Genomic DNA, 222,022 nt, shown 5'->3' on the forward strand with positions numbered 1-222,022 from the left:
GGCCTCGGGGAGGCTTCGCAGGCCCTTCTGCATCCCGCTGGACGCTGACCAGGCTCTGGGGGAAGGGTGGGACTGGGTTCTTGGGGGCCGGGGTCATGCGCCTCCAACCCCAGGGTTCTGGGAGGCCCAGGCAGTACTCAAGGCCAACCTGGGCGGTGTAGCAACTCCATGTCTATATAATTTTTTCTTTTTAAGTAGAGAGATTGTATTCTCACTGATTCCTGCTCCTTGGTCAGCCAGTACAATTTCCCTCTCACTCTGCTTTCCTTTTTCCAAAACGCATGTCAGGACACTGATTTAACCTGTCATTACTGTCTCTTCTGCTTCCACTCCAGCTAGCATGCTGCATCCCTGTACAGCTCCTGGCAGGTAGCACAGTAAGTCACCTAATACAATTGCTAATGTGGTTTTTCTTGTAACTAATTTCTTGTTTGGTTGGTTGATTGGGTTTTGTTTTGTTTTGTTTTTAAGACGGAGTCTTGCTCTGTCGCCCAGGCTGGAGTGCAGTGGCGTGATGATGGCTCACTGCAACCTCTGCCTCCCAGGTTCAAGCGATTCTCCTGCCTCAGCCTCCCCAAGGCAAGTGCCACCATGCTTGGTTAATTTGTGTGTGTGTGTATGTATATATATTTTTTAGTAGACACGGGATTTCACCATGTTAGCCAGGATGGTCTCAATCTCCTGACTTTGTGATCTGCCCCCCCTTGGCCTCCCAAAGTGCTGGGATTACAAGTGTGAGCACCACGCCCAGCCTCCTGTAACTAAGTTTTAAAGACTTACGGAGTTTAGATATTTAGGTGGAGTGAGATCTCCTATTTTTATTTATAGGAGATGTAAATTAAACAATACTGTAGTTCATTATCCATAATGAAGTTATTAGTAAAAGAATGTTAATGTTCTACCTGTTTGATTTCAGTAAAAATCTTCTTGAATAATGATTAGGTTTTCAAAACCTGTAGTCTTAGTTACCTTAATGATCATAGCCCTTAAAGTGTCTAGTTAGTTGGTTTATAATAGGTATACAGGGCTTTCAGATTCTTTTAAAACATGCCAAGTTTCCGAAGTAATAAACTGAATTCTTAACTGTAACTTATAAAAATATACAATGTGTGGAATAGCTTATACAATACAGAAACATAAATGCTGAATCCCAAGTTATTTTTCTATTAATATTTCTAAATGACAGTAGGCAGATGTTCATCATTTTAGAGCTGGGAGAGACTTAGAGGTTACTATTTACTTTCATAAAATGGAACACTACGTTACCTATACCTAAATTATAGGTAAAGTGGTGTTCCATTCAGCCATTTACTGGAATAGAATCAGATGTGGTTTTCAGTAGTGAAATTTTATTTCTTTTAAGCACAGATTGCTGGCTGTGATAATGAAAAAGGCAAAACGTTTTTTGCATAGGCTATGCTATATACATATACGTTAGGCTGTGCTCTAATGTTATGATGCTTTAAACCATCAGAAAAATGAATATGTTTACATTTTTTAAAATTGTGGCCATTTAGAATTCTAGGCCCTAGAAATTCAAAAATGAGTAAGTTATAGCCTCTGTCTTTAAGAAAGAGACAAAAGTTAATCACAGTATAATATATGATAGGGATTTTTATAATTCCAGTATTTGTTAATTTGGATGAGGAAAACATTGTACTAATCTCTAACTGAAAAGTAGCATCTCCTTCCATTATGAATGAAGGCAGAAAACCATAGGAGACAGAGAACACTCACCTTTGAGACTGAGTTAATTAAAGTGTTAAATGTTTTAGAATATCAATTTAATAAATGTTTCAATATTTTTAAATTATTATCTGATTGTATTTTATTTTGAGTTTTGTTAAGTCTTTTTTCTTTTAGTTTTGAGATTTTTTTTCAAAGATAGATATAATAAAGCTGATGAAGTTCTTCGGTCACATTTTAGAAAAGACAGATGATTTTGACTCAGGAAAATACTTGATGGAAGGTGAAGAAATGGACATTGGTCCAGACATGGACACACCAGTAAGTGACCGTAGTTTTGCTATTAAAAATTTAAATACACACCAGGTGAAAGAGATGATTTTAATGTGTCTTTCCACCCTCGGTCAACTAAACTAAAATGGGAACACTCTTAACTAATCTAGAGTCATTTATCATGGAAGTCTGGTTAGGATTTTGCACCAAATCACTAGTATTAAGAAGTTACAAGGGGGTGGGCATGGTGGCTTACACCTGTAATCTCAGCACTTTGAGAGGCTGAGGAGGGAGGATTGCTTGAGCTTAGGAATTTGAGACCAGCCTGGATAACATAGTGAGATCTTATGTCTATTTTTAAAAAATAGATTGTAAAGAAAGATGTTGTTTGGGCACACTGGGCACACTGGCTCACACCTGTAATCCCAGCACTTTGGGAGACCAAGGCAGGTAGATCACTTGAGGCCAGAAGTTTGAGAGAAGTCTGGGCAATATAGTGAAACCCCATCTAGTAAAAAGACAAAAAATTAGCTGGGCATGGTAGCATATACCTGTAATCACATCTACTTGGGAGGCTCAGGCACGTGAATATCTTGAAGGTTGAGGTTGCAGTGAGCTGAGATCATGCCATTGCACTTTGTCACCTGGGTGACAAAGTGAGAGACTGTCTCCAAACAAGAAAAAGAATAAGTGAAAAGGGTTGAGTATAAGTATCTCTTAAGGACGTGTGATCTTGGGACATTTTGCCACCAAAAATAATTCCATTCCTTATTGTTTCAATGTTATAGAAAAAGAGAAAAAGTAATAATTATATACTACAATATATTACTTTTATGGGATGTCCAAGTCATGGCTACTTTAACATGTCTAAAACAGACTTCTTAAGTTCCCCACCTGCACCTTTGATCTCTATTCTGCCTCCATTGTGTTCCTTCCCTGCCTTCATCATGTCAAATGGCACCATCTTTTGTGTAGGTACTTGCCCCAGGTAAAAAGCTGAGGAGTTGTTTTTGAGTTTTCTCTTTCCCTGATTCCCATCTAACTGATTAGCAAATCTTGCTGGTTCTACCTTCAAATATATATCCTAAATCCATCAACTTCTCTATATTTTTGTTATCACCTCCCTAGTCCAAGTCACCATCATTTCCCACCTAGAACACTGCAACCATTCCCTACTGTCTTTCTGCTTCTACTATTGCTCCCTACAACCTATTTTCCACACTGAAATCAGATCAATCACTTCAAAATAATGAAATCCTGTGGAAGGGGAGAAGGGAGAGGGAAAAACAAATAAACAAACAAAAATTACAGTAAGATGATACTGGCTCTAAAATATGCCCGTGGCTTTCCACTGCAATTAAGAATAAAATCCAAGCTTTTCAAGGCCTTAAATGATTTGGCCTTTGTCTTCACTGTAAAGATCTAGTACTCCCTTCTTTGTTCATCCATTAACTTTTTCTTTCTGTTCCTCTAATGTGCTGCTTCAGTCTGAATGTCTGTGTCCTCAAAAAATTCTTAAGTTGAAATCCTAACCCCTAAAGTGATCACATTAAGAGGCACAGTCTTGGCCAGGCATGGTGGCTTACACTTACAATCCCAGAACTTTGGGAGGCCGAGGTGGGTGGATCACCTGAGGTCAGGAGTTCAAGACTAGCCTGGCCAACATGGTGAAACATCCCCTCTACTAAAAATACAAAAATTAGCTGGGCACAGTGGTGGGCCTGTAATCCCAGGTATTTGGAAGGCTGAGGCAGGAGAACAGCTTGAGTGAGACTCCATCCCCCTCCTCCAAAAAAAAAAAAAAAACAAGAAAAAAACAGAGGCATAGTCTTTAGAGGGTGATTAGGTCATGATGAGTTGCCCATGCCCATATATTATCGTCCCCAGAAAGCTTCCTCACCCCTTCTAATGTATGAGGACACAGTCTGAAGGCATCATCTATGAACAAAAAAACAGACCCTCACCAGACACTGATTCTGCTGGCAACTTATCTTAGAATTCCTAGTCTCCAGAACAATAAGAATTAAATTAATGTTGCTTATATATTTCATTATAGCACCCTGAATGGACTAAGATATGTGCCAATAGCATTCGACTTCAAGTCCTCTGCTCTTGCTTTCCCTCTCTCAGGAACCCTTTCTACCCAGCCTTTCACATGGCTATCTTCTCACCCTCAACTCTTTGGCTGAAATGTCAGAAGGTCTTCCCTGACTTCTTACCTAAAGTAGCCTCTCTCCCAGTCACTCTCTCAAATAAGTGATAAGCTATTTGCACTTATCATTTCTTGAAATGATATCATTTATTTGCTCGCTTGTTTACTGTCTGTCTCCCCCTATTAGCATATAACATTCAAGAGCCCTAGGCTTTTGTCTTCTGTTATATCCCTATTGCCTTAAAAGTGCCCAGCACAAAGTTGAAACTCAATAAAACATTTCCAAAATAAGAAATTTTAATGATTCAAACAAAGCAGTTTCAATAATGGGTGAAAACAAGTCTGAAGAGTACTAATTTATGAATAAATGTAAACTTCTTTTAGGACGCATGATTGTGAGAGGAAGAGAGGTACAGCAAAAGGTGGAAGACGACCAAGGTTATGGAAAGGTCATTACAAAAGGAGAAAAACTTGCTCCTTAATTCTCTTTACATAAGGATCCTCTTTCAGAATTAAAGATGTATTGCCCTGAGACAAGAAAAAGCAAGGATACATGAAGATTTAGACACCTGTAATCTCGATAATCCCAGCACTTTGGGAGGCCAAGGCCAGAGAATCATTTGAGCCCAGGAATTTGAGACCAGCCTGGACAACATAGTGAGTCCCTGTCTCCACAAAAAATGAAAAAGAAATTAGCCAGGCCTGGTGGCACCCGCCTGTGGTCCCAGCTACTTGGGAGGCTGAGGTAGGAGAATAACTTGAGCCCAGGAGGTCAAAGATGCAGTAAGTCATAATCACACCACTGCACTCCAGCCTGGGCAACAGAGTGAAACATTTTGGGAAACTATCAGAAAACTAAATACTGCAAGCAACAATAAAGATTAATCTTAACAAAATGTTGAGTAAAGAAGCAAGATATAAATGAATACTTAGTACAATTCCATTTATAGGAAGTTCAAAAACAAGCCAAACTATAATGTGCATGTTCACATACAATGATGTGAAACATTAAGGAAAATCAAGGAAGTGGCTATCTCTGGGGAGGGAAAGGAACATGTAATCTGGAAAGGAACATGTAATCTGAAAAGGTGATGTATAGTAATACCTCTAACTGCCTCTATGTACTGAGGACTTCAAAACCAAATCATCCTAAACAAACTAGTCTAAGCAACTGAAAAAGAAGACAGAAAAGAGCCCTCAGTGAATCTCTACACCTGATTATATTCTGGGCTACAAGCAGTGATTTTTCTTCAGAAGGTAAACAGTGCGTGAAATATTTTGGAAGCTGCCATTAAATAATGCCGAAGTTTATTATTTAAAATTAATATTTCATTAATGTACCTTCCTATTTATCACTAATTAAGACTGAAGAGTTTGGCTAATTAATCAATTAAAATACAAACAAGAATCTGTTTTATCCCGGAGGCAGATTCGAAAGAGACATTCTACTTACATTATTTATAACTAACCTGTTTTTTCCTACTTACAAACCGATTGTTATTCTATTTATATCCTCACACGTAAACAAAGCATATTTGAAATGCTGAAAACCAGTAGAGAAAATTTTAAACAAGGAAATCTCCTAGGATATAAAGGACTGGAATGGAAGAAGGAAAACGCTGGGACACTGTCATCTATGCAAACTTTCCTGAAGCCTCAAAAAAAAAAAAAAAAAGTGAAAAAAATGTACTTATTTCTGTGAGTTTTTAGGTATCAAGTCCATGATTACCTAGTTATCCAATTTAAGTCTCAAATATGTTTTCAACAAAAGCCAGCTTTCCCTGCCTTTACTGTGTACAACTCTTGCTGAAATTTATCTGAGATTTCCATGCAAATGCCTACCTATTCTCGATCTTTCACCACCCCAAGTCTAGAAAGAGGCTCAGAAGTGAGCGACCGGGAGTCAGGCTTAACTCCCAAATCTGTGACTTCCAAATTCCTTGCTCCACCAGAGCTTCCAGAGCGTTTCTATCAGTACTCCCAAGCACCAAGCGGAAAGCTGCGGTAGGACGCAAAGCAGTGACCATAGGAACTGGGCTTCAACCTAACCTCCCAAGAAACAGGGGCAACGCGTGCTGCTGAGCTTCCAGCCCGCAGGTGTGCCCGCCGCTGCCCCTCACAGCGACTCCCCCGGCTCCCGCCCGCCACGGCCCCGCACCCGCCACTCTCGCCCACTCGGCAGCCGGCTTTTCGGAGACCTTCCGGCGCAGGAGCAGCTCTCCCTACCCTGCGCATCTCCGCAGCTTCTACCTGGAGCTCCGGGTCCCTCCCCGAGCTCCTCGGCCCGCTGGCCTCCCCAGACCTCATCCCCGCGACTGCCAGCTCTCGGCCTCCGCCGGGGATACGAGAATCGCCCCGTCTCCATCCTCCGCCCCTTTCTCCTCCCTTCCCACCCCCAAATCGTCCTGGCCCCGCCCCAGCGGAGTCGGAGGAAGGAGGGAGCCTGCGGAAAAGAGGCAGGGGCAGTTAGCACCAGCCGGCGCCGCCGTTGCCCCGCCCTCACGCTCTGTACCAGAGTGGGGCTCATCTTCCACCTCCCCGGCGCCCCAGCTTTGCATCCGTCCCACGCGCCCCTGGGCTCCGTGCGCACGCGTACCTGGCTCGACCTTTCCTCTCGCGCTGACTACAAGCCGTGTGCGCGCACCTACACACGGAGCGACGCGTACGTCCACTTGCCTGCCTTACAAGGCGCCTTGGAGGGGCTTCTTCCTGGCCTGTCCGTGCCGCAGAGGCGCACGCCCACGCAGCGCCTAGATGCCCGACCCGAGCGTTCCGTCTCCTAGTAACCAGCGGCGAGCCCCCTTTTCCAAGATTCATTTTTTATTCCCTGCCTGTGGCGGTCGCACCTGGATAGAACGCGCATGCGCAAGGCTGTCTGTCGCCGCACCTCCTACCTTCAGCTTGGAACACCTGCTGCTTCACGGCGGTGGCTTTGTGCCACTTTTCCCAGGGCTTGGACGTCGTTCTGGACCCACGTTCGGTGAGCCGGTTACTCCCAGAGCTGCAGCCAGGGCCCATTTTGAGGGAGCCTTCCAGGTCCAGTCCTCCCGCTGCAGCCTGCTGGTAGCAAGCCGACCTGTCCGGGTGAGCACGGGAGCTTGGGGACCACCGTCTCAGTCAGCTCTGCACGATCTGGGCTGAATCAGAAAGTGGCAGAACCAGCAACGAAAGTCCAGATTCCTGACTGATACTCCTTTTCCACATGCCAGTCCTTTTCCAATGCCCTTACTTTAAAGTGGACAAATGAGCTTTTTGGTGAAAAAGAATGAGGGCTGCATTCTTCTACCATTTTTTTGGAGCCCAGCATGGTAAAAGAAATTCTTCTTAATATTTCTTAATATCTACCAAGTTCCTTCTTAAATAACCCAAGAGTTTCTGGATGATAATGGTGACTTTATCTCCTTTTCCTACACATGACATAGATACTAGGTTTTTACAGCAATTCTCTCATGACTTTGATATGTAGATCGCTGTGTATTTCAAAAGTAAGCTCTCATTTGAGGAGACTAACAATTCCTGTTTTTGCCAGATGAGTACTCATTTTTTTTCCCCACAAGATACCACTGACAGGGATAAACAACTTTTATGTTAGAACGAATTTCGTCATAAAAATACATTTAATATAAGTGCTTTGTTTTTCTAATCTCTCTTCATCGTTGTTATTACATAGTCATATATTTTGTCACATTTATTTTCAGATATCATATACTTTGTAAGTTTAATTAGATACCAAAAAAAAGCGTCCCTGTTACTTCAAGAGGTTGGAGGACACAAGGAGCACATATCCTCTGAAACATTATTTTTAGTTGACAAAATAACAAACTGAGAAGTTGTGTTAGAGGGAATAACATATAATCTCATTTCCTCTTCAGATACTAAGATTATTTTGAATACATTATATCGTATTATTAAAAACAAATAGGAAAGAATGTTCTAAGTTTAAAACTATCAGTTGGAGTTGAAGACTTGGGGGTGTGGGGAGATTATTAATATAAGATGTAGGAAAGTACTTCCCTTATGGAAAGAATAAGAAAAATTTAAGCACTTATGTATGCCACCTAGATGGTACTGAAGATTCTTTGGAATGTAGGGAAATGATCATTTTAAGGTGAAGAGGGTGAAAAGACTTTCCTTTTTTTCTACCAAGAACTGTTGACTTTGTCCCCTAACCCAAGAAAGTAAAAATTTCCTTCCCTCTGTGGCACAGTGGTCATGCCTGTAATCTTAGCACTTTGGGAGACCGAGGTGGATGGATCACCTGAGGTCAGGAGTTCAAGACCAGCCTGGCCAACACGGTGAAAGCCCATCTCTACTTAAAATCCAAAAATTAGCCGGGCGCGGTGGTACACATCTGTAATCCCAGCTACAGGGAAGGCTGAGGCAGAGAATCACTTGAATGTGGGAGGCAGAGGTTACAGTGATCCGATATCACGCCACTGTTTATATTGTTTTCATGAATAGAAATTCTCAATTATGAGTAATCAAACTCACCTGTTTTCCCCCCTTATTGTTTAAGCTTTTTAGGTCTTGTTCATGAAATCCTTCTTCACCCCAAGGTAACAGATACATTGTCCTTCATTTTCTTCTATTGCATTTACAGTTCTGCCATTCACATTTAGGTCTTTAATGCATTTGCACTCCACTTCTGTATTTAAGATCCTGCTTTACTTTTGTCTGCATAATGAGCCATCGTTCACAATACTATCATACTAAACTTAGTCTGTTCTATCTCCTTTGCCTTATAGTGCCACCTGTAACATATGTGAAGTTCCTGAAATTCCTAAGTCCAAGTTGCACCTCTGTCACATTCTACTGATTATTTGTTCCTGTACCTGTACAAGGTTATTTTTATTACTTTAACTTTGTGGCATATTTTTAAAAAAAAATTTTTCTGATAGAGACAAGGTCTCCCTGTGTTGTCCAGGCTGGTCTCAAACTGCTGGACTCAAGAGATCCTCCCAACTTTGCACACTGAGCTGACTACCATGGGGAGAGATTATTAGCCCCATTTTCTAGATGAAAAAAAACAGGAAGAAGTAAAAACACCAGGTCATAAACCCTGATCCATACGACTTCAAAGTTCACTCTCTTTCTACTACACCATACCATAGAGGTTTAGTTAGAAGTATAACTTCCTCTGAGTGACTTCCAACAGACAGGCCAGTTAGATGATAGAGGGAACTAATAGACTGAATCACAAGCTCCGATGTTCAAAATAAACAGTTAAACAATTATTTTATGCTTTTCTATGTACGTACTCGATATAACCCAGGTGGGCATCTGCCCAGTAGAGTAGATCATTGGTGTAATCAATGGTGATGCCATTAGGCCACTCTAACTTGGTGGAGATAATCACAGACTTGTTGGTTCTATCCATGCCTACTCTCCCAATGTATGCACGGTGACCCCAGTCTGCCCAATAGATGTATCTGTCAGGGCAAACACAAAGGGTCAGTCCCTGATGTCAAAAGAAGTCAGTAGCCAAAATATACACCTTTTTTCCATTTAGAGAAATGGAGTCTACATTCTCTAGAGCCCCTCAGAAAGGAAAGAGAGCTAACAGCAAATGATCTTTAAAAGAAAAAGGAAGGGGACAAAGTAGAGAAAGTGCTCACAAACAAACATAATTCACTGGATTCAGTGGCTTCGACATGGAGAGTCCAGTAAAGAAATTGGTTTTTCAAAACTGCAATTTTGTTTGCATGCAGCCAAAATACACGACTTGAAAAGTACAAAAGTGTGTCAGGTCAAAGAAAATGGAACAGCTGATGATGATGTGAAGAAGCCATGCTTCTACTCATTACACTAAGTGATTTACCCAGTAGGAAAAGCAGAAGACAGACCCCAGGAAGACACTGGCCTTGAGACAGCTACATGAACAGCCTTTTTGGTAACAGAGGAGGACTAGGGAGGTGAAAGAAAAGCCCAGGATTGCAGGGAGACAATTACCCATATTGAGGGTGAAGGACAATTCCTCTGGGATTATCAAAGCAGAAGGTGTTGTTGGCATCCACACAGTGCTGGGCCAGCATGCGGCGGTATTCACCATTTAGGTCAGAGACAAAGAGGCTATCCAGGTGGGCATCCAACCAGTAGAGCTTTCTAAAATGGAGAGCCAGGAGTTAACCAATACAGTTAATTTGTGAAATGGTACATATTTAGCCACACAGTTTCCTATCCAAGCTACCTGAGCATCACAGACCGTTGTTAGAAGGCACCTTTCTTCACACAAATGAGGGCAGGGGAAAACAGGAAGTTGGTCTTTCTGAAGGGAGGCAACAGAGGGTACGATACTGTGTGCAACAATTCCCACTTTAAGGTGGTGTCATGTAGGAAATGCTGGGGCCACACCTCACATCAGGGATCTGGTTTTACTTTCCTCATGCAGCATAAGACACCCTCTCCAGGCAATGCAAAGGCTTAGTGGAATAGGGAAGCAGCGGTGAGTGTCATGAATTACAGTTTAAACGGTAGAGTCAAGGAAACAGACTTGTCTAAGTGTGTCACTGAAACTGCACAGAGAAACTCTGATTTGTGACATCCTTAAGATAAAGATTATGACATCTGTAGGATAAAGAGACATCCCTGCCTCTGTCAGACAAGCTGTCAAAATGAGTTTCTTAACCTGTGACACGTTTTACTTAATCAAACCTAAGAAGCTTTAGAAATGTATTAGGGTCTGTTAGAAACTGCTACCCCAAGGATATTTCAGTTATAAATATATTTTTATTCAATAAAATTTATTTTTTCTATAAGATTCTTAACCCAAGGTCTTTACCCAGAATCAGGGAAGCCAGCTTTGGGGATCTGTGTGCTTTCTAAAACGAATGTGAAATTTTAAGAGTATAAATGCCTAATTGCTGTTATCCAGCAAGGGACTCATGGCTTTCACCAGAGTCTTAAACTATCCATAACCTTCCAAAGGGTAAAATACCCCTATAATGAGAAGGTCACTTAGGATTTGATAATCAATTCCAACTGGAATAAGAATGATTTCCCTTCCAAAAGACTTGAATGCCTCTTTGCAATAAGTGACCCCTTATCCATTCATACTGGATATCTGAACAGTTTAACTTAGGTCAGTAGCATCGTTTCAGGCTTGAGCAAGAAGGAATGAGTATGCATATTGTACAAGTCTTGCCAGTTAATTCACTTGGGTAAATGGGTAATCCTGATGAATGAGATGGCTACAATCTTGGATTCCATCATTGTAAACACTAAGAATAGTAACAGTAATAGTAGCTAATTGTTGAACACTTGCTAAATGCCAGGCCTTAGACCAGGGATTTTTTAAAACATTATATTATTTCAGATCACAATAGGCTTAGAAGGAGTTGCTATTACTATTCTTGTCATATTATTATTCCTGTTGCTATTACCATTCAAGTGCTGGCACACTGGCTACCCCATAGGGCACTCTACTCTGTTCAGCTTACTGCTTTCCCATTAATTTCTCTTTATTCCACAATCAAAGACATCCTGTAAACAGATTCTTTCCAAGAGAACATGGAGAAGACATTCCATCTCCACTACTGGAAAAATTAAGATGACTGAGAGCCAACAGTGTCTTCCAATGTGCATAATGGTTTAAAAAGTTATGTCAGGGCCAGGCACAGTGGCTCACACCTATAATCCCAGCACTTTGGGAGGCCGAGGCGGGTGGATCACGAGGTCAAGAGATCGACACCACCCTGGTCAACAAGGTGGAACCCCGTCTCTACTAAAAATACAAAAAGCTGAGGCAGAAGAATTGCTTGAACCCAGGAGGCGGAGGTGGCGGTGAGCCGAGATCACGCCATTGCACTCCAGCCTGGGTAACAAGAGTGAAACTCCATCTCAAAAAAAAAAAAAAAAGTTATATCAAATGTAAGGGCTTTGGAAACCAAACACATAGTGTTGGCAGCAGAAATCTTTATTAATATTGGAGAAAAAACTGTTTCTAATTTCAGTGTAGCTAATATCTTAGAAGTGCCCCCTACCAATGTAAATGTAACTGGGCTCCATTCTCCCTTCGTGTTTTTAGGAATGTTGAGCCTGGCTGTGCACCTTCCTGGACTTTCAAGAAAAGTTCACCCTACCCTCGCCCAGACTTTCTTGCCCATGTTTGTCATATGTAGTTAATTCTCTTCTGATCAAGAACACGCCTAGATAGAGAGGAAAGTAGCTGAAATCCAAAAGAAATGTCATTCTACCAGTTTCTGAGAGAGAGGGCTGAATGACAGTATCTTACAGTTCAAATATTATTTTGTCTGCACTGGAACAAAGGATAGTGGCAAGAACAGTACCATGTTCAGTTCTGTTCCTGGAAACCATTAATCGCTGTACTTTGTGACATGTAGGATATGTAAAACAGGAACTGATTTATAAAATAGGAATGCTTAGTCAATGTTTTATTCATTATTCAGCAAGCACTCAGCACCTATGTCAGGCCAGCTACTGGTCAGAGAGAACTAGGAAGCAAACTCTCCTCATGTGTTGTAGGATCTTTACCCTTAAGGTGGTCAGATAGGAGGATATGGGGTAGACTCCTCTGGAGGTCTGGGCTGACTGCAACAAGAATCTTCACAGCATAAATGGCTGCAGCTTGATGTCTACTGACCACCCGGCCAATTCGTTTATGCTGCCAAGAATCTGATAGATCTGATAGTCAACCGAGATGTTAAGAAGTGTGGTTGATCTGGTAGTTTAGTTAAAGAATCACTGGCCTGCCCTAAAGACTGTCAGTGTCCAGAAGGGAAGTCTCAAAGCAAAAGTCTCATGTTAGCCATTCTCTAGTTTTCATGACCAGCCCATGTGGGGAAGGACTAGTATTGGCTGGTTTTTTTGTTTCATTTTATTTTGTTTTGTTGAGACAAGGTCTCACTCCGTCACTCAAGCTAGAGTGCCATAGCATGATCTCGGTCCTATAACCTCCATCTCCTGGGCTCAAGGGATCTTCCTACCTCAGCCTCATGAGTAGCTGGTACCACAGGTGTGCACCACCACACCTGGCTAATTTTTTTATTTTTCACAGAGACAGGGTTTTGCCATGTTGCCCAGGGTGGTCTTGAACTTCTGGGTTCAAGCGATCCTCTCACCTCAGCCTCCCAAAGTTCTGGGATTACAGGCATGAGCCACTGCTCCCAACCAATGACTAGTATTGTAAGCAAGCCTATGCACTCCAGAAGAGCAGGGACCATGTTTGCCTCATTCCCTCAAAATTCCTACTGCTTGTCATCACACTGGGCATGTGGGAGGGACTCAGGAAGTAATGACTGATCGCACCAATGAATGCATGAATCGTCCCTCATATCATCTCCAGTTAAGTGAATGGCCAGCAACAGTGAACTCTCTTCCCTTGAAATTCCTCTTTCCATAAAAAAGATACCATAAATTCTTAAAATAATTAGATACTCCCTTCTGTATCTCTCATTCGAGTATCAGATACAAAGCAGAAAATAAACCTGCAGAAGCATTAAATGTATCTGCATATTAATCCAAGTTGAAAAGATTAATTTCCTATCAAGATGAAAACCTGGTTAGAATTTTTTTTAAATTTTTAACTTTTAAAAAGCTCATCAATGTTTTCTTACCTGGAAACCCAGTCTACAGCCAGACCTTCTGCAGCTGGTAGTCTGTGGCTTATGATTGTCTCCTTGTTTGTCTTATTCAGAAACATCCTCTCAATGACTTGCCTCTGTGTATCAATCCAGTATAATCTCTTTTCTACTTGGTCAAAATCTAATGCCACAACATTGCCCAGTCCTTCCAAGATGAGGGAGTAAAAATAGCCATCTACAGTTAGATTTCTCAAATAGTAACGGTTACTAAAAATGAGATAGGGTTCGATGTTACTGTTCTGCCGGCAGGTCTTTCCATCTGGTTCTCGGAGGTAGCCTGGAGCACACTTACAGATGTAGGAGCCTATTACATTCTCACACTTCTGGCTACAGACAAAGGGCATCTCTGCGCATTCATCAATATCAACACAAGTTCGCTTGTCCGACATGAGCTTGTAACCAGGACGACAGGAACAATAGAAACTGGTTAAGGTGTCTGTGCAGTTGTGATCACAGCCACTGATTGAAGGGTTCTGACATTCATTAATGCCTGTAAGTAAAAGGCAGTTCTTAGAGATTCTACAATATCAACAACCACTCACTATAATGGTTCAAAGTCAACATTTCTACCAAACAATGCCAGTTCTTAATGAATCATGCTAAAATAAGACAGACAACAGAGACTTCCAAAGACTGTGGATTATTGAAAAGTCACTGTTTTCAACTTCCTCACCAACTTACTCCATCAGTGGTTTAAACAACTAATACAGGAGAAAAGAGAAAGAAGAGAAGAAAAAAGCCTGGCCAGTGTGCTTGTAAAACAGAGCTCAGGAAAAATTTTCTAAGGGCTTGGATTTGTAGTATCTTCCAGTGTGACTGTTCACACCATGGTCAACCTCAGGCTTCCAGTGTGACATCACTGAACATGGAACCATGAAGAGATGCATACATTTGCCTCTCACAAGATGGCATGAGCTCAACACTAGATGCAACACAACACTACACGTCCCTCTGGCTGGTCCTATAACACATGGTCAACCTCACTCAAAAATGATCTACGTAGGGAGGAGAGCATGTTCTTATTAGCTCTCTACTCATCGAGGAGCAATAGATTAAAACTTCATGTACTGCAAAATCCCTGATCCAAATATCAGGCCAAGTTCTGCTGCTAGTTTACTGTGTACCCCCAAAAATTCATTTCCCAGATAAGAAGCTACAGTCTTATTATCTGCAAAGAGAAGAGGGTACTCAAGATCACTGGGCCTCCTTCTAGTTGTAAGAGTGGATGTTTCATAAGTTTGGAAGAGACCTAATGAGATCACTTCCTCTTCAAACTAAAAATGTTAATTTGAATTATGTACTAGTGAGAATTTCATTCTTATAGTTCAGGTAGAGCCAAATTAATTACAATGTAATGGGAATCTATATGAATTAAAACTAAATATAAGAAAGTTTCATATGATTTTTGTGTAAATGTATAACATGTTTTTCTTAATTTATTAAATGGTTCTTGAAACTTTTATAGTTTTTCTTATAATAGAGCAAAAGCCAGTTCTTAGATTATTTTTAATATTTTTAAATTTCTTTTATTCTTGAACTTTTAAGTTCAGGGGTACATGAGCAGGATGTGCAAGTTTGTTATAATAGGTGAACACATGCCATGGTGGTTTGCCGCAGAGATTTATAATTATTATGCATAGATATTCTCTTCTCTACATTTCCACACCAGTTTCTGTCTAGAATTTAATTCTGATGTTATTTCAGATAAATCTTACCTTTCATATAAGGACAAAAACTACCTTATATACTTCTGGGTCCATTAGGCAAAAATGAGTACTGACAATGAACCAGTAGAATAAAGAAAACAAAATAAATGAAATTATATAATCTTTCCCTCAAAGTATTTACATTGTTATTACAGAGACAATACCAACATACATGAAACAATGGTTACAAAGATTAAACACCACAAACAGGATGAATTGCCAATATTACCGAGTTCAAGACAGTGCTAAGCAAATAATACTATGTCATAGATTCTTGACTGCTTTACTTGTGGTTGGGTGACAGAGATATTAAACTCTCCTATTCAATTACATGAGAATGAAAATGAAGAACAGGCCAAGGACCCCTAGCAGAGGTTTGCTTCAGGCAAAAAGTTATTACAAGGTTCCCTTCATTCTTGAGTACCTTATTTGGCCATGACATTAAATGATGGCCTGATTATTTGTTCATCTTCTGTTCTCTCTAATGACTGTCTAAGTAAAGAATTGGTCCAAAATAATGTGTGTTCCCATCTTATATACCAAGAAATCTTGGTAACCTTTTGCTGTATCAGGAATAGTGACTTTATGGTAACTTTGTAGTTAGAGGACAGGTTGGAAAGTCTAAGCCGCAAAGGGTTGAGAATCCATATTCTGTCTCTCCGGTTTCCTTTTCCCAAATCCTCTGTCATACTCACCACAGCCTTTCTCATCGCTGTTGTCCAAACAGTCGTCTAGGTGGTTGCAGAGTTTCACCATCTCGATGCAGCGCCCATTGTCACACTTGAACTCGTGAGGTGGACACGTGGGTTGCAGGGTGTGGCACAGGTGCGTGAGCTCATCAGATCCATCACCACAGTCATTGTCCTTATCACAGACGAAGCTTTTACTAATGCAGCACCCGTTCTGACAGGTAAACTGATTCTCTTGGCAGGTCGGGTATGAGCAGCCCCTCTCATCGCTGTAGTCACCGCAGTCGTTGTACCGGTCACACCTGTATCACAAGATCCAGTACCACTTTTAGAGAGGTTGACAACAAACCTCAACTACTACTCACTTGGGGCTTTGCTCCTTCTCTATCTACCTGAGTGCCAGGTCAACCATTTCAATAAGATCACCAGTGTCCTTGGTCCCCTTTCCCCCAAAGTTGTGAGGAAGTTTCCACACAACTTCCTCAGGGGCTGGCTGCTACCATTAGAAACATGGATCTATAGCTATTAAAAATAATTGCATTCATTTTTTCCTTAGTTGGCAAACTCAACTAAATACAACTTTTGTAATTTTGGTATACATCAGATCTATGAGTCAGCTTATGAACACTGGCACTATGTTCAACAGATAATGAGACAGCTGGTGGGCACTGGCAATGTACTAGGTAATCACATGATGGAAGTGCCCATACCCAAGTGGAAACTTGTAGGGTGAGTGCTATATATCACAAATGATAAGATTATTGGGTATGTCCTCGAAGAACACATATCTTCCCGCTGGAGTAACATTTACATTGTCAGTCTGTTTCTTCCTTCTTTCATTACACTCCTGCCATCTATCATGAGATGTGAGTTTCCATGGTGATGTGAATGAGGGCAAGCTAGTAGGTTAGCATGGCATACTGGCAAAGGAAGAAGGCATGCTATAGTAGTAGAAGCTATCTCGGGACCTAACATACACAGGCATCATTATGACAACATAGTTTCCTGAAGCTCTGTGAGCCAAACTGGCCTTTCTTCTCCATGTTACCCCAACAGCCTATAAAAGTTATGACTAAAGTGGATCTCGCATAAGCATAAAGGAATCTTTGATAAGAGTGAACAAAGCTAATGGTTTTGAACAATTTAGCACAGAAAGCACAGGAGCTGCACATACAGCATTACATGATATGAAGGCACCAATGGTGAAAGTAGATCTATAACCAGATCTGTTAACCAGCACAGCCATCCACAAACCCAGGGCCTTGTCAACATGATTTACAGCAAAATGTTTGCATGTAATTGTGAAGAAAGTTGTTGTCAAGGCAGACAGCTCCATTGGGTCTCCTGGGAGCTATTTAGCTCATTTCCAAATGGTTTGAAACACCAGTGCTTTCCTTTCTCTAATTTAGATCCAATGCAAGCGGAAAAACAAGTCACCAAGTGAATCACCAAGCTTTCAAACACTATTCCAAGTCAGTATTCCAGCTCACCACCAAGCTGTCACCACTTAGTTTTATCATCCATGATTTTCAGCAGCATCAGTAATAAGCCAAGAAAAAAAAAGTCAACAGGAAAAATCATCTCCTGTCCCACTGTACCAAATGGGGGAGCACACTGTCTGCCAAGCAAGCAGGGAGATGCACACTAACAGCACACCTAGTGAAGCCCACTCCAGACACATAGATTTTTGACTTATTTAAAAGCTGATAGCTCAGGTTTTCAAACAAACAGCATTTTTTTTCCTCTTCTATCATAGCCCTTTTCAAGGAAATTCAGAAAGCACAAGAAAGAGAGAGAGAGAGAGACAGAGAGACAGAGAGAGAAAAAGGGAAGGAAAGGGAAGGAAAGAGCAAGGGAGAAATGAAGACAGGAAGGGAGGAAACATGACTGTGCTGTGAGATCATAGTGATGGTAAAGGAAGAACCCAGAAAGCTCAGAATGGGAGGAATCAAAGAGATAACTTGGAGTCTGATCAAAATTAACACCTGCTACAGTTCTTGTGCCTAGAGTCTAAGCCTAGGTATTCAAAATATATTTACATCTAAGACTAATGCTATTAGCTATTTATGAAATTCAGAAAACATAATAGAACTCTTGAGCAGTAGGGAGAAAATATAGACAAAGAATTATCCACTTTAGCTGGAAAAAATTAAAATCTACACATTACATCCATATTACTTAAACCCAAAGCATCTTCTACTGCAGCTTCACTACAAAAGAACACAGTTCCATCTCTTGAATGTCTTTGGATTATCAGTGCACAAACTGCCACCTCTCAACAATGTCCACTCATCAGAGGATGAATCACTGACACAGTACATTTTCTTGATAGCATTTATCTCCTTTTATGTCACTGCTGAGTCCCTGCTTCTTCACCTCCTCTTTCCTCAGGATCACCGCAATAAACACACAATCGTGTATCACACGGGACTCCAGTGGTACCTTAGTGCCTGTTGATTAGCTGCCTGCCCCTCCAGTCAATGGCCCCTGTGACTCTGCTGCTCTGATCTTGTGCCTACTTAGTATATCTTTCCCATTGTCTTCCTTCGCACACTAGGAGCTAGCCATTCCTGTTGCTTTCAGTGTGCCTGTATCCCTCAACAGTCCTTGACACAAGCAATATCTCTTCGTGGCTCCAGTTCCATGTGCCCAAATGCCTAAGACATACTTTCACCTCAGGAAGTCCTACTACATCAAACTCATCTTCCACCTTGAGCCAGCTCCTTTCTGGACTCCCCTACTTTTGTTAATGCTCTTACTATTCTCCTAGTCAATCAGGATTGAAACTTACAAATTGTTCTTCTTCTCCATTTCCTTCCATAATCCAAATATTTGTTATGTGGGATGAAGAGAAGTTGGGACATTAAGAAAGTATATAAACCATTTGAAGAGGCCCATTTGGAGAAAGGTGAGAAGTCAATGGAATGCTGCAGGAGAGGTCCCCCAAACCAGCAGGCTGTGAGCTGAATCTCTTTGACCTAATTGGTGTTTTTAAGAATTTCAAAATTTGTTTCCAGCATTTAAAATCAGACTATTTTGTATGAAAATCCAGATTTCCAACTTCCCACAAAAAGAGAGCATCAGAAAGTCTGGCCTCCCAGCCCTCCTGCACGATATTGATCAATGTCTGCATCCTTAGTTGGAGACATTGTCTCAGTTCACTCCACCTTCCTCTCCTTGACCCTGAGCCTAAGAGCCAACCTCTATTTATCATCATGCTTGTGCTGTTATCTTTCTTATAGCAGAGAGAGGAGAGTGAAATAATTATTTAAGTATCTATTTTAATGCAGTCATATTGGTATAAAGCCAGATATATTACTATCATATATTAAAATACTTTCTTTGATGTAAAAGTTCTTTTTTTTTTTTTCTTTTGATTTTAAAAGGAATCCAAACATTTTCATAGGCCACCAAAAGCATCATGGGCCACTGTGTCTAATACATAAGTCAGCCCAGGCTGCATGGACATTTGAGGCTTGCTGGGTAACTTTTGAATCCTCAATTCACCTGAATACAGCTGGGATACACAGTCCATAACTACAGGTGAATTCGTTTTCAGAGCAAGTTCTCCTGGTGCAATTCTGATTCTCATCGTAGCTATCAGCACAATCCACATCGCCATCACAGACCCAAGACTGGGGAATGCACCTCCTCTCCGGAGGTTTGTTATTCACACAGAAAAAATCGGTATGTGAGCAGTTTTGACTCTCTGAAACCAAAGCACACAAGAATCAGAAAGCATGAGAGTTCAGTGCAGCAGTTAATTCTCTTTGCTTTAATGTTACTTACCATTCTAAGGATGAAAGAAAATAGGAGGAAAACATGTAGACAAATCACATTGCTATTGTAATAATAGATCATAATAAATATACCTCCAAAAGTTCCATTTAAATTGCTTTGAACCCTGGCTTTTTCAAAGAAATCAATATAAGAAAACGCCTCCTTTATTTTTCCATAAAATACATTAGAATGGTCATACTTTTTCTCTTAGGACTTCAGAGAACCACTCCCATTTTGTTAATTGGATACCAAATGCCTTATATTTTGGTAACTTTTTTTAGTTTACAAAGTATAATCACACAGGCACAATGTGAGACAGGTATTTTTACACCAGTTGTATAGATGAGAAAACTGAAGCTCAAGTTAACTGGATGTCTCAAAGTCATAAAACTAGGTGAAGAGCTAGGGCTTCAGACTTGTCCTCCAAATTTAGTGCTTTTTCAACTACATTATAGCTACCACCCCAAGCAGTACTGGGGTGGAGAGGAAAGGCATATGTCAATGGAGTTGTAAGAAACCACGATGCCAGGAGGAAAGAGATGAGATGCTGACATGGAATCATTAGTGCCCACAAAATAAAAGAATGGGTATTTTATCCAGTCTCATTGCAGATGAATAGGAAACAAAAGAAAGAAGGAGATCTTGGTAAAAAGAGGTGAGAAAAATGCATACGCCACAATCCATGTATGGGCAACCACCCATGTCAGTGGATAGGGTGGACAGGGTAAATGTGGAGTTGTTAGGTCCCACCACCAGTCACGACACAGGAAGGTGTCGTCAGATGCAAGCAGCAGGGAGCCGTTGAGTCTATTGCCCTACCATAGAAAGACATTCTTCTAACACTGGTTAGATTAATTCTTGGACTAGCTAAGATTTCCATACCCTGTTGGTAATGAAAATGATGTTCTATTATCTACTTAAGAGGCATAACACCCCTCCCTTCATATCACTTTAAGGCGACAGAGTAAACTAGAGACAATTCATTGTTGTACTGTGAAAGATGCTATTAAGAGTGGCCAAACACTGGGTGCAGTGGCTCATGCTTATAATCCCAGCACATCAGGAGGCCAAGGCAGGGGGATTGCTTGAGCCCAGTAGTTTGAGACCAGCCTGGGCAATATAGTGAGACTTCATCTCTATAAAAAAATACATTAAAAAAATCAGCCAGCATGGTGGTGGGCCTATAGTCCCAACTACTTGGAAGGCTGAGGTGGGAGGAACACTTGAGCCCAGAAGGCGGGGGCTGCACTGAGCCATGATCATGCTGCTGCACTGAGCCATGATCCCACCGCTGCACTCCAGCCTGGGCAACAGTGTAAGATCTTGTCTCTAAAAAAGAAAAATAAAGCGGCCAGCCAAGTCTTTTGGGGGTTTTTTGCCATAGAAATGTAGGACATTATGTCCATTAGCCAAATACAAGAGAAAGAAAGTAAACATAAGCCATTTTTCATCATTCTGAAGCATTTAAGTGGATGATATCAAACACTCCAGCATGGTGAAACAAAGGTAACATTCTATCAGTGTCCATTCAATTAAAGAGAAATCTGCAATCATACTTTCCAAACACAGAAAAACAACTCTACTGCATTTCCCCGGAATGTGACTCTGCAGAGGAATTAATCAGCTTCACTTACCACACTCGTGCCTTTCATCCTCATCACTCATATCCCCACAGTCATTATCACCATCACAGATCCATTCGCTTGGGATGCACCTCCCATCATCACACTTGAACTCATCACTGAGGCATGTTCGCACCTGGTGACCTGAAAAGATCAATAGCATTCTCAGTAAAAAAACTGTTTGCAGTCCAGGAATCTGGAGAGAAGCTGGCAGTAGCATGGGCTGTCTAGAAAACCTGAAACAGAGCATTATTTAGTTATATACATCTAGATGTTATATACATCTAAATAATACACATTATTTAGTAATATACACGAGACTAGTACCAGTGACCAACAGTTTGAGGTAAAAGTAGTCAACTGACAGTGCAAAGCCCTAATTATCTTTGGAACTAAAATGAGATACAATATTCCCTACGGGTATGGTAGAGAAAGAGCAGCTCTTTTTCCAGGGAAGATATGAATTACCCACTATTTCATGTTTCTATTTTAAAATATACTTTTCTTCTAAAACTATTTCATTTTGTGCAAATTCTCTCCCACCTACACTCGCCATCCCCAATTCCTTGCTCTCTTTCCTTCTTTCCATAACACTTACCACCACCTTTCAACATACTAGACAATTTACTGATTGGTTGCCTGTCTCCCCTCTTTAGAATATTAGCTCCATGTGGGCAGAGATCATTGTCTCATTCACTGACACAGCCCAAAATTCCTACAACATGGCTGTTCAATAAATACTGAATTAAAATAAGTCACTCTTCTACTGCAAATTAGCCATCACAAATTCAGATGCTTTAACCCTAACCCCACATGTTCCTATTTAACTAATCAAGGTGTCATTGGCTTCCAAATCCAGGGTGCCGTGGAATTAGTCCAAGGCAAAAGAAAATATAATTACAACTGATAAAGACACAGCCTAACAACAGTAACAAGAAACAGGCTCTTTCAGAAGCTGCTATGAAAAGTGTGTACATTGATCCAGACTTTTTGAAGAGACATATCCCTGTTGACACAGCAGCACCACTTCTGGACATCTAGACCATAAGGATCCTTCCATTTGTGCATAAAGAGGTTTCTAAAAGGATGTTCATCCGGGCACTGTTTTTCATAGCAATCAAATAGAAAGAAACTACATATCTAACCACTAGGAAAAGGATAAAAATACATGGACTATTCGTATGTCAAAGTATTCTTTGGCAGTGTACAGAAGTGAGACAGGTCTGTATTTGCTGACATGATGTTAAGCTTTTTTGAAAAAGCTAACTGCAAAAAATATGTATAGTAAAACTCTGTGTTTTTAAAAACTATATATCAATATATATAAAACTAATATATAAAACTAAAGTAAGATAAAAGTAAGGAGAATTCACAACCACACTTAATAGTGATTATCTTTGAGGAGTGAGGAGATGGAAGAAGGATGACAAAATGTAAATTTTACTTTTGTGTATATCTTATTTCTTTAAAATATATTTCTGAATATTATTTCTTTACTACAATTAGGATATATATCATATATAAATTATGTGATTATTTTTATTTAAATATATCAGGTCATTGGTACTCATTGCTATTACTATGGCTTTCATTACCATAGAGAAGTTTAAAAACTCATATTCATTCTTTGTATATTTGAACCAATAATTCATACATTTGAACCAACCTCCAAGACTATTCCACTCATCTAGTAGTTATTAATGATTTCCAGGTCCTCAAAACTCTATGTGCCCTTTGCTTTCTATAAAACTTTCAGTGTTGGAAGAAAAGAACTTAGTAAAGTACTCCAAATACCACTCTCCAACACAGAATTTAAACCTGAGAGACATTTGGAATAAAAAATAGCTTGACTTCAGCTAAAAACTATACTAATTATCCTAAGAAAATATCCTCAAAATAAAATGTCTTAAAATGTGGTGTTAATATTTACTGCGACAATATATACAATGGAGGAATAAAATAAAAGCAACCTAATGCTTAATAACAGAGGCAGTTAACTCGACACTATAACCACTCAATGGAATATTATAGTCATTAAAAGGCAGTGTGAAGACTATATACCAAGGATGAGCAAACTTTTTCTTAACTAGGTAGTAAATATTTTAGGTTTACAGCCCCTACGGTCTCTGTCACACCTACTAGACATTGCCATTGTAGAAGGACAGCAGCCATAGATGTCATGTGGCTGCATTTGAGTAAACGTATCTGTTATCTATAAAGATGGGCAACTGGCCTATAGCTATAGTTTTCTGACTCCTATACAGCAATATATGACTTATTGACAGGTTTTTTTAAAGCAATGTAGAAGATTGTATTTTTACAATTATGTACAAAATGTGCATGGTTATAGATTAGAATTTGCAAAGGCAAATAGCAGCTTCCAAAAGTAAATAGGCATAACTGCCCCCAGGAATACAACCAAATGCCCCTGCAACTTCTTGGAGATCTTGCGCTCATAAGCTGGCACAGAGGCAGAACAGAAAGAGGATGCATGCTCCTAATATACTCCTTCCCCATGTACATGTCTCCAATCACTTTTGGATCTTCTGACAGCTTTCTGGGCCAGCAAGCATTCAACCAAATTCAGAAGCTCTAGTTGAGAGCCAACTAAAATTAACTTCTATCAGCCAAGCACTGTATTAGATGCATCATCAATATAATCTTATTTTATCAGCATCAATCAGCAGCTTCCATATCCTGATCAGCTTCCCGCACAGTGCTCTGCACTAACAGGTCTTTAATGAACATCTGCCGAGTGGTTTTAGCATTCCAGATGAAAGCTGGGGCAGAAAGTCCAAGCATTCAGCAGCCATGACCCTGGCCTGTATTTGAAGAGGTTGGAAGAGACTGAAGTTGTCTAGGTGTATTGTGATGTTTTTCATGCTTGCTTACTCTCTTACCACAAGAGGCAGGTTCATCAGAGGCATCAGAACAGTCTGCTTCTTCATCACAATACCAATGCTGAGGAATACAGCGCCCAGATGTGCACTGGAACTCACTGCTGCTGCACGTGTGAGTGGCTGCAGAAGGGAAAGAAGATAAAACCCATGAGCAAAGCACAAGCATGTTCCCATCAGTCTTAACAATCTTCCTGTATCTCTGAACTACATAATAGTTACCAAGAAAGGAAGACTGAGCCTGGAAAATGGGTGTTGGTGTAAACTCTCTGTGGAGAGGGAGAAGTATGGGAGACAGAAGGAAGTCAATCCTGCCCAGTTCCCCAATTTTTTTTTCTAGATTCCAGAAATAAAAGAAAAAATTATATTTTTTAGAAATACTAAAGAACTATCTTTGTGATAAATGAAATCACAAATTATAAGTCTTGGTTTAATTTTTCTACTGTAACATAAAATTAAATAAATTCCATTGCAATAATAATTAAAAGCAAAACAATAATATGACTATATCTGAGCTGACTCCACACACACCCTTTTAGCCATGTTAGATAATAATTCTAGAAAGTTGGCAAAATTATCTTCTTATTCATCCTTGGAAGACCAGACTTTTATTTGAGTAAGTGGGAAACTCTGCCTATGTTTGAACATTGACTCTTTTCTCGAGTAACTTTAGGTAGCTCTGATCATATGCATTTTCCAAATTGTTGTGTGGGTGCACATCTAATTCAAGTCTTGTAAATCTTCTGGTCTATAAAGGCTTTCTGGCTTTGGACCCTGATATCTGACTATTTGCCAGGATAAAACTGAAATGAAAGCAGAGGTCCCTGAAAAGTCAGCAATAACTCCAATCCATCTAGTCCTATCTGGTGGCTGCATCCTGAATTCCTGTTCCTCATGCTGCTGTTACTAGATCAGATTCCTCTTCTTGTGCTGTAGTCTGGCTTGGTGATAAATAATTATGATTATTTGGTTTCCTTGGGAAGGGACCCATGGCAAGAGTTTAACCACATATACCTAGAAAACAGAAGGGGTCTAAATCCTTAAATTATGTATCGTTTACACGAATAGTTTCAAAGTTATCAAACTTAAGAAAGGCCTTTTAATTTGAGCTATAAATACAGGAAATTCTTTGAATGAACCAAATTGCTAACTATGAAATAGAGATTTCTGAAATTCAAACATATCTAGGTGATATAAAGATACTTTCAGTTACTGATCAGGCACAGTGGCTCATGCTTGTAATCACGGCACTTTGGGAGGCTGAGGCAAGTGGATCACTTGATCACCCAAGAGTTCCAGATCAGCCTGGGTAACACAGCAAAACCCCTTCTCCGCAAAAAAATACAAAAATTAGCCAGGCGTGGTGGCGTATGCATGTAGTCCCAGCTACTCAGGAGGCTGAGGTGGGAAGATGGCTTGAGCCCAGGAGGCGGAGGTTGCAGTGAGCTGTGATCATGCCACTGCACTCCAGTTTGGTGACAGAGTGAGACTGTCTGAAAAAATAGTCTTCAGTTACTAATGGCCATTATAAAAATATTAAGAGTAAATAGTAAGGATTGAATGGGCAAATTCTGCCTGAGTACATGAAGAGGAAAGGCTTTCAACACTGGGAGAAATGGCTCTCCAATAGTAGCAGATCTCTGGAAGAAATATTTGGGGCCTGGGAATTCCAGCCAAGGAACAGAAAGAGCTGCTCATACCCCTACAATCACATATGAAAGCAACTGCCTACCACCTTTACCTAGAAGGTCAACATGAAATGACAATTGGAATCAACCCAAATACCCACACTTCATATATTTTTATTAGCTCATAACATGCATCTCTGGAACGATGAAAAGAGAAGCAGTTTTATCTTACTCACTGCAATAAATAGGGTTTTCATCACTGTTATCTCCGCAGTCATTGTCTCCGTCACACAAATAAATGCGAGGAATACAAATATTTGAATTCTGACATTTTGTGTATCCAGACTGGCAAGTGCGATCAGCTTGAAAAAGACAACCAGATAAACATTTGGAATATATCCACCAAAAATGTACTATGAACAGTATCCATGCTAACCAATCTATTGTAAAACTCAAACCACTGGAAGGGCGGCACTTTCAAAGCTGTTAGAAAGGCAGGATCCACGACACTTATACCTATATCTATACTTACAGATTCTATAGTAAAAAGACATATTTCCAGCTGATACTGGGGAGAAGAGACACTGGTTGGTAACTTAAATAATCTTTTTCCATTAATTAATAGTATCAACAAGAGTTCCAACTCTTGGTAAAATAAACTATGGCATTTCCACACAATGGAGTAATATGTAGCTATTAAAGGAATAAAGATTTCTTTATACTGAAAAGTAATGACAGTATAATCTTTAGGATATATTCTTAATAGCAAGAAAGAAAATTCAAAACAGTAGGCTATATTTTGTATAAGAAAAATAATGATATAAGTGTGTGTGTGTGTGTGTGCAGCGAGAGAGAGATACTTATATTAAAAACAATAACAAAGAAAAGATAAACTAACAAAGGTTGTCATCTCTCTGGATGGATTGAGAAGAGCACAGATGAAGCAGAAAGGAGGGAAGAAATGAAGGACTTCTATAAATGTACCTTGTCAAATAGTTTTAACTTTTGAACTATGTATCTTATTTTATACAAATAAAATTAAAAAGAAAATGAAAAAAGAAAATAAAACTTGGAAAGAATGATAAATGAAGCTAACTATATATCATTAACAGCATAACCCTGCAGAAAAAAAAACAAGTATCTTTAAAATCAGTATTTTGACTGCCTATCTCTAGTGGGACATAATCTAAAAAGCAAGAAGAATCTTGCATTTAGTAGATTTATTGTAAATAGTATTATTTGACTGGTTACAATACTGTTGAAAGTGTTATAGGCATATTGAAATGACTATAGAATAAAACAAACAAGTAACTATATTAATGTCAAGAGAAACCATGATCTTAAGCATGAGAAGAGAATGTGATTATAAAATCTAAATGTAAACAACCTGTTATCTTAAATTTAAACGGGAAACATCAATAAAAACTTTTTTCCTTAAAAATCATATTTTCTAGATCTGACCACTGAAAAGGACTAGAAGCAATGAAAGCTAAGTAGGAATGAGCGCCTCAACCCAGTGATAATGTCTAAGTACCACAAAAGGAATGAGGTCTCCTTGGATAAGAGGCTAATTCCAGAACTGGGACAGGAAATATAAGACAAGTTGGAGCTATAAGAAGATGGATTAGGGTCATGTCAAAGAACAGAAAATACAACTTCAGGACCCCCATTGACCTAAGTTTAGACAACCGGGTACCAAAAAGAACAGCTGGCAGCACTGTATTAAAACTCATCAAATACATAAAGATCAAAGAGTTCAATATAATATTAACAAAAACTTCATGCTCCTTTGTCACCAATCATTACTCCGAAAATTGACAAGAAAAAGGCATTCATCCTGTAGATTCTAATTGCCAACAAAAGCTGATTAAGAGAAATGTCTTCTTTATAAAACTTCAGCTAATGAATGTGGCAGGAATACTAGAATTCTAAAGTGCCCATTTTGTAACCCTTAAAGAAATAATGGGTTTATGGAACAACGACCCATGGGTGCTAAGACCATTGGGTGAAAGGATGATAGGAGCTTCAAAGAGAAGATTCAGGCTGACACCAGAATCCACTTAAAGTGGGGCAACCGAACATCATGTGCCTCATGAGGTGATGCAACAGGAAATGCACAGCTCCACCTCTGAAATACTCTTACCCAAAGAATTGCACCTGTTATGATCAAAACTCTAGGTCTAAATACAAGTTGACAGGAAAGAAGAGGGAGATAAGATAAATTAAATGGATCAATTATGCAATTAGTCAAATCCAGAATGTGAGATATTCTACAGGATAAATCATCCAATTTGTCTAATGCATCAATGACATTAAAAAGTGGGAAGTGTTGTAGCATAAAAGAGATTGAAGAATTATAACAATCAAAATCAATGTGTAGATCTCATCTGAAACCTAATTTGAACAGAGTAAGAGTAAAAATACATTTTGGGGACAAGTGACAAAATTTGAACATGGACTAGGTACAAAGGGACATTAAGTAAGTATTGCTGATTTTGCCAGGCATTATAATATCATGGTGTTTTCCAGAATGTTATCAGTGAAGTGCATGTCTAGGAGTCACTTTAAAAATACTAGAAAAAGGGAGAAATAGATGAAACAAGACTGGTATTTGTTGGTACTTGCTACCATGCCCAGCCAAAAATTCACGTTTTAGATAAATACTTAGGAGTTCTTTTGGAAAGCCTTTGTTTGTTTGTTTGTTTATTATATTTTATATTTAACAGCCTACAGCACCTGGTATTCCCAGGCAGTCTTCCATCCAAGTACTAACCAGGCCCGACCCTGCTTAGCTTCCGAGATCAGAAGCGATCAGGCGCGTCCAGGGTGGTATGGCTGTAGACGCCTTTGTCTTTATATCATCTCCCACGATCCAGGACTTCAGAGACCCAAAAGCACAATAAGCACTTAAGATAAACTTACGGCAATTTTTCTCATCTGAAGTGTTATTATCGTGGCAATTGTCTACACCATTGCAGACGAACTCATGAGGTATGCACCTTCTGTTATTACACATAAACTCCGTGGTGGTATTGCAGTCCCTGAACAGGCACCCTTCCTCATCACTGCCGTCCCCACAGTCATTGTAGTAATCACAGCGGTAAGAGTACGGGACACAACGCCCGCTGGCACAGGTGAAGGCTGTCAGTGAGCAGGTGTGGAGTGCTAAGAAGAGGAAAAACATGAGAACAAACCCTCTCTATTAAAGCATTATCCTAATTTTTAAAAAGATACAATTAAATAAAAGGGACACTTCGAATTTACCTTCCAAGGCAAAAAACGCTGCACAACGGACTGCATGCAAAGTGAGATAACACTTTTAAATTAGTCAGATTAAACAAAACATGTTGTATACCTTCCTTAAACAAATTGTTTTATGTACAAACCAAGTAATTTAAGCACAAATCAAAGTCATTCTATTTCTCTATATTCTCAATTTATCTTAACCACAGAAAAGCATGCAATTATAGTTTATTTCAGGAAAATAAAAACTCCTAGCCCCTATCACAGTCTGCTAGAAAAAGGTAACCAAACCTCAGAACTCCCTGAGAAAGTCCACTGTGTTTTGCTCACTCCATTCAGATGGAAGCTGAGGATTGGAAATTATTTTCATAAAATTATTGAAATAGTGACCTTTGTGCTATGAAAATTAGTAAAATGATACATTTCCTTAGTCCCAAGCTAAGCCACGCTTAGCATGTACCATGTCTCATGCTAAGGGTTTTTTACATATTGTTTCTCTTACTCCTCACAAGAACCCTAGTAGTAGCTCCATTTTACAGATGAGACATCTGAGGCTTGAGACATTAAGTAATTTTCCCAGGGCAATACAGATTACAAATGCAATCACCAGGATAATGACTGTGCTTGTGCTCTTAACCACTACAGAGGTGATTTAACAGAAACAGTCTGGATTATCAGAGGAAACATTTTTCAGCTCTACCAGGATGCCTAGGCACACGTTTCAAACCCATTCACATACAGCAGGATTCTGTACCAAACACTTGACATCAAGATGTCATTAGCTCCTACTAAAAGTGCCAACTCACCACAGACACTTTCCATCTCATCACTGCCATCCCCACAGTCGTCGTCAGTATCACACTTCCACTCTTCCGAGATACAGCGCCCGTTGGAGCAGGTAAAAGAAGATGCACCACATCGTTGACCATTGTCCACAATGCAGTGCTTCTTGTTGTTGGCCAAATACCAGTTGCCCTCATGTGGACACTGGCACTCAGCACCATTTGGACCTGAATGAAGATAGTCCCAGAAGAAGCAAAAGTGGATGCAGCCACCATTCACGTTGTCTCCTCCTCCACAATAGGACTTGCAACAGTGTCTACATTAAATGCTCTCTAAGACAAGCCATGGAAATTCTGCCCATTAACCTTTCAACTATATTCTGAGTCACTTTTCCATCAAGAAGAGCAATCACCAATTTCTAATAAAGGCCTGATTCCTTCTACACAACAGGAAATATCAACGACTCTCTCTTCTATGCATAATTTGCAAAGCAACAACATCAAAAGGCACATCTTCCCATGAATTTGTCATTCTTTATAAAACGCATGATAAAGCATGTAAGATCCCACCTGCAAATATCACCAGAAATATTTCAAACTATAAATAATACCTCTTAAGCAGAAAATATAAATCCTTTTATAAGGAAGGTAGGCTCATTGATGGAATTCCTAGTCAAGACATTAAGTAGGGCATCCAAGGCCTTCATCTTTCTTTCCAACTCCATCAAGCTTGTATTTAAAATGCCTTCATAAGCAGAGCACGATGGCTCATGCCTGTAATCCCAGCACTTCGGGAGGCCGAGGTGGGCAGATCACTTGAGGTCAAGAGTTTGACACCAGCCTAGCCAACATGGTGAAACCTCATCTCTACCAAAAATACAAAAATTAGCTGGACATGGTGGTGTGCACCTGTAGTCCCAGCTACTTGGGAGGCTGAGGCAGAAGAACTGCACGAACCCAGAAGGCAGAGGTTGCAGTGAGCCGAGATCACACCACTGTACTCCATCCTGGGCAACAGAGCAAGACTCCATCTCAAAAATAAAACAAAAATGCCTTCATAAAAAGGGCTCCATATAGAATAGAAAATAAGTCTACCAAAGTCTTCTTCTCAAAATATAGCCCCAGGTCTGTTTTATAAATTACGCTAAAATCAAAGAGAATTTGGATATTTTTTCTCCTGGTGAGAGCTTCAGCTTTCCTTACCAATTGGTATTGTGATTATTACTCTCATGTTTCAATTTTCATGGTCAATGCCTTACCTGGTGAACAGATATGGCTGCAGCCCCCATTAAACTGTTCACAAGGGTTGTTACACTGTTGTTTCTGGTTCTTCGCAACAGTGTTGATTCCCCGGGGCTGGAAGAGCAAATTTGTAGTCATTGCAATCTGACCTGATCCGTCATATTTGTTCGCTCGGTAAATTCTTTGTGTGTATAAGTCAGTCCGGTAAATATGCTGGCCATAGAGAGTCAAGCCGAAAGCATGAGCTACATTGACAATAACCTCACGATCCATGCCCGTCAGAGTGCTGCGTTCAATTCTTTGCCTAAAATGAAGCAAAAAATAAAAATAAAAAAAATAAAAAAGCTGAAATCTCAAATGAGTTAAGTTTTCAACTGGCAACCCAATGTATGGGCCTCATCATTGTTTACGCAAGCCCCTCAACTTTCTTTTCAAGTGGGGCATATGGCAGCTAGAAATGTTTCTCCTGGTTATGGAAGGTCTTGTTTGCTTATCAAATAATGGCCTATATAAAATCATTCACTTCCAAATATGAATAGTAATACTACAAAAGAAACCAGGTTGACATTAGAAACAGGAAAATGTGAAATAACTCATGTAATGCATGGAACTCAGCGTTGAGCACAATACAACTTTTCTATCCCACGTTTTTAGTGGCATTTTCAATTTGACATTTATTGAGTACCTTGTGGTGTTTACCTAGAATAATCCAAGCTTAGACCCAAAGCATCACTGCTTTGTTTCAAATAGGAGAATAAAGAAAAGATCAGGATGTTAGGTGCCTGGCATTACAAGACTAAAATTCCAAAGAAATATGCAAGAAAAATTAAGATTCCTGATATGTAGACACCAGCCACTATAGGCAAAAATCATTTCATCCCTTCAACTATTCCTTTAGGAGGACTGGAATGTGAAACATTTGGGGGGTACTTGGAGAAGTTACACAAAAAACTAGAGTGGATGAAAGGAAAATATTAAGAAATGCGCTGAGGAGAACCTTGCCAGAGAAGAAAGAGTCTATTTAAAAAGATGACCAAAAGTCAAAGAGTAAAGAAAAGAATTTTCTAACAGATACTGAATGCTAAAGCCCAGAAAAAAACTTAATATCAATGGGCATTTAAAGTCATTCAGATTTGATGGCAGTTACCTAGGGCCTGCAGAATGTAAACTGAGTAATTTCATTTGTAGTTATTAATTGATAAGACACATTTATAATTATAGCTGAAATTATAGATATATTTAGTAATGCATCTTTAGATATCTTTTCATTCATAATTATTCAATGCATGATATAGATAAACTTTCACAGGTATGTTCACCAAGTTACAATATAAATATAGTTCCTAAAACTGATTCTATACATTTTGTTAATGTCTATCTGGCATATTATATTTTCATCACATGATGCAAATCCCTCTTCTTTGGAAATGGGAGGAAAAATCCTTCTTAACACCCACATGAGTAACCAGAGACACCTACAGACTAGGATCCACCCAGTACAGAAGGTCCTCCTCATAGTCCAGAGTCAGCCCACTGGGCATGACCAGGCTGCTGTTCACAATGGGTACCCGGAAGTTTCCTCCCAATGTGGCTCTCTCGATTTTGGCGTGCATATCCCAGTCAGCCCAGTACAGGTACCTAGTCATACAAAAGGAGTCAACAATTAATTCACAGGAAACCTCAGAGTCCTTTAAAAAACAAAGAAAATGGACAACATTCTTTAATTGCAAATTTCCAGTAACATGGCCAAAGAAACCCCATTCCTACTTACACAACTCATCCAAAAGGGATCTGCTGAGTCAGAGTGTTGACTCACTAGTATGTTGCCAACCTTTCTGCCATCAAAGGGAGCTACATGCTGCACTTTCCTTCCCAGGTAAAACCACTCAATGTGCTTTCACCTTTGAATCTGTAGCCATCGTGTTATTATAAGCTCATAACACACTGGCTGTCTATGAACATCATTTCAGGCCCCACTCTTTTGAGAAATAAGCAGATAGAAATATAACAAAGAAGATGATGGCATACCCTTGGCAGGGATCTAATACAATTGCTCTTGGTTTTGAAACACGGGCTATCACAGTGCGGTTAGACCCATCTTCAGCCATGGAATTAATCGTCTGGTTGAGGTAGTCACTGTAATAAATTCTTCTAGTAATCCAGTCAAAGGCAATGCCATCAGCAGTCCCTATACCTGGACACATACCGGCAGACACACACACAAGCACACACAAAGGCATTAGAGTCTCAATATGCATTAGAAACACTCAGTCATCCATGTGTGTTGACCCCATTGTGTCTACTTCCGGGACAAGCAGCGCCTGGAGTGCACTTACCTGAAGCAATGACAGTTGGAGCATGGATTCCTGAAGACAGGCTGACATAGGAAATCTGACCACGTCCGGAGACTAAGTTTTGTGTGAAGTAGATTCTATCACTTACACTGTCATAGTCAAGAGACATGACAGTTCTTCCCACATTTATTGTTTGGAAAGGTGGGCTATGGTTTTCAGGGTCCAAATGTAAGCTTCTCAAGGAATCAGACAAGGCAAAGATGAGAAAATTTTCTGTTGAAATGGCACAACTCTTGCCATCACTTTGCAGGGTCCCGAAGGCACAGTCACATTTTGGGGTGTTCAATCCAGGTAGAGCAAAGCAGAGGTGAGAGCACCCACCATTATTTTCCAAGCAAGGGTTGTTGTTGACCTCTGCTGGTGACCAGGGCTGGACTTCCTTGTCAAAGATGGTCACATCTCTTAGCCAGTTGATATTGTCCCTTATCACTGTGGGTGGGTCTGTGTTCTCCGGTTCCTTGCTAGCTTGGAAGACTTTTTTCAAATTCCTATCTTCCCATATGATAGAATTTCTAAAAACAGTGATGCCATAAGGAGTTGGGTAACGACTGCCATAACGAATCACTTCAGAGTTCTCTCCACTGATATGAATCCTTGCAATTATATCTAAAGAATCATCAACCCAATAAACGTAGTCATCGCTGCGGTCCACTGCTAAGCCCCGTGGTGTGACAATGCCCTCTGACACAAGCACAGTTCGATTGGTACAGTCAAGGGAAGAACGCTCAATCTTTGGTCTCTGCCCATAGTCAGCCCAGAAAAGGTATCTGTTCTTGGGATCTACAACGATATGCCTAGGCATGTCCACTGTGGCTTTAAGAAGAACACGGCGGTAAGTAGTACTGATCCGCAGAACTTCTATCAGGGTTTCAGACACAAAGGCATTGGTGAAATAAATATTTCCTACAGGAAAATGAAAGTGCATGCTGACCAATAGAGAAGCAAAAAGAAAAAAGGGGAGAACTTTAGAAATTCAGAACAAAATATATAAGGTTAAGGTTTGCGTCACTACATGTTGTCTTTTCCAAGATGATAAATAAATGTCTCAGTCTAGGCTTAGAAAAATTAATACTTACTCCTAGGAATTATAGAGATTGAGTCTGCAGATTTAGAGAGAATGTACCTACCTTCAGCTCCTAAAGTAGATTAGAATTCATAGCAACATCATAACCTACTTTCTACTGAAAGGTATATTTTCCAGAATGTCCTTCCTTTTCTACCTGAAGCACTAAATGCTTAATACCTACCTGAAAGACTCTAAGTATACATTGTCATAGCATAACTTCTACCCCAATGTGATAAAAGTAGCAAAGAGGGAGCACCAGCAGCATCTCAGGTTGTTACTGATGTTATCAAATGTTCTTTGTGCTTAAGGTTAACATGAAGTTTTTCCTTAGTCCTTCTAACTAATGTTGGCGTTTTCATCCATGGACCTTCTAAAAGCTACCAAAACAAAAGTCCATTTCGCTTTGGGCCTTATAGCACAATGTAATGCTAGAATAAAAAGATAACTTTGTGAAGATAGTATTTAGAGAATGATCCCAAATTACTGATTCCATGTAGTTGAAAGCCTGTTGCTCAACTATCAATACTACTACCAAGACACACAAATTTGTTCCTGTATCTGATTCAAACCACCTCTAGAGAAATCAGGCCAATGCAAAATATGTTACTGACAGATTTTTCATTACCTAACTCTACTTGCTATTTATGTATTTGCTCACTTCCAATCCTTTAATCCAGGATTGGCAAACTTTTTCTGAAAAAGGACCACATAATAAATACTTTAGGCTTTGTGGAGCATATGGTTTCTTTTACAAGCACTCAACGCTGCCACTGTAACATGAAAGCAGCCATAGACAATACATAAATAAATGGGCATAGCTATGTTCCAGTACAATTTTATTTACAAAAACAGGCAACACGCTGCATTTTTTGCAGCCTGTTGCAAACTCGCAAGGCATAGTTTGCTGACTACTGCTTTATCTACACCCTCAGAAACAGTAATTTGTAATCAGGAATGAGAGTTAGGAACCCAATTAAAGCTTTATTTAACCATATTACCATATTTACTTTTTGCAATTAACTCTTATTATAGTACTTAGATTTTCATAACACATGCTAGTATTTCTAAGTGACACTTACCAAGCTTGATCCAATGTTACTGATTTTATGTAGAATTGGATTGTATTCCAAAATATATAATAGCACTAATTATCAGTTGTATTTTTACTCAAATGAGTGATAAAAATGATTGGTAATTCAAGCTTACGTGCATGAATCAATACAACTAAGTTAGTGTAATACTGGAACAGGCAGTTAAATAAAATTACTAATAAAATATCTCATAATCGAAATAATTTTTATATATGAACAAAAGGAAGCAATTAAGAATTTGGTAACTAAAATTCTCAACTTTAAAGTAAATGAATGCTGTTCCATAGTTTATATTTTTTATCCCTTTGTCTTGAAAATTTAGAAAATTTCTAATGCAGAAACTGGGTATAAATCAAAGTGAAAAAAAATTCACATAATTTAATATTTTAGACATTTTTTGTCTTCAGATTATGTTAATAGAAGAAAATGATAAGGATTAATTTGTCATGAATCTGTAAACTGAAACACCATTTCATTTATCAAATAGATATATAGCTTAATCTAGATTCAACGTATCTTAAATTATCTTAATACTTGTCTAGAAAACCAAATCTGTAGCACATGCAGTTAGGCTAAACTTTTTCTAGCATAAAATAAGACAACAGAGATGCAAACACATTAAAATCACCATACAGCTTACATACCTGCTACCCAATCCACTGCAATACCCCGGACTCCATTTTCCCCTATTCCCTGTGTGACAATGTTCATCAGAGAAGATCCATCTGATTTAATTCTACGGATTGCATTATCAGATGTCACTGAGCTACTAAAATCACACCAATAAATAAAGCCAGAGGACATATCAACATCCACATGCAGGGCATTTCGTCCTGGAACAGTTGAGAAAAGATCATTAAACAATGCTGCCACTGAAACTAGAACTTTTAAATGCCTGCCCTTCTTCTCAAACCCTCATTCCCACCCCACTGCTCTGAGCATCTCCCCATTACAAAATGAAACCCTTTTTTCCCAGTTACAGTGAGCAGACCTACAACCCACATCTTGATTTCTAAATACTCTTTCCCACAATATGGAGCTGTGTATCCCAGGAGAAATACTGATTATAGGGTTAGCCAGGAAAGGTATGAGGTGAGCATGAAACATCTCATTGTACCAAGATACAAGGCGTACACAGAAGTATACCGGTGGCCACTTGAAGGGGCTCTGCCTGGCCAAAGTGGATCAACTAGGACATCAAAAGAAGGATTACAGTAATTGATTATAACATACTGAATTTAAAAAGATAAAAATTTGACCCCAAAATGATAATAAATTTTTAAAAGATAAACCGGGGAGAAACAAAGAGCTTTCGTTTATAGAAGAATATTACCTAACAAATGTAACGGGAATGCTACAATAAGAAAATCACCATTTTGCAATCCTCAATTAAATAATTATTTCAGACAAGGATCATCAATGGCTGCGAAACCAATGGGTAAAAGGTGCTTGCGAGGCAAGATGTTCACAGGGCCTAAGAGTGACTGCATAGATTTCACACAAATTAAGAAGGAAAAAGATACACTTCTGAAAAGCAGTGATATAGCAGGGACCACCTTAACCAAGTGATCAAACTCAAGCATCACTAAGAACAGGACAAGCTGACATTATGTTCTTCCTAATAAGATTCTGTATCAAGTACACAGCATAACCTATATTCTTGCTAAATGTATTTAACCTTGATCTAATCAAGCAATGAGACCTAACTTCCATTTCATGAGAATTGCAGTATGAAAATGAAAGACAAGCTAAATATTTAGACAAATCCTCAGCATGGGATTCTCGAAGACAACAGGTCTGCCTCTTTAAAACATCAATGTTATAGCAAAAAGCTAGAGGCAAGTACTCCAAATTAGAAGAAACTAATGAGATATTCCTAGTGCAATGCATGAATCTTGATTAGATCTCGGATGGAACAAAACAGCTATATGTAAAATGTTGTGAGGCCAGCTGGAGAAATATGATTATGAATATTAAATAATGCCCTTTGAAACTGTGTGCTAGCATATGTAGGGGTAAAGTGGCATGGTATTAAAATTTATTTTCAAAAGGTTCATAAAAAATGAATGTGAATATTTTTGCATGTACACACACACACACAGATTGAGAACTCCAATGTGATGAAATGTTAACAACTGTTATATCTTAGTAAGGAGTCTGAGGATATTTGCTATATCTTTCAACATTTCTGTGTTTGAAATTTTTTTAATGAAAAGCTGGGGGGAAAAACTATTGAATTTGTAATATTTTTACAAGATGATAACTTAGATCCATAACTTTTTAGATATGGGAAAACAAAGATGAGTCATAAGTCCATGTGAACATGACCATCAAGCAGGAGGACGTGTGGGCCTGGAAGCTCTGACTCCTTCCACTAGGTGCATTTCTGTCTTTTCTGACCATCTCTTCCATCCGTTCATTCACTTCATCCTTTTCTCCTTCCTTTCTGCTCTCTGTATCTATCTTTAGCCTGTGACATTCTCCTACCGATGCTAGGAAACTCTTAGTTCCTCTTGTGCTAAGGTACACCTAAAAACCTTGGTTCATCTAGGAAGCAAGTGATCATTTTATACATTCACAGTATGTAAGCACAAAGTGCTGCAAAATATGATTACTAAGGAGAGACTAATACTGTGAACTCTTTTGCTTCAATTCACCAAATATATATTAATAAATCTTATTTGTGGACTATTTCATTACCATATTAAATAGTAGTATACTTTCTACCCCGAATCTCCATTAATAGTCAGAAACAGGGCACAGTTCAGTACTTCTTGCAAACCCATGCCACGTTGTATATTGCTCTAGGCCTGGGGTTCTCAGCGTGATCCATGGGCCAGCACCAACAGCATGCCCTGGGAGCCTATTAGAAGTGCAGATGCTCTGGACCTACCCCAGACTACAAAATTGGAAAAATCTGGGGATGGGGCCTGGCGTTGTGTGGTCATGAGCCCTCCAGGTGATTCTGATACACCCTGAAGTTTGAAAAACACTTTAGGCTGTGCCATTTGATTTAAAGAGAAAAGCAAGCTTCATTATGCACTGAATCCAAACATGAAGAAATGCTTTCACGGCACCAGGGATTTCAACCTAGTCCCAGAGGAAGTCAAATCTGACTTATATTGGAATTGGCATACCTTGGCCTGCCACTGGCACCATGGTTTCTGAATGATCTGACAATTCCAAGCTGAAACCTCTGATTGCAGACAGCATTGAAACAACAATGAAAGAGTTAAATGGAGAGCAGGACCGATTGTCAGGATTGAGTTTAAACCCAGTGGCACAGGCGCAGGAAAACAGTCCTCCTCGTATAGGCAGGCAAATCTGCTGACAGGCATTCATGTTGTTGCTACAGCCATTTGAGAATTCAGCGGCATCTAAATGAAAACAAAATCCATTTGTAACTTTTGATCCTAGCTACTTGCCAGCCCATCTCAAATTTCTTTGAGTCACCAACTAATTTATTCTAAAAATTGATAACCAACCTATAGTAGCTGAGTTAACAAATGAAAAACAATATTGGAGAGACTAGAGGTTATACAACCTAAAGGTATGAAAGCAGTATCCCAACCATTGTATAATAGTTACAGAATGGGGCTTCAATTATATTCTTGTATAAATCATGTGAGGATTAAGGAGGTCAGTATATAAATCTGTTCATAATTTTCCTATGAACTGGCACTTAATATGTTCCATTACATGATCAATAATGTGATTTTTTTTTTTAATATATGAAATAAGAAGATTTAAAGACTATTCCTTGAATTAATGGCATTTGCAGTGACCTGGATGAGATTGGAGGCTACTGTTCAAAGTGAAGTAATGCAGGAATGGAAAACCAAACATTGTATGTTCTCACTGATATGTGGGAGCTAGTCTATGAGGACACAAAGGCCTAAGAATTATACAATGGACTTTGGGGACTTGTGGGAAGGGTGGAGGGGACACAGGATAAAAGACTACAAATAGGGTGCGGTGTACACTGCTCGGGTGATAGGTGCACCAAAATCTCACAAATCACCACTGAAGAACTTACTCGTAACGAAACACCACCTGTACCCCAACAATCTATGGAAAAATAAAACTTTCTAAAAAGAATATTCTTCATAGGAATAAAAAATTAATTTCTATTGCATGTGTTTCTTTCACTTGCAGTAAAAAAAAAAAAAATACCTACTGACAAACTTAGGTTATAGGACAGGAAACAAATTGTTTGATCATCTTTGGTTGGAGACTAAAGCTATAAAATACACCAAAAAATAATACCTGTATCATAATGCTGATTTAAAGGGGTATATCAGAAGTTAGATTATCTTTGAAAAAAAATGTTGAAATAGGAAATATCCAGAAGTATTCCTTTTAGATTAAAATTCCATCCCATTAACACTTTCCCAGCAGGCATCCAACTAATATTTCCTGAGCACCTTCTATGAGCCAGGCACTATTCTACTCACTGAATGTTGAGCAGTAAACAAGATAGACAAAATGCCTGCCCATACAGAGGTTATATTTTAATGAGTAACACAAAGAATAGACAAACAGATAATATGTCAGGGAGTGCTATGAAGCAAAAGCAAAGTAAGGAACTGAAAGTAACGGGAAGAGAAAGGAAATAAACTTACTCTGGAGTCAATCTGGCCTTTCAGATGCCAAATTAGCCCTTGGCACTTAACCATGCTTAAGACTTCATTATCACTTTTTAAATATTTTTGGTAATTTCAATTTGTATGCATGTGTATGTACGTGGAACTATGTGTGGGTGTGTGTTTACAGATGTAAGTTATGTGTGAATATGCATTACACGTCCATGAATGTATTTCAGTGACAAATACTTACTGCGTCTGTGATAAACTCGAAGACCCCTCAGATTTGGAACATTATTTCTCAAGACTATTTTGTTGGCCCCAGTGGCCTTGTCAACTCTTTCAATGGCCTCGTACTGTTCATCAGAATAATAAAGGAAAGAACCGTAGACTGCAATTCCCCAGGGGTGGGAAAGCTCATGTATTAGGATCATTCGATCTGTTCCATCCACGTTTCCTCTTTCAATCTAAAGAATTGGAATTTTCATCAGTTTCATGGATTCATAGTGAAAATTTTGAACACTTAAACACTAATATTCTCCTAATTTTAATGTCTCATGTTTATACAGCCTTCGATCCCTTACAGAGATTTTCACATCTATTCTCTGATTTGATAAGCACAACTATACCAAGCAGCAAGTCAGGAAAATGTCATTGTGCCCATTTCACTGATAATGAAGACAGAGCTCACATGAGTCAGTCAGCCTTTTCAGATGGCACAGTGAAGAAAAGGTAGCTAAACCGCTAGTCCCTGCATGTGGTATTCTGGTCAAGGATGTACTCAAACATCTAAGTGCAGGCCACTGCACAGGAGCTGACTGACCCTGGGTTTAACACCTTCACTGACAATTTCTGTAATAGACATTGGAAACATGCCCCCAAACAACCACAGAGGACAGTAAGACAGGACGGGGCCAAAGATGGTGCCATTATATTGGAACAGATAACAAGCTTTAATCAAAATGGCTTTGATAAACTGGAAAAGAACCACAAGAATAAAGTCCCTAAGGGGAAATGACAAGTAGTCTGCTTCTGGAAGAAAAATGAAATGCAGTTGTAGCTGGTTTAATTTCACTCCAAACACCTGCCTCAAGTGCCAATTCTGTGCCGAAATATGGGCTAGGTATTGGTGAGAGACACAAAGTGTGGTTTTATTGCCACACCTGACAAGGGAGCCCAGCAGTCACAAGACTGGTTATGCCCTAGAAACTGACAGAAGTTCTAGAACTTAGAACATAAGGAAGATGAGCTTGGAAAAGAGCTGCAGAATCAGTGGAGACCAGGACCAGATTAGCTGAGCAAGCTTACAGAAGTGTTGGGAGCTACTCCTCGGGGCGAGGCTCCAAGCTGAGCCATGATTCAACTTGCTGATTGTGACTTTATGAAGAAAACATGTCTCCAACATGAAAACAGGCTTCACCACTCAAGGCCATGCCTAGTCCAGGCTGGAGAGAGAGGTTGCTCAGAATGGTGGAGGTGGCAGAAAAGATCTGGGCATGAGTGAAAGGCTAAGGATGGATTGCAGGATTTGGTGATAATTAAACCAGGAGAGCAAAGAAGAAATAAGGGAACTAGACTAGGAGAAAGGTTGGAGAGTCACACCACTGACAAGCTCACAGATTTTGAAGCCGTGTCCTGTCAGATTTGTTTAGCAAAACCATACCATGTAACAAGAGCTCCCTCATCATTGCACACAGGCACCAACTCTGCAAAGTGTTTTCACACACATCACCACTTCTTTTTAATCTCCAAAGCTTAACACCATTATAGGTCCATATTAGGAGTCAAGTTAATATTTGTTGAACAAATAATGAACTAAAAGCCAAACCTATTGCACAATATTATCAAAAGCATCAATGTCAAGGATCTGAAATAACTGCTATTAAAAAGCAAGAAAGAGACTAGCATATATTCAATTCAATACCCAAAGCAATGCTTAATTACTCAATAATTATCATTGAGCACCGTCTATGTGCCTAGCCCCAGCTCAGCTGCATAAGCACAGCAGTGAATAGTATTACAATGAGTGAATGAGACTTTATAGTGTCTGCTTCTTATTGTAGAATGTAATGAACCCAATCTTGGAGCTTAAAATTACCAGTAAATAAAGTTTCACATGTGCATTAATCATGTTAGAATATTAGAGAATAATGTGTAGCTATGAGGGGATGGTGAGCTCAGAAGCTTGCTAGATAGATAAATAGATATATACATACATACACACAAAGGTAGATACATAGAATATACCTATATCCTATACAGAAATATAAATTGTATGTGCTATATATATTATAGATATATAGTCTATATTCTATATTATATTCTATATTCTATAAATATATCTATTCTATATGCCATATATAGAATAGATATGTATAGATATATATTATATACCATTTATATTATAGATATATAGTCTATATTTTATATATATGTGTGTGTATATATATTCTTTTAGTCTCTATAATTGGATAACCCAGAGTACTTTCAAAGGAAAACACTGAAATCACTAAAACATGAAAGAAATGGCTCTGAAAGGACAAGTAAGAAATGACAAATGGAATTAACTTATCCTGAAGAAAAACGAAGGTTGGTGGAAAAATTAATAAACATTTTCCTATAGGGAACTATGCACATACTATGAAGAACTGGACTTCAGCTAGGGTGAGGTATGTGCAAGGGAAAGAAGTTATTGGGAGAAAGGTCAATGAAACACTGGTGCAAGTTACCAAGTAAGACTCTTCAACAACCACTGCCCGACAGCTCGCAACACTCAGCATCAGCTACACCAGCTCAGCATAAAGACCAAAAGACTGAAAGGGTGCTCATACCACTCCTCTTCCAGTAACTGCCCAGTAGAGTTTCTGCTCCCCAGTGTCAAGGGTGACACACTCCAGGTGCTCAAGGTTCCCAGTGAAGATCGTTTTTATAGATGTGCCATCCATGTTGGCACTGGCAATTTTGGCAGGAATTCCACTGTCAGTTCCTTGGTCTGACCAGTATAGCTTCCTACAACCATGAAAAACACCAGCATGTAACAAAACAGAAGGTAGATTTGAGTCAGTGACATATATAATTTAAATATTTAAATGACAATGTGTATTTCTTGTTCTCATGATGCTCATAATCCAATGGGCAAAGGCTGAAACATCAGTATCTTGTTGCATACAATGTGGATGGGTACTTAACCAGTGTTCTCACTTATAAGTGGGAACTAAACATTGAGCACACATGGACATAAACATGAGAAGAACAGACACTGTGGACTATTAGAGTAGGGAGGAAGGGAAGAGGGCAGGGGTTGAAAAACTAACTACTGGGTACTATGGTCACTATCTCTGTACAATATACCCATGTAACAAACCTGCACATATACCCCCTATTATCTAAAATAAAAGTCAAAATTAAAAGAAAAAATCCCTGCTTGCTCCTTAGTACTCAAAAGAATCAAGTCCAACTCCTTAGCATGACATTAAAGGCCCTCCACGATTTGTCCCCAGATGACCTTACCTGCTGTATCTCCCATGTGGTCAACACCTCCCTACTCTAAGCCTCTGGTTCCAGCTCTCCCCACAATCATGCTAAGTGTCACCATAGTTCTGTGCCTTCATTGCTCCCTTGGCCTCAAGAACCACTGCCTGGTTGCAACCCATTCTCCACCTACTAGAAGGATTCTCATCCTTCAAGGTCTATTGCAAACGTTACATACCCTCTTAGAGCTTTCTGTGTCCTTTCAAAGTCAGAATATATTGTCAATTCTTATAATGCTATTTTAAAATCCCTAAAATTCTTGTTTTTTGGAATTAATTTTAAATCCAGTGTTGTTCATTCGAACACCATAGAACAAAATACAAACAACATCTTGCACATTAAATATAGTCAGAGCTATTTCTCTTTCTCACTGATACCTGTTATTTTTCAAATATTGACATCTGAAATCAGAAGATGTCCTAAATTTGAAATCTTCCATTTTGTCAGGCCCTGACACTGACAAGAGCAATGCCACAAGGAAGACATGTGCCATTTACAAATACTCACCCATGAACAGGATCAACAGTTATTCCGATTGGAAAGCCAACTCCAAGAGCTGTCCCATCATTGGTAATCAGTGTTTTTCTGTATCTGTTATCTCCATGGAGTGTCAAAACCTATAGTGTAAAATCACTTATTAGAACCAAGTTTCATAAGAGGACCAAAGAAAACTGAGATGAAAGAGAACTTATATACAAAACAAATTCCAAAGCATGACTAGGGATAGATAAGAGAGGGTTTGGATGAGATTCAGATCATCTCTATTGCACTTCAGGGAAATGAGGAAATTAGCTCAATAGAAAATGAGAGTAAGAGAAGGAAGGCCGGGCGAAGGTGGCTCACGCCTGTAATCCTAACACTTTGGGAGGCTGAGGTGGGTGGATCACCTGAGGTCAGGAGTTCAAGACCAGCCTGGCCATCATGCTGAAACCCCATCTTTAAAAAAAAAAAAGAGTAAGAGAAGGAAAACCACCTCCCAAGTTCCTACTTCTAACCCACCTAAAATTTCAGGACAGAACATTTTTATGGATAAAAGGAAGATTCAATTGGGAAAACATCAGAACCACTGCCTGAAGAAACTATGAAAATCCTTCAGAAAAAGCTAAGAGAAATCTCTGGAAGACAAATGAGAACCCCACAGCTTTCCTGCACCACAGTGACCAGGCCATGGCACTCGGTGGCCAGTCACTGCCAACACAGTTGATCAAAACAGTCCAAATTTACTCAGAGGTACAGTGAATTCTGTCCCAGATCAACAGTCTAAGCTGAAACACATGAGCTGAAATCTCTGCCCTGCCAGATCCTGACTGTACAACCTGAGGCAAATAAATTCAACTCTCTGAACTTAGTTTATTAGTCAAATGTGGATGAAAGCATTACCTTCTGCAGAGAGCCCATGGGACTAAGAGATAGTACAGGTAAAACACTTAGCACAGCACCCAGCACAACTGTGTTCAGTAAACTTCTCCTATTGTTAACTGGTCCATCTACTGGTCAGTTACTCCGTATGAGGTATTAGAGCAAGCATTATTGTATTTGATCCTCACAAATAATTCTGTGAGGTAGATCCCATTATTTTTCTCAACACAGATGAAGAAAAAGAAGCCTAGAAAGGTTTAGTGGCTTTCCCAATGCTATCTGTTTGTTATTCTTACTGTTACAATTGCAATTTTTTTGTGTTTTTTACCAGGAACATCAGTAAAGGGGAAATAATCAAATGTTAGCAGGACCCTGATACAGCACATAGAAATATGGTTTATTGGACTAGAAGGAAGTTTCTTATGGCAACGAAGCTATTTTAATAGGTATCTAAGACAGTCTAAGAGACAACTAGTAAGAAATTAGAAAATGCCTGTTGATTTTTGCATTAAGGTTTTTCTATAAAATTGCTTTTCAATACAAATAGATCATTTGCATTTCTCTGTCTCTTAAATATGCATGCACACACACACACATACACAAACATGCACACACACACACACACACACACACACATATTTTTCTCTCCCTCATTCTTTTCTCTACATTTTTCTCTCTTTTGTCTGGTATCTTTCACTCCTGCTTGGACTAAGGTAACTTTTTTTTCTCAGTTGCCTCTTTCTGCTATAATCTCTCTCCTTTTCCTAAGACTAGGGATCTCTTTGATTGAAAGCTCCTTTCCTTGTTTTCTGGAATATATAGAGCTCTCTCTCATACTGCCATTCTGTAGGCTTCACAATTCAGCTATAAAATTTCTTTTAGTGGATGGGCACACAGCTACCCCTAGTGGATAATAATGTCTTCAGTGTTTCTCTTTTATTTTCAAGTTGGAGTTAAACGTGAAAGGAATATTATACAGGTAAACAGCAAGTGAACACGATTCCTATTTTCTTAATTAATCCAACAATCACCTGGAAGAATTATTTATAATATAAATTTACAATTTAAAATAATTCTTGGAAAATGAATTATTTATCATTTAAATTGCAAATAATATAATGGTTTTAGTGGGAAACACCAATAAAACCATTAAAAGGGCAATTTGCCCTTGGATCATTATTTTCATAGGTCTTTTATGGATCTTCTGAAAATATTAATCATGTGAAGGAAACAGTGCTCTGTATTTACAGGATACCTCAGTGTTATGAAGTACTTTTACTTATTCAGTCATGAACTCCATAGTACAGATGAGAAAACAGAGGTTCAGAGAAGTTAAGTAATTTGTCCAAGGTCAAACAGCTCATGAGTGGAGAAAATGCTGTGCTGTCCCCAGGTACAAAATGCATTTCCATGTTTCAGGGTCTTTATTCAACTGTTTTTTCCTGCCTGGGACACTTTTTCCCTACATCTTCATTTGGCAAAAATAAAATCAGTGGTCCCCCTTCATCCATGGGGGACACATTCCAAGATCATCAATGGATGCCCGAAACCTCAGCTAGTACTGAACTCTATGTACACTATGTTTCTTCCTATACATACACACCTATGATAAAGTTTAATTTATAATTTAGACACAGTAAGAGATTACCAATAATCAGAAAATAGAACAATTATAATAATATACTGTAATAAGAGTTATGTGACTGTGGTCTCTCTCTCTCTCTCTCTCTCTCTCCCCCCCCTTTCTTATTGTGCTGTATTCACCTATTCTCAGGCCACTGCAGGTAACTGAAACCTCAGAAGGTGAAAGCCTCGGATAAGGGAGGACATATTAGTCATCTTTCAAGACTCAGCTCACAAGTACCCATGAATGGGAAGTCTGCATGCTCTCTCCCCTCACTTTTACCTCTGCCTCCAATCACTAGCACTTTATATTCACTTGTCTTACCACACACTGGAGCACAGGTGTTTGTTTATGTATCTATCTCACAGATATGTGAGCTACTTAAAGACAGAAAAAAAATGTTGTATTCATCTTTGAATATCCAGGACCAACTGATTCATAGAAAGCATTTACTAGTGCTCGTTAAATGAATGAATAAAATGAGTAAGCAAGCCAGACTCAAAGCCAGGTCTTTGGACTCCAAATCAAAATATCTTTCCTATGTGCCACACTGCATTGGGTCGTAATTACAAAGTTTTGGTTCATGTGGTTAAAGCGGCCTTTCCAATCCATACACACATGCATGCTCAGTTCTTCTCCGACTGGCTGCTATTGCATTGTACCTAACACTAATGGGAAAGACATGTCCCTGCTTTTGGAAAACTATCAGTTTAAAACAGAAGAACCCCATTTACCAAGCAAGATACCAAGAGATAGAATAAGAGCATATTAATTGCCATTTGGAATTAAGACAGCTTTGCACTAGGTTGACTCCAGAGAGATGTGAATTTGGTAGTAAGGGTCTTAGGCAGTAGATGTTGCCTATATTTAATGGGAGGATGATATTTTTAGTTGAAATCATGAAAAAATTTTTCTGCCACTGTCAGAGGGTTAAACCAGTCTAGATTGCTGGAGTTGTAGTTTACAAAAGTGCAAAGAGAGAATAATGCCCCAAATTAGAGCAGCAAAGCTGACCATTTAAGACAATTTCTTAACTTCTGTGGGACTTGGTTTCTTATGTAAAAAAAACAAAGAGCTTGAACCAGAGGAGCCTCCCAAGGGGCCCTTCATGTTAACACCTGATGATTCTACCTGGTTTGAGATATTGGTGCATATTGCAAATATCCATCTCATTGTGAATGGCTACCAGACCTGCCTGCCCTCAGGAATGTTGTGAGGATTAAATCAGATGTTAGTGAAAGACCTTTGTAAACTCAAGCACTGTTCCAGTGAGAGCTCTTTTCTCTGCCTGGGACACCTTTTCCCTACTTCTTCATTTGGCAGAAATGAAAACAGTCATCCCCACTCATCCATGGGGAATACATTCCAAGATCATCAGTGGATGCATGAAACCTCAGATGGTACCGAACTCTACATAGGCTGTGTTTTCAGTCTGCAGAAAGTGTTTTTTAGTATAGACAGATGCTCTAAATTAGCCACCAGGCTGCTGTGTACCTTCCCCAACTTTAGTATTTCTATTTCTGAATGCTCCAAAGAAAAACTGGCTTGCCAGCTGGTGCCCACCTAAAGCAGTGGATTGTCAGTACTAACTATCCCCCTCCAAAACCTTCTTGCTTTGGGAGGTCTCACTTTCAAAATTATTATGAATTAATAATCCCTTCCATGTTTTACCTTTCTCTCACAGTGGGGCAAACCAACACTAGTCAAGTTACCTCCGACTTCCTTCATGTGATTTCATACCTGTGCCTCATCTAGAATTTCTTCTGGGAATGAGAGTAAAAAGAACACTTATCATGAAGAAGAGAGTAGCAAAGGAATTAGAATCAAGGTTCTACTTTATGTTTCACTGTTAGAAAAATTGTACTGGAGCCATAGAAAGATTTCCATCTAAGAACAGAGGCAAACTATAAATTTGGTTGAGAACTGAAATAGCATTGAAGATTAGATGAGGAAAAATAGTAAAATAAATAAATAAATAAAAATCCCTGCTTACCATAATCTTCCCTTTATGCTGAATTCCTTATGTAACTTTTATTTATCTTCTTATATATTATTTTGTAAATTACCTAAAATACTTTTATGGAGACAAGGTGGTATTGATAATTAGGAGGAAATAAAATAGAGCAGTAGAAAGCTCAGATAATTTATTTTTGCCAGGTGGGTGTGGTGGCTCACGCCTATAATCCCAACACTTTGGGAGACCAAAGGAGGTAGATCACTTGAGGTCAGGAGTTCGATACCAGCCTGGCCAACATGGTGAAACCCTGTCTCTACTAAAAACACACAAAAAATTAGCCGGGCATGGTGGTACATGCCTGTGATCCCAGCTACTCAGGTGGCTGAGGCAGGAAAATCACTTAACTCAGGAGCTGGAGGTTGCAGTGAGCCAAGATGATGCCACTGCACTCTAGTTTGGGTGACAAAATAAGACTTTGTCTCAAAAAAAAAAAAAAAAAAGAGAGAATTTTTTAAGGTGGTTTTCCTCCTTCACTTCAGAGACTGATAGTTAACACTAATATTTTTTCCCTTTTTCTTCTTGCTTAAAAATGATTCCAAAATCCATATGAGATCTATTCCTGAGAATAGAGTTTACATGAATCTAAATCCAATGCTTGTGTAAATAGTATTATGGAATCATTACCTCAATTGACTGAGTTCTAGGATTGGTAGAATAAAGGTTTCTTGAAACCCAATCTAAGGCTAGGTTCATAGAAGACCCCACCATAGATAGAGAAGCAAACACTGTCCTGTTGGTGCCATCTGTCTTCACTCTGTGAATTTCACCCTGGAAAGAAAGACAAGGGGAGGTGAGCAGTTTCAAGGCCACAGCTCCTGTGGAAGAACCCTTTCTTCACTGTGGCTACTGCCAGCTGCTGTGTTTCTTGAACACTCCTCATCCTCAGAGGAAAGGCAAGCAAAGGTTCAGCACCATTGGGTAGGCTTCAAATGATTTTTCAGTGTGTCACAGGAATATACAAGGCTTACCATTCAGGCTCTCTCCAGTACTGGCTACAGAGATAGTTCTTAACTACCACAGACATAAGAGTCATAAGAAACACCTAAGTCACAGATGTGGATCAGAAGGCCAGGAGTATATTTTGCATACGGGTGATAAACATGAAACATAAAGATCTTTCTTTTCTTCCCCATTTATATTCTCCTTGCCCTTTTCCCATTCTTATAGGTTTTTTCCCTGAAGGCTGAAGAAAATGTCTCTTGAGGAAAAGAACTGGAGGAGTGTTCACATTTACCCTAGAGGCAAAGATTCTGAAGGAAGGCCCCAGCATCACATCAAATGCTTACACTGAATTCCCTTAGGGAACTACTACTTTTGTCTTGAGTTTTGACCATTTTTATGTTCACCTAATATTTTCTACTAGCTTAAGACTCCTCTAGGGGCAAGTTTTGTGACTGCTGCTTCTTGGCATGTATTCTGTGGTAAGAAGCAGGTAATGCAGTGCAGGGCAAATTGTAGGCACTTCTAGAAAATACTTGCTAAATGAGTAAATAATACACAATAGCTTAAATGTGTTTCTTATTCTAAAGCTAAAGAGTTTTATGATCTTTGCTCCAGGCCAAGCTCACGTTTATACCCCTCATTGAATCAAAAACCTTAGTGATAAATTAATTTCCACATCATTTCCCTTTTATCCACATAACAAAAGTTTGCTTATAAGAAAACATCAGTGCAGGCAGGCCCTTCATGAATAAATTATATACGTTGAATGTTATTCAAAACTTACCGGATTTTCAACCCAATAGATGTATTGCTCAGAGTCATCAAATTCAACATCTAAACCATTCTGTATCCCTGCTATAGGAACCATAGCATCATTGCTCTTCTCTTCAGGATTAAGAGAGATTCCAAAAATTATGTGTTGTCTTACAGTTATTAAGAATGGTTGATCATCTGTGAAAATAAAAGAATATCAGTCAAAACCATATGCCACTATTCCCAGACATTCAGAGTTATGGAAAGCAGTAGCCTATTACAATCATATGGGCTAAAAGGACATTGAGCATTGCAGCAATAAATAGAAGGTACTTTGTCAATCATGGGCCTTTCACAGGGTTTCAGTGGGCTGCTGGGCCACAAGACCTCCAACCCCACATACAACACTGTCTAGACTTTTTCAATGCAGGTTGGTATTTATCTTACTCTTCATTAAGTCCTTACTTAGACTGATAAACCATCCATGTTTGCTAAACCTCACAGACAGGAAGTTCTTTCACTTCCTGTCTGTGACAAATCTCATTAACAACACTACAAAGTGTTGCCTAGTATTTATTGAAACTTTAATAAATAAATCCAATGTAAAATCCCATCAATTGTTATTTGACTAGCGTCTGTCTTCCCTACGAGATTTTAACTCCCAAAGGTCAATGATTGCTCATTATTGTGTCCCAGGTCCTGGCATAAAATAGTTGCCCAATAAATGTTTGCTAACTAAATGGATGACCACATGATTGCATAAATGGATGAATGCCTAGGTGAATATGTAAACAGTATCTTCCAAAGTTAGCAGAACTATCTACGCATTGTAACTTAAACACTCCCATAATATCTTAAACTATCAGTTCACTTAGCCTCCTGAATAATTAATAAAATTTCCTTTTTCAAAAATAATTTAATCTTTATTCTGATCCCCATCAAGATTCGGGTTTTATTTTAAAATTCCTCTCTGAGTAAAGGAAAACTTTTTCAATCTAAGTTTTGTATTAAGATGTGATAAGATATATCACATATTAAGACAAAGTATAAAATGATTAATCATTACATAACTTTCATAAGCTAAAAATGGTGTTTTCATTATTTTTATAACCTGGGAAGCTTTACATCTTCAGCAGGATAACTTGGGCACTTTTTCCTTACACATTTTCACATCTCATTAGCTTTTCATTGTTCCTATCATTTCTATTACTGAGAAGTAAGTCAGTCTCTATTAACCTAGGACAAATTTAAATTTAATCTAATGTAAATTTTGCAACTATTAATGCTTTACATTTTTCTTTTTTCTTCTTCTTTTTTTTTAATAAAGATGGGGTTTCACTATATTGGTCAGGCTGGTCTTGAACTCCCAACCTCAAGTGATCCGCCTGCCTTGGCCTCCAAAGTGTTTGGATCACAGGTGTGAGCCACCACTCCCGGCCAATGCTTTACATTTTTCAAGTACTACAATGTATAGTCTTTCACAACAAGTCTGAAAAGTTGTTTTCAGCTGGAGCAAATGAGACTTGCAGGAGCTCTGTGACTTCTGCAGGAAACAGTAATAGGAGATGGACCCTGGCCCATTCACTTCCAAGCCCTTCCTCTGTCAGCTGCTCCACATTGCGTCTCTTCTGAATAACTGCAATTGCAATAAAAATCACCTCTCATTTATTGAGAATGTGTGCCGCACTGCATATATCAGGTAAATAGTTCCCTTAATTTATCTCCCTCAAGCTTCCTAATCTTGTTGGTTAGATAGGTGTCTCCCCCAGTTTGCAAATAAGACACAAAGAAATCAAATCAAGCAATTAAAACAAGGTCACACAACCAGGCCTCCTGGACTCCAAAATCTATGTTTTTCATCACTACACTGCAAATAGCCAGGTACTACTTATTGAATATCAAATTACCACTCATTTCATTTGGTTTAACTGCAATAATTAAAATGCTAGATTATGAGTTTCAGCTGTACCATGAAATTATATTGAGACATTTAATTGTTTATTGATTATATGTTATTAATGTTCCTTGGCTCAGTAGAAACTGTATCTCTGTCCCAATTTTATAGGGAACTTTAAATTTGTACTCACTCAAAACCTGATGCTACCCTTTTGAATGGGTAATCTCCCTTTGCTTAATTGGAGTAATTCTCAGCCAAAGCACTGTTTAGGGCCTAAAAACTTTGCATATCTCATCCATCATATATGGGCCTTCCTGACTCCTCCATGGTGCTCTTCCCTTAAGCACCACCTGCTTCTACTCCTTCCTGGAAATCATGTCTCAAGCCCTTTATCTGATAAGCGCTGGCATATTGAGAAGATTTACCACCAATGAACATTTGCAGGCAATGGACTAGAAAGCAGGACCTCCTCTAATGCTGCACTGGCTGAAACTGTGATCGTCATGGTGGGGGATGACACCAGGGGAGCAATAGAATGGAAGTGGCCAGTAAGACAACAGGTGGCACAGGGAGGTGCCTGCAAAGTGCTATATGGGAAAGCAAAAAGAAGCGATTTCACAACACTGCACACGTATCTAAGGACCAAATGGGTAAAAACCAGAGAACTGGGGAAAGAGCAAAAATGGATATTGGAGAGCTTGTCTTTCACTCAACATTTACTGAGTGCTGCCATGTACCAAGAAGTGCCACTGGCAATAAGCATACAGCTACAGACCAGGTACAGGCTTTGTCCTCAGGGAACATAGCATCTAGAGGGCAAGACCAAGTATATGAGCCCTTACAATTCATCATGACAACGGCATGAAGGGGTAGGCACAGAAGCATCTAGGGTTGGATGGAAAGGAGTTCGGGAGGTAGTGACAGGTAAGTTGTCCTAGGTCAGTGTATCTCTGTCTTTTGATACTAAAGATTATCTCCCTACTTCTATTTTTTCACGTCATAATCCCATTAATGTTAGTGTCAGCAGAGTCATGAAGACACTATAGTCAGGAATGGGAAATCAATGTTGTAATTGAATGACAATATATATGACCCCCAAACCTAGTTCCTCCTTAAATCATACCCTGCACAAGCTGATCAGCACTGCAGCCTTCCCTGGAGCAAGGGCAAGGAGTGTCCTCTTATCTTGCACAAAATCACTCAAGCAAGTGCCTTGTGCTGCTGAGACTGAGTCAGAAGTCTATTTGTATTTGGAGTAATTTTAGGGTTGCTGAGGTGATGTTTGGCTTGAATTTTGTTTATTTGGTTTTGGCATTACGGGGAATATATATTCTAAAGAATAAAAAATGTCCCATATAGAGAAAACACTCATTATAACATAAAATTGGAAATAAATAGAACCATCTCATAATTCCGCTACCCAACTATAATCACTATTGGCACTCGTGTGTTTTTGCTTCCAGACTTGTTTAATGCATGTTTTTACAAGGCCAATATTGTGCAATATCTGCTTTTATATTTAGCAGTATCACAGAAGCACTTCCACATATATTCCAGCCACTTAGTAAACACTATTTTAAAAGCTATTCAACAGTCAAATCAAGTAAAATGTCTCCACCTACAAATGTTAACAAGTTTTCTAAACTTCTTTTTGGGAAAAAAAAACGTGGAAACCTTTTTTCAGTTAACATATATTGGCAATCATTTACTCAGCTGGTGCTCTGAAACCAACTGGGAAATACCAAAAAAGTTCCACTTCAGTAAAGTCAACCCATGAGAAAACCACTAGTGGAATTATTTGTGAAACAACAAAAGACACTATTTAAAATTAACACTTATCAATCATCATCAGAGAGTAATGTTAATTACACCAACCCCCAATGTGCAATTCAACAATCTTTGTGTGCTGAAAGAATGCTTTGTATCCAAAATGTCTACAGCCCAATTTAATCTTCTCCTGAAAGACTCTGGGGACACACTAAATTAAACAATGTCAACCAGGATTAGGTACATAATAAGTCTCTGAGGAAAAATGGCAAATGCCAGTCCCACTGTGAGAATTACCAATAATTAAAATCTTTCATCATGAGAGTATCATTGCACAATATTACATGCTGATGGAATTTGATTTTCAGAAAGCCTACATCTGCATAATCTCTAAACACTAAAAATTTCCTGAATTCAGTATACACTTTTCATTCCAGATTAGGACTAAATTTCCTTCTAGATTAGGACTCTGTTATCCCTTAATTTAGGAATGTGTGATCATTAAACATTTAAGTTGAAGTCTACAGCAATTTTCATCAGTATCCAAATATATTCATTCACACCTCTTCACTGAGAAATGAAAGAAACTTGGGTTTAGAGTAACTTCTTAGATTTTTAAGCAATCAAGAATTATTTTTTAAGTGTACTATGCACAAATACACACTCCAGAAGAAATCTCTTTTGTGAACTGGCTGCAACTTTTCCTTCTTTTCTTACTCTCTTAAGTACTTAGTATAATTCTCCACACACTCTTCTATCGACCCAGTAAAATATCTCTAGGATGAGAAAAATATTAAATTGCTCAAATAGTCACTTATAATATCTCATGCAGAGACAATTCTCCTTCTTAAAGTATCAGATGGTAACAGTAACAATACTGAAATTGGAGTCAGAAGACCCAGGCTAGAACATGCATTGACTATTGGTTACAAGAATAAAAATGAGACAATGGAGCCAGGAACAGTGTCTCCTAACTGTAATCTCAGCACTTTGGGAGGCTGAGGCAGGTGGATGACCTGAGGCCAGGATTTGGAGAGCAGCCTGGGCAACATGGCAAAACCCTGTCTCTACAAAAAAAATACAAACATTAGCTGGGCGTGGTGGCATGTGCCTGTAGTCTCCTCTACTCAGAAGGCTGAGGTGGGAGAACTGCTTGGGCCTGGAAAGTGGAGGCTACAGTAAGCTGTGATTGCACCACTGCACTACAGCCTGGGCGCCAGAGCAAGACTCTATCTCCACCCACCCCCCGACCCAAAAAAAGAGACAATGGACATGAAAAATTGAACACAAACATTGAGAACCTACTTCTCATGTGCAGAATTTAGAACTTCCCATTATCATGGCTTGTCAGAGAAGTCTAACTGTACCCAGGTGAGAGAAAATATGAGGTTACCGATTGTTCAATCACATGCACAGATAACATGAGCTCCATCTACAGAAACTATATTACAACCAAGGCACTCAGTGACATCACCCCATACAACACACATCATTCTGCAGACACCTAAGGAATCAAAGGACAGCACACATTCAGTCGCAAGTGGGTTTAGTTTCCACTGCTGGGCACAAACTATGACCAGCTCCATCTTCAGAGCACACATAAGGAGCATACTATACCTCTCAAGCAATTCATGAGATCAGAAGACAGACCCCATCCTGAAGGACAAGCACAGGAGTAAAAATAAGGGCCCTGTGAGGAAAGCAGGCACAGATGGCTGCAGCGGGCAAAGGCACACGGATTCATGGCTGTATGAGAAAGAGAAGAAAGCCCTGGTGAGTGGCAAGCCTCCACATTAAAATCAAAACAGAGTACTGGGCGGTGGGGAGGGCTTAAATACGTTGTTACCGCTGCTGTTTTGTTTTCCCTAAACTACTTACGCTTTCAACTTCCCTAGCATTAGGCTTTCAACTTAGAATTCAAAAGAGACACAAGAGAATGACTCAAGGTTACACATCGAGCCACTCTATAACTGGATTATCAACAAACCACCACTGAGTAATCTGGAACTCAGAATAGAAATACGATGCCAAATAATCTGTCTCCTTGTCTGACCTAAAAGAGATCTTTCTGCATTAAACAAAAGTTGTGTGTTTGATGTGTGACCTTGAAGTTTACCTAGAGTCTTCCAGATTTTTGGTTAGATAATCTTTTATTTTTCTACTGATGATATCTCTGTGCATCTCTGCACCTTGAAAATTGGGATCCTGTGTGGCCCCCACACAGGATGTTCCCTAGATTCTATATATTCCTATTACACATACCATGTTATTAATAGATTATTAGTCCATTCATTCACCAGAAAAATGGTAGGTATTCACTGTATATCAAACACCATTCTAAGCACTGGGGATGCTCTAAAAGTGGAGTGTATAGTCTACCAAAAAGAAACAACTAAACTCAGAGAGGGGGTGGGGGAGAGAGAAAGAGTGATATTTCAGAGCATGAGGGTAAAGAGCAAATGAATTATGAGGGGGTGGCTATATTAGGTAGAGTGGTCAATGAGGGCCTCTGAAAAAGTGGCATTTAGGCAGAATCCTAAATGACATGAGGAGCAGCTCATGCAGAGATCTAGACGAGAGAAGTTCCAGGCAGAGGAAAGAGCTGGGGCAGAAGCTGAGAGGCGGGAAGTGTCCTGCTGTGCTTCTGGACCATAATGAAATCCAATGTAGCAACAGCGAGTGGGAGAAGAGAGCCGGGAAGTAGCGGCAGCCACGCTCTGAAGTGTGTGAGAAACAGCTGGAGAGTTTTGAGGAGAGACGATTACATGACAATTACGTGACTTATCTCCCCCTCCCACCAGGAAGAACAGTGCAGAAGCCGAATCTTTCAATCACCTGGCCACCCATACCACGCACTTTAGGACGACTCGTGCTGGCTACAGCAGAGCACCTATAAGGCAGTGGTGCCATAATAAACTAGTCCTAAAAGAAAGCTGCTTTCAATCACAGAGCGGTGGCGGTAAGAGGATCGAAGGTGCTATCTTGTCTGTACTCTATTTGTAAGCTGAGGAAACGGGAGACTCACATGAGGGTCACAGAGGTAGCAGCCAATTGCTGAAATGATACAATTCAGATGTGCTGTTGTTATATCCATGGTTTGAATTTTCCATGGTAAATAAAAGTAACAGCAACATCAGAACTGGGGAAAGCCTGGAGTGGGGTGGTTTGTAAAGAGAAAAGGAAAATGTATTGCCCAAAGAAATGTGTCTGTAACAGTGTGCATTTAGCATTCCCAGGGGCAGTCTTTTCCAAGTTACTTCCAGGCAGGATGTTTCTCTGTACCACTCACAGTTTGGTTGTTTCAAAGGATGAACCGCAACAATCCCAAGGGGCCATTGAATATTGTACATTACAACTGACTGGTTCCCCCCATGCCACTTGTTGGCTTGCATAACCCGACGAGTAGCCCGGTCAGTCCAGTACACGGAGTCTTCAAAGAGAGTCAGGGCATAGGGATGCCGTATGACCTGTGAGGCAGAAGAGAAGAGAGAGACCTCACCCAAAAGTCACAGCCAAGGTGCACTGCATCAGAGGATATCTGCTCAAGACGACGGTTTCCTTTAGCATGTCATTATTTACTAAAAACAGAAGGAAGTCATTGTGCCAAAGAATGGCAACAAATACACAACTTCTCCTATACCCCACTAAACTATTCAAGATCCTTTCACATTCACGTGTCATTTACTCTTTATGTTTGTCTTGATAATTACACTGGGCATCTATTTTACAAATGAAGACAAAACTGAAGCACAGAAAGCAAAGGTGGTATATCAGGATCACCTACTAGTTAGAAGTTAGATGGAACTAGAGAGCTTAGAGACTCACCCCCATTGCCACACCCCAGCCCCTACTCCATCATCAGCACCCTTGTCCCTGCTATTTCCACTGTCTCGTGCTGCCACTCACTGAATCACATCAATCTATTACAGGTGTATCTTTCCTTCAAGTCACAGCAACTACAAATAATGACATGTTTTTTTCTTTTCTTTTACTAAGTTCTTGGATACACGTGCAGAACGTGCAGGTTTGTTACATAGGTATACATGTGCCATGGTGGTTTGCTGCACCTATCAACCCATCATCTAGGTTTTAACCCCCACATGCATTAGGTATTTGTCCTAATACTCTCCCTCCCCTTGCCCCCAGCCCCCAACAGGCCCCAGTGTGTGATGTTCCCCTCCCTGTATCCATGTGTTCTCATTGTTCAAATCCCACTTATGAGTGAGAACATTTGGTGTTTGGTTTTCTGTTCCTGTGTTAGTTTGCTGAAAATGATGGTTTCCAGCTTCATCCATGTCCCTACAAAGGACATGAACTCATTCATTTTTATGGCTGTATAGTATTCCACGGTGTATATGTTTATCATTAATGGGCATCTGGGTTGGTTCTAAGTCTTTGCTATTGTAAATAATGCTTCAATAAACACATGTGTGCATGTGTGTTTATAGCAGAATGATTTATAATCCTTTGGATATATGCCCAGTAATGGGATTTCTGAATCAAATGATATTTCTGGTTCTAGATCCTTGAGGAATTGCCACACTGTCTTCCACAATGGTTGAACTAATTTATACTCCCCCCAAAAGTGTAAAAGCATTCCTATTTTTAATGGACATCAATAACAGCTCTTTGATAAAATATGTATTTTCTGTATTTTCCCATTTAACTTGTGAAAATAAATTCAACAGAATCTATTGAATAAAAAATATTACATAAGGAACAGGCTATAATTTGACCAAGAAATATAAATCTAGTTAATTATTTTTGAAGACAGGGTCTCTGTTAGCCAGGCTAGAGTGCAGTGGCACAATCATAGCTCACGGCAGCCTCGATCTCCCTGAGCTCAGGTGATCCTCCCACCTCAGCCTCCCAAGTATCTGGGACTACAGGCACACACCATGCCCAGCTAATTCTTGTTTTTTTTTGTAGAAATGGGGTTTTGCCATGTTACTCAGGCTGGTCTTGAACTCCTGGGCTCAAGGGATCCACCAACCTCAGCCTCCCAAAGTGCTAGGATTACAAGTGTCAGACAATGTAACCAGCCAAGTTATTAATTTTTGCTTGACAATTTTTTGTGTTTTTTTGAGATGGAGTCTTCCTCTCTAGCCTAGGCTGGAGTGCACTGGCACAATCTCAGCTCACTGCAACTTCCGCCTTCTGGGTTCAAGTGATTCTCCCATCTCAGCCTCCCAAGTCGCTGGGACTCTAGGCAAGCACTACGATGCCCTGCAATTTTTGTATTTTTAGTAGAGACAGGGTTTCACCATGTTGGCCAGGCTGTTTCAAACTCCTGACCTCAGGTGATCCACTCGCCTTGGCCTCCCAAAGTGCTGGGATTACAGGCATGAGCTACTGCGCACGGCCAGTTGACACAATTTTTAAAGGTATAGAAGCAACAGATTCACATCTACAGCTCAACTAAATCACACGAGTTATAAAAATCCTTCCTGGACATGGCACAATTTGACCATGAACTGGAATGAAAACGTTCATTTTCCTGTTAGTCATATGGGATAGACTGCTTCTCACTATTGCTTGGATTTCCTGGATTGACCTGATAATGTCTATGACACGAAAATTAATTTCTTAGCTTTTTTGATACTTGTCTGATTTCTACCTATCCACAACTGTAGTTTTAATTTGGTTTTCCTCACCACCAACTTACCAAATCAGTGGCTATCACCTGTCTTCGATGGTGTCCATTATAATCACAAAAGTCTATATAATCAAGATAGGAGTCCATGAAGTAGAGCAGTCTGTTAGGGTAGTCAATAGTTAAGCCACAGGGCCAGAAGATCTTGTCCTGGACGATGACACTGCGCATGCTGCCGTCCATGCTGGCTCGCTCAATGCGGGGGTGGTGGCCCCAGTCAGACCAGAACAGCAGATGCGCACTGTGAAAAGAAACGAATTACCAATTGGAGGGGACATATTTAAATATGATAAGTAACTGTCATTTTAAATAACACAATATCCTGTTTATGCCCTGCTTAAAATAAATCACCTCTGGTTAGAATAGATGCACAGAGTTTATTATTTCCTCTAAGTGTCACAAAGTAAAACTGTCATTATAACGCAATCCCAAGCCATCTGGGTATTTTTATAGTGTTCATACAGCGTATAGTACATAATGTCACAATGTTGTACATTATGACATTGAAATGTCTCATTGCCAATTCATATTTGTATACAATCCACAAATAGTTGATCTAGAAAAATCCATCTGTCCTTGTTTGTCTACCCTGTCATGTTTTTAGATAAGGAAATGAATTTATTCTTCATCAGGGATTCATCGTAAATTTCACAGATGTGTAATACTTCACAATATCTAGGAAGTCAACATCACATTGAACATAACTTGCCTAATTTACCATCCTGCAGAAAAGAATCAAAGTTATAAAATCTAAGTAAATTCAGGGGAAGAAGAACTCAAAAATTTCCAAACACGTGGGAGAATTTCTCTTTCTTCCCTTTAGGACCAGCAAGCAAAAACTACCTCTCTTATATGACTTAAAAGGGAGTTCTAATAAATGACATAAAACTGAAGCAGAAAAATCTAGCTTTTTTGCTGTATAATCATGAGTTATCACAGTTATAGCAAACTGGCCCCTCTATGGACTATTACTGCATGCAGTCATCAGAAACTTAATTTTTAATATGACATTACAAAACTTGTATTGCCAAGCTAATAAATCAATGTGCTCTTAAAATAAAGTGAACAAACAATTGCTCTTATGTACTTTATGAAGAAGATAATTCAAATAAAGGCGAGATAGCAACACCCAGTTGGACACCTACCATGTCTAAACAAGGGATCATTTTAAATTTTGCCTATCAGCAACATCATGTTATTGTTTTTCCCTCATCATAACCATGTCAAGGCAACATAACTGAAAAAAAAAAAAGTCTTTCTTCATTCTGGGATCTAATGCTAGTCCTCTTGGATTTGTCAGGTTTTTACTAATCAGCACAGTCCTGTGGCTCCCATCAATTTTAGAGACTTCAATTGTTTCCAGAGCATAGTCTGTCCCGTAAAGATTACGACCTACCCAATCTACTGCAATAGTTTCAGTCAAGACAATGCTACTGTCAAATACCTAAAGACAAAAGTGAGCAAAGAGTGAATTCTAGAGTAAATAAATGAATGCAAACATGGATATTATATAAAAATCTAGATTAAACCATCTAACTTGTCCTATGATTACTTTTGGAGATTAGAAAATTTTGTCTTCCCATGTAGCTAACCACCAAATCAACAGTAGGGTTTTCTGAGAAAAGTATACAAGATTTTGTCGCACTGAATATTCTAAGATAATTGCATTGTTGGGTTAGTGCATCATTTCATTTTGGTTTCAAAAGTTTCTGCAATTAATCAAAAGCTCTCTCCATTAGTTTAGTTGGCAACATTACAAAACTTCATAGTGCTTGCATGCAAAGAATAAGATCTCTATTAATTAAGCACCAACAATTACAAAATAAAGTTGTAAGAGGCAGAGGAAATGTAACTATCAGGAGCCGAGAAACTGAAATTCTGGGAGATGGATTGAGAAATATAACTAAATTAAAGCTAAGAAAAGCAACCTCTTAACTTTCCTCTGCTCTCATCCACTAGAAAAGACCACAAAAGGAACCTCAGAGATATTGTGAATTATCTGCATCACATGACCTGGAATTGCGAATCATATATCTGCCTTCAGAGCCCACCCTCCTATCTAAAACAGCCATAAATTTGTAGTTATGAACATGCAGGTATCTTGGGTGTGACGTGGCCCAGAAGGTACCATGAGAGCTACCCAGATGAGGTAGGGCCTTCTTTCACTGGTGAATAACAGCAAACACACCCAAGACAGGGGAACTAGCCAGGACAAAGGTCAACAGAAATGTACTTACTACTCTTCTGTCCGTTCCATTTTGAAACGCACTCCAGGTTTTACCCTGAGTTGCATCAGACCACAAGATACGACCACTAATCGAATCAAAATCAATAGCTACAATGTAAGAACCATTCTCGACCAATGAATACATATTGTGGACCTGGGAGGTGATACTGTCAGCAATAATTTTGTTCTGACTTGCTACAAGTAACAGCAGACTTTCAGATGCTGTACAAGAAAAAAAAATGCAAAAATGTCAATGATACTGGGAGAAAACATAAAACAACTCTTTAAAATATTTGATTCAACACTTTTGGTAACAGAAAGAAGGTGTAATTCCAAACTATAGTAAGTCGGGGGAATGCTTTTAATCACTTCATTCTTAACCTTAATAGTTAGCTGATTTTCATGAGTACTTATAATAGACTCTTTCTTGGATTATATTTAAATGTGCTTCTAAATATTTGTCTAAAGTAAACTATGCTTACATTCTTCCTTTTACCGTATTTATTTTTGTACTTTGTTTATCTTCCTTACTATTTAATAGATTGTAGGCTTCTGGACAGCAGGAATCATGTCTTAAATATTTATGTTTTCTGAGGCCCTAAGCTACGGCAGAGAGTTCTATTTCTCCCAACACCCTCTCTTCTCTTTTTCTTTTTAGTAATAAAGTATGCCAAGTTTTAGCTTGGCACATACTGACCGGAGAGGTGTCTCTCTCCACTCAAGTTTGGAGTGACCACACGACAAAGTTCTGACCAATAGGATGTGAGTAGAAACTATGAACCAAATTTCATATTCTAAAAAGGAAGCTGCTTGCCTTCCACTTTCTCTTTCCCTTTCCTACTTTCTAAGAGAAAGTAAAGCCTGAAGAATTGGAACCTTTGATGTAAGTTACATGATGAGGAAAACAGAGCAGCCCCACGCCCTGGACTGTCCGACATCCAGACTTTTAATTATCAAAGAAAGAAACTTTCTATTTTTCTTTTAGCTTCCTTTATTTGATCACTTTGAAAGCGATCAAATCAATATCCTAATACATAGTAAAAAATCACTTTCTTATAGCAGAAATTAAATTAATATTGGTTGAATTCAATTAATTAAGCACTATATAAAGATGCTTAAATTAATATAGAAGTCATTTTAAGTAATATAAAAACCATTTGATATTATCTTAAATACTTTAAAAAAGTCTACTTGGATATTTTTAACCTCTATTTTCCAAAATACACCAAGAATTTAATGTATGTTACCTCATTTAATCCTCTCAAAAAATAGAGGTTTAAAGAGATTGCATAATCTTTCCAGGATTCAAGTTGATCTAACTCCTAATCATCATTGTCAAATGCCTACATGTGCCATTTGATTTTAAGCTCTAGGACATGCTGATAAACTGGCTAGGGTTAGTTCAGCAATTACCTGTGGCTTTGCAAGTCCTCCCATCACTTTCTAACTGGTAGCCTGTATCACATGAGCACCGGAAGGAACCTCTCATATTGTAACAGTGCTGGCTACAAGAGCCTGGAATATCACATTCATCTACATCTTCATAGATCTTAGAATCATTGGCAAGTACAAATCCCAATGGACATAGGCATTTAGCCCCAAAGGGCTCTTGAACACACTCATGAGTACAACCACCATTGAAATCTGAGCAGCTGTTCTGGTCTAGAAAAAAGAAAGAAAATAATGAAAAAAGAAATTCAAGAATCTATGCTTCTTTGATTCATTCTTATACAATAGTTAGCATGCAGTATCATGCCACCTTCAAGATGACGCTCAGACAAGAACTAAGTTCAGCATTCACTTGGATGTGCTCCACAGGCTGTTCAGGGTTTGCTCTGATTTGCCTGAGGATTTACCATCCTTCCTATCCATTGGAATACAATTGCCTTCTTCACTACAGCCTGATAGTATAACTCCATTTAATACAATGAGAGTCCTTGGGAAAATAATGTTGACATCAAGGAAGAAGTGTCATTGATAGAGCATGCAAAGGACCTAAAATTGTTTCTCATTTTCTTCCTCTGAATTCTTCTATCCATACAGAAATTTAAGAGAAAAGACTAGAAAATCTATGAAGTGAACAAAGGGGAAGGCCATTGAAACATTAGAGTACACAGATCCACTAACACATCATCATGCCTTACTTTCAGAGCCAAAATGAAAATGCCTAAAGCCATCCTAAGACAGTTCACATGTGTACTCTAACATATTTGCAAGAGTCATAACACAGAACATGCATTAGAAAGGGAAGTAAGTTAATACAATCAGGACATTTTCAGAACAAATGCAACACATACGATAAGAATCTGAAATACTTCACAGTCATACCTGGCTGGGGTTCATCTGAGAGTGAGCACTGATTAAAGAGGAAAGAAAGAAATGACAGTAATTAGGATCACATGCCAATCACAGCATTTTAATCACAGCAACACAAATCCCTGGACTTCATTTTTTTTGTGACAAGTTCTGATTGAAATTAGAAAATATTAAAGTTAGAAAAATTAATGAGCACATTACCAACAGAATCAAATTTAATTTGACAATCTAATGTCCTCAATTAGTCTTATTTTTTTAAACAAAGACATAAAAAGAAGTAAAAACACATAACCAAGTGCAAATAATTTAATCAGAAAATTATCCAATGGTGATGTATTTTAATTCAATTATGGTTACCCCCTACGCCAATGTGAACTCATAGAGGAACTGAAATACCTTCCTAAAAATCTACACAGTGACTGTGACAATGGTGATACACACCAGGCTACTGTTCAGAATGAGTTTATGGTCAGTAAACTGTGGTCAGGAAACTTACTGCAAAGTGGGGACTCATCTGTCCCATTGGGGCAGTCAAAGGTGCCATCACACACTACACTCAGATTCACACAGATGTTATGGCCAAGACACTGCCATTGCCAACTAGGACAGCAAAAGGGCTGTGTAGGGCAGTCTTTCTCATCACTCATATCCCTGCAGTCATTGTCCCGATCACAGAGCCACGCCCTGTGGATGCAGTTTCCGTTATCACAGAGGAAATATGACGAAGGGCAAGTCTTGGGGACACAGGCATTGTGCTCATCAGATCCATAGAGGCAGTCCGGATGCCCATCACACTCCCAGAACTTCGGGATGCAGTCACCATCTTCTTGACACTGAAATTCATCTGAGTGGCACATACCAGGAGGCCTGGTGGCTAGAAGGAAAACATGGGAGAAATGGGCTTGTGAATGTAATTCATGATCCCTTTTAAAGCCTAAACTCAGAGGAAATGATTTTGGATCCAATAGTAGATTTATAGTAACGACTATGACAAAATTAATACTGAAAGCTAAATAATACAGTCTTCTTCCACATAGTTAGCACATAGAAATATTTCTGTGTGGCAACTAGTGGATTTGACAACAAACAAAGTACAGGATGCACACTGCTGACTAGAAGATAAGTACCTGTGTCAAAAGAACATTCTGGGCCAGGTACAGTGGCTCACGCCTGTAATCCCAGCACTTTGGGAGGCCAAGGCAGGCAGATCACGAGGTCGGGAGATTGAGACCATCCTGGCCAACATGGTAAAACCCCATCTCTACTAAAAACACAAAAATTAGCTGGGCGTGGTGGTGCGTGCCTGTAGTCCCAGCTACTCAAGAGGCTGAGGCAGGACAATTGCCTGAACCCAGGAGGCGGAGGTTGCAGTGAGCCGAGATTGTGCCACTGCACTCCAGCCTGGCGACAGAGCGAGACTCCGTCAAAAAAAAAAAAAAAAAAGAGAGAACATTCTGTTTCTTATGTTTCTAATGTTCTTCCAATTGCAGATTCAATAATAAAATTTATCTTTCTATGAAAGAATCACCAGAACATTGTAATACAGCTTAAATAGCTATGGTTACTTTGAACTTTATGTGTTTAATATCATGTTTGGGTGTTACTATTTTCCCTCAAATGAACTACACCCAATGAAACCAGCACACACTAAGTAAACTAAAGGTGATGGTAAATACTTAATTCTTTGCAAACTTTCCACTATGCATTGAGCAGTCCTGGAGAGATAGGTAAGCACTGCTTCCCTTTTCACAGGGGTAAACCGAAACTCTCTCCCAGGGATCTCACAAGGCAACAGCAAGCCAGCAGCAATTGACAGTTTAACCTCAACTCATCACAGAATTTTATGTTTTCAATGTGAAACAGGAAAATTGGTGATTAGGAATTTCTAGATGCTGTGAAAACTACAAAGTACATAAGCATTTTATTTAACTTTTCTTTTGAATCCATGGCTTTATACACTACCTCCTGACTTGGGAGGAAAATTCATGAAAACCTACTTTTCAAGGTCTGAAACACCATTGTTCAAACAAAGGTTCAACTCACTGATGAGTTTTTGCAAGTCTAAAATCCATTTAACACAAAAAGTGAGCAAATAACAAATCATGTGAGTATAGGCCTCCAGTCTGTGAAGATTATAGATCCATCAGAATTATTTTGTATGAAGTCCTACTTGAATCCTCCAACTAGAAGAAATTTCTTTTCTATGAACCTCCATAGAATTTTATCTGCACCATTTCCAAGACCCTTATAACTGTCTATCTTGCTTAATTGTCTCTTGCCTTCTATAATCTCCCTTACCACAGTCTAAGGACAAAGGCCATAAATAACATCTTGGCAGATATTCAACACATAATAGCACAAAGAATAAATTTTATCAGAGTCAACACCAAATACGGCTCCATACCATTTCTACACCATGATTTGACCTCTCTACTGAAACTTAAAAGGAACCAGTAAAATATATTTATATGGAGTAAAGCCTCAAAAGTTTAAACCCACTAATGTGGGAATTCCTGAGAAAAACTAAAAGTGAGAATGAAAATATCTAAGAAATATTTAGCCTATCAAAAGGACTATTTGAAGTGTCCATTTATACAACCACTTGATTCACTAATTAAACATTATTTGGAAATGTCTACTCAATTTTATTGTGTGTTCAACATTGCATTCCTTTGAGGATACTTTGTAATTCAGGCTATCTTTCCCCCAGTTTGTCTGAGTTAGGGAAAATTTCTGGTAATATCAATACTGGTAAAAATGAAATGATCCCTTTGTCTGAAACATGCTAGGTATGTGTTACTTACGACAGCCTGCTTCATCCGAGTTGTCACTGCAGTCAAAAACACCATCACAATGTTTTGTGATGCTAATACATTTATCCCCACTGGCACACTTGAATTGAGAAGCAGTACAGTTTAATACTAAGAATGAAAGAGAAACGCATTAGAAATTAGCTCAGGGCTAAAATGACTAAACACTGAGATTTTTCTAAATAAACACTGTGAATAAAAACAAAAGCAATGCACTTACCACAACCAACCTCATCAGATCCATCAACGCAGTCTCTGTCCCCATCACAAACAAAGGATAGGTCGATACATCGATGGTTGGGGCAATTAAACTGACTAGGTTGGCATGTCTCTGTCGAATCTAATGTCATCTGAAACAAAACCAGTAAGTTTATTTCCTGTGCAACAGGTACCAGAGCCAAACTAAAAATGGCTAAGTAGCTACAGAAGTTATCTCAATTGTACGTGTGTTCAAAATTCTTTCCAATCAGCCACATTATCAAAGTCAGCTCAGCAAAAGAACTCAAAACTAGGATAGGTTTTAGAATTGAGAGTCAGAAACTGTGATCACACCTGGGAAAACAGACCACATTTAGAAAGTGAGCATCATGTGCTTGGATAGGGACTACATTTCATGAATACTATGAAGTCCATGACTCTAGACAAAAGCCAAGCAATGTTACCCAATTAGGCAAAAGAACCAGCACGACCCACATGCCTAGTAGCAGCGTGTAGACAGACCCCCAAAACTGGATTTAATCCAAAGCCTAAACAGAAAAATGCTAAAAACAGGGTCTTACCTTGCTGTTAAGACCATATCCTTGGAGTCAGATGCAGTGGCTGGTCCCACCCACAACATAAAGTTATATTAAATACAGGCTCATAGAATATGAAAGCTAGACAGGATCTTGAAGGGATCTTAAAGCTCATCTATTGCAAAAGGCAGTGACTTGCCCAGTCATGCAACCAGGACTAGAACTTAGCCCAGGGAACTCTGCTCCCCTTAAACTATTATTGAAGACATGAAATAAAACAAGCTAAAGGAAAGCAGAACTGGCAAGATGAAAAGCAGGTGGATAAGATTAATGGAAATTTAAATTTTCTCTGCCTCTTTATTTTGTTGCCTTTTTGCTTGTACCAAAGGCTACTTTGCAGTACTTTGCAGTAGCCAAAGGTCTGGATATGTTTATATGATTTTTAAAATTGTTTTAAATATATAAAGAGATAGTTGAGAAATTTTCACTTTTTCAATTCCTATCTGAATTGAAGTGTTTGGCATCAGAGACAGTCCTTGCTTTGCTTCCATAGAACCCAATACTTGTAGGTGGACGCTAAGCATCCCATGTGCAGGCACATGCCTTTGTTCTTACAACCTATTGATACAGAGATTGACAAGTGGAATCGAAGAGGCAATGAAAATTGCAGGAGCTTTAGAGGAAAGAATGTAAGGCCATTTGGTTGTTCAAGTCTATTTTTGAGGCTGACCAACCAAGAGAAATTAGCTCAAAACTTACTGCAGTTCTTTTCATCTGATCCATCCCCACAATCATTGTCTGTGTCACAGACCCAGTTCTTTGAGATACACTGGTGATTATCACAGGTGTACTGGGTGTCAAGGCAGGAAGCAGGTGCTTGGGTGGGGCAGTTCTGCTCATCACTGCCATCCACACAGTCGTTGTGCTTGTCACAGTGCCAGTGTTCAGGAATGCACTCTCCGTGGCCACAGGTGAATGCCGAAGGTGAACAGGTATTATCTACAACAGCAGCAAACTAGTTATGAAGACATTTGTTGTTACAACCTTTTAAATGAGTTCTTGCCTTGTAAAGGCCCAGTTCTTCACCTTTTTCAGTGGAGGCATTGTACATAATAAGGAGAAACGTTCACCAAGTGATGCCACCATCATTAACATCATTACTGGTTGGCATTTATTTGGTATTTATCATAGTACATGCATTTTTCTAAGTCACGCACATACACACATTATATACCTTCACTTTAAATCCTCACAAGAATACTATGAAGTACCTATAATTATCTGCATTTTACAGATGAAGAAATTGAGGCTTTGAGAGATGTAGGAACCTGCCTATGATTCACGCTGTGGTTAGACTGACTCTAAAGCTCATCTTTAACTTTCAAGCTGTACTTCTTCCAACCACAATTTCAAATTCAGACTACAGAAAGCTTGAAAATGTGTCATATGAAAAGTGCAAATAGAGGCCGGGAGCGGTGGCTCACGTCTATAATCCCAGCACTTTGGGAGGCCGAGGCAGGTGGATCATGAGGTCAAGAGATCGAGACCATCCTGTTCAACATGGTGAAACCCTGTCTCTACTAAAAATACAAAAAATTAGCTGGGCATGGTGGTGCATGCCTGTAATCCCAGCTACTTAGGAGGCTGAGGCAGGAGAATTGCCTGAACCCAGGAGGCGGAGGTTGCGGTGAGCCGAGATCGCGCCATTGCACTCCAGCCTGGGTAACAAGAGCGAAACTCCGTCTCAAAAAAAAAAAAAAGAAAGAAAAGTGCAAATAGATAAAATATTAAGATAAAATGCTGTGCTCTTAGAAACAAGAAGATAATACACAAAAACATGGATATTTAAGAAATTTCAGAAAAATGTGCAAAGGAGCACTTGACTCTTTCAAATCTGTCACTCCTCTTTCTCTCCAAAAGAAAAGTTATTATTAGTATGAATTTCACCTTGATAGAGATTTCTGAGACTTCAACTGTTCTCTATCTTTTTTAAAAATTTTATTGTAATGCTTTTGCCCTCTGCAATAGTGTTTATTAGGCCTCAAACTATATAGACTAGATTACCATCAAAAGACAAAGTTAAGATTACCATTTCATTGTTAACTTGTTTTATTCGAACATGGGGGAAAAATATAACACATGAGATTTTTCAAAGGCTATGATTGCAAGTAGTTATTCTGTGATACTAGCCTCTCAGTTATGAAGGTTAGGTCTAGTTTATTTTTGGTTTTTGTTGTTGTTTGTTTGTTTGTTTGTTTGTTTGAGGCAGGGTCTCACTCTGTTGCCCAGGCTGAAGTACAGTGGCATGGTTTTGGCTCACTGCAATCTCAACCTCCCCAGCTCAAGGAATCCTCCCACCTCAGCCTCCCAAGGACAAATTTTTGTATTTTACAAATTTTGTGAAAATACAAAATACAAATTAACTGGGTGTGGTGGCATGTGACTGTAGTCCCAGCTACTTGTAATTTTGTATTTTTGTATTTTGTAATAGCCCCAGCTATTTGTAATTTTGTATTTTTTTGTAGAGACCGGGTTTCTCCATGTTGCCCAGGTTGGTCTCAAACTTTTGGACTCAAGCAATCCTCCTATCTCAGCCTCCCAAAGTGCTGGGATTACAGGCATGAGCCACCTTGCCTGGCCAGATCTAGTTTATTTCAATTTGAGTTTTTGAGGAATTTGCTAAGATGTAATGACTGCATTGGTCCAAACAGCCAATGTCAAAGAGAAAATTTGTTGAAGATAGTCTAAATCAAGCTTAGAAACCATCCATAACATTATGAATGAAATGTCTTGCTTAATTTCCTAAAAGCCTTGAAATTCTAAAAGATCTTTCTTCCTATATAAATAACTCAAGCTTTTGCTTATTTTCTTTAAAGCCCACCTCTACTCTATGCATCCCAGGAAATATCGCCAGTGCATAGCTACTTACTAAGTGTGCCACATAGTTGCTCGTCACTGTTATCGTGACAATCATCGACTCCATCACAGCGATAGCACTGGGGCACGCATCTGCCATTTTTACAGGGGAAGGAAAACAAGCCACACTGCTCCGTGGGTGGTTCATTGCTTGGATCCCCCTCGCACATCAAGTGATTGGAAGCCAGTCTCATTCCATAAGGGCACCCACATACTCGCTGGAAATTTGGCACCGGGAAGCAGAAGTGGCTGCAGTCACCATTAGGATGTGTGGGTTGACTACAGGCATTAGAACCTGCAAAAGCAAAGCCCTGAGGTAGTCAATCATGTACATTTCACTAGGTGGGTCACGGGTTTGATTTGTGAAGGAAAACAAATGGGACAAAACATTTTTCAGACCCAACACTAAAAAGTACCTTCCTCTTGGAAATCAACCTGCCAAATACAACACTCCATTTAAGTACAGAAAAGCCCCAAAATGTGTTTTTCCTGACAACACATTTAAGGCTATAGCAGTATTGGACAGAGATTTAAAGTCTTAACACTCTTAGATTATGTGAACGACGAGAATATAAAACTACCAGGAGCTAGATCTTTAAGTAATAAGTACTTAAAGAGAACAGGAGTCACGATAACAAATAAATAAACCCATACCAAAAAAAAAAAAAAAAAAAAAGGGCAATCTCACTCACCAGTCTGGATGCTGATATCATACGATTTCAAATGCAGTATGTAAGCAATGCCACTTCGGATAACTGTCATTTCTCCACCGTCTGCTTTCCTGACTCGAATAATGGCACCCAGTCTCCAGTCGGTAAAAAATAAATGCTCTGAGAAGAAATATGGGTGATTAGTATTTTCAGTCACAGCTAACTTGAGAAAATGCAATAGGCTTGCAACACTTCTTGCAAATATGAACATCTTCCTCCATAAATATCTGTAGTATGTTTCCATAATCATTTTCCATGACTTGTTACTCTCTAGAAATGCTCTGTGGAAGCCTGTATGTAAATAATACCAGGGTTCAGGTTCAGGCAAGCACATATGGCTTTATGATGGCATTTAGTAGCAACTGAGTTTAGTTCTGCATAGGTAATAGTAAAAATAAGAATCAGAGAAATCTTCTCTGGAGCACTAAATGAGGACTCATGGGTCTGCGCTCTCATTCCTGCTGAGTGCTTTTAGTCAAATACTACACTGTGTGAAGGAGACAGTCTGAATCATTCCTGAGATCCTTCCCAGGTCAAACAGTTCATAGCCTATGTTTTAATGAGAACACTCGAATTGGGTTTTTGTTTGTTTTTTTTTTACCCTCGACTTAAATAAGAAGTTGTTGAGAAGGAAAAGTACAAGTATAGCCCCAAAAGAAACTTTCAGCGTATGTTTGAGGATCAATAAAAATCTCAACACAAGCGTGCATACACCTCCAACCACACCACTAATGTTCCATGACGCTCAGAATGGTAAGAGAAGTGATGTAAGTTTCTAAACAACAAAAAGTTAATCATGTTCACTTTACACTAACTACTGCAGCAGGAAAGTAAACCTATTTTTAAAAGAAAGAATTGCATCAATGTTGACTTTCTCTTTAATGATTGTTTAACTAACTAGAAAGCCCTAACGAATCAGAAAATGCTTAAGATGTCATAAATTGTATTTGACCAGTCTCCTTATCTGTGGTCTAATCAATGCCCAATCAGTCACTGGACTCCCTAAATCTTCTCTCTAGAGACTGGCAACCCCAGCCCCACTACTCACAAAGGTGGCTTAATATGCTTTAAAAAGTAAGGAGCTCGATAAGTCTTTTAGTTCTCCATGATGCACAATCAAGAAGATCTAGCCCTTTAGTAAAAGGGTACATAATTTCTATGGTGTTGCACAACAAAAGAACTTTCCAAAAGAAATTCACAATGAAAGGCAATGCTGAAAGAAACAAAGAATTATTTTATTTTGGGAATGTTGTGTTGCCCTCATGGGTATGCATTCACTTTTTTCATACTGATGAAACCAAAAGATACTAAAACTACATTTTCTAGAATCCTAAAACATTCCAGCCCAGAACAGGCAAAATTCAACTTTTTTTAAATGTTTCTAGGTGACAGCAAATAGCGTGTGTCTGACATCATTAGTGAAATGGGAGTAAATCCATGGTGGCGGCAGGAAGGGAACAGGAGGAGTATTTATAATTAACTCATCAAAAATCTCATGCGCATTTTTTAAACACTACACACTCCTCCACAGATAAACAGACAGCAGGACAGGATATGCAATATACTTACTAACTATTCATTCCACACATACATTCTATACATGTCACACATACGTTCTATACATGTGAGAAAGTCTTTGATTTATAGTGAGTGTCTAGTTTTTTCAAGCACTATGTTAATTATTCAAAGTAGGAGGTTTCAGCCAGGGACACAACTAGCATATACGAAGGGCTTTTGGTAGACCTAAACAAAACAGGACCCCTTTAACTGGAGTCATCACGGTTTGTCAAACAGACTCAGGATAGATATTAGTCTCTCCCTACCCTTTTCGCCTGGCATTTTTATGCAGTGCACAAGCTATACAACCATTCACAGAGCTCCTGTTTTCAAGACTAAGCAAACCACCTGTTTCTTGGGGCTACATTCTTAGTCCTGGCAACTCAACTCACAACAGCATGCCTGCACTCAAAAGGGGAGCTGCGAAGGCAGGTGAGCATTGGCTGTGCTCATTGTGACTGTAGTCACTCAGAATTCATGCTTCCCAGCAATCTTCACTAGTAGCATGAAATTATTTGGAAAGGTTGATGAAAAAACAATTAGTATGTCTTGCTGTTCTTCATAAAGCATAACCTAACACTTCTATAAAACAAAGATGATGTCAGTTCCCCAACATTTTGAATAAAAAGTTTCAAAGTCATTCAGTGAACATACAGTTGATGAATATGTGTCATGGTTTTTTGCACAGGGATGTCTAATGAGATTATTGTAAACACTGGAGAACAATGAAATGCTACAACAGTTACTATTAACAGCTCTTGCTGCTTTATTCTTGAAAATGAAGGCAATAATTTACTGTTTCCTCATGTGATACTTGTATAACTAAGTATTTGGGATGTTGAATTGTACAATACATGTAATCTGTACCCATATACATTGTCAACATTATACAAATATATGCCAAAAAAATCACAATCTAAAAGTGAAATACACCATCAACAAACCAAATGTTTTGTCTATATATAACAGCACTATTTTAAATTTTTTTCATTTTAAGGGGGCCAGTTTTCTGGGATTGTGAGAATGCCACGAGGATGAGATTACTGTTGTAACTTGCAACGTATAAAAACAATAAGCACTTTTATTTGCTTTAAAACATACCTCCAAACATGGTAAGTCCAAATGGGTGTGTCATCTGCTCTATATGGCCCAGTCTTCTTCTGTCTAAACCATCAAACGTGCTGTGCTCAATTTTATAAAAATAGGCATCTACCCAGTATAACCGTGAAGCACTACAATAATAAAATATTTAGTTACCGCGCTTTGGAAGGCCAAGGTGGGTGGATCACCTGAGGTCAGGAGTTCAAGACCAGCCTGGCTATCATGGTGAAACCCCATCTTTATTAAAAAAAAAAAATTTAGTTACCTCTTATCCAAAAACTATCAGAGTACCCTTACTGAGCTCATTCAAAAACAATAGGGTCAGTTGACATATTTATTAAACAAAGTTTTTTAAATTTAAATTACATTTATTAAAAATTTCATAGTTTTATGTCCCCCAGAAAGAGACAGCTACTTTCATGAAGTGGCTTTCAATTAATTAACTTAGAAAACTTACAATGTTGCTATCTTTGAGCCAGGAATTTTATTTTTCTTCTTGTGAAATCAACAAGTTAAGAAAAACATTGGTAGTAATCTACGTTTTAAAGGTTAAATACATTTCTTCCCTTCTTTTCTCCCATAAGTTACTTCAGCCTTTCATCTTTATAAGCTTATTTACTCTATCCCTTTTCCTATATTCCTAGATAGACAATTGATTTATTGAGAACCATATCTTATACTTTTAAAGTTCTCCCAACGTGTATGTAAGCAAATGTGCATTTGTTGATTGGCTCCAAAGATTTCCTAAACTCAAGATACTCCCTGTAAGAAATTACACACAGCCTGTAGTTCATCAAATCTGTACCCTACTTCCAATGGGGCTTGGGACCCACCTCCCCCATCCTGAGTTTCCACTAAATCTTGTCATTCAGCTTTCTCTAGTAATTTCCTCAGAATACTCATGAATTCATTAGTTTTCACCACAGCAGTAGCTGGCCAACTATGTTTATGTTCTTTGTGTTCTCATTCAATATTCTTCTCCCATCGCCAATTAATTATTTAAAATTCTATGAGGGCAAGCAGTCCCAGTTTCCTTACTCCATCGTACCACCCCAGACTGCCTCATTATGTGTTCTGCAGTAAAAGAGAACTAAGTAACGGGGATGATGATTCCTACTTACACCCAATCGATGGCCAAGCCATTGGGCCATCCAAGAGTAGTGTTCACTATAGGCAAGAGGTGAGATCCGTCGCTCCATGCTCTCATAATTTTAGCAGGACGGAACCAATCAGTGAAGAATAGATACCTAGAAAAAGTAGTCATAAATCAAGGCTGTTAACACTGGGACAAATTACATGACTTCAAGAGATTTAGAACAAACAGATTCTCCAGATACTGCAACTGATTTTGCTTTCTGTATATGCAATTGAGCTTAATATATTTAGTGTATAAACATATTTAGTGTATAACTGACATAATTCTCAGTTAAAATTTTAGTTATCAACATGTAACCAAAGCCACAAATACAAATGGCATTAAAATGGGCATTGAGAGAAGAGAACCACTGTCTTAGACTTTAGAACCTAAAACTATTGTTTAACATATTCTCTAACAAGACACAATTCAGGTTACCTATTAAATATTCCATGCTGTTAAATAAAATAATAAACCACAAGCAGAGCAAGAAAACAGATTTCAATCTCTTTCTCTCTGGATTAAATATCCAGAATCCTCTAGTCATTCTTCCATAAGGAATTGATAAATTTCCAGGAAATTATTCATCTCGGATGAGGAGAGCATCCAAATCAATGCAATGCAAACAGTATCTTACCCAAGGCATTTTTTAATACTCTGAAGAGTAGAAAAAGATAAGTCTAGAGGCAAAAAAAAAAAAAAAAAAAACACCTTTTTCTCTTTTTCTCTTTCATGGGGTCCAGAAGAATCAAAATTAGTCTTTTCCAAAATGTAACTTTCTAAAATGTAACTACTTCATATCATTTTAAAAGAAAGAGTCATCAGGAAAGGAATCAACAGTTTTTCAAAACCAGAGGCCAAAGGTTTGGGTTAAGACAAATTCATTAGAAAAATAAACTGTTTAACTTGGTATAGGGCAACGAGATTTCTTATCAATAATAACATCAGTTTTAAAATGTGTTTCTTTTATTATCTTACAGAGAGAAAATTAAAGCAGACACTCTAGAGGCAGCAGACTTTCTCAGGCACACAGGCATTCCAGTCAGACAGGTCTGGAATTTGAATACTGACCGTTGCCCAATAGCTGCGGGCCCTTTCACAAGTCACTTTATCTCACTGGGCCTTAGATTCATTCTCTCTAAAATGGGTGTTTACACATACCTCCTTCACCAACTAGCTTTGGGAGCCGGTAAGATTATACACCTAACGGAAGCACAGGGACAGATGTTCCCTGGGAAATCAGGCGTTAGTGAGTTACCAGCCGTCTTTTTTAATCATTCCACTCATATACAACACATAGCTCAGATTTGTTCTGAATAAATACAGTAGCTGTTAAACATATTTAAATAAGAAAGGTAGGTAGGAAGCAAAAAGGAATACTGTGAACTCTTCTGTCTTTCCTTGTCTGGCACCACCAATTACAGAACAGTGAAACATGAAACTTTGTGGTCTGAAAAACTTTTTATGCTGAAAACTGCTGAATGATTAAGCAAGTTTTGCTAAGCTTTATATCAATATATTAAAGCAGGGAAAGAATTTGAGTCTTTTCTGTTAATTCCGTTGCCTATTGACTCCTTCTCTACTGAATCTATATCACATTGTTTGGTCCTCTGCAACTGTGAAAAACACTACACTTCAATGAAGACTAGGAAAGCCAAAACTTAGAAGAAAGGTTTTGGGTTTAAAAACAATTTTTTTACTCCCCCAGAATAAAGTTTTTGAAGGAGAAAAATGAATAGTGAAGCTTATGCTAAGGAGATAAAATTTAAGGTGATTTCAATTAATACAGTTCAATCTTACATTTGCTGAGCTTACCAAATCCCGAGGACATCACTTCTCAATGACTGTAAAAGACATACAGTTTCAAGCTCTTAGGAAAACATGAATACACTTACCCAGCAAGAGGATGAACTACCACTGATCGTGGGTTATTTAAATACTGAACTACTGTGCGTCTCATTTTATCAGCTAGTCCCATGACACTGATACTCTTGTAATGAGAGTCTGTCCAATAGAGATTCTTTGAAATCCAATCAAAAGCCAAACTTTCAACATTTTCCACCCTGTTAGCTGCGAGAATTTCTCTTCCTATAATTTAAAATATGGACATGTTTTAAGCTAAATATATTTTGTAAGACATCAACTTTCCTACTAATGCATACTGAAATTTTGTGTCAGAGTTAGAGCGTATTTCAGGAATACATGTGGAATTCTTTAAAAAAAAAAAAAAAAAACTCTGTAAGCTGCTGAGCAATAACATGAGATAAACGTAGAATCTATCCATTCCTCAAACTTCGGATCTCAAAGAATAGATATGATACTGACAAACAGAACCAGGAATGGTATGGCCTGGATATACTCCCATGTTCAATCTTCCAGAAAAAATTTCTCACTGCAGAACATCTGAAGAAGAGATACCTGAGTTCACCTACTACCACCCGGAGACAGCTCTGATAAGCTGACACCACCAGGTACGACCTGAGGGTAACCCTGAGGTATCATCGCCCAGCCCTCTCATCAACAGTCTTCCACAGCCACAAAGTTGCCAAGTTTGGGAAAAGACCAGCAGAGATACCAGAAGGAAAATCAGAACTGAGTTTTTTTTTTTTTTTTTTTTTTAAAAAAAACCACTTTCCTCTTTATGTAGTTGTTACACCTTCTTTTCTCCCTCTTTTTTCTTTTTTTCACTAAAGACAATCTGAATCAGAATAAACAGCCATACCTCTTTCTTTGCAGTAGGAAGAAAAAAATCCTACTGCTTTTTCTATTCATTTATCCAGCGAATTGTGAAAAGAAAGTTCTCTATGTGATAGACAATTGACTAGATATTTAGAAAACACAGTACTGCTAATAGTGATAATAATTACAGCTTAGATTAAATGTGCACTTACTATGAGGCAGAAACTGGACTGAGTACTCTACATGGATACATCCATCATCACAGCCACTAAGTCAAGTAGGCCTTAATATCATTCCTATTCTATAGATGAGGGAACCAAGCCAAAGGGAAGTGAAGCATCCAAAAAGAAGTGTGGACACCACCCTCAGGGTAATTCATAGTGAGGTGGTGAAAGAGGAGGCGGCAACTAGGCCAACAGACAAAAATAAAAGCGTAACGGGTGCTGAGATGGAGGGATGCATAGGATGGTCTGAGAGCACTGACTCCTAATGGACCACATGGCAAGGTGGAGGTCTGGGGTGGTTGACAGAGACAGAGATTGAAAACTCTATATGTTCTAGGAGCATGGCTGGAGGTTAATGTGTCAATGTTAGAGGCAAAGGAGAGAGAGATGTTGATGATGACCACCAGGTGGGGATGGGGCACCAAGGAAGGGGTGAGTGGTCATGCCCTTCCTCTAAGGCCTGTGAGAAGTTGGATGAAGTATCCACTTGGTTTAGAGGTGATTGTAGGATATCCAGGTGAGTTATCCAAAAGGCAGCTGGCACTGTGAGTCTGAACCTCAGAGAGAGAACTTGCATAGAGACTTTATCATGACCTACAAGAAGGCTTCCTTGGTCTTTCCCTTATTCCCCAGGTTAGGAGGAGAAAAACTCAGTAAATGCACTATATCAAAGTCTCCCCACAATTATTTATAGTTGCTACACAGATGGTAATCAAAGGCATGAAAGGTACAAAATTATTTAGAGAGAGGAAGACCAATGCTGAACACCAGATTTACAGTTTTTTGTAGAACAGGCAAAGGAGAAAAGATCTCCAGGGTACACTAAAAAAAAAAAAAAAAATGATTAAGAAATACAAGGAAATCCAGGAGTGTGCTGTCATGGAAGAAAGAATTTTTTTTGTTTGTTTTTTTTTTTGAGACAAGAGTCTCGCTCTGTCGCCAGGCTGGAGTGCAGTGGCGCGATCTCGGCTCACAGCAACCTCCGCCTCCCGGGTTCAAGCAATTGTCCTGCCTCAGCCTCCCAAGTAGCTGGGACTACAGGTGCGTGCCCCCACGCCCAGCTAATTTTTGTATTTTTAGTAGAGACGGGGTTTCACCATGTTGGCCAAGATGGTCTCGATCTCTTGACCTTGTGATCCACCCGCCTCGGCCTCCCAAAGTGCTGGGATTACAGGCGTGAGCCACCGCGCCCGGCCAGAAAGAATTTTTGAGAGAAGACGGCCAAAGTGCCAAATGCAGGACTGAAAGGCATTATTTAGTTTAACAAGAAGAGATTGGAGGTGACCAGGATGAGAGGGGTTTCAGTCACCTGGTGGGCAGACTGCAAGAGGTGAGGAATCAATAAGAAATGTGGAAGAGGGGATAGGAAAGTGCAAATCAATCTTTCAAGAAACTTGACCATGAAATGTGAAGGGGTTATCACTAAAGAGGAACATGGAGTGAAGGGTAAGTTGCATATTTTTTAGGATGGAGCAATTTGAGCTTATCTGATGATAGGGAAAAGTCAGTAGAAAAAGAAAATTTAGAAAATAAAAGGGATCACTAATGGAAGGAGTTCTCCCGAGGGCTTCATTAAGCTAATCGTGACTTTTAATGTGTTTCTTCTTTTTCTTTAGAGACAGGTGTCCCCTAGGCTTAAGTGCAGTGGCACAATCATAGCTCACTGCAGCCTCGAACTCCTGACCTCAAATAATCCTCCCAAGTATCGGGCACTACAGACACACCACCGCATTGGCTAATGTGACTTCTGACAACTCATTTCCTGCATATACTGTGTACACATTTAAAAAAAAAAAAAAAGAACAATATAATGCCTTCCTCACCAAAGTATAGAGAGTTTAACCAATGACTATGAAGAATATTTTAAAGGGTAGCTTGTTCAGCATATGGACTTGAAGTTTACCAAAAATACGATGAGAATTCCAGATCAACAAAACAAAAAGAAGCTGACCTGTGGAGGTGCCAATGGGAGACTTGACCTGTGTGCAGCTGAGAAAGCCAGTACTGCCTTTTGCTGAGAACCAAGCTCGACTGCAGTTCTCCAAGCTCAGTGGGCCTGATTCTAAGTCCTCAACAAAGATAATTTCTGGTTCAAAATAGCAGATTGACCAATCAAACTTGTTTATCTCCTCTTCCTTCCAAACGCTACTTAAAAGACGGTAAAAGAACAGCAGATGAGCAATTCCAACAAAGGTTTGAAAAGTAAGTTATTGGAGGAGTGATAACTCAATCAAGAAGGGGAAAATGCTACAAACTAAGTGTCCACAGAAGAGAGACACACACCCACATATGCAGAAGCCTCAGTGCACTCACACTCAGAGACACTAGGTCCTAAGAAAGGCAGGGGTAAGGAACTAAGGGGCTCAGATAAAGTCAGGATAAGGAGCAGTCCAACGCCCAGGTCCCTCCCAGATTCTGAGTATCATGCCACTCCTCTATCTCCCATAAGGGACCAGAGATTTTCTTCTCTGGAGGAGCTGAAGCAGAATGGCTATGGGTTCGGGGCAGAGTGCTCAATGGATAACTGGGATGGACGTGGAACTGAGTACAGGAGGATTATAGAACACTGAAAGGGCACCCTCAGCTCCCTTTCCTCTGTCCACTCACAGAACATACACCACCATCTCCCCACATCTTCTCCTTACCCCAAGAAGGAGAATGAAGGCATCTATGAAGGAGAAATTAATCACCCCAGAACAGACCACCATCTCCGCACATCTTCCCCTTACCCCAAGAAGGAGAATGGAAGCATCTATGAAGGAGAAATTGATCATCTCCAGAAAAGAGTCACTAATGCTGCCTTAGGGAGCAATTTGGCAACAAAGCCACCTGCCCACCTGCAACTCACCAGCTAACAAGGCCTATCCACACATAGAGACTTTCTGGTGAGGTTTTATAACCTCACACTTAATACCAAACTAGCATCACAGACATTTGGAGAAAGCTTCCATCACAAAGAAGAAAGTTGAAAAGAAATCAAAAGGAAAAAGGAATCCAGAGAAAATGGAAACAGAGGAAGATTAATTTTGAATGTCATATCCATATTCATATCAAGGTCATATTCATAGAAATGGTATTCAGAATGGCACTGGACTCAACACTGGATGCTAGAGGTCACTGGAGCAATGTCTTCAAATTCCAGATTTAAATTAACTTGCAACCTATACCCAGCCAAACAGTCAAGATGGTGAGCAAAATAAACACGGACATTCAAAGACTCAAAATATATGCCATCTACTTATCCTTGTCAGGAAGCTACTATATAATGTGTTTCAGCAAAATGAGGAAATGAATCTACAAAGAGAAATAAATGGCCTGCCACAAATAGCAGGTCCAGTGCAAGGGAAAAGCAAAGAGAAGTCAGAAAACAAGAGCTGTGCGCCAGGCCAGAGAAAAACCAGTCCCAATTGGAACAGGGGAGAGAGGCTCCAGAAGGAAAAATATATAGATAGATAGATTGCTTTTTATCTTGTTTAGGCATTTGATAGAGCTATTGGGGCATTTGGGGAAAATATATTATTGTTATATTAAAAAAAGTAAACAAATAAAGATGGAGCAATTGTCAAAAATTGTCAGGAAATGTCATCCTAGAATACTAACTGGCTAAGCAGTGACCAATATTTATATTTATATTATATTAACAATATAAACACATAGTATTAACCAAAAATTACAATCTAGCTTTTTAAGGAGAATGGGGGGATGGATGTCCAAAGCTGGGAGAGAAGAATGATGTAAGAAACCAAAATGCTCACCTAGAACCAGGAAGTAAATATCAAAAATGATAAATCAAGAAACAGTCGTATAAACAAAGTATTTAGAAACAGTCAAGAGTTGTTCCCTCCCCAGAGCAGGTCTAGACTGGGGGCAGGGTAGGGTGGGGAAATATGGTTTTATATTGATAACAGATATAATGATATCCAACATTTACTGAATATTTACTATTTTCTAGTCATATACTCTAGGTGCTTTACACATATTATCCTAAAATTCTCTCAACAACCTTATGAACAATGTATGACCTGCATATTTAGAAAACTGAGGCATAAGGAAACTGAGTAACTTCCTCAAGGTTACAAAGCTAGGAAATGTGGGAAGCTGGGATTCAGAACCAGGCAGTGTAGCTCCTAAGCTGGCCCTCTTAGTTGGTATGTTATACTGCTTACAAATTTTATTACTATACAAGCTAAACCATCGGCATTTACATAGTCCAGCATCCCTAAAGAGATGTCTTCCCCTTTAATCATTCTGGCTGCTTGAGTATAAAAAACAGTTTCTAATAAATTAATCTGTTAATGGTTTCATGCACTTGACATTCCTTTTACATTAATATTGGTCATTGTTAAAATACACACATGTTGGTAACACGGTTTTTTTTTTTCCGAGATAGGGTTGCACTCTGTTGCCCAAGCTGGAGTGCAATGGTATGGTCATAGCTCACCACACCTTGGAACTCCTGAGCTCAAGAAATCCTTCCACTGCAAACTCCCAAGTAGTGGGGACTACAGGTACATGTCACCATGTCTGGCTAATTTTTTTCTTTTTATGGTACAAGTGGGATCTCACTATGCTGCCCAGGCTGGTCTCAAACTCCTGGCCTCTAGTAATCCTCCCATCTCAGTTCATAAAGATAACTTGTTTCTAAAATGAAGGAAAGGTGTTTGTTTTACCTTAATCCATAAAAAAGCAATAGATTTATTTTCTCAATCTAAAACGATTTAGGAAGCTTAGTAAAGACTCTGCTTAAGAAGTAGATACCAAGTTTTAATTATCAAGTTAGTATCACTGCAATAAACAGGCAAAACATCTACACACACACACACACACACACACACACACCACACAAACTTTTCTCACCTGTACCATCAATCTTTTGTTTAAAAATCATGTGTTTTGACGTATCTGAAAAAAAGATAGTTCTTTCCTTGGCATCAAAATCAATCCCAACAAAGAAAGAAGGATTCCCTGAAACTGGAACCATGACATCTTTCTGGGTAGACAAGGTGAATGGGATCCCACGAACAGCAAGTTGGGATGAAAAGATGAGGAAATTCTGAATAGCTGTAGGAAGAGGAACACAGCACAGTCAGCCAGAGCATGGTTCTTGCCCCTCCTCCCAAATTCCAGATAAATGCATCCATAGAGCAAACATTAAATCGTAAAATATAACTCTGAAATAAATATAAAAAATAAATTTGTGGAAAACATAGAAATAATAGAGAGAAGGAAAAAAAAAGGTAACCAACTGTGAGGGTGATACAAGTATTAAATCTTCCTTCTTCCTAAAAAAGTATCCTTAAAATTTATTCATATGAAAAATGATATCCATGTGCGTAATTTATAAAATAGTATTAGCTGAACTCTGTAGTAATTCCATAACAATCCTCAAGTTGGATTAACTTTTGCATAGAGATCTACACCAAGAACCTCACTGTAGATACCACGATAATTAACAGTAAGCAGAAATATAAAGAAATAAAGGAGTTAAAAAAAAGGGAAGGAAGGAGAGGGATAAAGGACATAGGTAAGAAGAAGTGCTGTTTAAATTCAAAGATTGTGACAGTATGCCAGGAAATCAAGAAGATGAAGGAGGTGTGCCCAAGACAAAGATAAAAATTGCAGGAATGGAATTTAAAAGCAAAATTATTAGACAACCCACTAATGATATAATAGCTATAAATACACATTTTTTTTTTAATGAGGGTGATTTCCTGAATCTAGGACTAGTTAAGAAGTTAACAAATTTGTCTGAGTTAGAATAAGAGAATTTATATACTGTGCTAGAAACAGCAACATCTGGAGAGCAAGAATTTGTCACAGGCACAGAAAGGAGAGTTGTAGGAGTGAAAATAAGAAAAACAAATATTGTAGGAGTGCATTTCATCATCAGCTGGGGCCCAGACAATGGCTTAAGTATGAATAAATGTGTAGGAAACCAAAGAGGAAGAAAGAAAACCTTCAAGGTAAGAATAAAATCAGGTATATGGAGGCAGATACAAGAAAGTTTAAACTGAAAGGTGAAACCATACGTGAGGAACTGAGTCACTCCAATGCTCAGGAGTTTACTTTGGAATACAGAAAAAAAAAAAAAAAAAAGTAGATTGAATTCAGATGATGTGATTACCTGATTGAAAGGGGCACAAGTGGTGGTCTAGGAGGAGTCAAAGTGGGGAGAAGTGCCGTACTTTCCATCAAAGTTAAGGTTAACATCTAAAGTAGAAAAGGTATACGTAGTATAGAAAAGAGCTCAAAGTCAATAGGATCTGTCATCGGATAGGATTAAAATAGAAAAGAAAAGAAAAGAGCTCAAAGTTTAATCATATAGAATTTCAAGATCTTGGTTAATAGGAGAAAAATGTTTCAAGAAACAAAAGAGAAACAGCCCAGCACTTTGGGAGGCCGAGGTGGACGGATTACGAGGTCAAGAGATTGAGACCATCTTGGCCAACATGGTGAAACCCCGTCTGTACTAAAAATACAAAAAAAAATTAGCTGGGCCTGGTGATGCACATCTGTAGTCCCAGCTACTCGGGAGGCTGAGGCAGGAGAATTGCTTGAACCCGGAAGGTGGAGGTTGCAGTGAGCCGAGATCACGCCACTGCACTCCAGCCTGGTGCCTGGCGACGGAGCAAGACTTTGTCTCAAAAAAACAGAAAACAAACAAAGGGGAAAGGGAACCCAAGAAAACCCTAGATGTGGGATTAAAGCAAAATCCCAAAAGACAGAAAATTACATTTTCAAACATAGCTCTGTGTATAGTAGAAGTGGTGCCTACCAAGGAAGACACCCTGTGGGCTACGGAAAGCTTATTTGCAGTGAAGAAGTTAGAAAGGGAGCTGGCCCAGTTCACAAGCAGCAGTTAGTCTAGTTAGAAGCTTCGACATGCCTACACCTGTGCCACCTGCCAACAACATCCAAAACAGATTTCTTTTTTTTTTTTGAGACGGAGTTTCGCTCTTGTTACCCAGGCTGGAGTGCAATGGCGCAATCTCGGCTCACCGCAACCTCCGCCTCCTGGGTTCAGGCAATTCTCCTGCCTCAGCCTCCTGAGTAGCTGGGACTACAGGCACGCGCCACCATGCCCAGCTAATTTTTTGTATTTTTAGTAGAGACGGGGTTTCACCATGTTGACCAGGATGGTCTCGATCTCTTGACCTTGTGATCCACCCGCCTCAGCCTCCCAAAGTGCTGGGATTACAGGCGTGAGCCACCGCGCCCGGCCCCCCAAAACAGATTTCTTACCAATGCAGCGGCGCTCATCCATATCCAGTTGGAAGCCGAATGTGCATTTGCAACGGAAACCCAAGCCATCATTATCTGTTCTGTGGCTGAGGACACAGACCTGCTCACAGCCTCCATTGTTATCTTTACATGGATTGGTAGCTGGAGGGAAAAATGCACAGGGATAAATTGCAATTAGAAATGTGTAATTATCCAAGACATGAAGCTACTGCTAGCCTTTTTCACCTATAGTTGAAATAGAGTAATGAATTAGCAATGCTTTGAAAACATCACTAACTGGTTATTACCGAATATATCCACATCTGGCTACAGTAACCCTCCCAATTTTACTGCTGCTCACCCATCCACTCACCAAATGATGGTGGCAAAAAAAAAAAAAAAAAGAAAGAAAAGAAAGAAAGAAAAAGAAGGGCGTGGTGGCTCACGCCTGTAATCCCAGCACTTTAGGAGGCCGAGGGGAGTGGATCACAAGGTCACGAGATCGAGACCATCCTGGTCAACATGGTGAAACCCCGTCTCTACTAAAAATACAAAAAATTAGCTGGGCATGGTGGCGCGTGCCTGTAATCCCAGCTACTCAGGAGGCTGAGGCAGGAGAATTGCCTGAACCCAGGAGGCGGAGGTTACGGTGAGCCAAGATCGCACCATTGCACTCCAGCCTGGGTAACAAGAGCGAAGGAAGGAAGGAAGGAAGGAAGGAAGGAAGGAAGGAAGGAAGGAGGGAGGGAGGGAGGGAGGGAGGGAGGGAGGGAGGGAGGAGGGAAGGAAGGAGAGAGTAAGGACTCCTACAGCTGTCTCCCCAAAAATTACGTCAGAGTATGTCTGCTATCCTCCATGATTAGAAATAACTGTCAAAAATACCCAACACTTCACCACTTTTTTGCCATTCATAGGATATAGTAAATATTACTCACTGGATGCTTACTTTGTAAGTAAACCAACTTAATAACCAATAGCTCTAAGAGGTATTATTCCTCCAATTTTACAGAGGAGGAAACCAAGAATCTAACAGTTAAACAACTTGCCCAACATTATTCAGCAGCTAAACAGCTTACCCAGGATTCAAAGCCAGATCTGATTCCAAAAATCAGGTATATGGAGGCAGACACAAATGTCTGCAACACAAACTAGTTTCTACTTCCAAAAGTCACTCTTAAAGTAGTGACCTTAAGAAGATCACACTATACGGTACAAAGGCTGACACAGCTAGAAATTTTATATCTGCTTTTAAGATTGTCTTCTTAGCCTTTGAATTATCCTTTAAAATATTCTTTTTATCTTCTTAGATGGATTGATTTGGGGACACAATAGGCAGATGTCATTCTCAGCCAAATAATGGAAATACTCATTTGAGTGAACACGTCGATCATTGATCTAATGGATCTAATGTGAAGGCAGGTCTAAGTTTAATAGTTGTGAATTGAGTGTAAAAACTATTCCAAATAGGTATTTCCAAAAATGTTTTCAGATAAAATATATATTTTCAGGTAAGTATATATTTTCCCAGAATGATGACATTGAAGGATATTCATCTAAATATGTCAGTTCTAGTGGCTGGGCTTTTGTTAAATTAACCAAATTACTTTATAGTCTTTTCATCCTAAATAGATCCATCACTTAACATGAAAGTTTTAAAGCAAATCTGTTTTTCTCTAAATTACTGTTCACCAATATTAAACTTTCTATCAACATAGTAGAATTTATATTTCTTTTTCTTTGATCCACAAGCAAATAGAGAAAAGAGCCATATACAGTTCAGAGAGATGCATCAAAGCTCAAGCTATAACCTGGAAACATAAACAAAGCTTGCAATAGGCCAGGTGCAGTGGCTCATGCCTGTAATACCAGCACTTTGGGAGCTGAGGCAGGAGGACTGCTTGAAGCCAGGAGTTCCAGAACAGCCTAGCCAACATAGTGAAAACCCAGTCTCAGAAAAAAAAGAAAAAAATGTATGGTAAAATAACAGAAGAAGACTAAACAGTCCAGAGAGACACCAAACCCAGTTGGCCTAAGACAGATTAATCAGAACCAAAGAACAGGTGCCATACACATGCAACAGAGAAGAAGAAAGAAATGGTTCGGACACGACCTAAAATGAACACTTAGACATGTCATTTTTTTCTATGGGACCTGTTTCCTTAACTGTAATATTAGAAGTTTGAAATAGAAGATGTTTTTCCTAGTAGAATGAGGATAGGTATTTTGGTTTGGTTTGTGAGCTACTATACCCTCAAGCATCTTTATACGTGCCAATAAATGTCTGTAAAATAAATCTCTAAATTCCCTCTAGATCCATCATTTAACTCTAAAATACATCACTTTCTCCAAGAATGTTCCTAATCTGCAGAACCAGTTTCAGAGAGTTTAACGCTCTGGGTAACCCTTCATATACTTGAGAATGCCACCCAAATTACATGAGATCCCCATTATTAACTTCCAAAGCTTTGAGAAAACCTTCCCATCAAGTCTGGTACCAAGCATGGCTACCACTTTTCTGAGGCTTACCATAGGGCTGCCTGAGAGGATGGTAAACAGTCACTCCATAGGGCCTCAGGGAAGTCTGGTAGTACACTTGTGGGTTGGTCTCTGTGAACTTGTTTGCCTTCAGCACGGCCATCTTTGTCCAATCAGTAAAGAACACCTGACCTTCAAATAAGCTTATTCCAAAAGGATGAGGAATGAGGGAGCCTCCATGAACTACAGTCTTCCTGTTATAAAAGATACATATATATCATACAATTTATTAGTTTTGCTTTATCATAATTAAAGCTGTAGTTAGTTCACTTAAATGCCTGAAAAGCTAAATAATTTCTTTTCACAAATATGGAATAGATAGAAAAGATATATTTTAGATGTATATTTATTTCTATCTACATATGGTAGAAAGATTTTCATGTTGTCTCTTGAAAAAGACCCTTGAGATATAGGTGATGGGGAGGAAGGCAGCAAACCACATTGCCGTGTATGTACCTATGCAACAATCTTGCATGTTCTTCACATGTACCCCAAAACCTAAAATGCAATGCAATATATATAAAAAATTAAAAATTTAAAAATTTAAAAAATTTTTAAAATAAATAAAAAGACCCTTGAGACTTACATTCCGGTCCCAGTCAATCCTTTAGCTTGTCCTAGGGTTTTTTTTAGAATTTACTGTTTTCCCATTTGCTCTTCATTCCTTTTAGGTTGCCCCACATCTAAAAGACTAAGATGTGAAATAGCATTTTGAACACCATGGGTGAAAGAGTATACCAGGACTTTGAAAGTCTGGGAGAAGATGGCTTCACCAATTATTTTCCACTGCACCACTGACCATTTCCTAGCAATTAGGGAGCAGAGCAGTGAGTGGTAGAGCTCAAGCCACAGCAGACACCCAGGTCTGTTCCTGACGTCACTATAAGGAGAGCAAGAAACGATGCCACTACCAATCTTATGCATCTGCTTGATGAAAATGTCAACTGATCATACTTGTAATGGAGACCCAAAGCCATTTAACTGGGATAAGAAAACAGAAGTAAAATTTCCACTAAGCAAAGAGTGTAAATCAACAATGCTCCCCATGACTACGTTTCCATAAACAATGATTCCGTTAGACACATGAACAGGGTGAGGTGGAGGACAGTTGATATGGGAAAACTCTTATTTTCTTTATTTGGGCATAATACAAAGACCTCAAAGAAAAATCTTACCATCCCCTGAAAACTAAAAAGCACAATAGAGCTCTAAGAAAAGATTTGAAGATATTAAAGCTGGGAAACAGGCTAAAGAGGAGTAAACAAAGAAAAGTGAGGTGACAGGTTAGTGCACACTTTGAAACATTCCATAATGACATGGTACATTAAGATCGGAGAATAGTTTCTTTTTCAATTAGCAAATTCCAGAACCCTGAATGCCACCTGCTGGCAAAGCAAGAGATTTTATGATTTCAGCTCTACTCGTGAGCTTTAGTATTTCTTTGATGTTTCTTCACAGTCAGCAAACCACTCAAATCTTTCCAAATCTTCATTGATTTTTATCTTTTATGCTTTACTTTTTTTACTTTAGTAAAAAAAAAGATTGAGACTATATAATGTAATGCTAAAACATCCCAAAGAGGAAAAAAAATAGGCAATTTCACAATTGTTTCATGTGACTTACTGGGTTAGCTAACTTTTTCCCAAAATTTATTCATATCCTCCACATGGAAACTAGTCTCAGTGATACGAAGTCACCACATTAATACCCAATCACTTCATTTAACCAAGCAGTTCTAAGGATATACAATCCAGTGGCAAACTGTGATATCACCCTTACAAAATGGAAATACAAGGGGAAACAAAACTATCATATTGCTTTCATTGAGAAAACAATAAAATCAGGTCATTGGGAAAAATTTAAATAACCAGCCTATTTGCTGAATCCACAAAGAATAATTTTTGGGTCAAAATTTGAAGAACATGTTTTACTCAATTTTTGAAAATACCAAAAGGAGAAGTTCTAAAGTAGTTTTTTACATTAAATTATCATTAACTCTAACCAGAGTAAAAAGATCAAAAAAAAAAAAGTGCCATATTCAGCCAGGTGCAGTGGCTCACGTCTATAATCCCAACACTTTGGGAGGCCGAGGTGGGCGGATCACTTGAGGTCAGGAGTTTGAGAGCAGCCTGCGCAACCTGGTGAAATCTCATCTCTACTAAAAATACAAAACTTATCCAGGCATGGTGGTGTACGCTTGTAATACTAGCTACTAGGGGGCTAAGGCAGGAGAATCACCTGAACTTGGGAAGCAGAGGTTGCAGTGAACCAAGATCACATCACTGCACTCCAGCTTGGACAACAGAGTGAGACTCCATTTCAAAAAAAAAAAAAAGTGCCATATTCTACATTCAAATATTGCCATTTAAGTATCTTTGTATACCAAGAAAAAATACAATAAAGAGAATTTCTCCTTGAAATTTGAAATATATAAGAGCAGAGTAAAATCCAATTAATTCCAGTGGGTAACATCAAATACCTAATAAAACGTGCATTTATTGGGGGAAGGTTGGAAAATTAAAAGGGAAAGTGGTCTTGAGAAATAAAGCACAAATGAACTCAGGAGAGAATGAAAATAATGTGCATCATCTGGGACTGAGGGAGAAGTTGGTGAGGAGAAATCAAAGAACAAATGCTGGAGGTTAGATTTAATTAGCATTTACCTCTTGTATTATGGGACACAAGAAAAGTTAACAAAACACAGCAGGTCACTTCATGCAAAAAATATCAGTACAAAGATCATTAAATCTATCATGTCAACCAACAAGGCAGTATTTTAATTCTGGTCCTTTGATATTCCTCTCCAGCCATCTTATACACTTTCCCCAAAACTTACAAAGCCATAAAAAATATTTCTTACCGGGAGGCCAAGGCAGGTGGGTCACCTGAGGTCAGGAGTTTGAGATCAGCCTGGCCAACATGGTGAAACCCCACCTCTACTAAAAATACAAAAATTAGCTGGTCGTGGTGGCAGGTGCCTGTAATCCCAGCTACTCAGGAGGCTGAGGCACAAGAATCGCTTGAACCTGGGAGGCCGAGGTTGCAGTGAGCTGAGATCACTCCACTGCACTCCAGCCTGGGCAACAGAGACTGTCTCAAAAAAAAGAAAATACTTCTTACCTTTGAATTCCATCATAAGTTACAGTTTCAATGTAATCAAACCGAGAGTCAACCCAGTAAACACGCTTCGATATCAAATCCAGAGTTATCCCAGCAGGCCATCCCAGCTTCGTTTTCACCAAGTCCTTACGGTTGCTGCCATCCATGAACGCCCTTTCCAGCTTAGGTTCCCCAGAAAGGCTCTCCCAATCTGAGAAAAATAAATAACTACAAAAGAAAAACAGAAAATGAAAGAATCTGGTATTTTACAAGTTTACTCATGAATTTTTTTTTTAATAGTGTGTTTGGATCAATGGAAATTTTATCCCGCTGATTAGAGAACCACAAGTGTATAACACAACAGGGAAATTAAGTACTTTTAAAAACAGAGACTGTGGGATCAACAGGAGCATCAATGGTTCCAAATAGCAACTATTATGATGCACTAATATGGTGGCCTAAAAGTTCATAGTCAGCCAGTCAGGCACAGTGGTTCATGCCTGTAGTCCCAGCACCTTGGGAGGCTAAGGCACAAGGATCCCTTGAGGTCCATAGTTCAAGACCAGTCTGGGCAACACAGCAAGACCCCATCTCTACAAAAATTAAAAACTTAGCTGGGCATGATGGCACCTGCCCATAGTCTCAGCTACTCAGAAAGCTGAGGTGGAAGGATTGCTTGAGTCCAGGAGTACAAGGCTGCAGTAAACAGGTGATTGTGCCACTGCACTCCATCCTGGGCAACAGAGCAAGAACCTGTCTCAAAAAAAGAAAATCATATTCACCTTCTGAAGTTTCTCCTCTGTTCCCTTTATCTGTCCTTTGCTTCTCTTTTTTACACCCAGGAAAACTTATAACTACCTTTTAAAATAAGCTATCAAGCAATTTTACTCCTCAATTTTCCTTTCTGAGGCACAGCCTGAGAACATTTCCATCATTTTCAAGGAAGGACAGCTGATATAATGAAGTAAAATTGAATAATCATCATTCGCCAAGACTAAAATAGCCTAAAGCTTATCCAAGGGTCCTAAGACCCAATTGTGAAATTCTAGGAGAAAGCTAAGTCTCCTATAACACTTCTCAGATGTGGAGATCGGGAAATCTGAATTTAAATCGGAAGAAAAGCATTATCAGGTTGCTGGGTTGATTCAGACTGAACAACTTGTAATGAGATATTAGCATTGATATCTCAATCCCAGCCTGTATCAAGAAAGTTCTGAAAGAAATAGTTCCAACTTCTTTTCCCATCTTTAAAAATATTTACAGCTAATTCATGTTAGAATAATCATCTTAATAATAATAAAACATAAGTAATGTTCAGTTGCAATAATATTATTAGATTGAGTTAGAACACAGAATCCAATCTCTTAGCTAGAAAAATGTGGCAAACATTAAGATTCGTACCCCCAAAACAACAAGTATTTTTAGTACACCAGTAGGTATGTTTGGATGACATGTCCTTAAATAGGATTATATTTAATAAACTCTCCTAAAGCTTCTATGAATAAGTGCACAAAATAGACATGGGTTCTAGAGTACAGAGCCTAAAAGAAATCAGAATGAGCTTTCAATTAATCCAATGGCTATGCAATGTATAGGGGGAGAGATAAAATTCTAAAAATACAGGAATCAATGTTTTCACATCACTTACCCAACAGTTGGGTCCACGGCAATTCCTCTAGGATGCCCCAAGTTTTCAGTTATAAGGGTAACCCGGTAGCTTCCATCCAAATTTACCATATCTATGCGGTTGACCTTGGTTTCCACCAGATAGAGTTTATTATTAACCCAGTCCACAGCCAGGTTCTCTGGAGTTTCAACAGAAATATTGAGAACCTCTTGGATATTTAAACCATTAATGTCAACTGAAAAAACCTAAAAGAAAAACCAAAATTATTATATTTCTTCACCATAACTAACCACGTGTTTTGTTTTGACTTTTTAAGCTAAAATCAAATTAGAATTGCTAAAAATCCAAATTCCCAATTTTTAGAAATTTCACGTTATTTAAATAAATGAGAATTGTATTGATGGTACAATAAAATGTGAAAGGAAGAAATAAATAAAATTCCATAACTCTTTAGGAGTTTCTGAAATTTATGTTTCAAAAATCTCTATTGCATTACTCCAAGTTGAGATGAAACCCATCACACTTTACTTTCCAAATAAGACAGTGTAACAAAATTTTGGCCATTAAACAAAATACTGTCAATATTTGTTACTAAAACCCCAATCACAGCTCAATTTAGAAAATGCAGGTAAAAATCTGATTTTTATCATCCAGAAAAGAAGTGTGCTTTTTACATTTTAAATGATCAAATATCAAAAATTACGATCAAATATCTATCCAGTTTTGAAAGAATGTCTACTATGTCTTTTAATTAGGCTTTTGGACTCTACTTCGAATACAATTAAAAGTTGCTCAAGGCTAATCCATATAATAGACTGCTTTGTTTAATAGGTCACAGGTAATAGTATAGCATGGAAAAGGTGCTGATTAACATAAAATATCTCAAGGGCCTTTTTTGTTAGAAAACAAAGGAACTTTCCCCTCCACTCCCTCCAAAAGTGGAAGCTATCAACACTTTGTGCTCAGGGTTCCATTCAGCTCCTGAAATTTCTATTTACCTTATTTTGCACGGTGTCTGTCCAAAAAACTCTTTGCAGGTGATAGTGGAAAGCCACACCCATGGCCACTCCACGATTCTGAGACTCCACTAGGATCCGGAAGTTCCTTCCATGAATATCACCAATTAATAAATCCCAACCATTGGAGAAGATAACGGAGGTCTCGCCAACTAAATGTGAAGAAGGAAGGCATCACCACTCCTTCAGGTGAGCAAGGATGGGGAAGCAGCTTACAACTGATATTTTTTTGCTTTTTTAAATGCTATCCTCTATGTTATCTTACCTGATTTTAACATAAACCTATGAGGCAGACGGCGGCGGCGGGCGGCGCGGAGCGGCGGCGGCGGCGGCGGCGGGCGGCCCGGGGCGGCGGAGGAGGAGGGCCTGGCGGTGGCCGCGGAGGGCGGGGCGGCGGCGGCGGGCGGCGGCGGCGGGCGGGCGGCGCGGAGCGGCGGCGGCGGCGGCGGCGGCGGCGGCGGGCGGCGGCGGGCGGCGGAGGAGGAGGGCCTGGCGTTGGCCGCGGAGGGCGGGGCGGCGGCGGCGGGCGGCGGCGGCGGGCGGCGCGGAGCGGCGGCGGCGGCGGCGGGCGGCCCGGGGCGGCGGAGGAGGAGGGCCTGGCGGTGGCCGCGGAGGGCGGGGCGGCGGCGGCGGGCGGCGGCGGCGGCGGCGGGCGGGCGGCGCGGAGCGGCGGCGGCGGCGGCCGGCCCGGGGCGGCGGAGGAGGAGGGCCTGGCGGTGGCCGCGGAGGGCGGGGCGGCGGCGGCGGGCGGCGGCGGCGGGCGGCGGCGGGCGGGCGGCGGCGGGCGGCCCGGGGCGGCGGAGGAGGAGGGCCTGGCGGTGGCCGCGGAGGGCGGGGCGGCGGCGGCGGCGGGCGGCGCGGGGCGGCGGCGGGCGGCGCGGGGCGGCGGCGGGCGGCGCGGAGCGGCGGCGGCGGCGGCGGGCGGCCCGGGGCGGCGGAGGAGGAGGGCCTGGCGGTGGCCGCGGAGGGCGGGGCGGCGGCGGCGGGCGGCGGCGGCGGGCGGGCGGCGCGGAGCGGCGGCGGGCGGCGGCGGCGGGCGGCCGGCCCGGGGCGGCGGAGGAGGAGGGCCTGGCGGTGGCCGCGGAGGGCGGGGCGGGGGCGGCGGCGGCGGGCGGCGGCGGCGGGCGGCGGCGGGCGGGCGGCGCGGAGCGGCGGCGGCGGCGGCGGGCGGCCCGGGGCGGCGGAGGAGGAGGGCCTGGCGGTGGCCGCGGAGGGCGGGGCGGCGGCGGCGGGCGGCGGCGGCGGCGGCGGGCGGCGGCGGCGGGCGGCGGCGGGCGGGCGGCGCAGAGCGGCGGCGGGCGGCGGCGGCGGGCGGGCGGCGCGGAGCGGCGGCGGCGGCGGCGGCGGCGGCGGGCGGCGCGGAGCGGCGGCGGCGGCGGCGGCGGGCGGCCCGGGGCGGCGGAGGAGGAGGGCCTGGCGGTGGCCGCGGAGGGCGGGGGCGGCGGCGGCGGGCGGCGGCGGCGGGCGGCGCGGAGCGGCGGCGGGCGGCCCGGGGCGGCGGAGGAGGAGAGCCTGGCGGTGGCCGCGGAGGGCGGGGCGGCGGCGGCGGGCGGCGGCGGCGGCGGGCGGCGGGCGGCGGGCGGCGGCGGCGGGCGGGCGGTGCGGAGCGGCGGCGGCGGCGGCCGGCCCGGGGCGGCGGAGGAGGAGGGCCTGGCGGTGGCCGCGGAGGGCGGGGCGGCGGCGGCGGGCGGCGGCGGGCGGCGGCGGGCGGGCGGCGCGGAGCGGCGGCGGCGGCGGCGGGCGGCCCGGGGCGGCGGAGGAGGAGGGCCTGGCGGTGGCCGCGGAGGGCGGGGCGGCGGCGGAGGGCGGGGCGGCGGCGGGGGCCCTGGAGGCGGCACCGCCCCCTGTCCTGTCTCCTCAGTGCAGCTGGCCGCCGACCCGCCGGTCCAGGGCAAAGGCCGAGGCTACTGGGGCGGAGCGGTGGGCCAGGCGGCTGCGAAGTCGGCGGTGGCTGGAGTGGGCGTGGAAGCGACCGTCATGGCGTTCTAAAACCTAGCCACCCAAACCGCAAACATTTAGGATCTCACAGTTTTTGCATTTTAGGAGTCTAGACACAGCCCAGCGTGAGCCACGCCCCTCCCCCTCAGGCGGCCACGCCCCTCCCCTCAGGAGGCCACTGCCTTTGTGAGGCCGCTGCTTTTGTGAGGCCGCTGCCTTTGTGGACTGCTGGGGGTAGAGGCTGCAGTCAGTCGTGAGGCCCTGGCTGTACCTGGTTGGGTCCAGATAGAGGGGCAACCACGCGCGAGAGAAGGAGAGTGGAGGAGCTCGAAAGGACTTCTATAGGAGAAAGCCTTAATTCAGTGAGTTCACAAATGAAGCCGAGATCTTTTCTGGAAGGGAAATAATAACAATAAGTCAAGGAGTATACTGAATATTTATTTCAGATATTGACGCTGGGGGTGGAGGCTGCAGTCCATCCTGAGGCCCTGGCTGTTCCTGGTTGGGTCCAGACAGAGGGGCAATCGCGTGCGAGAGAAGGAGAGTGGAGGGGCTTGTGCCGACCATGGAGCACAAACAGCAGTGCGAGTGCAAAGACGTGAGTGGCCGCAAGCCAGGCGGCATTTTTCTCTGGTGGCCACAGGCATGGTGGGGAACGGGGGCAGGGATTGCCACTCAAGCAAGGGTCGCGAGGGTCGCGATGCTCCCAACTGTCCCGCTTCAGGAGGCTGCCCTGTTGTGGCACCCGGGGGCAGTGGCGGTGACTCAGACTGTACCGGCCGCAACTGGCAGGTGCGGGACGCCAGGGGAACTGGTGGCCCGGGAAGCGGGAGGACTTCAGGAGGCCCTGAACCCTGCCTGACTGTGTGATTCTTCTGTGTCTTTGGTTGGAGTGGAAGTATTGATCTTATTTTATAAGTCATACTCCCCTGCTTCTTTATACCTAGTGTTCTTTTATTGGATGCCAGACATAACTTTTACTTTGTATACTGAATATTTTTATGTCCTTATAAATATTATTTAGAATTTTTGGATGTAGATAATTTATTTGGAAACAATTTGGTTATACAGGTCTTGCCTTTTATGATTTGGTGGTGGGGCCAGAGCCACGTTTAATCTGGGGCTAGTTGTTCCCTGCTAATGAGTTAAAACCCATCTTAGTTCTCTACTCAAAGCCTTATGACTTATGAAGTGTTTCCAGTGTAGCTTTACAGTGAAATATTTCTAGTGGGAATAGGCATATTTTTTACACCTAGGTAGGTTCCAGTGACTGTTTTCCCCAGTCCTTTAGGAAGGTCTTTACTGTAGTCTTGGGTAGTTGTTTTACATGTGCTAATCTATTTCTTGCTAAAAGTTTCACTCTTGTTACCCAGGCTGGAGTGCAATGGCGTGATCTCAGCTCACCACAACCTCCGCCTCCTGGGTTCAGGCAATTCTCCTGCCTCAGATTCCTGAGTAGCTGGGATTACAGGCACACACCACCATGCCCAGCTAATTTTTTGTATTTTTAGTAGAGACGGGGTTTCCCCATGTTGACCAGGATGGTCTCGATCTCTTGACCTCGTGATCCACACGCCTCGGCCTCCCAAAGTGCTGGGATTACAGGCGTGAGCCACCGCGCCCGGCTCTGGGTTTTTTTTTTTCCTATATGCATTTATCTTCTTTCTAGTACATTCAACAGTAGCCAAGATATTCACAAAGGGTAATCACATTTAATGTACTATATTATGTTTATGTCTGGTAGACCTGAGTGATATTTGGGTAAGCCCTCAGGAATCTTCCAATTGAAGATAATTGAGAAATTACTTTAGCTCACCAGGGCAGCCATGGATACGATACTCTATCTGATCAGAAACTGGATTAGTCCTCTGACGATGTGTAGAAAGGCAAATTGCTTGTGTATTAAATGTATTCTTTGTGTTTGATCACAAGGGAAATTTACCCTTTGTTATTCTCTTATTTTTGTAACATTACAAGTCAAGACAGGACTGATAATCCATTTTTAATATATTGTGACATTTTAAATAAATTGTTTTACATTTCTAATGACAAGTTAATATTAACCAATACATTTTCTTTAATATTGCAGAAACAACACGTTCTAAAAAAAAAGGGGGCTTATTTACAAAAAATACAAGATACGGGTTTTGAAAGAAACAAAACGGGGAAAAATACGTTGAAGCATGAAGGTAAAGATGGAACACATGGTGAATGTGAGAACATTAAAAGATGATGTAGCTAAGTAGGAAATGCTTATCTACCTAAATATCCTTTTGTAATCCTCTGTGTATTTACACTCTTAGGCATTCTAAGAGGTGTGAAGTGGTATTTTATTGTGGTTTTGATTGTATTTCCCTGAGATTAGTCATGTTGAGCATTCTTTCATATACTTTTTTGTTATTTGCATGCCTTTGCTTGATAAATTTATTTAGGTCTGTTCATGTATTTTGCTCATTATTTGTAATATCGTTTGTTTTTTTGGTTTTTTGTTTATTTGTTTGTTTGTTTTTGTTTTTGTTTTGAGATGGAGTTTTGCTCTTGTTGCCCAGGCTGGAGTGCAATGGCGTGATCTCGGCTCACCGTAACCTCCGCCTCCTGGGTTCAGGCAATTCTCCTGCCTCAGCCACCTGAGTAGCTGGGATTACAGGCACATGCCACCATGCCCAGCTAATTTTTTGTACTTTTGGTAGAGACGTGGTTTCACCATGTTGACAAGGATGGTCTCGATCTCTTGACCTCGTGATCCACCCACCTAGGCCTCCCAAAGTGCTGGGATTACAGGCATGAGCCACCGCGTCCGGCCCTGTTGTTGTTTTTTCACCATTGAGTTGTTTCAGTTTCTTACTTTGGATAACAACACCTTATTAGACATATGGTTTATAAATATTTTACACAATTCTGTAGGTTGCTTTCTCACTCTGTGGATTGTTTTACAGCAATGCAAAACTTTTAAACACAATCTCATTTTTCTATTTTTGCTTTTATTGCCTGTGCTTTTAGTGCCACATCCAAACATATTGCCTAGATCAACATCAAGAAGCTTTGTATGTTTTCTCTTACAGTTTTATGCCTTAAGGCCTTACATTTATATCTTTAATTCATTTTTTGTTGCTTTTTTTATATATGATGTGAAGTAAGGATCCGATTTAATTCTTCTGCCTGTGGACATACGGTTTTCCCAACAACATTTATGGAAAGATTATCTTTCCCTATTGTTTCTTTTTTGTGTTATTATTAATTGGAAAATAGTTATTTTCTTTATTAAGAAATTTTTATTTTATTTTAGGTTCAGTGACACATGTGCAGGTTTGTTTAACAGATAAACTTATGTCTTGAGGGTTTGTATTTCATCACCCTGGTACTAAGCCTAGTACTAGTACCCAATCATCATTTTTTCTGATCCTCTCCCTCCTCCCACCCTCTACCCCCAGGTTAGCCTCAGTGTTGTTGTTCCCCTCTTTGTGTCCATGGTGTTCTCATCATTCAACTCCCACTTATAAGTGAGAAGATGAGGATTGGGATTTCTGTTCCTGTGTTAGTTTGCTAAGGACAATGGCCTCCAGCTCCATCCATGTTCATGCAAAGGACATGATCTAATTCTTTTCCATGGCTGCATAGTATTCCATGGTGTTTTAAAATATGCACCCTATTTTTAAAAACCTAGTCTACCATTTATGGCTATTTAGGTTGATTCCATGTCTTTGCTATTGTCAGTAATGTGCTGCAGTGAACATACACATGCATGTGTCTTTATGATAGAATTACGTATGTTCCTTTGGTTATATAGCCAGTAATGGGATTGCTGGGTTAAATGGTGGTTCTGTTTTCAGCTCTTTGAGGAATCATCACACTACATTCCACAGTGGTTGAACTGATTTACACTCCCACCAACAATGTATAAGTGCTACCTTTTCTCTGATAACTTGTCAGCATCTATTATTTTTTCATTTTAATACTAACCATCCTGACAGGTACAAGATGGTATCCTCACTGTGGTTTTGATTTGAATGTATCTAATAATCAGTAATATTGGGCTTTTGAAAAATATGCTGCTAACTGGATGTTTATCTTCTTTTGAAAAGTGTCTGTTCATATCCTTTGCCTTCTTTTTAATGGGGTTGTTTGTGGTTTTTTTCTTGTAAATTTGTTTAGGTTACTTACAGATGCTGGCTATTAAACTCTTGTCAGATGCATAGTTTGCAAATATTTTTCCTATTTTGTAGGTTGTCTGTTTACTCTGTTACTAGTTTCATTTGCTGTGCAGAAGCTCTTTAATTAGATCTCATTTGTTAATTTTTGCCCTTGTTGCAATTGCTTTTGGCATCTTCATCACGAAACCTTTGCCAGTTCCTATGTCCAGAATGGTATTACGTATGTTGTCTTCCAAGGTTTTTATAGTTTGGGTTTTACATTTCAGTTTTTAATCCATCTTGTGTTGATTTTTATATATGGTATAAGGAGGGATACAGTTTCAATCTTCTGCATATGGCTAGCCAGTTATTCTAGAACTATTTATCGAATAGGTTATCCTTTCCCCATTGCTTGTTTTTGTCAGCTTTGTCAAAGATCAGATGATTGTAGGCCTGTGTGTCTATTTTTATGCTAGTACCATGCTATTTTGGTTACCTCAGACCTACAGTATAGCTTGAAGTCAGGTAGCTTGATGCCTCTTGCTTTGTTCTTTTTGTTTAGGATTGCCTTGGCTATTCAGGTTCTTTTTTTGGTTCCATATAAAATTTAAAACAATGTTACCTTGTTCTGTGAAGAATGCTATTGGTGGTTTGATAGGAATGGCATTTTATCTGTAAATTGCTTTGGGCAGCATAGTCATTTTAGCAATATTGATTTGTCCTATCTATGATCATACAATCTTTTTCTATGTGTTTATGTCATCTCTGATTTCTTTAAGCAGCGTTTTGTAATTCTCAGTGCACAGATCTTGCATCTCCCTGTTTAGTGGCATTTCTTAAGTATTTCATTCATTTTGTGACTGTTGTGAATGACACTGCATTCCTGATTTGGCTCCCAGCTTGACTGTTTTTGGTGTTAAGAATGCTAGTAATTTTTGTACATTGATTTTGTATCCTAAAATTTTCTGAAGTTGTTTAATAGTGTAAGTAGATTTGAGCTGAGACTGTGGGATTTTCTAGATATGGAATCATGTCATCTGCAAACAGGAATAGTTTGGCTTCCTCTTTTCCTATTTGGATGCCATTTATTTATTTATTTATTTATTTATTTATTTTTGATTGCTTGATTGCTCTGGCCAGGAATTCAAATACGATGTTAAAGACGAGTGGTAAGAGAGGCCCAACCTTAACTGTGCCAGTTTTCAAGAAGAATGCTTCTAGCTTTTGCCTATTCAGTATGATAATGGCTGTGGTTTATTATAAATGGCTCATTATTTTGATGTATATTCCTTTGATACCTAGTTTCTTGGGAGTTTTTAATATGAAGGGATGTTGAATTTTACCAAAAGTCTTTTCTGTGTCTATTGAGATGATTATGTGTTTTTTTGTCTTTAGTTCTGTTTATGTGATGAAGAACATTGATTGATTTGTATATGCTAAACCAATCTTGCATCACAGTAATAACACCTACTTGATTGTGGTGGATTAGTTTTTTGATATGCTGCTGGATTTGGTTTGCTAAAAATAGTTATTTTCTGGACGGATAGTGGCTCCTGCCTGTAATCCTAGCACTTGGGAGGCTAATATGGGCAGATCACTTGAAATCAAGAGTTTGAGACCAGCCTGGCCAACATGGTAAAACCCCATCTTTACTAAAATGACAAAAATCAGCCAGGCATGGTGGTGTACACTTTTAATCCCAGCTACTCAAGAGGCTAAGGCAGGAGAATTGCTTGAACTCAGGAGGTTACAGTGAGACAAGATCACACCACTGCACTCCAGCTTGGGTGACAGAGCAAGACTCGATCTCCAAAAAAAGGAAAAAAAGAAAGAAATGGTTACTTTCTATGTTTATATGGCATAATGGAATGTTTCATTGCATGTGTATATTGTGGAATGATCAAATAAGGCTAATTAGCATCTATGTATCTATATCTATATCTCACCTCAAATATTTATTTATTTTTTGTGGTGAGAACATTTGAAACGATTTATTTTAAAATACCCATTGGGTTTCTTTGGCATCCTTTTCAAAGATCTGTTAACCACAGATATGTAAATTTATTTCTGGGTTTTATATTCTATTTTGTTGGACTATAGGTCTGTTTTCATGTCAGTATCATACTGTTTTAGTCATTGTGGTTTTGTAGCATACACTATTTTGAATCAGATAATGTTATGCCTAATTGCATACCTTTGTTCTTGCTCAAGATTGTTTTGCCTTTTCAGGATCTTTTGTGGTTCTGTATGAATTTAGGATTTAAAAAATATTTTTGTAAAGAATGTTATCAAGAATCTTATTAGGATTGCAATGAATTTGTAGGTCACTTTGTGTAGTATAAAAATTTTAACAATGTAATTTTTCTAATTCATGAACCTGAGATGTTTTTCCATTTATCTGTCTTTTAAAACTTCAGTCACCAATGGGTTCTAATTTTTGCTGTACAAGTCTTATATCCCTTTAATTAAGTTTATTTCTAAGTATTTTATTGTTTTTGTAAGTGGGCTGGTATTTCTTTCTTAGTTTTGTCTTTGGGTAGTTTGGTCACTGAAAATCAATTGATTTTTTAGTGGTGATTTTGTATCCTGCCACTTTACTGAACTCATTCATTCTAACTTTTTTTTAACTGAGTCTTTAGGTTTTCTATGTATGTGATTATGTGATCTGCAAATAGAAATAATTTTACTTCTGTACACCAAATTGATCTAACAGACATGCACAGAAATTAGCACTTAACTGAAGAATGCCACACATTCTGCTCAAACATACATGAAACACTCTGTGGAAGAGATCATATGCTGGGTTACAAAAAAAAATCCCAAAAAATTTAAGATCAGGCCGGGCGCGGTGGCTCACGCCTGTAATCCCAGCACTTTGGGAGGCTGAGGCAGGTGGATCACGCGGTCAAGAGATCGAGACCATCCTGGTCAACATGGTGAAACCCCGTGTCTACTAAAAATACAAAAAATTAGCTGGGCCTGGTGGCACGTGCCTGTAATCCCAGCTACTCGGGAGGCTGAGGCAGGAGAATTCCTGAACCCAGGAGGCAGAGGTTGCAGTGAGCCAAGATCGCGCCATTGCACTCCAGCCTGGGTAACAAGAGCAAAACTCCGTCTCGGAAAAAAAAAAAAAAAAAAATTTAAGATCAAAATAATTACATTTATATTTTCCAACCACAATGGAACTAAACTTAAAATCAATAACAGAAGAAAAGCAGAAAACTTAAAATCACCAATAAATTAAAACTAAACAACACATTCTTTAGAAACCATTAGGTCAAAGAGGAAACCAAAAGGGAATTTTAAAATTGTCTCCAGGCAAAACAAACAAAACCCACAACATACCCAAATCTATGGAATGCAACAAAGGCAGATCTATAAGAGTAGCTTATAGCAATAAACACATAGCATTAAATAAGAAGATCTCAATTCATCTAACTTTACACCTCAAGTAACTAGAAAAAGAAGAAAGTAAGTCTGAAGTCATAAGAAGAAAAGAAATAAATATTGTCATAAATAAATAAAATAGAAAACTTAGAAAGCAATAAGAAAAATAACAAAACTAAGAATTGATTGAAAAAAATAAAATGGGCAAACCCTTGGCTAGACTAAGAAAAAAAGATAAATCACAAACAAAAAGGTACATATTAATATATCTTTCAAAAATAAGAAGGATAATAAGGAACTCTTATAAACAGTTATATACTAACAAATTGGATAAACTAAAAGAATTGAATGGATTACTGGAATCATAAAACCTACCAAAACTGTTCAGACCCTCTGAACAGTTCAATAATGAAAAAGGAGACTGAATCTGTAATCAAAACGTTTTCAACAACTACAACAACAACAACAACAACAACAACAACAACAACAAAAATTGCCAAGGACCAGAAGACTTCACGAGTAAATTCTATCAAAACATTTAAAGCATTGTGGAAGACAGTGTGGTGATTCCTCAAGGATCTAGAACCAGAAATACTGCTTTACCCACACCATCTGTAAACTATATTTTCCAAAATTGTGGAATTTTTGTGTTTTGTTTCTGTGGGTTTTTAGTAAGTTAGTTAGTTAGTTTGTTTGAGATGAAAGTCTCATTCTGTCACCCAGGCTAGAGTACAGTGACAAGATCTCAGCTCACTGCAACCTCCTGGGCTCAAGGGATTCTCCTGCCTCAGCCTCCTGAGGAGCTGGGATTATAGGTGTGTGCCACCACACCCAGCTAATTTTTGTATTTTTAGTAGAGATAGAGTTTTGCTGTTGGCCAGGTTGGTCTTGAACTCCTGACCTCAGGTGATCTGCCTGCCTCAGCCACCCAAAGTCCTGGGATTACAGGTGTGGGCCACCTAACCTTGCTGGGTTATGGTTATATTTAAAAATTCTATTGTGCCAGCTCCAGTGGTTCATGCCTGTAAACCTAGAACATTGGGAGGCCAACACAGGTGCGTTGCTTGTGCTCAGCAGTTTGAAACCAACCTGGGCAAAATGATAAAACCCCGTCTCTACCAATAATACAAAAACTTAACCAGGCATGGTGGCACACATCTCTGGTCCTAGCTGCTTGAAAGGCTGAGATGGGAAAATCACTTGAACTTGGGAGGCAGAGGTTGCAGTGAACCATGATCATGGCCAGGGCACTCCAGCCTGGGCAACAGAGTAAGACTCCCCCTCAAATATTAAATGAGAAAATATAAAAAATTATTTAAAAATAATAACAACCTTCCTGCTCTATATTTTACTCTGAATGTACAATTCAACACTGAACATTTTGATGTTAGTTGTCCTGCTTTTCATTGGTTTCTGTGTATTTTTTACTTTCCCTCTTAGAATCCCTGTCAATGTTTTCTTCCACAGTTTTTACAGTGTTAGGTCTTATGTTTAAATCCATCCTGGATTTAGGCATGGGCAAGGACTTCATGACTGAAACACTAAAAGCAATGACAACAAAAGCCAAAATAGACAAATGGGATCTAATTAAACTTTTGCTGTGCAGAGCACAGCAAAAGAAATAATCCTTAGAGTTGAACCGGCCACCAACAGAATGGGAAAAAATTTTTGCAATCTACCCATATGACAAAGACCCAATATCCAGAATCTACAGAGAACTTAAACAAATTTACGAGAAAAAATAACCCCATCAAAAAGTGGGTGAAGGACATGAACAGACACTTCTCAAAAGAAGACATTTATGTAACCAACAAACATATTAAAAAAATACTCATCATCTCTGGTCATTAGAGAAATGCAAATCAAAATCACATTGAGATACCACCTCATGCCAGTTAGAATGGCCATCATTAAAAAATCTGGAGACAACAGATGCTAGAATGTGGAGAAATAGGAACACTTTTACACTGTTGGTGGGAGTGTAAATTAGTTCAACTATTGTGGAAGACAGTGTGGCAGTTCCTCAAGGATCTAGAACTAGAAATATTTGACCCAGCAATCCCATTACTGGGTATATAGCCAAAAGATTATAAATCAATCTATTATAAAGACACACGCACACGTATGTTCATTGCAGCACTGTTTACAATAGTGAAGACTTGGAACCAACCCAAATGCCCATCAGTGATAGACTGGATAAAGAAAATGTGGCACATAGACACCATGGAATACTATGCAGCCATAAAAAAGGATAAGTTCATGTCCTTTGCAGGGACATGGATGAAGCTGGAAACCATCATTCTCAGCAAACTGATACAGAAACAGAAAACCAAACACTGCATGTTCTCACTCATAAGTGGGTGTTGAACAATGAGAACACATGGACACAGGGACACAGGGAGGGGAACATCACACAGTGAGACCTATTGTGGGGCTGGGGGGTACTAGGGGGAGGGATAGCAGGTGGTGGGGGAATTGGGGAGGGATAACATTAGGAGAAATACCTAATGTAGGTGACAGGGGATGAATGCAGCAAACCACCATGGCATATGTATACCTGTGTAACAATCCTGCAAGGTCTGCACATGTACCCCGGAATTTAAAGTATAATTAAAAAAGAATCCCTTTCAATGTAATAGTTACATTGGTGCATGTTTCTTGCATTTCTAACTTTGATAACAGTTTTATTTTTAATTTATTTGAATTAGTACCAGAAAATTAAATCTCTAGTCATTGACATTGTTGATTTTGGTAACATTTATATTATATATTTTTAATTTATTTGAATTAGTATCAAAAAACCTCGGCTTTAAATCTCTTTTCATTTATGTTGTTAAATTTTCTTTATAGCTAAGTATGTGATATGATATAGGACATTTTTAAGTGTTTCATGGATATGCAAAAAAAAAAAAAGTCTGATTTCTGTCTGAGGGATGCAAGTTTTTTTTTTTTTTTTGAGACACAGCCTCACTCTGGCACACAGGCTGGAGTGCAATGGCATGGTCCTCAGCTCATTGCAACTTCTGCCTTCCAGGTTGAAGCAATTCTCCTCAGCTCATTGCAACATCTGCCTTCCAGGTTGAAGCAATTCTCCTGCCTCAGCCTCCTGAGTAATTGGGATTACAGGCACCCTCCAGTATGCCTGGCTAATTTCTGTATTTTTAGTAGAGACAGGTTTTCGCCATGTTGCTCAGGCTGGTCTCGAACTCCTGACCTCTGGTGATCTCCCCACCTCAGCCTCCCAAAGTGCAGGGATTACAGGCACTAGCCACTGTGCCTGGCCTTTCTTCTTTCTTAATGAAAAATGTGTTTAAGTAATTTCTCATTTGATATGATAGGCACTGTGATCTTTTGGTAGATAATAATGTCAGGTTAAGAAAGCATCTTTCTATTTCTAACATGTAAAACTTTCTTATTAGTGGTGAAAGTGGACATTTAAAAATATATTTTATGTGTCTGTTAAGACTATGATATTTTATTGTTAAAACAACCACACACCCTTGATTAAATCAATTTTATCTATTATGTGTTTTTCTTCTGATACATGTGTAGATTAAATTTACTAACAATTTATTCAGGATTTTAACATCTAGGTTCTTGAGAGAGGTTGGGTTATAATTTGCTTTTCTCATAATATCCTGATCTGGTCGGTTCTAGACAGAGGGGCAACCACAGGCAAGAGAAGGAGAGCGATGGGGCCCTTGCCGACCCTGGAGCTGTACCTCTGCACCTGCTTCAAGCCTGCCCATGGCACCATCACCAAGGCAGATGCCATCCTCCAGAGGGCAGATGGACAGCAGTGCCAACACGGGACTCACTGCAAGCCAGGTGGCATCTTCCTCCAGGGGCTGCAGGTATGGTGGGGAGTGGGGGCAGGGATCAACACTCTAGCAAGGGTCTCAAGGATCCCAACTGTCCCACTTCAGGAGGCCGCCCTCTTGTCACGCCTGGGGCTGGTGGCAATGACTCAGACTGTACCAGCCACAACTGGAAGGTGTGGGACGCCAGGGGAACTGGTGACCCGGGAAGTGGGAGGACTTCAGGAGGCCCTGAACCCTGCCTGACTGTGTGATTCTTCTGTGTCTTTGGTTGGAGTGGAAGTATTGATCTTATTTTATAAGTCATACTCCCCTGCTTCTTTATACCTAGTGTTCTTTTATTGGATGCCAGACATAACTTTTACTTTGTATACTGAATATTTTTATGTCCTTATAAATATTATTTAGAATTTTTGGATGTAGATAATTTATTTGGAAACAATTTGATTATACAGGTCTTGCCTTTTATGATTTGCTGGTGGGGCCAGAGCCACGTTTAATCTGGGGCTAGTTGTTCCCTGCTAATGAGTTAAAACCCATCTTAGTTCTCTACTCAAAGCCTTATGACTTATGAAGTTTTTCCAGTGTAGCTTTACAGTGAAATATTTCTAGTGGGAATAGGCATATTTTTTACACCTAGGTAGGTTCCAGTGACTGTTTTCCCCAGTCCTTTAGGAAGGTCTTTACTGTAGTCTTGGGTAGTTGTTTTACATGTGCTAATCTATTTCTTGCTAAAAGTTTCGCTCTTGTTACCCAGGCTGGAGTGCAATGGCGTGATCTCAGCTCACCGCATCCTCTGCCTCCTGGGTTCAGGCAATTCTCCTGCCTCAGCCTCCTGAGTAGCTGGGATTACAGGCATGCACCACCATGCCCAGCTAATTTTTTGTATTTTTAGTAGAGACGGGGTTTCCCCATGTTGACCAGGATGGTCTCGATCTCTTGACCTCATGATCCACACGCCTCGGCCTCCCAAAGTGCTGGGATTACAGGCGTGAGCCACCGCGCCCGGCTCTGGGTTTTTTTTTTTCCTATATGCATTTATCTTCTTTCTAGTACATTCAACAGTAGCCAAGATATTCACAAAGGGTAATCACATTTAATGTACTATATTATGTTTATGTCTGGTAGACCTGAGTGATATTTGGGTAAGCCCTCAGGAATCTTCCAATTGAAGATGATTGAGAAATTACTTTAGCTCACCAGGGCAGCCATGGATACGATACTCTATCTGATCAGAAACTGGATTAGTCCTCTGACGATGTGTAGAAAGGCAAATTGCTTGTGTATTAAATGTATTCTTTGTGTTTGATCACAAGGGAAATTTACCCTTTGTTATTCTCTTATTTTTGTAACATTACAAGTCAAGACAGGACTGATAATCCATTTTTAATATATTGTGACATTTTAAATAAATTGTTTTACATTTCTAATGGCAAGTTAATATTAACCAATACATTTTCTTTAATATTGCAGAAACAACACGTTCTAAAAAAAAAGGGGGCTTATTTACAAAAAACACAAGATACTGGTTTCGAAAGAAACAAAACGGGGAAAAATACGTTGAAGCATGAAGGTAAAGATGGAACACATGGTGAATGTGAGAACATTAAAAGATGATGTAGCTAAGTAGGAAATGCTTATCTACCTAAATATCCTTTTGTAATCCTCTGTGTATTTACACTTGTTACTCCTTTTGTGCCAGACACTGTTCTAGGCATTTCTGTATTACAGTTCAAGTTGAAAAGTAGGCATATATGTAACAATTATAACAAATTATAACAATCTCATCAATTGGCTCAGGGGACAGGCTTGCCTGTACTGTAGTTCCAACCAACCTCCCTATATTTAAAATAGCTACTGAAATGATACAAACTTGTACCTAAGATAACTGCTCTTATATAGCAACATTGTGTTCTATTATACTGCCAACCAGTAAGAAAGGGTGAAGGTAGAGAATTAGGGAAAAAAAGAAGGAACAAATAAATGAAGAGAGAAAAAATGAAGTAAGTTTACAAGGAGAAATGGCTTTGCTATGCCCAGTCTCTACCAGTTCCCTTTATTTATAACATTATGAAATTACAATGGTTTTTTCTCTTCTGATATTAGCTACAATTTCACGGCCAGAATGCAGAACTGTAGACTTGATTTAACTATCTTTGATTGTGTATTATCAGGAAAGAAGCTGATTATTTTCCATGCAGCTTCATCATAGTATCCCATGAATCCCATTTCGAGGTCAGAGCTTTCCTGTGTCACTGCAGTAGATTACCAACTAGCCTTTGTTGACTTTTTTTTACCTGCCTCAGATCCATTTTGTACTGTTGCTTGTTATGCTTAAAACTCTGTTCTGATGGTTTCTTCCTCCACCGTTAAAACTATTACCTATTGAATGAAGCTCTGACTGTTTCAGCAAGCTTTTATCAGCATCTAAAGTTCAGTACTTACCTAACTTTTAACTTTATTGAAAGATGAAATGTAAAGTAATGTGATTCATATCAGCCTTGGGTGTGAGCGGTTATGTATAGCTACTCTCCAGTCTCAGTGAAGGGTGTATGTGTCATTGTAGTCTTCTTGCGAATTTCAGAAATACACAATAGTGACATCACACGTCATACATTTTTAGAGGTGCCCCTATTTCCCATGCACCATAATCAGGTCTTTCTGGTTTCCATTTCATCATAGCGTCATGAGTGTGAACTCAGAACAGTGTCACATCCTCTATACTCTTACGAGAAATTTGCCCCACACACTTTTGCAGCTGGTGATTCTCCAGGCAGAGTTCAAAGTGAATTTCCTGCTGCAGCTCCTTATCTTGTCTCTGTATTTTTTCATTCTCAGAAAATATCTCAAGGCATTTATTTTGTTTTTTTAAATCATCCTAAAGCAAAATGGAATATTTTGTGCAATTATGTGTACAATCACATGTATAGATTTGTGTAACCTCGATCACAATCACATATAGAACAGTCCAGTATTCCAAAAATCTCCCTCACCCTGTTTATTTGCAGTCACACCCTCCTTCTCCCAACTAATAATCCCAAATTACCTCTGGGATTATTAGTTATGTTACCTCTGGGATTATTATCAAATAGCGCTATGTTCTCATGGATATATTTTTCTGTTGGAGAATGTTATGTAAATAGAATTTTACATCATTTGACTTCATGAAAATGGCTTCTTTTACTCAGCATAATACCCCTGAAATTCATCCAAGTTATTGCATGTGTCAATAGTTTGTTCCTTTCCGTTGCATGGATCCATCAGAGTTTGTTTATTCATCCTTGAACTGAAAGAAATTTGAAATTTGGTGTTGTTTCCATGTTTTGGTGATTATGTATAGAACAACCAGAAGTACAGTTGTCATTTGAACATTAAGGGCTGAGAGTTGGAACACTGACCTCCTGCATGGTAAAAAACTTACATTTAATTTTTGGCTGCCCAGAAACTTACTAACAGCTCATCTTTGACCTTACTGATAAGATAAACTGTGGAGTAACATATGTTATGTGTGTTATATATATTATATACTATAATCTTACAATAAAGTAAACTAGAGAAAAAATATTATTAAATTGAGAAAGTCATAAGGAAGAGAAAATGTATTTACTGTTTGTTAAGTAAAAGTGGATCATCATTAAGGTCTTCTCATTGTCTTCATGTTGTAACACCTCTGGCCAATGAAATCTCCTTAATTATAGCTCTAGTGGTATTTCTGGCATGATTCTAGTGGTGTTTGATAGCTCTTCTTGCTACCTGGGAAAACAGGAGGATTCTAACTTATCTTGTATGAATCTAGGTGCTTTGGCAACTTTGAAAATATAAAGTGATCACAGATTGATGCATTTATCTGTATTTATGCAAATACTTCATTTTCTTTATTATTGTGGCTTTAAAATAAGTTTTAAAATTCAGTGGTTTGAGTTATCCAATGTTTGTTGTTATGCCAAGTTGACTTCATTATTCTAGAGCCTTTGCTTTCTATACAAATTTTAAAAACTTGTCAATTTCTACAAAATAGCTTGCTGCTATTTAGTTGGGATTCACTTTGCATTTATTTCTCTCTGTCTAGGACCTTCAGTACAATGTTGAGCAGCATTGGTGATTGTGTACCTCTTAATATTGTTGCAAAACATAAGGAAATGTGATACATATTCATTAGAATACCATATTGTATTTATTATATTATTTTTAATTATATGATGATTACTGTATTATTAATGTAATGGTCAGTATAATATTATATTACATATTATACATGATATTTATAATTTGTTTTATTATTCTTGCATATTTGTTCATGGGGGAATTGGAAACATTTGTAATTTATTATAATATCTGTAATGATATTTTGTATCAAGTGATTCTGATGTAAATGTATGAGATAGAAAATGTTCACTCTTCTTTAATTTTTTGGAAGGGTTGTGTAGAATTAGCATAATTTCTTGCTTAAATATTTAGCACAATTCAGAGGAGAAGTCTCTTGAGTCTGGAGCTTTTTTGTGGAAAAGTTTAAACTTCCTACTTAATTTCTTTGCTACAGGGCTCTTAAATTCTCATATGCAGTTTGAAGGGCAATAGTTTCTGTGGATTTGAAACTCGAGGGTATAGAAAACAGTATCTGTGATTATGAGTTCTTAGGAAATGTTTTTATCTTCTCCTCCTCCTTCTCCATCCATAGCCACAAGCGAAGGCATAATTTGCCTGCTTCCTCTCTGGTATGATTTTTTTTTTTTCTTGTAGATGACTAATTGACAGTGTAGCTCTTTGGAATCCTATACAGATGGTCCCTGACTTACAGTGGTTAGACTTATGATTTTTCAATGTTAGGATGTGTGAAAGCAATAAACATGCAATAGACACTGTATTTTAAGTACCCATACAACCATTCTGTTTTTCCCCTTTCAGTATAGCATTCAATAAATTACATAAGATATTCAACACTTTATTATAATGTAGGCTTTGTGTTAGCTGATTTTGTCCAACTGTAAGCTAATGTAAGTGTTCAGAACAAATTTAAAGTAGGCTAACCTAAGCTGTTATGTTCAGCAGATTAGGTGTATTCAATGCATTTCCAGCTTAACATATTTTTAACTTATGATGTTAACGTTTATTGTGATGTCAACCCCATTTTAAGTCAAGAAACATCTGCATGTTTTTAGGAGCTGTTAGTTTTAATTCCCCATCTTTTGGGGGCCCAAAGTCTTGTTTTAAATGCTCTGACCAGACAATACATTTCCAGATGTGGCCAATGTCCCTAGAGCAGGTATCAGCTTCAGCATTTGTTTATCACTATAGATTTGTGTTCTCACAATTGTTTTACCTTCAGAAAGTACTACTATCTCTTTGAAAGTTTAGCTATTTTTTAACAGTATGACTTTAATGCTCTATACTGAATTCTAGGCAAAATGAAAGACACTTGTTTAGCATATTGCTGGAAACCACAGAAGAGCTTTTTTGTATTAAAAATAGTTTTATCTTCACATTTAACTTTCAGATATGTACACTCTTAATCTCAGTTCATTTCTCTCTAAAATTGATGAGTTCATGTCCTTTGTAGGGACATGGATGAAACCAGAAACCATCATTCTCAGCAAACTGACACAAGAACAGAAAACCAAACACTGCATGTTCTCACACATAAGTGGGTGTTGAACAATGAGAACACATAGGCACAGGAAGGGGAACATCACAGACCAGGGTCTTGGGAGTGGGGGGCTAAGGGAGGAATAGCAGGGGGTTGGAGAATTGGGGAGGTATAGCATTAGGAGAAATACCTAATGTAGATGATGGGGCAATGGATGTAGCAAATCACCAACATGGCATGTGTATACCTATGTAACAAACCTGCACAAGCTTCACATGTACCCCAGAACTTAAAGTATATTGAAAACATTTAAAAAATAAAATAAAATAAAATTGATCACACATCAATTTTATTTTATATAATAATCAGGTGTACACAAGAATTAATATAATGAATCCATAGCATGATGAGTTTTATAATATAAACATGTTTAGAGTGCTTTGAGAGCACTGGGAAAGGTATTTATTCAGGTAGTTTTCAAGGAAGGCTTTCAAGAGTTGACATAAGCTGAATGAGAACTAAAAGATGAGAAGTTTAAAGACAGCACAGGGCATTCTAGACAAAAGAAATTGCAAAACCATAGGCCAGAGAGGCATGAGAAACATGATATATTTAGGGAACGGTGATATATTCTGTCTCTGGACCATAGCATATATATGAAAGACTAGTCAGAGAAGACACTAGAGAGGTAGAAAAGGACATCAGATCTTATAGTACAGGTTCTTGCTAAGAATTTTGGACTTCACTGTGGAGAGTCTCTGAAAGCTTATAAACAAGGCAGTAACAACAGAAAATAAATACCTACTAGAGGATTAACATTAGCAAGTTGCTGAGGACGGATACAAACTATATAATTTTCTTTTTCTAATAAATAGGACCTCAGGCTCAGGCTACAGACCTGGGAATAGTTTCTTCTCCGGTTAACACCAATATGTAAGTATCTAAGGAATTATGTGTAATCATAAATAAAAATTTTAATGATTACATAAGAGTGCTGCTCATAAGCAAATGATTACATGGAATCCTCAATTTTTGTAGTTCTACTTGGATTTAGTGAAATTTAGTATTTTGCAGACTTTCAGCACTAGCTTAAGTTGTAGACAAACTGAATCTTTGTCCTTCCCTTTCTTTATCTCCATATCTCCTCTGTAGTTCTATAATCCACCTATTGTCAGGGCCTCCATGCCACTTTGAAGTGTATCTTCATCATAGGTTTCTTCAGGTAATTTCTCATAATCTGTATTTATTTCTTTGCCTTTCTTTTCTTTGAAATAGCTACCATTCCTTATTCTTTTTGAGACTATTGGCTTTCTAATACTGGTAATATAGTTTACTCTACAGTATTAATGACTTAATCAGTTATCCCCCACCCTAAAGGGTATTTTGCAGATTAATACAAAATAATAATCTCTAATAGTAGAATAGTAGAAGAGATATTTGTTAAGCCCAGGGACTTTTCACTCCTCAAACCTTAGTGACCACCTATTTTGTTGATGTTTATATCTGTTTTTCTCAACTCAAGAAAAGAGAGAGAGGAAAACATGAATCTAAGTAATAGCAATGAGTTATTTTACACCCATGCCACAATATTTTTAAAAAATCAGCAAGACAAATGAAGTCTAGGAAAGACTTTACAAACCCCAAATTCCCGTGAAGATGATTGAGTAAAATAAGTTGTGAGTGATGGCAAATGATCTTGACATGTTCAGACCAGCCTTCTTGAAATAATAATTTTTACCTTAAGACAGATAAATACCAGTTTGTTCGACTTATTGAGTATTCATGTGATACATAACACAGTAAGAGATGCAGAAGGAAGGAAACTGACTTGTCTAGTTCAAAGCAATAAAACTTGATGACCGTATGTAGACTACATGTAAAATAACATTGCTTATTTTATTTATTGGATGCATACATTTTTATTTACTGGAAATATAAATACATACCTCTTTACAGAAAAGGTTATAAGAGGCTCATAATATAGTTGTAAAAAGTGCATTTTTATCTTCTTCAACACAAGAATGTAGAACTACAAAAATCACTTGAATATTCCATAGCAAGCGTTTTGGATATTCTTTCCTTATAAATCTTAGCTTGGTGAAAAATAAAAAACTCTTTATCTTACCTGGAGCTTCTTACCACTTCTCCAAAAGCATACACAGAGATCCAAATAAAGAGTGAAGACACATATGTCACACTCCTCTTGTTCAGGTTTAACTCCGAGTTTTATAGGAGTTTGCTGTGCAAGTCTCACATCTATTCCATCATTTCTTTCTCTTCTCTCACTTATTGCTTAGTTTTCTTGTTTCTGTTCAGTTGTTTAATGTTACAAAAGATTTATAAAATAGAGATGAAAATTCAGTACCAAAGGAATGAAAATAAAGAAAATATAACAGCAGTGGGAGTAAAGTTGCAATAATTCAGCATTGCACTTAGGTGATGAGTAAGCGTGTATTACAGGGAAGGTATAAGGAGTAACAGAGTGAAGAAAGCAATAAATCTATTATCCTGAAGACTGTGGTTAAAACTTGTAGTTTATTTATTGGCTAATAGTCTGATGGTTTTTAGTGCAAGTATAATGGTCAAATTAGCATACATAATGAGTAACTTTGACAATGATATATAGGAAAGATTGAAAGAAAGAAACTCAGAATCAGTTATCAAAGTCCATTAGTGGCATGCACAAAGCCTTCATTTGCCATTAGAGAGAAGTAGGCACAATCCGAAAGACTTTAGATGGGGATTTATTTATCAAACGTTTATTGAGAACCTACTATGTTCAAACTATAATGCTAGATCTTAGGCAGGTACCAAGATAAAACCATGTTTCTATGATTTCAGGGTATTATCTTTGAAGGATATTATGAAGCTGAAGCGAGGGGATAAAAATAAGACAAATTAAAACACCAAAACCTATTGCTATTACCTAGGCTCACTGTTTTTCCTAAATAAGTGCTCTCTGGAACACTGCAAGTCTTTGATTAATTCTCTAGAGTTCCAGAAACTATAATTCTGGTCATTTTTCTTTTGCCAGTTTACTCATTATTTTTTTTGGAGGAATGAATATCTGCGATACTTACTCTGCCATTTCTGCTGATGCCATGCTTTATCCGGTTAATAAAATTGTTTTCTAATAGTCATTAATAAAGCTTTTTCAGTTTTCAGATTAAATTTACATGTAGGCCTTTGTACTTTGGGTCTGTGTTGCATGCTTTTGGAGCAGAAAGTCTATTGGGAACTGGTATCAATGAATACATAGAACTCCTTGAGTTATGTTTTATGCCAACGATATAACATGAAGAAAACAGAAAAATAAATCTGAATGCATTAGGTTGCAGAATATCTAAGAGAAAAACCTGTGGAAACTTGGGTTGGCCTAAGAAACCAGATCCTAGAAAAACAAATGAGGGCAAATGATAGAGAACATATCACTGACATCAGCTTCCATGCTCCTAGTTGCATACTGCAAAAAGGTACTAGTCTAAGGATAGACTGTTGTCACAAAACCCATTTTATGAACTGGACCCAGTGAAGTTTTTTTTTCCTGCCAAAATATAGGGCGTAGTTTTCAGTCTGCCTATTTCTTAAAATTGAATTATAAACCTTGGGGAAAATGTAAATTTAATCATGTGGAGTACAGGCCTAAAAGGAGTGTACTTAAGAAAGTAGAAAGAAAAAAGAAACAGTTCAAATCAGCAAAAATATAAGAAAATAAATCAGATTTCAGTTTTAGAACTTGTTTTAATAAATATTTATTTTATTTTCCATTATGTTTATGATTGAGCTATACTTTTTTTTGGAATTCAGAATATTTTTATTTCATTAGTGTGTGATGGTAAATGTAATAACACATAATAGAATATTGTCATAAACAGAAAAGGAATGCATCTAAACTGGTATTAAATATAGCTAGATATCCATGATTTTAACCCATAGTTATTGAATAATCATTCACTATTTTCTTCCTGCCATGGAATATGGGGAGGGAATGGTAGAATTATAGCATTTCAAAGAGTAAATAAATGACAATCAGAAAGTTCTGGTCAGATGCCTTGCTGCTCTATCAGACCTTTTAACAGTCAGAAGAAACTCAACTGCCCCCTCCCTGCAAATCCTATATCCTTTTTCAGAGAAACCAAAGTGGGCATGGCTAAGGTGTGTTAAAAGAACAAAGATCAGAGAGGCACATTGTTTATGCTGTAGTTATAAGTCTGTTCCCATGAGTAATAAAGTACATTTCCAAGACTAGAGGCCAATCTAGGGAAAAAGTAAAATAGAAGGATTGGAAAAAATGGTATATTCTTCATTTTAAATTTCTATAGAAAAACTCTTAGATACAACAAAATGATTCAATGATCAGAAATTTTAGAAAAAAGTTTTATAAATTCTTGACTCTATAATAAACAAATGATCAACCTTTCTCTACAGGAAAAAGAACTCACCACAAAATTCCTTTCAAGAAAAAGTATGTATCATAAAATCCACTGACAAAACAACATATTAGTCTTACTTTCTGATACATCATAATAGAATATATTGTGTTAACTAGAAAACTAGGAGTCATCCATTGATATTTGTTGGTCTTCTTCTTCGTTCTTTTTTCTTCTTTGAAGTTCCTTTTCAGTTAATTCTTATACTTTTCTGTGGTCCAAAGTTGTTATCAAAAATAATATTAGGCCTTCAAGATGAGGTCTCATGAGTATAGAATGGTAAAATATTAAGGGATCTGGCCATCACAGGAAGAGAATGAAATACCACAAGCCTATTCTATCATGGGAAGCTATATCGATATGCCCTTCCAGATCTTGTTGGTGAACTCAGTAGTAGATGAGTTGAGATGCTTGGATCTGTCTTTAGCAGTTTTGTGAAAAGGGACCTCATCACCTATCAGCTGAGACTTGGAACAGGCAAAGATAAGGTAGTATATTTTTATGAGACCTAATTTGGATCTAGACTGAACACACAGGAAAGAGAAAGCACTTGTGGAACAATACATATTCTGGCACACTATTTAACATGGCCACTTGCTCAATTCATAGAATATGCAGCAAATACGAAGGTTTTGACCCAAGGGAATATTTTTCAGTTTAATGTTGTAACAGAAAGAAAGTGAAAACTGGGATTTCATCTGTCATATTTCACTACAAAGAAAACTTTAGAAATAGATGCCTCTTTTATATATTAAGGTTGGAATCGCTTTGCCACAACTAGCCTAAGAGTAATAATGTAGGTTATTGTTTATCATCTCTTGTAATAAGAAAAATAACATATATTGAATGTCTTAGTTTATAATTTATATGTGTTGTAGTTGATTTAGAATAATTATCTTCTCTGTAAATATTTAGGTTTTATTCTTAAATATTTGATTTAGAGTGTATTTATTTAAGACAAGTATTTTATAACAGACTGTCATCTTAAAATATGTGTCATAACCACTAACCCATTGCTTATACAATAAGTTAAAAATATTGGGGGTATATTTGGGGATTACAGCTGAATAAAATGGCCTTTCCTCAGATGCTCCTCAAATGCTTTGAAATGAGCCGTGAGGGAGTGTGGCATATACATGTTAACTTTTCTTTGAATATTTCTCTGAAATATGAATCACTTCAGACTAATTTAGACAATATTTTGGGTGTGAGCAGCCTAGTTACAGGAATCTTATTTACACAAAGATTTACATGTCAGCCTTCTAAGCTTTGCTGCCAATTACTTGTGTTTACAGCCTGTATGCTTTAAGAGTTTTAACAATTTAAAAACAGAGTACTACTTTATTATACGTAAGAGTTTTGTAAGCACAAAATACATTTGCAGTTGGTAAGTAGAGGTTTATAGAACTCTACAGATGCATTTGTTTCTATCCATGGTCCAGTACAAATCTATGACAGCACCACTGGTCACTAAGGAAATGGTTATTCAAACCTGGTTCTTAGTTCCAGCTCAGTAATAGTCTAACTTTCTTAATCTGGCTCAGCCCTCCCTACTCTTTGATTCCCAAATCTAGCTTGGCTTTTATGTTCTATCTAAATTAATATGTTACCTTACTTTATTATCTGTTCTCAGCTTTCCTATCTAAGGCAATTTGTATTTACACTTGTTTGTTAGGTAAAAAGCTCATCAATCTATATAAAGCATGAGCTTTTATTTTTACCTATCAAATAATTCTTAATAATTAACTTTAGTCATTTCTATATATATATAGACTACAGGCTCACCCTTTCAGCAGGGACTGGAAGAGAGAATGATTTGTGCTCCTTCCCCATATCTCAGTTAGACAGATGCTTCTGAAAGCAACCAAATATTTTGGCTGCATCTGTTTTGAGAAATATCTTATTACAAATATTTAATGATCTTAAAAATCATCTGGATCATAAAGATTATACATTTTCTTTCCAAAATATTTGCACGCTATGTGCCTATACAACAATTTGGTAATTTTTTTAAACAAAAAATCATTTATCCTGATAATAAATGCCAAGAGAAAAAGAAACTTCTGAGAGACTGTGAATAAAATAAATCTTAAACACTCACAAAAAAATACTTCAGTGTAGTGCAGAATAAACAAACTAGAAATTCATCTGAAATTCTAAATTTCTAATCTTTTTTTTTTTTTTTTTTTTTTTTTTTTTTTACTATTTTCTTCCATAAACCATATTGGTATTCCACCTATACATTGCTTGATATAAAAATTCGATGTTACCTGCTGTCTTCAAAACATAGAGTAAGTTATTACATGACTTTGTTTTCATCCCTGCTTACTTCATTTCTAGGCAACTTGTGAAGAACCAAATATTATGATTCAGGATATAGTGACCTGTTTTGTTCCTAAAGTGACTAGCATATTGAACCAAGCCATCACAAAGTATGAAGAAAGATTGAGAAATAATACATACCCAGCATCTGATAACTCCATCCTCTCTTCAGATAGTACAGGTTTCTGTAGCACATGCAATGAAGACTTTACATATAGAACGTACAAATCTTCAACAACTGAAACATTTCAGGCAGGACCCTGTGCATTTCCAGTTGACCTGTCAGGAAGGAGACCAACCACACCGATACAACTTTCTCCTGCACATAAGGAAAGAACTGTTGTGGGGAAAACCTGTCATGCAAAAGGACAATCTATAACCTCTACACTTAAATATAATAAAACCAACGTGCTATGTTCATACCCTAAGCTCAGAAGTTGTAAATCAGACAGTGATCTTTTAGCATCATTTGAAACAAGCACAACAAAGTGTAAGGATGCTACTACTCAAACAGATAGTGAAAAAGAAGACTTGCCCTCCAATGTTGATGTTTGCTCAGTTGCTTCTGAGACTGTGGAAAATATGCTTGAGAAGTTAGAGTCTGCAGTGGAGAAAAAATGCGTTGAGATGTTTTCACAAGAAGATGTACCAGTCAACATTAAACCAAGCTTAACAGCCAGTGATGAACATCTCCCATCATCAAATAAAAAACCTTTGACGGATTCAATGCCTCATACTTTAGACCCAATGTATGATATTGCAGAGGACATGGTGCACACCATTTTAGAAAAGCCGATGTCTCTTACTTCTTCTAAGCAAAATGAATATCTTCATCCTAAAGATTCAACTAAGCTTTCCTGCCAGCAACATAAGACAGACCCAGTATGCATGTTCCTTCAGAGAGCTGGCAAAAATAAATCTAGTCTTGAATCTGACACAGCTAGTTTAATTGTCAATGAAGAAATACAAAATGTACTATCAAATATTTTTTCCCAATCCTCTTTGGTTGGTTATATAGGGGAAGCAATTAGTGCTATACTAGGTTATATGAAAACGGAACTAAATAATGAGAGAAGTATTGCATCTGAAGAAACAGTAGTACTCCTTCAGCTACTTGATGATATCCTTGTTCAGCTCCGTCAAGAACCAGCAAAGGAAAATTTTCAAAAAAGTAGACAACCTAGAATAAGTAGTCGTTCTGACACCGAAGAAAAGTGCAGACTCGCTGGCACTAGATTATCTAATAGTCCTAGGTCTGGGAGACCATTTCCACCTATAAATCTTCCAGGCATGGTTCTTTATTCTGAAGATGAGGAGACAGACAATATTGTAAAAAATGTGCCTGATTCAGCTTTCAAAGATGAAAAAGTAAAATCACAAGAACAGATTCCTAATGATTCGTTTACAAAGGGAAACACTTGTTTTAAATACCAAAGAGATATCGAACCACCTACAAAGCCTGTTTCTAGAAGCCAAGTTACATTTCCTGATTGGGAATTAAAGACTGAGCCACCATCTCTTAATCATAAAGATACTTTAAAGAAAAAACTTGGTTTGAATAAAGTTATTTCAACCTTCAGCCAAGACCAAAAGCCTCAAATACAAAAGGCTTCAGAAAACATAGTCACAAGTGTTTTCAAAGAAATGCTCAAGGACATATCTTTTGTTCCTCCTGGTCACTTAGACAGCAAAACTGGTGATGAAGCTTCAGTTCTTTTTTCACAAAAGCCTCAAGGACTGTCACATCAAGAATGGATAGACCAGCTGTTTTCTGTTTCAGAAATCAATACAGTGGCTCAAGAAATAAGAGACTCTGTGTTAAACATACTTCATAAGGCACCAAACTACATTTCCAATACCACTAATAGTTACATTTCATCATCAGTTCATCAGACTTCCTTAGATAGTTCTGATGCTGCACACAGAGTCAAAGAAGCACCAAATAAATGCTCATTAAAAACATGGCTTGTCAGTGAAAAGAAAATGCAATCTTTATCTTCATTCCATTTTGATTCTAGAAAGCTTTCCTGGTTAAAATCTGGAGAAAGTGAACTTAAACCTGTAGATGACATTAATGATAAGATCATTCATATAATTTTTAAAAGACTGAAGTCATTTATTTGTCCAAAATTGCATATGGGCTTCAAATCTTCACTACAATCTCAACTTAGTAGGTACACAGCTAAAATAGTGAACATTGTTTTATGTGCTATCCAGAATGAAGTGGAACTCCATAAGAAAAACCTAAATCTTATGGAGATTGACCATACCAAATCCCTTACAGCTAATACTAATAAAAAATTAGAATCTCTTGTCACAAGTATTGATGATGACATTTTGGCAAGTCCATTATTAACATGTATTTATGATGTGTTATCCAGCAAAAATGCAGATCAAAGAAACATTTCACTTTCTTCATGTATGCCAAAGTCTGCAAATGACAGCGTTGATGAACAAAGCATTTTGCCAAATAGGCAGGATAAAAAATCTTTTCACAAATATATGGCTACTCCTTGTGCTCTCCACAGTGGCGATGATGAAAAAGACATTCAAAATAATGCAAAATTGGAAGTGTTAGATAGAATTGAGGAAACACTACATGAAATGTTAAGCAAGCTCCTAGGAAGCCAAGAGACTACCAATAAGAATCAGAAAATGGCTGCTGCATTGCAGTCTAATATTCAGTTAATTTCCAAAGCAATTTTTGATTATATCCTTGCAAAATTATCTGGTGTTGACATGGATACCAGTTTTGCAAGTTGTGGATTAAAAGCCATCTCAGAGACTCTTGGCATTGACAACCCATCATTTGCTTCAATTCTTGAGAAAATGGCCAAATCCACCAAAATAATGTCCAGCATAGTTTCCAGAATGGTTCAGGAGGGCTATAAAGAGGGGACTCAAAGCAAAGCAAAACCTGTTGCTCCTGTGTCTTCCAAAGCAGAGAGCACAAAAGAAATGCATCCAAATAAACTGAGAACTGTAGCTTCAGACATTCTTAATATAGTTTTTGCTAAACTGAAAGAGTTTGCCAATGGATATTTAGAAATTCTGGATGCTATTAATGATGAAAATAAGAAAAGCAATAAGATGGGCTGGGAATGTGAAAGCACCAATATTTCCAGAGAGACACATGAAGAATCATTTCTGTCTGCTTTATACATGCCTGCAAAGAAGGTATCAAGTGCTATCATGAAGGCTATTCAAACAGAATTAAACGTGACCTCATCAGACTTGAAGACAAGTGTAAAAACCCCACCACGTGAGACTCAGATTCTTATGGATGTAGTCAAATTAATTTTAGATGCAGTATCTTCAGATATGTTTAATCAAACTGAATATGAAGAGGGAGGCATTGAAACTTATCGATACAGGCCAACATATGGAAGTCTTCCTGGAGAAGCTGAATCCGATTCATTTCTAGAAGATGATGCATATTCAGAGAAGAAAATTATTGATGATAGATCACTACAAAAAGAAGAAATGAAAACACATTCTCTTAAACAATGGGCTCTAGAAAAAACCTTAAGGAAAATTGAAGTAAAACTCAAAGAACCGAATGTATCTCCGATTGCTCCCATCATAAGAAATATTTTGAATGAAATTTTTCAAAGTACTTTAATCAATCAATTAAATGTGCTTTCTCTCTCCCACTCTCATTTTCATGGCATGCCTCACAATGTTGATGAGCCAATTGCCCAAACATCTGTTCAGTGTATGGATAAAATGATAGATTCTTTAATTTCCGAAGCAGATATAGCTATAGTAACAGAAAACATTGTTAACGCTGTATTTCACAAACTTTATTCAGCTGCCATGACAGAAAGAAATGTAAGGAAAAATAGGTATGAAACTATCAATTTTTCAGCTAATGTTTCTTTTCATGAACACAGCTATGAAGGAAAGTCCTCTGTCTTGGATAAAAATCCATGTACTTCTCAGTCTAGATTCAGTGTTCCTGACAAAGAGGCAAAGGTAAATGTAGTTGAAGATATTGTACAGGCAATATTAACAAATTTGGAAACGTTTGCTACTTCCAAAGTAAAATCCGTCTTTTGTTCCCAAGTCAACTTTACAGTCCCAATGGCCTTACCTATTCAACAAGATCAGAGTACACTGAGCAAAGCATTATCAGCCAAAGATCCATATTCTGATGAGCAATTTTCCTATTGCTCAGTAGATCATACTAAGTCAGGAGAGACCAACGTGTGCCAACTGTGTTTGTCTAAATTAAATACTTATGCACAACAAGTGGCTAGAAAAACTTTACAAGAAATTAAACATGAATTAGATAAAGAAAAAGAAAATCATTTCTTAACTGACAACATTGGGATTTCTAAAAGTATTGCTAAACAAGAATGTTTCAAAGGCAGTATCTCACAAAAGCTGTTTGGGAAAGCAAGCAGCTCCACAGATTCACAGTATCAACCAAAAAATAAGCCTGGAATTTTTCCCGCTAAATTTTTAGAAGATATTATTACCGAGATTGTTAAAAAATTGATCTTTTCTTCCATACCAGAAACACAAATACAAGATAGAGGTCAAAATGTCCATGATGAGAAAAATCAAGCTAAACTCTATGACACTGCTATGAAACTCATCGATTTACTGCTAAAGGAGTTTTCAGATGCTCAAATTAAGGTTTTCAGACCAGACACGGGGAATCAGTTTTTCCCACCTGTGGGAAAAGAGCCAACAACAGATGAAGCACCATCCAGCGTTAAGATAAAATCTGCAGATAAAATGCCACCTGTCGATAAAGTGACTAAAAAACCTTCATCAGTTAAGATACCATCAACTGACAAAACATTAGTCAATAAAGTTGTTCACTCTTCTGTTTGTAATATTTTAAATGAATATGGATCTCAAGACTCCATTTGTAAGAATATAAACAGTAATGGAGAAAATTTAGCAAGAAGACTAACTAGTGCAGTGATAAATGAAATTTTTCAACATCAGCTTAACTTGGTATTTTGTGATAAGGTTTCAGTTTCAGCATGTTTCCCTCTGGAATCTAAGAAGCTTGTTAAAAAGGTCCAAAAGTTGGCCCAAACAGCCAGCAAAGAATGTCAAACTTCATCACCGTATACAATAATATTACCTCATAAATTTTTAGAGAATGTGATTTCTGCTCTTTTATCTAAAATTTTCTCAACAATATCTAGCACAGAAACAAGAAAACTTGAGGACAATTTGTTCACAGAACTGGATTTCTTTCAAATGAAGTTAGTAAGTGCAGTTGCAACAGAGATCTCCCAAAATAAACATATGATTATACAGTATGTAGAATCCTTACAATCTGACGATCATGAAATTACTGAGTTAGTGGTTCAGTCTGTTTATAACAAGCTCTTGCCACAGTTTGGATCACAAGAAATCATACAAAATTGTGTCACCAGTGGATGCAAAATCCTTTCAGAAACCATAGTTGACTTGGTTCTACGAGAAGTGGCTGGCAATCAGTTGCAGAGCTATTTTTGTGGAGGGCTGACTCCACATCAGTGTGTGGAAGTTGAAAACATCATTGAAAATATCCTTAAAGATGTTTTCCAAACTACTGATGTGCCCTTACCTAAACCATCACATGCTCATAAGCTGTCTTATAACATAATAGAAGAAATTGCTGTGAAATTTTTATCAAAGCTTTTATCTGTATTTCCAAACGTGCATAAAGAAAGAACCAAATCCTTAGAGACTGAAATGCTAAAAATAACTTCAAAAGTATTAAATTCAGTCCAAGAATTTATCTTCAAAAGTACGGTTAAACTTGTAGCACCCACCAAGGAATCACCTACTGTACCTGCAGCTGATAATGCAACTATTGAAAACATAGTTAATTCTGTTTTTACCAGTGTTTTAAAGCACTTTGGTTCTTTTACTTCTATATTTGAATATTTAATGGCTAAAGGTAGTGTCCTCTCAGATATAATAGGCTTTTTATTAGTGAATGCAATTTCCAATTCTGAATTTCAACCTCAAGTAGAGGAAGAAGTATCAAATTCAGAATTAGTTCTGGAAGCTGTCAAAATTATGGAAAAAGTGACCAAAATTATTGATGAGCTGAAGTCTAAGGAAAAGTCTTCATCCAGAAAAGGTTTGATATTAGATGCCAAACTTTTAGAAGAGGTGTTGGCCTTGTTCTTGGCTAAACTAGTAAGGTTTCCAAGTTCCTCAAGCAAAGATGAAAAAAACTTATCAAAGCCTGAGTTACATAAAATTGCATCTCAACTGACAAAATCTGTAACAGCTGAAATTTCCAGAAGTAGCATTAGTCTAATAGCTTCTGATCCTGAAAAACACTGTTTAAATCCAGAAAATATAGAAAGTGTTGATCAGGTTGTTAATTCTGTTTATAATAACATACTACAACAATCAGGAACCAACAAAGAATTTTATTATGATATAGAAGATACAAACACAGTCTTTCCTAAAGTGGCTAGTTTAATTATTGATGGAGTTTCAAGTTTTCCATTAGACACAATTGACTCAACAATTTCAAATGCTGATCTCTCTGGAGAGCTAGACATTAACAGAATTGTTCAAAAGGCACAAGAACATGCTATTAATGTGATTCCTGAATTGGAGGAAGAACAGTTAGATCAAGTTTCATCTGAAGAGGAATATCCTATTAAAATAGTTCCGTATGTTGGGAAAAAACCAGTCAAAATAGATCCAAGAATTATTTCTGAACACTTAGCAGTTACTTCTACAAAAACTCAACCTCTTAAGGAACTTAAGCAGGAGTGTTTGAAAAGAACTGGACTTAGCATAGCAGAACTGAGAAGAGCATCAATAAGTGGGAGAAATTACTCCTCAGAATCACCTAATTTAGAGAATAGAAAGAGAGAAAGACATGCCTCATTAGATAAGACTGGAAGACTGGATGTAAAACCCTTAGAGGTAAGTGCAAAAGTAATGGCAGGAAAATGAGTGGATAGTGAGACATGGTTCTTCTGTGATTTCCTTCCTGGTGGGAGATGTTTGGGTCAGGGGGATGGATCTCTCATGGTTTAATGCTGTCTTCATGATAGTGAGTGAGTTCTCATGCTACTTGGTCATTTAAAATTGTGTAGCAACTGCCCCCATCTCTCTCTTGCCCCTGCTATCTCCATGTGATATGCCTGCTCCCCCTTTGCCTTCTGCCATGACTGGAAGCTTCCTGAGGCTTTCTTAGAAGCTGATGCCACTATGTTTTCTGTAAAATCTGCAGAACTGAGAGACAATTAAATGTCTTTTCTAATAAATTACCCAGTCTCAGTTAATTATAGCAGTGCAAGAGTGACCTAACACACACCAAAATTCTTAGTTTATCATGGTTTAAAACTTCTTTAATCTTCTTTACTCTTGCTTTTTTGGAAGAAATGATGGTCTCTTCCAACTCTGAAATTTTATTTTTAATCTGGGTTCTCATCATTATATTAGCATATACTTGGTAGTCTTCATTCATATATAAATTATTGCCTGGGAAAAAAATTAAGTGAACAGACTATAAAATAACATTAACTAAACTCAGTTAATTATCTATAGAATTATCTGCCACAAATCTTACTCTTAGTTACAAGCTTTCTTTACTTGAGTCATTTATAACCACAGAGTGCAAGAAAGGAATATTTAAACTAAAACAAATACCACTGTCCTGTTCAAGGAAGGAAAAGCCATCCTAAAAACAAAAGAATAAAGCAGCAGACACGGGCAACTCAGTTAAGGCATGTTATTTGCCCCAGTCTGGCTACCAATATTATCTATCTTCAACAAAGGGCACAGCAGAGAAGAGAAAGAAAGACCAGCCTGGCCAATATGATGAAACCTTGTCTCTACAAAAAAGTACAAAAATCAGCCAGACATAGTGGCACTCCTGTAGTCCTAGCTACTCAGGAGGCTAAGATAGGAGAATCACTGGAACCTGGGAGTCGGAGGTTGCAGTGAGCCGAGATCACATCACTGCACTCCAACCTGGGTAACAGGGAGAGACTCTATCTAAAAAAAAAAAAAAAGAAAGAAAGAAACAAAGAAAAGAAAGTATGTATATTTAGATTTTTCTATAATTCCTTACCTAGGATTTTTGGAAAATAGGTTATCCTGTCTCCATCTGTCACAAAACGTTCACGATAAATGACAAAGAAGAAGTCATTTAATTATGTTAGATCTTGCTCTGACTTTTGGAGTAAGTTAGATTAGATTGATGTATATAAATGTAAAAAAGTGATGCATGCCAACAAATATTTTTTATTTGACTTTATTTCTTTTAAAAATATTGCTAATATACAATTAAGTGATAATTGAAGATATTACTTAAATCAAAACTAGAAATCACAAAAAAATAGCTACAGTATAATCAAACTACAGGAAAAGTGACTTAGACATTTGTTTTTAATATTTGCTATACCTTTTTTTTTCAGGCTGTTGGCAGAAATTCATTTGAGAATACAAGAAAGCCTGATATTACAAGGGTGGAGCTCTTAAAAGATGTGCAAAGCAAAAATGATCTTATTTTTCGATTAGTGGCTCATGATATTGATCGAGTGGATTTGAAAAATGACATAAATGAAGAACTCAATTGTGACGAAGATGAAGTTGTTTTAAGAGAGACTGTGGCAGAAGAAGACTTCAAAGTATTTAAAGATCAAGTAAAAGAAGTCAAGAAGCCAGAAGAAAACAAAGTTTCTCCTAAGTCAACACGAAGCACTAGCAGACTGAAAAAGCTTTTGTCACTATGTAACTGTTGTCAGACCACAGCCAGTGTAAATATTGAAAGTACTGAAGCAACCTCAAATCAGGTAATAGAATCTAAGGAGACACATGTTAAAAGAGCTGTTGCTGAGCTTGACATGGCCATAAAAAAAGCCATGCCTGAAACAGCCTCTTCATCTTGGGAGGAAAAGCCACTGTGTAAGGTAAGTGAGAAGCATGACAGTTAGTGACAAGAAAGGGGAGATAGATTTACAAATATGGCCCAATAATGTATCTTAGTTGGTCAGAAAAGAATGAATTCAGTCTCAAGCCTGGTGATATTTACAGAATAAGGGAAATAATTACCAGGCACAGCTGTGAATCTCAACTGTAGGAAAGCAAATAATAGGGGAAAAACTAGATTAATTAGAATCTCAAAGAAAAGAGACAATGAAACCGTTAAGAAACATGTAAACTAATTATTAAAAACAATTGGTTTCTACCCTTTTGTATTTTTGCTGGTAAGTACTCATTGAACATTTGGTGTGGCGAGCCTAATGCCACTAGAACAGCAGCAGAAGATTGGCTCTGAGTAGGAGGAAGAAAAAAAGATCCGCAGAGATTCAGACTGCTTAGGTTTGAATCCTGACTCTTAGTAGCTAGGTGACCTTTTGGTAAGCTATATAACCAACTTACCCCACCTTAACAAGATAATTTATATATTTTAAATATCACCCTTACAATTAGCCCATAATCCCTGCTATCAGCATGGTTAACATCTCTTGTTGCTGGCTCCAAACCCTCAAATGATGGTCTGGGTCTCAATGACCTTTTGAGTTTAGTCCTGTCCAAAAATCTATACCATAACATGTTTTTGGAGAATATATTATTTTTAATATTCTGATGAGGCCATTCTCTTGATTATCCATTTGATGTGATTCTAAGGTAAAACAAAAGCTTAGATGAACTACAGAAAATAACAGAAATATAACTGCTCAATTCAGAAGTACACATGACTTTGCAACAAATAGATCAAAATATGTGTTAAGGTGATTGATCTGGCAAGATACCTAATTGATCAGAGTTGTATCTGTGTTCTTCCTCTTTTGGAACCCCATAATATATGATTTTAAATGTTTTTAAAGTTTAGAGGTAGATTTCAACAACATTGTTCTAGATTTATGTTTAAAATTTGTTCAAAATCCAGTATCACAATTTAGGTAATCTTCACTGAACTATTTCAAATTAATTATATTCAAATACACTTTTTAATTAGAATTATAGGGTTCATCCATCTTTTAAGTAATTTCTAAAACTTTGTCCTGTTAAAATGTAGATTATATGGCAAAAAAATGCCATAAGGTAAGAAACTATATCTCAAACTCCATTTAGAGTAATAGCTGATTTGTCCTTTTCCAGAAAGAAGAGAAGAATCTTCTTAATGAACCACCACATTACTTCATACACAGAATTATGAGTTCATCTTCATGCGACCAAGAAGATCTCATTTCATCTACTAGGTACATGAAATTAAAGCAGTCCAAATATAGAAGTCTGATAAACCAGAGCTTATGGGTAGAAAGGGACCCCTGGCAAAACTGTAACTGAGCAAGTATTTAGCTTCAGACCTTCCCTCACTTCTTCCTTTCATTGGAACCCTACTGTGGAAAATTCCAAAGCCACATCTGGCTATTTGCTCATGCATTTTTAGATACCCAGCCTATAGGTCCCAGTTTTGAAACCACTTTCTAGTGTATCTTCTTTGTAGTCTTATTACAGTGTTTGTTAACGTATTAGGTTATTTTCTAATATGAGAGAGGTAATGGCCCAGAAATAGAGTATGTAGTATCAGTACAAAAGGGGCCATGCTTAGCTGTCTTCACAAAGCTAGTGTTCATTGCCTATAAGAAGAATCCAAAGGAATGAGCGAGAAATGTAAGTTGGAACATTCAGAGATAAATCATAGAAAGCAATGGAGTTTGACGTGACTCTTTAAGAATGGATAGAACTTACGCAAGTGAAAGACAATCCAAATGTGGATGACACTAGCAGCAAAATATGGACCTTAACAGTTATAGGGGACAAGGAGGAACAAAGTGCCCTGTAGACTTGTAATCTGATTAATAACTCTATCAAGAATAGTGAAAATATCTAAAATTGTGCTTAAATTTATAAAATTATACATAACTTAGAAAAGATAACATTTTTTATCTGGTAAGAAGTACTGATGATATACACAGAAAAATCTACCTAGTAATTTATTTTTTCACTCAGCATGCTGGAATTGTTTTTTGTTTTTTGTTTTTGTTTTTTGACATAACCCTATTTTGGCTCACCATTGTCTCTTTCCTCCTACATAACATGTTATTGTAACATACATAACTAATAATGTTGGAACCTCTCTATTGGTTATATCAGTGAAGTAAAAAGCAGGCATAAACAATATTAAATAAAAATAATGTTAAAGCAAGATAATACCAGGAAGCTCAAGGTTCTGATTTTCCCATGGAAACAAAATATAAGTAACTACAAACTGACTAACCAAACTTTATAACAGCTCTGGAAAACAGTCTGTGGCAACCAAATAAATAGTGAATCAAGAAAAAGCTGGCTGGGCATAGTGCATCATGCTTGTAACTCCACCTCTTTGGGAGGCCGAGGCATGAGGATTGCTTGAGGCAAGGAGTTTGAACTTAGCTTGGGCAACATAGCTAAGACCCTAACTCTAATAAAATAAAGTTATACAAAATTAGCTGGAATGGTCATGTGCACCTAGTGCTAGCTACTCAGGAGACTGAGGTGACAGGATTGCTTGAGCTCAGGAGTTTGAAGTTACAGTGAGCTATAATTTTACACTGCACTTTAGCCTAGACAACAGAGTGATACTCAGAGAGAGAGAGAGAGAGGAAAAAAAAAAGAGAAAGAAAAAGAGACAGAGAAAGGAAGGAAGGAAGGTGAAAGAGGAAGTAAGAAAAGAGAGAAAAAAGTATGAGAGAAAGAGAAAGGAAGGAGGAAATAAAATAGAAAAGGAAGGGAAGGAAGGGAGGGAGAGAGGTGTGAAGAAAGGGAAGGAGGAAGAAAGAGAGAAAGGTAGAAACACGTTCAAAAGAGTAAAAAAAAAAAGTGTAGTTTAGCTTGTTCTTAGACTCAACTTCCTCCCAGCGTGGTATAACATATTCAAGAGAAAGGAGCCCAATTTACAGTGTCCTCCCTTTGGTCGAAAAAACAGAATACATCTTGTTCTGACCTATCTATGGGCTTTCTTAGGAAATTATTTTTGTTTCACCTGACTAGTAACTCAAATAGGCAATGGTGTCATCGTTTGGTTTTAAGCCTGAAAACTACAGAAAGTAGTGGATAGCTGCCGCAATTCATGAAAACTACAGGGGGACTGCAGAACCATAAACATCTTGGGCAAGAAATTATGAGAAGAGAGAGATGCTGTAGAACATCTAAGTTCCTGAGAAGGAGCAAAGAGTGACTCTTTGTGAAATTAAATCATTTAAAAGCAGCTCAGAAAAATTGGGTTTGGGGAAGCACAAACATAGGCTTGAAAGCTGCATACACAGCAAAGATCTGAAAAAGTCTGTCTTCACTTTGGACTGTCTCCAAGGTTCAAAGTCCCACTAATTAGTAAAGATTTTCCACATCAATCAGCAGACACTAGAAGAAGTGGCTTCTTTATTATTTCAAATACTCATATTTAACAAAAGACCACGAAGCATACAAAAAAAACGGGGAAATTTAGCTCATTTGAAAGAATAAAATACCCAGAAAATGTTTCTGAAGAAGCATATCAGTTGGACCTACATGGCAAAAACTTTAAGACAACCATCTTAAATATGTTGAAGAATGTAGGTAGACAAAGAACTAAGGAAATTAGGAAATATATATATGAACAAAATTAAAATATTAAGAGTATTTATAAAAAAGAACCAAACAGAAATTCTGGTTGTGGTAGCACATTAGGGCAACTAGAGTTAATAATACTTTATTATATATTCTAAAATAACTAAAAGAGTTGGATTGGACTATTCTTAACACATAACACAAGACACAATATATGCTTGAGGTAATGGATACCCCAATTACCCTGACTTGATCATTGCACATTGTATACCTGTATTAAAACATCACATATACCCCATAAACATGTACAAGTATTGTATGCTAATAAAAATTAAAAATTAATTCTGGAGCAGAAAAATATAATAACTGAATTAAAAAATTTATTAGAGATGCTTAACAGCAAACTTGGACAGACAGAAGAAATCATCAGTGAACTTGAATGCAAGTCATTTGAAGTTGTCAAGTCTAAAGACCAAAAGGAGAAACCACTGGAAGAAAAGTGAGCAATGCCTAAGGGATTGTGAAAACACCATCAAGCAGAACAATATACACATTATGTAAATTCCAGAAGAAGAGTTTGAGAAAGAAACAGAGGGTTTATTTTAAGAAAAAAAATGGCTGAAACTTACTAAATTTGAAGAATTATATACATACACAAATTCTAGAAGCTTAAAAAGCTTCAAGCAGAACAAACACAAAAATACCACATCGAGACACATATTAAACATTCAGAAGACAAAGAGAATCTTTAAAGTAGAAAAAGGAAAGTGATACATCATGTACAAACAACTCTCATAATATTTCTAGTGGTTTTCCCATTAGTTATAAGCCAAGAGGCAGTTGGATAGTGAAAGAAAAAAATATACGGTCAAACAAGAACTCTACATCCAGAAGAAAATGTTCTTGAAAAATGAGGAGAAATTAAGATATTCCAAGACAAGAAAAAGAGCTGTGGGAATACATTAATACTAGACCTACCTGAAAAGAAATACCAAAGAAAGTTCTTCAAGTTAAAAAGAAAAATGAAATTATACCAAACAGTATCTCAGACACATATGAGACTACGTAATTTTTAACAAATATAAATACATGAACAAATATAAAAAAAAATTATAATTTAGCTCATACATCCACCTTTTAATTTCTAAGGGATTTAAAAGACAAATGCATTAAACAGATTATAAACTTATGCAAATAGGTACAGAATATGAAAAGATACAATTTGGGACCTCAATAACATAAACTGATTATGGAGTAAATGTGTTAAAGAGTAGAGTTTTTGTATGCAATTAAGTTAATTTGGTATCAATTAAAAAACAGAATCTTAACTTTAGGATGTTATACATAATCCTTGTAGTAACCACAAAGAAAATATCCATAAAATGTACATAAAAAGAAATTAGAACTGAATCAAAATGTGTCACTAAAAAGCTCAACTAAATACAAAGGAAGACAGTAATGGAAGAAATGAAGGACAAACTGTAAGATGCAAAAAACAACAAAATGGCAAAAGAACATCTTTCTCTATTCTAATTACTTGAAGTATAACTGGGTTAAACACTTTAATCAAAAGATATAGAATTGAACAGGAAATAAACAGCTCTACACTAATAGTAAAGGACTTTAATAGGCCATTTTCAATCATGGAGAGACAACTAAACAAAATAAGAAAATAGAGGATGTTGATATAGTTTCGCTGTGTCCCCATCTAAATCTCATCTTGAATTGTTGTTCCCATAATTCCAACATGTCGTGGGAGGGACCAGGTTGAAGGTAATTGAGCCATGGGGGTAATTACCCCCATGCTGCTTTTCTCATGATGGTGAATGAGTTCTCCTGAGATCTGATGGTTTTATAAGGGGATTTTCCCCCTTTTGCTTGGCACTTCTCCTTCCTGCCACCAGGTAAAGAAGGAGGTGTTTGCTTCCCCTTTCACCATGATTGTAAGTTGCCTGAGGACTCTCCAGCCGTGTGAAACTGTGAGTCAATTAAACCTCTTTCCTTTATAAATTATCCAGTGTCAGGCAGACCTTTATAGCAGAATGAGAACAGACTAATACAGACGTGAATAACACTATAGATTCATTGAATCTATCAGATATGTTTATATAAAACAATAACAAAATACACCATTTACTCAAATGTACATAGCACACATAGATAAACTGTATCTTAGGCCCCAAAATGAGTCTTCATAGATTTTAAAAGTTTGAATTTATACAAAATATATTTTTAAATTACAAGGAGACAAAACTAGAAGTCAACAGCAGAAGAAAGCCAAAACAGCTTAAAATATGTGAAAATTAAACAACATACAATATACTTATCTACTAATGGACCAAAAAAGAAATGATAAGGAAACTTACCAAACTTACCAACCTTAAGGAATAGAACAAAAGCAATGTTAAGAGGAAAATTTATAGTTCTGAATTCTTCATTAATAAATAAGAAAGATCTTATACCAACAACCTAACTTTACACTTTAAGAAACTAGAAAAAGAACAAACTAAAAGGTATTAAGTGAAAGAAAATAATAAAGATTAGAACAGCAATAAAATAAAGAATAAAAACACAGTAGAGAAAATCAATAAAACCAAGAGTTGGTTCATTAAAAAAAAAATCAACAAAATTGACAAGTCTTTAGCTAGATTGCCTAAGGAAAGAAAGACGGCCAAAATCATAAACGAAAGAGGTAAAATTGCAACTGAGTTTACAGAAATAAAAAGGATTATATGAGGGTACTATGAATAACTGTGTGTCCAACAAGTTGGATATTCCAGATGAAATGGATAAATTCCTAGAAATACACAATCTGTCAAGACCGAATTATGCTAAATTATATTGAACAAATTTAGAAATAGTAAAGAAATTGGAACAATAACTGAAAAACCTCCTAACAAAGAAAAGCTCATGACCAGATAGTTTCACTCATGGATGTCACAAACTTTAAAGAATTAACACTAATCCCCCTCAGACTTTTCCAAAAAATTGAAAAGAGGAAGTACTTCCAAAGTCATGATGCCATCATTAGCTTATTACCAAGACCAAAGACTGCAAGAAAACACTACAGACCAATATTACTGGTGGATATTGATACAAAAATCTTCAACAAGATATTAGCCAACCAAATTCAGCAGTACATTAAAAGGTTTATAGATCACGACCAAGTTAGATTTATCCCAGGAATGCAAGCAAATTTCAATATACAAAAACCAATAATAGGCCAGGCGCAGTTACTCATGCATATAACCCCAGCACTTTGAGAGGTTAAGACAGGCAGACTGCTCAAGCCTGAGTATTTGAGAACAGGCTGGGCAACATGGCGAAACCCCATCTCTTCAAAAAAATATATACAAAAAATAGCCAGGGGTGGCGGTGTGCACCTGTGGTCCCAGCTACTAAAGAGGCTTGGCCAGGTGAATTTATTGAGCACAGGAAGTTGAGACTGCAGTGAGCTGTGATCACACCACTTTGCTCCAACCTGGGTGACAGAATGGGACCCTATCAAAAAAGAAAAAAAAAATCAATATAATACATCACATTAACAGAATGAAAGGGAAACATACACATACATACATACACACACACACACCCCCACACACACGCACACCCATCTCAAATGATGCAGGAAAACTACTTGACAAAAGTTCACACTTCTACATGGATAAAAAGACTCAGCAAACCAGAAAGAGAAGGACACTACCTCAGCATTGTTAAGATCACATATGAAACATCTACAGCTAACATTGTCCTCAGGGTAAGGAAATGAAATATTTCCTCTGAGATCAAGGACAAACAAAAAACAATGACTACTTTTGCCGCTTATATTTAACATAGTAGTAGAAGTGCTAGCCAGAAATATTGGGCAAGAAAAAGAGGGATAGGCATTCAAATTGGAAGAGTAGAAAAGTTATTGTTTATAGATGACATGGCCACAATGTAGAAACCTCTAAAGAATACACACAAAAAATCTATTATATTTAATAAATTAATTCAGCTAATTCAGCAAAATTGCCAGATATAAAATCAAAACAGAAAAATTAGCTGCATTCTATATCCTTACAATGAACGACCTAAAGACAATTAAGGAGAAAAATCTATTTATATTAATAACAAGCAGAATAAAAAGAATATATTTAACCAAGGAATTGAAAAATGTGACTTTGTCAACTACAAAATAAGCAGAAAGATATTTCATGCTTATGGATTGCAAGGTTTAATATTGTTGAAATGTTCATTCTACTCAAAGTAATCCATAGAATCAATGGAATCTTTATCAAAATACCAAGATTTTTTTGTAGAAATAGAAAATTTATCCTAAAGTTCACTAGTGCCTCAAAGGACCTTTAATAGGAAAACAACCTTAAAATAGAACAAAGATGCAGATGTTTCATTTTCTGATTTCAAATCTTACTACAAAGCTATCATAAACAGTGTGATACTGACATAAAGATAGACTTATAGAGCAAGGACATGGAATAAAGAGCCGAGAAATAAACCCTTCCATATATGATCAAATGATTTTTGCCAAGAGAACCTAGACCATTTAGTGAGGATGGGATGTCCTTTTCCACAAGTGGTGATGGGAAAATTAGATACTCACATGCAAAAAACAAGCAAACGAAATGAAGGTGAACCCTTACCTTAAACCATATACAAAAATAAACTCAAAATGAATCTGAGATTTAAGTATAAGAACTTAAGCCGGGCGCAGTGGCTCACGGCTGTAATCCTAGCACTTTGGGAGGCCGAGGCGGGTGGATCACGAGGTCAAGAGATCGAGACCAACCTGGTCAACATGGTGAAACCCCGTCTCTACTTAAAATACAAAATAAAATTAGCTGGGCATGGTGGTGCGTGCCTGTAATCCCAGCTACTCAGGAGGCTGAGGCAGGAGAATTGCCTGAACCCAGGAGGCAGAGGTTGCCATGAGCTGAGATCACGCCATTGCACTCCAGCCTGGGTAACAAGAGTGAAAGTCTATCTCAAAAAAAAAAAAAAAAATGTATAAGAACTTAAAAAAACCTTTGTCAGGTCAGGCACGGTGGCTCACGCCTGTAATCCCAGCACTTTGGGAGGCCGAGGCGAGTGAATCACGAGGTCAACAGATCGAAACCATCCTGGTCAACATGGTGAAACCCCGTCTCTACTAAAAATACAAAAAATTAGCTGGGCATGGTGGCGCGTGCCTGTAATCCCAGCTACTCAGGAGGCTGAGGCAAGAGAATTGCCTGAACCCAGGAGGCGGAGTTTGCGGTGAGCCGAGATCGCGCCATTGCGCTCCAGCGTGGGTAACAAGAGCGAAACTCTGTCTCAAAAAAAAAAACAAAAAAAACTTTTGTCAGAAGACATAGGAGAATGACTTCATGACATTGGATTTAACAATGTTTGTTGTTGTTTTTGTTGTTATGATACTAAAAGTACAGGCAAGAGAATAATAGATATATTGTGATTCATTATAATTAAAACTTTTGTGCTTCAAAGGACACGATCAACAAAGTGAAAAGTCAACCCACGGAATGAAGGAAAATATTTGCAAATTGTACATCTAGTAAATAATTAATATTCAGAATATGAAAATAATTCCTATGACTCAACATCAGTGAGACAACCCAATTAAAAATGTCCAAAGGCAGGGAAAATGTGGCATATCTACACCATGGAATATTATGCAGTCATCAAAAATGATGAGTCTGCATCCTTTGTAGGGACATGGATGAACCTGGAAGTTATCATTCTCAGCAAACTGACACAAGAACACAAAATCAAACACCACGTGTTCTCACTCACAGGCAGGTGTTGAACAATGAGAACACAAGGACACAGGGAGGGAAGCACTACACACTGGGGTCTGTTGGGGGAAATAGGGGAGGGACAGTGGTGGGTGGGGAGTTGGGGAGAGATAGCATGGGGAGAAATGCCAAATATAGGTGAAGGAGAGGAAGGCAGCACATCACACTGCCACGTGTGTACCTATGCAACAATCTTGCATGTTCTTCTCATGTACCCCAAAACCTAAAATGCAATTTAAAAGAAAAAGAATTCAATAACCTACAAAATTTCTAATAAACCTGTATGCTAAGGATTAAAAACAAAAATGTCCAAAGGACTTGAATAGACTTGAACATAGGCAATATAAGGATTTTCAGTCATTTCCCTAATCATTAAAGAAATACAAATCAAAATAACAAGATACCACTTTCAACACATTAAGATAACTAAAGAAGGAAGTAAGAGAGGGAAGGAGGGAGGGGTGAGTGGGGAAGGAGGGAGGAGTGAGTAAGGAAGGAGGGAAGGAGAGAAGGAAGGAAGGAAAGGGAGGGAAAAGAAAATAAGCACTGGTAAGGGTGTAAAGAATTGAAACTCTTGTACATCGATGGTGGGAATTTCAATAGTGCAGTCACTGTGGAAAACAGTATTGAGGGGTTCTTAAAAATTAAACATAGACTTACCCTATGATCAAGCAATTCTACTTTTTTGTACATACTCATAATAATTAAAAGCAAGGACTGAAACAGATATTTGTACACCATTTTTCACCATAGACAAATCCCAATGTCCACTGATAGATGAGTAAATAAACGTGTTATAAATATTCAATGTCATAAATATTCAGCTTTAAAGGAAGGATATTATGATGCACACTACCAGATGCATCAATAGCACAGTCAAAAAGCATAGAGACAGAAAGTAGAAAAGTGGTTTCCAGGGGAGGAGGAAAGAGGGAAATTAGGTTTTAATGTTTAATCGGCATAGAGTTTCAGTTAAGAAAGATGAAAAATTTCTGGAGCTGGATGATGATAATGGTTGCACAGCACTGTAAATGTACTTAATGCTACAGAACTATACACTTAAAATGGTTAAAATTGTAAATTTAATGTATGTATAACCACAATTGTAAAAGTAGGGGAAAAAGTCAGTCAGAAATCATTTTGATTTGATTTGGAATCTCAGTGAATAATATACTATTTCAGGTTTCTTTCCATATGAAGAGTAACTGTTCTTTAGCTTAACCAGTAAGTTTTTCATTTATTAAATATACCTAAAGTGATGCTCTTTTTTCTTTTGTTTTAGAGAGGATGAAGATTGTTACTCAGAGTCAAGTGCTGAAATATTAGAAGGTTGGATTCTTTTTTCTGAAATTAGAGAGTGTTCAAAAGGAAATGTTGTTTACTACTTTGATAATTTTTTTTAGTCATCAAACTAAAAACTATTCCCTATCTAAGGTCCTCCTCTGTTTATTTCTGGCTCAATCCATTCCAATTACCCTAACCTCCTTGCTGTTCCTCAAACATTTTCTACATTAACGGCCCTTGGATTTGCTGAGCCTCCTGTAGTACTCTCTCACCTGGATCTGCATATCAGATCTTGGCTCAAATGTCACTTTCTCAGTGAGGTCTTCTCTGATCACACTCTGAAACTGCAACTTAATTCTGATTATGGTGCTACCTATCCCAGTTCTTTGCTTTACTGCATAGCACTTTCTGTTTATTGTGTATTTTAATTGTTTTTTGACTATCTCTCCAGAATGTAAGCCTCATAAAGGTGGAGATTTCTGTCTGTTCACAGCTGTATCACCAAGAGCTTAACACAGTCCATGGTTTATAGTAGATACAGGCATTTAATGAGATAGGAGAGACTATGAGAGGAACCAAAGGTGAAGGAGGAGCACACGATTTCTTTTTTGGTTATGTGAGTTTGAGATATCCTTTAGACCTTTAAGTTGAGATGTTACGTAAGCAATTGTGTATTTAAGTCTGAAATTCAGTGGAAAGATCAAGGCCAGATATATGCATTCCTAATTCATAGAATATACAATAAAATCTCAAATAACTTAAATCTGAACATCTGGGTCCCACAAATATCAGGAATATTTCTCTGCTGCTTCATCGAAATAACTTCATAGTTTTCCTGGGGAGTTGGATGCCCGTATACCCTAGAAACTTAAAAACATATGTTTGGAATCATGGCCCTTGTAGCAAACCCAAATGTCCTCAATCATGTAAAACAAAGTTTGTTCAATTATGTGCAATATAGATACAAACATTTTTTAGGAAGATTATCAAGCAACAGTGAAATCTTGCCAATTTTATCACATAATTTAATCACTTCTCATATTTGAGCTGATTGATATTTTACTATTACTTTTTTTTGGAACCCATATTGGCCCAAAGAGTATTTTAGATAGTTATTCCTTTATCTGCATATTCCTTTTGTTGGCTTTTGATGAGTGTAGCTATATAAAATGCATAGTGTTTTCTTATATGATATCTCAGTGGCCGCTTGTGAGATAGCCACGGAAGACTGTCTCATTCCCATATATGTATGAGAAAACAGAGTCAGAGAAGTTAGATGTTCAATGTTCACAAAGCTCTAAGCAACGAAGCAAAGATTCAAATACAGGTTTTCTGTCTTAGCAGGTTAGCTGCTTCCCTAGCAGTGGGTTGTTGTGAAGCTTCTCTCAGTGTCATTTCTAGCTCCTTGACTGAATTTCTTTCACTGATATATTGACCTACTCAGGCAACTTTTGGTCCTGTAGATTCCACCAAATTTCCTCCAGGCATTGCCTCAAAGCTCTCCTGATTGTCCCAAAAGTTACAATTTAATAATATCAGTACTCTCCTCTTTATTGTAATGATCTGCTTTTAAGTATGTACAGAAAGTGGTAGAGCTGGAAGCGCTCTTAAGAATCGTCTATAATCTCTCATTTTACAGGGAAACAAAGAGGCTTATAGGGATTGAATGGTTGTGCATAGATATATAACTGCTAAGTTATAGAGCTTGCCTCTCCCACTATGTTACATTTCTTCTTTCTTTCTTTCTTTCCTCTTTCTTTCTTTCTTTGTCTCTTTCTTTCTTCTTTCTCTTTCTTTGTCTCTTTCTTTCTCTCTTTTCTTTCTTTCTTCTTGAGACAGATTTTTGCTCTTTTTGTCCAGGTGGGAGTGCAATGGCACAATCTTGGCTCACTGCAACCTCTGTATTCTTGGTTCAAGTGATTCTCCTGCCTCAGCCTCCCGAGTAGCTGGGATTACAGGTGCCCACCACCATGCCCAGCTAATTTTTGTATTTTTTTTTTTAGTAGAGACGGGGTTTCACCACGTTGGCCAGGTGGTCTCGAACTTCTGACCTCAGGTGATCCACCTACTTGGGCCTCCCAAAGTGGTGGCCTAAAGTGAAGCCACCACTCCCGGCCTCATCTTTCATAATTTCTAACTGAAGGGATAAGACATGCCCCAGAATTCTAGGGCACTCACCCATTTCACTGTTGTTCTCAGTACATTTAAAATAACAACTTCTTCCATCTGCCTAAATTATATGATTGTTTGGTGAAAAATAGTAATATGATCAGATTTGTGTCAACAAATATATATGCCTCAGAAAGAGACTATTTTACTTTTTTTTTTTTTTAAATCTCTACAGAAAGTTCTCAGGAACAAAAGCCAGAGAATAGAAGCAGTGTTGAGGTAAGTATTTTAAATTATCCTTAATTGGAATGTATTGGGACCTAGTTAAGCACAATTCGGTTTTCATAGTCAGGGACTGTGTGGTGTGATTTGTAGTATATCAGGAAGCATTCTCCTGTTCACAATTTCTTACACCCTGTTCTCTCTCCCTAGCTGAGGCCTGTCCCTGGTATATTAAAATATCCTAACAAAATCTTTGGGTTAAGTCAGCATTCCTTGTTTAAGTGCACCAAATAATACACTGGTTTTTCCTAGCATCTAAGTACAATTTCGTTTATTAGCTCTGTTGCAACAGTCTCTAGAAAGAGCCTAGAAGAAAAAAGTTTTCACAGATAATGTGATTATATAGCCTAAGTTGAGAATCAATACTTTACATTGTCTCTGCCCCATTTGATTCCTCAAGTATCTTGTTTACAATAACTTAATACATGAGCACACTTAAGTCTTCTTGGAAGAACTATGGTAAAACTCTTGTAGTAATATCTGCTGCTCTTTACCTGATAGAGACACTGCACATTCCTTTTATATTTCATGTATTTAAGCCTTACTTTATTGATTTTTAGCAGATGACATTTTTTCAATCACCTGCCCCAGGCTATTTTATGCCTCTCTGGGACAATTGCTGCTCCTGTACTTAAAACTGATAAGGGTCTACAGAGTAAAGCTAATATTGGAGACACAATCCCAGCACTGTCAGGTCCACAGAGCCACTTTATTGCTACCAACTTTGCAGTGGCTAAGACTTCAATAAAATAAAATTTGGGGTTACAAAGTGATCATCATTTCTCTCCCCTTATCATTACATCATTTTTCAGAAAAGGGTTTTTAACTTTTGTCAATTCAATCAAAGGATAGAGGGGGAAGACAGAGCTGAGATTTTTCATGAGTTAATATGGTTGAACCACTGACCTTCATTTCGTGTTAGCCAAGGCCTGCATTCATAACAAGGGTCAATCTTAGGCATCTTACTTCACAAAATCTATGAGCCTCAGTCTCGGTGAGCAATTATTTGAGATTGCAGAGCACAGATATATTTTATGGAAGGTGCTATAGTGATATATATAGGTATATCTAGTGGATTTGAGGATTTATTGGTATATCTAGTGTTTAGTGTCCAGTGAAAGACTCAGTTTGTATTTCGATTTGCTTTGGCAGTTTATCACCATCTTTGAAAGATCCAAGGATGTTGACAGTGCAAATTCTTCAAACATTTCAGGTACAAAATGAACTATTTTAGCAACTGGTATAATTAAGCTCTCAATTGTATGATTTTGAATTTAGGATTTGTGATTACTATCCTGGAAATGAGTGGCTCTCCCCTTGCATATTACCAAAATGGGATTGAAAGAATATTCTTACTGTTTGTACAAATGCCAATTTGCAGTAAATTACGTAGTTCTCTATCTGTACACCAAGGCAACAATGGATAATTTAACTAAAATGTGTCAGGCACCAGCTAGCCACATTTTATTTAAAGAAAAAAAATGAGAATCATTAAAGAGAAAAATGACAATAGGTTTCCAAGGTTACCCCCCAGTTAATGATCGGCAGAGCTATGTTTCAAATCCCAGTCTCATGTAGCATCATCATTGTCTACACACTCAAATGGTCATAAGAGTAAGGAAGGTACTATGAACAACAGCAGCAGGTTGAGCAGGGGCATGAGGCTCATGGGAGATGGCGTGCTGCCTTCGCAGGAGGGAGCTGCTACTCAGCTACCATCACTGGTATGCTAGATTGTTCCCAGTTCTTCCAATTTTTCCAAAGAATCTGGGTATAAAAATTTTATATGTAAGTTTATAACCTTTGAGTATCATTTACTACAATCAAGAAAATATGCAATTTTAGTGGCCCTATTAAAACTTATGAAGTATCAGAAAAGTACATAAATGATTATTTCTTTACCTATAAAATAACAATTTTGTTAAAGTAATATGATTATATTTTTTAAAGCCTCATGCTGAATAAATGGTGCAAAAAAAGTCCAAATAGAAACTCTTTTATTACCTACATAATCCTGTCTCATATGACATAAAGAACCACTTGGGATCAATCAATGGAAAATTTACTCAAAGTAGATGAGAATTTATAGTATTTTTAATGTACTTCTACCTTCTCTTGAGCATTCTTAAGTAGGTGTCCACACTGAATAGAGCTGAAAGTTATGTTCCCATTTAACTCATTAGACATTTTCAGAGTGTTCTGCTGGGAAAAGAGAAGTGGACTTTGCATACCTGACTAAAGATGTCTCATAGGACAGTAGGCATAATGATGCCATGAGTGTCAGAAAGCCTGGACCCTATTCCCAGCTGGGTCACTGTTTACTCATATAACCTTAGGCAAGGTATTTGACATCAGCATCCAAAAATAAAGATATTCTTCTTGTTTACTTTGTCCACAGAAACTCCCAAGCCCAACGTCTCCAAACGAGGATGTAAAATGCTGACAAAAATGTCTTCAGCTTTGTCGAAGGTGTTTTCTCGAAATAATCCCAATATTTCCAGATCTTCTTCACCAACTCACCATCATGAGGACTAAAGCTTTTGTACCTGATATAAGTATGGTCACTTCTCTTAAAAAATAAAATGATTTTTAAAGCATAGTACAGTGTCTTGTAAGATGATTCCTGTACTACTGAAAATAAAAGCAAATAGTGTAAGAGGGGCCAGGTAAAAGAGAGGTTTAATGTGGGTAACCCCCCATCTAGGCACCAAGGAAGGAGAGCTAAGCAGATTTCCAGCACAATTAGTGCCTGAAGAATATTTTAGTTTATAGTGTTACTACTCAGTTATTTCCTTTTATATTATCCTTTATATATAATAATATATTAGTTTATAGAATGAGTGCCTGAAGAATATCTTACTACTCAATCATTTCCATATAATATATATGTGTGTGTATATACATATATATATGATTATATCTTAGTTCACTTAGTTCATAGAGAACCGCCTAGAGCAGACATGGCACAGGGCATGAATTAAGGAATAAGCAGCTTATAGTCGGAGGAATGTCTGTAGCAGACATGATGCAGAGCATGATTTAAGGGAAAAACAGTTATACCAGGACAAGAATCCATGACCCAGGTGGCAGTGTTCAGTATCGTAAAGATACCCACTGTATGGCAGGCTTGGGGCGAGAGCCACTCCTCCTGATAAAGGAGTTGTAGTACCTTGTGTCTAGTTCTTGTGGAATGCTGCCCTCAGACTGGCAATCCCATGAGCGACCGAGGGCTTAAAACCCCTCCAGCATAATCATGCCTTGGTGACTGTGAACTTTATCAGCTCTTGTCACTGTGCTAGCTCAAAAGCATCGTCCTATAGAAATCATTGGAAGCTGCCAGCAGGTGGCGGTAGACCCTGTCAGCTCTGTCACTGCTGTGTGACTCAAACATCCTCCTATAGTCTTAGAAGCAGCATGCCCATAAATAAGAGATATTGCACACTGCACCCTCTTCACTGCGCACGGCCCACCTCCTTGCCTCGGTGACCTAATAGGAGTGGACTCCTTGCTGTGCACTGCCTACCTCCTAGCCTACCTAGGTGACCCAATGGGAGTGGACCCCTTGTTTATTGCTCATGACCCTATCACTACCCTTAAAGATGACCTCACTCACTACCCTGCCCCCTCACCTATGCCCAATAAATACAGATACTTCTGGACGTTTGGGGCCTTGCCTGTCTCCACTTACAGGTGGCGTGGCCCCCCTGAGCCCAGCTGCACTTTCTTTGTCCTTTTGTGCCCTGTCTCTTTATTTCTCAGATCATGTGCCTCAGCACAGTGATGGGGACACCCCACGACCCAGTGGGGCTCTGGCCCTACAGTTAAACAAATGCTTTGGATATGCATTTTGGTATAAGAAATATTAATAATTAGTATTACCCGTGTGCCATGAGAGGAACTGACTAATTAGTAAACTAGACAACTCACAATACCCACCAGGAAATGCACATTGATTTCTCCTATTAAATTTTAGAGGATGTTGTTACCAGGATAGTTATTAAATTGAGATGAAAACCAAGCTGAAAATGAAACTATGTAACTGATCAGTTTACTGTTAAAGGCATATTTAGATACTCAAATAAAATAATTTATACCAGATAAACTTTTTCCGTCTGCAAGGAAAGTTAGTTTAGTTTGTGTCTCCCAGGCAAAATGATCAAACTCTAAATAAAGCAGCATTTGAAAGTAAGTGATAACTGTATATAATTCCATATATGCATAAAATGGCCCCTGTGATTAAAAAAAAAAAAGATAAATCATTGCAAGTAAGGTACCTCTTGTGGGTAAAATATGAATCATGAAATCATTGGTCAATAAAGTTATTAAACCATTCTCAGAAATATTAGACAGGAATAGAAATCAAGATCCATTTGTAAAAACAAAAAGTAATAGGAAAAATTTAATAAGATGGCTAGCTAGTGCAGTGATAAAAGAATTTTTTTTTTTTAATTAGCTGAACTTGCCACTGAAATCAGCATCGTTAGATGCTCTGAAATCAGGACTGACAGTGTTTCCAGCCATTATGGCAATTTGAGCTCATCAATGAACACTTATGAACAAAACAAACTCATGTTTTATTATACAAAAAATAATCGTTTCTTGATTCAGAACCCATATACCTGATGGACTCTCTATCTTGTGTCAAGAAGCTAGGAATTCTCAACTGAGACAGTAAATAACATGTTATAGCATTACAATGCCTTACAGATTGTACATTGCATATAATGTAATTAAATATGTAAAATACAATGACTTTATGATCCCAAGACTTATCCCTTACTAGTTGGGAGAACTTCAGCAAGTTCTCTAAATTATAGCTTATGCATCTGTAAAATGGAGCTAAGAATACCTTAGTATTGGTGGTTTTAAAATAAGTCCTCTAATCCAAGCACTTTGGAGGCCAAGGCGGGCAGATCACCTGAGGTCAGGAGTTCAAGACCAGCCTCACCAACATGGTGAAACCTCGTCTTTATATTAATTTTAAAAAATAATAATAATAAGTCCTCAAGGCCAGGCATGGTGGCTAATGCCTGTAATCCCAGCACTTTGGGAGGCCGAGGCAGGTGGATCACCTGAGGTCAGGGGTTCAAGACCAGCCCGACCAACATGGTGAAACCCTGTCTCTATTTTAAAAGAAAAGAAAAGAAGTCTTCAAATTCTTTGACACTCTTTCCCATCAAAAGATGGAAACTTATTCTCTTCCCTTTAAACATGGGCCAGGCTTAGTCATTCACTTGTAAGGAACTGAAGGCAAGACTGGTGCAGTGGCTCATGCCTGTAATCCCAGCACTTAGGGAGGCCGAGGAGTGCAGATCACCTGAAGTCAGGAGTTCGAGACCAGCCTGGCCACATGGTGAAACTCCATCTCTACTAACAAAAATTAGCCGGGTATGGCAGCAGGCACCTATAATCCCAGCTACTCAGGAGGCTGAGGCAGGAGAATCACTTGAACCCAGGAGGCAAAGGTTGCAGTGACCTTGGTCACACCACTGCACTCCAGCCTATGTGACTGAGTGAGACTCAATGTCAGAAAAAACAAACAAAACAAAAAAAGAAAAACATGGTCCAAAAATAAAGTGAGTTTATTTTTGGGTGTGACTATGAAACTCTTTGCTGAGACCTCAGAAAGTCTACAAGGTGTTGCTTCATAGGCCCTTTCAAGCAGACAAAAGGCCTGGCATTTTGTTTGTTTGTTTGCTTTTTCCTTCTTTATTTTTTTTCAACACACCATTGCTGGCTTGAAAGGCCTACAAATCTCAAGGGTGTCATTGGACCACAGCTTTAGGAGGAGAGAGAGAAGGGCTAGAGGAGATTTATTGGTATGGATTTTGCTTAACAGGGTTAGTTGTAAATTGATTAACAAGAGGATTTTATATATATATATTTAAAAGAATTAGAATTAAACTGAAAGGGACATTCAGGCCTTTGGATTCCAGACTTCTAACAGCAGGAAGCAGTCTAAAAAGACTGTCACTCAGCTGCAAACATGGGCTACTTTTTTTTTTTTTTTTTTTTGGAGACAGAGTTTCATTCTTATTGCCCAGGCTGGAGTGCAATGGCATCGTCTCGGCTCACTGCAACCTCCACGTCCTGGGTACAAGCAATTCTGCCTCATCCTCCCAAGTAGCTGGGATTACAGGCATGTGCCACCATGTTGGCTAATTTTGTATTTTTAGTAGAGACAAGAGTTCTCCATGTTGATAAGGCTGGTCTCGAACTCCTGACCTCAGGTGATCTGCAACATGGGCTACTTTTAATGGAAAAGGAAGAATGGCTCTCAAAGTTGGATAGAGAGCCCAGTGGTTGGAACCAAAAGCACGGTGGACAACTTCCAGGTGTAGGACCGAGCCCCATCAAGAAACTGGCAACATAATCCACAGCTGGATATCAGAATCCCTGTGTGCCAGTGGTATGTGCTTCACTTTCCCGACTTTTTGAACAGAAGCATCTACAGCGATGATCCTGTGCTTGTTCCACTATTGTACAATATGTTGGATGCAGCGGGCAGATAGGCAGCTTGTCTTGATTCACGGGTCTTCAGGTGGAGAGGAACTGTACTGCGAAGCTCTACTCCAGGAACAGCACCCAAGGAGCCCCAGCCACTCCTGCGCCTGATTTACACGTCAAGATCATGAACCTTGAGCCCAAGCCTGACGCTACAAGTGATACAATGTTTAAAGGGTTTAGGGTGGAGGAGTGAGTCTATTTTGCCTGTAGGGGAAAATGCAGGTAATGTATGTCCAGTGGGTAAATTGTGATGGTTTTAAAATATGTCCACAAATTCTATGATATTCTTCTCAGCAAAAGGTAGGGGCTAATTCTCCTTCCCTTGAATCGTGGCTGGCCTCACTGACTTAATTTTAACCAATAGAATATGGCAGAAGTGATCCTGTGTGATTTCTCCAATGAGGTCACCAACGGGGACACAGCTTTTGCCTTCTTCTTCTTTCTGGAGATGTTTATCTTTGGAACCCAGCCAGCACTGCGTGAAGAGGCCAAGGAGCTCCAGGGAAAGGTCATGTGGAGGTGCTCTGGTCATAACCCGTGCTGAGCCCCCAGCATCAACCTGCAGACCTGTAGGTAAGTGAGATTTCAGATGATGCCAGCCCCCAGCCTCAAGTCACCCCTTCTCTCAGCAAGTTTTAAGTATACAATACCACATCATTAACTGGAGTTGTAGGACTTTCTCCTTAGATCAGCTGAAAACCGAGTTCTTGTCACACCGCCATGAGCGATTAGGCTCACAGACAATCTGGAGAATGAGAAAAATGGAATTTATTAGGCAAAAAGGGAAAAAAAGGTAGAGGGGTGGGAGACAGGAACTCTCAGCAGAGTGAGAGTCCTGCTAGCTGGTTTTCCAGCGTCGCAGATGGAATTCCAGGTTCCACCCTGGAATAGGAGAGGCCAGGCTCCTCCTCGCTGCAAACGGAGTGAACTTTAGGAGGCTCCACCCCAGTGTGCACCCTTGGGCTTTCTCAGAGTCACCATGTTGCATATCAGTACTTGTCTTATTTTAGAAAAATCAGTTTTGAAAGCCCCGTAGCAAGAAGAAAAATGGTAATATATTGTAGGCTATCATTCTGTGAAATGGCTGTATATGCAAAGTTGCTCCCAAATGCTGAAGAACAAAAGAAGGTGGCCGACAAATCCAGTGTCGGGAAAGGATGTTTCATCAGGGAACTTACAGACAGAAGGGTGGTCTTGGGCAGCAGCAAGACAGGTAGATCTCTGCACTGTTACTCCCCAGACCCAAGGCTGATGGGGAAGGGGTATACCTGCTCCAGCAAGACAATGAAAGGCAACTCTCCAGAACAGACAAGAAGGCTGTGTGTCATATCCTATAATTTGTGTGTTAACATCAAGGTTGACATGTTCTTACACTAAGGACAGCAAATAAAGTAGGAATCAGGAGACATTCACGGGCCTGGGGCTAATCAGACGTCAGGCTGACAGGTTAGCATCCGAGAGGGAGCCACGTTTGTCTCCACAGTTATAATGCCAGAATCAAATGGTTACACCTGTAAATAAGTGCAGAAGAGAAACAGAGGGATTAGATGGAGGGAGGAATGATTTTTTCTTCCATTACCCAAATTTTCTGTAATATTTTTACTTCAGTAATCCAAGGAAACGCATATATTTTAAAATTTTTATCGTACATTCCCAGTCTAAATCGAGTTGTGTCTTTTCACGGACCTCCCTTCCTGTTAAATCAGGTAAAGTGGCTTGGAAGAGGAGCAGGGACAAAGCGGCATCCTATTTCTTGGAGCTTGGGGATCAACAGAGGGTTCACTCTAGAACCCAGATTGCCTACCTTCCCAGCTGATGCCCAATTCCTCACCCTGTAACCCCCCAATACTAGTTAGTTCTCACCTATATAAACTGAGTATTAGATCCAGTGCCACATTAAATGTGCATTATTTGTGTAAGCAGAAGTCACAGCTGTCTGAGCTTAGAGGCGATATCATCCAGTAGTTGGAGGAGTTGGTCAAAATACATGGGTTGGATACCTACCTCCACCGAGTATTGACTGAGGGCTTGGCAGATGTAATTAAGGGCTTCAAGATGAGATCATTCTGGATCAGGTGGGCCCTAAATCCAACAAGTGTCCTTTTAAGAGAGGAAGACATGACAGAGAGCAGGAGGTCATGTGAGGACAGAAGCAGAGATTCACAAGCCAAGGAATGCCCGGGGCCACCGGAAGCTGGAAGAAGCAAGGAACACATTCTCCCTTAGAGCCCCAGAGGGAGCCCAGCCCCACCTACCCCTTGATTTGAGTTCTGGCCTCTAGAACTCTGAAAGAATAAATTTTGTTGGATCAAGTCACCCAGTTTGAGGATGTTTGCAACAATTCTGGGAAACTAATATGATGGATGGGTCTCACAAGCCTAACCCTGGATGAAAAAAATCCAAGTTAGAGAAAACAAGGACACCATCTCAACAGCGTTTCAGAAACATGAAACCCATAGGTTGTACTGTTTAGGAATACATGTGTATTGACAAAAGCGTAACAAAACAAATGGGAATGATGAACACCAAATTTAGAGAAGTGGAAACTGTAAAGAATCCAAAGAAATGCATATATTTTAAAATTTTTATTGTGCATTCCCAGTCCCAACCCAGTTACATCTTTTCACTGACCTCCCTTCCTGTTAAATCAGGTAAAGTGGCTTGGAAAAGGAGCAGGGATGAAGTGGCATCCTATTTCTTGGAGCTTGGGGATCAACAGAGGGTTCACTCTAGAACCCAGATTGCCTACATTGTACTACCTATACGTTGTACTGTTTAGGAATACATGGATCGCCGGGTGCAGTGGCTCACGCCTGTAATCCCAGCACTTTGGGAGGCTGAGGTGGGTGGATCACGAGGTCAAAAGATCGAGACCATCCTGGTCAACATGGTGAAACCCCGTCTCTACTAAAAATACAAAAAATTAGCTGGGCATGGTGGCGTGTGCCTGTAATCCCAGCTACTCAGGAGGCTGGGGCAGGAGAATTGCCTGAACCCAGGAGGCGGAGGTTGCTGTGAGCCGAGATCACGCCATTGCACTCCAGCCTGGGTAACATGAGCGAAACTCCGTCTCAAAAAAAAAATAAAGGAATACATGAGTACTGACAAAAGCATAATGAAACAAAAGTGATGAACACCAAATTTAGAGAAGTGGAAACTGTAAAGGGAAGGAAGGGACTGCAGTGTGGGGAGTGGGAGGTCACAAAGCAAAGGCTTCACCTGTGTGGATAGTAATGCATTTCCCAAGCTGGGTGGTGGAGTGAAGGAGGATGGGTATCATAGGTTTACACCTTAGTGTATGTCTTAACTATTTCATTATAATACAATTTAAAAGGGAAGAAATGAAAAAGGACAAAAAGGAAGGTTGACAGCACCTTGAGGATGGGGGAGCTTCTTTCTTGGATAAACATATGACCTTTCAAGGTCAGAACAGGATGATTTGGTGCATATCTAGCTCCTGATACTAAGCAGGTGAAACTCACTTTGTTAATATTTAGTGTACTGCTGCTGCTTATAAATAATTCCAACAGTAACCTTTCATTGGAAAAACACCTGTACAGTGCCAACTCTGATTACTCCCTGTGGATACTGCTTAGCTAAAAATTAATATATCATACTTTCTAGAATGACAGAATGTGGGTTGAAATAAGAGAAAACAGTAATTTATAAGATGGAGTCATTACTGGAGGATCCAGGTACTATTTACTGACTTTTTTCTTTATTCTCAAGTCAACAAAATTATCGAGTCCACATTTGCAGAGTCTTTTATTGGCCTTAATCTTAGGTTGTCTATCAAAAACAATACTGCTGTGGATTAATAAACATCACAAACCCATAATAAACTGCACGGGCCCCTAGTCCTCCTAGGTAATACACGAGCTAAGCTGAAGACCATAAAAGTGGGCTGTCGTGCGCTTGCTACCTCGGCGTGGCTGAGGATGCCTGCTGGCTGCACTACCTGTAATATCCACGAGGTGGCAGCAACACCACGGCCGCCAGCCCGGGACCTCCAAGGGCGACTGAGGCTGCACAGTTGACGTCCTCATCACCAACTGGGCGGTCCTGGTTTCAAAACCAGATCTGGTTGTTTTCTTTGAGAGCTAGGAGTTAGACAAACACTGTGATTATTTTCAATGAAAAATTATTCATGCCAATCATACAACCATAATTCGATCTCTGGTATAAGCAACCTTCTCTTTCCTTTTTAAAAATTTTTTTGAATATTAGGTGGTGAAATCCTGCATTACTTTAAAAACATGCCCAGGCCAAACGACAGAGACTCTAAAAAGATCAGCGGTTGCCAGGGGTTGGGGAGGAGGGAGATGAATTGGTGGAGCATGAAGGATTTTTAAGGCAGTGAAAATACTCTGTATTATAATATAATGAGTTCTATGTTGTTATACATTTGTCCAGACACATAGAATGTACACCACAAAGAGTGAACACCTATAATCCCAGCACTTGGGACTAAGGTAAACTGTGGACTTTGGGTAATGAGGTAACAAATGTACCCTCTGGGGGATGTTGATAATGAGGGAGGCAGTGCACACGCAGGGCAGGGGTGGGGATATGGGAAAACTCTGTACCTTCTACTCAATTTTGCTGTAAACATAAAACTGCCTTAAAAAGATAAAATCTTTTAAAAATGCCTTTCCCAAAAGTGTGCTAGGTATGTCAACATTTCTAAAATAAAGACAATTATGTAGCAAAAATATACTGAAAATCTATGTCTACAATATTCAAAGAGAAACAGTCTTCCAAATAATTAGCATTTTATAAAGGATAGAACCATTTACAGCAGGAAAATCACAATTGGATCCTGCCATCTCTTCTTGTTGGGCATTATTGCTAAAATTCAGAATCAGCTGAGAAATGGCACATCAAGGCTGTGTCTTACTGCGCCATATCTGGAAGCTCTGAACCTTGACAGCCTGACTTCCAAAGGATAATTATATGGTGGCCTTCAGAAATTTTCTCAGCAGATGCTGCCTAATTTTCTGTCTCATTTTGTGGAATCCAGGGTGTCTCTTCTGTACAACGAACTTAGTAATACCACTCCTACTGACCTATGGGTTACTGTGAGACTCAAATGGAATCTAGATTCTCAATAAATATTTGTTCAATAAATGATGAGAAGACTTTAAAAATTGTACTTTTATAGACTACCAAAAACACATAATCCCCCTAGAATTTTGTAACTGTGATATAATGAGAAATATGTATTTGTTCTATCTCCAGGTACTGGCACAGAGCTTCTAAAACCCTTGGAATTTTCCAAGTGATGGGGTGAGAGGAGTGTCTTTTGTTCTTCATGATAAGCATTTCAGCCACACCTGAGTCCACCCTAATGGTAGGCCTCAGGTCCACCACACCTGAGTCCACCTTAGAGGATGGGGCTGGTTGCCAGAGGAACCCACCATGTGATTAGAGGGTTGGAACTTTCAGTCCCACTCCCAGACCTCTGGGGAGGGAAGAGGAGGGGATGGTATTGAGTTCAGTCACAAATGGCCAATGATTTAATCAATCATGACTATGTAGCAAAGTCTCCATAACCATTCTGGATGATGGGGTTCAGAGAGCTTCCGGGTTGAATATATCCATGTGCTAGGAGGGTGGTGCACCCCAGACTCTATAGGAATAGAAGTTTCTGCATTCAGGATCCTTCATGACCTCCCCCAGGTACCTCTTCATCTGGCTGTTCATTTGTTCTTCACTATATCCTTTGTAATACACTGGCAATAGTAGAGTGTTTCCCTAAATTTTGTGTGCCGGCGAGGTATTGGGAAGTGGTTGACTCCTGGGTTGGTAAGAAGACTTTACCGACAACTGTATAGGTTTGAAAAAAGAAAGAAAGTTAAAAAGAATGAACACTGCAGAAGAGTGCAGCGGGGCATCTCAGCAAGAGGACTGAGCACACCCCACAGTGGATTTTTTTTCTTAGGAGTATTTATGGACTTTAAGACGAGAGCTGAAGGGTAATTTGGGCCATATTAGCCTTGTAGATCATGATAAATGATGACATTTGTAGACATTTTGGTGCCTTCATGTCAGCAAGTGTTGCACACAGTGAGTTTCGGCATGGCATTCTGCAGATGCATAGAAATTCTAGTTACTTATAAATTTTAAGTTGAAAAAAGGACTGGAATCAGAAGCTGACTTTAGATACTAGGAAGTTTAATTACTTCAAAATTCCCCCAGATCTGGAGTTTTGCCTGTTTGATGGTCACCAGGTGGTCTTTGCTCCCTTCTAAGTTCCTCAGATAAGGAGTTTTTGTCTTCCGGGCTTGTTCAATGATCACCAGCTGAGTTTCACTCTCCTCGCTGTGAGCTGCTAGGCGAATTATCAAACCTAAGCGGGACACGGAAGCCTGATTTGTAGCCAAGTCAGACAGAAGCGTGAGTCACCCGGGGACCCACGACTTGCAATTGGCATCTGAAGTTGTAAGTGGGCAGTTTTGTGGGACTGGGTACTTAACCTGTGGGGTTTGTGTGAACTCCTGGCAGTTAGTGTCAGAACTGAATTAAATCATAAGATACAAAGTTGGTGTCAGAGAGTTGGAAAATTTGTTAGCATAGGAAAAAAATGCATTTGGTGTCAGAAGTCTCATCAGAAATATTTTTTTCCTTTAGTAATTACAAATACTGTAGGAAGATTTTCAAAAATGAATGAACTGTGAATATCCTTCCAACCATTTTGGAATGCAGTTCTCAACTCTGGGAAGGTTTTTTTTTTTTTTTTTAGACATAAGGTTTCTTTCTTTTTTTCTTTTTAGTTTCATTCTGTTGCTCTGGAGTGCAATGGCACGATCTCAGCTCACTGCAACCTCCGTCTCTTGAGTTCAAGCAATTCTCATGCCTCGGCCTCTTAAGTAGTTGGAATTACAGGCACCCACCACCACACCAGCTAATTTTTGTATTTTTAGTAGAGACAGGATTTCACCATGTTGGCAAGGATGGTCTCAATCTCCTGACCTTGTGATGCACCTACCTCAGCCTCCCAAAGTGCTGGGATTACAGGCATGAGCCACCACACGCAGCCGTAGGAAGGTTTTTTTTTTTTTTTTTTTTTTTTTGAGATGGAGTCTAGCTCTATTGCCAAGCTGGAGAGCAGTGGCACGATCTCGGTTTACTGCAACCTCCACCTCCTGGGTTCAAGTGGTTCTCCTGCCTCGGCCTCCCAAGTAGCTGGGATTACAGAAGCTGCCACAATGCCTAGCTAATTTTTATATTTTTAGTAGTGACAGGGTTTCACCATACTGGCCAGGATGGTCTCGATTTCTTGACCTCGTGATCCGCCCGCCTCGGCCTCCCAGAGTGCTGGGATTACAGGTGTGAGCCACTGTGCCCGGCCAGTTTTTAAATGTCCCAGTTCTCAGGTTTTTTTTTTTTTTTTTTTTTTTTGCCAGCCAGCAGGGGAGAAGCATCCATTGTTTTGTTGGTGTTTGGTTGGTGGTTGAAGCTCCCCTAGCGATGGTAACATGCAGCCAGGATTGACAGGGAAGTTACCATCATTGAATATTGGCTGTCATTCGGTCAGTTAGTAGAAATGCGTTACTAGTTGGAAAAAAAAACTGTGTGGCTAGAAATACAGGCTGTGTCTTGATCACTTTTCTTTTTTATGACTGACTTCATACAAAACAAATACACACTTAATGCAGGCAGAAATGTGAAAAGCACAATCAAAGCAAATGTTACCGGAAAGGGCTCCCAATCCAGACCTCAAGAGAGGGTTGCTGGACCTCGTGCAAGAAAGAATTTGGGGTGAGTCCATAGAGTAAAGTGAAAGCAAGTTTATTAAGAAAGAAACAAAAGGGCTGGGCAGAGTGGCTCACACCTGTAATCCCAGCACGTTGGGAGGCCGAGGCAGGCCCCAATCTCTAAACATAAAGAAAAAGAAACAAAGAAAAAAATGGCTACCCCACAGGCAGAGCAGTGGCGTGGGCTGCTCAGCTGAGTATACTTACATTAATAGTTATTTCTTGATTGTATGCTAAACAAGGGGTGGATTTTATTCATGAGTTTTCCAGGAAAGGGATGGACAATTCACTGAAGTGAGGGTTCCTCCCACTTTTAGACCATATGGGGTAACTTCCTGACATTGCCATGCATTTGTAAACTGTCAGGGCGCTGGTGGGAGTGTCTCTCAGCATGCTAATACATCATAATTAGCATATAATGAGCAGTGAGGATGACCAGAGGTCACTTTCAATCACCCTCTTGGTTTTAGGGGGGTTTGGCCACCTTCTTTGCCACAACCTGTTTATCAGCAGGGTCTTTGTGACCTGAATCTTGTGGTGACCTTCTGTCTCATCCTGTGACTAAGAATGCCTTAACCTCCTAGGAATGCAGCCCAGTAGGTCTCAGGTTTATTTTACTCAGCCCCTATTCAAGATGGAGTCACCCTGGTTCAAACATCTCTGACAAAAGCACTCCAAATCTGTAACAGCTGTTAACACATAGGTATGTGTCCTTGCAGGGATTTTTTTCTTGTGCATAAGAATGTATTTCTAAAATAAAAATGGAATCCTGCATGTCTTATAGCCAGCTTTGTTCACTCAGGAACACAATGTGGATGGACATTTCCCCATGCCAATATTTTTTTTCTATGACACCGTTTTTAAATTAATTAATTAATTTAGAGACAACTCCATTGCCCCGGCTGGAGTGCATTGGGGCTATCTCAGCTCACTGCAACTTTCACCTCCCGGGCTCAAGCAATTCTCTTGCCTCAGTCTGGGATTACAGGATTACAGCAGGAATTACAGGAGCCCACCATCGTGCCTGGCTAATTTTTGTATTTTCAATAGAGACAGGGTTTCACCATGTTGGCCAGGCTGGTCTCAAACTCCTGACAAGTGATCTGCCTGCCTTGGCCTCCCAAAGTGCTGGAACTACAGGAGTGAGCCACCATGCATGCTGGCCTTATCACACAGTTTTTAATAGATATTTTGCAGCTATTGGATGCATAATTTCTTTACTCTCTTATTTAATATTAAGCTGTTTTCAATTATTCTATGATTAAAACATTATTAATTCCTTCTGTGCACTTTTTTTTTGCATACAGTCCTGATAATTATTTTTTCTTTCTTTTTTTTTTTTTTTGAGACAAGGTCTCCCTCTCATAGCCGAGGCTGGAATGCAGTGGCATAATCTTAGCTCACTGCAGCCTCACCTTCCCAAGCTCAGTTGATGCTCCCACCTCAGCCTCCCAATTAGTCAGGACTACAGGCCTGTGAAACCATGCTGAGCTTTTTTTTTTTCTTTTAGTAGAGACGGGGTTTTGCCATGTTGCCCAGGCTATTCTGAACTCCTGGGCTCAAGTGATGCTCCTGCCTCGAGCACCAAAAGTGCTAGGATTACAGGCATGAGCCACCACACCCAGCCATTACCCCTTTTTAAATATTTACTCCTGACCAGTTTGGACAGGATTCTAGATGAGTCAGTGACAGGAAACTGAGCTTCTTGAAGGTGCTCATCAACGAACTACCTCCTCATTTCAGCAGTGCCTCCAGAAAAGCTGGCATTCCTAGCCAATACTATCAGGTAGGGTGGTTCAAAATTAGCCAGATATTCACTAAACAAGGATTCTCAAGTTTTGATGTGCATACAAATCACCAGGGAATCTGGTCAAAAATGCAGATTCAGTCCCAGCGTCTCTGGAGTGGGGCGTGAGATTCTACACTGTTTAACCAGTTTGCAGGGCATGCTGGGACTCTGGTCAGTGGACCACACCTGAGGAGCACAGACCACGGCTCTATCACATGAGGCTGAGTACACCTGTGTTTCATCTTTGAGCTTCCCAACTGTATAAAAAAAATGACTTCCACAAATAAAGGGTCAGGGTCCAATGGAATATCTACTTTAATAGGTGTTTATCAAGCCAGTTCATTTGATCCTTGTTTTTGAAAGAAGAAAAGTTTTGCCCTTTTAGTCCTCTCTAATTTCCAGGTGACCACAGGCAGCTTTCCTTTTAACCGGGCATGGTGTGTGCTGTGGGCACGGTGGAGCTCCTGGAAGGGGGCATGCTGGGTATGGGTGTGGGGCCAGCCACTACCTGGGTGGCTCACGTCATTCTCCAAGATTGAGGGGCTGCTCTGCTGAGCTGGAGAGGCCAGGGGGACCTCCTAGGGGAACCATCGCTTGGCATGGTCCTGTGAGGTCCGGGTGCAGGCAGGTGGATCCGGGGGTGATGGGTCCTGGAGCCAAGGTTGGAGGCTATGCTCTCCCTGCCCAGTGTGCTCCAAGGGGCACAGCCAGGGATGTTGCCATGAACCAGGGGCTGTGTCTGCTCAGAAGCCACCAGGCCAGTGTGGGGGCGCCAATGGGGATGACCAGGCAGAAGCTGAGATGCCAGGCAGGGGCTGTGAGTAGGCCACATCTCTGTCCTTCACAGGGCCCCAGCAAGGCCCCAAGGCCATGGGGCTGGCAGGGTGGAGCCATCCCCAAACCCAGTCTTGCAGCCTTGGAGGCACACATGCCCTGGAGCCTGCCTACTTCTCAGGGGCAGGTCCCTCAACTGCAGGGCAGTACCTGGCCCCCATGTGTGCCCACTGTCCTGGCTCCATTACTGGGAGTTCCCATCCCAGTCCCAGTGGCATCCTGGTGTGGGTGACAGGCAGCGTAACAGGCCTGCTGACTGGTCCCTGACAGTCTTGTAACAAAATAGGGAAGGGGCAGGAGGCTGGTGAGTTTGTCCTGGAGCTGGGTCCAGCCTGCCTGGCAGCCCCTTGTCCAGGATCCAGCACCTCCTCTCCTCCCTGTGGCCACCACTGGTCCTCCCTCTCCCTGCCACCCTGATTGGAGCTCAGAGCTGTTGGTTACACAGATGCCAGGGTGTGGCTAGCTCCTGCAGAGAGGAATCTGCTCATTGGCTGAGGCAGTGTCCCACCCTCCCACTCAGGGCCTGGCCTCTCCCAGGGTCTGGTCCCTATAAAGGACTGGGGGGATCCGGCTCCTCCTGGGGTCTGGTCTCTGCGAACTCTGATCTCTCCCAGGGTCTGGCCCTCCCTAGGTCTGGCCGAGGGCAGTACCATCCTCTTGGCTGGACTGACAGTCTCTCCCATGGCCCTCAGATCTGCACGTCGGCATCACCAAGAGGCTGAAGACAGTGGAGGTGCTGGAGGGGGAGAGCTGCAGCTTCAAGTGCGTCCTGTCTCATGAGAGCGCCAGCGACCCGGCCACGTGGACAGTCAGCGGGAAGAAGGTGGGCAGCTCCAGCTGCTTCGAGGCCACACGGCAGGGCCGAAAATACATGCTGGTGGTCCGGAAGGCCACGCCGAGTGATGCTGGGGAGGTGGTCTTCTATGTGTGGGGCCTCACCTCCAAGGCCTCACTCATCATCAAAGGTGGGTGGGGCCTGCTGGATGGGGGCTTGTCACCCCGGCTGGTGGGTGGGGAGCCTGGGCCTGTCCCCAGGGGTCCAGGAGCTGGGCTCCCCGGCTGCAGAAGCTGCTGGGGGTGCTTTTGGGGCCTGCCTCCCCCCATTGTGGCCCAGCTCCCCTTCTGGAAGCCTCAGGGCCTGAGGCACCTGCCGGGTGCTGGGGGAAGCTCTGAGGTGGCAGCGGGGCCACACTCTGAGCTCTGATGAAGGCCTGGATTCTGGTCCAATCTGTGGTCCAAGTGCCCTGAGCGCTCAGTAGCTCCCCAGAGCTGGGGCTCACGGGGCCAGTCTGGCAGCACCGGCCCGGCCCGAGGCCCCAGCCATGGGCTCTGCTGATGTCACCGCCAGCACCTGAGTTCGCGCCCCTGATGCGCACGGTTGGTGCAGCTCAGCGGGCGGGGCTCACTCCTGGGACGCCGACCATGGCCACACTGAGTCGTCGGCCTGAAAGATGCCAATGGATAAAATTCTGTGGTGGTTGATCTTCCTGCCTCCCGGTCCCATGCTGGTGACAGTGGGGACACTGGCATTCCAGGACTCTGAGGCTCCTGAAGGTAGAGGTGCCAGAGTTTGAGGGTTGCAGGTTCTGTTGTCTTATTCACCAGAGAGCGAGTGTTCCCAAACGCTCATCCTTGCCCCAGTCCTGGTCTTGGCAGAGGTGGGAGGTTTTGGCTGGGTCTGTGCCTGGGGTTGTGGCTGGCACCATGGCCCTGGCTGGGCCTCAAGGGCAGCTATCCCTGCTCCCTTCAGAGAGGCCAGTGGCCATCATGAAGCCCCTGGAAGACCAGCGGGCAGCGCGAGGGGAGGACATGTAGCTGCGCTGTGAGCTGTCACGGGTGGGCACCCGCATGCACTGGCTGAAGGATGGGGAGGCCATCCAAAAGAGCCAGAAGTATGATGTGGTTTGTGAGGGCATGATGGCCACACTGGTTGTCCGTGGAGCCTTGCTCAAGGACGTGGGCGAGTATGCATGTGAGGTGGAGGCTTCCAAGAGCACAGCCAGACTCCGAGTGGAAGGTAAATGCCGCAGGAGCCCCATGCACGGCCCTGGAGCAGCCTCGCTCCCCTGGCAGGGCAGGGGGCCACCCCTGGAGCCCAGGCTACTCTGTCCCAGCTGGAAGGGTTCACCCAGGTCCCAGAGCTTCGGCAGCCAGGCCTGGATGATAATGGGGCCAGTATGGGGTCTGCGCGGGCCTCACACCCCACGTATTCTGCTTCCATCTCCCTGTCCAGAAAAAGCAAACAGCTTCACAGAGGAGCTGGCCGACCTGCAGGTGGAGGAGAAAGGCACAGCTGTGTTCACGTGGAAGATGGAGCACCCCACGGCCACCGTGACCTGGCACAATGGCCCCGCGGAGCTTCGGGCCTCAGGGAAGCACCAGCTCAGCCAGGAGGGCCTGACCCTGTGGCTCACCATCCACACCCTGCAGAAGGCAGACAGCGACACCTACACCTGCGACATCAGCCATGCCCAGACCCAGGCCCAGCTCCTGGTGAAAGGTGAGGCGGCCGAGTGTGCATGGCCCAGGCTTTGAATGGCACTGGAGACTTGGCAGTGGACAGGCCCAGCTTCAGTTTCCTATCACGAGGGTAGTGGGGTGCTCCCTGGCTGGCCACCGAGGCTCCAGCATGGCTGTGAATGAGCTGCCAGCTCTCACTTCCACGTGTGTTTATTCAGTCACTGTGTGTTTCTCCCTGGGTGGCCGCTGAGGCTCCAGCATGGCTGTGAATGAGCTGCCAGCCCTCACTTCCACGTGTGTTTATTCAGTCACCGTGTGTTTCTCTCATGCGCGCGGGTGCCTGGCCCATGTGTGAGCTCTGCATGTATCTGCACATACAGCCTGTCACCCTTGTCCCAGAGGGACAGCCTGACTCAGCTGTGCCAGGCAGCCTCAGGTGCCCACAGGGAAGAACTGACGGTCATTAGTGTTGTCATTGAGAGTTACACTGGCATCTTAGTCTTTCTCTTGTTGCTTATAACAGAATACCTGAACTGGGTCATTTATAAAGGAAAGTAATTTACTTCTTACATCTCTGGAGACTGGGAAGTCCAAGGTCAAGGGCCACATCTGGTGAGGGTCCTCTTGCTTCAGGGACTCTCTGCAGAGTCCTCAGGAGGTGGCACAGGGCATCCCATGGGGAGGGGGCTGAGGGTGCCAGCTCGGGCCTCTCTCTATCTTCTTGTAAAGCCACCACTCCCGTGACAGTGCTTTAACCCGTTAAGCCATTGATCCATGGATGGATTAATCCATTCCTGAGGGCAGAGCCCACTCACCCAATCTCTTTTTAAAAGCCCCACTCTTTATGTTGCCACATTGGGATTAAGTTTCAACATGAGTGTCCAGGGGGACACTGAGATCCTAGCAGGTGGCTTTTTGAGCTTACTGTTTGCCTCTGTGGTTGAGTGGCAGGCAGAGTGAGAACTGTCCTTCTCTCCATGCTGTAGATAAGAAAACTGAAGTTTTAGTGGGTCCATGGCCAAGGCAAGGTCATGGGGCACATTGGCATCAGGGCAGGCGAGGCCCAGCCCCCGCACCACAGCCTCCACTTGGCTCTGGAGTCCTGGGCTGGTGTCCAGACCTGAGTTTGCAGGAGGTCCCTACTGAGGTCTGAGCACAGAGCATTCACAGGGTCCTGTATGTGAAAGGCCCCAGCCTTGATCATCAGAAGTAACGCAAACCAGGAATCGTCACTGACTTTTCCTGTGCAGTGAGTGGATTTGGTGACCCTGGTGAAAGCATTCTGTTACCACAGTAAAGCACCATGATCTCAACTTGGTACCCATAGTTAATGTTTTAAAAAGTTATCAAAAGTGGCTGGGCGCAGTGGCTCATGTCTGTAATCTCAGCACTTTGGGAGGCCGAGGTGGGGAGATCATGAGGTTAGGAGTTTGAGACCATCTGGCCAACATAGTGAACCCCGTCTCTACTAAAAATACAAAAAATTTGCTGAGTGTGTTGGTATGCCCCTCTAATCCCAGCTACTCGGGAGGCTGAGGCAGGAGAATTGTGTGAACCCAGGAGGCGGCGGTTGCAGTGAGCCGGGATTGCACCACTGCACTCCAGCCTGAGCAACAGAGTGAGACTCCATCTTAAAAAAAAAAAAAAAAAAGGGTTTAACATATGAGGATGCGGGCTGGCCTGGTCAGGGAGGCCAAGCCGCTTCCATGTGTGCCATCCACTGATGAGAGCTTTTGTCCATGCGCGTCACCCGGGCAGGGTTGGCTTCTGTGGAGTCATGCCTGGGGGGCACTGTGTACACAGAAGGAATCTGAATGCAGGGCCCGTCTCAATATTCATAAACGGTTGTCTCTTACCATTCCTAATTCAACAGCCAAAAAGCCTCATTTCTAGGAATTCACATTTTCCATCTTCCAATCATTTGATTTAAATTTCAACACAACTGCAGCTTTATTTTTTTGTGTGACAGTCTTCCTCTGTCACCCAGGCTGGAGTGCAATGGCAAGGCTTCTGCTCACTGCAACCTCAGCCTCCTGGGTTCAAGTGATTCTCCTGTCTCAGCCTCCTGAGTAGCTAGGATTATAGGCACCATGCCTGGCTAAGTTTTTTGTATTTTTAGTAGAGACGGGGTTTCACCATGTTGGCCAGGATGGTCTCAAACTCCTGACCTCATGATCCGCCTGCCTCAGCCTCCAAAGTGCTGGGATTATAGGTGTGAGCCACCGCACCTGGCATTTTTTTTTTCACACTCCTGTTTCATCTGTTACTAGAAGAGTTAATTTCATGGCACAATTGTAATGACACACACAGCCGGCATTAGCAGGTTTGGGAGCCAGCTGCTTCTGGGAGCACAGCTTGGAAAGAGGGCAGGACTGCACTGGCGTGGTTCTCAGCAGGCTGTGGACTCACCCAGCAAGCCTTGCAGAAGGACTCCCGAGGTGCAGAGAGGTAGGCTTGGGGCTCTGAGTGGCCCTCAAACAACTATCTTTGGACCATTCAGCTCTGACCCACTTACTGTTTTTGGAGTTCCATCCCTGCAAACTTGTTAAAACACAGCCACCTTGCTCTGTCATGGGGAGCACTGTCCTGGGGAGCCCCACTGGCTGAGCCTGCCCTGGATGGTGTGGGGGCCCTGAGCAGTCTGTGCCTTTGCAGGCCGGTGGGTGCTCATCATCGAGGACCTGGAGGACGTGGATGTGCAGGAGGGCTCCTTGGCCACCTTCCGTTGCCAGATCTCCCCTGCCAACTACGAGCCTGTGCACTGGTTCCTGGACAAGACACCCCTGCATACAAATGAACTCAAAGAGATCAAGGCCCAGCCCTGGGGCTACCATGTGCTGATGCTGTGGCAGCTGTTGCTTAAGGACTCCAGCACCATCTACTTTGAGGTGGGTGACCAGCAGGCCTCAGCTGCCCTCAGGGTCACTGGTGGGTCGCATGCCCGCATTGCCCACGTCGCTCAGGGCTGCAGCCAGGTGGAGAGGCGGACATAGCTCAGCCAGTGCCTGGTGTCCCTGGGCTCACAGAGAAGGCCCCATTGGCTTTCTGTGGGGCAGGGGAGTTTGGAAGGCTGAATTGGTCTCCTTCGGAATGAATTCATCTGTGTGGTTTGCAGAACTGTGCTCAGTGTGGCTCAGGCCAGGCTGCATCCCCCCGCAGGGCAGGAGCCCCCTCACTGTGGTGAGGAGGTGATGGGGTGATTGCACAGAGCCTGCCGTGCTCTCTGCACAGCCTGTTGCATGGCCCCAGTGTGAGGGTGACTGGGGGTGACTGCGGGTGCCAAGCCAGGGTGTCTGGTCTGCAGTGAGAGCCAGGGTTTCCCCATCAGCCCCTCCAGCAGCAGTGTGACAGCATCCCACATGCTCCTGCTTCTCTCTCTGCCCCCCAGAGAAGCCAAGCATCTTCTCCCAGGAGCTCACAGATGCCACGGTCACAGAGGATGAGGACTTGACCCTGCCATGTAAGACCAGCACCTGCAACATCCCTGTGCACTGGACGAAGGATGGGAAGACCCTGCGACCATCCACCCAGTACCAGCTGAGCCACGAGGGCCACCGGGCCCAGCTGCTCATCACTGGAGCAACCCTGCAGGACAGTGGATGCATGCAGGGTGCATGGTGAGCCCCAGCTGCCCGAAGCCCAGCCACGGGCCAGGCACCTGCAGCTCTCTTGTCAGGCAGCACCAGCTTCAGGGCAGGGTGTGTGCACCCACAGGGAGCCCAAGGCGGGAGGACCCAGACTCCCGTGCATCCCATGTGGGGTGCCCCCATCCCCATGTGCTTTCTGGCATTTCCTGGCACCTGGTCCACCCTGCTTGGCTCCTGCCCTAGCCTCTGCCACCCGCAGGAGCCGCCCTGCAGAACCTCTGCATTCCTGAAGGGCCATCCCTCTGCACATCTGTGTGCCCACCTCCCTTTTTATTTTTGAGTCAGAGTTTCGCTCTTGTTGCCCAGGTTGGAGTGCAATGGCATGATCTTGGTTCACTGCTACCTCTGCCTCCCAGGTTTAAGCGATTCTCCTGCCTCAGCCTCCTGAGTAGCTGGGATTACAGGCATGTGCCACCACGCCCAGCTATTTTTTTTTGTATTTTAAGTAGAGACAGGGTTTCTCCATGTTGGGCAGGCTAGTCTTGAACTCCTATCCTCAGGTGATCCACCCACTTCAGCCTTCCAAAGTGCTGGGATTACAAGCATGAGCCATCGCACCCAGCCCTAATCTCCCTTTTTAGGAGGTGCAGCCACAGTGGCTTAGGGCCCGCCATGACCTCATTTGACCTTACTTCCCTTGTCACAGCCATGGTCGGAGGTTTGGGCTAGGGCTCCCACCTGTGAATTTGGGGGGCACAGGTCCCTGACACCTGACTGTCTGTTTTCCCGCTTGATTCACCCTTTCTACCCCTCACCTTCAGAGCTGACCCTTTCCAGAAGTCCTGAGGTCCCTGCCACAGGCCCCACAGGAGAAGGGGGAGGCAGGCCTGCCAGCACCCTGCAGCCGATGTCCCCAGCTCTCCACCCCCTACTGGGGACCCCTCGTGGACTTCAGGGCAGGGAGGGTGAGCTGAGCCCATGCCTGTCCGCAGCCCAGCCGGTGCGGTTCTGGGAGGCCCTGAAGGACCTGGAGGTGCTGGAGGGTGGTGCTGCCACACTGCGCTGCATGCTGTCATCTGTGGCCGCACCCGTGGAGTCGCGCTGTGGGGACAGCATCCTGAGGCCAGGTGACAAATACAGACTAAGCCAGGAGGGCGCCGTGCTGGAGCTGGTGGTCCGGGACCTGTGGCTGCAGGACAGCGGGCCGTACTCATGCTCCTTCGGGGACCAGATGACTTCTGCCACCCTCACAGTGACAGGTCAGTGTCTCTGTCCACCCTGCCCATGTGGCCCAGTGATGCCGCCTCCTCCAACACAGGGGAGCAAAGACGGTGCTCTCTGTGTCTGTCTGACCCTCCTGCAGCTCTGCCTGCTCAGTTCATTGGGAAACTGAGGAACAAGGAGGCCACGGAAGGGGCCACGGCCATGCTGCGGTGTGAGCTGAGTGAGGCCGCCCCCGTGGAGTAGAGGAAGGGGTCTGAGACCCTCAAAGATGGGGACAGATACAGCCTGAGGTGGGACGGGACCAAGTGTGAGCTGCAGATTCATGGCCTGTCCATGGCAGACACTGGGGAGTACTCGTGTGTGTGCGGGCAGACAGGACATCAGCCATGCTCACTGCCAAGGGTAATGACCTCACGTGGCTGCGTGGACTGATGTGGGTGTGTGGCCTCCTCCGTGTGCAGTTGCAGGCACCACACACCTCCTTGCGGGTGCTTGTTTCCTCTGCCTCCTGCGGTTTCCTCTGTCCCCTCTGCTCATGGGTCCCAATGTTATCCTGTGCCCTGGTGTCTGTACTGAGCTCCAGCCACATGATCTTGGGTACCAGCCATCGTGGTAGGGAAGGAATTCCTGCCTCGCTGCCTTCCCCCTGCCTCCCATCACCCCCTAATCAATCAACTTTCTGCCAGCCTTCATTTGAGCCCTGCAGTCTCAGCCACAGGGTCTCATGTCCTTGGAGGGAGGCCTCTGGTGCCTAGCAAGGGGAGGCTGGACCTAGAGCCCTGGGCCCTGCATGCTGGCCCTGGTTCTGTGTAGCCTTGTGGGGCAAACAGTCCCCATGGCACCTGAGGGCCTAAGGTGACCTGGTCCCTGCCCTGGAGTCTGGGGGCCACGGCCCCACTCTGCGATCTGAATATATATCTGTGCCCGGGGAGGGAAGACGGAACCTATAGCCCCAGGCCCTGGAATCGGCCTGGGATCTGGGGGACTCAGCTCTGCCCTCAGGTCTGGGGCACAGGTCCTCACCCAGCAGCTCTCCAGCCAGCTCCCACCTGTGTACCAGGGAGGAGTACACACCCCTGCCCTGGGCCCTGGGGGCTGTGGCCCCACAGGGTTGTGGGTGGGGTCCTGGGTGAGAGGCCAGCCTCCTAAGCCCTGGGCAGATCTCGCCCCTCCCTGCTTTCCCACTGCTCTGCCTCCTCACTCCCGAATCGCAGACCAGTGGTCCCCACTGCCATCGGAGGCAGCACCGCCTGTGAAGCCAGGCCAGGGAGCTGGGGGGAGCCCAGGCCCTCATCTGCTGGCCTGGAGAGCGATGCCTGGTGCAGATCTGGAGGTGACCCTGCCCCCTGCCCCCTGCCCCTGCCTCCTGCCTGCTGCAGCCCCACACCCCATGTTCCAGGAACCGCTGCAGAGTCTGCAGGTGGAGGAGGGCTCCAGAGCCAGCCAGCAGTGTGAGCTATCTGCAACCGCTGCTACAGTGGTCTGGAGCAAGGGTGGCCTGGAGCTGCGGGCCGACGGGCACTGGGAGCCACGGCTTCAGGGCTGCATGGTGGAGGTGGTGTTACGGGACCTGCTTTGTGAAGACACTGGCAAGTACACCTGCACCTGCGGCTCCCAGAGCACCAGCGCCACCCTCACCGTCACAGGTGGGCTTCCAGGCTGGCCTGGCCCAGGATCTAGTGCAGTTCCAGTGTTCCAGACTGACCCTTGGGGCTGCCTTTCCACCTGGGGGTCCCAATTGAGGAGATGGCTCCACAAGGTGGGGGTCGGACCCAGCCCAAGGCCCTGCTCCTTCCCAATAGCCGCTCTCTGCAGTTCCCTTCCCCACCCTGCCCTGTATCATGCTCGCTGTGCATTCCCCCTTATAGCCCTTCAGGGACCTGCCCTCACGCCCTGTTCCTCCCCTGCAGCGGCACCTGTGTGGTTCCTGCGAGAGCTGCAGCCCCAGGAGGTGGACGAGGGAGACATGGCACACCTGCATTGCAAGCTGAACTGGGCGGGTGCCAGTGTGGAGTGGCGCAAGGGCTCCCTGCAGCTCTTCCCTTGTGCCAAGTACTGGATGGTGCAGGACGGGGCCACTGCAGAGTTGCTGGTATGCGGTGCGGAGCAGGAGGACACGGGTGACTACACGTGCGACACGGGCCACACGCAGAGCACAGCCAGCCTCTCTGTCCATGGTGAGCTGCTCGCCAGCCCTGCCTCCCACAGCCCTTCACCCTTGGTCAGTGGCCAGGGGCGCTAAGTGTGCCTTCCTGCATTTCCCCCAGTCCCCAGGCCCAAGTTCAAGACCTGGCTGCAGAGCCTGGAGCAGCAAACGGGTGCCATAGCCCAGCTGTGCTGTCAGCTGAGCGAAGCAGAGTGTCGGGGGGGGGCACAGTGCAATGGCTCAAGGAGGGCGTGGAGCTGCAGGCGGGTCCCAAGTATGAGATGAGCAGCCAGGGGGCCACTCGGGAGCTGTTGATCCACCAACTGGAGTCTAAGGACACGGGCGAGTATGCCTGTGTGACAGGTGGCCAGAAAACCGCTGCCTCCCTCAGGGTCACAGGTGAGCCTTGGGGCCTCCCGGAGGAGAGGGTGAGCCACTCCCTGCCATCCACCCCTCATGGTGACCTTCTGGGTGCACCTGAGCCCTTCTCTCATGCTGTCTTCCTCCTCACTCCCACACCTCCCAGCGTCCCTGTCGGGGCTCTCTGAGAGAAGCTGGGCTGCAGGGAAACAGGCTGTAGCCCCTCAAGTCCACCCGCGGCTGGTGTGTGGGTGTCCTGCTGACCGCTCCTGTTTCTCCCTCAAGCCTTGCCTCCCTGCTGTGCTAGCCAGAGTGGGGCTGCGGTATGCGAATGGACAGCCCACGACCCCTTCTCAAGGATTCCTCAGACACAACTGCCTCTTGGCCTACACCCCCGGCCCAGGTTCTGTCCTCGAAGAGCTGTCATGGTGGGATCTGTGCTTGTGAGCACATCGGGGGATGGAAAACATGTGGGACAGATGTGCTGTGGCACAGGAGTGTGAGGGTGCCCAGGAAGGCTTCCTGGAGGAGGGGGCGTGGGAGCTTGGCCTGGGCTCTTTTACTTGGCTGGTAAAGGGGACCCTCTTGCCTCACCCCTCAGAGCCTGAGGTGACCATTGAGAGGGGGCTGGTTGATGCAGAGGTGCCAGCCAACGAGGATGTCCAGTTCAGCTGCGAGGTGTCCTGGGCTGGAGCCACAGACGTGCAGTGGTGCCTGCAGGGCCTGCCACTGCAAAGCCCCACACCTCTGTCACAGAGGTGACAGAGGTGGCCGTGTGGGATGGCCGCATCCAAACCCCGTGGCTGAAGGGCGTGACACCTGAGGACACCAGCACTGTCTCCTTCCACATGGGTGGCCCCGCTTCCTCCGCCCAGCTCACTATCAGAGGTAGCCGCAGGCAGGCCCCTCCAGTGACTGCACTGGGGATGGAGACAGACAGCAAAGGTCCCTGCCTTTGAAGCCTGGGGGCCTGGCAGGGAGGTAGACCTGTGAGCTGGCACTTCAGGGTGGCCCCAGGATGTCAGGGGAGAGTGGGCTGAGCCAGGCTGGTGGGGTAGGTGGGCGTGGGCTTCCCATACATTGACAGTGTTGGAGTTTGGGTCTTGGCCCTTGTGGGGGCCACTGCAAACTGGGGTCACTGTAAACCGGGGCTGCAGCAAACTGGGGCCACTGCAAACCGTAGCCCACTCTCAGCCATCAGTCATCTGCACCATCTCCTCTAGTTCTCACCCGGGTCCCATTTACCCACCTGTCATCCATCCTTTCATCCATCCATTTATCCACTCACCCATCCATCCACCCATTTACTGTCCATCTTTCATGCCTCCAATCCATCAATCCATCCACAATCCTTCTATTTATCCATTGATCAGCCATCCATCCATCCACCTATTATCCATCCATTCATTCCTCCATTGATCCATTCACCCATCCACCATCCATCAGAGCAGACTCTGCCTGCAGCTGGAGTGGGGAGCTGAGAACAGGCCCCCATGTGCTTATCTTTGCGCATTTGGGGAAGATACCCAGGGATGGATCACCTAGGATGATGAGACTCTGCTGATTGAAGGGGTACCTCAGATGCTGAGGCTGACACCCATGCCTCCCCTGTGTCCAGCATCCTGGAGCCCCTGCAGGACATGCAGCTCAGCGAAGGCCAGGATGCCAGCTTCCAGTGCCAGCTGTCCAGAGCCTCAGGCCAGGAAGCCCGCTGGGCTTTAGGAGGTGTGCCCCTGCAGGCCAACGAGATGAACGACATCGCTGTGGAGCAGGGCACACTCCACCTGCTCACCCTGCACAAGGCAGGGCCCCCGGGACCTGCTTGTACCAGGATGGGGATGCTTCCCACTCCATTTGGGAAGGTCTTCCACCAGGCGGGTGTGTTGGGGAGGTGATGAGCCCCTGTCATTGAGGTCTGGCAAGATGGCTGGGCTCCTCCTGGAACTGTCAGCTTCCACGTGGGCATGTGTAGCTCCGAGGCCCAGCTGAAAGTCACAGGTGGGCAGTGCCCATCCACACCGGTCACTCTGCCTGTGGATGCCCAGCTTCCTGGGCACCAGAATATCCTACCCATTGGCGCTGTCCGCGGGTCGGGGGGCAGAAATCTAAGACTTCCAAAAGTGATGTTGTCTTGGGGCTGGCAATTTTCCAAGTGAGTGCCCCCCGCCACGTAGCCTCTGCGGAGGGGCATTTTGTTTCGCTTTTTGTAGTTTTCAGGGCTCTCCCCGGGGACGTGGGGACCCTGGAAGTGCAGACTGGTCTGAGACTCCCTCTCCCCGCAGCCAAGAACACGGTGGTGCAGGGGCTGGAAAACATGGAGGTGCTGGAGGGCAGTGAGGCGCTGTTTGAGTGCCGGCTGTTCCAACCCGAGGTGGCCACCCACACCTGGCTTCTGGATGACGAACCTGTGCGCACCTCAGAGAATGCCGAGGTGGTCTACTTCGAGAATGGCCTGCGCCACCTGCTGCTTCTCAAAAACTTGCGGCCCCAGGACAGCTGCCGGATGACCTTCCGGGCCGCGGACATGTTGACCTCTGCGTTCCTCACAGTCCGAGATGACTGCGCTGTGCCGGTGCGGGGCGGGCCAGATGCCTCCCACTAGAGGCTGCGGTGGGCGGGCAGGGCTGCAGAGGGCTGGGGCTGGGGGCTGCGGCTGCAGAGGGGTGTCAGGGGTGGAGGCCCTGGGGTTGTGGGGAGGGACACGAGGGGCAGGGTTCACCAGGGGTTGGCCCCTTCCACCTGAGGCCCGGAACCACCCGCTCCGCAGTGGGTAGTGTAAGGCCTGTTGCCTCACTGGGAGCACGGACGCACACCACCCCCTCCCTCGCCGGGAGTTCGGACACACCCCCTGCCCTCGCGGGGAGCTCAGACACCCCCCCCCCTTCCCTCGCCGGGAGCTCGGACACAACCCCCTTCCCTCGCCGGGAGCTCAGACACAACCCCCACCCTCGCCGGGAACTCGGACACACCCCCGTCCCTCGCCGGGAGCTCGGACACAACCCCCTTCCCTCGCCGGGAGCTCGGACACCCCCCCTTCCCTCTCAGGGAACTCGGACACAACCCCCTCTCCTGCAGGCAACTCAGACACACCCCGTCGCTCTCCGGGAGCTTGGACACACCCCCTCCCTCACCCGGAGCTCTGACACAACCTCCTCCCTCTTCGGGAAATCGGACACAACCCCTTTCCCTCCCCGGGAGCTCGGACACAACCCCCACCCTCGCCGGGAGCTCGGACACAACCCCTCTCACCGGGAGCCCAGAAAAAAGCCCCACCAGGACCTACCGAAGACCATTTTGTCCCCTCCAGGCCCCACTCCCCGCCTCCCATTTTGTCCCCTCCGGGCTCCACTCCCCGCCTCCCATTTTGTCCCATTCGGGCCCCACTCACCTTGGGCACAACCAATCAAATGCCTCCACTCCCTATAAAACCCCACGGCTGAGAGGAGTCGGTGCGACTTCTCTGGCCTCGGCGCAGGACGCAGAACCTCACCCGGGAGCCTGAATAAAGCCTTCGCATTGGATCTTTTTGTGCTGGCCTAAATTTCTTGATTTTAAACTCGGCAAGAACAAACCTTACAGGTAGGAGCCCCGGGCCCAGGGCCCAGGAGGGGTGGCACGGTGCGTGCGTCCTGCGTCGAGATCAGAGGCACCCCGGAGTTTGGAGGGGACGTGTTGGTCTCTGGGACCCATGGGAGGCTGGGTTGAAGGCAGGAAGGATGTGGCAGGGCTGATGGCCAAGCAGGGGTGTCCCCACGGAAGGCTGGGCTGCCCTCGCCAGAGGGTGTCGTGGGACCGCCGGTAGGGAGCTTCAGTCTCCTGGACCCCTCCCACCCACGCAGGTGTGAGGAGGCGAGGCTCTGAAGCCCAGGCACCGGCCCCCTGCTCAGGTCCTCGCCCTCACACCCCTTCCCCTGCCCAGCTGTAGGCTGGCGCCTGGAGATTCTGGAGCCGCTGAAGGACGCGGCGGTCCCGGCCGGCAAGCAGGCCCGCTTCACCTGCATGCTCAGCGAGGTGGTGCCGGTGGGAGAGGTGTCCTGGTACATCAGTGGTGTGGTGGTGCAGCCAGACGATGCCGACTGGACAGTCACTGCCGACAGCAGTCACCGCACCCTGCTGCTGCACGACGCCCAGCCCCACCATGCCGGGGAGGTCACCTTCGCTTGCTGCAACGCCGTGACCTCTGCGTGGCTCACTGTGCTGGGTGGGTGGTGGGCGAGCTCCCTGCTCCCTCCCTTGCAGGTCAGTCTGGGGGAGTCCCAGGCTGGGTTCTGCAGCATCTGCCCACTCCACACCCTCTGGTTGGCTGCCTGCAGATAGGGGTCTGACCGTGGGAGTTTGGGAGGCTGTGCTTGGCCAGGCATAAGCATGCATGAGCCCACCACCCTGTGGGTTCCTGAGGCCAAGGTTCCCTCATCCTGCCCCATCTCCTCACTGTCCCCCACCCCCAATGCACATCTGAGCCCAGCTCTGGGCAGACCGGAGGTAGGAGGTGCTCTGGCCCCAGAGACTGCTGGGGGCTCTCCACTCTGGATGTCTCCGGGCACAGTCTCCATGTGATATGCAGGTGTGCCGCCATGGGGCCTGGGCAGCAGCCTGCACTCCCTGAGACAGGTGGGCCACTGGCACAGCAGCACGGAGCCTCAGGGTGCAACCACCTGCAGGTACTACAGAGCTCAATGGCCTCCAGAGGGGCTGTTCATGCCAACCGGGAGCCGCCCCCTGACCGGTCCCCCTTTCCCGCAGGCCTCCCTGAGCCCCCAGAGGATGCTGAGGTGGTGGCTCGCAGTGGCCACGCTGTGACACTGTCTTGGGCGGCTCCCACGAGCGACGGAGGCGGTGGTCTCTGTGGCTACCGCATGGAGGTGAAGGAGGGGGCCACAGGCCAGTGGCGGCTCTGCCAAGATCTGGTACCTGGACCCGAGTGTGTGGTGGATGGCCTTGCCCCCAGGGAGACCTACGCTTCTGTGTGGCAGCCATGGGCCCTGCGGGCGCCGGGGAGCCAATGCACCTGCGCCAGACTGTGCTGCTTGGTGAGTTGCTGCACTGGGACCTGGGAGTTCACAGCCTCCACAAGCTGGAGGAGGGAGGGGGGCCTCGGGGTGGGGCCTGCGCTCTGGGTGCATCTTTGCTGATGTGGCCTGTCCTCCTCCTTGGACGCTGTTCCCAGCAGAGCCACCAAAGCCTGTGCCTCCCCAGCCCTCAACTCTCGAGAGCCGGCAGGTGGCAGCTGGTGAGGATGTCTGTCTGGAGCTTGAGGTGGCCACTGAAGCTGGCGAGGTCTTCTGGCACAAAGGGATGGAGCGCATCCAACCCAGCGGGCGCTTCAAAGTCGTCTCCCAGGATCGGCGACAGATGCTGGTGATCAAGGGCTTCACGGCAGAAGACGAGGGTGAGCACCACTGTGGTCTGGCCCAGGGCTCTACCTGCCCCGAGGCTGCCACCTTCCAGGGTGCGTTGGCCCTGTCCTCCCAGTTCCAGGGTGGGGAGCTCTGGGTGGGGGTGCAGCTTTGCCCGCCTTCTCACAGGCTCTCTCAGGGAAGGGCTGAGGGTCCTTTTGAGGACCCCGCCACATGGGAGAGGCCGAGGCTCAGTAGGGAGATGCGGCAAACCCCACGTGCAGAGCCTTGACTGCCGAGGACAGCCTGCCTGTCCCTGAGCAGATCCTGGCTGGTGCAACGCTTGGTTCTCCTATTCTGGTCCCTTTAAGCTTCTGGGCCCTGTACACAAACATCCCCTGTATTCTGAACTCCCTGCAACTCCCGGTGCTCCAAGCCACCTCACACTCTGAGGGCCATCCCCTGCACTCTGAGCCTGGGCCCCGCTGCCTGGCAGCCAGCACTCCCATGAGTCTAGGTGCTCTATCCCAGAAGCAGGATCAGAAGGGCTCAAGTCAGCCCAATTTGCCTTTGCAGAGTCCTTTTCTGTTCCAGGCATCACATGTCCTGTACAGGGAGGTAGACTGAGGCCCCACTCCAGGTGGGAGAGCTGAGGCTCAGGGGCTCTGAGACTTGTAAAGATTGTGCCATCTGAAGTAGCCAGTGCCAGGTGGGGAGAGAGGCCTAGCAAGGCCACAGCCCAGCCACATACTAATTAGCAGCTGAGGTGGGTCTGGGGTGTTAGCTGTGTCCTAGCCCACTGACCCGTCTCCTGCCTTCCTCAGTGGTGCTGAGCCCAGCCTCTGTGGATGAGGCCCACCCGCAGCCCAGCCTGCCTCCCGAGGCAGCTCAGGAGGGCGACCTGCACCTGCTGTGGGAGGCCCTGGCTTGAAAGCGTCACATGAGCCGTGAGCCCACGCTGGACTCCATCAGCGAGCTGCCTGAGGAGGATGGTCACTCGCAGTGCCTGCCACAGGAGGCAGAGGAGGTGGCACCTGACTTCTCCAAAGGCTACTCCATGGCCGATGAGCTGGCACGCACCGGAGAAGCTGACCTCTCACACACCAGCTCTGATGATGAGTCCCGGGCAGGCACCCCTTCCCTGGTCACCTACCTCAGGAAGGCTGGGAGGCCAGGCACATCACCACTGGTCAGCAAGGTGAGCACCCCAACTTGGCCTGCAAGGAGAGGTCTGAGACCTTCACCATCCTTCCATCCCTCCATCCATCCATCCATGCATGCGCTATTCATCCATCCACAATTCATCCACCCATATATGCATCTGTTCATCTATCATTTTTTCTTCTATTCATCCACTCATCTACCATTCATCCATCTATCCATGCATCTATTTATCCATCTTTCCTTCCTTCTTTCCATGTACCCATCCATGCATCTGTCCATCCACCATCCATCCACGTGTCAATCCATTCATTCATCCATCCATTCATCCTTCCATTCATCCATCTGCCATCCATCCATTCATGCATCCATCTACCATTCATCCATCTATCCATGCACCCATTTATCCATCTTTCCTTCCTTCCATGTACCCATCCATGCATCTGTCCATCCACCATCCATCCATGTATCAATCCATTCATCCATCCATCCATCTTTCCTTTCATCCATCTGCCATTCATCCATTCATCCATCTGCCATCCATCCATTCATGCATCCATCTACCATTCATCCATCTATCCATGCACCCATTTATCCATCTTTCCTTCCTTCCTTCCATGTACCCATCCATGTATCTGTCCATCCACCATCCATCCATGTATCAATCCATTCATCCATCCATCCATCTTTCCTTTCATCCATCTGCCATTGATCCATTCATCCATCTGCCATCCATCCATTCATGCATCCATCTACCATTCATCCATCTATCCATGCACCCATTTATCCATCTTTCCTTCCTTCCTTCCGTGTACCCATCCATGCATCTGTCCATCCACCATCCATCTGTTCGTGCATCCATCTACCATTCATTCACCTATCTGTGCATCCATCCATTCTTCCTTCCACCCACCATCTACCATTCATCCATCTATGCATCCTTCCATTCATCCGTCTGCCATCCATCCATTCAACATCCATCTTTCCATCCTTTCCTCCTTCTACCATCCATCCATTCATACATCTGCTCTTCTTTCCTTTCATCTGTTTATTCATCGTCCGTCTACCATCATCCATCCATTCATCCATCCTTCCATCCACCCGTCCACCACCGATCCATTCATGCTTCTGTCTTTGCTTCCTTTCATCTATTCGTCATCCATCCATCTACCTACCATTCATCCACTTATTTCTGCATCCATCCATCCTTCCATCCACCCATCCATATTCATTCTGTGAATCCATCCATCTGCCATCCATCCATTCATGCATTCATCTACCCATCCTTCCATCCTTCTACCATCCATCCAATCATACATTTGTCTTTCTTTCCTTTCATCTGTTTATTCATTATCCATCTACATCCATCCATTCATCCATCCATCTGCCACCAATCCATTCATGCTTCTGTCTTTTCTTCCTTTCATCTATTAATCATCCATCCATCCTTCCATCCACCCATACGTGAGCCATCCATCAATGCATGCATTTATTCTCTTCTGTCCATCCACCATCCATCCTTCAATCCATGCATCTATTTTTCCTTTCATTTATCCATTTATGTTTCCATTCTTCCTTTTATTCATTCATCCATTCATGCATTCATTCTTTTTTCCTTTCATCCACCCATCTATTTATGTGTCCGTCTCCCTTTACTTTCATCTATTCATTCACCTGCCATCTATTCATCCATATGTTCATCTTTCCTTTCTTCCATCTATCCAATCACCATCTATCCGTCCATGCACACATTCTTCCTTCCATCTAGTCATCCATCCACCCATCTGCCATCTATGTACTCATCCGTCCATCATGTATTCATCGTCCTACTGTCTGTCCATTCATCATCTGTCCATCATCCTTCCATGTGTTCATCCATGCATGTATCCATTCATCATCCATCTACCGTCCTTCCACTTGTCCATCCTTGTATGCATCCATCCTTCCTTCTTTTCATCTATTCATGTATCATTCTCTCTGACTTGCATCTGTCTACCCACTATCCATTCATGTATCCACCCAGCATACTTCCATTCATCCATCCATCTGCTATCCATGTGCCACTCCTGTGCCTGTTCACCTGTTTATTGATTTATCTGTCAGCCTGTTTACCCACCCATACAACCATGCACCTCCATTCATCTGCTGTTTATTATCCATCCGCTATTCGTCCATGATCTATTCCTGTACTTGTTCACCTGCTTGTCTGTTTATCTGCCAGCCCGTTTACCCACCCATCCACCCATACCACCGTCTGTCTAACCATTCACTCATCCACCAGCCACCTACCCACCCATCCATGCACACACCTGTTCTCCCATTCAACCCTCCGTTCATCGGTGTATCTCTCCATCCACCCAGCACCCACCCAGCCATATACCCACCTGACTGTTAAAATTTTTGCCTGAAGAGTTGGAACTGGCCTCTTCATGGTGATCTTCACAACCCTGTTCATCCCCGTCTGGGTGACCGTGTAAAGCGATTTCCAGGAAGTGTGTTTGCCTTTTGGGTGGTGCTGTCGGACATCTAGGTCAGTCGAAGCTAGTGTGGGTCCAGTTGGTAGGAGGAAAAAGGGCATACTGGAGCGAGACCTGGAGCTGTCCCCGCCATGTGTCCTGTGCTAGTCCTGCCCTGTTTCTGGCCTCAGTTTCCCTATTCATGACATCAGGCTCTGTGCCCACAGGTCGGGGCCCCAGCAGCGCCCTCTGCGAAGCTACAGGAGCAGCAGGAACCACTGGCTGCTGTGCGCCCACCACTGGGAGACCTGAGCACCAAAGACCTGGGTGATCCCTCAGTGGACAAGGCAGCTGTGAAGATCCAGGCCACCTTTAAGGGCCACAAGGTTTGGCAAGAGATGAAGCAGCAGGAAGGGCCCGTGTTCTCCCACACATCTGGGGACACTGAGGCACAGGTGGGGGATGCCCTGCGGCTGGAGTGTGTCGTGGCCAGCAAGGCAGATGTGCGAGCCCGCTGGCTGAAGCACGGTGTGGAGCTGTTCGATGGGCAGCACCATCACATCGACCAGCTTGGGGATGGTACCTGCTCTCTGCTGATTACTGGCCTAGGCCGTGATGATGCTGGCCACTACACCTGCCAGGTGAGCAACAAGTTTGGCCAGGTAGCCCACAGTGCCTGCGTGGTGGTCAGTGGGACAGAGAGTGAGGCCGAGAGCTCCTCTGGGGGTGAGCTGGACAATACCTTCTGCCGGGCTGCCCGGCGGCTGCACCGGCTCTTCCGCACCAAGAGCTCGGCCGAGGTTTCAGGTGAGGAGCTCTTCCTGAGTGCAGATGAGGGCCCTGCAGAGCCAGAGGAGCCTGCAGACCGGCAGACATACCACAAAGACGAGCATTTCATCCGCATCCGTTTTTAGGTACTTACCGAGGCCTGCCAGGTGGTAACGTGCTTCCAGGAGATGTTTGCCATGCTAGGCATCGGAGTGGAGATCAACCTTGGAGAGCAGAGGCCCCGGAGGGTGGAGATGACATCAGCAAGGAGGCCCCTGCACCTGGGGTGCCTCCAGAGCCATCGCCCAGCCTGCTGACTTCTGATGCTGGTGAGTCTGCATGAGCTTCAGTCTGGGGTCCAGAGCCAGGGTGAGGAAGCAGGGGGAGGCAGGGGAGAAGGAATAAGGCAAGTTGTGTCCAGAGTCTGCTGCAAGCTCAAGGGGTTACCTGTGCCCACCGTTGGGCTCTTTGCAGGTGCAGACCTCTGGGGTGTGAACAGCTCTGACTTTGAGGTTAAATAGAGGTTAAAATCTATTTGAACTCCAACCCCGTCTCTTATTAGCTGTGTGCTTTGGGAGAAGCTGCTTAGCATCTCTGTGCCTCAGCTTTCACATGTGTGAAATGACAGTTGTTCCTTGGTATACACAGAGGATGGATTTCAGAACCCTCATGGGTACCCAAATCCACACATATTCGAGTCCCCAGATGAGCCCTGCAGAACCTGTATACATGAAAATCAGCCCTCCCTATACAGGGTTTTGCATCCCACAAGTGCTGTATATTTTAATCCACATTTGGTTGAAAAAAATCCATATATAAGTGGACCCAAGCAGTTCAAGGGCCTGTTGTTCAAAGGTCATGTGTACTCACTCTAGAATTTTATTTTTTAAATGAGACTGAAATGTAACCTGTATAAAATGCTGCATTCCTCATGGTCCAGTCTGCATACCATTTCCCATTCAAGCATCTAGGAGTAATTGAAAAGCCATTTCCCTATTTACTTGCATCTCTCTAGGAATGTTAAAGAGGGTATGATGAATATCCCACAGTGTTATTTCTTGAAACTTCTCTCCAATTTTGAGCCTCCCCCTTGCTTTGAATCCCTCACCTGCTCCTCCTGGACTTACAGACCACACAGTCTTTATCTTCGCTTTACCTCCCTTTTCCTCCCTGTTTCCAGCCCCTTCTCCCTTTTGCCTCAAAGTAACTTGGGAAGCAAGCTGGCAAACAGAATTCTTAGAGAACAAGGAAGAGAGAGAGGCTTAGCAGGCAAAGACACCATTCTGTTTAGCTGTCAGGGTCTTCAAATGCTCCCGTGTGAATGATTGCTCTGTACGTCCTGTGTGTCAAACCTTTCCTCTGGTGGTGACTCGCTTGTATGTGGCAGCCGGACATGATCATTGTTCCCTGGGGCTAACTCACCCATCTTTCCCAGCCCCGGTGTTCCTGACCGAGTTGCAGAACCAAGAAGTGCAGGATGGGTATCCTGTGAGCTTTGACTGCATGGTGACAGGTCAACCCATGCCCAGTGTGCACTGGTTCAAGGATGGGAAGTTGTTGGAGGAGAGTGACCACTACATGATTAATGAAGACCAGCAGGGTGGCCCTCAGCTCATCATCACAGCTGTGGTGCCAGCAGACGTGGGCGTCTACTGCTGCCTGGCTGAGAACAGCGTGGGGGTCTCCTCCACCAAGGCTGAGCTCTGTGTGGACTGTGAGTGCTACTGTCTGATTTGGTGTCTCCAGGTTGGTGGTGTAGGGGCTCCTGAGTTCGGCTTGAGGATGGTTGAGAGAGCATTCATCTCAGGCCAGGCAGGATTTGGGGCCTCAGTGTCTTGTGGCTGTTGGAAAGCTCTCTGGGAGCTCAGGCATCATTATGCCTTTGCCTCCTCATAGCTGAGCTCCCACATATGAATGACAATATGCGATGTTGGTTTTTCCATTCCTGGGTTACCTCACTTGGAATAATAGTTGTTAGTCTCATCCAGGTCACTGCAAATGCTGTTCATTCCTTCCTTGGTATGGTTATGTAGTATTCCATCGTGTGGATACACTCCACAGTTTCTTTATCCACTCGTTGCTTGATGGACATTTGGGCTGGTTCCACAATTTTGCAGTTGTGAACTGTGCTGCTATAAACATTCGTGTGCAGGGATCTTTTTTGAGTAATGACTGGTGTTCCTCTGGGTAGATTCTCAGTAGTGGGATTGCTGGAACAAATCGTAGTTCTACCTTTAGTTCTTTAAGGAATCTCCACACCGTTCCATAGCGGCTGCACCGGTTTACATTCCCACCAGCAGTGCAGACGTGTTCCCTGATCACTGATCCATACCAACATCACTGGTTTTTGATGATGGCCATCCTTGCAGGAGTGAGGTGGTATCACATTGTGGTTTTGCTTTGCATTTCCCTGATGATTAGTGACGTTGAGACATAGAATATATTTTAAAAACCCAAGTAGAACTTGGTTTTTCTCTATCTAGAGATGGTAGAACTTCCAATGGATAGGATTCATAGCAGGTTAGAGAAGAAGAGTAGAAATTTATTATAGAAGAAAAACTATATCATGCAAGGACATGAGGGAAGGCAGGAGCAGGCGCTCTCTGGGGTCCCTTCTATAAGAGCGGTAACCCCACTGATGGGCTCCCCACCCCTATCCACCTCCCAAGGGCCCACCTCTTCATCCATGGGGGGCTGATATTTCAGCCTATGGTCTTTGGGGGCTACCCAAACATTTATTCCATAAGTGAGGGTAAGTCCAGCCCCAGTCACTCCATCTTGACTAGAAACACAAGTCCCAGCTGCTGATTTTGAGGACTGTGTCTCTTTTATTATAAGTTCTGGGGTACACGTGCAGAACATGCAGGTTTGTTACATAGGTATACACGTACCATGGTGGTTTACTGCACCCATCGCCCCATCACCTACATTAGGTATTTCTCCTAATGCTCTCTCCCCTCTAGCCCCCACCCCTGACAGGTCCCGGTGTGTGATGTTCCCCTCCCTGTGTCCATGTGTTCTCATTGTTCAGCTCCCACTTATGAGTGAGGACATGTGGTGTTTGGTTTTCCGTTCCTGTGTTAGTTTGCTGAGAATGGTTTGAGGCCTGTATCTCTTCATCCCCTTGTTCCCTAGTAGGATGGAACTGGAAGGTTCTACCACTATCACTGTTTCTTCTGAGGCCTCTGGATCATCCAGTATTTAGTTTGCTGTGTCAAAGAGGCTTGTAGTTGGTTAGAGGCCTTGAGGAATGTGGCTGGTAACAGCCCGGGGTGGAGAGGCAGCAATGCCGCTGTTCCCCCCGTGACTTCCTAGCTCCCAAGTCTAAGTGGCTCCCAGGCAGGGCTGTGTAGTCAGGACATCTGAGGGCTGACGCTGTCCTGGTGCCAGAGCTTGTGCTGGGGCAGGTGGGGTGGCAGGCGCTGCTCTAGCTCCCTTTCCTCCCCCAGTGACAAGCACAGACTACGAAACTGCAATAGATGCCACAGAGACCTCGTCCTACTTCAGTGCCCAGGGCTACCTGTCCAGGTAGGGGCTGCAGAGGTGGGCTGTGCCCCAGACTGACCTTGCAGGGCCTCTCAGGGAGTGACGGGCCTGGGTGAGGGCCGGGCTTGGGCTGACAGGATGCACAACTGGAGGCTTTCTCCACGCCCCGGTGGTCTCTGTCCACTGAGTGAGCAAACAGGGGCTTCCAATGTCATCCATGCCGGATCCCCTCCGCTCCCCTCCTGCCCTGCTTCACGGCTACCGCCTTTTCTGTCCTCATGCCAGCCGGGAGCAGGAGGGGACAGAGTCCACCAGTGATGAAGGCCAGCTGCCCCAGGTGCTAGAGGAGCTGAGAGACCTCCGGGTGGCCCCTGGCACACGCCTGGCCAAGTTCCAGCTCAAGGTGAAAGGTGAGAGAGAAAGGCAGTGGGGACACGGCCATGGTGGGATGGAGGTCAAGGAGCTGTCCCCCGTCAGCCACAAGTGAAAGGAGACCCAGGCAGTGGGGTCAGGCGGTCACTCATTCCTGCTGTATAGGGTCCAGCCCTGGAGGGTTCTGTGAGCCCCTCCCTGTTGGTGCAGAGACAAGAAACTGTGGAAATAAAAGACACAGACACAGAGATAAAGGCAGTTTGGGCCCAGGGTCCACTGCCAACCAAAGCGCGGAGACCTGCAGTGGCCCTGAGTGCCTGGATGCTCTTTTATTGAGTACAAAGCAGGGGGCAGGTAGGCAGTGTGAGGTAATTGTGGTCAGTGATGGGGTCAGGTAAATCACGTGTCTTGGAGATGGGGGGCCCAGGACTTTCACGTAGCCGAGGCGAGAAAACCTCATGCGTCAGCGCTCTTCACATATTTGTCAGAAATGTCAACGACATTAATCCTTGTCTTCTGAGAAAAAGAGAAACCAGGTGCAGAAGCGGGGCGTGAGAGTGGACAGGGAACGTGACTGCTGAAGCACAGCCTCACATAGAGACAGTTGAGCCCCCGGAGGTCTGTGGGCTCCTGACAGTCACCAGCCCTTGCCACAAGAGCATGGAGGAGCGGAGTTTTCTCCTCACTTCCCCAGGAAGGAGACGTCTCGGCCATTTGGACATCTCCTCCCCTAGCTGGCTAAACAGCGGATGCTTTCCCAGTGCTGGCACTGCTGTACAGCCGAGGCACCCTCCAGCAGCCCTTATGAGGGCGTGACAGACGGCTTAGAACACCTTGCCTAAGGGTCACTTTGTTCACAATGTCACCTCAGTTCCATGCCTCGTAACCCGATAGTCATTAGTAAAATTAAAGGTTATATTGAGTATATATCTTTATAAGTAACTATAAAATTATATATGATTATGTAAAGGAATAACTGTGTGCCTACATTTCTAAATTAATATTTATTTGGGAACAGGCTGTGACTTCAGACCTTTACGATGGTACTTGCAGGGTCCCCCCCACCACATGCTGCCTGGGTGCGGGAGGCCAATGCTGCGCCACTGGTGTTGGGTCTGTCTCCCATCTGGAGGGTACAGTGCCCATGGGTGGTAGCCCAGGCTGACCACTCCCCCTCCAGGAGTGGTCACCTCCCCTGGCCCAGGCTACCCAGCTCCCAGGTTATACTGGTTCAAAGACGGCCAGCCCCTGACAGCATCCGACCACATCCACGACTGACAAGAAGACTCTGCACACCCTGGAGGTCATCTCGGTCACCTGCAAAGATGCTGGCCAGTACGCAGCCTACATCGGCAATGCCACGGGTGCCACCTACTCGTCTGCATGGCTGCTGGTCCAATGTGGGTGCTCCTGGGTCCCAGGCAGAGCCTTGGGCACTGGCCAGCATCCTGGCCAGGGCTGACACCCTGCAACCCTGCCACCTCAGGCCCTCAGTGGGGGTCAGTGGCCATCACCCCTTCGTACAGAGTGGCATGGGTGGCCACAAGTCGGCCCTGCAAGGAGCGGGTGTGCAGCCCTCTGTCCTGACCGATGGGCAGGCTGGAGGTTGAAACTGACCCAGAAAAGTGAGTCAGCCCTGTGGCTCTAGGTAGACCCGCACACAGCCAGAGCCAGTGGTAGCGTGGGACTAGAGATCCCTACTTCCTTATCGTTCAAAAAGTTGTAAGCACTGAGAGATCATTCCAAGGTTCACCCAAACCCGTCCTGCCATTGCTGTGTCTTTCCCCTGTGGCCCCGGGTGGGAGTCCCCTGCTGCTCTGAGCAGTGGCATTCTGTTGTGTGCTGGGTGCGGCGTGGGGCCAGAGTCCATGGCAGGGTGAGGGTGGGTGGTGGTCCACACGGCTTGTTGCCTTTGTCACCTGAGCGTGGGGTTCCAGAGCTCCATGGCCTGGCATTCAGGCGGGGGTTAAGATGTTTGCCTGGGGGCAGTGTTGCCCTCACATTCCCTCACCACGGTGGGTGCAACTGCTGGGCATCCACACAGTGCTGGGTAGGAGCCACGGTGGGGCCCCTGGGTGCCGGGTGTCTGACTCCAGTGTCTCTTTCAGGCCCCAATGAACCAGAAGAGAAGCCTGCATCAGGTAAGGCAGCCCCAGGCAGGCAGGGAGCATCCAGGTGGCTGTGGGTGCTGAGGGCCTGAGCCCAGTGCTGGCTGAAGTGGAGATGTGAGTGGCCACGGGCTGGCTCAGGGAGAGAGCAGCATGGTGCTGTCCAGGTGCTGTCTGTGGAGAGCCACCTGGGGGCCTGCAGGCACTGTTGGGGGCCAGGAGGCAGGCGGTGGGGGCTGTGCCAAGTCTCCAGCAGCTGCCCTGTGCCCTCCAGATGTGTGTGAGCAGCTGGTGACACCCCAAATCCTGGAGAGGTTCACCCCCAAGAAAGTGAAGAAAGGCTCCAGCATCACGTTCTCTGTGAAGGTAGAAGGTAGGGCCCTTCCCACCCTCGGCCGTGGGAAGATCACCCCTGACATGGGACAGAAGTGCCCCCTTCCACTCACATCTCCCCCAGGGGGCCACAGGAAGGGCTCCACCTCCAGAGGCCCCGCTCCTGATGGGGTACACCTCCCACCCTTTCACCCGCCCTCAGGATGCCCGGCACCCACCGTGCACTGGCTCAGGGAAGCAGCTGAGAGGGGCATGCTGTGGATCGTTCCCAACACTCTGGGCTACACCGTGGCCAGCTTGGCACAGCAGCACAGCCTGGTCCTGCTGGACATGGGCTGGGAGCACCAGGGCACCTACACGTGCATTGCCAGCAATGCTGCCGGCCAGGCCGTCTGCTCCACCAGCCTGCACATCTCTGGTCATGAGTGGGGAGTGGGAGTCAGAGGGCTGGGGCATTGGGAGGAAGGTCCTGGGTGGCTATGGGGTCTCCTCGGGGCACATGGCTCATCACCACCATCTGGGCCAGGACCCTGTGGGACCCCCTTTCTCCTCTTCTCATTCTCCTACAGCACCACAGAGACCCTAAGATGGGTCAAGCCCTGGTGGTGCTGGTGGGTTTCAGCCTCAGAGTCCTCTCTGGGCCCAGGCCCCTGTGGGTTCTGCACCACCAGGTTCAGGGACTTTTCCTGAAGTCCCCGTGTCCTGTTCCTTGCTCAGCCCCTCGGAGGACAGGAGAACCCATTCCCCTCCCATCACTGTTGGGGTGACCTCAGGCCAAGAGTGGGTTGGGGAGGTGGGTTGGGGAGGTGGGCTCGGGCACAGCCCCTGCTCAGGGCTTTGGAGGGACCCAGTCCAAACCCAGAATCAGATGTGCTGGGGTCAGAAGCCCCATCCCGATGGCTCACCCGGTCCTCCTGACAGTGCCTAAGGCAGAGGAGCAGGAGAAAGTGAAGGAAGCGCTGATTTCCACTTTCCTGCAGGGGTGAGTGAGGGCTGTCCCTGGAGGCTAGTCCAGTCTGGGTCAGGGAGGCCACTGTAGGAGTGGGGGACAGGACAGCGCTGCCCCTGGGGAGACCACCTGTCCCCAAGCATGTCCTGGCTCTGCCCCATGCAAGCCATGTGGCTTGGCTAGTTCTCTTCCTTCTCTGTGTCTCAGTTTCTCCCTCACAAAATGAGGGCTTCCCTGGGGCCTCTCTGGCATGGAGCCCCGTTCCCTGCAGCCTCCAGACCCTCTTTTTGTCAGGAGCTCAAAGGACGGAGGGTGGTGGGGTCCAGCTCAGGCCCCTCAGGACACTCCTTTCACCCATTTAGGACCACACAAGCCATCTCAGCACAGGGGTTGGAACCTGTGGGTTTGGCTGACCTTGTGGGGCAGAGGAAAGGTATGATCAGGGTGGGTGTGTGCCTGCCAGGGGCCAGGGTGGCTGAGCCCCTGATGCCAGGGGCAGGGAGGAGGCTGCCCGGGGGTGGCTGAGCCCCTGATGTTGAGGGGCAGGGAGGAGGCTGCATGGGAGTGGCTCCAGGCCTCAGAGGCCCCTCCTGGGCAGTGTAGCTCCAGGACACCTGCTCATTTAGCCAGGACCGACCCATGTTCTTGTGGCCTAGACTTGAGGCATGGTTAGTGTTGGAGCCACGTCTGATCCCTGTGGATCCGGGAGCCTGTGGGGTCCCTGGACCAGCCCTGGACACGAGCTCACATCCAGAGGGCTGTATAGACACCTGGGTGCCAGGCACTGAGAACAGAGCAGCACAGCCCCGCTTTGGCCCCACAGCTCCTCCTGCAGCCTCATGCGCCGGTCTAGCCTCTGCCAGCTCTGTCCCCGGCACCCCTCATCCACTGTCCCCTGGTGTTTCCTGCTGTGCCCTGTCTCTGGACATTGTCAGCCCCTTGGTCATGCCTTGGCTTGATGCTCATGAGCCAGAGTGACTCCTCATCCTGGTGGGTTCCCACCGGCCCCTGCCCTGCCAGCCACAGTCTCATCATCTCCCTGCTGGACATCAGCACCATGCCAGGGAGGCCTCGGCCCTTTGTTCACCATTGGCTCCCAGGGCCCAGGACCGGCCTGCAGCATGGGGTGCCTTGTTGCACATCTGAGGGGCATGCAGCTGCCTGAGCAGAGCATTTTTACCCCCAGGAGAGCCTCTGGCTGCCAAGGAGGCCCTGGGCCACCTATCCCTCGCCAAGGTGGGCACAGAGGAGTTCCTGCAGAAACTGATCTCCCCACCAAGATGGTATCGGCCAAGATCACGCAGGGTGAGGGGCAGCGGCCCGTGTGCCAGGGTCTCTGGGGTGTGTCCATGGTGGGTGTTTGGCCTGCCCCTGAGCCCTGGAGACCCAGAAGCAGGCCGGGGTGACATAATCCTTGCACCCCCAGCCAAGCTACAGGTGCCCGGAGGCGACAGCGACGAGTCCAAGACGCCATCTGCGTTCCCCCGGCATGGCCGATCATGGCCATCCTCCGGCGTCCAGGGGTCTTCCTCAGAGTCAGAGGATGGGGATGCCTGAGGTGAGGTAGGTGGCTGGAACCCTTTGGGAGCAGGGCAGGGAGAGGTTCTGACCCTCCTGAAGAGAGGTGCAGGGTGGAGGGTGCTCAGGAGGCAGGACTCCCATCAGACTCCAGGGAGGGGGACCCACAGGGTGCACAGGAGGCAGGAACTGGTAAGAACAGGGCCTTCTCTGCACAGGCCCCAGCAGAGACTTGCCTTCTGGGAGGGGTGTTTGGTTCATTCATTCTCTCCTTCATTCCTTCAGCGGAGAATGTGTGTCAGGCTTCTAGTGTCCCAGGCACTCTGTTAGGGCTAGGGATAGGCTTGGAGTGGGGAGATGGTGAACAGGTAATGGAATGTAGGCAGCCCAGGCCTGGAGCCCCCGGGGCTGTGGTGACCTGTGGGGTCGGGGTCAGGCAGGGGAGGCCTCCCACACCCCTGCTATTCTGCTTGTGCACAATGACTCTGGGTAGCCTGGCCCTGGGGCTGGGGATCTTGGCAGGCCTGACTGGCACTTCCGGGGTCCCACCACCTCAGCACCCCCACCCCTCTCAGATCTTTGATATCTACATGGTCACTGATGACTACCTGCCCCTGGGGGCCAAGCAGGATGCCACTGTGCTGCGGGAAGGCCAGTATGTGGAGGTCCTGGATGCCACCCACCCGCTGCGCTGGCTGGTCTGCACCAAGCCCACCAAGTCCAGCCCCTTGTGGCAGGGCTGGGTGTCACCAGCCTACCTGGACAAGAGGCTCAAGGTACTGGATGCCCAGGCAGGAGGGTCCTCAGGGGTCTCGGGGGTCCTGGGAGGGTCATCCAAATGCCCAGACAGGAGGGTCCTCAGGGGTCCCAGAGGCCCTGGGAGGGTCATCCCAATTTGAGCGGCAAGAGCCAGTCCCCACAAGGCAAGGCCAGAGCTCAGCACCCCAACCACAAATTCCTCTCCCTTACCAGCTGTTGCCTGAGTGGGGGGCCACCGAGGCCCCCAAGTTCCCTGGGGAGGCAGTGTCTGAAGGCGAGTACAAGACGAGGCTGAGGTGAGCGGCTGCCGGGCCCGAGGCGGCGGCGCTGGCTTCCCACCAGCTGGACCATCTTCCAAAGCAGCTCTGGTTCAGGCCCCAGCACTGGAGGTCTCGGGGTCATGGTCACGCTGATTCCTCTGCGGGGGCCTCTGCAACACTGCTCCTGTGTGAGCCTGTTGGGGATGGGTGGGGGCTGAGGACAGTGGAGCAGGCCCAGAGCTGCCTGGGTTCCCACAGCTGCCCTCCCGGCCTCTCGCTGGTGGCACCCAGCTGAGTGGCTTCCTGGTGTTGGGGCCTGCCTTGTTAGAGAGGGAGCCTCTCTGCACCTGCTCTCCCACTTTCTGCGAGCAGGTGACAGACTGCAGGTGGCAGGAGGTGCTTCAATCTAGCAGCTGAGGGAGCCGGGCCTCATGGCCCGCAGTCCCTGTGCAGGAGGCAGGAGCTCCAGGGTCCCTCACAGCGGCCCCCTCCCGCCCAGCTGTGTGATCCAGGAGCTGCTGAGCTCCGAACAGGCCTTTGTGGAGGAGCTGCAGTTCCTGCAGAGTCACCACCTGTAGCACCTGGAGTGCCACCCCCATGTGCCCACGGCTGTGGCCAGCCAGAAAGCAGTCATCTTCCGCAACATACAGGACATCAGCCGCTTCCACAGCAGGTGGGTGGGGACACACAGACAGACACACAGACACACACACACACACACACACACACAGCATCCATGCGCAGATGCTCTGTGGGGCCAGGCCTCTTGCAGGTGGGTTGGAGCCAAAGAGGGAGAGAACCTGTGCTGACTTGATTTACCCCTTGGCGCACCTTCCCTCGAAATCCAGACGTGTGTACCTGGCTTACTCATGGGAAGGCCTGTGGCTTGCCCACTGCTGATATGTGCATGCATACCCTCACACATGTACACACATGAACACATACATGTGTGCATGTACCGTCTTTAAGAGCACACACCCATGTGCATGACACATGCACATCTGTAGATGCACACACATGCACACACCCACATACACGTGCACATCACCTATGTGCACACATGGGCATGCCTGTGTACATTATACACGTGGACTCGTGTACATCTCCATGCTTTATGCACACCTATGCACATGCACTTTTGCACACCCTTTCATCTGCACACTTGTGTATACATGCACAAAGCACACAGTGTCTCCTTCCCCCACCACCTGCCTGTGTGTGCAGCCACATGCATGTTCATACACGTGCATGCCTCCACAAATGTGTGCATATGATATTCATGTGTGCTTTTGTACATGGCACACAAACAGTTCCTTGCATGCCCACACCTGTCTGCACACACACTCTCAGGTCCCAGGAGCCACAGGGCCACAGCCCTTGTGCAGGGGCCAGCTTCCTCCCAGAGGTGAGGGCTCAGGGCCAGGCCATGGGGCACGGGCTGAGTCCTGATGCCATCCCCCTCCATGGCAGCTTCCTGCAGGAGCTGCGGCAGTGTGACACGGATGACGACGTGGCCATGTGCTTCATTAAGAACCAGGCGGCCTTTAAGCAGTACCTGGAGTTCCTGGTAGGGTGCGTGCAGGCTGAGTCGGTGGTCGTCAGCACAGCCATCCAGGAGTTCTACAAGATGCCCTGCCTGAGCTCATGGGCTCCCTCTGAAGGCTCCGTAAGCCCAGCCATCCTCCAAGGCTCATCCTGGCCTGCGTGCATCAGAGCCTCTGCCCACAGCCTCCCTGTGGCCCCCTTGGGCCTCCGTTCTGAAATGGGGGCAGGGCTGCAGATGGGGCGCAGGCGATGTGGGTGGGTGTGGGGTGCTGCCAGGAGTTAGGGGCACGTGCATGAGTCGGGCAGGGCACTGGGCCCTTGGGTGGCTGTGGGGTCTGCACGCTGGGTCTCCTGGCTGGCCACAGGCTGACCACAGCCCACACCTTCCCCAGGGCCACTTCATCATGTGGGAGGGTGTGCCAGGGGGGCTGCATGCCCTGGAAGGGCCACAACTGCCACGTGTTCCTCTTCCACAACCACCTGGTGATCTGCAAGCCCCGGCGGGACTCCCGCACCGACACCTTCAGCTACGTGTTCTGGAACATGATGAAGGTCTGCAGGTGCTGGATGGGGTCCCCATTCCTCGGCTGTGCGGTGATGCCACTGGTCCGGGGTGGCCTGAGTGTTTCCTTTCCAGGGCCCACATCTGTTGGGGACGGTCCAGCCATGTCCCTCCCTGTGCTGACGCCCTCCCCAACCCGCAGCTGAGCAGCATCGACCTGAATGACCAGTTGGAGGGGGACGACCGTGCCTTTGAGGTGTGGCAGGATTGGGAGGACTTGGTGCCCAAGTACCTGCTGCAGGCCTGGACGGCCATTATCAAGAACTCATGGGTGAAGGAGATCTGTGGCATCCAGCAACGTCTGGCCCTGCCTGTGCGGCGTGAGCATCCACCTCCCCGGGAGTGTGGGGGACTTAGCCAGGATGAGGCACCCGAGCCTGTTCCTGCAGCCACACAGGTCCTTGCCCAGGTGGGTGTGAGGGGTGGGCTCGGTCCCAGGACAGACAGCTCAGCCAGCTTGTGGCATGTAACAGCTACAGCCTCACGGGGAGCCTTGGGGCTGGGTGTTGAGTCGGCCCTGACCCGAGGTGGGGGACACTGTGGGAGCCCCAAGTACAGGACACCCACCCAGATTGTGTCAGGGGCCGTGAAGGGTCTGGCAGCCAGGGTGTGAACAGGATCTTTCCCCAGGCCCATCCTGGTCTCTGTTAAACACACACCTGCCTCATGCACCTGACTCCAGATGGGGACCTTGGATGAGGGATGACAAGGGACAGTTCCCATAGTGGCCACACTGTTGGATGTGGGGCTTGTGGCACAGGGCAGGTGACCTGCCAGGTGCACCTGGGGGTGCCACAGCCCTACATCCCCCTGCAGAGCACTGAGGGCTGTGTGTGCCCTCAGGGCCCCCAGACTTTGAAGAGGAGCTGGCCGACTGCACCGCCGAGCTGGGCGAGACGGTCAAGCTGGCCTGCGGCGTCACAGGCACACCCAAGCCCATCGTCAGCTGGTACAAAGGTAAACCCAGAGCCGGGGGCCACAGCCTTCCTGTCCCAGATGCTGGCCCTGCCAGCCGAAAGAAATGGGCTGTGAGGGCTAGGAGCCCAGTGTGGGGTTTGGCCAGGTGTCTGGGGCATGAAGACAGGCCTCATACATCCACTTGCCACCCACTTTCCAGCATGGCAGGGACCCAGAGATGCAGAGGCATGGAGAGGGGGGAGTCAGGGGATCTCGAGGAGGACTCGGCTCTGCAAAGCTATTAGTCACACGGTCAGGTCTGACTGTGGCCAGAGGGCCCAATTAAAGTAGCGGCTGGGAGAGCCGCCTAGGGAAAGATCCAGGAGGCACTACACACGGGCTTCGGGGTGTCCCTTCCAAGGGTGTCATCTCTCTCAGCGACAGCACATGACACACATGGGGTGGAGCCAACCAGTGGTTTCCCCAGCCCTGGTGTCCAGGGTTTTGCAGATTCAGCCATGGAATCGTGGCTCCCTGCTCTGTAGCGGGCCTTGGGCTCCAGCCCTTTGGGAGGCCAAGCTAGTGCTGCATGGGCCAGGGACCCCGGGAATCTCAGAAATCCATGGTCAGCATAGATGGTCCCATGTGGGAACAGCCGTTTTTACCAGCCAGGACATCCCAAGAGCCCGAGGTTACCTCCCAGGAGTGTGGGCCTCTCTCTGGGCAGTATCCATCCTCCCCTGGGCTGGAGCTGTGTCAGGTTTATGCAGCGGAGGGACACAGTTTGGCTCTGTCATCTATCACCTTGGCTGTAATGTCAGGAACCTGCTGGGGAGGGCCGAGAGGGGACCTGGGATGCCAGCCTGTGAGCCACCCTGGGAGCTGGGGGACTGGGCTCAGGGGTGGCTGTGGACTCTAGGGGTGTGTTGAAGGCTGAGCTGGCCCATTTGTCGATGGGGTGGCTGGCCATGTGGAGAGAGCTTGATGTCCAGATGTGCGCACCGTTGGGTCTGGACATCTGCCGGTGTGGGGGTTCCATTGACAAAGGGTGGCATGCAGACGGGCTGGGTGGGAGGAGGAAGCACCAGGTCTGGGAGGACCCTGCAGAGTCAATGCCTGTGGGGATGCAGGCGGAGGGGCCGAAGGGCAGTTGGAGAAGTGCAAGTAAGGCTCAGGAGAGGTTGTGGCCAGAGACCACAAATGGTCAGACTCGCAGATCATCTGACCTGCCAGCTGATGCAGAGTGCGTGTGGAGGGGTGAGGCCCTAGCACCCAGGCTTGAGAGCTCCTACTTCCAGAGTCTGCAGAGGCGAGAAGAGGCGAACCCAGGGGGAGGAGCGGCCAGGGAGGTGGGGCCCAGGAAGCCAGCCAGGGAGTGGGTAGGAGTGCCCAGGGCTGCCGGGGTCCCTGGAACTGTGGAATCTCCCATTCTACCCCTCATGCATGTGCAGGTTGGCCTGTCACGATTTACACATGTACACATTACACACACTTGTGCACACACTTAGAGACACACACAGAGACACATGGTACATCTCATGCATATGTACATACATGCCACACATGCATTACACATGCATGTATATTAACACTATACATGTACTATACATAGATACACATCACACAGATACTACACATACATGCATGGTATATAATACATATATGCAAATACCACACATGAATATGTATACAGGTACACATATGTACATGCCACGTACACATGCATCATGCACGGTGCACACTACCTGCGCCTATGCAACAACAGATATATACATAGATACATGCAAACATCACTGTGCACATACATGGCTACAGGCACACTACACACAAGTACATCACATATGTACATACTTCACACACGGCTACACATGTACACACACTGCACACATATATAAGTATACATATTAGAGACCACATCTGTGCACACATGGATAGTGCACGCATATACATATGTACACAGCCACACACCATAACACACATGCATGTTCATAAACACTATACACTTGGCCCACCCCAAAATAGTCACCAGCCCTTGCAGGGTCAGGTGTGTGGTTTCCACCAAAGTCCTGTGGCATGCTGAGGGCTGATTTTCAAAAATGGTGAGTCTGGTGGCCATGTTGGGGACAGAACAAGTCCAAAACCCCAAGGGGTGCCTCCCATTGCCAGAGACCCCAGTGGGCAGAATGACGACTCTCAGAAACCCAGAGTGCACGGGAGTCATGGTGTGGAGCCCGAAGGCAGAGCGTGTGCTGCAGCCTGTCTGCTCTCAGCCCACTCAAACCTGGCTGTCTGGGGGGACCAAGACTTGTTACCAGCACTGCCTTAGGGTCTCACATCGTTACCCACACCCCGGTTTCCGTGAGGAGGTGTTGGAGCCAGGTGTTAGCCACATGCAAGGGGTGCCCCATGGGAGAGAAACTCTGACTCTTAGGAGGCACAGAGCACTTTTGATGGGGCTGCTGGTACATCAGCCCATGCTGTGCTCTGGAGACAGCAGAAGACTTCCTACCTGGGATGCAGAAACAACGTCTCCTGGGAAAGGAGTGGAAGGCTTTCCCTCTGTTGCCCTGTGCCCTGTGTGCTGCAAGGCAGCCAGGGAGCCGGGCATCTCCAGCTCCACGCTCCTTCCTCTTTCCCCTCCACTGTTGGTGTTGTGCTCCATTCTAAACCTGGCTGTGTGTTTGCTCAGAGGTTGAATGTGCAATCTGAATTCCAGGCAGAAGTGTTTTCTCGAAGCAAGATGAGGACAGAGCTGCCAGTGGAGCCCATGGGATGGGCTCAGCGGGGATGGGATGAGAGGCACTGAGGCGTCAGCACAGCTGCTTCCTGTAGTTGCCGTCAAGGGGTGTGGAGATCTGAGGTGGTGGCTACAGGGTTTTTGAAAAAAATTAAAGTTATTTCTGAGCCAGGCAGGGTGGCTCACGCCTGTAGTCCCAGCTATGTAGGAGGCTGAGGTGGGAGGACCACTTAGCCCAGTTTAAGACCAGCATGGGCAACATAGTGAGACCCTGTCTCTAAAAAACATTAAAAACTTAGCTGGGTGTGGCAGTGCACCTGAGGCTGCAGTGAGCCATGATTTCCCAACTGCACTCCAGCCTGGACAACAGAGCAAGACCCCGTCTCTAAGAACATATATGTTAAAGTTCTATACAAATCAGAAGTCAGTGCTGGTCATGCCCTTTGTGATTTAAGCAATCTGTGGCACACACCCGGCCCTACTGGAATGTGAATTGATGCCGTTTTATCCATTTGGACATTACATGTGGGAAGGAGTTCTCCGCACTGAGAGACCTTGCCTTCCCATCCCTCGCCCGGGAAGGAAGCATGCGTTGGCCAGAGAGGTGTGGTCAGTGCGTGTTCACAGCAGGGTGATTTACCTCACATTCTTCAGATATTTGTATTAGAAGGCCATGCACTTGGAGGCACAAGGATGGGGCTAGTGGAGTGGGCATGAGGCTTAGGCCCCTGCTGCCCTGGGGAGACTGTGGGCCACTGTGTTCCCTGCAGGGGCAGGTGCAGGGAGAGGAAGCGTGGAGGGGGTGTGGGCAGTTATTCTGAGAAGGGGCTGAAGTCCCTAGGCTGGGCAGGAAGGAGTGAAGAGGGGTCAAGTGCGTGAGCTGGGGTGACCAAGGGCTCAGCTGCCCCTAAGGGATGGCCTCTGTGGTGCTCAGGTCCCTCAGCCTGGCTCCTGCCTCGAGCTAGTGGCCAAGGTGGACAGAAAGAGAGAGTAAGAGACAGAGACAGAAAGGCAAAATGCACAGACAGAAAGAGAGAAAGGGAGACAGAACAAGGAGACAGACAGAAAGTAGGAATAGGCAGAGACAGAGGCAAAGAGAGGTTGAGCCCGAGATGGGGACACAAAGAAAAATTGAGACAGAAACGCAGTGCTAAGGGGAGCTCGAGTCAGCCTCTGCATCCAGGGTTGCAGGTCAGCCTGGAGGCTGGACCCGGCCGGGAGCCTGGCCCTGAGCCACAGCTGTGGGCCCACCATCCCCTCCCCACCCATGATCACAGCCACCAGGCCAGGCCCAGCGTCTCGGCCCTGATGGGGTGAGCCCTCGGGGTCCCCACCTGAGTGATGGCTCCTGCTCATCCTTTCCAGATGGGAAGCCAGTGGAGGTGGACCCCCACCACATCCTCATCGAGGACCCCGATGGCTCGTGTGCCCTCATCCTGGACAGCTTGACCGGTGTGGACTCCAGCCAGTACATGTGCTTCGCAGCCAGTGCCGCTGGCACCGGCAGTAGCCTGGGCAAGATCCTGGTGCAGGGTGAGCCCGGAGGCCTGCCCAGGGGAGGAGCCGCACTGACTGCCCACCATGGCAGGCCCGGCTGCAGCGAGGATTGCCGGGGGCTCATAGAGGGTATTGGCAGGTGGGACCTGCAGCCCTTTGCTGGCATCACCCTCAGCGTCATCAGGGCAGCTCTCTGTGTGTGACTGTGTCTGTATCTCCCTGTCTGTATGTCTCTCTGTCCTTTGATCTCTGTGTCGGTACGTCATTTTCTGTTTCTCCATCTCTGTCTTTATCTGTCTCTATCTCTGTATTTCTCTGTCTCTCCATCTCTGTATCTTTATCTCTGTGTCTGTTTCTCCACCTCTCTCTCTGTCTCTCTGTATGTCTTTCTGTCTCTGTCTCTCCCCTCCACAACCCCACAGTCCCACCATGGTTCATGAACAAGGTCCGGGCCTCGCCCTTTGTGGAGGGAGAGGACGCCCAGTTCACCTGCACCATTGAAGGCGTGCTGCACCCGCAGATCAGGTGGGGCCCAGGCCTGCCTGGGGATGGGTGTGGGGGCTGGCTCCTGCCTGGGGCACAGGGCATGGACAGCGTGTTCCCAGGTCAGGGGTGGGCTGGACATGGCCACCAGTCTTCAGCTGAGAATGGTCTCTGGGGACTCTGGATCTTTCTGGATGTGGGCCCCTCAGCCAGGAGGACACGGCCAGGCTGGGTCTTGGCTTCTGGAAGGGTGGGCTAAGGACCCTGGGGGTCTGGGGGCAGCACAGTGTGGTCCTGAGCACAGGGAGCACAGCCGGGGGTGGCCCTCAGACAGGACATAGGCAGAGGGTGGCCGGAGCCCTACCTCATGTGCCCTCTGGGCAGATTCCAGGTGGTACAAAGATGGGGCCCGGCTGACCCCTGGCAGCAAGATCCAGATGCTCAGTGATCCCCGCAGCAGCCTGCTGGTGCTGGTGATCCAGGTAGCCAGCGAGGAGGACCTGGTGCTCTATGAGTGTGAGGTGAGTGGTGCAGCAAGGGGCCTTGCCCTGGGGCCCAGGCTCTCCTTGCCGGCCATCCTCTGGGGTGTCATCATGGAGGGGCTGAAGAACCCAGGAACTGTCCTTAAGGTGAGGGAGGGCCTCTCAGCAGAGGCCACGGAACACCATATCCACTGCTACACACTGATGATAGGCCAGAGGCCACCAGGCCACCACTGTCATCCCCTTATCACAGGTGGGGGGCCATCAGGCCACTGTCATCCCCCAGTCATAGGCCAGAGACCACCAGACCACTGTCACTCCACATCACAGGCCAGAGGCCACCAGGCCACTATCAACCCCCATCACAGGCTAGAGGCCACCAGGCCACTGTCACCCATCACAGGTAGAAAGCCACTAGGCCACTGTCACCTCCCATCACAGGTGAAGCCGCAAGGCCACTGTCACTCCATCACAAGCAGAGGCTACTAGGCCACTGTCACTCCCATCACAAGCAGAGAGAAACCAGGCCACTGTTGCCCCCCGTCACAGGCCAGAGACCACCAGGCCACTGTCACCTTCCATCATGGGCCAGAGGCCACCAGGCCACTGTCACCCCCCATTACAGGCCAGAGACCACCAGGCCACTGTCACTCCCCATCACAGACCAGAGGCCATCAGGCCACTGTCACCCTCCACAGACCAGAAGCCACCAGGCCACTGTCACTCCCCATCACAGACCAGAGGCCACCAGGCCACTGTCACCTCCCATCGCAGGCCAGAGGACTCCAGGCCACTCTCACCCTCCATCAAAGGCCAGAGGCCACCAGGCCACTGTCGCTCCCCATCACAAGCAGAGGGCAACCAGGCTACTGTCACCCCCATCACAGGCCAGAGGCCACCAGGCCACTGTCACCCTCCATCACAGGCCAGAGGCCACCAGGCCACTGTCACCTCCCATCACAGGCCAGAGGCCACCAGGCCATTGTCACTCCCCATCACAGGCCAGAGGCCACCAGGCCACTGTCACCCCCATCACAGTCTGGGGGCCACCAGGCCACTGTCACTGTCATCCCTGGTCACACCACTGCTCCATGCCCTGGCCTTATTCTTCCTCTGCCCTGAAGCCTCTCCTCTGCTCCCATGTCAATCTGGACGCCTTGTTCCCTGCTTCCCTGGCCATTTCAAGGATGCCACTTGGTTTTTGCCTTTAGGGGGCCTGGTGTAGCCTCATGAATTTTGTCGTTCATGTCAAATGGAGTGTCAGTAATCCCATGCAGCCTGGCCCTACTCAGGTGCCTTTTCCCTGTGGAGACGTCCAGTCTGTGGGTGGACAGAGCTGCCTTCTGCTCCAGCCCCTGTATCAGCAGGGCCCAGTCCTCCGGTCTGTCAAGGCCTGCAGTGGTCAGGGTGGCTGTGTGCCAACTGCGGGCGCCCCGGGCTCCAGACTCTTCCCGGAGCACTTGTCTGGCCACCACCCTCCCGTGTGGTGCTCTCGCTCTTGAAGCAGAGACCTGGCTCTTGACTTGCACTGCCTAGTACCATCACTACTGGCCATACATGGGGATTTACATTTAAATTTAAATCAGCTCAAGTTAAATCCAAAGCTGGGTGCTGTGGCTCACGCCAGCAATCCCAACAATTTGGGCAGCCAAGGCAGGAGAATCGCTTGAACCCAGGAGTTTGAGACCAGCCTGGGCAACATATTGAAACCCTGTCTCTTAAAAAAAAAAAAAAAAAAGACATTAAAAAATGAGCCAAGCACAGTGGTGCACACCTGTGGTCCCAGCTACTTGGAAGTTGAAGTGGGAGGATCCCTTGAGCCCAGGAGATGAAGGCTGCAGGGAGCTGACCTCGTGCCACTGTACTCCAGCCCGGGTCACAGAAAGAGACCTATCTCTAAAAAATACATAGAATTAAATTAAAGAGTCTATGCCCCGGCCAAATGTTCCATGCTCAGAGCCACACGTGGACAGGGCAGACGGAGAGCATCCTTGACACTGCAGAGGCCGTGGGGCCGTGTGGGTCCCCCAGGGATGCTGAGGCTGGCCGAGGCCCTTCCCCTTGGGGGAGACACACCAGGGTGGGGGCTGCCCATGCTCCCAGCGTGGCCCCAGGGAGAGGGCCCTGCCTGTGGGGAGCCATGGGCTCTGAGCCGGCCCTCTGTCCTTGCAGCTGGTAAACCAGCTGGGCTCTGCAAGGGCCAGGGCGGAGCTGCGCATTCAGAGCCCTGCACTGCAGGCCCGGGAGCAGCACCACAGGGAGCAGCACCACTGGGAGCAGCTCGTGGCTGCCACGGAAGGTAAGTCCCACCCCTGCCCTCACCACCACAGCTCAGACCCAGGCTGGACCCTCACGGGCCTGGCCGTGTCCTGCGGCATGAGATTCTCACCCCTCCCAGTCAGGATCTGCCACCTGGAGGACTCTGGAGGAGGAGCTGGGCTGACATCTTGGGGCAAGGAGAGCCACAGATGGGAGATGGGAAGGCTGCCGTGGGCCACGTGCAGGTCCCAGGTCCCAGCCCCTGGCTGGAGGCAGCACCTGTGTGGGCTGGTGGAGGGCGGGCCCTGAGCCCAGAGCCCTGGTGGAGGTAGAGAGGCCACTCTGGGTGGATGTCATTCCCAAAGCCCTGCTGCCATCCTGGGGAGGGGAAGCGTGTGTGTGGAGGCCAGGCCTATGCCCAGGGCAGCTCGCTGGCAGCGGGCAGATTGCAGCAGGAACAGTAGGAAGGACATCTCTGTGGAGGCCGGGCAGCTGGGCCCCAGCTTGGCTTCCAGGAGAAGGGGCAGGTATCAGGGGCCTGGCCCCTCCAACTCAGGGTAGGGCTGGCGGTGGAGGCACCTGGCCTGGTCTGGGGCTGCTCTGGGATCCTGGGACAGCCTTGGGCTGCAGAATGGCCTCACCAGGGATGGAAGGTGAGGGATGAAGTGTTGGGGGGATCAGCAGGGATGGAGGGAGAGGTGGGGCGCATCACCTCACTCCTCCCGGATGCTTTGTTCAGGGCAGGGGCAGCCAGGGTGGGAAGGGGGTCATCGGGCATCCATCGTGGGCTCCCAGTTGGAGCTGCCCCTCTAGACAGGTGATGAGCCTCCCATCCCTGGGAACATGAAAGCGGAGGGACACCTGCTGGAGCCACAGCTCCCACTGTGGATGGGTTGGAACGTGTGTCCTACAAGTCGTAAACACTGGCTACTCCATCCCAGCTCAACTGTCTCTCGGGGCACAGTGTCTGAAAGCCGGGTGCCCATCTGGGTCCCACAGAGTTTGGCCATCTTTGATGCCCTCCATGACCCTCAGGGAGACCCCTCCCTTGCCGGGCAGGAGTCCTTGTTCCTCCGCCCCCACTGTGAGTGCCCCACATCTGACGTGTCTCTGGGGCCCCGTGACCTCCATCAGCCCCACAACCTGGTGGCCACAGCACCTCACAGAACCGCTTCTGCAGCCACCGCACTCCAGCCTCTCATGAGTCCCGTTTCTTGTGGCCACGGAAGTGCCAGCAGGGACACATGGGGCTGCCTCTTGCTGGTGACAGGAGTGTCCTTTGCAGTCATAGCAAGTCTCTCTCTGGGTCTGGAGGAGGGGTGGCAGGGAGAGAGGCCACCTGTGCTGGACAGGGCGGCGGCACCTCAGCGTGAAGAACCTGGAGCTGGCGCCAACGCCTCCCCGCTTCTAACCCCTGCCTGCTGCTTCCTCTTTAACCTGGCAGCTCTGCAGCCCGAACGGGCCCTGCCCCCTCACTCGTGAACCATGCTGCACATGGCTGCACCCTTCCCATGGTTGCAAATACCCAGGTCCACAGCCGATCAGGTGGCAGTTTAGGTCCATGAGTGATGGTGCCCGGAGTGTATGGGCCCAGAAGCACCAGGCTTCAGCCCCAAGTGCAGGGAGGATGATGGGGGAGGCCCTGGGTTTTCCATCACTCTGTGCAGTTTCCATCACTGGCCAGCAGGTGGCGGACACACCAGCTTTCTCTGGGGTCAGGTTAGTCCAGGCACACAGAGCCTTGGCTGAGCACAGGGGCTCACACCTGTAATCCCAGCACTTTGGGAGGCCAGGGCGAGCAGATCACAAGGTCAGGAGTTTGAGACCAGCCTGACGACATGGTGAAACCCCGTCTCTACTAAAAATACAAAAATTAGCCAGGTGTGGTGATGCACACCTGTGATCCCACCTACTCAGGAGGCTGAGGCAGGAGAATCTCTTGAACTCGGGAGGCAGAGGTTACAGTGAGCCGAGATCATATCATTACACTCCAGCCTGGGTGACAAGAGTGAGACTGTGTCTCAAAAAAAACCACAAGCAGCGTTTTGGTTGGATTGCATTCTCTCCTCCCATGAGTGCTTTCTCTCCGTGTGAAATACACACCTACACATACGTGAACACGTGCATGCACACACAGAAATGCACAGCACCGGTGGCTCCCACCAGATGTGGGTAGTCCCTGGCATACATGTGCCCCTCCTCTGAGATGGGCGTAAAGCCTTTCTCCACATGGCCGTCTAGCAAAGCACACAGTGCCCCACCCCAACCCAGAGCTGTGAGGCTGTGCACCCCAGGCCACATCACTTGACTTTTCTGGGCCTCCTGCTAGGGGTGGTGAGGAGGGTCATGGAGATGCGAGGCTAGTGGTGGCCCATGGCCTGCCCACTAGCCAGCTGGCCAGGGATGGGAGGCGCCATCTTTGTGCCCAGATGATTCTGCCCAGGAGCTGCAGGGGAAGAGTTCTTGAGGTGACTGGGAGGAGGAGCTGCCTGATCCCAGATGCATCCCATCCCATCACCGGAACCGCAGGCCTCATCCTGCTGGCTCTGGGGAGGGAAGCAGCCAGGAAAAGCAGGAGAGACTATGGGGTGTGTGGACCGAGGTTGCTCCTGTAGGGAGATTGGGCTGCCCGCCCACTTGGAGCTCAGGACTCTGTGCAGCATTCCTGGGGCTGTTCTTGGCAGGACTTGTGTGGCCTCGTGCCACAGAGCTCAGATGTGCCACTTTCAGGACTCCAGAGTCCCTCCCCCTGAGGATTTTTTGTAACAGAGGCCCTGAATGTCTCAGCCTCAGTGTGGCTGCTGGCTCCCTGTGCAGCCACAGGCCATTGCTTTCCCTTCCAGGACTCGGCTTCTATGTCTGAGAAGTGGGATTGTAGGTCTGACAGTTTCACAGGGCTACCTCGGGACATAGGTCAAAGGAGAAGCTGGGATTTCTGTGCAGGGAGCATAGGTAGGGCCCTCATTCTCCCCACAGCCCCTGCAAAACCCTTGTGAGGGACAGAGAGTCCCACCTTCATGAGGGGATGCACTGTCCTCAGTCCTCATTCTGCAGCCACTCAGAGCAGGCATTGTCACCTCCACATCAGAGACCAGGGAACTGGGGCTCTGAGCAGACAGCCTGGCCAGGGACAGCTTAGCCGGTGACTCCACTGTTGTGCCACTCAGATAGCTCAGCCCCCAGCCCTGGCTGGTCTGTAACCCTCACCATTCCGACTGCCTTCTTTATAGTCACTGAGCAGGAGACTAAAGTCCCCAAGAAAACTGTCATCATGTAAGTGCAGGCGTGTTTCTAGCCTTCCTCTGACTGCTGTGCCTCCTGCATGCCACTGACCTGCCTGCAGCATGCCCGTGTGGCCCAGCCACCTGCTTGCCGCCCACCTGCTCACATAACATTCACCCTCTGACTTCCAGCACCGTCCAGGTACCCACAGTCACTCCACACTTCACCGCCCTGTCCCCAGGCCCTCAGCACCCTCTGTGGTCCTCACCCTCTGACTGCCAGCACCGTGCAGGTACCCACAGTCACTCCACACATCACTGACCTGTCCCCAGGCCCTCAGCGCCCTCTGTCAGCACTGCGCAGGTACCCACAGAAACTCGACACTTCACTGCCTTCCCCAGGCCCTTAGCGCCCTCCATGGTCACACCTCTCCTGCAGTCTTGGCCACTGAGACCCTTGGGTGGGTGCCTTCCAGCTCTGTGGGCCTCCTGGCCTTCTCTGCAGGGTGGACACGGGGTCTGTGTGTGGGCAGCAGCCCTTGTCTCTTGGCAAGAATAAAGTGGCTTCCTGCATACCTCTCTGACTCTCCTTGCCTCTCCACTGCACGGTCCTGGGTCCCCTCCACTTGCAGCCCTCAAGGGAGCCCCTACCCTCACCAGCCCTCAACTGTAAGGTCCCTGGCTGGCCACTGCCTGTGGGGTTCCCACCCATTCTAGGGTCCCCAAGTGGACCTGAGGCAGCTGCTTCCCATCAGGGGCCATGCAGCCACCAACAGGGACACAAGGCATGGTCAGAACAGCTAATCACAGTCCTTCCTGGCATGCTGGGCACCAGGCAGGCCTTCCCCAGGCCTGGGCAGCCAGGGAGGTTGTCATGGCAGATGCAGGGATGCGGTGACCCCATGGGATTTGGGCTCTCAGCATCAGGGGTCAACTTCATTGTTTCTGGCTGGACAATTCCAGCACGAATAGAGGACGACCCCAAGCCCTCCAGCCCTGAGGCTGGCCAAGGGGTCCTGCCGACCGCCTTGGAGTGGGGAGGGTGGGGAGGAGGGTGCCCTGGTCCTGTAGAAAGCAGCCCGTGTCTCCTCTCCAGGCTGTTGACTGGGGGTGCAGCAGGGGCTTGAGTACACAAATGAGGAGGGAGGGTTGGGGCAGGTGACCTGCTGGACCCAAGTGTGAGGTGCCTGGGGGCTGGTGGCCAGGTCAGGTCGGGGGAGGCTGCTTAGGGGGAGCTGCCAGTGGGGTCATGCCCAGCAGGGCTCCGGAGGACTCTGGCCACAGCAACGGGCCAGGTGGGGTGGCCGGGGCAGGGTGGTAGGCAGAGAGGAGGGCAGATTTGGGTGACAGGTGGAGGACAGAAAGCTGTCTGACAGGTGAGTGCAGGCAGAGGCTGCCCTGGGAGGGAGGGACCATCCCCAGAGAGGGCCGTGCCATGCTGCCGGGACACCCACCAAACCCAAGCTTCCTCTAATCTCGGCTTGGCATCAGACTGTGCCCAGGTTCAAGGAGAGGCCAGCTCTGGTCGGGGAGTTGTGATCAGTGGCAGAGCCAGGGCCAGGGCCAAGTATTCAGGCCCGGCGGCTTCCCGGAGGTGGTGACACTCTCCTGAAGGCACCTGGGGAGGACGGGCCTGAGGTTTCAGGGGCTCTAGGAAGAGGAAGTGCCTGCTGCAGTGTGGGTCTGCAGTTCCTTCCCCTCTCTGTCCCAGGCCTCCACCTCCAGGCAGCCTCCTGCGGGGTGTGGGTCGGGGGTGGAGTCCAGTGTCGGTCCAGCTGGGCAGTCTCGAGGTTGGGGACAAGGTTCCTAGAGCCCCCTCTGCAGGCTATAGCCATCCCGGACCCCTGGGCCTCAGCCCCTCTGCACTCATCTGCCACTTCTACAGATGCCACCCTGGAGAAAGTGGACCAGGAGGTCACATCCATCCTGGAGTGACTGCTGGGCTCCAAGGTGCCAGGGCCTTCCACAGGGGACCTCACTGGCCCTGGCCCCTGCCCCGGGATGGCACCTGCACTCCAGGAAGCCGGCTCCCAGCCCCCAGTCACCGGAACTTCAGAGGCACGCGGTGAGGCCCAGATGGATGCCGACCACAAAGACCCCCAGGGGCTAACCCCAACCCTGACTACACCACGAGGGCTGCCGATCCCATGGGCATGAGATGCCAGGCCCCAGTGACCCCGACTTGGAACCCCAGTGGCTCCATGCACTGGGGGCTCCTGGGCAAAGCCTACTTCTTGCTTGGCCTCAGTTTCCCCATCTGAATCAACGCACAGAATCGGTTCTGGAAGGTTCCTCCTGCTCTTAGTCTGTTCCAGAAGCCAGAGGATTCCCATGGTTGGCCTGTGGTAGCCAATTCAGGTGCCCCGTGCTCCTCAGTGGAAGGAGGAAGGGGAGGGGCGTGAGAAAGAACAGGAGGAGAGAGGGGAGAAGTAAGAGGGAGAGGAGGGGGGAAGAGAGGGTCAAAGGAGCAGATGGAGGAGGGGGTCAGAAGCAGCCAGTGACCCAGACAGACCAGACCAGACTGGCTGCTAGAGAGCCCGCAATGTGTGTCACCCAAGCTGTTTCCCCCAGGTGTCTGGAGCCTGTTATGACCCTCGCCCCTTCCCCCAGGTGCATGGGGTCTCTGTTATCACCCACGCCCCTTTCCCCAGGTGTCTGGGGTCTCTCTTATCACCCACACCCCTTCCCCGAGGTGTCTGGGGTCTCTGTTATCACCCACGCCCCTTTCCCCAGGTGTCTGGGGTCTCTGTTATCACCCTCACCCCTTCCCCCAGGTGTCTGGGGTCTCTGTTATCACCCTCGTCCCTTCCCTCAGGTGTCTGGGGTCTCTGTTATCACCCTTGCCTCTTTCTCCAGGTGACTGGGGTCTGTTATCACCCACGCCCCCTCCCCCAGGTGTCTGGGGTCTCTGCTACCACCCTCGCCCCTTTCCCCAGGTGTCTGGAGTTTCTATTATCACCCACGCCCCCTTCCCCAGGTGTCTGGGGTCTCTGTTATCACCCACGACCCTTTCCACAGGTGTCTGGGGTCTCTGTTATCACCCACACCCCTTCCCCCAGCTGTCTGGGATCTCTGTTATCACCCAAACCCTTTCCCCCAGCTGTCTGGGGTCTCTATTATCACCCACGTCCCTTTCCCCAGGTGTCTGAGATCTCTGTTATCACGCACACCCCTTTCACCAGGTGTCTGGGGTCTCTGTTATCACCCTCGCCCCTTTCCCCAGGTGTCTGGAGTTTCTGTTATCACCCACGCCCCTTTCCCCAGGTGTCCGGGGTATCTGTTAGCACCCTCGCCCATTTCCCCAGGTGTCTGGGGTCTCTGTTATCACCCACGCCCCTTTCTCCAGCTGTCTGGGGTCTCTGTTATCACCCACACCCCTTCCCCCAGCTGTCTGGGGTCTCTGTTATCACCCAAACCCCTTCCCCCAGCTGTCTGGGGTCTCTATTATCACTCACGTCCCTTTCCCCAGGTGTCTGTGGTCTCTCTTATCACCCACCCCCCTTTCCCCAGGTGTCTGAGGTTTCTGTTATCACCCTCGCCCCTTTCCCTAGGTGTCTGGAGTTTCTGTTATCACCGACACCCCTTTCCCCAGGTGTCTGGGGTCTCTGTTATCACCCACGCCCCTTTCCCCAGGTTTCTGAGGTCTCTGTTATCACCCACGACCCTTTCCCCAGGTGTCTGGGGTCTCTGTTATCACCCACACCCCTTTCCCCAGCTGTCTGGGGTCTCTGTTATCACCCACGCCCCTTCCCCCAGCTGTCTGGGGTCTCTATTATCACCCACGCCCCTTCCCGCAGGTGTCTGGGGTCTCTGTTATCACCCACGCCCCTTTCCCCAGCTGTCTGGGGTCTCTGTTATCACCCACGCCCCTTTCTCCAGGTGTCTGAGGTTTCTGTTATCACCCTTGCCCCTTTCCCCAGGTGTCTGGAGTTTCTGTTATCACCCACACCCCTTTCCCCAGCTGTCTGGGGTCTCTGTTATCACCCACGCCCCTTTCCCCAGGTGTCTGGGGTCTCTGTTATCACCCACGCCCCTTTCCCCAGGTGTCTGGGGTCTCTGTTATCACCCTTGCCCCTTCCCCCAGGTGTCTGGAGTTTCTGTTATCACCCTCGCCCCTTTCCCCATGTGTCTGGAGTTTCTGTTATCATCCACGCCCCTTTCCCCAGGTGTCTGGGGTCTCTGTTATCACCCACGCCCCTTCCCCCAGCTGTCTGGGGTCTCTGTTATCACCCACGCCCCTTCCCCCAGGTGTCTGGGGTTTCTGTTATCACCCACGCCCCTTTCCCCAGCTGTCTGGAGTCTCTGTTATCACCCACGCCCCTTTCCCCAGGTATCTGGAGTCTCTGTTATCACTCCCGACCCTTTCCGCAGGTGTCTGGGGTCTCTGTTATCACCGAAACCCCTTCCCCCAGCTGTCTGGGGTCTCTGTTATCACCCATGCCCCTTTCCCCAGGTGTCTGAGGTCTCTGTTATCACCCACACCCCTTTCCCCTAGTGTCTGGGGTCTCTGTTATCACCCTCGCCCCTTTCCCCAGGTGTCTGGAGTTTCTGTTATCACCCACACCCCTTCCCCCAGCTGTCTGGGGTCTCTATTATCACCCACGCCCCTTCCCGCAGGTGTCTGGGGTCTCTGTTATCACCTACGCCCCCTTCCCCAGGTGTCTGGGGTCTCTGTTATCACCCTCACCCCTTTCCCAAGGTGTCTGGAGTTTCTCTTATCACCCACACCCCTTTCCCCAGCTGTCTGGGGTCTCTGTTATCACCCTCGCCCTTTTCCCCAGGTGTCTGGGGTCTCTGTTATCTACCACACCCCTTTTCCCAGGTGTCTGCGGTCTCTGTTATCACCCACGCCCCTTCCCCCAGCTGTCTGGGGTCTCTGTTATCACCCACGCCCCTTCCCCCAGCTGTCTGGGGTCTCTGTTATCACCCACGCCCCTTTCCCCAGGTGTCTCAGGTCTCTGTTATCACCCTCACCCCTTTCCCCAGGTGTCTGAGGTCTCTGTTATCACCCCCGCCCCTTTCCCCAGGTGTCTGGGGTCTCTGTTATCACCCTCGCCCCTTTCCCCAGGTGTCTGGGGTCTCTGTTATCACCCACGCCCCTTTCCCCAGGTGTCTGGGGTCTCTGTTATCACCCTCGCCCCTTTCCCCAGGTTTCTGGAGTATCTCTTATCACCCACACCCCTTACCCCCGCTGTCTGGGGTCTCTGTTATCACCCTCGCCCCTTTCCCCAGGTGTCTGGAGTTTCTCTTATCACCCACACCCCTTTCCCCAGCTGTCTGAGGTCTCTGTTATCACCCTCACCCCTTTCCCCAGGTGTCTGAGGTCTCTGTTATCACCCACGCCCCCTTCCCCAGGTGTCTGGGGTCTCTGTTATCACCCTTGCCCCTTTCCCAAGGTTTCTGGAGTTTCTCTTATCACCCACACCCCTTTCCCCAGCTGTCTGGGGTCTCTGTTATCACCCTGGCCCCTTTCCCCAGGTTTCTGGAGCTTCTCTTATCACCCACACCCCTTTCCTCAGCTGTCTGGAGTTTCTGTTATCACCGACACCCCGTTCCCCAGTTGTCTGGGGTCTCTGTTATCACCCTCGACCCTTTCCCCAGCTGTCTGGAGTTTCTGTTATCACCCACACCCCGTTCCACAGCTGTCTGGGGTCTCTGTTATCACCCTCGCCCCTTTCCCCAGCTGTCTGGAGTTTCTGTTATCACCTACACCCCTTTCCCCAGGTGTCTGAGGTCTCTGTTATCACCCTTGCCCCTTTCCCCAGGTGTCTGGGGTCTATGTTATCACCCACGCCCCTTTCCCCAGGTGTCTGGGGTCTATGTTATCACCCACGCCCCTTTCCCCAATTGTCTCGTGTCTATGTTATCACCCACGCCCCTTTCCCCAGCTGTCTGGGGTCTCTGTTATCACCCTAGCCCCTTTCCCCAGGTGTCTGGAGTCTCTGTTATCTCCCACACCCCTTTCCCCAGCTGTCTGGGGGCGCTGTTATCACCCACGCCCTTTCCTCGAGGTGTCTGGGGTCTCTGTTATCACCCACGCCCCTTCCCCCAGCTGTCTGGGGTCTCTGTTATCACCCACGCCCCTTCCCTCAGGTGTCGGGGGTCTGTTATCATCCATGCCACCTCCCCCAGGTGTTGGGCGTCTCCTGTTATGATCACCCCGGCCCCTTCCCCCAGGTGTCTTGGGTCTCTGTTATGGAGCACTTTAATGGCTGCTGCTTTTTTTTGTCTTTGGGACCGAGTTTCGTTCTCTCACCGAGGCTGGAGTGCAGTGTGCAGGGTTGTGACCACAGCTCACTGCAGCCTCACCTCCTGGGTTTAAGTGATTCTGTCACCTCATCCTCCCAAGTAGCTGGGACTACAGGTGTGTGCCCCCATGCCCGGCTAGTTTTTTTATTTTGGGGTAGAGATGGGGTCTTGCTGTGTTGCCCAGGCTACTCTCAAACTCCTGGGTTCAAGCCATTCTCCTGTCTCAGCTTCCCAAAGTACTGGGATTACAGGTGTGAGCCTGGCCCAGCCCTGGCCTCGCTCCAGCCTGGTCCTCAAGTCCCCGATCAAGGACCTTTTCTTAAAGGGACAGATGGTGCATCTGGGGAAACTGAGGCCTGGGTTGTGGGAGCTCATCCCAGGCCCTGCTGCTCACTTCAAGTGGAGCCAGGTGTTCTAACCGTGCCTACAGGAGCAGCCAGCTCTCCCAGCTGGAGGTCTGCACCAGCTTGGGCGTAGCCAGGCAGGGAACCATGAGGCCAGAAGCAGGATGGTGGTTAGGCTCCTCCCCGACCCCACCCCATCCAGCGTCTCTGCATCCTGCCTGTGTGTGCTTCTCCGTCCATGCCCTTCTCCTCCCCATCTGGTCCAGCCCCTGCCTTGGTCACCTTCACACAAAGGACCATCCCAGCCCTGTGTACCGTGTCCCACCCGCTCTGGTCACCCCACCCATCTTGCAGGGCCTTACCTCATGCATCCTCCCCGGCCACCCCTACCTGGTCCTATCACCTTGGAGAAAGGCCATCTGGCTAGAGCCAAGCATGGTGACACCTCCAGGGTGCAGTGCCCTCCCCCAGGACTGCACGGGGCAGCCCCTGCCATGGTCTCATGCTTCATGCCCTGAGCACACTCCACTCAGCGCTTCCAACAGTCTCACAGTCCACACGCTGCCACTGTGACCTCCCTAGGGCCAGGGGGCACAGGGTTTGGTGCAAGCAGGCCACCTTCCCCCAGTGAGATGAGAGGGCCGGCCCCTTGGGTCTGCTTCCCCCCAGCAGGCACAGAAGCCCCCAGGCCTTCAGCAGGCACAGGCTCCTCCCTCCAGCTGCCTGGGCACTGCGGGGTGTCCTGCTAGGTCCCACTTTGGTGAACATTTGCTCAGTGTGCCCATGATGGGGCTGGATGGACACAGGGCCTGGCCAGACGCAGGGCCTGGCCTAGGAGAAGGGGCATGGCATCCCTCTCACCCTGGGAAGTGGTCACTTCTCATTCTCCTGGCCCGTCATCCTTCCCCCCACAAAGACTGAGGACTGGTGTCTGCAGGGGAGGGACAGGTAGGCCAAGGCTGGGGAGGGGGTCTGGGAGGACCGGCTCTGGTCCTCACTCTCCCTCTGCCACTTGGGTGCCAGGGGCACAGAGACTGAGCAGACACCCCACCCGGGTGCTGCTTGGACTGTTCCAGTAGATCGCAGGCTCCCTCCCAGGCCTGACGCTTGTTCACTCTGCCCAATGCCACTGAAGAGTCAGCACGAGTTGGCCTGCTCCACCCACAACCCCACCTGCCCTGCCCATGGCAGGCACCCTTCCCAGGGGCCTTGGGGCTGGTGGTGCCAGCCCAGAAGTGGAGGGTGCCTGGCACGTGGGCTCTGCAGGGTGGCAACTGCATGTGCTTGAACTATGGGGACTGGGGTTGGGGCTCAGGGCTCCTGGAGCCCAACCCTCTGCCTGGGCTCACCGAGCCTGGGATCGTGAGGAGCTGCTACAGGCACCACCCGGGCTCCCTCTCATGAGGCCTTGTCTCCCAGCAGCCGGGCCCCTGAGGATGCCACAGATCCTCCTCCATGAAGCCCCAGAGCAGGAGCCGGAGGCCCGAGCCAGAGCCCAGGAGCAGACTGTGCCCATTCAGTAACCTCCCCAGACTGCTGGGTCCTGCAGCAGGGGCCAACCCCCAGGGGACATCCCAGGGCAGGCAGGGAGGGCACGTGAGCATGAGGTACCGGAGTGGCCTCCCGGCTCTCACCACACTCCCTGCCAGCAGCCACCTCATGCCGGGCAGGGTAGGGAAGAGAGGCCATGCTGGGAACAAGAGGTGAGAGGTATGGGGGCTGGGCCCCCATCTGTACATCTCATTCCAGAGAGGCTCTGCTGCAGCCCCTCCGAGTGTTGGTGGTGAGCAGGGAAACCCCCATCCCATCGGAAGGCCTGGCTGCTCAGAACAGGTGAGGACCTGGCAGAGCCTCACTCCATTTCCTAACCCCAGGATGGAGGGTGCAGCCTGGCCCGGGGCAGGCACAGGGGAGCTGCTCTGGGACGTCCATAGCCATGTGGTCACAGAGACCACGCAGAGGACCTACATGTACCGGGCCATGGACACGCACTGCACGTATGGGGTCGGGCCCAGAGGGTTATGAGTGTGATTCCCGTGACCCTGCCCAGTGCTGGGGGAATTTGCACATCTATGGAGGCCACTCAGCATGTCCTGGCCTGCCCCAGCCTGGGAGCCCCACATTCCACCTCACTGTGTTCCCTCAGAGGGGCCAGGACCCTCTGCCAGGGAGAGGCATGTGGTGGTGAACTTGGTGTCCTTAGGCCCCTGTCCCTGAGCATGCAGCAGAGTCAGTGAGATCTGCCGGCCCTGCCAGCTCCTCCTGATCACCTGGCTCACCGAGGCCAGAGTGGGAGAGGTAGTGGTTCCATGGAAGCAGCACCCCTGACTGTCAGAAGCCTGGGCGGTCAGAATGGGGTGCTGCTGCCCACAGTGTATCTCAGGGCCACCGACCACCCAGGCATGGTGAGCTGTGGCTGGCACCCAGGGGTCTCCATGGTTCCCTCCCTGCCCTTCCAGGGCCCCCATCCATGCAGGTGACCATTGAGGATGTGCAGGTGCAGATAGGCAGCATGGCCCAATTCCAGGCTGTCATTGAGGGCGACCCACAGCCCACAGTGATCTGGTACAAGGTAGGAGCAGCTCCGGGTGGGTGAGATTTGGGGATGGTCCTGGGAGCTGGAGAGCCTGTGGGAGGGATTGCAGTCCACACTGTGCACTTCCCCGACATCCCGTCCAGAGTGGACATGCATCGGAAGCACTCTCAGTGAAGAGTGGGGGGCGGTGTCCCCCAGGTTGGGCTGATGGCAGCCCTGCCGGTCCTGTGCCTCCAGGACAGTGTCCAGCTGGTGGACAGCACCTGGCTTAGCCAGCAGCAGGGAGGCACCACATACTCCCTGGTGCTGAGGGATGTGGCCTTGAAGGACGCTGGCATCTACACGTGCCTGGCCCAAAACACCAGCGGCCAGGTGCTCTGCAAGGCAGAGCTGTTGGTGCTCAGGGGTGAGTTGGCCGACCCCTCCCGCACCCCAGGCTTTGTAGCTGGGCTGGCCGGGTACAGGACTCTGCTCCACAGGGTAGCCTCCCTTCCCATGGGTGGTTCCTGGGTGGGGGGTGGTCCCATAGTCTTGGGCCCAGGGAGCCCCTCCCATCAACACCACAGTACTGGGCTCCATGGGGATCCGGGTGGTCATCTTTGCCCATCCCAGCCACTTCTCACTCCTTAGGGGACAGTGAGCCGGACTGAGAGAAGCAAAGCCTGCGGAGGAGGCTGCACTCCTTCTATGAGGTCAAGGAGGAGGTCAGAAGGTAGTGCCCAGCCCCCATTCCCCTGGACTGCTGATGGCCTGGGCTGCCGGGTTCCCTCCCTCCCTCCTTCCTAGGGGCGTGTTTGGCTTCATGAAGAGTGCAGCACAAAGGAAACAAGGTCTCCTGTGCTGCCAAGTTCATCCCCCTGCGGAGCAGAACTCAGGCCCAGGTGTACAGGGAGCGAGACATCCTGGCCACGCTGAGCCACCCACTGGTCACAGGGCTGCTGGACCAGTTTGAGACCCGCAAGACCCTCATCCTCATTCTGGAGCTGTATCCTGCCCTCAGCCCCTGGGAGGGCTTGAGCAGGGCAGGCCGGGGCTCGGAGGAGCCATGTGCACGGCATCCCCTGCCTGGCTGGGAATTTGGGGGGAGTCTTCTGTTCCATGGGGCAGTGACTGGAGTCCCCTGGGGGTGCTGGTGGCAGCTGGCCCTGATAACCTGACACCTGCAGCAGGGATGCTGGGGGCTCTCTCCCACTCTGCAGATGGCCTCTTACAGAGAAAGGGGCCACCTGTCTAGGCCACTCTGGGGTTCACCCTGCCACCCACGGAGCCTGGTCTTGGGGTCACCTCTGGTGCTCTTGACAGGCTATCAGCTAGACACATCTCCCCTGCCCCGAGTTGGCATCCTCTTCAAGGGGAGAGGGTGCTGATGGGCTCTGTGCAGAATGGACAGGATGTCCCCTCCCACCGTGCCACTGCAGTGAGTGGCCTCTGTCCCCAGGGTCAGCCTGCAGCCCCCCTCTCCTCAGGACTGGGTGTCATCTGGTGCTCAGAGGCATCCTGCCCCACCCTCCTCAACCCTGAGTATCACCACACTGCCCCCAGAGATCAGATGTGCCCGCAGTCCTGGCCTCACATTGTGAGTGTGGGTGTCCAGGGGCAGGCAGGTTTCAGCCCCACAAGTGTGCTTTTCCTTGACGGGATCCCAGGTGCTCATCCGAGGAGCTGCTGGACCGCCTGTTCAGGAAGGGCGTGGTGACAGAGGCCGAGGTGACTGGGCAGCCACCCACCACTGCCCCAGCCACACACCTTGCCCCAGCCCCTGCTCAGACAGCAGTCCTTGCAGACAGCCCCAGCCATAGCCTTCCCCGGCTCAGAGGCTTCTGGGGCTCCCTAGGGCCTCTCGGGCTCTTGACCCCTCGGTTGGACTCAACGGGCCCCATGACCCCACCTCACCTGGCCAGCTGACCAGCCCGGCCCTCCCCTCCCCTGCTGAGGGTCATGAGTCCACCATATCCTCCCTGCCTTTGAGGGATCCCCTGGCTTAGGGGCACACAGGGCCCAGGAGGGCTTTGCACATCAGCCGCTGAAGCCAGGAGGCAGCTGGGCGTGAAGTGGAGAGGGAGGCTGGGGCGGGGCTCCTGCCTGATCAGCAGCCCCACATGAAGACTTTAAAATCTGTCGCAGGTCAAGATCTACATCCAGCAGCTGGCAGAGGGGCTGCACTACCTGCACAGCCATGGCGTCCTCCACCTGGACTTAAGGCTCGTGTGTCCCCACCCCTGCACTCCCAGCCTCACTGAGGGCTTGCTTGTCTCCACAGATGGGGAGCTCACCATCTCCTGGCAGCCCTTTCAAGTGGGGCGTGGCTCTTGTGGAGCAGAGGCTGTCCTCAAATGGCTGCGCTGGGTGCACCCCACCCTGCCCCCCAGGCCTCCGAGTGTCCCCACCAGGCCCAGCAGCCCCAGGAGTCACCCCCTTAGGGCACAGCCCTCACCCACGCCCAACTCTCCCGCAGCCCCCCAACATCCTGATGCTGCATCCTGCCCGGGAAGACATTAAAATCTGCGACTTCGGCTTCACACACAGCATCACCCCAGCAGAGCCACAGTTCAGCCAGTATGGCTCCCCTGAGTTCGTCTCCCCCGAGATCATCCAGCAGACCCCTGTGAGCAAGGCCTCCAACATCTGGTGAGTTGGGAGCGTGGCTGCAGCTTCTCCGGGAAGTCAGTTCCCATGGCCAGCTGGGCCCTCCCCTCCACCCCGGGGAGGCAGCAGGCAGTCTACTGGTCAGCCAGGGGGTCCTCCCTGAACCCGTCTCCTCCTCCAGCCCTGGACTCTCCCCTTCCCTGTGTGTGTGGCTGCGGGCCTGGGGTGACAGTGTGTGGTTCTGTCTTGCAGGGCCAACTGCTAATGGGGACAGGGCTTCCTTTTGGGGTGATGGAAGTGTTTTGAAATTAAATGGAAGTGGTGGCTGCACACACTGAATGTACTAAATGCCACTGAATTGTGCACTTTAAATGGGAGAATTGTAGGGTTTGTGAATTTCTTTTTTTGTTTTTTGAGATGGAGCCTTGCTCTGTTGCCCGGGCTGGAGTTCAATGGCAAGATCTCGGCTCACCGCAACCTCCACTTCCCAGGTTCAAGCGATTCTCCTGCCTCTGCCTCCTGAATGGCTGGGATTATAGGCATGCGCCGCTATGCCTGGCTAATTTAATTTTTGTGTTGTTAGTAGAGATAGGGTTTCGCCATGTTGGTCAGGCTGGTCTCAAACTCCTGACATCATGATCTACTTCCTTGACCTCCCAAAGTACTGGGATTACTGGTGTGAGCCTTTGTGCCTGGCCATGTGAATTTCACATATGTGTGTGTGTGTGTGTGTGTGTGTGTGTGTATATATACATACTTGTGGGTTTTTGCTTGATTTTTTTTGATAGAGTCTCACTCTGTCATCCAGGTTAGAGTACAGTGGCACAATCTCAGCTAACTGCAACCCTCACCTCCCAGGTTCAAGTGATTGTCCTGCCTCAGCCTCCCCAGTAGCTGGGATTACAGGCTCCTGCTACCACACCTGGATAATTCTTGTATTTTTTGTAGAGACAGGGTTTCACCATGTTGACCAGGCTTGTCTCAAACTCCTGACCTCAAGTGATCCACCCACCTCAGTCTCTCAAAGTGCTGGGATTACAGGCATGAGCCACCGTACCCGGCCTGTTTCTCTTTTTAAGTACAGTATCTCACTCTGTTACCCAGGCTGGAGTACAATGGTGCAGTCAGAGCTCACTGCAGCTTCCACCTCCTGGGATCAAGCAATCCTTTTGCCTCAGTCTTCCACATAGCTGGGACCACAGGCACAGACCACCATGCCCAGCTAAATTTAAAACCATTTTTTTTATATATAAAGAAAACTCCTGGGCTCCAGTGATCCTCCTGCCTTGGCCTCCCAAAGTGTTGGGATTATAGGTGTGAGCCACAGACTCAGCTTTTTTTTTTTTTTTTCCTCAGTGTAATTCAGGCTGAATCCAGTGTCTCACACCTGTAATCCCAATACTTTGGAAGGCTGAGGCAGAAGGATCACTTGAGCCTGAGTTCAAGATCAGCCTGGGCAGCATGGTGAAACTCTGTCTCTACACAAAAATGTTTTTAAAAATTGGCCAGCCATGTTGGTACACATCTGTAGTTCCAGCTACTTGGGAACTTGAGGCAGGAGGATCACCTGAGCCCAGGGAGGTCAAGGCTCTGCAGCAAGCCATGATCGGGGCCACCAGCCTGAGGGCAGAATGAAACTCCATCTCAAAAAACAAAACAAACAAAACCCAGAGGCAGTGCAGGCAGCAACATAGCAAGACCCCTCCTCTAAAGAAAAAAAAAAAGGAAGGAGTTTGAGGCCTCAGTAACCTGTGATCCTACTAGAGCAACATCAGGTCTCATAAAAAAGGGTGGGGCATGGGGGTGGGGAGAGGGGGTGTGGACGCATTCCTGATGTTACCTTTGCCTCCAGCTCCAACATGATTGGTCCCGGCTCAGTACTGACAGATGTTATGTATCTTGGCGTTCCGCTCACCTCCCCCAGACCTGGCCCTGGACATGGTCAGGGCCCCCCATCGAGGCCCCCAGGGTTGGAGTGTAGCAGTGGCACTGCAGGGTGTCCTTTATGTCAACGCTTTGCGCTCTGTGGATGTGTGAGCAGAGGAGGCCCCTAGAACACAAGGCCACCACATTTTAAGGAAGTGATTTTTTTTCTTTTTCTTATTTTAGAATGACTCTATTGCTTCTTATTTTTAAAATGACACATGAAAAGGAAAAAACTTGATACTTAAGAGTTACACATATGTTCAGAAGGAAGAGAAAAGTACAGTGAAGGGCCGAGTGTGCACACCTGGAATCCCAGCACTTCGGGAGGCCGAGGTGGGAGGATTGCTGGAGCCCAGGAGTTCGAAACCAGCCTGGGCAACAGAGTGAGACCCAATCTCTCATAAGTTTTCTTTTCTTTTGTTTTTCTTTTTATTTATTTATTTATTTTTTTTCCTGAGACAGAGTCTTGCTCTTGCTGCCCAGTCTGGAGTGCAATGACACAATCTCAGCTCACTGCAACCTCCACCTCCCAGGTTCCAATGATTCTCTTGCCTCAGCCTCCCAAGTACCTGGGATTACAGGTGCACTTCACCACACCTGGCTGATTGTTGTATTTTTATAGAGATCGGGTTTCACCATGTTGGCCAGGCTGGTTTCGAACTCCTGACTTCTGGTGATCCACCCACCTCTGCCTCCCAAAGTGCTGGGATTACAGGTGTGAGCCACCACACCTGGCCTTTTTTTTTTTTTTTTAAGACAGAGTCTTACTCTGTTGGCCAGGCTGGAGTGCAGTGGTGCAATCTTGGCTCACTGCAACCTCCACCTCCCGGGTTCAAATGATTGTTGTGCTTCAGCCTCCCCAGGCTGGAATTACAGGTACACACCACCACACCCAGCTAATTCTTTTGTATTTTTAGTAGAGATGGGGTTTTTCCATGTTGCCTAGACTGGTCTCAAATTTCTGTCCTCAAGCAGTCCTCCTGCCTCAGCCTCCCAAAGCACTGGGATTACAGCGGGAGCCACCACAACCATCCTGTTTCCACTTCTGGAGGTTGTGAATCATGCTGTTGTGAATGTGTCTGTCCAAGGGTTTGCTTAAACACTTGTTTTCATTTCTCTGAATCTGTCTAGGAGTGAGAATGCTGGGTCATTAGTAACTCTATGTTGATTTTTTGGGGAACACTCATCTACTATTTATCTCAAATTGTGGCCAGTGTTGAGAACTGGAGAGTTTTACATATGAGGTCACGTTTCTGACTTCTCTTAGAAATATTCGAAGCTGGCATGGTTGCTCACCAGTGATCCCAGCACTCTAGATCTGAGTGCTGAGGTAGGAGGACACTTGAGGCCAGGAGTTTCAGACCAGCCTGGGCAACATAGGGAGACACCATCTCTACAAAAAATATAAAAAATTAGCCAGGCATGGTGATGCATGCCTGTAATCCTAGCTCCTCAGGAGGCTGAGGCCTGAGGATCACTTGAGCCCAGGAGGTGAAGACTGTAGTGAGCTGCAATTGTGCCACTGCACTCCAGTCCAGGCAACAGAGCAAGACCTTGTCTCCAAAAAAAAAGGTAAAAGCCTGTAATTCCAGCACTTTGAGAGGCCGAGGCGGGTGGATTATGAGGTCAAGAGATCGAGACCATCCTGGCCAACATGTTGAAACCCTGTTTCTACTAAAAATACAAAAATTAGCTAGGTGTGGTGGTATGTGCCTGTAGTCCCAGCTACTCAGGAGGCTGAGGCAGGAGAATTGCTTGAACCCGGGAGGTGGAGGTTGCAGTGAGCCGAGATTGTGCCACTGCACTCCAGCCAGGTGCCTGGCAACAGAGTGAGACTCTGTCTCAAAAAAAAAAAAAAAAAAAAAAAAAAATGAAATCTCACTCTGTCGCCCAGGTTGGAGTGCAGTGGCGTGATCTCGGCTCACTGTGCCTACTGAGTTTAAATGATTCTCATGCCTCAGGCTTCCGAGTAGCTGGGAGGGACTACAGGTGTGCGCCATCACACTCAGCTACTTTTTGTATTTTACAAAACTACTGTACTATATTGGCCAGTCTGGTCACTATATTAGTTTCACTATATTGGCCAGGTCTTGAACTCCTGACCTCAGGTAATCTGCCTGCCCCAGCCTCCCAAAGTGCTAGGATTACAGGTGTGAGCCACCACACCCAGAACGCAGGGTTAGGACTGCCCCCCTTTGTGAAACCAGCTGCATAGCAGCTGCTTTGTGTCTCTTCGGACTAATTCAATAAGCCCATACTCTGGCCCAGAGTTTGCAGGAATGAAGAATTTAGAGGTGACTTTGACACAGCCTATTGAGGGCTGCTGGCTTAATGGAAGACAGATGCACATTCAGTAATCTTAACTTTTGGTGGCCAAGCTCAGAACAACACTAGTTGGAGGTGGTCTGGGGAAATCCAGAGACAGCCTGGATTGAGTTCCACTGCGTTTGGAAGAGAGGTTCCACAGCCCACATACTTTGCACCTTAGCTAAGGTCAACCCCTCCACCCGTGTGGTAGATCCCATCACCTCTTTTTTGCTTAAGGACATAGATTTAGTAATCCCCCCTTCATCTCTTTCCCCTCTGATGACTGCATTATCCCATCATCATCTGTACTGCTATTTCTCCCATCTCAAAGGCAAACAAAAACCGACCCTCTCTAGATCCCTCACTGCTTCCCTACTCCCCTTTACAGCAAAAGTGCTGCCTTCTCACAGTCTCCAACTCCCCTCTCCTCCCATTCTCTCTTGAACTCACTGCAGTTAGGTTTTTACCTCTCAGACAATCCTTTGAAATAACTTTCTTTGTTTAGTTTATTATTTTTTTCTGTCAGAGTCTCGCTCTGTTGCCCGGCCTGAAGTGCAATGGTGTAATCTCAGCTCACTGCAACCTCTGCCTCCCAGATTCAAGCGATTCTTGTGCCTCAGCCTCCTGAGTAGCTGGGATTGCAGATGCACACCACCACACCGGACTAATTTTTGTATTTTTAGTAGAGATGGGGTTTTGCCACGTTGGTGAGGCTGGTCTCGAACTCCTGACTTCAGGTGATCTGCCCACCTCACGCTCCCAAAATGCTGGGATTACAGGTGGGAGCCACCACGCCCATGCAGAAATAACTTTAAGGTCACCAAGAGGAATGGACAATTTTCAGTTCTTGTTTTATATCTGCATCTTATTTGACACAGTTGACCATTTCCTCTTCCTTCAAACACTTAATATATATAATATGTATTTCATATAAATATTTAAATATATATATTGAGACAGAGTTTCACTCCTGTTGCCCAGGCTGGAGTGCAGTGGCTCACTCTCGGCTCACTGCAACCTTTGCCTCCTGGGTTCAAGCAATTCTCCTGCCTCAGCCTCCCTAGTAGCTGGGATTACAGGCTCGCACTACCATACCCAGCTATTTTTTTTTTTTTTTGTATTTTTAGTAGAGACAGGGTTTCACCATGTTGGTCAGGTTGGTCAGGCTGGTCTTGAATTCCTGGCCTCAGGTGATTTTGAGGAAAGTCACCTCAGAGTAAATGGTCAACTGTATCAAATAAGATGCAGATGTAAAACAAGAATTGAAAATTGGCCACTGTGCCTGGCCCCTTCAAACACTTTCTTCATTTGGCTTCCAGGACGTCAGCCCACCTGACTTTCTTCCCCGATCATTGGCATCTCCTCAGTGTTCTTTGCTGTTTTCTCACCACCTTCTTGTTGCCGGAATGGGACATTCCCTGGGAGAGGGTTCAGCCCTTAGTGTTCTCCTTTTTGATGTATTTTATTTCATTTTATCTTATTTTATTTTATTTTTTTGGGATGGAGTCTTACTCTATTGCCCAGGCTGGAGTGCAGTGTATGATCTGGGCTTACTGCAACCTCTGCCTCCTGGGTTCAAGTGATTCTCCTGCCTCAGCCTCCTGAGTATCTGGGGTTACAGGCACCCACCACCACACCTGGCTAATTTTGTATTTTTAGTAGAGATGAGGTTTCACCACGTTGGCTAGGTTGGTCTTGAACTCCTGGCCTCAGGTGATCCACCTGCCTCAGCCTCCTAAAGTGCTGGATTACAGGCTCAAGCCACCATGCCCAGATGATTTTATTTTTAAGACAGGCTCTTACTCTGTCATCATATTGTGCTAACCTACCCTGTGTTAGGCTGACAGACTCCATCTTGTTGAGAGCCAGACAGACTCCATCTTAACCTCCAACTGACTGCTCACACCATTTCTCCTTTGAATGCATACCTGAGTCACGCTGTGCTTAGAACTATAGAGACATATAACCATTGTAACCATATCCTGTTTGGCAAGCCCACTTGCTATTGTGAATACCCCCTTGATTGATTCTATGCAAGTACTGAATACCCCCCTTGGTAACCAGCAATCATGGGAACCTCCTGCCTCCTAGTTACCAGCCTCTTTATCTAACTTGCTTGTTCTGCTTTTGTAAATTCTGCTTCAGCTATGCTCCCCCTCCCCTTTCTTAAGCAAGGAATAAAAAGGAATCAAGCCCCTTCCTCGGGGCCAAGAGATTTTGAGCAGGAGCTGACTCTCAGTCCAGGGCAATAAAGGACCCTCAATTGGAACTCAGAGTGTGGCTCTTTCCTTGTAACTCACTCAGTTGTAACAATATTAGTCTGTTTTCACACTGCTGATAAAGACATACCTGAGACTTGGCAATTTACAAAAGCAAGAGTTTTACTGGATTCACAGTTCCACATGTTCAGGGAGGCCTCACAATCATGAAGGAAGGCGAAAGGCATGTCTCACATGGCGGCAGACAAGAGAAGAGAGCTTGTGCAGGGAAACTCTCATTTTTAAAACCATCAGATCTGGTGAGACCCGTTCACTATCTTGAGAACAGCATGGGAAAGACCCACCCCCCATGATTCAATCATCTCCCACCAGGTCCCTCCCATAACGTGTGGGAATTAATGGGAGCTGCAAGATGAGATTTGGGTGAGGACACAGAGCCAAACCGTATCAGTTGCCCAGGCTGAAGGGCAGGGGCATGACCATGACTCACTGCACAGGCTGAAGGGCAGGGGCACGATCATGGCTCACTGCACAGGCTGAAGGGCAGGGGCACGACCATGGCTCACTGCAGCCTGGACCTCCTGGACTCAAGTGATCCTCCTGCTTCAATCTCCTGAGTATCTGGGACTACAGTCATGCACCAACAAGCCCAGCTATTATTATTATTTTCTTAAATAGAGATAAGGTCTCTCTGTGTTGCTTTACTTTTAATTTTTCCATAGCAATGCCTCACTATGTTGCCCAGGCTGGTCTCGGACTCCTGGCCTCTAGTGATCCACCCACCTTGGCCTCCCAAAGTGCTTGGATTACAGGTGTGAGCCACCACGCCTGGCCCAAATCTCATAATTTTAAATGCCATTTATATATTCTGATGGCTTTCAAATTTTCTCTCCAACCCACACATTTCCCTGAACATCAGGCTCATTTTGTCTGTTTGGATGTTTAATAGGTATATTAAACTTAACATGTCCCAAAACAAACTCCTAATTTATCCACCTCAATTTCTGCAAATTTTCTGACATTTGTAAATGGAACCCTCATTATTTCAGTTGCTCAAGCCAAAAACCTAGGAGTCATCCTTGCTTTCTCACGTTCTTTCATACTCCCAAACTAATCCCATCAGCAAATCCATTTGGCTCTGCCTTTCAAACAAAACTAGAATCTAGTGACTTCTCCCCACTTCCACTGCTATTATGTAGATGCAAGCTACCATAATCAATCTCATGGTTAATTGTAAGAGCCTCTTAACATATATTTCTGCATCCACTCTTGCCTTCCTTAAGTCTAGTCTTCATTTGTCCTAAAAATAACCTTTTAAAAGACACAAGTCACTGGGAATGCAAAATGGTGCAACTGGTATGGAATACAGTATGGCATTTCCTCAAAAAAATTAAACAGAATTACCATATGATCCAGCACTTCCACTTCTGAGTATATACCTGAAAGAATAGAAAGCAAGTGCTCAAACAGATATTTGGTGTTTTGTTTGTTTGTTTTGAGATAGAGTTTTGTTCTTGTCGCCTATGCTGGGGTGCAGTGGCAAAATCCTGGTTCACTGCAACTTCTGCCTGCCAGGTTTAAGCAATTCTCCTGCCTCAGCCTCCCGAGTAGCTGGGACTACAGGGGCGTGCCACCACACCCAGCTAATTTTTTTGTATTTTTAGTAGAGACGAGGTTTCACCATGTTGGCCAGGATGGTCTCGATCTCTTGACCTTGTGATCTGCCTGCCTTGGCCTCCCAAAGTGCTGGGATTACAGGCTTGTTAGTGTATTTTATGTGACCCAAGAAAACTCTTCTTCTAATGCGGCTCCAATCAATTTATTTAAAAGAAAGAGGGGCTAGTTGTGGTGGCTCGTGCCAGTAATCCCAGCACTTGAGGTCAGGGAGTTGGAATCCAGTCTGGCCAACATGGTGAAACCCTCTCTCTACTAAAATTACAAAAATTAGCCGAGCCTGGTGGTGCATACCTGTAATCCCAGCTACTCAGGAGGCTGAGGCTAGAAAATCGCTTGAACCTGGGAGGTGGAGGTTGCAGTGAGCCAAGATTGCACCACTACAATCCAGCCTGAGTAAGAGAGTGAGAGCCTGTCTCAAAAAACAGAAAAAATGGCCGGGCGCGGTGGCTCACACCTGTAATCCCAGCACTTTGGGAGGTCAAGGCGGGTGGATCACGAGGTCAAGAGATCAAGACCATCCTGGTCAACATGGTGAAACCCCGTCTCTACTAAAAATACAAAAAAATTAGCTGGGCACGGTGGCTCGTGCCTGTAATCTCAGCTACTCAGGGGGCTGAGGCAGGAGAATTGCCTGAACCCAGGAGGCGGAGGTTGCGGTGAGCCGAGATCGCGCCATTGCACTCCAGCCTGGGTAACAAAAGCGAAATTCCATCTCCAAAAAAAAAAAAAAAAAAAAAAACCTTCCTTTTTAGCTTCAAGTATCCTTGCTTACAAAAGTACAAAAGTATGGTCTAAAGACCAGTAGCACTGGCATCACCAGGGAGCTCGTTAGAATTACTGAATCATGGCCGGGCACGGTAGCTCATGCCTGTAATCCCAGCACTTTG

The 222,022-nt window shown here is 44.2% G+C and overlaps 5 protein-coding genes, 2 long non-coding RNA genes and 1 other non-coding gene across 10 annotated transcripts in view; 6 read left to right on the forward strand and 2 right to left on the reverse strand.

Moving 5' to 3' along the window:
* LOC110567476 (uncharacterized) overlaps positions 1 to 6,245 on the forward strand; it is a 6,259-nt gene extending 14 nt beyond the window's left edge. The window contains exons 1-4 of the long non-coding RNA XR_002477883.2: positions 1 to 377; positions 472 to 579; positions 1,928 to 2,007; positions 4,496 to 6,245. The exon at positions 1 to 377 is cut by the window's left edge and continues 14 nt beyond it. This is a non-coding gene — a long non-coding RNA (uncharacterized LOC110567476). The remainder of the gene's footprint in view (positions 378 to 471; positions 580 to 1,927; positions 2,008 to 4,495) is intronic.
* Positions 6,246 to 9,977: 3,732 nt separating this feature from the next.
* On the reverse strand, positions 9,978 to 94,121 carry LOC135273585 (low-density lipoprotein receptor-related protein 2-like). The gene is made up of 42 exons (XM_064372774.1): positions 94,109 to 94,121; positions 93,826 to 93,995; positions 92,849 to 93,072; positions 91,222 to 91,428; positions 88,093 to 88,295; positions 85,588 to 85,728; positions 83,203 to 83,406; positions 77,338 to 77,530; positions 75,429 to 75,554; positions 74,308 to 74,438; positions 71,632 to 71,769; positions 70,953 to 71,234; positions 68,783 to 69,022; positions 67,510 to 67,629; positions 67,284 to 67,400; positions 64,976 to 65,353; positions 63,577 to 63,825; positions 62,174 to 62,385; positions 61,196 to 61,380; positions 59,949 to 60,177; positions 57,573 to 57,750; positions 55,901 to 56,029; positions 50,651 to 50,817; positions 49,549 to 49,692; positions 44,432 to 44,541; positions 43,225 to 43,402; positions 40,647 to 40,860; positions 38,948 to 39,187; positions 36,455 to 36,643; positions 33,636 to 34,556; positions 33,328 to 33,493; positions 32,779 to 32,937; positions 31,317 to 31,603; positions 30,082 to 30,285; positions 28,955 to 29,197; positions 26,269 to 26,394; positions 24,408 to 24,527; positions 21,520 to 21,651; positions 19,613 to 19,814; positions 16,112 to 16,407; positions 13,684 to 14,200; positions 9,978 to 10,213 (listed from the first exon to the last, which is right to left on the reverse strand). The coding sequence occupies exons 1-42, from the start codon at positions 94,119 to 94,121 to the stop codon at positions 10,057 to 10,059; spliced, it is 8,841 nt and encodes a 2,946-aa protein (XP_064228844.1). The 3' UTR covers positions 9,978 to 10,056.
* LOC135273783 (5S ribosomal RNA) lies at positions 28,757 to 28,875 on the reverse strand. Its single transcript, XR_010341586.1, has one exon. It is a non-coding gene; the product is annotated as a 5S ribosomal RNA (ribosomal RNA).
* A 1,907-nt stretch (positions 94,122 to 96,028) lies between the features above and the next one.
* Positions 96,029 to 107,070, forward strand: LOC135273671 (uncharacterized). The gene is made up of 4 exons (XR_010341486.1): positions 96,029 to 96,143; positions 96,228 to 96,379; positions 97,871 to 97,970; positions 106,956 to 107,070. It is a non-coding gene; the product is annotated as an uncharacterized LOC135273671 (long non-coding RNA).
* Positions 107,071 to 108,665: 1,595 nt separating this feature from the next.
* On the forward strand, positions 108,666 to 144,037 carry LOC135273672 (fibrous sheath-interacting protein 2-like). 3 transcript variants are annotated; one of them, XM_064373413.1, is made up of 7 exons: positions 108,666 to 108,689; positions 127,852 to 128,346; positions 129,542 to 129,642; positions 139,046 to 139,092; positions 141,392 to 141,435; positions 142,591 to 142,651; positions 143,837 to 144,037. In XM_064373413.1, exons 1-7 carry the CDS (start codon positions 108,684 to 108,686, stop codon positions 143,971 to 143,973), a joined length of 891 nt encoding a protein of 296 aa, XP_064229483.1. In that variant the 5' UTR covers positions 108,666 to 108,683; the 3' UTR covers positions 143,974 to 144,037. The 3 variants fall into 3 exon arrangements, with proteins under 3 accessions (XP_064229483.1, XP_064229484.1, XP_064229482.1); XM_064373412.1 differs by lacking the exon at positions 108,666 to 108,689 and adding an exon at positions 123,511 to 126,352; XM_064373414.1 differs by lacking the exon at positions 142,591 to 142,651 and having other exon boundaries at positions 143,837 to 143,922.
* Positions 144,038 to 157,925: 13,888 nt separating this feature from the next.
* On the forward strand, positions 157,926 to 171,604 carry LOC135273586 (obscurin-like). Its single transcript, XM_064372775.1, is given in 22 exon segments — positions 157,926 to 157,974; positions 158,180 to 158,308; positions 159,018 to 159,290; positions 160,076 to 160,342; positions 160,559 to 160,825; positions 163,426 to 163,713; positions 164,174 to 164,402; positions 165,014 to 165,090; positions 165,194 to 165,631; positions 165,736 to 165,966; positions 165,969 to 166,029; positions 166,612 to 166,709; positions 166,811 to 167,242; positions 167,507 to 167,773; positions 167,864 to 167,955; positions 167,958 to 168,141; positions 168,704 to 168,840; positions 168,843 to 168,990; positions 169,708 to 169,904; positions 170,016 to 170,100; positions 170,385 to 170,674; positions 170,903 to 171,604. Coding segments are annotated over 22 exon segments (4,941 nt in total).
* A 186-nt stretch (positions 171,605 to 171,790) lies between these two features.
* On the forward strand, positions 171,791 to 186,628 carry LOC135273587 (obscurin-like). Its single transcript, XM_064372776.1, is given in 19 exon segments — positions 171,791 to 171,900; positions 171,990 to 172,303; positions 172,846 to 173,058; positions 173,061 to 173,132; positions 173,270 to 173,551; positions 174,263 to 174,636; positions 177,283 to 178,078; positions 178,081 to 178,152; positions 179,259 to 179,537; positions 181,273 to 181,351; positions 181,595 to 181,719; positions 182,886 to 182,952; positions 182,954 to 183,081; positions 183,790 to 183,822; positions 184,064 to 184,162; positions 184,325 to 184,540; positions 185,044 to 185,104; positions 185,434 to 185,504; positions 186,258 to 186,628. Coding segments are annotated over 19 exon segments (3,762 nt in total).
* Positions 186,629 to 187,068: 440 nt separating this feature from the next.
* LOC135273588 (obscurin-like) lies at positions 187,069 to 201,405 on the forward strand. The gene is given in 13 exon segments (XM_064372777.1): positions 187,069 to 187,365; positions 187,562 to 187,644; positions 188,108 to 188,281; positions 188,959 to 189,274; positions 189,546 to 189,584; positions 189,586 to 189,705; positions 189,858 to 190,035; positions 190,559 to 190,672; positions 194,715 to 194,882; positions 195,269 to 195,371; positions 195,721 to 195,850; positions 197,984 to 198,110; positions 201,301 to 201,405. Coding segments are annotated over 13 exon segments (1,896 nt in total). The 3' UTR covers positions 201,348 to 201,405.
* Positions 201,406 to 222,022: the final 20,617 nt, after the last annotated feature.

Source organism: Aotus nancymaae, unplaced genomic scaffold (assembly GCF_030222135.1).
Source record: "Aotus nancymaae isolate 86718 unplaced genomic scaffold, 86718_ANA_hifiasm-v0.15.2.pri h1tg000008l, whole genome shotgun sequence".
Lineage (NCBI taxonomy): Eukaryota > Metazoa > Chordata > Mammalia > Primates > Aotidae > Aotus > Aotus nancymaae.

Coding starts and splice junctions, on each gene's coding strand:
- LOC135273585 (XM_064372774.1), bottom strand. Junction 74,439..75,428: donor GGCTTGGCCATCGATTGGGT/GTAAGTAGGAAT, acceptor TTATTATTGTAG/TGCTTCACGGTTATACTGGG. Junction 43,403..44,431: donor ACTGTTGATCCTGTTCATGG/GTGAGTATTTGT, acceptor TCATGGTTGTAG/GAAGCTATACTGGTCAGACC.
- LOC135273672 (XM_064373412.1), top strand. CDS start 123,536: ATGGCCTTACCTATTCAACAAGATCAGAGTACACTGAGCAAAGCATTA. Junction 129,643..139,045: donor GATCTCATTTCATCTACTAG/GTACATGAAATT, acceptor CTTTTGTTTTAG/AGAGGATGAAGATTGTTACT. Junction 139,093..141,391: donor AAGTGCTGAAATATTAGAAG/GTTGGATTCTTT, acceptor AAATCTCTACAG/AAAGTTCTCAGGAACAAAAG.